General features: G+C 40.5%; 1 protein-coding gene and 3 pseudogenes across 19 annotated transcripts; 2 read left to right on the plus strand and 2 right to left on the minus strand.

Moving 5' to 3' along the window:
- Positions 1-49,029: 49,029 nt before the first annotated feature.
- LOC111748763 (eukaryotic translation initiation factor 4B-like) lies at positions 49,030-50,590 on the plus strand (annotated as a pseudogene).
- A 10,352-nt stretch (positions 50,591-60,942) lies between these two features.
- On the minus strand, positions 60,943-178,575 carry LOC100676467 (zinc finger protein 596-like). 19 transcript variants are annotated; one of them, XM_064272593.1, is made up of 11 exons: positions 178,498-178,574; positions 175,296-175,366; positions 101,608-103,627; positions 87,560-87,646; positions 86,838-87,133; positions 85,414-85,562; positions 83,089-83,172; positions 81,078-81,204; positions 65,930-66,025; positions 65,344-65,426; positions 60,943-64,894 (listed from the first exon to the last, which is right to left on the minus strand). In XM_064272593.1, the coding sequence occupies exons 7-11, from the start codon at positions 83,095-83,097 to the stop codon at positions 63,611-63,613; spliced, it is 1,599 nt and encodes a 532-aa protein (XP_064128663.1). In that variant the 5' UTR covers positions 83,098-83,172; positions 85,414-85,562; positions 86,838-87,133; positions 87,560-87,646; positions 101,608-103,627; positions 175,296-175,366; positions 178,498-178,574; the 3' UTR covers positions 60,943-63,610. The 19 variants fall into 19 exon arrangements, with proteins under 19 accessions (XP_064128663.1, XP_064128669.1, XP_064128662.1 ...); XM_064272599.1 differs by lacking the exon at positions 87,560-87,646 and having other exon boundaries at positions 103,339-103,627; XM_064272592.1 differs by lacking the exon at positions 87,560-87,646.
- On the plus strand, positions 100,648-101,660 carry LOC100676186 (protein FAM114A2-like; annotated as a pseudogene).
- A 98,309-nt stretch (positions 178,576-276,884) lies between the features above and the next one.
- Positions 276,885-288,358, minus strand: part of LOC100675617 (ATP-dependent RNA helicase DHX8-like) — an 18,069-nt pseudogene continuing 6,595 nt past the window's right edge.

Consider the following 288,358-nt stretch of genomic DNA (forward strand, 5'->3'; position numbering starts at 1 on the left):
CACAATTACATTAAAATATATTAAATAGTTCCCTGGGTGGCACAAGAAGTTTGTGATAGGCTGGTAACCTAAAAGATAGTGATTCCACCCACCCAGCAGTGCTGCAGAAGAAAGGTCTGGTGATCTGCTTCTATAAAGATTACAGCCAAGAAAACCACATGGAGCAGTTGTACCCTGTAACACATGGGGCCACCATTATTCGGAGTCTACCTAAAGGCAACAGGTTTGGGTGTTTTTGGGTAACCCAAACAGTTAAGCACTCAACTACTAACTAAAAGGTTGACGATTTGAATCCACCCAGTGGCACTGCAGAAGAAAGGCCTAACAATCTGCTTCCATAAGATTACAGCCAAGAAAACAATACAGAAGGCAGTTCTATTCTGAAGCACATGGGGTTGCTGTGAGTCAGAATCAACTCAATGGCAATGGGTTTTATATGTAAAATATATATTAGATAAATATATGTGTATATATATTAGATAAATACGTGTGTGTGTGTGTGTGTGTATAGGGAAGCCCTGGTGGCGTAGTGGTTGAGAGCTATGGCTGCTAACCAAAAGGTCGGCAGTTCGAATCCATCAGGCACTCCTTGGAAACCCTATGGGGCAATTCTACTCTGTCCTTTAGGGTCGCTATGAGTTGGAATCGACTCAACAGCAGTGGAGCGGGTTATATATATATATATGTTGTTGTTAGTTGCCATTGAATCAATTCTAAATCATGGTGACCATATGTATGCAGAGTAGAACTGCTCCATAGGGTTTTCAAGGCTGTGACCTTTCAGGAATATTGTTGATTTTCCCAGTACAAGCAAATGGATATCTACTTTTGTTATATTTTAGAGATGTCTTGTTCTACTTTTCCAGATGTATTTATCCACAAATACTGAGAGGTGTTGGAGACAACACAAATTCCTCCTTGCTGAGCTAAAATAAAGTCCAATACAATTCAGTTATGCGATGCCAATGTTGCTAAGGACTGTAATGATTCTTGTTGTGCAGTCATTCTATTAGCAACACTATCAGCAATTTGGGCCATTGGTGGCAGACAGATTACAAATGGACATTTTTAATTACACAACTCTACATCACTGTATAGTAGCGTGTAAGAAAGACTGTCCTTATTCTGAGTAAACAGCTATGGGATTGCTTATAAGGACAAGGTCTGTCTTCTGTCTGGATATTAATTCTGAATCACTGTTTCATATTAAGCTGTCACTGTGTGAATGGATATTCATGGGAACTCCTAATATTCCTAAAGTACATTGGCCTGTCATACTTCAGCCATCCAAACGTGGCAAAGCCCAAGTATAAGATGGATTATTGGACATTTTTGCTGCATAAGTTGATCTACATAAAAAGACATATCCAGATGGGGCACATACCATGCCTTTTCTGATTTGGTTATCAGAAAATGGAATGGACTGATTGGCTCCTTAAGCCAGGTTGTAGTTAATGAGTCATCACAGATGGGCAAGTCTCCAAAATTTAGGGGTTTCCAGAGGTGAGCACAAATAGGGAGATTTGGATTAAATTCAATACAGTCATATATTATTAAGGGATAATATCGAGTACTATTAACCAAAACCGTCTTGGGACCAGAGAAGAACATTCTATCCACACATGAGAAAGATTGAAACAGAGAGTTGATGTATAAGTAGGTAATTCTGGGGGTACCATAGTTTGACAAGGTTGGCTCATTTAAATGGTTTCTTATAATCAATAAAAAAAATTAAGTATGAGTTTATAATCTAAAACTGGCATACAGAGAGGATCAGTGTGGTCCTGTGTGGATCGCAGGGCAGAGTAACATACCCAACATTCTGTTAAAGTGCTGCCGCTGTTGACTGACTGAGCTAACCTGATAAAAGCATTTTCTTTCCAAACATCTGTGGTGGTTATAACAAATGAAAAGAGAAGCTTACTATAAACTCCATAATAAAAAAGTTTAATTAAAAAATGTAGTAAACAAGAAGAAACTTAATGAGTATAGAACACTTTTTCTTATCAAATAATTCACTAAGAAATGAATAAAAGTGGGTAAAAAAAACTATTTCAAAAAGGTTATAAGTATTTAACTATTTCAATAACTGGTATAAGAAATAAAAAGGTTAAACATCTAGACTTAAAGATATTCAGTGATTAATAAAGCAAAAAGTAAATAAATTCTACAAGTGAACAAAAATAGTCAAGCCTATTACAATGCCAACAGTTAATGTCATGGACTGAATTATGTCCCCCCAAAAAATGTGTGTATCAATTTGGCTGGGCCATGATTCTCAGTATTGTGTGGTTGTCCTACATTTTGTGATTGTAGTTTATGTTAAAAAGGGTTAGGGTGGGATTGTAACACCCTCACTAAGTTCTCATCCCTGATCCAATGTAAAAGGAGTCTTCCTAGGGTGTGGCCCACACCACCTTTTATCTTAGAAGAGATAAAAGGGAAGGGAAGCAAGCAGAGAGTTGGGGACCTCATATGAGCAAGAAAGCAATGCCAGGAGCAGAGCCCATGCCTTGGACCCGGGAACCCTGTGTGGAGAAGCTCCTAGTCCTGGGGAAGATTGATGAGAAGTCCAACAGAGAAAGAAAGCCTTCACCTGTTGCTAATGCCCTGAATTTGGGCTTCTAGCCTACTAGACTGTGAGAAAATAAATTTCTCTTTGCCAAATTCATCCACTTGTGGTATTTCTGTTATAGCAGCACTAGGTAACTAAGACAGTTAAGAACCAGAGTTCATAGATTTTAAGCAGTTCACATGTGATCTTGTGGATTTGGTGTCAGTGGCTGGCTTTGAAGCAGATTGTTTTGAATCCCTGAAATGCCGTTTCAGTCTAAGTTTCAAAACTCCAGCTGCCTGGCAAGTCCACATGGGTTCTATTTCTTTAACTGTGATAAATAAATCCAAAGGATAATTCCTTCTTGTTTAGCTCCACGAGGATTAGTTAAAAGGACAAGATAGGGTTTCCTCCAACAAAGTTCTAATGAGTCTTTTAGCTGATGTCTTTTCCAATAAACATAATCTCCTGAGTTAATATTAATTAACAGAGAAGGGTCAGATATCTGCCTCTATGCCTCTTTAACCTGTGAGAGATTATTTCTTAGAGTACCACATTAAAGATTGACAATATTTTAATAATACTTGTGGTACTAAGTTAGAATCAGTAGAGGCAATGTGTCTGTCAGTTTGTCATACTGTGGGGGCTTGTGTGTTGCTGTGATGCTGAAAGCTATGCCACCAGTATTCAAATATCAGCAGGGTCACCTAGGTGGACAGATTTCAGCTGAGCTTCCAGACTAAGAAAGCTAGGAAGAAGCACTTGGCAGTCTACTTCTGAAAAGAAGTACCCAGTGACAACCTCATGAATAGCAGAGGAACGTTGTCTGACATAGTGCCAGAAGATGAGCCCTTCAGGTTGGAAGGCATTCAAAATATGACTGGGGAATAGCTGCTTCCTCAAAGTAGAGTTGACCTTAATGACACAGATGGAGTCAAGCTTTCGGGACCTTCATTTACTGATGTGGCATGACTCAAAATGAAAAGAAACAGCTGAAAACATCCATAATTGGAACCTGGAATGTATGATGTATGAATCTAGGAAAATTGGAGATTGTCAAAAATGAAATGGAAAGCATAAAGGTCAATATCCTAAGCATTAGTGGCTAAAATGGACTGGTATTGGTCATTTTGAACCAGACAGTCATATGGTCTACTATGCAGGTAATGACAACTTGAAGAGGAATGGCACTGCATTCATTGTCAAAAAGAACGTTTCAACATCTATTCTGAAGTACAATGCTTTCAGTGATAGGGTAATATGCATACGTCTACAAGGAAGACCAGTTTATACAACTATTACTCAAATTTATACACCAACCACTAATACCAAAGATGAAGAAATTGAATATTTTTACCAACTTCTGCAGTCTGGAATTGATCAAACATGCAATCAGGATGCACTGATAATTACTGGTGATTGGAATGCGAAAGTTGGAAACAAAGAAGGTTAGGTAGTTGGAAAAGATGGCCTTGGTGATAGAAACGATGTCAGAGATTGCATGATAGAATTTTGCAAGACCAATGACTTCTTCATTGCAAATGCATTTTTTCACCAACATAAATGGTGACTATACACGTGGACCTCGCCAGATGGAATACACAGGAATCAAATCGACTACATCTGTGGAAAGAGACAATGGGAAAGCTCAAAATCATCAGTCAGAACAAGGCCAGGGGCTGCCTGTGGATCGAACCATCAATTACTCATATGCCAATTCAACTTGAAACAGGAGAAAATTAGAATAAGTCTGCGAGAGCCAAAGTATGACCTTGAGTATATCCAACCTGAATTTAGAGACCATCTCAAGAGTGGATTTGATGTGTTGAATACTAATGACCAAAGATCAGACAAGTTGTGGAATGACACCAAGGACATCATACATGAAGAAAGCAAGAAGTCATTAAAAAGGCAGGAGAGAAAGAAAAGACCTAAATGGATGTCAGAAGAGACTCTGAAAGTTGCTCTTGAATGTCAAGTAGCTAAAGCAAAAGAAAAAAACGATGAAGTAAAAGAGCTGAACAGAATATTTCAAAGGGCAGCTCAAAAAGACAAAGTAAAGTATTATGATGACATGTGGAGATAGAAAACCAAAAGGGAAGAACACACTAAGCATTTGTCAAGCTGAAAGAACTGAAAAAAAAAAAAAAAATTTAAGCCTCGAGTTGCAATACTGAAGGTTTCTATGGGGAAAATATTAAATGACACGGGAAGCATCAAAAGAAGATGGAAGGAATGCACAGAGTCACTATACCAAAAAGAATTGGTCTAGTTCAATCATTTCAGGAAGTAACATGTGATCAGGAACTTACGGTACTGAAAGAAGAAGTCCAAGCTGCACTGAAGGCATTGGCGTAAAACAAGACTCAGGGAATTGACAGAATACCAATTGAGACGTTTCAACAAATGGATGCAGTGCTGGAAGGGCTTACTAGTCTATGCCAAGAAATCTGGAAGACAGCTATCTGGTCAACCGACTGGAAAAGATCCATATTTATGCCTAGTCCCAGGAAAGGTGACCCGACTGAATGCGGAAATTATCAGTTAATATCATTAAAATCATATGCAGGCAAAATTTTGCAGAAGACCATTCAAAAGAGGTTGCCGCAGTATATTGACAGAACTGACAGAAATTCAAGCCAGATTTAGCAGAGGGCATGGAACCAGGGACATCATTGCTGATGTCAGATGGATCCTGGCTGAAAGCAGAGAACACCAGAAACATATTTACATGAGTTTTATTGACTATGCTAAGGCATTCAACTGTGTAGATCATAACAAATTATGGATAGCATTGCAGAGAATGAGAATTCCAGAACACTTAATTGTGCTCATGAGGAATCTGTACGTGGATCAAGAGACAGTTGTTCAAACAGAATAAGGTAATACTGCATGGTTTAAAGTCAGGAAAGGTGTGCGTCAGGGTTGTATCCTTTCACCATCCTATTCAATCTCTATGCTGAGCAAACGGTCTGAGAAACTGGACTATATGAAGAAGAACAGGGCATCAGAGCTGGAGGAAGACTAATTAACAGCCTGCCTTATGCAGATGGCACAACCTTGCTTGCTGAAAATGAAGAGGATTCGAAGCACTTACTGATGAAGATCTCAGACCACAGCCATCTGTATAGATTACACCTAAACATAAAGAAAACAAAAATCCTCACAACTGGATCAATAAGTAACACCATGATAAATGGAGAAAAGATTGAGGTTGTCAAGTATTTCATTTTACTTGGATCCACAATCAACACCCAAGGAAGCAGCAGTCAAGAAATCAAACGATGCATTGCATTGGGCAAATCAGCTGCAAGAGATCTCTTTAAAGTATTAAAAGGAAAGGATATCACCTTTGAGGACTAATGTGTGCCTGACCCAAGCCACAGTGTTTTCAATTGCTTCCTATGCATGTGAAAACTAGACAATGAATAAGGAAGACCGAAGAAGAATTGACACCTTTGAAGTGTGCCATTGGCAAAGAATACTGAATATACCATGGACTGCTAAAAGAATGAACAAATATGTGTTAGAAGAAGTGCAATCAGAGTGCTCCTTAGGAGTAAGGGTGGCAAGACTACGTCTCACATACTTTGGAAATGTTATAAGGAGGGATCAGTCCCTGGAGAAGGACATCGTGCTTGGTAAAGTACAGGGTCAGCGAGAAAGAGGAAGGCCCTCAATAAGGTGGAATGACACAGTGGCTGCAACAATGGCTTCAAGCATAGAAATAAGAGTGAGGATGGCACAGGACTGGCCAATGTTTTGTTCTGTTGTACAAGGGTCACTATGAGTTGGACACAACTGATGGTACCTAATAGCAACCACACAGAGGCAATGTAGGGAAAGATCATAGGCCTTCTACTAATTATTTTGTAAGGAGTAAGTTTATGAGGGAAAACCTGGTGGCATAGTCGTTAAGACTAGGGCTGCTAACCAAAGGGTCTGCCGTTTGAATCCATCAGGTGCTCCTTGGAAACTCTATGGGGCAGTTCTACTCTGTCCTACAGGGTTGCTATGAGTCAGAATCGACTCAATGGCACTGGGTTTGGTTTTTGGTTTAAGTTTATGAGATTCAAAAGGAATGCTCCTTAAACTTAGAAGGACTAAAGGGAGAATTTTAGTCTAGAGCAAGCCTAAGGATCAGAAAGTTTAGCAGGTTGAGTTTTTATCATATTATTATAAGGATGGTAAAGGCAATGTTATCTCTGATATATGGGGAAAACTTGGCACAATTCTTGAATAATTTTTCCATAAAATGAGTTCACTGTAGGCAGGGCCAAGAAGGTGGAATAGTTGGATGCTTAAGGTGATACCTCTTACAACAAAGACCCCAAAAATCAAGTGAAGCAATTATATTTATGACAAGCTAGGAGCCCTGATCATCAAAGGCAAAGTTAGAAAATGAACTGAGTGGCAGGGGGAGAGAGACTGTTCAGAAGCGGAGGGGAGTTGCCGGACCTGAATCACTGGAATCCCTCAGGCACCATTCCCAGAAGTGGCTGCAGCAGGCTGGTGGTAGAATTTGGCTGAGTTTTCTCAGGGAGAAGGAGCCAGCTGCACAGCCTATTCACAACTCTGGAAGCAGAGAAGAATGGTGCTCTTGGCAAAAGATGAGTACTTGCGTATATTTTACCACACCCCCCACCCTCAAGCTGACTTCAGTGGCTATTGATTTCTCTGGGCCTGAGATAGGCTGGTTTGAGAGCCCTGAGCCATGCTCCAGGACTTGGAGAAGGAATAAATTCACAACAGCAGGAAAAGATAATTTGCCACCTCCAGTAACCTGGGGAGCTCAGGACAGAAGCAGCTCCTGTCCATGCGTAGTCTGTGGACTTTGAAAACCTTTCCCTTCTGCATGGACCTATGCAGGCCTATTCCAGGAGAATAGGCCCTTGCTGCTGACAGACTGAGACTGTTTAAGCTGTGTGGTGGACAGGCGGGTGTTTGATATGTGATATGGCTTTGCCTATTAAACAGGGTCCTCACCTACTCACATCAGGGGCCTAAGGACTGGTGGCTCCTTGCAGGTCACCCAGCCACCTGCGACAGGGGTCCAAGGATAACTGATACCTCCCAGGCCTTACAACCAAAAGCATTGGCTGCCCATGGTCCACCTACAGAACCCACCCACCTATATGCTCAAGGGAACAGGGCTACGCTTTCCTCAGAGACACTCGGGGGATGGTTCTGAGCCCCCTGCTGTGTTCAGAGCGTGACACCCTGCTGCAACCAGATATTGGTACCTATTCCAAACATCCCTGCCACTCAAAGACTGTAGGACAGAGCCCGTAGCACACACTTGATGACTAGCTACCTGGACACCTGAGCTGAATCCACACAAGAAAAGTGAATGGACTTATAAGCTCAAATACCTGATAACAGCTTTAGCCATCTGGTAACAGGACGTCAGAGCTCCAAAGGTGATGATAATCAAACTATCTCACTCAAGCAACCCATGTGGGCATATCAAAACAAAACAAAGCAAGAAACTAGGACACAGTAAGCAAACATAAAATAAACTCATACAATAACTTATAGATGACTCAGAGAAAACAGTCAGTATCAAACCACATAAAGAAATGGGCCATGATCACTTTAAGAAGCTCTCAAAACAAAGAATCAAAGGATCTTCTGGATGAAGGTTCCTTCCTGGAATTACCAGAAGCAGAATTCAAAAGATTAATATATAGAACTCTTCAAGACATAAGGAAGGATGTCAGGTAATACGCAGAACAAGTCAAGGAACACACAGGTAAAACAGTTGAAATTAAAAAGGTTCTTCAAGAACATAATGAAAAATTTGATAAGCTGCAAGAATCAATAGAGAGACAGCAATCAGAAATTCAGAAGATTAACAATAAAATCACAGAATTAGACAACTCAATAGAAAGTCAGAGGAGCAGAAACAAATAATCGGAAGGCAGAATTGGTGACCTTGAAGATAAAGCACTTGGCACCAATATATTTGGAGAAAAATCAGATAAAAGAATTTTTAAAAAATGAAGAAACCTTAAGAATCATGTGGGACTCTATCAAGAGAGATAACCTATGAGTGATTGAAATACCAAAACAGGGAGGGATAACAGGAAATACATAAAGAATTGTTGAAGATTTGTTGGCAGAAAGCTTCCCTGATATCATGAAAGATGAGAATGTATCAATCCAAGATGCTCATCGAATTCCACATAAGGTAGGTTTTAAAAGAAAGTCACCGAAGGCGGAGCCAAGATGGCGGAATAGACAGACGCTTCCGGCAAGCCCTCTTTACAATAAAGACCCGAAAAAACAAGTGAAACGAGTATATTTGTGACAAGCTGGGAGCCCTGAGCATCAAAGGCAAGCTTAGACAACGAACTGAGGTGCAGGGGAAGGAAGAGACTGTTCAAAAGTAGAGAGGAATTACTGGACCTGAATCACTGGGAGCCCTCAGGCACCATCCTGGAGCGGTGGCGTCGGAGGCGGTGGGCTAGTTCTAGCTTTCCGCTGCAGTTTCCTCAGGGAGAAGCAGCCAGCCACACAGCCCAGTCACACCTCCGGAACCTGAGGAGAAGGGTGCTCTCGGCAAAAGCTAAGTACTTGTGTATATTTTAACGCCCACCCCCCCACCCCCAAGCCAGCTTCAGCGGCTGAATCCCTAGGCCTGAGATAGACCCTGGTGAGTACCTGGAGCCTTCCTCCCGGCCTTAGGGAAGGAAAAAATTTGCAACTGGGAGGAAAAGATAATTTGCTAGCTCCATTAACTGGGGGAGCTCAGGACAGAAGCGGCTCCTGTCCAGGCATAAACCATCCATGGACCCTGAGCACCTTTCCCTTCTACATGGACCTGTGTGGGCCTATTTTGGGAGAATAGGACCTTGTTGGCAAACTCCAACCATTTCAGTGGTGCGGCAGAGAGGTGAGTGTTTGACGTTTGACATTGCTTTGCCTATTAAACAAGGTCCTCACCTACCCACAAAAGGGACCTAAGGACTGGTGGCTCCACTTGGGTGACCCAGCCATCTGTGACAGGGGTCCAGGGATAACTGGTACCTCCCAGTCCTTACAACAAAAACTTTGGGTGCCCATGGTCCCTCTCCAGAGCCCACCCACCAGCACACTCTAGGGAAGAGAGACGCATTTTCCTCAGAGACATTTGGGGCCCGGTTCTCAGCCCCCTGCCTTGTTCAGAGCATGACCCCCTGCTGCAATCAGATACTGGTATATACACCAATCACCCCTGCCCCTCTAAGACTGTAGGACAGAGCCTGTACCACACACTTGATATCAGCTACCAGGAGACCAGAACTGAATTCATACAAGAAAACTGAATGGACTCCTAGACAGATATACCTGATAACAGCTCTAGCCAGTTGGGGACAGGACACCAGAGCTCCAAAGGTGAAAATAATCAAGCTAGCTCACTCAAGCAACCCATAGGGGTATAACAAAACAAAACAAAGCAAGCAGCTACGACACAGTAAACAAGCATAAATTAATACAATAACTTATAGATGGCTCGGAGACAACAGTCAATATCAAGTCACATAAAGAAACAGACCATGATCACCTCAACAGGCTCTCAAAACAAAGAATCCAGGGATCTTTTAGATGAAAGTGCATTCCTGGAATTACCAGATGCAGAACACAAAAGTTTAATATACAGAACCCTTCAAGACATCAGGAAGGCAATGAGGCAATACGCAGAACAAGCCAAGGAACACACAGATAAAGCAACTGAAGAAATCAGAAAGATTATTCAGGAACATAATTAAAAGTTTAATAAGCTGAAAAAATCCATAGACAGACAGCAATCAGAAATTCAGAAGATTAACAATAAAATTACAGAATTAGATAACTCAATAGAAAGTCAGAGGAGCAGAATTGAGCAAGTAGAAGCTAGAATTTCTGAACGTGAAGATAAATCGCTTGGCACTAATATATTTGAAGAAAAATCAGATAAAAGACTTTAAAAAAATGAAGAAATATTAAGAATCATGTGGGACTCTATGAAGAGAAATAACCTACGAGTGACTAGAGTACCAGAACAGGGAGGGATAACAGAAAATACAGAGAAAATTGTTGAGGATTTGTTGGCAGAAAACTTCCCTGATATCGTGAAAGATGAGAAGATATCTATCCAAGATGCTCATCGAAATCCATATAAGGTAGATCTTAAAAGAAAGTCACCAAGACATATTATAATCCAGCTTGCCAAAACCAAAAATAAAGAGACAATTATAAGAGCAGTGAGGGATAAAAGAAAAGTCACCTACAAGGGAGAGCCAATAAGAATAAGCTCGGACTACTCAGCAGAAACCATGCGGGCAAGAAGGCAATGGGATGACATATTTAAAAAATTAAAGGAAAAAAATTGCCTGCCAAGAATCATATATCCATCAAAACTGTCTCTTAAATATGAAGGTGAAATTAAGAAATTTCCAGATAAACACAAGTTGAGGGAATTCATAAAAACCAAACCAAAACTATAAGAAATACTAAATGGAATTCTTTGGTTAGAAAATCAATAATATCAGGTATCGATTCAAGACTAGAACACTGGGCAGAGCAACCAGAAGTCAACCCAGACAGGGAAATCCAAAACAAACAAACAAACAAAAAGCAAGATTAAAAAAAAAAAAAGCCCAACAAAGGGTAACAGCGATGTTACTATATAAAAGAAGACAACATTAAAATAATAAAGAGGGACTAAGAAATGTAATCACACACCTTCCATATGGAGAGGAAGATACGGTGATACAAAGAAATAAAAGTTAGTTTTAAATTAAGAAAAATAGGGGTAAATAATAAGGTAACCACAAAGGAGACAAGCTATCCTACTCATCAAAATAAAATACAAGGGAAAAACAGAGACTCAGCAGAAACAAAATCAACAACAACAAATATGAGGAAAGGACGATATATAAAGAAAATCTACTCAGCACATAAAATCAAGTGGGAAAAAGAAGCTGTCAACACACAAAAAAGACATCAAAATGACAGCAGTAAACTCATACCTATCCATAATTACCCTGAATGTAAATGGACTAAATGCACCAATAAAGAGACAGAGAGTGGCAGAATGGATTAAAAAACAAGATCCGTCTATATGCTGCCTTCAAGAGACACACCTTAGACTTAGAGACACAAACAAACTAAAACTCAAAGGATGGGAAAAAATATATCAAGCAAACAACAATCAAAAAAGAACGGGAGTGGCAATATTAATTTCTGACAAAACAGACGTTAAAGATAAATCCATCAGAAAGGATAAGGAAGGACACTATATAATGATTAAAGGGACAATACAGCAAGAAGGTATAACCATATTAAATATTTACGCACCCAATGACAGGGCTGCAAGATACATAAAACAAACTCTACCAGCATTGAAAAGTGAGATAGCTCCACGATAATAGTAGGAGACTTCAACACACCACTTTCGGTGAAGGACAGGACATCCAGAAAGAAGCTCAATAAAGACACGGAAGATCTAAATGCCACGGTCAACCAACGTGACATTGTAGACATATACAGAACACTCCACCCAACAGCAACCAATTACACTTTCTTTTCTGGTGCACATATTGGAACATTCTGTAGAATAGGCTACATATTAGGTCATAAAGCAAGCCTTAGCAGAATCCAAAACATTGAAATATTACAAAGCGTCTTCTCTGACCATAAAGCCATAGAAGTGGAAATCAATAACGGGAAAAGAAATCAAACCCTTGGAAACTGAACAATACCTTGCTCAAAAAAGACTGGATTATAGAAGACATTAAGGATGGAATAAAGAAATTCATAGAATCCAATGTGAATGAAAACACTTCCTATCAGAACCTTTGGGACACAGCAATAGCAGTGCTCAGAGGCCAATTTATATCAATAAATGCACACATCCAAAAAGAAGAAAGGGCCAAAACAAAGAACTTTCCCAACAACTTGAATAGAAAGAGAGCAACAAAAGAAACCCACAGGCACCAGAAGAAAACAAATAATAAAAACTAGAGCTGAACTAAATAAAACAGAAAAACAATTGAAAGAATTAACACAACCAAAGGCAAGTTTTTTGAAAAACTCAACAAACTTGATAAACCATTGGCCAAACCAACAAAAGAAAAACAGGAGAGGAAGCAAATAACCCAAATAAGAAATGAGATGGGTGATATTACAACAGACCCAACTGAAATTAAATGAATCATATCAGATTACTATGAAAAACTATACTCAAACAATTTGAAAACCTAAAAGAAACGGATGAATTCCTAGAAACACACTATCTACCTAAACTAACACAAACAGAGGTACAACAGCTAAATAGACTCATAACAAAAGAAGAGATTGAAAAGGTAATCAAAAAACTCGCAACAAAAAAAAGCCCTGGTCTGGATGGCTACACTGCAGAGTTCTACCAAACTTTCAGAGAAGAGTTAACACCACTACTACTAAAGGTATTTCAAAGCATAGAAAATGACGGAATACTACCAAACTCATTCTATGAAGCCACCATATCCCTGATACCAAAACCAGGTAAAGACACCACAAGAAAAGAAAATTATAGACCTATATCCCTCATGAACGTAGATGCAAAAATCCTCAACAAAATTCTAGCCAATAGAATTCAACAACATATCAAAAAAATAATTCATCATGACCAAGTGGGATTCATACCAGGTATGCAGGGATGGTTCAACATTAGAAAAACCATTAATGTAATCCACCACATAAATAAAACAAAAGACAAGAATTGCTTGATTTTATCAATTGATGCAGAAAAGGCATTTGACAAAGTTCAACACCCATTCATGATAAAAACTCTCAGCAAAATAGGAGTAGAAGGAAAATTTCTCAACATAATAACAGGCATTTATACAAAGCCAACGGCCAACATCACCCTAAGTGGAGAGAGCCTGAAAACATTCCCAATGAGATCAGGAATCAGAGAAAGATGCCCTTTATCACCACTCTTATTCAACATTGTGCTGGAAGCCCTAGCCAGAACAATTAGGCTACATAAAGAAATAAAGGACATCCAGATTGGCAAGGAAGAAGTAAAAGTATCTCTATTTGCAGATGACATGATCTTATACACAGAAAACCCTAAGGAATCCTCAAGAAAACTACTGAAACTAACAGTTCAGCAGAGTATTGGGATACAAGATAAACATACAAAAATCAGTTGGATTCCTCTACACCAACAAAAAGAACATCGAAGAGGAAATCACCAAATCAATGCCATTTACAGTAGCCCCCAAGAAGATAAAATACTTAGGAATAAATCTTACCAGAGACGTAAAAGACTTATACAAAGAAAACTACAGTACACTTCTGCAAGAAAGCAAAAGAGGCTTACATAAGTGGAAGAACATACCTTGCTCATGGATAGGAAGACTTAACATTATAAAAATGTCTATTCTACTAAAAGCGATCTATGCATTTAATGCCAATTCCGATCCAAATCTCAAGGACATTCTTTAATAAGAATTTCATATGGAAGGGAAGGAGGCCCCAGATAAATAAGGCATTACTGAAAAAGAAGAACAAAGTGGGAGGACTTACTTTACCTGATCTTAGAACCTATTATACTGCCACAGTAGTCAAAACAGCCTACTACTGGTACAACAACAGATACATGGACCAATGGAACAGAATTGAGAATCCAGACATAAATCCATCCACATATGAGCAGTTGATATTTGACAAAGGCCCCAAAACAGTTAAATGAGGAAAAGACAGTCTTTTTAACAAATGGTGCTGGCATAACTGGATATCCAGCTGCGAAAAAATGAAACAAGACCCATACTTCAATCCATGCACAAAAATGAACTCAAAATGGATCAAAGACCTAAATATAAAATCTAAAATGATAAAGATCATGGAAGAAAAAATAGGGACAATGTTAGGAGCCCTAATACATGGCATAAAAGGCATAAACAGTATAGAAAACATTATAAAGAACGTAGAAGAAAAACCAGAAAACTGGGAGCTCCTAAAAATCAAACACCTGTGCTCATCCAAAGACTTCACCAAAGGGGTAAAAAGACTACCTACAGACCGGGAAAAAGTTTTTAGCTATGACATTTCTGATCAGCGCCTGATCTCTAAAATCTACATGATACTGCAAAAACTCAACTGCAAAAAGACAAATAACCCAATTAAAAAATGGGCAAAAGATATGACTAGACACTTCACTAAGGAAGACATTCAGGTAGCTAACAGATATATGAGGAAATGTTCACGATCATTAGCCACTAGAGAAATGCAGATCAAAACTACAATGAGATTCCATCTCACTCCAACAAGGCTGGCATTAATCCAAAAAACACAAAATAATAAATGTTGGAGAGATTGGAACACTTCTACACTGCTGGTGGGAATGTCAAATGGTACAACCACTTTAGAAATTGATTTGGCGCTTCCTTAAAAAGTTAGAAATAGAACTACCATACGATCCAGCAACCCCACTCCTTGGAACATATCCTAGAGAAATAAGAGCCTTTACACAAGCAGATATATGCACACTCATGTTTATTGCAGCACTGTTTACAATAGCAAAAACATGGAAGCAACCAAGGTGCCCAACGACGGATGTATGGATAAATAAATTATGGTATATTCACACAATGGAATGCTACGCATCGATAAAGAACAGTGATGAATTGGTGAAACATTTCATAACATGGAGGAACCTGGAAGGCATTATGCTGAGTGAAATTAGTCAGTTGCAAAAGGACAAATATTGTATAAGACCACTATTATAAGAACTTGAGAAATAGTTTAAACTGAGAAGAAAACATTCTTTTGTGGTTACGAGAGGGGGGAGGGAGGGAGGGTGGGAGAGGGGTATTCACTAATTATATAGTAGATAAGAACTACTTTAGGTGAAGGGAAAGACAGCACACAATACAGGGGAGGTCAGCACAATTGGACTAAACTAAAAGCAAAGAAGTTTCGTGAATAAACTGAATGCTTCAAAGGCCAGCGTAGCAGGAGCAGGGGTCTGGGGACCATGGTTTCAGGGGACATCTAAGTCAATTGGCATAATAAAATCTATTAAGAAAACATTCTGCATCCCACTTTGAAGAGTGGTGTCTGGGGTCTTAAACGTCAGCAAGCAGCCATCTAAGATGCATCAATTGGCCTCAACCCACCTGGATCAAAGGAGAATGGACAACACCAAGGACACAAGGTGATTACGAGCCCAAGAGACAGAAAGGGCCGCATGAACCAGCGACTACATCATCCTGAGACCAGAAGAACTAGATGATGCCTAGCTACAACCGATGACTGCCCTGACAGGGAACACAACAGAGAACCCCTGAGGGAGCAGGAGAGCAGTGGGATCCAGATCCCAAATTCTCATAAAAAGACCAGACTTAATGGTCTGACTGAGACTAGAAGGACCCTGGTGGTCATGGTCCCCAGACCTTCTGTTGGCCCAGGACAGGAACCATTCCCAAAGCCACCTCATCAGACGTGGATTGGACTGGACAATGGGTTGGAGAGGGATGCTGGTGAGGAGTGAGCTTCTTGGATCAGGTGGACACTTGAGACTATGTTTTCATCTCCTGTCTGGAGGGGAGATGAGAGGGTGTAGGGGGTTAGAAGCTGGTGAAAAGGACACGAAAAGAGAGAGTGGAGGGAGAGAGCAAGTTGTCTCATTAGGGGGAGAGTAATTGGGAGTGTGTAGCAGTGGTTTTTTGTTGTTGGTGGTGATAGAGCAAGGTATATAAGGGTTTTTGTGTGAGAGACTAACTTGATTTGTAAACTTTCACTTAAAGCAATATAAAAATTATTTAAAAAAAAAAAAGAAAGTGACCAAGACATATTATAATCAAACTTGCCAAAACCAAAGATAAAGAGAAAATTTTAAGAGCAGCTAGGGATAAGCGAAAAGTCACCGACAAAAGAGAGTCAATAAGAATAAGCTTGGACTACTTGGAAGAAACCATGTAGGCAAGAAGGCAATGGGATGACTTATATAAAGCACTGAAGGAAGAAAAAAAATCCCAGCAAAAATCACATATCCAGCAAAACTGTCTCTCAGATATGAAGGTGAAATTAGGACATTTCCAGATAAACAGAAGTTTAGGGATTTTGTAAAAACCAAACCAAAACTATGAAAAATACTAAATGGAGTTCTTTGGATAGAAAATCAATAATATCTGGTATCAACCCAAGACTAGAACACTGGACAAAACAATCAGATGTTAACCCAGACAAGGAAGTCACAAACATAAATCTAGACGAAAAAAAAAAAAAATGCTGAAAACAGGGAAACAGAGATGTCATTTTGTAAAAGAAGACCATGTTAAAATAATAAAGAAGGACTGAGAAATGTAGTCATAGATCTTTCATACGCAGAGGAAGACAAGGTGATATAAAGAAATAAAAGCTAGGTTTAAACTTAAAAAAATAAGGGTAAATATTAAGGTAACCACAAAGGAGACTGACTATCCTACTCTTCAAAATAAAATACCAGAAAAAAAAAAAATAGAGACTCAGCAGAAACAAAATCAACAATAATGAATAAGAAGAAAAGACAATATGTAAAGATAAACTAGTCAGCACAAAAAATTAAGTGGGAAAAAGAAACTGTCAACAACGCACAAAAAAAAGACATCACGATGACAGCACTAAGCTCACACCTATCCATAATTAAGCGGAATGTTAATGGACTAAATGCAAAATAAAGAGACAGAGAGTGGCAGAATGGATAAAAAGACATGATCCGTCTATATGCTGCCTGCAAGAGACACACCTTAGACTCAGAGAAAGAAACGAACTAAAACTCAAAGGATGGAAAAAAATATATCAAGCAAACAACAGTCAAAGAAGAGCAGGAGTGGCCATATTAATTTCTGACAAAATAGACTTCAAAGTTAAATCCACCACAAAGGATAAGGAAAGACACTACATATTGATTAAAGGGACAATATACCAGGAGGATATAACCATATTAAATATTTATGCACCCAATGACAGGGCGACATGTGCAAAGAGCTGGAGATGGTAAACCAAAAGGGAAGAACACACTCGGCGTTTCTCAAGCTGAAAGAACTGAAGAAAAAATTCAAGCCTCGGGTTGCAATAGTGAAGGATTCCATGGGGAAAATATTAACTGATGCAAGAAGCATCAAAAGAAGATAGAAGGAATACACAGAGTCATTATACCAAAAAGAATTAGTCGCTATTCAACCATTTGAAGAGGTGGCGTACGATCAGGAACCAATGGTACTGAAGGAAGAAGTCCAAGCTGCTCTGAAGGCATTGGTGAAAAACAAGGCTCTAGGAATTGATGGAATATCAATTGAGATGTTTCAACAAACAGATGCAGCGCTGGAGGTGCTCACTTGTCTATGCCAAGAAATATGGAAGACAGCTTCCTGGCCAACTGACTGGAAGAGATCCAATAAGCAACATCGTGATAAATGGAGAAAAGATTGAAATTGTCAAGGATTTCATTTTACCTGGATCCACAATCAACAGCCACGGAAGCAGCAGTCAAGAAATCAAAAGACGCATTGCATTGAGCAAATCTGCTCCAAAGGACCTCTTCAAAGTGTTGAAGAGCAAAGATGTCACCCTGAAGACTAAGGTTCACCTGACCCAAGCCATGGTATTTTCAATTGCATCATATGCATGTGAAAGCTGGACAATGAATAAGGAAGACCGAAGAAGAGTTGACGCCTTTGAATTGTGGTGTTGGCGAAGAATATTGAATATTCCATGGACTGCCAAAAGAACGAACAAATCTGTCTTGGAAGAAGTGCAGCCAGAATGCTCCTTAGAAGCAAGGATGGCGAGACAGTGTCTTACATACTTTGGACATGCTGTCAGGAGGGATCAGTTCCTAGAGAAAGACATCATGCTTGGCAGAGTACAGGGCCAGCGGAAAAGAGGAAGACCCTCAACGAGGTGGATTGACACAGTGGCTGCAACAATGAGCTCAAGCATAACAACAATTTAAGGATGGCGCAGGACCGGGCAGTGTTTCTCTCTGTTGTGCATAGGGTCGCTATGAGCTGGAACCAACTCAACGGCACCTAACAACAAGAACAACATGACAGGGCTGCAAGGTAGATGAAAAAAAACTCTAACAGCATTGAAAAGTGAGATAGACAGCTCCACAACCACTTTCTGTGAAGGACAGGACATCCAGAAAGAAGCTCAATAAAGACACAGAAGATCTAAATGCCACAATCAACCAATTCGACATTATAGACAGATACAGAACAGTCCACCCAACAGCAGCCAAGTATACTTTCTTTTCCAGAGCACATGGAACATTCTCTAGAATAGACCACATATTAGGTCATAAAATAATAAATGTTGGAGAGATGGTGGAGAGACTGGAACACTCATACATTGCCAGTGGGAATGTAAAATGGTACAACTGCTTTGGATATTGATATGGCACTTCCTTAAAAAGTTAGAAATAGAAATACCATATGATCCAGCAATCCCACTCCTTGGAATATAACCTAGAGGAATAAGAGCCTTTACAAGAACAGAAATATGCACACCCATGTTCATCGCAGCAGTTTACAATAGCAAAAAGATGGAATCAACCAAGGTGCACATCAAAAGATGTATGGATAAATAAATTGTGGTATATTCACACAATGGAATATTACGCATCGATAAAGAACAATGATGAATCTGTGAAACATTTCATAACATGGGGGAATCTGGAAGTCATTATGCTGAGTGAAATTAGTCAGCTGCAGAAGGACAAATGTTGTATGAGACCACTATTGTAAGAACTGGAGAAATAGTTTAAACTTGGAACAGAGAAGAAAATATTCTTTGATGGTTATGAGAGGGGGGAGGGAGTGAGTATACAAGAACTATTTTAGGTGAAGGAAAAGACAACACACAATACAGGAGAGGTCAGCACAACTGGACTAAACCAAAAGCAGAGAAGTTTCCTGAATAAACCGAACTCTTCAAAGGCTAGCATAAAACGGGTGGGGGTTTGGGAACATAGTTTCAGGGGACGTGTAGGTTAATTGGAATAATAAAATCTATTAAGAAAACATTCTGCATCCCACTTTAGATAGTGGCGTCTGGGGTCTTAAATTCTAGCAAGCAGTCATCTAAGATGCATCAATTGGTCTCAACCCACCTGGACCAAAGGAAAATGAAGAACACCAAGGACACAAGGCAATTATGGGCCCAAGAGACAGAAAGGGCCACGTAAACCAGACTGTACATCAGCCTCAGACCAGAAGAACTAGATGGTGCTCGGCTACAACCAATGACTGCCCTGACAGGGAACACAACAAAGAACCCCTGAGGGAGCAAAAGAGCAGTGGGATAAAAAAAAAAAAATTTTTTTTTTTTAAATGCAGACGCCAAATTCTTGTAAAAAGACCAGACTTACTGGTCTGGCTGAGACTAGAATGACCCAGGTGGTCATGGTCCCCAGGCCTTCTGTTAGTCCAAGACAGGAACCATTCCTAAAACTAACCCCTCAGACAGGGATTGGACTGGTCTATGGGATAGAGAATGATACTGGTGAAGAATGAGCTTCTTGGATCAAGTAGACACATGAGACTATGTTGGTATCTCCTTTATGAAGGGGAGATGAGAGGGTAGACAGGGTCAGAAGATGGACAAATGGACACAAAAAGAGAGTGGAGGGAAGTCGTGTGCTGTCTCATTAGGGGGAGAGCAATTAGGAGTATATAGCTAGGTGTTTCTAAATTTTTATATTAGAGTCTGACTTGATTTGTAAACTTTCATTAAAGCACAATAAAAATTAAAAAAAATGTGTTCGGTGATCACTGCAAAGAATCTTGGGTGCTCCCCAAGTGGGTATTATGTTTTCAAGAAGCTTCTTTGCCACAAAAGAGGCAGCAGCCCGTTGGCAAATAAAAGCTTTTATCCATTGTGAAAATCTACAAATCATAACTAAGACGTATTTGTAACCACTCAAAGGTGTGGACGCTGGATAAGGTTCAACTGCAGTTTGAGGTTTCTAAGGGCTAGTGCAAGGGGACAAATAATCCTTTAGCAAGAAATTCTTGAATAATGGGAGTTATCCCTTCTTTTGTTTTCCATTTAATCGGGTACTGTGGGATCTTAGGCAAAGTCTTGCATGGGTCCACTTGGAATTTAATAGGTTCAGCAGACAAAACTTTAATAACATTTATATGATTTTTTTTTTTTTTTGGTGGCACAGTGGTTAAGAACTTGACTGCTAATTAAAAGGTCTGCAGTTCAAATCCACCAGCCGCTCCTTGGAAACCGTATGGGCAGTTCTACTCTATCCTATGGGTTGCTATGTGTTGGAATCGATTCATCGACAACGGGTGTATGATTTATGGCCCACAAAGTTTCTGGGACTTTAGGGGGAAGAGAATCTATTAAAACAGAATCTTGAAGAGGCATTATAAGGGCTTGCATAGCAAATAACCTCTTCTTTTTGAGTGTTATTAATTCCTGAGTTTTGATTATCAGGCAAGATTAATAATATTTCCCCTTTTTCATTAAATTGTAGATGGCAATTCCATTTAGATAAAATATCTCTTCTTAATAAATTAAGGGGTGTTTGAGGGCTCAGCAGGAAGGGATTGAAATCTTCCATAGAGCCAACGGAGACTGATTACAGGTTGAGAATGAAATAGTGTTTATTCTTTATTTGTAAATTCCACTGTAAGTGAAGTCTTTTTAATCCGGGACAGAGGCTTTTTTAAGCAAGTGGGATTTATCTCAGAGAAGGTAGTCTCTGAATCAATTAAAAATTTACAAAGTTTTCTATTAATATACATAGTTGTTTATGTTTTAGTTCAGAGCTACTCTAGGAAAGTCTGTTTTGTCCCCAGAGCCCCTTCATTCTGAGTCAGGGAAGGATGAGCAACTCAGGTGGAAACCTTCTGTTTTTTCTTTAACTTAAAGCATTTGCTTTTCCAATGGCCAGGGTTTTTACAACAGGTCTATTGGAGTGTTTAAACCCATTTTTCTGAGTAGGCTCATGTTGCTGTTGTAACTAGAGGGCCATTAGCTCATTTGTTAGTATGAGCAGTTAGCTTTGTTTCTAAGTCTACATAAGCTCATGGAATCAGCTTTCCAATCTAAATGATGCTGTCTTAGCTATCTAGTGCTGATACAACAGAAATAGATGGCTTTAACAAACAGAAATTTATTCTCTCACAGTTTAAAAAAAAAAAATTAGAAATCTGAATTTGGGGTGCCAGCTCCAGGGGAAACTTTTCTGTTAACTCTGGGCAGAAAGGTCCTTGTCATCAATCTTCCCCTGGTCTAGGAGATTCTCAATGCAGGGACCCCAGATCCAAAGGACACACTCCCTTCCTGGTTCTTCATTTTTGGTAGTAGAAAGTCCTCCTGTCTCTCCACTTGCTTCTCTCTTTTATATCTTAAAAGAGATTGACTCAAGATACAATCTAATCTTGTAGAATGAGTCCTGCCTCATTAACATAACTGCCTCTAATCCTGCCTCATTAACATCGTAGAGGTAGGATTTACAATACGTAGGAAAATCACATCAGATGACAAAATGGTGGACAATCATGCAATACCGGGAATCATAGCCTAGCCAAGTTGACACACATTTTGGGGGGATACAATTTCAACCCATAACAGATGATTCTTGACTAATGCTGAAATTTCAGGCTTGAGGCCAGAAATAAATACGGCATTAAAAGCACCTTTTATTCCCTCATCTGATGGGTTCAACTCAGAATGTTCTTAGAATTTCTGAAATAATCTGGATTGATAATCACAAAACTCTCATCTCTGAATTGCATACAAGAGTGGACTTTTGTCCAGTCTACTTTTGGAAAGGCCTTAAGGACTGTGGCATGCAGCTTGTTGGCTTTCTCTTTAGCTTCTTTGAGAAGGGCAGTGGCCATTTTGCCAGTATCTAAAGCTAAATGATTTTGGGGATCTTTGCATTCAGCACATTCTAACCACAATTTTGCTTCCTTAGGGCCAACTAGGAAACCCTGGTGGCATAGTGGTTAAGAGCTACATCTGCTAACCGAAAGCTCTGCAGTTTGAATCCACCAGGCACTTCTTAGAAATTCTGTGGGGCAGCTCTACTCTGTCCTATAGGGTTGCTATGAGTTGGAATCAACTTGATGGCAACGGGTTTGGTTTGGTTTCAGGTTTAGGGCCAACTAACATATGGATTAATTGGTGTAAATCAGCCAATCCAGGCAGGTGAGCATTAATAAGGACTCTGAATTCTTTAGTAAATCTATGAGGACCCTCACGTCAAGAATAGGGTCCTCTGTCTTTGAATTCTTAGTAGATCCTCCAGAAAGAAAGGAAGTTCAGGTAGAGAACTTTTAAAAGGACGTGGAGGCAGAGGAGTTTATGGAGAAGAGGTTGATGGCCGGGGGCGGGGGCAGAGAGACCTGCAGCAAGGGGTAGTCTAATTCTTTATTTATTTTTTAGTTAATTCAGAAACTGAATTCTGCAATTCTTTTTTCTGTTCAGTCAATTTAGATATAGAATTCTGCAAAGAAGACACTATGTTGGTGATTTTTCATGGCTTTAGATTGCCAGTTGGAAAAAAATGTCCCATTGCAATTTTTTTTATCCAGGACTTACTCTGTTCTAATTCATTGCACAGATGATTCAATCTAGCAAATTCAAAAGTTCCATAATTTGGCCATTCAACCAAACTGCCTTTAGTAAAACCATGCCAAGTAGACAAAAAATAAGCAAGAGAAAGAACCATGTTTATTCATATAATTAGCAGGAGTTTTCAAAGTAAACTCGGTTTTGCTCTTCAAATTGGCATTCTCCATATTTTCAGAGGCAGTGTAAATTAGCTTCAAAAGTTTTTCAAACTAAATGTAAGAGCTCTCAGCTTCTCAGAACCGGCTAATTTCTTTAATAAAAGAGTGCCACAGGTTTGCAGCTTCTCAGGGTTCTAAGGGCCTTAAGCAATGACCCTGAGGTACCTGAAACAAGACAGAAGAGAAAGACAAACCTTTCAATAAAAGTGGGGAGTCTTTACACAAAGTAAGTGGGGCTCGGACCCAAGAGGTGTTTACCTGCTGCAACTCCCAGGATCCAGTGAAAAGTGGATAGGCCCAAGAGGCCTTGCTGGCACCAGAAGCTCTGATCTTCTCGCTGTCCCGGCTGCCCCAGATGCTGCAGAGCTAAAATCCTTTGTGTCCCTCCATGGCGTCTCTAATAAATATCTAAGTGAAGTCACCGGACCAACACTCCAATCTGATATTAAAAACAAATAAAATGTTTTGGAGGAATGAACCTCGGGACAGCATGTATTCAGATTGGCTCTATCAGGTATGCTCTACCTTTCAGGCAAAACAAAGAGATAATGAACAAGTAGAGTGAGTACGGAAAACCTGGTAGCATAGTGGTTAAGTACCGCGGCTGCTACCCAAAAGGTCAGCAGTTCGAATCCACCAGGCACTCCTTGGAAGCTTTGTGGGGCAGTTCTACTCTGTCCTATAGGGTCACTATGAGTCGGAATCAACTGGACGGCAGTGGGTCAGTGGGTTAGAGTGAGTATAGATAACCGTTTCACATCAAAGCAATGGCAGGAAAAGAGGTGAGATTTGCAAGGATGGTAATTAACTGTGAAACTTTCTTTACATCAGTTTCCAGTCTAACACAAATCTTTCACGCTTGATACAATTTAACTAAGGCAATATTTCTAAAATGAAAAGTATAAACAATTTTGACATGAAAGTTTAGTGACAGAAAAGTTGGTGGCATATTTGTAGCTGGGCCAACTTTTAATCTTTGGATACAGAACTGACCATTAGTTACCCAAAGTTAGGAAAGTGTAAATAAACTGTGCTTATTTAGCTGAGAGAAAAGTAGACAATGCCTAGGAGCTTGCTGAGAAACTTCTTTTAAGGTAGTTAGAACAACACATTTATCTATAGGCTCTAATTTAACAACTCAAAGAAGCTTTTTCTGAGGCAGGAACACTCAACATAACAAAGCACAGCTACGCTTTTTTTTTCAGAGGGCAAACTTCAGCAGAAGCCAAATGGTTATTAGGAGCGTAGAAGTAAAACCCTCTATTTAATTTCAGAATGGAGTGCTTAATTTTAGTTCTGAAATTCCCCCAATAGACCTACCATCCAGCGACCCTATAGGACAGAGTAGAACTGCCCCATAGAGTTTCCAAGGAGCGCCTGGTGGAACCTCAAAATGTAAAAGTTCCTCATACATGGGGGATGTATGGGGAAGGGGATTCACTCTCCAGATAGTAGGCAATTATTGTTTTTGTTGATGGGAAAGGCGACACAGAATGAGAATGACATGTGCACAGCTTCACAAAGGTAAAGGATGTCACTAAAATGTACGCAAGAAAAAAGAATCTGATTGCTATGTTATATATAATTTTGAAACAACAGCAACAACCAAAAAAATAAATGCGTGAGTGTATATGTATGTATGTAGACATGTATGTATATACGTAAGTATATGTGAGTACATAGCGTTATATATACAAGTATGCATATGTATATAAATGTATGTATGTGACTATATACACATATATTCATATATATAATAAAGCATATAGGTGGTACAGTTACAGATACTTCTTAGACATAACCAAACACCTAGTGGGATTGGTTTCCTGGGTTTGAAGAATTAGGACCATAGTCTTATGGGACATTTTGGTCAATTGGCATGACATAGTTCATGAAGTTTATGTTCTACATTCTAGCTTGGTGAGTAGTGTTTGGAGTCTTAAAAGCTTGTGAGTAGCCATCTAAGATACAAGTATTGGTCTCTACTCATCTGTAGCAAAAGAAAAGGAACACCAAAGACTCAAAGAAGAAACTAGTCTACAGGACTAATAGTCTACACAAACCACAGCCTCATCTACCCTGAGACAAGATGGTGACTGGCCACCACTACTGACTGTTCTGACCATGGCCATAATAGATGGACCTTGATAGAATGAGAGAAAAATGTGCGACAGAACCTTAGATTCCTTTAAAAAAAAAAGAAAAGACTTACTGGATCAGTTGAGACTGGAAGACTCCCCAAGACTATTGCTCTGAAATATTCTTTAAAACTTGAACTGAAACTAGTCCCTGAGGTCACCTCTTAGCTAAATAACAGATTGGCTCACAAAATATCACTCATGAGTACTGTGCTCCTTTAAAAAATCCCTCGTATGAGACCAAATGGTCAATAATTACTCTAAAATGAAGATAAGAATGTAAAGGGGCAGAGAAACTAGATTAATGGAAACTGAACAACCAGGACAGAAATATTGAGAATGTTTGTGAATTGTGAAGAACATAACCAATGTCATTGAATGCTTTGTGTAGAAATCATTGAATGGGAGGCGAAACTGTTAGGTAAACCTTCACTGAAAACACAATAAAATGTTACTAAAAAAAGAACAAGAAAAGAAAATAGGAGCACTACCAAGGTTTTCTGGATTGTGTTAACACTTGGAAACAGCAAAATGTTGGGACTCTGTAATCTTAACCTTAACCTGTCTTGACCTGGAATTTCTAAGGCTTAAATTGGTAGATTCTGTCCTAACTGCACTCCTCTTTACTTCTCCTGGTGCCGTTGTAGAATTTTGGTGAGGTCACGAATGTAAAACACACTGAACTGGCATCTATTTAGTGCTCTACAGATATCAGGAAAACACTATTATTATCCTGAGCTATCCAAAACTGTGTTTATCTACCTTGAGGTTCAGCAAGTTCCCCTCACTGGGGTTTTTCATTTGCTAGATGTTCTTTTGATAATGATTTAGGAATTGGTTGGACTCAGGTCTATGGTATGGTATAACAGTTTTCTGTTGCTATGAAACACATTTCCACAAACTTAGTGGCTTAAAATGACATAAACATAAACAGTATACATGGGTAAGGAGTACAGGAATGGAATAACTGATCCTCTCCTCTGGGTATCACCAGGCTGAAATTAATGTCTCAGCCAGGGGTGCAGTCTAATCTGTGACTCCCTCTCCTCTTCGACGGTCAGGAGAACTCAGTTCCTTGAGGTTGTAGGATTAAGGTCTGCAGCTTCTGTAGTTGGCCTGCCACTCCATGCAGGTGGCCCTCTCCAAAACATGGGAATTCCCTTTGTCAAGATCAGCAGAAGACTGTTTCTTCTTAAAAGGATCAGCTTGATTCAGTTAAACCCATTCAAGGAACTGTTCCTTTTGATTTATTTTTTTCTTTTTTTACAGTGAACTGATTAGGGACCTTATTTGCACCTGCAAACTCTATGTTTGCCATATAAAATTACCTAAATACAGAAATAATGAACCAACATGTTTAGAGGTCCAGGCCACACACAAGAGGAGGGGATAATATAGGGCTGTACCCACAGAGTGGAGACCTGGTGGCACAGGGGTTAAACGTTTGGCTGCTAACCAAAAAGGTCAGCAGTTTGGGCCCACTAGCTGCTCAGCAGGAGAAAGATGTGGCAGTCTACTTCTGTAAAGATTACAGCCTTGGAAACCCTATGGAGAAGTACTACTCTGAGTCAGAATGGACTGGCAGCAACCCCAGAGGGCAGAAATCATGGAGGCCATCTTAGATTTTTGCTGCTACAATTAATGTCTTTTCTGTTCTCTTCCAACTCAGGGAGTCTGAATTTCAAATTTACATGAAAGACTTGGTAGGGGGTTAACAGAAAGCATTGGGAGAGATGAGAGTGTAATGAGAGGAACTGAACAACTACTGTCATAAGAGAGGTGCTCTACATGCTTCCATTCATTTGATCCCCACAAGAACCAGCAGTAATCTCATAAGAAACTTGAGCTTCTTAAGCCAAGAAACCTAGAACAACAGACCTAGAACTTCACCTCATTTCGTCTCATTATTTGCTGTGTGATCCTCTAGATATTGAACATCATTTACATTTGATGTAAAATGAGGTTATGGCAGGTTCACCGCCCCACCTTGGTCCCTTGACCCTCTCCAGTCCTCACACATGGTAATTGTTGATTGCCACTCCATTTTATCTTATGTTCTCCTGGGGTTTCACTTTAACTAATTTATTCAGTCCATCTCCCTTTTTCTGCCCCCCATTTCAACTCCCTTCTTCTCCATTTGTCTGTGTGAGGAACTCATATTGAGGTGCTGGTAGGTCTAATTGGGGAGATTTGAGAACTAAAATTAAGTACTCCATTCAGAAATTAAACTGAGGAGTTTACTTCTGGGAAGCGGGAAACTGAGAGAGGGAGTGAGCTGTAACCTTGAAGATGGTAAGAAGCGGTAGCAGGAGAGACCCGACAGCAGAGACCCAGCAGCTAGTCTTCCTGGTCCACGAAGACAGAAAGCTGAGTGTCTTTGGGCAGAGGCATAGGGCCAGAGACAGGCATGCCTGCAAACATGGGTGGGAAGAGGCTGTTCTGATGGAAGAACTGTATCCTTGAGAGTTTCTGAGCCTGAATGTAATCTATTACTTTTCTAATAAATCCCATAATCATTAATGTTCTTCACGAGTTCTGTGTGGCCATTGCAATGAAATATCAAACCCAGCAAAAAAGTAGAGTGCTGTAGGAGGGATGGTTGGTGTCAAAATTGGTAAAGATGGCAGAGAGAAGAGGCAGCCTGACCCCTGCTTCATGGGACTCAGCCTTAGGCCATTAGTCTTGGTTCTCCTTCCCCTTGTGAAGTTACAGGAGGTCAGGCACTGCCACCACACCATTTTTATACCCAGCCTGAGAATAATTTCCACACACAAAACAAGTCTACCAAAAATATGGCTAAGACTGGGCCCAGTAACTTGCCCCTTGTTTGTTACTACATAGGAAACCTAGACATTTTAAAAGCGAAGTGTTCAAAACTAAAAAATAAACTGGGCCACAAATTTTCAAAAGTCTTTGCCCTAAAGTAATAAAAATTAAGAGTCACGGGGGTTACTAATCAAGAACAGATTTTAACCCATTCCCAGCCTGTTTCCATCTCTTTAGGTCCTATAGAGAACATGCACCCATTTTTACTCCACTTAGATGCTCCAATAAGTTTATTAGGAAGAGATCGGTTATCCAAATGGAATAGCCAAGTAAAATTTTCAGAAACAAGACAAATGCTATTAGATTTACCTGAAGCCAATCAACAGATAGACTCTGCAATAGAAAACACTTTAGGTGAAGAAGCCTATTGCTATTTACAAGCACTTAGCTTACCACTAAACATTCTCTTACTGTATCTAATTCTATGGAATTTCTTTCTTCTGTACCTGAAAGTTTATGGGCCCCTACTTCTACCAATGTTGGTTGGGTCCTACCAGCTGAACCAATTAAAATTAAAATAAACCAAAACCAAACCCTTATTTAAAATTTCTCAATTCCCTTTAAAATGAGAAGCTAAGGAAGCATTTGTTTCTATAATTCAAGGCTTTTTGGCTAAAGTCTTAATTATTCCTTACACCAGTCCTTGCAACACTCCAGTTTCCCCTGTTATGAAATCCAACAATCAGGGCTGGAGATTTGTACAAGACTTGTGTGCTATTAATCATATAGTAATTCCAAGATTCTCTTTAGTTCCTAACCCTCACCTGCTCCTCTCTAATGCCCCCCTTGAAAGGACTAACGTTATATTAGTTGATCTTTGCAGCATTTTAGCATTCCAAACCATTTTACCAGGACTGTCATGCCCCAAGGTTTTATTGAGTCCCCCACCTATTTTCCTGATTTTACATGCAGATTTACAGACTTTACAGTTCACTCAGGGGGTCTATATTATTATAATATGTGGATGATTTACTGGTCTTCTCTAACTCTCAAAAGACATGGCTTACTGATAGTATCCTGTTGTTACAAAGCCTCCAGAGAAAAATTAAACTTAGCCCAACACTTTGTTAAGTACTTGGGACATATTATTTCAGGAAAAGGGGTCACTATAGAGCCCAAAGGAAAAGAGACCAACTTAGATGATCCTGTCCCTACTACCAAGAAAGAGATAAGAGGATTCCTGGGACTCTGTGGCTTTTACAGACCTAGGATACATAATTTTTCTTTGCTAGCTCAACCTCTTTACCATTACCTAAAGAGTTCAAAACCTGACTCCTTCTAGGTATCCAAGTGTGGCCAATGGGCCATCACTCAATTAAAAGAATTAATGAACTCTCTTGCTCTAGGGTTTCCTAATTATAATTTAGAATTTTCACTCTGTCCATGAGGTTTCTGGGAATGCTTTAGGAGTACTCACCCCAAAACATGGAGGACAACTGAGATCCATTGGTTACTATAGCATCCAGCTGGACCCTGTCACAAGGGCTTACCCCCCTTGCCTTAGAGCAGTTGCTGCAATTGCTAGACTAGCCAAGACTACAGTAAATATTGTTCTAGGAAATGTTCTTGATGTTTATGTCCCTAATGCAGTGTCAGCCATTTTAAATTAAATAATTAAAACTTGTCGGCCTATAGGCCGACTTCTTATGAGGTTCTCCTTTTGCCAGCTTCTAATATTTGGCTGCATACTATAACTTCTCTGAATCCAGTTACATTGTTACCTTTACCTAATAATGATGACCATCTACCCCATGATTGCTTAAATCTTACTGAACAGCTTTTGTCTCCTGGACCAGATTTGTAAGAAACCCTGTTACCAAATCCTGATTTAGTTCTATTTATTGATGGGTCATATTTAAAGCTTGAACCTAGTAGCTCTCATTACTGGAGAGTATATGCTATGACTACCTAAAATGAGGTCCTCAAAAGTAGCACCCTTCCTGAAGCCACTTCACCTCAGCAAGCTGAACTAATTGCACTCATCAAGGCTTGCAAACTGACTACTGGGTGGCCAGTGAATATATTTACAGAATCTTGGTATGTTTTTGGAGTTATTAATGGTTTTGGCATGTTATGGAAACAAAGGGGGTTCCTAACTTCTTCTAGGACCTAAATTAAAAATGGGTCCTTAGTAACAACCCTCTTAGAAGCCCTTTTGCTCCCCTCTGAGATTGCTGTAATTAAAATCCAGGGCCACCAACCCAAAGGAGCTTCACAAAATAGGAAATTAAAGGAAATGACTTAGTTGACAGAGGAGCTAAATATGCCACTTTCCTATCACCTTTTAAAGACACCACCTTCATCGAGGACCACGATGATTCCACTCATGATCATGATGAAAAGGAGGGGATAATAAAAACAAAAATAATTAGGACTTCTGTAAATATGGCACCTATAAAATGCTGCCCATCAAAATTTGACCTGAGAGAAATTTCAGAATCACTTTTTAAACACTAACAATTAGCCCCCACAGAGGAGATTATAGAATGGGAATAGACTGGCTGTCATCAAGATCCAACCACTGGATAATGGATTGGGCCTAATAAAAAAAAAACTCATCTTGCTAGAATGGTTAGAAATTACTTGCTAAAATGGTTAGAAATTACTGGCATGATAATATAGGAATAATGACAGATGAACTAATCAGGGCTTTAGAATTCCATTGGTAGGGAGATTTTTCTGTCTCTGTAGACTACGTTTTTTTTCATAGTTTTAAAGATCAAACCCACCCTTGTTTCAATCCTGTCAATGCTCCTTACAACCTTTTAACAGTTACATATAGCCCCATACTTTGGGGAACAGTTTTAGATGATGAATAACCTTTTAACATGGTTGTAGAGAATCTTTCCAGGCCCAGAGGAATTGCCTTAAAGGATTTATTTGAATATAAAAAATCAGCTCCACATAATGAGGGTGAAAAATGGAAGAAAAGTGGTGGATCCCAATGTCCCACCTCTGGAATATGGATGGGACCAAACAGGAACTTTGTTCTCCCTAAATCCCTGCAAGCCCCTGTACTGGAGGCTTTGCACATGAATATCCATTTGGGAAGAGACAAGAATGTAGAGCTTTTTTTTTTTTTAGTAATTTTTATTGAGCTTTAAGTGAAGGTTTACAAATCAAGTCAGTCTGTCACATACAAGCTTATATACACCTTACTCCATACTCCCACTTACTCTCCCCCTAATGAGTTAGCCCGCTCCCTCCTTCCAGTCTCTCCTTTCATGACAATTTTGCCAGTTTCTAACCCTCTCTACCGTCCTATCTCCCCTCCAGACAGGAGATGCCAACACAGTCTCAAGTGTCCACCTGATACGAGTAGCTCACTCTTCATCAGCATCTCTCTCCAACCCATTGTCCAGTCCCTTCCATGTCTGATGAGTTGTCTTCGGGAATGGTTCCTGTCCTGGGTCAACAGAAGGTTTGGGGACCACGACTGCCAGGATTCTTCTAGTCTCAGTCAGACCATTAAGTCTGGTCTTTTTATGAGAATTTGGTCTCCTGCTCCCTTAGAGGTTCTCTGTTGTGCTCCCTGTCAGGGCAGTCATCGGTTGTGCCAGGCACCATATAGTTCTTCTGGTCTCAGGATGATGTAAGTCTCTGGTTCATGTGGCCCTTTCTGTCTCTTGGGCTCTTAGTTATTGTGTGACCTTGGTGTTCTTCGTTCTCCTTTGATCCAGGTGGGTTGAGACCAATTGATGCATCTTAGATGGCCGCTCGTTAGCACTTAAGACCCCAGATGCCACATTTCAAAGTGGGATGCAGAATGTTTTCATAATAGAATTATTTTGCCAATTGACTTAGAAGTCCCCTTAAGCCATCGTCCCCAAACCCCCGCCCTTGCTCCGCTGACCTTTGAAGCATTCAGTTTATCCCAGAAACTTCTTTGTTTTTGGTCCAGTCCAGTTGAGATGACCTTCTATGTATTGAGTATTGTCCTTCCCTTCACCTAAAGCAGTTCTTATCTACTGATTAATCAGTAAATAACCCTCTCCCACGCTGCCTCCCTCCCCCCTCTCATAACCACAAAAGTCTGTGTTCTTTGCAGTTTATACTATTTCTCAAGATCTTATAATAGTGGTCTTATACAATATTTGCCCTTTTGCCTCTAACTAATTTCACTCAGCATAATGCCTTCCAGGTTCCTCCATGTTATGAAATGTTTCACAGATTCGTCACTGTTCTTTATCGATGCGTAGTATTCCATTGTGTGAATATACCACAATTTATTTACCCATTCATCCTTTGATGGACACCTTGGTTGCTTCCAGCTTTTTGCTATTGTAAACAGAGCTGCAATAAACATGGGTGTGCATATATCTGTTCGTGTAAAGGCTCTTATTTCTCTAGGGTATATTCCGAGGAGTGGGATTTCTGGGTTGTATGGTAGTTCTATTTCTAACTTTTTAAGAAAACGCCAGATAGATTTCCAAAGTGGTTGTACCATTTTACATTCCCACCAGCAGTGTATGAGTTCCAATCTCTCCGCAGCCTCTCCAACATTTATTATTTTGTGTTTTTTGGATTAATGCCAGCCTTGTTGGAGTGAGATGGAATCTCATTGTAGTTTTTTTTTTTCCCCCTTTTTTCTCTCCCACCCTCCCTCCCTCCCCGCCTCGTAACCACAAAAGTATGTGTTCTTCTCAGGTTTACTATTTCTCAAGATCTTATAATAGTGGTCTTATACAATATTTGTCCTTTTGCCTCTGACTAATTTCGCTCAGCATAATGCCTTCCAGGTTCCTCCATGTTATGAAATGTTTCACAGATTCATCACTGTTCTTTATCGATGCGTAGTATTCCATTGTGTGAATATACCACAATTTATTTACCCATTCTCCGTTGATGGACACCTTGGTTGCTTCCAACTTTTTGCTATTGTAAACAGAGCTGCAATAAACATGGGTGTGCATATATCTGTTTGTATGAAGGCTCTTGTATCTCTAGGGTATATTCCCAGGAGTGGGATTTCTGGGTTGTATGGTAGTTCTATTTCTAACTTTTTAAGATAATGCCAGATAGATTTCCAAAGTGGTTGTACCATTTTACATTCCCACCAGCAGTGTATGAGAGTTCCAATCTCTCCGCAGCCTCTCCAACATTTATTATTTTGTGTTTTTTGGATTAATGCCAGCCTTGCTGGTGTGAGATGGAATCTCATCGTAGTTTTAATTTGCATTTCTCTAATGGCTAATGATCGAGAGCATTTTCTCATGTATCTGTTGGCTGCCTGAATATCTTCTTTAGTGAAATCTATGTTCATATCCTTTGCCCACTTCTTGATTGGGTTGTTTGTCTCTTTGTGGTTGAGTTTTGACAGAATCATGTAGATTTTAGAGATCAGGCGCTGGTCGGAGATGTCATAGCTGAAAATTCTTTCCCAATCTGTAGGTGGTCTTTTTACTCTTTTGGAGAAGTCTTTAGATGAGCATAGGTGTTTGATTTTTAGGAGCTCCCAGTTATCGGGTTTCTCTTCATCATTTTTGGTAATATTTTGTATTCTGTTTATACCTTGTATTAGGGCTCCTAGGGTTGTCCCAATTTTTTCTTCCATGATCTTTATCGTTTTAGTCTTTATGTTTAGGTCTTTGATCCACTTGGAGTTAGTTTTTGTGCATGGTGTGAAGTATGGGTCCTGTTTCATTTTTTTGCAAATGGATATCCAGTTATGCCAGCACCATTTGTTAAAAAGGCTATCTTTTCCCCAATTAATTGACACTGGTCCTTTGTCAAATATCAGCTGCTCATACGTGGATGGATCTATGTCTGGGTTCTCAATTCTGTTCCATTGGTCTACGTGCCTGTTGTTGTACCAGTACCAGGCTGTTTTGACTACTGTGGCTGTGTAATAGGTTCTGAAGTCAGGTAAAGTGAGGCCTCCCACTTTCTTCTTCTTTTTCAGTAGTGCTTTGCTTATCCGGGGCTTCTTTCCCTTCCATATGAAATTGGTGATTTGTTTCTCTATCCCCTTAAAATATGACATTGGAATTTGGATCGGAAGTGCGTTAAATGTATAGATGGCTTTTGGTAGAATAGACATTTTTACTATGTTAAGTCTTCCTATCCATGAGCAAGGTATGTTTTTCCACTTAAGTATGTCCTTTTGAATTTCTTGTAGTAGAGCTTTGTAGTTTTCTTTGTATAGGTCTTTTACATCCTTGGTAAGATTTATTCCTAAGTATCTTATCTTCTTGGCGGCTGCTGTGAATGGTATTGATTTGGTTATTTCCTCTTCGGTGTTCTTTTTGTTGATGTAGAGGAATCCAAGTGATTTTTGTATGTTTATTTTATAACCTGAGACTCTGCCAAACTCTTCTATTAGTTTCAGTAGTTTTCTGGAGGATTCCTTAGGGTTTTCTGTGTATATAATCATGTCATCTGCAAATAGTGATAACTTTACTTCTTCCTTGCCAATCCGGATACCTTTTATTTCTTTGTCTAGCCTAATTGCCCTGGCTAGGACTTCTAGCACAATGTTGAATAAGAGCGGTGATAAAGGGCATCCTTGTCTGGTTCCCGTTCTCAAGGGAAATGCTTTCAGGCTCTCTCCATTTAGAGTGATTTTGGCTGTTGGCTGTTGGCCTTGTATAGATGCCCTTTATTATGTTGAGGAATTTTCCTTCTATTCCTATTTTGCTGAGAGCTTTTATCATGAATGGGTGTTGGACTTTGTCAAATGCCTTTTCTGCACCAATTCATAAGATCATGTGGTTTCTGTCTTTTGTTGTATTTATATGGTGGATTGCATTAATGGTTTTTCTAATATTTAACCAGCGTTGCATACCTGGTATAAATCCCACTTGGTTGTGGTGGATTCTTTTTCTGATATGTTGTTGAATTCTATTGGCTAGAATTTTGTTGAGGATTTTTTTCATCTATGTTCGTGAGGGACATAGGTCTGTAATTTTCTTTTTTTGTGATGTCTTTACCTGGTTTTGGTATCAGGGATATGGTGGCTTCATAGAATGAGTTAGGTAGTATTCCGTCATTTTCTATGCTTTGAAATATGTTCAGTAGTAGTGGTGTTAACTCTTCTCTGAATGTTTGGTAGGACTCTGCAGTAAAGCCGTCCGGGCCAGGGCTTTTTTTTGTTGGGAGTTTTTTGATTACTGTTTCAATCTCTTTTTTTGTTATGGATCTATTTAGTTGTTCTACTTCTGATTGTGTTGGTTTAAGTAGGTAGTGTTTTTCTAGGAATTCATCCATTTCTTCTAGGTTTGCAAATTTGTTAGAGTACAATTTTTCGTAATAATCTGATATGATTCTTTTAATTTCAATTGGGTCTGTTGTGATGTGGCCCATCTCGTTTCTTATTCGGGTTATTTGTTTCCTTTCCTGTATTTCTTTAGTCAGTCTGGCCAATGGTTTATCAATTTGGTTAATTTTTTCAAAGAATCAGCTTTTGGCTTTGTTAATTCTTTCAATTGTTTTTCTGTTCTCTAATTCATTTAGTTCAGCTCTAATTTTAATTATTTGTCTTCTTCTGGTGCCTGATGGATTCTTTTGTTGCTCGCTTTCTATTTGTTCAAGTTGTAGGGACAGTTCTCTGATTTTGGCTCTTTCTTCTTTTTGTATGTGTGCATTTATCAATATAAATTGACCTCTGAGCACTGCTTTTGCTGTGTCCCAGAGGTTTTGATAGGAAGTGTTTTCATTCTCGTTGCGTTCTATGAATTTCTTTATTCCCTCCTTAATGTCTTCTATAACCCAGTCTTTTTTCAGCAGGGTATTGTTCAGTTTCCAAGTATTTGATTTCTTTTTCCTGATGTTTCTGTTATTGATTTCCACTTTTATGGCCTTGTGGTCTGAGAAGATGCTTTGTAATATTTCGATGTTTTGGATTCTGCAAAGGTTTGTTTTATGACCTAATATGTGGTCTATCCAAGAGAATGTTCCATGTGCACTAGAAAAAAAAAGATATACTTTTTTGGGTGGAGTGTTATGTATAAGTCTATGAGGTCAAGTTGGTTGATTGTAGCAATTAGGTCTTCCATGTCTCTATTGAGCTTCTTACTGGAAGTCCTGTCCTTCTCCAAATGTGATGTGTTGAAGTCTCCTACTATAATTGTGGAGGTGTCTATCTCACTTTTCAGATCTGTTAAAGTTTGTTTTATGTATCTTGCAGCCCTGTTATTGGGTGCATAAATATTTAATATGGTTATATCTTTCTGGTCAATTGTCCCTTTAATCATTATGTAGTGTCCTTCTTTATCTTTTGTGATGGATTTAAGTTTAAAGTCTATTTTGTCAGAAATTAATATTGGTACTCCTGCTGTTTTTGATTGTTGTTTGCTTGATATATTCTTTTCCATCCTTTGAGTTTTAGTTTGTTTGTGTCTCTAAGTCTAAGATGTGTCTCTTGTAGGCAGCATATAGACGGATCGTGTTTCTTTATCCAGTCTGAGACTCTCTGTCTCTTTATGGGTGCATTTAGTCCATTTACATTCAGAGTAATTATAGATAAGTATGTGTTTAGTGCTGTCATTTTGATGCCTTTTTGTTTATGTTGTTGACAATTTCATTTTTTCCACTTACTTTTTTGTGCTGAGACTTTTTCTTTGTAAATTGCATGTTTCTCATTTTCATAGTAGTCGAATTTATGTTTGCTGAGTCGTTATGTTTTTCTTGGTTTTTATTTTGAGTTATGGAATTGTTACACCTCTTTGTGGTTACCTTAATATTTACCCCTATTTTTCTAAGTAAAAACCTAACTTGTATCATCCGGTATCAGCTTGTTTTCCTCTCCATATGGCAGTTCTATGCCTCCTGTATTTAGTCCCTCTTTTTGATTATTGTGATCTTTTACATAATGACTTCAATGATTCCCTGTTTTGAGCATTTTTTTTCTTTTTAAAATTAATCTTAATTTGTTTTTGTGATTTCCCTATTTGAGTTGATATCAGGATGTTCTGTTCTGTGACATTGTGTTGTGTTGGTATCTGAAATTATTGATTTTCTGACCAATTTCCTTTAGTATTTCTTGTAGTTTTGGTTTGGTTTTTCCAAATTCTCTAAGCTTGTGTTTATCTGTGAATGTTTTAATTTCGCCTTCATATTTTAGAGAGAGTTTTGCTGGATATATGATCTTTGGCTGGCAGTTTTTCTCCTTCAGTACTCTATATATGTCATCCCATTGCCTTCTTGCCTGCATGATTTCTGCTAAGTAGTCTGAACTTATTCTTATTGATTCTCCTTTGTAGGAGACCTTTCTTTTATCCCTGGCTGCTTTTAAAATTTTCTCTTTATCTTTGGTTTTGGCAAGTTTGATGATAATATGTCTTGGTGATTTTCTTTTTGGCTCAATCTTATATGGGGTTCAATGAGCATCTTGGATAGATATCCTTTCATCTTTCATGATGTCAGGGAAGTTTTCTGCCAACAGATCTTCACCTATTCTCTCTGTATTTTCTGTTACCCCTCCCTGTTCTGGAACTCCAATCACACGCAAGTTATTCTTCTTGATAGAGTCCCACATGATTCTTAGGGTTTCTTCATTTTTTTAATTCTTTTATGTGATTTTTCTTCGACTATATTGGTGTCAATTGCCTTATCCTCCAACTCCCCCACTCTGCATTCCAATTCCTCGATTCCGCTCCTCTGACTTCCTATTGAGTTGTCTAATTCTGTAATTTTACTGTTAATCTTTGGATTTCTGAATGCTGTCTCTCTATGGATTCTTGCAGCTTATTAATTTTTCCACTATGTTCTTGAATAATCTTTTTGATTTCTTCAACTGCTTTATCAGTGAGTTCCTTGGCTTTATGTGTAGATTGCCTTATTTCATTTCTGAGGTCAACCCTAATGTCTTGAAGCATTCCGTAAATTAGTTTTTTATATTCTGCATCTGGCAATTCCAGGATTGTATCTTCATTTGGGCAAGATTTTGATTCTTTAATTTGGGGAGTTTTAGAAGCAATCATGGTCTGCTTCTTTATGTGATTTGATATCGACTGCTGTCTCCAAGCCATCTATAAGATATTGTAATGATTTATATTTGGTCACTGAGTCTTATCTTGTTTTCTTTCAGTATACATAGATGGGCTATTAGGTTGCACTGTCTTGATTATTGTAGCCTTGAATCACTTATGTCCTATTACCAGGTGGTTTGGGCTGTTACCAGATATATAAGCCTAAGAGTCCATTCACTATTCTTGAGTAGAATCTGATTTTGGGTCACCAAGTGTGTGGTGTAGACTGTCACCTATTTACTTACAGGAGTCGTGGTGATAGTTGTGTGCACCAGATTCTAGTAGCAGCAGGGTTTCACACTCCCGGGGGGCAGGATGCTGACAGGCTTCCCTCAAGTTCCAGTGAGGTAGGTGTGTCTCTATTCCTAAAGCACTTGGGTGGATGGGCTCTGCAGCTGTAGCTTAGGCACCCAGTGCATGTACCTCTACAGATTGGTAGGTGTCACTATCCTTAGACCCCTATGGCAGGAGGCTAGGTGGTTTGGGTTGAGCTTCAGCCCTCAGTTCCCCGTTGTAGGTCAGTGAGAACTCTGTTTAATAGGTAGAGATATCAGACCTGGGAAACTTGTCTTTCCAGTAATCCGCTAAAACAATTACAGTCAGATCACTATCAGAAATGCCTTTGCATTATAATAGCCACCTTGTTCCCTGTAAGGATGAAACCTCAAGACTGTGGATCTCATATGCTTGGCTGGAGCTGGTTTTGTATTTTTAGTCCAATTTCGGGAAGTCAGGGAAGGATTTTTGTTCCCTGGGTTTTTTGTAGCTGCTTCTCTCAGGCCAGGAGAATGGGTTAGGAAAAGACAAAAACAAAAAACTGCAGAGCACGTCATTCTCTGGCCCAGGAAATTCCAATGATAATGAAGCCCCCTGGGAATGGGGGGGGGGAGGGATCAGATAGATAGGAAAGAGTAGCACCCAGGAATATAGACAAAGTTACTTATCTTGCTTGGTGATGACTGTTTTATCTGAGATTCCTGAGGGGCGTGTAGCCTGTGTGTGTTGGCTGGGTCGAGATTGCCCCCAAGTTTAAGGCCCGCGTCCTGTGCTTGTGCTGTCTCAGAAGCTGTGGTCCGTTCCTCCGCTCCCAGTCCAAAGCCCAGTGCCAAGGTTCCCCAGCTGGGACGCCACACGCTCCAAAACCAGTCGCTGCCTCCCAGTGACTTCTCCTCCTGTCAGCCATGTTGCTGCGCTGCCTGCGTGCAAGGGCTGGGCTTTCTCTGGGGTCACTTCTGGGGGCTAGGGCTGCGTCCCGTGTTTCGCTGTCTCAGGATGCCGTGCTTAGCTCCCCTGCGCCCAGTCAAAGCCTGGTGCCAAGGTTTTCTGACTGGGTTGCTGGCTCCAGGCTCCGAAAACAGTCGCTGCTTCCCCGTGGTTGTTTGTTCTCTTGTTAGCCACGTCAGTGTGCAGCCTGCTTGCGCTGGCTGAGTCTCTGTCACTGAGGTCAACTCTTTAGATCTGTGTTTGATGGTCAGGGTTCGTAGATTGTCATGTATGTGAGCAATTCACTTGTTTTTCCGAGTCTTTGTTGCAAGAGGGATCTGAGGTAGCTTCTACCTCGTCAGCCATCTTGGCCCCGCCTCGATTTTAGGAACTTTTTGATCCCATCTGTGATTTCTTCTATTACCCAGTGGTTTTTAAGAAGGGTGTTATTCAGTTTCCATGTAATTGATCTTTTTTCCTTACTCTTCCTGTTGTTAATTTCTCCTTTGATGGCACTGTGGTTAGAGAAGGTACTTTGTATTATCTCAGTGTTTGGATTTTGTTGAGGGTTGCTCTGTGGCCTAAGACGAGGTCTACTCTATAGAACGTTCCATGTGCTTTGGAAAAGAATGTGTACTTTGCAGCTGTTGGGTGGAGTGTTCTATACATGTCTGTGAGATTAAGTTGGCTGATCGTGCTCTTTAGCTCTTCTGTATCTTTGTTGAATTTGTTTCTAGATGTTCTGTCCTTTACTGAGAGTGGTGTGTTAAGTCTCCTACTATTATTGTGGAACCGTCAATTTCTGTTTTCAGTGCTGTTAGAATATGTTTAAGTATTTTGGAGCCCTGTCATTGGGTGCATAGATGTTTATTATGGTTAAGTCTTCATGATGGATCATCCCTTTAATCATTATATAGTGCTCTTCTTTGTATTTTATGGTGGATTTTGTTTTAAAGTCTCTTATCTGAGATTAGTATTGTCACTCCTGATCTTTCTTGGTAGTTATTTGCTTGATATATTTTTTCCATGCTTTGATTTTTTAATAGATTTGGATCTTTGTTTCTTGTAGACAGCATATTGATGGATCCTTTTTTTTTAAAATCCATTCTCTCAGTCTGTGTCTCTATGGGTGCATTTAGGCCATTTACATTCATTGTAATTACTGATAGGTGTGAGTTTACTACTTTCATTTTGTACTGTTTTTTTTTTGTGTGTGTGTGGTGCTAACATTTTCTTTGGAAACCCTGGTGGTGCAGTGGTTAAGTGCTATGGCTGCCAACCAAAGGGTTGGCACTTTGAATCCGCCAGGTGTTCCTTGGAAACTCTATGGAGGAGTTCTACTCTGTCCTATAGGGTCGCTATGAGTTGGATTTGACTTGATGGGACTGGTTTTTTTTTTTTTTTTTTAACATTTTCTTTGTTCCTCTTACTCTCTGTGCTGAGTTCCTTTTGTTTGTGGATTTCTTTTTCATTTCTTTTGTTTTGGTAGATTTTGTTTTTATTGAGACTTTATGTTTTTCTTTATTTTTATAAATAGGTTTAACTTTGTGGTTACCTTGAAATCTACCCTTATCTTCATAGGTTTGAACCAGTCTATTATTACTTGGTATCGCCTTGCCTCCTCTCCATTAGAAAGCTCTATACCTATGCCGTTTATTCCCTCTTTTATTGTTCTGATGTTGCCATTTACAGATTAACCTCTCTGGTTCCCTGTTTCAATTATTTTGGTTTTGGATAGTCCTCGAGAGTTCATTTCCTAGGTTGGTATTTGGCTGGTACAATCTTGCATCCTAGATTCACGCTGTGGTCTGATGCTGTTTGTTCTCAGACCAAAGGACTCCCTTTAATAATTCTTCAAAGTTTGGTTTGGTTTTTACATATTTCTTTAATTTCTGTTTATCTGGACATGTCCTAATTTCACCATCATAGTTGAATGAAAGTTTTGCAGGATATATTATTCTTGGTTGGCAATTTTTTTTTCTTTCAAGGTTTTATATATGCTATCCCATTGCCTTCTTGTCTGCATGGTTTCTGCCAAATAATCAGAGCTTAGTCTTGTTTCTCCTCTATATGTGAATTTTTGTTTTTCTCAAGCTGCTTGCAGGATTTTTTCTTCATCTTTGGTTTTAGTGAGGGTGATTGATATGCCTTGGTGTTTTCCTTTTGGGGTCTATCCTGTATGGAGTTCGTTGAGGTTCTTCGATGGTCAGCTTTTCATCATTCATGGTATTAGGGAAGCTTTCTGTCAGCAATTCTTCAATGATCCTCTGTGTTTTCTGTTTTCTCTCCCTGTTCTGGAACTCCGGTCACTTGAAAATTTTTGCTTTTGATTGTATCCCACAAAATTCTCAGGGTTTCTTCATTTTTCTTTGTTCTTTTTTCTGATTTTTCCTCAAAGTTGTATCTAAGCATTTGTCTTCAATTTCACTGATTGTCTTCCATCGTTTCAAACCGTTTCCTCAGCCCTTCTATGACACTGTCCATTTCTGAAATCTTGTTATCTTTTGGATTTCTAACTGTTGTTTTTGTATGATTTCTAGTTGTGAATTTATTTTGGCATTTTTTGCTGTATTATTTTCCTGAATTGTTCCATTTTTTGTCTGTATTTTTCATGAATTAGTCTTCCTTTTCCATAAGTTTGTCTATTGTTTTCCTCATTTTTGTCCACTTTTTTTTTTGCTCTTGGATTGCTCTGAATATTAGTCATTTGAATTCCCTATCAGGTAGTTCTAGTGCCTTTTCTTCTACTGGAAGGTCATCTGGTGTTTTATTTTGGGTGCCTACTGGAACCATCTTGTCCTTTTTTATGTTTGGATATTGTCTGCTGTCTTTGGGACATTCTGTAGTTATTTTCTTTGCTTCTTGATTGTAGATTTTTGTTTTGCCCTGCTTTTTTGTTTTATTTGATTATGTCTGAGCAGGCAGGGTGTGCCTTCTTTGTTGTTTGCTCCCCTGTAGTCACAGTAATTTTCACCTTTTGTCCAATGGGCAGGGCCAGTCATTCATTCATGGTGCAGCAGGGCAGATCCTGCTGAAGGGCAGGGGCTGGGGTGGGTTGTTTGTGACACATACTAGGGCCAACACGGTGGGCCAGGAATAAGTGCTGGGTAGATTCTAGTAGGCCATGCCTGTGCTGCTCGGGGGTGTGATGCTCAGTGCATGGTGCAGGCAGGCAGGAAAGAGGTGGTAGGTTGTGATGTATGGAGCTAATAGGGGTATGGGAGAGAGGAGAGAGAGGAAAGAGAAACAGTAGCCAAAAATAAACAAGCAAAGAAATAAAGAAAAAAAAGAGTGCTAAGGAAGCTTGCATTACAGTGGATAGATGAGAAACCGAGAAATAGAGAAAAGGAAAAAGGGAAAAAAGAAAGAAAAAGGGAAAAAGAAAGAAAAAATAACTAGGTAAAAATTTGGTAAAGAAAGCTCCCAGGAGTCCCAGAGTCCCAATGGTGGGGCGACTAAGACTGGGGAAGTGGCTCCCAGGCTGTGCAGTATAGCCTGGCTAGACGTGGTATAGATGTCACACAGCACCAGGTATTTAGGAGACAGGAAAAGAAGATAAGTGTAGAGAGATGAGAACTGAGAAATGGAGAAAGACAGAAAGGGAAAAAGAGAGAGAAAAGAAAAAAAAAAAGAAATATCCCTAGAGATCCCACCTACATGGCTGTGCAGATTGGGGGAGTGGCTCCTAACCCATGAAGTACACCCTGGCTAGAGGGCCCTCCCAAACTGCGAAAAGAAAAAGAAAACAAACAAACAGAACAAAGCAAAACAAGGGAAAAATCTCCAGGGATTCCACCAGCGGTGATGTTGCAGGTTGGGGGAGTTGTTCCCCAGTTGAACATGGATTCACAGCCTTTCAAGAAGAAGCAAAGATGGTGCATGGAACCAGGTGTTCCAGAGAAAGGAGGAGGAGGTGGTAGGAGGCACAGAAGAAATGAAGAGAGCGGGAAAGAGCCAACACCAGCTGAGGGGCCCAGGCAGTGTGAGCAGGGCAAATTCAAGCAGCCTGAGGCCAAAGCAGTTGCCTCCTGGCCAAGAGACTATGCCTGATGGGAAGCAGAAGATACCGAGGGGCGGGGGAGGGGGGAAGAAGAGGGAGATTAGGAAAGCGTATATCTCTCGTTACCAGGTGCTCTGTCTCCTGCTGGGAACTTCATGAAGCTGCTTTCCCTTACTCCCTGTCAATTGATCTCTGACATGGGTGGGGCAAATCCAAGGGGCATGGACGCTGTACTTCCCGGCCGGCCGAGCCACTGCAGCCAGCCAGGAAGCTCAGAGGTGGAGCAGCGGGGAGAGAATGCGGGTTGGGAAAGTGTGTATCGCTGGTTATCGGGTGCTCCCTCTCCTGCTGGGAGTTCCGAGAAGCTGCTTTCCCATGCTCCCTGTCTGCTGATACTCTATAGGAGTTCAAGATGGCAGATCCGTGCTGCTTTAGCTGATGGGGTCTTCAGCATGTACCTCTCCTCACTGTCTGTCCTCTGTCAGTTTCTTATTCCATTCGGTGCTTGGTTCATTATGTCTTCATTTGACACTTCAGGTTCCAGGAATGACGTTTGTCTCTGTTTTGCTTAGATTTTGGGGTCTTTGCTGTGGAGGGACGGTGTGGTGCTTCTGTCTATGATGCAATGTTGGCCAGAATGTTAGGAGTTTTTTAATTACTTTTTCAAACTCTCCTTTTGTTTATTTAGTTGTTCTAACTCTGTGTTGTTTAGGTAGTGTGTTTCTAGAAATCTGTCCATTTCTTCTAGGTTTTCAAACTTGTTAGAGTACAATTTTTCATAGTATTCTAATATGATTCTTTTAATTTCAGTTGGAGGTGCTGTAATATCACCCATTTCATTTCTTATTTGAACTATTTGCTTCCTCGTCTGTTTTTTCTTTTGTAAGTTTGGCCAATGGTTTATTGATTTTTAAAATATTTTCAAAGACCCAGCTTTTCGTATTATTAACTCTTTCAATTGTTTTTCTATTCTCTATTTTATTTAATTCTGCTCAAAGTTTTATTATTTGCTTTCTTCTGGTGCCCAAGGGCTACTTTTGCTGCTCTCTTTCTATTTGTTCAAGTCGTAGGGTTAATACTTTGATTTTGGCCCTTTCTTCTTTTTGGATGTGTTCATTTATTGCTATATATTGACCTCTGAGCACTGCTTTTGCTGTGTTCCAAAGTTTCTGATAGGATGTGTTTTCATTCTCATTTGATTCTGTGACTTTACTTGTTCCATCTTTAATTTCTTCCATAACGTGGTAGTTTTTGAGCAAGGTGTTCAGTTTCCATGTGTTTGATTTTTATTCCTTGCTTTTTCTGTTATTGATTTCTACTCTATGACTTTATGGTCAGAAAAGATGCTTTGCAATATTTCAATGCTTTGGATTTTGTTAAGGCTTGCTTTATGGCATAACATGTAGTCTGTCCTGGAGAATGCTCCATGTGCGTTGGAAAAGAAAGTATGCTTGGCTGCTTTTGGGTGGAGTGTTTTGTATACGTCTACCAGGTCAAGTTGGTTGTTTGTGTGTGACATTTAGAACTTCTATGTCTTTATTGAGCTTCTTTCTGGACGTTCTGCATTTCACCGAAAGTGTTGTGTTGAAGTCTCCTACTATTATTGTGGAGCTATCTCTCTTTTCAAAGCTGTTAGAGTTTGTTTTATGTATTTTGGAGCCCTGTCACTGGGTTTGTAAATATTTATTATGGTTATGTTCTCCTGGTGTATTGACCCTTCTATCATTAGATAGTGTCCTTCCTTATCCTTCATGGTGGATTTTACTTTAAAGTCTATTTTGTCGGAAATTAACATTGCCACTCCTGCTCTTTTTTGATTGTTGTTTGCTTGACATGTTTTTTTCCATCTTTTGAGTTTTAGTTTGCTTGTGTCTTTAAGTCTAAGGTGTGCCTCATGATATACATGGTTGGTTTTTTTTTTTTTTTTAATCCATTCTGCCACTCTGTCTCTTTATTGGTACATTTAGTCTATTTACATTTAGCATAATTATTGACGAGTTTAGTGCTGTCATTTTGATGTCTTTTTTCATGTTGTTGATAGTTTCTTTGTTCCACTTATTTTCTATGCTGTCGTTTTTATGTATTTTTTTTTTATTGTTGATTTTGTATTTGCTGAGTCCATTTCTTGTTTTTTTTTTTAATTTTGATGTGTAGGATTGTTAGTTTCCTTTGTGGTCACCTTAATATTTACCCCTATTTTTCTATGTTTAAGCCAATCTTTCTTTTCTTTATATCACCTTTTTTCCTCTCCATATGAAAGATCTATTACTACATTTTTTAGTGCCTTTTTTTTTTAATGTTGTCATGTTTTACATAATGACATCTCTTTTTCCCTATTTTGAGTGTTTTAGCTTTGCTTTATTTTTGTGATTTCACTATTCGAGTTGGTATCTGGCTCCTCTGTCATGTGTTCTAGTCTTCGGTTGTTGGCTGATGTTGTCGATTTTCTAACTAGAGGACTCCATTTAGTACTTCTTGTAATTTTCATTTGGTTTTGGCAAATTCCCTAAAGGTCTGCTAGATATATAGTTCTTGGATGGCAATTTTTTCCTTCTGGGCTTTATTTATGTCATCCCATTGCCTTTCTGCCTGCATGGTTTCTGCTGAGTAGTCAGGGTTGAATCTTATTGACTCTGCTTTGTAGGTGACTTTTCATTTATCCCTAGCTGCTCTTAAAATTATCTCTTTATCTTTGGTTTTGGCAAGTTTGATTATGTCTTGGTGACTTTCTTTGGGGATCTACCTTGTGTGGGGTTCATAAGCATATTGGATAGATATCTTCTCATCTTTCACAATATCAGGGAAGTTTCCTCCCGACAGACTTTCAACAGTTCTCTCTGTATTTTCTGTTATACACCACCTCTTCTGGTACTCCAATCACTCATAGGTTATTCCTGTTGATAGAGTCCCACATAATTCTTAGGGTTTCCTCACTTAAAAAAATTCTTTTATCTGATTTTTTTCTCAAATATGTTGGTGTCAACTGCTTCATCTTCAATCTCACTAATTCTGACCTCCACTGCCTAAATTCTGCTCCTATGACTTTCTATTGAGTTGTCTAATTCTGAAATTTTATTGTTAATCTTCTGAATTTCTGATTGCTCTCTATGGATTCTTGCAGCCTATTAAACTTGTCATTATGCTCTTCCCTAATCTTCTTAAGTTCCTCTACTGCTGTGTCTGTGTGTTTCTTGGCTTGTTCTGTGTTTTGCCTGATCTCCTTGCGGATCTCTTGAAGAGTTCTGTATATTAATCTTTTGTATCCTACCTCTGATAATTCTAGGAAGTTCTCTTCATCTAGAAGATTTCTTCATTCTATGTTTTGGGAGCTTGCTGAAGCCATCATGGTCTACCTCTTTATGTGATTTGATATTGACTGTTGTCTCCATGCCATCAATAAGTTATTGTATTTATTTATTATATGTTTGTTTACTATGTTCTAGCTCCTTGTTTTGTTTTGATATGCCCAAAGAGGCTGCTGGAGTGAGCTAGCTTCATTATTGGTGCCTTTGAACCTCTCAGGTCCTGTCCTCAGGTGATTAGAGCTGTTACTAGGTATGTGAGCCCAGGAGTCTGTCTACATGTATGGATTCAGCTCATGTGTCCAGGTAGTCAGTCACCAAGTGTGTGGTGCAAGCTCTTACAGTCCTATACAGGCAGGGGTAATAGTTGTAGGCACAAGTATCTGCCTGCAGTAGGAAGTCACACGTTGAGCAGGGCAGGGGCTGACAGCTGCCCGTGAGTGTCTATGAGGAAAACATGTCCTGTTTCCTAGAATGCATATGGGGGTGGGTTTTGCAGTTGAACTATAGGCACCCAATGCTGTTGGCTGTAAGGACTGGGAGGCACCACTTATTTTTAGACCCCTGTCAAGGGTGGCTAGGTGTCATGGGTGGAGCCACCAGTCCTCAGACTCCTCAAATGGGTAGGTGAGGACCCTGGTTAATAGGCAGAAGGTGCCAAATATCATGAACCTGCCTGTCCATGATATAGCAGAAACAGCTGATGTTAAACTTCAGGTATATACTCTGTTGTACTGTAATAATAAGGACCTGTTTTGTTGAAATGGGCCCACACAGGCCTATGCATGGGTGAAAACATTAGAAGTCCATGGACCCCTTATGCTTGTGCTTAGGCCAAGGAGCTGTTTCTGCCCTGAGTTCCTAGCTTAGAGGAGCTAGCAGATTTTTTCCCTGTTTGTTAATTTGTTCCCTCTCCAAGACTGGGAGAATGGCTCAGGCCGTGTGATGGGTCCTACTTCCAGCCCAGGGGATGCGGCACTCTTTGAACCCGGCTTGGACCCAGTGCAGAGCAAGAAGTAGCCAGGTAAGTAGGGCAGAGGTTTTTCCCAAAGGAGCGTTTTTTGATTTGCGTGATAGATTAGAAGGATATACTTATCTTTTTCCAATTGAATGCCACTTTTCAGTGATTCTGGAGGTGTGAGTCGACTCTCCTCCACTCAGTCTTCTTTCAATGTGGAAAACGCATACTAAAAGCCACTGCCTGCCTCACTGTGCTAGTGCCAGCAGGTCTGACCTGTGGGGTGCAAGTTCCGGTCAGGTCAGGTCTGGCAACTCCTCGCTGCTTCTGAACCATCTCCCTCTCCCCTGCTGTTGAGTCTGATTCCTCAACTTTGCCTTTGATGTTCAGGGCTCCTAGATTGTCATATATAATTGGTTCACTTTTTTTTTTCTTTTTTAATCTTTCTTGTAAGAGGGACCACAGGAAGCATCTGACTACTCTGTCATCTTGACTCTGCCTGAAGGTGCTCTTTTAAATGCTTTTTATATTTCATTTTTTCATCCCTAGTGTATAGAAATACAATTGATTTTTATTTTTACTTTGCATCCTGTGACTTTGTCGGGGTAAAGACAGCATTTTTCTTTGGCTCTGTAGAAATAACCCCTGGAGTAATTGAGTTGCTTGGTCTGGAACTTCCAGGCCACACATGAGGGTTTGTTCTGGCAATGGTGGGTGGGGGGTGGTGTGTAGACCCAAACAGGTGCATCTGTGAGGCTGATAATAACTAGCTTAAGAAGGCATGATTTAGCTCATCATGCAGGACTGTCCAGTAAAAGCCAAGAACACTAAGGCTTAGAGAGGTTCCTGATTGACAAGAATCATCTGCTCACAGAAGCGTTGCACACCCCTTTGCATATGTAAGCTCCATGTTGGGAATCCTCTTATACCTTGCCAAATGCATATTTTTGTGTACTTTTTAAGGCTATAACAAATCTTTCATTGTAAATATGGTATGCTGTTTATGAGGCCTATGAGCCATTCCAGCAAATCATCAACCCAAAGGGGTAGTGGGAGCCGGGAGATCAGAAAGTAAGACTGTTGTATGGATTGCTGATCTTGCAGCTGGCATCCTGAAGGGGAAGTAGGAAAGTAGCTCCAAATTGGTGGCCAGCAGATCAGAAGGCTGGGGTGTCATACAGACTTCCCACACTTGCAGCTGACATCTGCCTATTTGGCATTTTGAAGGATGGTTTCCTTTAAGCTTATGAGCTCTGACATAGCCATGGGTGGCTAGGGTCAGATAGAGCATGTGCCATGGGGCAGCTGATATGGATGCAGAAGTGGGAATTTGAGGAATAGATCAATCTCCATATTTTGAAAATTGGATTCATACTGACCCTTACCACACAATTGGCAATGAGAATGCAATTTGTTGGGGTTACCCTGACTCATGGAAGCAAGGGGTTTTGGAAAAGACAAAATGGCAGGGGATGAGAAATGTCTGATTCATTCATGGCATCTGCAGGTGTCCTACAATTGATTACTAAAGGCCAAAGTTACTGATGGAATTTAGAGAGGGTGGATCTAACTCCTGGGCTCATTTGGATGCATGCATAAGGAAATGCAAAAACAAGACAAAACCAAATTTACAATCCTGGGTTATCATTATTGGTAATAGCTAAAACGAAAGCAAGAGATGAGCTAAGTTTGGATTCTGGCTGGTCTGAGGTACGGCCAACAGCCTTGGAGCCATTTCCAAAGGGAAAAGTTATGAAACAACAGATAATGAAGTTTAGGATAATTTCCAAGACAGTGGTGAGAAAAGACAGAGGAGAGTCAAGGAACTGTTTCCAGTAGGGTGGAAATTCTTAAATGGTTATCAGGAAATGAGGCAAATAGATCAAGCAAAGGATAAAGACAGGGATGATTGTTCTTTTGGTCAAGATAGAAATTGGGATTCTGACAAAACGGATACAGACTGGAGGGCCCAGCCTGCTACAGACAGGTTTGGTGACTACCTGCCTAGAAGAGGTGATAGCTTTGGGGACAAGTATCACGGTCCTTATGATTCAGGCCAGTATTGTGATGGGTATCATGACGGTCCACGCACGGATATGGATCGCTACTGGGGCTAGGATTGCTAAAATGACTGAGGTAGCTAAGATTATGGTAAAGGCTATGATTCTAGCACAGGCAGTGGCAGAAGAGCATTTGGTAGTGGGTACCAAAGGGATGATGACTACAGAGACCACTATGAAGATTGATATGACAGATGGGTCAGTAGGTAATGGTGTTCTAGGGACGATTACTCTTGGGATGATTATAAACATGACAGAGGCCCCCCCCCCGGAAAAAAAAAAGTGAATCTAAAGCCTGAGTACTCTTAACAAAGATGATTCCTCTGCTAGCACCTCCCAGTTCAGTCGAGAAACTTCTATTCTTGGAGGGGCAAAGCCTGATGACACAGCTGCTAGATAATGAGAAATACAAGAGCAGCTATAGAAGGAATGGAAGACTTAACATCAGCTGGATGAGCCAAAACTAAAAAGTAGGCCTCAGGAGAGACACTCAAGCTGGCAAAGTGAAGAAACACAGGTAGAGGAACAGTTGAGGACAGGTGAGTCATCGAAGACCGGGACTTCAGCCACATCTGTAAGAAATGCATGAAGGAGATACAGTGAAAAGTCTCTGGAAAGTGAAACTCAGTAAGGAGGAAGATTGTCACTTCTATCTAAGCCTCCCAAACCTGATCAGCCTCTAAAGGTAATGCCAGCCCCTCCACCAGAGGAGAATGCTTGGGTGAAGTTCTAATCCACGCACTCTATCCTCAGAGCGCCCACACATGGCAAGATCCCCCACAAGTGCTGGGAAAAGTAGCTCCAGCTCAACAATCTGAAGGACCAGCAAGCAAAGCTAATATGGCCTTTGCCCTTGACAATGGAGAAATAACACTTTGAGTAATCGGGGTTCTTTGTCCTGGGACTTCCAGGTCACACATGAGGATTTTTGTGGCAAGTGGAGGCTCTCCAGACCAGAAAAGACTCACCTGAGAGGCTGATATTAACTAGCCTCAGCACACATGATCTAGCCAGTCATGCAGGACTGGCCAATAAAAGCCCAAAACACACAGGCTCAGCGATCTTCCTGGTCAGTGGAGGGAGAGTGATGTGCTGAGACATGGTAGCATTGCATTGGCAACGTTCTCAGACCTTACCCAAGCATCTCTTCCCCATGATAATGCTGATTTACAACCTTTTAATACAACTGGTGGTCATATCTTCTGTGCATTATTCCAACTGATTATCAAACCCGAGGATGGTGTCTTTTTAACTTGAAACTCGGGCTAGAAAGGGAGAAAGAGTACTATGAGGGTAGAAATGATGAAGTTGCGAAGCAGGGATGATTGATTACCACCTTCTGGGAATCAGCTTTATGTTGAAGCCTTCATCATATTGCTAAATGTATTTATTGCTTCTTAATATGTTTTGTTAATTTCATAGAAATTTCTACATACAAAATCACGTCATCTCTAAATGAATGCAGCCTTTTCTTTTCCAAGCTTTGTGTTTATTTTTTTGACTTATTGCACTGTCTAGATCCTCCATTATATTTAAAGTGGTGGGAGAATTTCCTTCCCTTTGTCCCTATTTCGAGTATTCAGTCTTTCAATATTATGCATGACTAAGATGTACTGGCGAGAAAAAAAGACACTTGTGGGACCAATTTTAGTGGAGAAGCAGTCAGCCTTTCAAAATCATGTATGATGTGAGCTGAGAAAAATTTATATACATATTTTCTGAATCACAATTTTCCCAAAATTAATGTCTTCAGTGACTGGATTTCCACACCTGATCCCTCAAGCTGGCAGTGCCTTTGGGTCTTGAACATTGGGAATTTTATTACTTGTTTGATTTTTAACAAGACTTGGTTTTTTTCAGGGAGTACTGACTGATACTCCATAATGTGCCAAACCAAAACCTAAAAAAAGTGAAGGGAAATGGGAACCATATGAGCCTCATCTTCTCTCAGTAAACTAATGAGTGCATGACCCACTCACCCACTGAAGGAGATTTTGGTCACTAAGATGAAGTATTGTCTCCTCTAAGATCATAAACCAGGCAAAGATGTCTGTTTTCACCATCATATTTTTAATCACTGACTCAAAAGGCAATCATCACTACCTTAAAAAGCCCAAAGTGCTGCCTCTCCCTCTCCACAACCACAGTTACTTTAGAAGACTCCATGGGTCCTCAATCCAAAGGCTATATTTCCACTACAGATCTCCCTAACTCAGCCCTCACATCTCCAATCCTTCAACCAAACCCAACCACTTCTCTACACAGCCACAATCACTGATACCCACATGCTTGCCCACTCCCTAACCCTTCTGACCCTGAACTATGGTTCCCCACTGGTCAAGATCCAGTTCCTTCCCACCTATACAGTATAGCAGATCTCACAGGACTGACTCCACCACTTTTTTTCTCACCATTTCCAGGCCTCTCAGAGTCCCCTTTGGGCTTGCAATGGAATCACTGGTGCTCCAAGGTTGTTGAATATTGATCTGATGTCTGGTAGCTTCTCTCCACACCCACACTCTAACCCAATGATCACATAACATTGACTTCCACAAAGACCATGCACTATCTGGAAACATGCAAAGTGTGTCCACACATACAGCCTCCAAATACCTAAACACAAAACATGACTATACAGAAAACCTAACACATACATCCATTTGGACCATCTATACTACCAAAGATTTTTTCTAAAAAATGTATTGTGTTTAAGTCAAAGCTTATAAATCAAGTCAGCCTCTCATACAAAAACTATACACTTTGCTATGTACTCCTAGTTGCTCTCCCCCTAATGAGACACATACTCCTCCTCTCCACCCCGTATTCACTGTGTCCACTCAACCAGCTCCTATCCCCCTCTGCCTTCTCATCTCACCTCCAGGCAGGAGCTGTCCACATAGTCTCATGTGTCTACTTGATCCAAGAAACTCACTCCTCATCAGTGTCATTTTCTATCTTATCATCCAGTCCAATCCCTGTCCGAAGAGTTCGCTTGGGGAATGGTTCCAGTCTTGGGGTAACAAAGGGCCCGGGGACCATGACCTCCTTGGTCCCTATAGTCTTAGTCAGACCATTAAGTCTGGTCTTTTTATGAGAATTTGAGGTCATGCATCCCATTGCTCTCCTGTTCCATCAGAGATTTTCTGTTGTGTTCCCTGTGAGGGCAGTCATTGTTGGTAGCCAGGCACCACCTAGTTCTTCTGGTCTCAGCTGTTGTAGTCTGTTTTATGTGGCCCCTTCTGTTTCTTGGGCTTATCTTTACCTTACATCTTTGGTGTTCTTCATCCTCCTTTGTTCCAGTTGGGTTAAGACCAATTGATGCATCTTAGATTGCTCCTTGCTACCATTTAAGACCCCAGAAGCCACTCACCAAAGCGGGATTATACTTCCGAAGTTTTTATAGTGACCATGACTCAGTAGTTTTATTGGACCAGTCCACCAAAAGCAACAATAAAACCTGAACAAAATCGTCAAAACAACTGTTTTAAGGTATTGGAAGTCAATCAGTATAGGTACACTTGAAGGAATACAAACTCTGGGAAAAAGGACTCACAAGGATGTTTAGTGCCTGTCATAGGCTGAGTTCTCTAGAGAAGCAAAACCAGCAAAGTACATAAAATATAGACAGATTTATATCAAGGAAATGGCTCATGTGGTTGTAGATGCTGGAACCTCCCAAGTCTGTGGGTCAGACCAGAGGCTTCTCCTGATTCACAAAGCCACAGGGGCTGGTGAACCCAAGAGCAGCAGGTCAGGTGGCAGGGCTCTTGCTCGCAGGCTGAAAAAACCAAAGAATTTCAAGACTGGTAGGCAAGATGGCAGGTAAGCTGCTACCTCAAGTTACAAGAACCAAAGGTCTGTCAACAAGAGCCAGCTGCAGGATCCAGAGGGCGAAAAAGCCCACCTATATTGGATGCAGGCCACACCCCCCAAGGAAACTCCCTTTCAACTGATTGGCTACCCACAACAGATCATGGATGTGATCATGTATCAAATCTCATCAGGAAGGTGATCACATTATCACACAACTGCCAAACTACATAACTGCAAAAACCACAGAGTATCATGGCCCAGCTCAGTTGACACACAACTTTAATGATCACGGTGCCATTTTTCGTGATTTTTCTCCTGAGGAATTTGAAAATTTGTAGGTAGTAGTATAAACTCCAAGGACAAATAAGTATCCTTTCTGGGCTGAGAAGAAATAGGATGGCATTTTGTGCAAGCAATATACTGTTATTTTTCATTTCAGGCAGGATGTGGTGAGTAGAGGCAAGACCAGAAAATAAAAATTAATTTTAAAAAAGTGTATGCCTTACAAAGAGGATATTCAAATGGCCAACATGCACATGAAAAGATGCTCACTGTCATTAGCCATTAGGGAGATGCACATCAAAACTAGAATGAGATACTACCTCACCTCCATTAGAATGGCAATGATTCTTTTTAAAAAAGGAAAACAAGGGTTGGTAAGGTTATGGAGAAACTGTAACCCTCATCCACTGTTGGTGGGAATGTAAAATAGTACCAATGCTGTGGAAAAGAGTTTGGTGGTTCCTCAGAAAGCTGAACACAGAGCTACCATATGACCAGCAATCCCAATCCTAGGTATATACCCAGAAGTGAAAGCAGGAACACAAACAGAAACCTGTATACCAATATTCATTGTAGCACTTTTCACAACAGCAAAAAGGTGGTAACAAAATGTTCATCAACAGACAAATGGAAAAACAAAATGTGGTATATGCATACAATATTACTTAAGCCATAAAGAAAAATGAAGTCCTGATGCATGCCACAACATGGATGAACCTTGAAAACATGATGACTGAAATAAGTTGGTCACAAATGGACAGATACTGTATAATCTCACTTACATGAAATAAATGTACAGAGACGGGGGGGGAGTTTTTGCTTAATGGACATTGAACTTCTGTTAAAGGGATGAAATAATTTGGAAAAGGACAGGGAAAATGGTTGCACAGCTTGAAAAATGTAATCAATGTCATTGAATTATACATGTAGAAATTGCTAAATTGGTGTTTTGTTGTGTAGATTTTCACACTAGAAAAGGTATGCTTTAACACTTGTACACCAATGTTCATTGCCGCACTACTCACAATAGCCAAAAGGTGGAAACCCAAATGTCTATGAACAGATGAACAGATAAACAAAACGTGGTACATAAAAACAATGGAGTATTATTCAGCCACAGAGAAATTTTTAATACAGGTAGTCCCCAACTTACGTGTTTGAGTTACGATGATCTGCACTTATGTCTTTTTTTTGTACATCTTACAGTATTATGTACTACAATGTTGCAGTGTGTAATTTACTGATGTTATCTTTCTCAGATGTTCATTTCCAGATGTTTATACGTAATGTTTCCAACTCCCAAAGACAAAGATCAGATTTATAGAGATGCGGATAATGAAAGAAAACAATGAAAACTTAAAAAAAAAAAATAGGTATCCGACTTACATCAGAACTGACTTGCGACAGAGCCCTCAGAATGGAATCCTGTCCTAAGTCAGGGACTACCTATACATGGTATCATATGGGTAAATCTTGAAAACGTTATGCTGATGTCAGACACAAAAGTCACATACTGTATGATCCCACTTATATGAAATAGTTATGCGCTGTATAACATCCGTTTGAGCAACATCGACTGCATATACGTCTGTGCTCCCATAAGATTATAATACAGTTCAGAGTTCCATTCCTAAGTGTGTCAAATTTGTATGTAAGTTGTAACAAGTACGGTTTACTGTTAGTCAAATGTTTGTCTTAGTATACAGCATATAGTGTACCTTTCTATGCATAAAAAACATTAAAGAAACACTTCCAAATACACTAAAGTATCTTTAACATAATACAATAATAACAAAGTTTCAATGCACACTGCAAAGCAGCACTCATTTGTTATTATGAACCATTATGTACACAGGTTTGCTCATAACTACAGGGTTGCATAAGTTGGATGTTAGTAACCCAGGGACTGCTTGTTCATAATATGGTGTTCCCGCAATATCCAAATCACATAATGTCCTATTTCACAGAAAGTACTGTGGACATTAAGTGACACATAACTGTATCTAGAAGAGGAAAATGAATAGAGACAAGTTCATTAGTGCTAACCTGAAGTGGGTAAGGAAACCCTGGTGGTGTAGTGGCTAAGTGCTACGGCTGCTAACCAAAGGCTGACAGTTCAAATCCACCAGGCGCTCCTTGGAACTCTGTGAGGTAGTTCTACTCTGTCCTATAGTGTCGCTATGAGTCAGAATCGACTTGACAGCGATTTTTTTTTTTGCGGTGGGTGGAAGGGGGAAAATGGGAGTTATTGCTTGAGGGGAATTGAGTTTGTTACCAGTTACCATGTAGTCTATTCTGACTCACGGTGATCCCACGGGTGTCAGATTAGAACTGTGCTCCATAGAATTTTCAATAGCTGAAGTAGATGGCCAGGCCTTTCTTTCAAGGAGCCTCTGGGTGGACTCAAACTACCAACCTTTCAGTTAGTAGTTAAGTGTGCTAACCATTTGCACCACCTTAAGTGTGATGAAAAGATTGGAGATGGACAGTGGTGACGGTTACACAACATGGTGAACATAAATAATGTCACTGAATTGTACACGTAATAGTGATTGAAATGGCAAATGTTTTATTGTTCTCCCACAATTTAAAAAATTTTCTTTATCTGAAAGAAAATAACTCAAATATAAATACAAGAAGATTCTTCCCATTAAACTACTCTTAAATTCTCCCTTAGGTCTAAAACAGTTTATTAAAATGGAGAATAGGGGAAAAAAATAAAGAACACGGTTAAAATATTCTTAGTATTTTTTTGTAACACATGCAATCAATTGGAAAATAAATCATTCCATACCAGAAAACAAACAAAAAAACACTATGCTTTAACTAGTTCAGAGTTGCATAAGCAGAGAGAACTAGATGGACTAAGATTTCAAAAAGGGAAGAACCCTTGTTAGCAAAGGTCAGGTCATATTTCCACACCTGGGGTAATTTGCTTAGTCTGGATACTGAAAATCATAGGAAGACACTAGAAGGGGATAAAAGTATATTGACAAGTGCATTGTGTGCATGTGTGTGTGGAGTGGAGGGACCTGAAGTCTAGAGGATACCTTAAACATAAGGCTGCTTTTCCCCTACAGGAATTTAGCTGCAAGCTGGGAAAGAAAAACATTGTAATCTCTCTTGCAATTCCATGATTCTTTGGAGATAGTTTCCAATCAGAAAGATGCCTGAAATAAATTAAGACTGATTTTAAAGGCATGAGGGTTAGATGGACTATAAGCAAATAATCAAAGCTGCAACCCAGAGTGTAGTTCAAATTCTGATTGCAAAGGCATATCTAAGTATGGCTGATATGGCATGTGCCGTGGGCACCATTTGAAAGGGGTGTGTGTCTGTGTGTGCCTCTGTGTATGTGGTGAGCAGTTGCTATCAACTCAGCATGGCCCAACACCAGCTTTAAGAGATCACTCCGCAAGTTAAAACTAATATAGTCATGCATCGCTTAACATCCACAATAAGTTCTGTGATTTAGACATTGTGTGAACACTTGGGTCCATGGGGTATGGGGCTCCTGGGTGCATGGACCCATGGTCTGCTGCGCTGTGAGCAGCCCAGACAGCTTCCGTTGTGGATGCCTCAGATGAATGCTCGAAGGGCCCCATCCAGTGCACGACCCTACGACCCCATAACAGTCATAGCTGAGATGTACTGGGAGTAGGCCAGGGCAGCAGCGGAGCAGTCTTGGCAACCCAGCACCCCCATAATGCCTGTCAGCCTTGGGGGCTCAAGAGCATGATCGGGCATCCAGCTCTCCCAGCAGTAGGGGCACCTTTTCCCATGGGTAGGGAGCGGTGGAGCCGGCTCACTGCTTATTCTGGGTATGGGTATCCCCTGGAGATCATGCGTTAGACCACAGATGTATATGTGGCCGGAAGTTGCCCTAACAGATTTTACGTGGTTCATGACTGTACTTTCAGATTAAAGAGCCTCTGTGGGTCAAGGTCATCATGTGTCTGTGGGCTTGTCATACTGTGGTGGCTTGCGTGTTGCTGTGATACTGGAAGATCTGCCTCTGGTATTTCAAATACTAGCAGGGTCACGCTTGGTGGACAGGTTTCAGCTGAACTTACAGACTAAAACAGACTAAGAAGAAGGATCTGGCACTCTACTTCTGAAAAAAATGGCCAGTGAAAGCCTTATGAATAGTAGTAGAACACTGTCTGATACAGTCCTGGAAGATGGAAGACACTCCAAGTACTGCTGGAGAAGAGCTGCCTCCTCAAAGTAGAGTTGACCTTAACGACATGGATGGACTCAAGCATTCAGGACCTTCATTTGCTGATGTGGCACGACACAACAGCTGCAAACATCCAATAGTAATTGGAACATGGTATGTACTAAAAACGAATCTAGGAAAATTAGAAATCATCAATAATGAAATGGAATGCTTAAAGATCAATATCCTAGGCATTAGTGAGCTAAACTGGACTGGTATTGGTCATTTTGAATTGGACAATCATATGGTCTACTATGCTGGGAATGACAACTTGAACAGGCATGGCATCACATTCATCATCAAAAAGAATATTTCAAGATTGATCCTGAAGTACAATGTTGTCAATGATAATATCCATATGCCTACAAGGAAGACCAGTTAATATGACTATTATTCAAATTTACACACCAACCACTAAGGACAAAGATGAAGAAATTGAAGATTTTTACCAGCTTCTGAAGTTGGAAATCGATCAAACATGCAATCAAGATGCATTGATAATTATTGGTGATTGGAATGTGGAAGTTGGAAACAAAAAGGACTCGTAGTTGGAAAATAGGGCCTTGGTGACAGAAACTATGCCAGAGGTAGCATGATAGAGTTTTGCAAGACCACTGGCTTCTTCATTGTGAACATGTTTTTTCAACAACAAATGGCAACTACACACGTGGACCTCACCAGACTGAATATACAAGAATCAAACTGACTTTTCTGTGCAAAGAAAAAAGCTTAATATCATCAGTCAGAACAAGACCAGGGGCCAACTGCATCAATTGCTCATATGAAAGTTCAAGTTGAAGAAAATTAGAAGTCCACAAGAGCCAAAGTATGACCTTGAGTATAATCCACCTGAATTTAGAGACCATTTCAAGAACAGATTTGACGCATTGAACACTAATGGCCAAAGACCAAATTGTGGGATGACATTAAGTACAAATATATGAAGAAAAGCAAAAAGTCATTAAAAAGATAAGGAAAAAAAAGACCAAAATGGATGTCAGAAGAGACTCTGAACCTTGCTCTTGAACGCGGAATAGTTAAAGTGAAGGGAAGAAATGAAGTAAAAGAGCTGAACAGAAGATTTCAAATGGCAGGTGGAGAAGACAAAGTATTATAATGAAATGTGCAAAACCTGGAGTTAGAAAACCAAAAGGGAAGAACACGCCCTGCATTTCTCAAGCAGAAAGAAATGAAGAAAAAATTCAAGCCTCGAGCTGCAATACTGAAAATTCTGCAGGGAAAATATTAACAACTACACAGAAAAGTATCAAAAGCAAATGGAAGGAATACATAGTTTCTGTAGCAAAAAGAATTGATCAATGTTCAATCATTCTACGAGGTAGCATATGATCAAGAACTGATGGTACTGAAGGAAGAGGTCCAAGCTGCACTGAAAGCACTGGTGAAAAACAAGGCTCCAGGAATTGACGAAATATCAACTGAGATGTTTCAACATATGGATGCAACGCTGAAGGTGCTCACTTGTCCATGCCAAGAAATTTGGAAGACAGCTGCCTGGCCAGCCTACTGGAAGAGATCCATATTTGTACCCATTCCAAAGAAAGCTGATTCATTACAATGTGGAAATTATTGAACATATTAATATCATACACAAGTAAAATCTTGCTGAAGATCACTCAAAAGCTGTTGCAGCAGTACATTGACAGGGAACCACCAGAAATTCAAGCCAGATTCAGAAGACGATGTAGATGCTGATGTCAGATGATTCATGGCTGAAAGCAGAGAATACCAGAAAGATGTTTACCTGTGTTTTATCGACTATCCTAAGGCATTCAGCTATGTAGATCATAACAAATTATGGATAACATTGCAGGGAACGGGAATTTCAGAACACTTAATTTTGCTCATGAGGAATCTGTATGTGGACCAAGAGGCAGTAGCACAAACAAAACAAGGGGATACTACATGGCTTAAAGTCAGGAAAGGTGTATGTCAGGGTTGTATCCTTTCACCATACCTATTCAATCTGTATGCTGAGCAAATAATCAGAGAAGTTGGGCTATATGAAGAACAACAGGGCATCAAGATTGGAGGAAGACTCATTAACAACCTGGGTTATGCAGATGACACAACCTTGCTGAGAGTGAAGAGGGCTTGAAGCACTTACTGATGAAGATCAAAGACCACAGCCTTCAGTATGGATTACACCTCAACATAAAGAAAACAAAAATCCTCACAACTGGACCAATAAGCAACATCCTGATAAATGGAGAAAATATTTAAGTTTTGAAGGATTTCATTTTATTTGGATCCACAATCAACACCCATGGAAGCAGCAGTCAACAAATCAAATGACCTACTGCACTGGGCAAATCTGCTGCAAACGACCTCTTTAAAGTGTTATAAAACAAAGGTGTCACTTTAAGGACTAAGGTGCACCTGACCCATGCCACGGTGTTTTCAACTGCCTCATACGCATGTGAAAGCTGGACAATGAATAAAGAAGATGGAAGAATACTGAATACACCATAGACTACCAGAACAACGAACTAATCTGTCTTGGGAAGTATAGCCAGAATACTCTGTAGAAGTGAGGATGGCAAGACTTCATCTCATGTACTTTGGACATACTGTCAGGAGGAAGCAGTCCCTGGAGACGGACATCACACTTGGTAGAGGGTCAGGGATAAAGAGGAAGACTCTCAATGAGATGGATTTGCACAGTGGCTGCAAAAATGGGCTCAAGCATAACGATTTTGAGGATGGTGCAGAACTGGGCAGTGTTTTGTTTTGCTTTACATAGGGTTGCTGTGAGTACAAACTGACTCAGCAGCACCTAACAACAACAATGGGTCAAGGCAAAGTGTGTGATCTTGCTCTGCTGATTGTAGAAAGGAAGAATCTGCAAAAAAAAAAAAAATGACTTGTAGAACATCATAGACCAATTTTCATCAGTGAAAGCAAGGAAGGTGCAGTTGCAATTTTCATGTACTGTCATATTAAAAGATTAACAAACTTGACTTGTACTTTTGAGTTGATATTATGGTAAAGCTATCTAAAAGATGGGTGTCAGATGGTTCGACAGGGGCACAATTTCAGAGCTTCCAATAAGTGCTATATTCTGTAGATCTGCCTTTGTCTGATTGAAAGGAAGTGATGAGTCCTTCCTCTACCTTCCAACAGATGGGGAGAACATCAACTTCAGTCTCTCCCTGTTTATTAGACAATGTCGATTTATCATACTATGAAAAACAAGATCTATGCAAAACAGCAGGGAATGTGATTAATAATAAAAAGAGAAATACAACAAACAGATCCACATATATCTTGAGATAGGAGTTAGGAAAAAAAGGAATTTGGAATATGTATTTTACATGAAATAGAAAAAATCATAAGGAACATGAATAGATGAAGTGCAACTGCAGAGAGTTTAGCAAACTGTACTTCGTGGGTGAACTTAATGGATATAAGTTCAAAAAACTTCACACATAAAGGCAAGATTAACGAACTTGAAGATACATCAGTGTAACATATTCAAATAAAAGCACAGAAAAAGTTGAGGATACGGGTGGGCATTGCATCATCTCTCAGAAAAATGGCTTAATCATAATCATTTATATTCTGTTTTCCCATGTGTGAAATAAGTAACTAGGAACAGGCCTTCTCTTGTAATTGTGGCAGAGTTGTGAGCACCACCATTCTCTTCTCCCATACTTCTGTATGTGTATAAGAAGGGTTGGAGTCACTCCAGGTTGGTGTTCTAGGGATTCATTACTGAGTTTTCTGGGAAATATGACCAAGGTCAAATTCTCATCAGTTCATTCTGCTGTTCTGACAAGCAGTGTTCTGTATGCTGCTAAGAGTGTTTTGGGGTTACAGAGATTAGTATAAATATGTAAGACATTCGGCAAATGGGACACTGCCCACATCTTCACTGTTCTTCCATGTCTTCATCTAGGGAGTTTTCCAGCCAATGTAACCACAATCATCCAGGGTTAAAAAGAAAAAAATGGTTTTGCTTGTAATTCCTTTTTAAGGTTTGAAGACATTATATGGAATTAAAAAAAAAAAAATTACATACCATCAGAATTTGCTTATAAAGGGTATTTGTACATATTTGCTTTCATCCTTACCATGTAGTTATGTATATAACTCTAATAGTTAAGAAACATAATTTAATGCTCTAAATGTTTCAGTTTATACTCAAAATTATTTTCTGATTAATCCAAATCTATGTGTTTGGTACTATATAAAAAAATAGAATCTGACCAACATTTAGATTTTTCAGCAACATTTACTGCTTACACATATGCAAGTTCTACTCTATTGAGTTTAATATCATTTCTTATAACTTCTTAGAAAATCCTGCATTCAACAGTCCCAGATCACATCACAGTTCCAATTTTTTTCAATAAGAGATCTTTTGTCAAAATTCTGCATCCTTTGCTAAATTTGTTCTCAAGGGTACTTTTAAAGTTGTTTTTGCTTTATTCCAGTCTTAGTTTTCTGATATAAAATACAGGTAAAGTTTTTGTTTTTTATACTTTGACTTTCAGATTTCCTCCTCACTGGAGAGCAGTAATGCTGACTAAGGAATGAGTGATCATTCAAGCCTTTTCTTCAGTCAAGACACTGGGAGTGTTTTATACAGTATGAATGCACACATGTTCTAAAATGTTGCTCTATGAATAAAAGACTTCATAATTTCTCATTAATAACTTATACACATGATTTATCTGGTATTCCTTAAAAAGCTGTGTCCTCCTAGTAAAGACTTTTCTCTCTTACTTCCTATTTTAATGGTGTCTTAGTTTCCTAGTGCTGCTATAACAAAATACCATGAACAGGGTAGTTTTAAAGAACAGAAATTCATTATCTCAAAAGAGATCTAGAAGCCAGAAGTCCAAATTCAGGGCTTCAGCAGGGCATGTTCACACTCTGCTATAAGGGAAGATCTTTCCTTGTCTCCTCCACCTTCTGGTAGCCCCTGGTGTTTCTAGGTGATGTTTCTTGGCTTGTAGTTGTATCACCACATGGCATCTGTCTTCCCCGGGTCTATGTCTGTCCTCTTTTATAAGACACTACTCAGAAGGGATTAGGACCCACCCTACTCTGACATGACATCATTAACTGGTAACAACAGAAAAACCTTATTTCCAAACTAAATCACATTCACAGGTCCAGGGATTAGGGGTTCAACATATCTTCTGGGGGCCACAATTCAATCCATTACAAATGGTTATTCTCACATTGAGTTTTATTGTTTCCACAAAGGCTGGTGCACTGTTGAATGATACTGCACAGTGATTACAGACCTCAGGTTTATCTTCTGTGTTTATTCACTTTGTTTAAACGATCAATATTTAAATGAAGGCATTTTCACATTGATTGCAGACAGATATTTTCTAACTTGTGCATTCCTTGTTTTATTTAATAATTAGAACTGTGATTGAAAACTCTTTCACATTATATTTCTACTGTGAGTTCTCTCATGTCATATATGGTCAGATCATTGACTAATGTGGCTTTGCCACATAGATGACATCCATATGGATTCTCTCTAGCACGAACACTGATTACAGACATAGTGTTCCTTCTATGTGTGATTCTGTTGGGTGCTGAAATGTTAAAGCTAAGGCTGAACTCTCATTCACATTTATTACATATATAGTGTGACTGTTCTCATGATGTCTAAGGTCAGAACAAAAAGTGAAGGCTTCCCCACATACATGGCATTTATATGGTTTCTCATCAGTGTGTGTTTTCTCATGATTTCTAAGGTCAGAATATTGAGTAAAGCCTTTCCCACATAGCTGACAAACATGCGGCTTCTCTCCAATATGAATTCTCTCATGTAGTCTCAGGTTAGAACTTCTACTGAAGGCTTTCCCACATACATGACATTCAAATGGTTTTTCTCCAGTGTGAGTTTTCTCATGATTTCTAAGGTCAGAACACTGACTGAAGGCTTTCCCACAGAGGTGACATCCATAAGGTTTTTCCCCAGTATGAATTCTCTCATGTAGTCTCAGGTTTGAACTTCTACTAAAAGCTTTCCCACATATATGACATTCATATGGTTTTGCTCCAGTGTGACTTCTCTCATGTCGTCTAAAGTGAGAACAATTACTGAAAGCTTTTCCACAGAGATGGCATTCATATGGCTTCTCTCCAGTGTGAGTTCTATTGTGTTGTATAAGGTCAGAAAAATTACTGAAGGCTTTTCCACATATATGGCATTCATATGGTTTCTCTCCGGTGTGAGTTCTATTGTGTTGTTTAAGGCCGGAACTTTGAATAAAGGCTTTCCCACAAAGATGACATACATATGGCTTCTCTCCAGTGTGAATTCTATTGTGTTGTATAAGGTCAGCACAATTCGTGAAGGCTTTCCCACATAGGTGACATACATAAGGTTTCTCTCCAGTGTGAATTCTCCCATGTTGTCTAAGGTTAGAATTTGTACTGAAGGCTTTCCCACATACATGGCATTCATATGGTTTCTCTCCAGTGTGAGTTCTATAGTGTTGAGTGAGGCCAGAAAAATTACTGAAGGCTTTTCCACATATATGACATTCATATGGTTTCTCTCCAGTATGAGTTCTAATGTGTTGTTTAAGGCCAGAGCTTTGAATAAAGGCTTTCCCACATAGATGACACTCATATGATTTACTCCTGGAGTGAATCTGCTTATGTTGGTTAAACGATGATTGGTCAGGAAGGAACTTTCCAAATTCTTTGCTGGTATTGTGTTTCTTTCCCATGTGATTTAACACATCTTGAGTCAATGTAAGGCTGTGAGTGAAATCTCCTCCCAAATCATTGCATTCAAAGGTATTCTCTCCAGAGAGATATCTCTGCTTTGAGAAGGACATGAAAGACTGTTACAGGTTTATCCACATTCATTCATTAATTTGTTTCTCTACATATGAATTCTAGAATAATATCTAGTCATTCAGTGAACTCTAATTAAAATCTCTTCCATGTAAGTTACACATATGTGGTATGTTACTCTTCTGCATGCACAGAGATTTACTCTTTTGCAGCAGCATGCCAACCGCAGGACTATCAGATTAATTCTGAAGAATTCCTTATATTTTAAAAAATATATCTATGAGACATGCTTATGCAATTGTTTTTTTGAGACCTTAGGTAATTTCTTCCCTAAATTCTAATGAACCAAAACTTTGTGCTGAGACAGCACGTAATTACAATCTTAAATACAGTAATGTAATTGTGCTAACCTCCTAACTTAATCCATTCACAAGCATCTATGTGGGTGGCCAAGATTCACACCTGTGAAGCTTACCAGTGCCATGATGGTTGGTGTGTCCTTCCTACAGATATGTTGAAAGGATATCATTTCTTCTTTGTTAAGGCCAATTTCCCTGCCTGAAATAATTGAAAAAAGAATAATTTGCTAGAGTGGCATTAGGGGAATGAAAATGTTGAAAAGCACTGACCCATGTGTGTATATTTCAAATATTGACAGTTACATGTAAAAAGAATGTCAAATTAAGGAATAATCTAGGTGGTAGAAATACATGACAGGATATGGACGTTAAAAAGATTTTCAATACTGCAAAATGGAGAACAATAAAATGAAGGTGGAATGTTGGCACGCTAAAGAGGAAAAATCTTCAAAGATTTTCCAGGACAAGGGTCATTACGATAAAGTTGAATTGCAATAAGTACATGCAGATTCCTTAAGTCAAAGAGAATGACAGGAGGACACAACAGAAATAGGTATATGTAAAGAATAAATGATATAATCTGAAGAATTTTCCCTCAACATGTCATTCACTTCAGAAAATACACAGTCGATATTTCCAAGCACCTGCTCACTCACTGAACAAGCTCCTCCTTGTATTGAAACACAACTGCCTGAAGCTCACCTGGACTCTGGCATTGGAAAAATCCTATTCTTTCTCTCCACAGTTCCTCTCCTCGCTCTAGTTGGGAAATCACATCTGATCTGCAGAGCTGATTCCCTGTTTGTGGGGAAAAGACACATAGATTTTGAGTTGTATCCTCAAAAAAGTGTATAATCATCAAGTCTAAGAAGTACACTAGAAAGACACTGAAGGCCAGCTCAGAAGAGTACTTTGAACATAGTACGTACTTATAATCCTTCACTAGAAAAGTGATAACTCTTGACCATGCACCTGAACACATTAAGAACCTCTGTTTCTATCATTTTGGTGAAAATATACATAACAAAACATATACCCACTAAACATTTTTGACACATACAGTTCAGTGACAATGGTTACATTCTTTGCATTGTGTCACCATTCTTGATATCTCTATCCATATTATTTCACCACCATTAACTTAGATTCTCTGACCCCTAAACAATTACTCTGTTTTAGAGCTACTGTTGTAAATTTGATCTCATATTGATAATTCTTCAGAAGAGTGTACTGCTCGAGGTGATCATTTTTTACTAATCAAGTTAAACTGTATTTAAAGATGATTTCAAAGGATAGTTTTGGATCAAGGCTTAAAGATTATCTCAGGGCAATTGATCTGGGGGTTCCCCCAGTCTCAATGGGTTCAGTTAGTTGGATTTCTATAAAGAACTTGAAATTCTGTTCCACATTTCTCCTCTTTTTGATCAGGATCTATCTATCAGGTCCTTGATCAAAATGTTCAGTAATGGTAGCCAGGCACCATGTTGTTCTGGTCTCATGGCAATGGAGGTAACAGTTCATGGAGGCAGTTAGACTTGCAGTCATTTCTTTCTCTGATTCCTTGGTCTCCTTCCTCTGCTGTTCCAGGAGAAAACTAAACCACCAAACCCACTGCTGTCAATTTCTACCATAGCAACCCTAGAGGACAGAATATAAATGCCCCATAAGGTTTCCAAGGAGCAGCTAGCGTATTTGAACTGCTGACCCTTCAGTTAGCAGCCGAATCACTTAACCACTGTGAAACCAGGGTTCCATTTCAGGACAATAGAGACCAATTTGGTATCTTGGATGGCCACGTGGCATGCTTTAAAACCCCAGGTGCTATCACCACACTAGGAGGTAGAACAGAGTCAAAAAACAGTATAGGCCAATTGACTGGACACACCCACAAAACCATAACCCTAAATGAAGTACATAATGCATGGTGGAGCAGAGTCAGTGAAAAACAGGAAGACTGTTGATGAGATAGAGGCACAAAGTGGCTGCGGCAATGGGCTCGAACATAGCAAAGACTGTGAGGATAGCACAGGACTGGCCAGAGCTTTGTTCTGTTATACACAGGGTTGCTCTGAGCTGGAATTGACTTGACGGCACCTAAAAAACAACAACAACAACAAAAAAGGCCACGAGAGCCAAAATACATACCCCAAAATACAAAATAAATATCCCACTCAAATTTAGAGACCATCTGAGGAACAGATTTGATGCACTGAACACTAACGACCGAAAACCAGACGAGTTGTGGGATGACATCAAGGACCTCATGCATGAAGAATGCAAGAGGTCATTAAAGACAGGAAAGAAAGAAAAGACCAAAGTGGATGTCAGAAGTGACTCTGAGACTTGCTGCTGAATGTAGAGTAGATAAAGTGAACTGAAGAAATGATGAAGTAAAAGAGCTGAACAGAAGATTTCAAAGGGCAGCTGGAGAAGACAAAGTAAAGTATTATAATGAAATGTGCAAAGGACCTGGAATTAGAAAACCAAAAGGGAAGAATAGGCTCGGCATTTCTCAAACTGAAGAACTGAAGAGAAAATTCAAGCCTCGAGTTGCAATACAAAAGGATTCTCTGGGCAAAATGTTGGAATGACGAAGCAACAAAGGAGGATGGAAGGAATACGGAGTCACCGTACCAAAAAGAATTGGTTAACATTCAACTATTTCAGGAAGCAGCACATTCATCAAGAACTCATGAAGGAAGAAGACCAAGCTGCACTGAAGGTATTGATGAAAAACAAGGTTCCAGGAATTGAGAATACCATTTGAGATGTTTCAGCATATGGATGCAGCACTAGAGGTGCTCACTTGTCTATGCCAAGAAATTTGGAAGATGGTAATCTGGCCAACCAACTCAAAGAGCTCCATACTTGTGCCCATTCCAAAGAAAGGTGATCCAACAGAATGCAGAAATTATTGAACAATTTCATTACTATCACATGCAAGTAAAATTTCCCTGCAGATAATTTAAAAGCAGTTGCAGCAGCACATCAACAGGGAACTGCCAGAAATTCAAATTAAGAAGAGGACATGAAACGAGGGATAACACTGCTGATACCAGATCGATCTTGGCTAAATGCAGAGAACACCAGAAGATGTTTACCTGTGTTTTATTGACTATGCAAAGGCATTCGACTGTGTGGATCATAACAAATTATGGATAGCATTGTGAAGAACAGGAATTTCAGAACACTGAATTGTGCTCATGAGAAACCTGTACATACACCAAGAGACAGTCATCTGAACAGAGGAAGGGGATACTGCATGGTTTAAAATCAGGAAGGGTGTGCATCAGGGTTGTATCCTTTCATCATACCTATTCAATCTGTACGCTGGGCAAATAAAGAATTTGTTCCATATCAGGATTGGAGAAAGACTCATTAAGAACCTGCATTATGCAGATGATACAACCTTGCTTGCTGAAACTGAAGAGGACTTGAAGCACTTATTGATGAAGATCAAAGACTAGACTTCAGTATGGATTATACCTCAATAAAAAAGAGACAAAAATCCTCACAACTGGACCAATAAGCAACATCCTGATAAACAAAGAAAATATTGAAGTTGTCAAGGATTTCATTTTACTTTGATCCAAAATCAATGTTCACGGAAGCAGCAGTCAAGAAATCAAATGACCTACTGCATTGGGCAAATCTGACGCAAAAGTCCTCTTTAAAGTATTAAGAAGCAAAGATATCACCTTGAGGAATAATGTGCACCTGACCTAACCCATCATATTTTCAATTGCCTTATATGCATGCCAAAGCTGGACTATGAATAAGCCAGACTGAAGATTAACTAATGCCTCTGAATTATGGTATTGGTGAAGAATACTGAATACACCATGGACTGCCAGAAGAATGAACAAATCTGTCTCATAAGAAGTACAGCCAGAATGCTCTTTAGAAGCGAGGATAGTGAGACTTCATCTCACATACTTTGCACATATTATCAGGAGGTACCAGTCCCTGGAGAAGGACATCATGCTTGGTAAAATGGAGGGTCAATGAACAAGAGTAAGGCCCTCAACAAGATGTACTGACACAGGGGCTACAATGATCTCAAACACAGCACCAATTACGGAGATGGTTGCAGGACCAGGCAGTGTTTTGTTCTGTTGTACCAAACAATGGCACCAAACAACAACAACGATGGGTAGAGGCTTGTAGATTTTTAAGGTGCCTAACAGCCAAAGTCTATACTGCCTTGAAGACAACGTTGGTACAATTATGGACTTGAAAGGCAATTCTGGTGAGGGCTCCGAAGGAAGTGAGAACCACAGAGAAAGTCTCTATTGTCTTAGAGAATACACGTGGCGCCAGCAACAAAATGTTGCTAGAAATGTGAACATTCAACGTGCTTCTGATGAGGATTTAAAAGAAAATGATGAACACATGATTGGAGAGTGGAGGAAGGGCAATGCTCTGTATGCAATGGCAAAGAACTTGTCTAAATTATGTTCAAACGTTTGGTGGTACATAGCACTTGTAAGTGATGAACTCGGAGAGCTAGCTGATGAGATCTCTAAGCAAGATCTTAAAGGGACCGTGCTTGTAATAAAATGCAAGAGAAAAGAGATGGAATTAAAAATCAACTGTACAAAATGAAAACAGAACTTAAAGATTTGGAATATTCTATTGTACAAACTAAGGACACGTGTCCTAGAATGTTCACCAAGGATGTGGCTTCACAATCTTTTGTTAAAGAGATTAAGCCTGTGACTGATGGATCTAACCAAATACCACAGCAGAAAACCCATAGGCTAAGACTGAGGAGGACAAAGAATGAAAGGAAAGAATGCTATCTACCTCTGGAATTACATAGGCAAGAAATAGGTCAAAGGGGCTGTATTTGTTGTCCTCCAAGAAATAACCATCCCTGAAGCAGCTCAGAGATCAGCAGAACTGTTGGAAGGAGCCTAAGAAGGACCTTCTCAAAGGGTGGGATCTTTGCCAACTGGGTTCCAGAGAGTGGGGCTGATGTTCATGAGTGATGGGGGATGGGGCCACTGACAAAAGCTGAGGGGGCAGGGCTGCCATGCCCAAAGGACAGAAGAACAGGACCTGTGGGGCCAAAGGGGTGGGGTTGCCCAAACGACAGAAGAACAGGACCTGTGGGGCCAAAGGGGTGGGGTTGCCACTCAGATGGGGTAGAAGAATGAGGCCACCAAAAGTTGAGAAAGCAGAGTGGCTACTGGGTCCGGAAGGCGGAGCTGAAGCCAAGGCCCTAGGGGGTCTCCATCCAGAATTCAGACAGCATGGCCAATATCCAGAGTCTGCAGGGCAGGATCATGGCCTAGATGGTCTCAGAGAAGAGGGGATTGTTTTCAAGCCTCGAGATCCAATGTAAATTGTTCTGCTGGGTTTTGGACTTGCTTAGTACCTGTCATCCCTTCTTTCCATCCACCTTCTCCCATTTGTAATGGAAATGTCTACCTTGCTCCTGTTCCACCATTGTACTTTGAAAACAGATTAATTTGTAATCTAGATTTCACAGATTCATAGGTGAAGAGGAATTTTGCTCCAGGATAGAATACACCTAAAATCTCACCCATATTTGATTTAGATGATTCAAAAGATGAGATTTTGGACACAGTGTTCATCAGACTTTTGGGATGACATGATTAGATGAATGTGTTTTGTATGTAGGAAGGACATGAATTTTGGGAGATCAAAGGGTGGAACACTATGGGTTGATTTGTTACCACACAAAATGTGTTGTAAATCCTCATCTCTTTGAGATTTATAATCTCAGTTGCGATTGTCTTTGCTACATTAATGAGGCAGGATTAATGTAGGGTGTGTCTTTTGAGATGTAGAAGAGATTGAAACAAGCAAGGGAGAGAAGCAGAGACAGGGGAAGATATATGCCAAGCCACATGAAGATCGCCCAGGAGCAGAATCTCAGAAAAGACAGGAACCTTCCTCCAGAGCTGACAGAGACAGAAGCCCTTTCCCTAGAGCTGGCACCATGAATTTGGAATGCTAGCCTCCTAAAAAAAAACAGTGAGAAAATAAATATCTGTTTGTTAAACCCACCCATTTGCGGTATTTCTGTTATAGCAACACTGGATAACTCTTCCTGTTTATGTCATTTCATAAAAGTGAGAACATACAGTATTTTTTTTTTTTTACTCCAGGTACATCCACATTGTAAGATGTTGTAGGAACTCATTTTCTTTATTGCTGCGTAGTTTTTTTTTTAGTATTTCATTGTATGCATGTACCATATTTTACTTATGCATTCATCCACTGATAAGCACCTGTGTTGTTTCCATCTTTTTGCTATCGTGAATAGTGCTGCAATGAACATAGATACACATACGTCTGTTTGTGTTACTTCTACTAGATCCCTAAGTATATACCTAGGAATGGAATTGGTGGGTCATATGGCAGCTCTGCCTCTAAGAAATCACCAAATTTTTCCACAATAGCAGTACCATTTTGAACTCCCAACAGCAATGGATGAAGACTCCAATTTCTCCAGATTCCTTCTAACACTTGTTATTTTCTGTTTGTTTGTTTTATGAAATCTTAACCATCCTTGTGAGAGTGAAATGGTATCTCATTGTGGTTTTGATTTGCATTTCTCTGATGGCTAATGACATTGAGCATCTTTTCATGTGTCTTTTGGCCATTTGAATACCGTTTTTGGCAAAGCATCTGTTCATGGCCCTTGACCAGTTTCTAATTGGGTTATTTGTCTTTTTGTTTTTAAGTTGTAGAAGTTTTCTATATACTTTAGATATTAGACCCTTATCGGTTATACAGTTTCCAAAGATTTTTCTTCCCCCAGTCTGTTGTCTCTTTCCTTTTTTGATAAAGTCTTTTTTTAATTATGATTTAGGTCAAAGTTTACAGAGTGAATTAGTTTCTCATTTAAAAATTTATACACATCTGTTTCATGGCATTGGCTGCAATCCTGTGTTGTGTCAGCACTCTCCCCCTTTCCTTTTCCACCCCAGGTTCACCTTCTCTATTCATCCAGTTTTCTTGTTCCCTCCTGACTTCTTGTCTTTGTTCCTGCACAGGTGTTGCCCATATCATCTCACATACTTGATTGATCTAAGAAGCACATTCCTCACATGTTACTGTTTGTCTACAGGCCTGCCTAATCTTTGACTGAAAGGTGGACTTTGGGAGTGGTTTTGAGTCTGAGTTAGAAGGGTGTCTGGGGGCCAAAGTCTCGAGGGCTCCTCCAGTCTCTGTCAGACCAGTTAAGTCTGGTTTTTCTTGTGATTTTGATAATTTGTTCTACATTTTTCTCCTGTTTTGTGCAGGACCCTCTATTGTAATCCTGGTCAGAGCAGTCAGTAGTGGTAGCCAGGCACTATCTATTTCTTCTGGTCTCAGGTTGTAGTCATGTGGTCCATTAGTCCTTTGGATTAACTGCTCCCCTGGGTCTTTAGTTTTTTTCCCTTCTCCTTTGGTCCAGACTAGAAGAGACCAATAATTTTACCTTAGATGGCCACTTACAAGCTTTTAAGACCCCAGGTGTTACTCACCAAAGTAGGATGCAGAACACTGTCTTTAAGAACTATGTTGTGCCAATTGATGTAGATGTCCCCAGAGTCTATGGTCCTTTGCCTTAGGGCCTGGGGACTTCATCCCATGAGGTGTTTAGTTATATCTAGGACATTTCCCTGACTGTGCCACTTGTGTGCTCTATTGTCTATATTAATATATAAGGAAAACATACAGTCATGTATTTAGAAATTTCCACCTCTGAATCTCTATTTGCTAGTGGTTGTGTTCCCTTACCCTCCCCATCATCACTTGGCATATCTATCTATCTATGTATCAATTTGTAGACTGCTGTTTGTTTATTCTATTGTTGCAGGATGGTCTATGCTATATTAGTTACCACAGTTGTCCTTTATTCCTGCATTCCTCTCAGTGTCCTCTCTTACCCTGGTCATGTTGTGCTGACTTCTCCTATGTATTGACTTTTCCTTCACCAATATTAACCACTGTCTACTATCTCTTTGGTAAATTTCCTTCCCTCCCCTCCCCCACCCCTGGTAACCATCAGCCTTTTTTTTTCCTGTCTGTAAACCTTTTGTTGTTACTTGATAAAAGTGGTCTCATACAATATTTGTCTTTTTGTAACTGACTTATTTCACTCAGCATAATGCCCTCCAGATTCATCCATGTTGTGAGATGTTTCGCGGATTCCTCATTATTCTTTATATGTATAGTGTAGTATTCCACTGTGTGTATGTTCCAGTTTGTTAATCCATCATCTGTTGATGGGCACTTAGGTTGTTTCCACCTTTTTGCTACCGTGAATAATGCTGCAATGAATATAGGTGTCTACTTGCACCAATGCTCTTATTTCTTTAGGGTATATACCTAGGAGTGGGATTGCTAGCTTATATAGTACTTCTATTTCTAGCTTTTTGAGGAAGCGCCATACCATTTTCCACTGTGGTTCTACCATTTTATATCCCCACCTGCAGTGCGTAAGAGTTCTAATCTCCCCACATCCTCATCAACATGTTATTTTCTGTTTTTTTTTGACTTGTGCCAGTAATGTCAGGGTGAGACAGTATCTCATTATAGTTTTGATTTCCAACTCTCTAATTGGTAATGACCATGAGCACTTCTTCATATGTTAGCAGCCTGGATGTCTTCTTTGAAGAAGTGTCTGTTCATTTCCTTTGCCTGTTTTTAAACTGGATTATTTATCTTTTTTTGTTGAGGTGTGAAAGTTTTCTACATATTTTAGAGATTAGACCATTGTCGGGTATGTTGTAGCCAAAATTTTTTTCCCAATCTGTAGGTTCTTTTTACTCTTTTGGAGAAGTCTTTTGTTGAGCATAAGTGTTTAATTTTTAGGAGGTCCCATTCATCTAGTTCATTTTCTTCTGTGTGTGCATTTTTAGTTATGCTTACTAATCTACTTATCCCATATATCAGGGCCCCTAGCACTGTCCCTGATTTTTCTTACATGATCTTTATAGTTTTAGGTTTTGTATTTCGAGTTAGTTTTTGTGTATGGTGTGAGGTATGGATCCTGTTTCATTTTTCTACAGATAGACATCCAACTGTGCCAGCAGCATTTGTTAAAGAGACTGTCTCTTCCCCATTCAATAATCCTTGGTCCTTTGTCAAAGATCAGCTGCCCACAGGTGGGTGGATTTACATCTGGGTTCTCAATTCTGTTTCATTGGTCTGTGTGTCTGTTGTTGTACCAGTACTAGGCTGTTTTAACTACTGTGGCGGTATCGTAGGTTCCGAGATCAGGTAGCGTGAGGCTTCCTTTTTTTTTTTAATAAGGCTGTCATGGATTGAATTATGTCCCCAAAATATGTGTGTATCAATTTGGCTGGGCCATGATTCCCAGTATTGTGTGATTTTCCTATATATTGTAAATCTTGCCTCTATGATGTTAATGAGGGAGGAAGAGTGGCAGTTGTGTGAGGCAGGACTCAAACCACAAGATTGGATTATATCTTGAGGCAATCTCTTGAGATATAAAAGAAAGGAGGAGGCAGAAAGACAGGGGGAGTTCACACCACCAAGAAAGCAGTACCAGGAGCAGAGCGTGTCTTTTAGACCTGGGGTCCCTGTGCTGAGAAGCTCCTAGTCCGGGGAAGGTTGATGAGAAGGCCGACAGAGAGAGTAAGCCTTCCCCTGGAGCTAACACCCTGAATATGGGCTTTTAGCTTACTTTACTGTGAGAAAATAAACTTCGCTTGTTAAAGCCAGCCACTTGTGGTATTTGTTACAGCAGCACTAGACGACTAAGACAAAGGCTTTATTTATTCGGGGCCTCTTTCCCTTCCATGCCAGGTGCTCCTTGGAAACTCTCTGGGGCAGTTCTACTCTGTCTTATAGGGTCGCTATGCATCGGAATCGACTCAACGGCACTGCATTTGGTTTTTGGTTTTTTTCCCTTCCATGTAAAGGTAGTGATTGTTTTTCCATCTCAGTGAAGAATGTTGTTGGGATTTGGATGGATTGCATTATACCTATATATTGCTTTGGGTAGTATTGACATTTTCATAATATTAAGTCTTCCTATCCAAGAGCATGGTATGTTTTTCCATTTATGTAAGTCTCTTGGTTTTTTGCAGTAGTGTTTTGTAGTTCTCTTTGTATAAGTCTTTTAAGTCCTTGGTAGATTTATTCATAAGTATTTTGTCTTTTTTTTTTTTGGTAAATGGTATTGTTTTCATGATTTCCTTTTCACAGTTCTCTTTGTTGATGTAGAGGAATCCAACTAATTTTTGTATGCTCATCTTGTATCCACAGCACTGGGTGGGTTGGGTAATCTTGTATCTGAACTGAAGAAAAAATTCAAGCCTCGAGTTGCAATAGTGAAGGATTCTACGGGGAAAACATTAAGACAACACAGGAAGCATCAAAGATGGAAGGAATATACAGTCATTATACCAAAAAGAACTAGTCGATGTTCAACCATTTCAAGAGGTGGCATATGATCAGGACCCCGATGGAACTGAAGGAAGAAGTCCAAGCTGCTCTGAAGGCATTGGCGAAGAACAAGTCTTCAGGAATTGATGGAATATCAATTGAGATGTTTCAACAAACAGATGCGGCGCTGGAGGTGCTCACCCGTCTATGCCAAGAAATATGGAAGACACCTTCCTGGCCAACTGACTGAAAGAGATCCATATTTATGCCTATTCCCAAGAAAAGTAATCCAACTGAATGTGGAAATTATAGAACAATATCATTAATATCACATGTAATCAAAATTTTGCTGAAGATCATTCAAAAATGGCTGTAGCAGTATATCGACAAGGAATTGCCAGAAATTCAGGCCGGTTTCGGAAGAGGACGTGGAACCAGGGATATCATTGCTGATGTCAGATGGATCCTGGCTGAAAGCAGAGAATACCAGAAGGATGTGTACCTGTGTTTTATTGACTATGCAAAGGCATTCGACTGTGTGGATCATAACAAATTATGGATAATGTTGCGAAGGCTGGGAATTCCAGAACACTTAATTGTGCTCACGAGGAACCTTTACATAGATCAAGAGGCAGTTGTTCGGTCAGAACAAGGGGATACTGATTGGTTTAAAGTCAGGAAAGGTGTGTGTCATGGTTGCATTCTTTCACCATACCTATTCAATTTGTATGCTGAGCAAATAATATGAGAAGCTGGACTATATGAAGAAGAACGGGGCATCAGGATTGGAGGAAGACTCATTAACAACCTGCGTTATGCAGATGACACAAACTTGCTTGCTGAAAGTGAAGAGGGCTTGAAGCACTTAGCAGTGAAAATCAAAGACCACCGCCTTCAGTATGGTTTGCACCTCAACATAAAGAAAACAAAAATCCTCACAACTGGACCAATGAGCAACATCGTGATAAATGGAGAAAAGACTGAAGCTGTCAAGGATTTCATTTTACTTGGATCCACAATCAAGAGCCATGGGAGCAGCAGTCAAGAAATCAAAAGACGCAGTGCAGTGGGTCAATCTGCTGCAAAGGACATCTTTAATGTGTTGAAGGGAAAAGAAGTCACCTTGAAGGCTAAGGTGCACCTGACCCAAGCCATGGTATTTTCAACCGCATCGTAGGCATGTGAAAGCTGGGCAATGAGTAAGGAAGACGGAAGAAGAATTGATGGCTTTGAATTGTGGTGCTGGCGAAGAATATTGTAATATACCATGGACTGCCAAAGAACGAACAAATCTGTCTTAGAAGAAGTACAGCCAGAATGCTCCTTAGAGGCAAGGATGGCAAGACTGCATCTTACATACTTTGGACATGTTGTCAGGAGGGATCAGTCCCTGGAGAAGGACATAATGCTTGGCAGAGTACAGGGTCAGCTGAAAAGAAGAAGACCCTCAATGAAGGTGATTGACACAGTGGCTGCAACAATGATCTCAGGCATAACGACTGTGAGGATGGCTCAGGACCGGGCAGTGTTTCGTTCTGTTGTGCATAGGGTCACTATGAGTCAGAACTGACTTGACGGCACCTAACAACAATAACAACAATCTTGTATCCTGCAACTTTGCTGAATGCTTCTATTAGTTCCAATAGTTTTCTTGCGGAGTCCTTAGGATTTTCTATGTATAGAATCATATCATCTGCGAATAGGGATAGTTTTACTTCTTCCTTACCAATTTGGATGCTCTTATTTCCTTTTCTTGCTTTATTGCACTTGCTAGGATTTCCAGTACAATGCTGAGTAAGAGTGGTGATAAATGGCATCCCTGTCTGGTCCTCGTTCTCAGGGAGAATGCTGTCAGACTCCCTCTGTTGAGGATAATGTTGGCTGTTGGTTTTGTATAAATTTCCTTTGTGATGTTGAAGAATTTCCTTCCTATTCCTATTTTGCTGAGAGTTTTTCTCTGAAATGGGTGCTGGACACTATCAAATGCCTTGTCTTGTGATTCTTGTTTTATTTATGTGGTGGATTACGTTGATTTTCCAATGTTGAACCAACTTTGCATGCCTGGTAGGAATCCCACTTGGTTGTGATGCATTATTTTTTTGATATGCTGTTGTATTTTATTGGCTAGAATTCTGTTTAGAATTTTTGCATCTATGTTCATGAAGGCTATTGATCTGTAGTTTTCTTTTTTAGTGCAGTCCTTGCCTGGCTTTGGTATTAGGATTATGCTGGCTTCACAGAATGAGTTCGGAAGTATTCCTTCCTTTTCTATGTTCTCGAATAGTCTGAGTCAAATTGGTGTCAACTCTTCTCTGGATGTTTGGTAGAATTCTCCAGTAAAGCTGCCTGGACCAGGGCTTTTTTCCTTGAGCGTTTTTTTTGTTGTTGTTGTTTAAATGACACCTTCAATTTCTTCTTTTGTTATGGGTCTATTCAAAATTTCTACCTCAATTTGTGTTAGTTTAGGTAGGTGGTGTGTTTCTAGATTTTTGTCTATTTTCTCTAGGTTCTCAAATTTGTTGGAGCACAATTCTTCATAGTAGTCTGTTATGACACTTTATTTCAGTTGGTTCTGTTGGACTGTCACCCATCCCATTTCTTACTCGGGTTATTTGCATCTTCTCCTGTTTTTCTTCTGTCAATTTGGCCAGTGGTTTGCCAATTTTATTAATCCTTTAAAAAAACTGGCTTCTAGTCTTGTTGATTCTACTGCTTTTCTGTTATCCATTTATTTCTGCTCTGATTTTCATTATTTTGTTTTTTCTGGAGACTGTGGGCTGACAAAGTCTTTTGATGAACATAAGTATTTAACTTTTATGAGGTCCCAGTTATCTATTTTGTTTTCTGTTGCTGGTGCATTTGTTGTTGTGTTTGACAATCTATCATTGAAGAAAACTAGGTCTCAAGGCTTTGCTCTGTATTTTCTCCCCAAAACTTAACGGTTTTGGATTTAATATTTAGGTACTTGATTAATTTTGAATTAGTTTTTGTGTATGGTATGAAATATGGATCTTGTTTCATTTTTCTGTATGTGGAAATCTAGTTTTGCCCACACCATTTGTTGAAGAGACTGTTTCTTCCTCATTAAATGGATTTGGTTCCCGTGTCAAAAATCAATCAACCATAGATGTTTGGATTTATTTCTGGGTTTTCAAGTCTATTCCATTGGCAAATGTGTCTATCATTAAACAAGTACAGGCAGTTTTAATTACTGTATCTGTATGTTTTTAAAGTCAAGAAGTGTGAGGCCTCCTATTTCATTCTTCCTTAAAATTGCTTTGGCTATTTGGGACCTCTTGTCTTTCCATACAAAGCTGAGGATTAGTTTTCCCGTTTCTGTAAAAAATGCTGTTTGAATTTTGATTGGGATTGTGTTGTATCTGTATCATTTTGGGTAGTATTGACATCTTATCTGAGTCTTCCATTTCATGAACATGGAACATCCCTCCATCTATTTCAGTCTTCTTTAGTCTCTTTTAGCAGTGTTCTATAACTTAGATTGTGTAAGTCTTTCACATCCTTAAAAAATTTATTCCTAGATATTTTATTCTTTCAGATGTTATTGTAAATGGAGTTGTTTTCTTAATCTTCTGTTCAGATTTCACATTGATGATGTATAGAAACCCAAGTGATGTTTGTGTGTTGACCCTGTATCCTGAAAACTTTGGTCAATTCCTCCATAAATTCTAGAATCTTTTTGGTAGATTCTTTGGGACTTTCTATGTATAGGATCATGTCGTCTGTGAATAGAGATAGTTTACCTCTTACTTTCCAATCTGAATACCTTTTATTTCTTTTTCTTGCTGTATTGCCCTGGCTAGGATTTCCAATACAATACTGAATAGGAATGGTAAGAATGGCCATCTTTGGCTTGTTCCTGTTTTCAAGGGGAAAGTTCTGTCTTTCTCCATTGAGTATAATGTTGGTGTTGCTTTTTCATAAATGCCCTTAATCATGTTGAGGAACTGATAAAATCTTTTGATGAACACAAGTATTTAACTTTTGTGAGGTTCTAGTTGTCTACTTTGTCTTCTGCTGCTTGTGATTTGTTGTATTTGATAATTTATCATTAAAAATCATTAGGTCCCCTATTTTCGCCTCTGTGTTTTCTTCCAGGAACTTTACTGTTTTAGACTTAAAATTTAGGTCCTTGATCCAGTTTGAATTTGTTTTTGTGTATGGTGTGAGGTATGCATCTTGCTTTATTTTTCTGCATATGGAAATTCAATCTTGCCAGCACTATTTGTTGACGAGTCTGTTCCTTTCCCATTGAACGGACTTAGCACTCTTGTCAAAAATCAGTTGACCACAGATGTACGGATCAATTTCTGGTTTCTCAATTCTGTTCCACTGGTCAACAGGTCTATGTGTTTGGGTTACTATGGCTGTATAGTATGTTTTGATACTGGCAAGTGTGAGGTCTCCTACTTGTTGTTGTTCTTAAAAACTGTTCTGGTATTTGGGGCCTCTTGTCTTTCTATATAAAGGTGAGACTTAGTTCTTCCATTCCTGTAAAACATGCTGTTGAAATTTTGATTGAGACTGCATTGAACCTTTAAATCACTTTGGGTAGTACTGACATTTTTATGATATTTAAGTCTTCCAATCCAGGAGCATGGAGTATCTTTCCATTTAAACAGGTCTGTTTTAGTCTCCTGCATCTGTGTTTTATAGTTTTCATTATGTAAGTCCTCTACATCCTAGTTAGATTTATTCCTAGGCATTTTATTCTTTTAGATGTTATTGCCAAAGGAATTGTTTTCTTAATTTTTTTTTCATACAATGCCCATGCCCAAGTTCAAAGACAGACTATAGAGTTCTCAGTCTATTCAATCAAGGAGAAACTATGTTTTACAGTGATTAAAACGCTTGGCTGCTAACCAAAAGGTTGGTGGTTCAAACCCACCAGCTGTTCCACAGGAGAAAGATCTACTTCTTTAAAGATTTATAGCCTTAGAAACCCTATAGGGCAGTTCTACTCATAGTGTCACTATGAGTCAAAATTGACTCAGTGGGCTTGGTTTCTGGGTTTACTGTCGTTAATTACAATTTTAAAAATAACCCCAATAAGCATAAACTCCACCAAAACAATCTAAGTTCCACATGGGACATAATATATGTTATTTTTACAACCATGGTCCGAAGCCTGAGCATAATCCTTGGGGTGGAATAATTATACAAAAAACATATAATCAATTTATTTATCCATTCAAAACATAATCATTAAGTTCCCAGCACTGTTCTGAGTTCTGGAATTTGAGTAACAAGAATGACATGAAATTGTTTCAGTAAGATTAAATTTTAGTGGTGTGACAAACCAGATGTATATAAAAAGGAAATAAATATCTTTGAGGGAGTTGTAAGCAATATGAAAGAGTCAGGACAGAGATTGAAGTGAGATATTGGGAAGCTGTTCTAGGTACTTATGGAACACATGGATAGATATAGACAGATAGATAAATGTTTAGACACTCACCCACAAAGACCAAGTGATCAATGCTTTCCATCATCACTTCTCTAAATAGCTTTCTCTGGGATGTGTCCAGCAGGGCCCACTCTTCCTGGGTGAAGTCTACAGCTACATCTTTGAAGGTCACTGATTCCTAAAACATCATGGACATTCTGGGTCAAATAGGTCCATCCCTTTCAATAGCCACAGCAGGGTGTTCGAGATGACAGTACTGAAGAAGTAGGGGCTATGTGTACAGAAAGTTCAAACTGTACTTGAGTTCCAGTCATATCATTCTCAGTGTTTGCCCAGCATCTGCCTTCCAGATGCACTAACAAACACAAAAACACTCTGAATCTGTAAAAATCTTCTTATAAAGTAAATCACATGAGTTGTAGTGGGATATAACCAGGAAATTTTCCAATAAGTTGTAATTATGACATCCAGACTGAAAATTATAAAATCTGTGCCTGAGAATTCACAACTACAACTCTTCTCCACCAATTCCAAGTAAATCTACAGACTTATCACAAGACAAGCAATATCTATGGTCTGACATTTTAACCAAGTTAGTGGTTAGATTATTCCCCTAAAGGACCTCAGTCTCCTCATCTATAAAATGGTTTAACAACCTACTACAAGTTTTTAAAAGATCCTATGTGCTAGTGTATAAAGTGCCTCCTATCTAGCAAACACTTGTTAAATACAAGTCCTAGGCCTCTTACTCGTTAAAATGGCAGGCATCCTTGAAGTAATGTCTAGCATTCTGCAGAACTGCACAAGTTTCATAAAAAACTTGGGATCAGGAGATGTTCCTTCTCTCAACTCTGCACAACTCATGTGTTCATTATAAAGTACAAGGACAGATGGTTCAGAAGACTGTACTGAAGGGCAGTCCTAATCTGACCTTTCCTGTAGAATCAGGCCCCTCATTCTCAATTTTCTCACCAGTTTTTACTGTGTCTCTTGTATCTTCATCTTGTCTCTATGTTCGAGGGTTTGAAAAAAAAAAAAAAAAAGCCCTTGTGATTGGCTCTGATCTCTTTGGTTCCTCAAAATTTCAAAAGGTCTAAAATTAACTGAACTACTATACCCCCTATCCTGAATGCACAGCCAAAATTATGGAAATATAGGGTTGCTATGGGAAACCCTGGTGGCATGTTGGTTAAGTGCTACAGCTGTTAACCAAAAAGTCATCAGTTCGAATCTGCCAGGCGCTCCTTGGAAACTCTGTGGGGCAGTTCTACTCTGTCCTATAGGGTCGCTATGAGACAGAATCGACTCGACGGCACTCGGTTTGGCTTGTTTTGGTTTATAGTGTCACTATGGGTCAGAACTGACTCAACAGCAACCGGTTTTTTATGTTTGTTTTCACTTATCGAATTTGAATAAAAGTTATTTACAAAGAAGGAAAATGGATGACTGGGGACAAGACTGATAATGAAAACTTTTGTTATCTTTTTTTATAAGTTTTAAAAATATTCACATATAGTCCATCAACACATTAATAAGTTTAAAATTGAGGAAATAAATGATTCCTCATTGCATTCTCTGGCCTAACTCTCTCTGGGGCTCCCCTCAACATTGTAGAGCCCACGCTCCAGCACCTGTGACACTGGATTGGTTGACCTCACCTGCTGAAACACCTGGCTCCCTCCAGGAGTATAAAGTTTTGCTCTCACTCATCTCTATCTCTTATATTCACCACAATCCTAAACTTTACAGCCAATAATGTGGCCAACGAGTGAATTATTTCCCCAAAGAGGCCATGGCTGAATGAGAAAAAGAAAACCTCTCTTATCTCTTCTGTGAATATGCAGATTTATTGGAGGTTAGAACAAATTAGTGTAAATGCTGGCAAAAGATTACTTCCGTGAGACCCTGAACCAACATAAACATCCTAGAGTTCTGAGTACACTTATCAGAGCTAAGACACTTGGAACAATTCATGGGTGCATTCAGAAGAGTCAGGCCAAAATGAGAAATCTGTCCATCTGCTGGCAACAGATGTGCAATTTCAGTAGAATTCCCTACTCACCAGTTGCATTGTCAATAGCTCAGCTGCCAGTGGTCTTCCTCTGGGTTTTCACTCACCAAGAGTCCAAGCACTAAGCAGGCAAAGCTGAGGATGGAAAAAGAAGCCATGAGACTCGTCTTGTCCACAATAACCAGACCTATCATCATGAAACCCCAGACCTTCACCTGAGAGTAATCCCCAGTCCAGACAACAGGAACTTGCACTGTGCTTTAAGAGAAAGGGAGAAGACTCTCGTCTCCCTTGGTCAAAACAAAGGAGACTATTGTTACCGTGTCCAATAAAAAAGATGTGAACACAGATTATCTTACACGTAAGAATAGGAAGCTCCCTGAGTTTTATAAGTTAACGTCCCACGGTGTTCAGAGGTTTTCAATTCCCTCCCTAATTCCAAAACATAGGAATTCCTGACTCACAACGCATATAGGTTTTGGTCTCCACACCCAGATAAATACTATGGTATTTCCTAGGTTTCACTATTCTTAGTTTATGCTCCAGCAGTGGTTCTCCAGCATCCAGCCCAGCTCTCAGGAGCCTCACACCATTCCTCCTCTTCCTTGCCCATTCCTCTAGATATACTTGCCCTGAATCATTTTGACTCTCCACATAAGAGTTTCTTCTAGATTACTCCCTCAACCCTAACTTTAAGATCTGGCCCCCATGAATCTGCATATAAACCAAGCAACTTAAGAATTTATTTTATGATGGCACTGATCAACTGTGAAGTGCAGAAAGCAATTTGGCCCTTTGTTCTGGGATCCCAAGAGCCAGACCACCTGGGGGAAGACACTGACTACGCCTCACAAAAGATCATGGCCGACCTGAAGGCGATAAAGGCTTGGGAAGAGAGGGACTCAAGGGAGTTTCTGGGTCAAAGACAGCGGCCATTCTGTTTTTGAGGGTGATGTCCTCTGGAGGCAAGGAAACTCTGTGCAGGGGCCCCTTCCAGACGCCCTAAGCGTCTCATTTATATTCTTTTTCCCTGCTAAAGACAGCCTTTTGCCTCTGCATTTGGTGAGTTGTTACAATGAATTACGGGACCTACGGGGCAGTGAGAGCCAGCAGGGCCTCACATCCGCCTAACTGGCAGTCTGAAGGACTGTGTCCTTTTATTTGCGTACTCTGACCTAGCCCTCCAGTGGCTATGGATGAGAGAGAGAGGGAAGGGACTGACGGGTCTGAAGTGGAAGGAATCATGTAGATTTCCTAGCTTGCAGCTGATCTCCCCTGACCTAATCCCAGGCAACTGGGTATGACAGAAAGGGCTGTGTGGGGCAGCTGGTGTCAGAACTAACCAGGGAAGGGAAAGTTGAGATTTTTGGACCAGCCTCTCTGTACTGGCTTGGCAAAACTTGGTGTCGGCAAGAAGGTGGGATTCGTTAGACAGCGACCTCTGACTATGCATCAGCTCACTGACATTTCATTTGGACAATCAATGGCATTCATCCCGGAAATCTAGCCCTTAAAATCCCCTGCATGACGAAGTATCAGGGGTATATGGGTCACAATAATTACTGTCAGGTCCCACAGCCCCCACTGGGCCATAAGGCACAGAAAGTATAAAAGAGTTTAGGAAGAAGTCAAATTGCTCCATCTGTTATTTTAATAAGTTGTAGGTGATGTCCTCCTGTCCCGTATTAATCATCATTAGCTGCAGCATCCCTACATTTCATTATGTGTGTGTGTATGTGTGTGAAAGCATTTATAAACTGTAAATTCTCCCCTAAAACATAATAATTAAATGTATTACATGGACAAATGATAACAGTGTTTCATAAAAAAGAAATAGGATTAATTCACTGATTTTTACCTTTGGCCCAGAAAATTGGAAAAAAAAAAAGTAAAGTTTTTAATAAATGTGACTCTGGGCCCAGGGAATCAAATAATTTGCTCATTTAAACCCTTACGGTAACCCTTTAGATTATGGTTTATTCAGTAGTAATTTAACAAACTCTTTCAGTTTAACAGAGGTTCAGAAACCTTTGGTAATATGACAAAATTACTTGGCTAGAAAATGACCTGGCTAGAATTTCAATTTGCTCTGCCAAGGTTCAAATTACTTAATAGTTGTACACTACGCCTAGGTTTTACTTGGACGGTCACCACTCACATCAATAATCTGAGGCCCCAGCTTGTTATTACAACCAAGTCTCCTTGCTTTTTCACAAAATTACACCCCGTGGCCAGGTTCTCCTGGCTTATGGGAACTTAATCATTGGCTTAGTTCCCAAAAATCAGTCTCCATTTCTCTTCACTTTTACTTTTCTTATGTCCTTGTCACAATTTATGACATGTGCTAAGAAGCCAATAGAGGATGACACTAAATACCTGACCCTTCCATGACTGCATCTGATGGTCTAAGAAGAGTACCACTCCTAGTGTCTTTCAAATATATCTGACGATTCTACCATGTCTTGCTAATGAAATCATTTTCCATGCCCCATAATTTAAATCTTCTCCACAGATGGGGTTAACTCCTACAAACCACAAGAATGACATAATTTAACAGATTATCACAGTTTATCACCAAAATATCTACAAGTATTTTTGCATCCATCCACGTCCATTGGCTATTCCTTATATTAAATTGAAGAGTCATCTCTATCCCTGGTTAAGTCCAATGTTTCCAGTTGAGCCCGTCTTTCCTGTTTTATAAGTGTGTTGCAATGGGTTTTCTTTTATGTGGCTTTTCTAAACCTGGGTTTGTAATTCCACCAAAATGATTGGTTGGTTTGCTAGCCACATAAGCAGTTTGCAGGGATTGGGGGGTGTACCATCCACATAAGTGGCTTGCAGGGATTGGTTGTTTTACTGTCCCCATAACAGTTTTGCAAATTCACCCAGTACGATTGGTCAATTTACGATCTATCTAAGGGATGGCTGGTTTATGAGAGCCATGCCCTGGAATTAACAAGGAGTGCTCCATTATAACTGGCCAATCATAGAAGTTTTTGGGACCTCCTATCAACAAGAGTCTTGAGAGGAGCGTGTCCTTTGGACCTGGGGCCCCTGTGCTGAGAACCTGCTAGTCTAGTCCCAAATAAAAGAGCTGTAATACTGATCAAGGGCTGTAACACTGAGCTGATAACACTGAACACCAAGAGAAAGTGCAGCAAGCACAGCAAAGCCAAGAGGGCAAAGAAATGGTGGCAGCAGTACAAGTGGCAGGAACAAGGCTGACAGATGGCAGCGATGGGCAGTCAGTCCATGGAGAAGGTGGCAGCACTGGGTGAGTTGGAGTGGAGTGGAGTGGAGATGGGCACTCTGGGCAAGAGGTCTCCAAGGGAGCTGGGCACCGCTGGACAGGTGGTCATCAATGGAGCGCAGGCTTGGGCAGATGTATAGGAGTTGCCTGTAAAAGTTCTGCCTTGAGACCCGTCATAATGCCGGCCTAACCCTGGCACTGGCCCATGGTTGTCCCAAAGCTGCGGGTTGAGAACTATACCAACAAACACAGGGGACAAGACCTGGCCAAGAAAAGCCACAGAAGGAGACAGAGAACAAAACAGCCATGCTGCACAAGACCTGACGTGACACCACATCTGCTGAAATAGGTATCTCCTGAAACTTGGTCCATGGCATGCCCGCCCAGTGGCAAAAAATGGACATGGGTCCTTTTTAGACTTAAGTGGGTTCCTCTTCTGTGATGTTAAATGTGGTACCCGTAGGGATGCAGGGCACTGGTTCACCTCAAATCCGTTCCTGTTGCTTACTATTTGCTTTCTATAAGCAATCTGTTTTTATTGTTTTACCTTCTATATAAATAACAGTAACAGCTTTCAATTGTCAACGCTGTTTAAGTATCATCTGTGTACAACACAATCAGATCAGATCAGAGTCCTCATCCCAGCAGTCTTATCACTGCTTGTAATTTTGAGCCAACTGGTACGTATTTATGCACACAATTCAGTAGGGAACTATATTATTGATGATTAGAAATGCACGTCTTCTATCAGCAACCTCTCCCTCTCTTCACAGTCCTCCTCTTCATCATTGAAACTCATGTCTCTTCCATCTTGAAACATGCACCTCCTGCTCTCGTTTCTTCCTTCAGAATCAAAATGAAAGTGCAGTCACCATCTTGTCACATCCCCCTCACACCCTGACTTACTAAGATCACCAATCCCATGTTCAAAATCACCTAACCTGCCCTCAGATGTCTACAATGAGATTAAACAATTATCTTCCAATTAAAAATTCATTTTCAAAATAAAGGAGATCTGTCCTTCCTGGAGGAGCCCTGGTGATGCAGTGGTTAAAGTGCTCAGCTGCTAACCAAAAGGTCAGTGGTTTAAACCCACCAGCCGCTCCACAGGAGAAAGATGTGGCAGTCTACTTCTGTAAAGATTTACAGCCTTGGAAACCCTATAGGGCAGTTTTACTCTGTTCTACAGGGTCACTATGAGTTGGAATCAACTTGACAGCAGTGCACCCACTTTTGTCTCTCCTGGTGAAAATTTTCTCCAGTACTTACCACAACTCAAATAGATAGAGAGCCAATGAAGCTAGGTCTTTATTGAAGTGGCTGTGCCACACTCTGGAGTTCAGGACATCTTTCTGTCTAGATAAAACAACATTTTGATGGTGGGCTCTTTTTATGCAGTTGAAACACCTGATTAACTTAGATGCCAATCAAGAAACACCTAATTAAAGTATACCCTTTTAACAAAGCCATTTCCTTTTCATGAGGTAAATCACGTAGTTGCAATCACAGAAAAGAGAATATGTCTTTTAATTTTGTCATCCTTCTAAAGGTTTCAAAAGAAACCCTCAAGCCTTTTCCTGGAGATCTCACTGTTTTGTGGATTTTGGTTGTTGTAGACAATACTGTAGAGATCTGTTGGAAGAGGAACCATCTTGATCATTTATTTCTAAGAATGTTGGTTGTATGTATTTATCTTCAAGGAAAAATATTTTCCTGAGTTCTAGAATGTGCATATTTTACCACCAAGGAAAAGAAAGACCAACCCATGTAGGTCTCCTCAAGTCAGATTTAGCTGATATCCTAAGAAATGTAAAACCCTACAAGCTTCAAAATATTAGGCATTCCCAGAGTAAATGATCTAGTTGTATTATTGAATTTAGTATGATTAGGATATATTTTAAATAATTTTCAAAAAAAAAACCTATATATTTAAAAATACTAGTGTAACTCTTTAGATATAGAAAAATATATTATTTCTGAAGAAAAATCATGCTATATATTTTCATTTTAGGTATAGGATTTTAATCTCACATGGAATATTTTTGTCATTTTCTTTTTCTGAATTCACTCTTTTGAGATTAAAAAAAGTGTTATGTATTATTTTAATAGTAAGCATCTAAGGTGATCAATAATTCAATTTCATGTTTTTCTTCTATGTTCTTATATCTTTTAAGCATAGGTACACTGCAATGCTGTTGAGATAAGTGATGATCTCTTTTTGTCATAAATGAATACATGTTTCAGGTCAACTCTGAGCCAGACCTGGCCCAGGGAGTGGAGTCACACTGGCATGATCATTAAGGCTGTGTGTCAAACTTCGCTGGGACATGATTCTCAGTGGTCTGGCAGTTACGATGTAGTTTGGCAGTTGAAAATGATGTAAACACCCCTATGATGAGATCTGATATAATGTGATCACCTCCATGATGGGATATGCTGTGAGGTGCCAATCAGTTGAAAAAGAGCTTCTTCGAGGGTATGGCCTGCATCCAATATAGGTGGAATTTCTGGCAAGGTTGCAGGACTTTTTGCTTTCTCCAGATCCTACAGACACCTCCTGTTCATCTAACCTTCAGTTCTTGGGACTTGAGCTAGCAGCTTTCCCACCACCTTGAAATTCATCAGCCTATGCAGTCTCTGAGCCAATCTTGGGATCTGTCAGCCTCTGTAACCTGTGAGTCAGAGGCCTGTTGTCTGACCTGCCAATCTTGGGTTCGCCGGCCCTGAAGCTACATGAGTCAGGAGAAGTCTCCAGCCTGACCCATGGACTTGGGACTTCGCAGCCTCTACAAGTGCGTGAGCCATTTCCTTGATACAAATCTCTCTCCCTCTCCACACTTCACTGGTTTTGCTTCTCTAGAGAACCCAGCCTGAGACAACTGGCAAATAAAGCAGACACTTAAGGTCCTATAGAGCGGGGCTGGTTAAGAAGAGATTACCTAAAAAAACAGTGACCATGAATCTCTGTGTACATGTATTGAAGAACTTCAGGAAAACTCCCTTGGAAAGTACAGCTATTTTAGCATAGACTTTCCTGAAAAATTTAGCTAGACAAAGTCTTAGAAATGTTTGTGGAGATTCAAACCTGTTTAGAGATTTTTTTTTTCCCCGATGGAGGGAACTAGTAAAACATTGCTGAGACAGCACTGAACTTGCTATGTTCTAGGAAAATCAAGGAATCTTGTAATCTTCCAAAGAAGGCTGGAATGCAGTTGAGAGGGTCCAAGTGGACTGGAGTTTGGCAGGTGGTACACTCCAAGGCCTGAAGGTCATAGAAAACCCAAAAGTGCTTATTGTAAGGCTAGCGGGAGCCTACTGAGAAATTTAAAGCAGGGGAGCGATACGATTATATTTGTGTTTATAAAAGAACCTTCTGCTACATAATAAAGTAATTTAGAAAGGTACACTAGAATTTTAAGAATTAGGTAATGGAATAGTGTGCTGCTGGTGAAACTGGGAGGGGGTGGGACGGAAGACTATAAGAGGTAAAAAGGAAGAAACTTAAATGATTTATTTTCTCATATATTACTGAGATCTGATGATATATTAGTCTTTTTCTAAAAATTGGGCATATAGTTTTGAGGAAAAAAAAAAACCCACATGTCTGTCAGTTTGTGGTACTGTGTGGGCTTGTATGTTGCTGTGGTGCTGGAAGCTATGCCACCAGTATTCAGATACCAGCAGGGTTACCCATGGAGGACAGGTTTCAGCTGAGCTTCCAGGCTAAGAAAGACTAGGAAGAAGGACCCGGCACTCTACTTCTGAAAAGCATTAGCCAGTGAAAACCTCATGAATAGCAGCAGACCATTGTCTGATATACTGCTGGAAGATGAGCCCCCCACGTTGGAAGGTACTCAAAAGATGACTGGGGAAGAGCTGCCTCCTCAAAATAGAGTCGACCTTAATGATGTGGATGCAGTAAAGCTTTCAGGACCTTCATTTGCTGATGTGGCTAGACTTAAAACGAGAAGAAACAGCTGCAAACGTCCATTAATAATTGGAACGTGGAATGTATGAAGTATGAATCTAGGAAAATTGGAAATCGTCAAAAATGAAATGGAATGCATAAGCATCGATATCCTAGGCATTAGTGAGCTGAAATGGACTGGTATTGGCCATTTTGAATCAGACAATTATATAGTCTACTATGCTCGGAATGACAACTCGAAGAGGAATGGTGTTGCATTCATCGTCAAAAAGAACGTTTCAAGATCTATCCTGAAGTACAACGCTGTCAGTGATAAGAAAATATCTATACGCCTACAAGGAAGACCTGTTAATACGACTATTATTCAAATTTACGCGCCAACCACTCGGACCAAAGCTGAAGAAATAGAAGATTTTTATCAGCTGCTACAGTCTGAAATTGATCAAACATGCAATCAAGATGCATTTGATAATTACTGGCGATTGGAACGCGAAAGCTGGAAACAAAGAAGAATGATTAGTAGTTGGAAAATACGGCCTTGGTGATAGAAACAATGCTGGAGATCGAATGATAGAATTTTGCAAGACCAACGACTTCTTCATTGCAAACACCTTCTTTCATCAACAAAGACGGCCACAATACATATGGACCTCGCCAGATGGAACACACAGAAATCAAACTGACTGCAACCGGACCAATGGGCAACATCATGATAAATGGAGAAAAGATTGAAGTTGTCAAGGATTTCGTTTTACTTGGATCCACAATCAACCATGGAGGGAGCAGTCAAGAAATCAAAAGATGCATTGCACTGGGCAAATCTGCTGCAAAGGACCTCTTCGAAGTACTGAAGAGCAGAGATGTCACCCTGAAGACTAAGGCGTGTCTGCCCAAGCCATGGTATTTTCAATCACATCATATGCATGTGAAAGCTGGACAATGAATAAGGAAGACCGAAGAAGAGTTGACGCCTTAGAGTTGTGGTGTTGGCGAAGAATATTGAATAGACCATGGACTGCCAAAAGAACAAACAAATCTGTCTTGGAAGAGGTGCGGCCAGAATGCTCCTTAGAAGCAAGGATGGCAAGACTGCGTCTTACATACTTTGGACACATTGCCAGAAGGGATCAGTCCCCGGAGAAGAACATCATGCTTGGCAGAGTACAGGGTCAGTGGAAAAGAGGAAGACCCTCAACAAGGTGGACTGACACAGTGGCTGCAACAATGAGCTCAAGCATAACAACAACTGTGAGGATGGCGCAGGACCGGGCAGTATTTCGTTCTGTTGTGCACAGGGTTGCTATGAGTCAGAACCGACTCGACGGCACCTAACAACAACAGTTTTCAGAAAATTTATATTTCCTGACCTTAATGCATTTAAAATCTAATAAACAAACAATGATTAAATTATAAATTGTGTCAATATATTGTCAAAATAAACAACTCAGAACACCATTAATAGACTGCTAGGGAAACCCTGGTGGCGTAGTGGTTAAGTGCTGTGGCTGCTAACCAAAGGGGTGGCAGTTCAAATCCACCAGGTGCTCCTTGGAAACTCTATGGGGCAGTTCTCCTCTGTCCTATAGGGTTACTGTGAGTCAGAATCAACTAGATGGCAATGTTTTTTTTTTTTAAAGTAGGTTTAACAGACAACTTTAAAGTTGGGCAGCAGGTCAGTACCAGTAAATTGGTGCTCTGATTAATTAAGATTTCAGGCTACTTACGCATAATTTTATCAGGAACTTTGAACAAAAAATTTTTGATTCGTTGACAATTATGTGAGAATACATATTGAAAAGCTGACACTTTTGAATTAAGGTGTTGGCAAAGAATACTGCATACATCATGGGCTGCCAAAAGAATGAACAAATCTGTCTTGGCAAGGGTACAACCAGAATGCTCCTTAGAAGCAAGGATGGTGAGACTGCATCTCACATACTTTGGACATGTTATCAGGAGGGATCAGTCCCCGGAGAAGGATCATCATTCTTGGTAAAGTAGAGGGTCAGAGAAAAACAGGAAGAACCTCAACGAGATGGACTGACACAGTAGCTGAAACAATGGGCTCAAGCGTAACGATTATGAGGATAGTGAAGGACTGGGCAGTGTTTCATTCTGTTGTACACAGGGTCGCTATGAGTCAGAACCAACTCAACAGCACCTAACAAAAACAACATAAGACAGGAATATGTGCTCAAACATTATCACAGATTAAATAGGAACCTGAGACAATCACAAGATCAATGAGCCATGATTAGACGATCTCTGGAGTCTTAGAAACAGGACATGTTTGTTAATCTTCGATTGTTTTCTGGAAAAAAAAAAGTTCCGAGTGTTCCAGTGAGCCTGATCATCTAAATACAATTATGTGAAACTAGACAAGCTACTTCTAAAAGTTAGTTATAGTTCAAGACATAGCTACAGGCATTAAAAAGTATATACTTATGAATATACAACACATAGGCTTCTAGCATTTAATAAGATGACCTTTACTATTGTGGGTAAGAGAACACTGTTTTTATAAAGCAAAACTTTTTTTATTTCACTATATGAATCTAAAGGACATGAGATTAGCAAAGAATACAAGATGATATATGATTGTGGATAGCACAGAGAAGGCCCATCTGAGGAAACATTATATTGCATATATCAGAGGGATAATAAGTAGGAATTAGCCTAGAAATCAGTGCTAGGTATTAAGAGGTTTACAGGGAGAAGAGGTCAGAATGTTCTATGTACAGGGACTAGCATTCATTGATTAGTCGATTAGACTATTAATTCCAGGCAGTTATCCTGGGGGAGAGGAAGATGTCTATATTAATAACTGCTCCAAGTTTTAAGCTCCTGGGTGATAGTTAAGGCTCCTCTTTAAGATTTGGGTTATTACTGAATGGCAATTTTGGCAAAAGTCCTAAGTAGTGGAGGAACTTCTCAGACATTCCAGTGGAGATGAGATTTTAAGTTCAAGTCTGGGGCTCAGATGTGAGACTTGGACTACAGAGTTGTGTTTTATGAATAGGTGATATATTAGGTCAAAGGAATACAAGAATTTGCCTAGATGGTGAGTATTGACAAACCAATTTAATTTCCCTGAAATCCAATTTCTGGCTTTCACAGAAGTTGGGGTAACCCACCAAGGCCATTGCCCTTAAATGTCCTTTTGAAACTTGAGCCTTGAAAAAACTAGTTCCTAAAAGTTACTTTTGAGTCAAAAAATGGTCTAGATAAACTAGTAAGACCAATTTGCCCTGGGCATTGTGCTCTTTTGAAGGATTTGGTTTTGGAAAACAGACTTCAAAGGTCAGACTGGGAATTATGTTTAGGGTAAATTGGTAATTATTTTAACTGTTCTTCAGGTCAATGCTGTATGAAAATCCTTTCTGACCACAATTTGTTCATCAGTTCTGTTCCAGCCCTTTTTCCATGGCAATATCCATAAGACTTGGTGTAAGAGTGTTCCAAGGTCCTCTCATCTTCAGAACATTTTTGACTCTAGTTGAAATGTTAGCCTAATTTGTAAATAACATATTAAATAAACTTCAATTTCTATTACTGGCTTAATATGATTTTTGTTTTAACAATATTGAGGGAGAAGAAAAGGAGGAGCTGGGACTGAGTAATGAGGATCTCCTACATTTAATATAGAAGAAAGAACTTGAAAATACCAAGAATAAGGGGCCAGAGAAATCAGAAGAAATTCAGGAAAGTGTTGTAACCTAGGAGACCAGGGAGAGACAGCTTCTAGAAAGAAGGAATCAATTAATTTGTTGAGGACTCGTGTATAAAGAAGAAATCCATAGCTTTAGTGACACTGAGACAGACAGGGTTAATTGCTGGTATAGCAGAAGAGCTGTTAAAAAAGATTACCACCTGGAGGTTGAGCAAACAGGAGCCACATCCTGTCAACATGAGATAAGATTAAAACACCCTATGACTTACTTCCCTCTTAGTGTTTTTCTAGTCTCTTCCCCCTTTATAGGCTTGCCTGCACAGGAGAACTGTGACCGCTGTTTGACCTTCTTTGGCCCACCAAAGGGGGCAATATAGTGCAGAAGATCAGTGCGCCTGGCTATATCCCATAATAAGTGATGCCAAGAGCTGCTGAGAAGACTCCATCTTGAATATCAGCAGGTTCCATCTTGGATTCCAGATGCGTGAGCAGGCTAATTAGTATGCACCGCCATTCAGAAAAGAACCTGCCCCTTCAAAGAAACCTGCTGAATATGCATGACCTCCCCTTTAGTTATCTGACTGTAAAAACCCCTAGATAACTCCTCTTAGTGACCCAGTCCTATTGTGAGACTTAGCCCCCACCATCTCCTTTTACTTTCCTAAAGTGAAATAAAATCTGCTTGAGTAAAAACTTTGTGATTGTCTCCTCTCTGCATTCTTGTAAGAGGTGAACAAGGACCCTTTGAGTCTGATGGAGAATTTGGGAGTCCTAACCCCCAATTCCCAGGGCTGGGAATCCTGGCTCCCCAGTAACGGAATATTTAGAAAATTTGCCTATCAATGGTACCGACAACGTTCAGTGTACAAGGTCTAAATCGTATTGGAGGGTGTAGAGGGGTAGCAGGAAAGGAGGACAGTCACACTAAATACTGCTCTTTGAAGGAAGGTGGTGAATACTCCAGCAATGAAGTAAACGGGGAAATAAGAAATGGACACTAGTAAATTTAAAAATTTTAAGTCTAATTACTTTGGTAGAAAAAAATGAAAATGGGCAGGACTTAAAAAAGGGAATGGAGTGAGGCTAGCTCATATCTTATTCTTAGGAGAACTCAGCGAGGCTAACAGATTCTGAAGAAGGTTCCTCAGGAAAGCAGCACTTTGATCTTCTCCCAAAGTCCTGCACTGTCCAGCTGCTTCTTCTCTGGAGAAACGAAATCACTTTTTTTTTTTTTTTTTTTGCCTTTCTAGAGAGAAAAACAATTAATAAACCTAATCAGTACTGCATTCCAGAGAATACACTCTGACTACACAGATATTAAACCTAGTCAGGGCTTCTCATTCTTTGGCACAGACCTTGTTCAACTGGATTGGATTTAAAAGACAATTAAAAAGTTAAATCTTCCAACAATGTTGGAAAACAAAGAGATAAATCAATGTCAAAGGGTCATTTGAAAACAGTTTCATTTCTTTAGTCATTTGATAAATACTTTTGAGTGTATTCTTTGTACCAGGAAATGTTCTAGGTCCTGGAGATACATCAGGGAACCAGACACACTGGGTCTCCATGGACAAAGAAATAGAATTCCCTGGAGGAAATCTGGAATTAAACATAAAAGGGAGATAAACAAATATGGAAAGTTGCCATCAACAAAAATGATTTGACAAAAATAAGACACATTACTGGGATGGAGGAAGAGAGTGGCAGGGCATAGGCCATATGGTATTCTCTTAAAACATGTGAAGGATACTAACTATCCTAAGGAAAATAGGAAGCCGATTTTATACCTTAGTTTTCTTTTCTGCAGGGGGAAATAAACTAAAGTTTAAGTGCTTATCAAAGTGTGCTACATAATTTTATTGCCTTTTTACTCAGAACTAAAGCTTACATCTGAGTGGGATTCAAGGGTTTTCCTTTTCAAATTCCTTATTTTTTTTTTTTCCTGAATATTGTTGGAAATGTGATCCTAATATTTCCCAGCATGTTTTTTCCTTTTTCAAAACGGCGACTGAGAGCTTGACATAACTAATGCCACGATGAACCTATTAAGTTTTTCTCCTTCCTCTGCCTTCCTCCTCCTTCACATACCTGTAAATGACTTTGTTTGGACCTAATGCTAATAACTTTGTTCTTTGTTTTAATCTGATGCAAATAAATTTGTTTTGTTTTGTTCTGTCCGACCACCTACGACTTACAACCCCTCACAGGGAAATCAGAGCCCAGGTGTCTGAGACGTTATGTCTTTAGCCTGATAAAGAGATGTTCTGGCATGTATTTTTTAGTCTGATAGATTCTTCTGTCACTATCTTGTAATAAATAACTCCTCTAGCCAGGCAATCTTCGGACTACAAGGACACTTCTAATCCTTGTAAAATTCTACATAGCTCTAATGTAAAGTTGTTCTTTGGGACTCCATAGACACAGCCAGTGTTGCTGCTGGGTCCCCCAGTGATGTATGCAACTCCTGAATAAACTTTCTCACTCTTTCTGACTTGGAGTATGTTTCCTTGGCTCGACTGTTCCATGGCATGGACCCTAACTGGGTAACGGAAATATTTAGTAGAAAAAACAACTGTGAGAAACATAAGCCTTTATTAAAATTAATATACAAAAGTTTTTAAAATTAAAATGTTAAGAAATGTGCTTGTGATTATCTGCATTTTTTAAAAGAGTGTCTCATAATGCATTACACAGCCTACGGGAGATTTCAAATGCTTTTGTATGCTACTCTGACACTTGGGTCTCATCACCAGAGATTCTGATTTAATTGTTCTTGAGAGTGGCCTAGACATTCAGTGTTTTAAAAGGTCCCCAGGTGATTCCAAGAGGCCTTAACCTTTGACAACCAGTTATCTAAGGAGTTGAGACCCAAACTAAGGTCTTGCTACAAAAGGACATCGTATGTGGTAGAGGGTCAGAGAAAATGAGGGAAATCCTTGATGAGATCTACTGACACAATAGTCACAACAATGGACTCAAACTTATCAACAATCATGAAGGTGGCACAGAACCTAACAATATTTCCTTCTGTTATACATAAGGTTCCCATGAGTTGGCATCAACTCGATGGAACTAACAGTTAACACTGAAATTGTATAGTATACATGGACCAGCAGCATCGGCATTTCCTGGGAGCCTGGTAGAAAATTTGAATCAAAGGCCCCACCCCAACCTACTGATTCTGGATCTGCATTTTAACAAGATCTCAAGGAACTCATAGGATATATGAGAAGCACTGGTTCCGAACAGCTTTTTAAATTCTACACCATGGTGCATAAAAAAAGCCTGCACAGAAAGTGAGGATACTGCCACTGCTTCATTCAGCTCTTAAAAAAGAAAGCACAGGCATTGCCAAGAAAGGTTATCCACAGATTGTAATAACTGAGCTATCCTGACCTTGGTACTAAGTCTCCTGGTTTCCCAAAGTCTTTCCCCTGCCTTGGGTATTGATTCAAAATGTTACCGCTGAGGGCACGGTGACACTCCGGCCTCAGTGGGTCCTTGTCTGTCTCTTCTAAGAATATGCAAAGGAGACAATTTTGGATTTAACTCTGACAGGTTTATTTTACTTGTGACAAGTAAAGGGGTCAGGAAGGGCTCATGGGCTGCTCCAAAAGTCTGACACGGGATAGGGGGGAAAGGTTAGGGTTTATATGGGTTCGGTGGAGACAACAGAGTAATGAATATTTAGTGGGTTTCTTTCAAGGGGCCGAGTACATCTCAGAATGGCGGTGCACACTAATTAGGTTGCCCAGGCATCTGGAACCCTGCTGACATTCAAGTGGGGGTCTTGTTGCACCACTACAACGTCCTCTTCTGCGGGCTAAGGAAGGTCAAAACAGCGGTCACACTTTGTTCCTCTGCGCATGTGGAGCCTGTGAAAAGGGGGAAAGGACTAGAAAAGCACAAAGGAGGGGGTAGTAATTCACTGGTTGTTTTAACCTTGTTTCATGTTGGCCGAGTGTGGCTCTTGTTTATTCAACTTTTGGATGGTAATCTTTTAACAGCTCTTTTGTTCTGCCAGCACAATTAACCCTATCTGTCTCAAAAATACAGGTATGTGTCACTTAATGTCCACGATACGTTCTGTGAAATAGGACATTATGTGATTTGGACAAACACCTTATTATATATAGTACATACGCTTGTACATATTCGATACACATCTATCAATCTAACCCCCACACAAGTTGCTCTAGCTCTCCCGTTAGTGCCTGGAGCCTTGGGGTTTGCACACTTAAACCTGTAACCGGCTGCCTCTGGCAGAGCGGCTATCCGAGGAGCCCCAGGGAACCTGGTCAGAATTGGAAGCCTCAAGGGATGGATCGATGACGCCATAGCCCAGCATCTCTTCACAGGCACTGACCCACAGGGTGGCTGGTCAGGGCACGTGCCAGTGGCAACCTCGTGAGTCTAGCCATGGCAGTCTAGGGAGCAGAGCCACATACTTGATGCCTAACCACCTCCTGGTGTCCTTCCAAGAAAGTCTCTCCTTCATGCCTCACAGACATAAATGCAGTTGGATGTTGCAGAGCATGACTGTAAAATACTCTTAGTTTGAAGTGCTGAATAATACAGCCAGGATTTGAATGGCTAAGAGGAGTGTTATGCCTGTTCCTTTTCTCTACATGTTCAGGCCCACTTCCTAGAGGAACTGTTTGTGCATATAAAAGGACCACACAGTCGTTAAAGCGATGGACTGCTAAACCAAAAGGTCAGCAGTTTGAAACCACTAGCGGCCCTTCGGGAGAAAGATGTGGCAGTCTGGGTCTGTAGAGGTTTACAGCCTCAGAAACCCTATGGAGTTGCTATGAGTTGAAATCGACTCAATGGCAGTGGGTTTGGTTTGGTTTTTCTGCCTATCTCCTAGTTTTGGTTACACATGTTCACTTTTGAATTTTGCCTTTCCTAATTTATACTCAGCATATTGACTTCTTTATGGCATTCGCATAGCACATACCCGCTTCCCAACCCCAATCATTTTAAACTGATCATATAAAAATTTTAGTTAAAATAATGCACCGTTCACATTATGTAAGCACCCAAAATATGTAAGTATTATGCAAATATTAAATATTACTTATTAATAAGTTTGCTTGTAGTTATACAATTATTTTCTGGAATTAATAATTGCATTATTTTGTTATTTGCTTCATTTTTTGAGTCTATTATTTATGATCGCAATTTTCCAAGAGAATCTTAAAACTATTCTCATTATTCTAGCTTACCTAGTCAAACTTATTCCATAATTTATCATGCCCAAATTTTGCTCCACCCTAAATTTGCTATGACTTGAGGCCCACCCATGCCTTGTCCTCCACATGCCCTAAATCAATAAGAACCAGGGGCTTTGATCATCATCTGCTTTTCTCTCTTTACCTTTCTCAGTTTTCACCACACTCCAGCATGGGGCAGAGTCACCTCATTTTCTATTCCCTTCAAATCCTCGCAATAAGCAAAATTTAGCAATGCAGTTCCACAGACTAAGATGAACTAGGAAGAAAAGCCTGGTGATATACTTCCAAAAATCAGCCAATGAAAAACCCTATGTATTACAACCAAAAAAACCGTTACCGTCAAGCTGATTCCAACGCATAGCGATCCTATAGGACACAGTAGAAGTGCCTCATACTGTTTCCAAAGAGCAGCTGATGGATTTGAACTGCCATCCCTTTGGTTAGCAGCCATAGCTCTTAACCACTATACCATGTATCACAACAGTGCAATCTAAAACCAATCATGGAGATGGCACAGGGCTAGACAGCATTTTGTTTCACTGTGCATGGGGTTGCCATGACTTGGGGGCTGACTTGACAGAATTAACAATAAAAACAAGACCTATCTTACAAGAAATATAAAAGAAGTTCTCAAGAGAGAAAGGCAGTGATACAGAACAGAGAACTGGATCTACATGAAGAAAGGAGGAATACTAGAGAAGGAACAAATGAACCTGAAATCTTTTCCTTTTCTGAGTAGGAGTGGTACAGCAGTGGTGGTGAGGGTGAAGGTTGGCTGAGTGCTGGCACTCCTGGGAGGATGCAGGAGGGGCGCAGGGGTCTCAGCCTAGTCAGCCAGCTGAGGACTCCGGGGGTGGGCCACAGGCACCTCACTTCTGGAGGTGGAGGCTATAAAAGTGCTTTGGTTATTGCAGTGCTACATTTATGTGAGGAATTTTCATCATTGTCAGGGTAAGAGAACTTACGTTATGAGCCCATGTTTACATCCGATCTTCCTTTTGAGGCTTATTCTTGCGATGTTCTAATCTTTGTCAGATAAAAATGATATTGAGATTCCAGTGATAACTGAAACAACCCCCATTCTCAATGGGAACTGTGAGTCAGTAAAGAATTCTGAGTCTGTTAACCAAAGCACCAAGCCAGAGAATAAATTAGAATCTGTAGCTTCCACTCGGAAAACACCAAGGTCAAATCTTCCAATGATCCAATGACCCTGAGACTTCAGAATTCCTCCCTTTCAGGCATCACAGACTGCAGGCAGAGAGCCTGTTTCCAAAGATGTACCCCAGAGCAGATGAGGCCTAATGGGCAGCTGGGGCAAGTCATTACTCTCCTCAGCCTCAGCTAAAGTTGCCATAGTAGGACAAGGTATTCCACATGTCACTGAGAAGGCAGAGACTTTTCTTGGAATCCCCAGTCCCAGGGAAATTTTAACTCAAGTCCAATATGTATGAGGAGAGACAAATGCCAAAGAGAATGAAAATGCCTCCCCAATAGCTGGGTTGCTTGGTGTATTCTTGACGTATCTACTGATGTTTAGAACACAGGAAGGAGTGTTATCAGTGGAGGTTTGGATGCCCTAGAATTCACTGGGAAAAAGACAATGGATGTAACAGCTGAAGGTGATCCTGGATTTAAAAAAATCAAGGTTGTGATGAACCAGAATCCTACACTGTCTCAGGTTTTACGAAAGGCAAAGAAGAGAAGAACTATGGACCTCCGATGAAGTTACCATTGAAACTGACAAGAAAACTCATTATGGGCTACTCTCTGATGAATTTCAAGGCCTTTCTCATTTAGAAGCTCTGGCTATGCTTTCCTGAGAAAGTGAAATAAAGGTAAAATCTATCCTTAGTTCCTTGAGTAAAGAATTAGATACTCTAAAACATGAATTAGAGCATATCAAAGAGGCATTTTCCCTAACTGAGTTTTGTGAGGAAGAAAAAGAAAAGAAAAAAGGAGATGAATACTTTACCAAAGAGGTAACAGGTAACAAAACTGTTTTCCTAGCCGCACACCTCCTCCAAACCAGAAACACTGGCCAGAGCAAGAAATACTGCCTCCAAAAGGATCCAGACATCTCTTACCAAGCCTTTAGCACAGAAAGTAGTAGGGGAAAAAAAGTTGGAAGCGGAAAGTACTGAGCAAGTCAATAACAATGCAACAGAGGATATCCATACATTTGCATTCTGGAGCCTAGCAAAACTGACTGCCTGCTCAATTTAACTGTTCCACAAAACAGCAATGCTGGTTCTGCGTGGCCAGAAGCAGGAAGTGACAGCCATAGAATGGAGCAGAAAACCCTTTCCCAGGTGACACTTGTGCTGTGTAAAGAGTTGTCCACTGTCTACACAGTTCACCACCAAACGACTGCTAAGGTGGTGATCAAACAAAAGGCAGATTAGCCCGTTAATCACTGAGGTATTTCTTGAGACATCGGACAGCGCTTAATACATACAGGATGACTTTCAGCTACTCCTACCTGTACTGGAGATCTCTCTCCTTGAGATCAAGACTGAATCACCGAAGGCATGAGTTGCAGGTTCTGTGGTGTTTGTGAGAGTGATGAAGAAGAGATTTGACTTGATGTCACTTTCTTCTGGGTATGCTCCAGAGTTGAGGAAAAAGGGTTATTTTAAAACTGAAAAATCCTGGCAGGAGAGCAAGCTTAAAGAGAAAGTTTGTTGCCTTTACTGCTTGGCTGAAGTAGTCAGGCCCTTACTCTACTATTACTCATTGTTATAATTAAATTTGAAAACACCCTTTTATACAAAGTCTAAGGATAATGGCTCTAGATAAAGGTTAGTGGAGCACGCAGGCAAAAATGCTATTCTTTGACATGATACAAAACACTAACGATTTTGCCATGCATGTAACTAGTCTTTACCCAAGAGAGTAAGAATTTTGTATTCTAGAATTCACATGCTCGGCTTATTAATACCACCTACTTTTTCCTTTCTAGAATAATATCCCACCATTTGTCAGTTTGTTGTACTGTTGTGGCTTGCATGTTGTTGCAATGCTGGAAGCTATGCCATCAGAATTTCAAATACCAGTGGGGTCACTCTTGGTGGACAAGTTTCACCAGAGCTTCCAGACTAAGGCTAGGAAGGAGGACCTAGCAATCTACTTCCAAAAAAAAAAAAAAAAATGTATGTGTGTGTGTGTGTATGTATGTGTGTATGTATGTATATTTTAGCCAGTGGAAACACTGGTGGAACACTGTCTGATACAGTGCTGGAAGATGAGCCCCTCAGGTTGGAAGACAACTCGAAATCAGACCAGGGGAAGATCTGCCTCCTCAAAGTAGAGTTGACCTTAATGACGTGGATTGAGTCAAGCTTTTGGCACCTTCATTTGCTGATGTGGCACAACTCAAAATGAGAGGGGACAGCTGCAAACATAGCAGCAGTCAAGAAATCTGACTTCGAGTAACGATCTGTACTCTGATTAATGTAAAACTGAAAGATTTATTGAAAGAAGAGACAGCTCCAGCTGGGAATAGACTGACCTCCATGTGGTGGAATTTAGTAATTCAAAAACGGCAGAGGGGGAAACAATTTTATAGGAGGCAAAAAAATGAATATGAAACACGTTACTTGACTGGTATTTACAAGCTTAGATCACCAAAATATATTACTCGATTGGTAGTTCCTTTTAAGGCAGGGCTTCCAGTGGCAGGATTTGTAAAGGATGGATTCCTGTAGCAGAACTTGTTAGGACTTCCTGCGCCAAACCCTGTAAGGTGACTGGCTTAAAGAGATATACACCTATTTCTTTGGTTACAGTGTGGCATTTACACGGGTACGTGACAGGGAGGGGTCGCAGTGTAGTTACTTCACCATTTCCGGACATTCCTCTCTTAGAAACAGTACGGAAAGATGGCTGCCACTAGGGTGAAAACAGAACCAGCAAACAAGGAATCATACCCTATCCTCAAACTGGCCATTTTGGATCTCATTAGTCACCTCAATTTTTTTTTTAATTCCCTTACACAAATCACATGACATATTGTATTGGGCAGCTCTGCTGCAAAAGACCTCTTTAAAGTGTTAAATAGCGAAGATTTCACTTTGAAAACTAAGGTGCACCTAACTCAAGCCCTGATATTTTCAATTGCCTTAGGCATGCAAAAGCTGGACAGTGAATAAGGAATACCACAGAAGAATTGACGCATTTGAATTACGGTGTTGCCAAAGAATATTTAGTATACCCTGTACTGCCAGAAGAATGAACTCTGTCTTGGAAGACAGCCAAAATGCTCCTTGGAAGCGAGGATAGCGAGACTTCATCTCGCATACTTTGGACACATTATCAGGAAGGACATCATGCTTAGCAAAACAGAGGTTCAGTGAAAAAAGACGACCTTCAACAAGATGGACTGACACAGTGGCTGCAACAATGAACTGAAACAGTGACAATTATGAAGATGGCGCAGAATCGAGCGGTGTTTGTTCTGTTGTACACTGGGTCACTATGAGTCAGAACTGATTCGGCAGCACCTGAAAACAACAACAAAGAATAAGAAAACTGAGTATGTATAAACTCTGTAATGATTACCCTTTATCACATGAATTTTTGGAAATGATTAGGAAGTTGCATCTGCTCCTTTGTTCTTAGCAGATAATTGGCATTAAGGAGAAAGTTGTAGAATATTGTATTTGTAGACACATAAAATTAACTATTACAAAGTGTCCCTGGCTTCAAATAGCTTCCCGGCCCTCACCCTAGTAAGCTTCAAGTTATAGCTAAACCCACTTAACTGGATTCAAGACCAGTAAGTGCAACTTTAAGAAATGGTTTCGTGTTTGCAGATATTCTGTCTCTCCAGGATATTTTTCATGTATACCCTACACGCAGGACACGCAGGATAAATATTATAACAGCCAACTCCAAAGGAACTGAAGTTCTTTTAGTAATGGGTTTGTTATTGTCTGAATGTTTTTGAAGCTGACTTTATAGTCCCATAGAAATGATGTTCATTTATAAGAGGATTTAACCTATAAGACCCAATTTTTTTTCCTCATTCTTTAATGTATTCTTTAGCATGTTTTTAGATGTAACTTTTATCCTGAAGGTCTTAAGCTTCTTTTGCTCCATTCAACAACTTTAACTTAAGAGACTATTAAGGTGCCATCTTCCTAAAGGCTATTTTGGTACCCAATCTTTGTAAAAAGTTCTCCAACATTTTGTTTTTAATGACTCATTAACTTTGGAAAGCTCTTCAACTCATTTTCCAAAACCTTTGAAATTAAACTCAATAATTGTATCAAAAGTTTTTCTTATTCTTGAAATGATATTAAAAATAATTGCATGTTCAAAATAAGAGCAACAAACTACTCAGTGATTATAGCTTATGGATAAATAAAATGAATGACAAATATAGGATATATAAGGGGTGGCATAGAGGAATTGAGAGTACAATGTTATAAGCTAACTACACTACCTGTGAAGTGGTATAGTATTAAATGAAAATGGATTTAGATTAGCTGTAGATGTATACTGTAAGCCCCAGGGGAGCCGCTACAAAATAAGATAAAAAGACCAAAAACCAAACCAAACCCAGTGCCATGGAGTCAATTCCGACTCATAGCGACCCTATAGGACAGAGTAGAACTGCCCCATAGAGTTTCCAAGGAACGCCTGGCGGATTCAAACTGCCAACCCTTTGGTTAGCAGCCATAGCACTTAACCACTATGCCACCAGGGTTTCCAAAATAAAAAGAATTATGATTAATAGGCTAAAAGAGGAAAGAAAATGGAATCATATAAAATGCTCGATTAAAATCAGAGAAGGCAGATGAGGAGGGTGTCATGGATTGAATTGTGTCCCCCCAAAATATCTGTCAAATTGGCTAGGTCATGATGCCCTTGTATGATGGTATGATTGTCTACCATTTTATCATCTAATGTGATTTTCCTATGTACTGTAAATCTTACCACTATGATGTAATAAGATGGATTAGCAGCAGTTATACTGATGAGGCCTGCAAGACTGGATAGTGTCTTAAGCCAATCTCTTTTGAGATATAAATGAAAGCAGTGAGCAGAGAGATATGGGAACCTCATACCACCAAGAAAGCAGCACTAGGAGCAGAGTGTGTTCCTTTGGACCTGAGGTTCCTGCATTGAGATGCTCCCAGACCAAGGGAAGACTGATGACAAGGATCTTCCTCCAAAGCCGATGGAGAGAAAAAGCCTTCCCCTGGAGCTGGTGCCCTGAATTTGGACTTCTAAGCCTACTAAACTGTGAGAGAATGAACTTCTCTTTGTTAAAGCCGTCTACTTGCGGTATTTCTGTTATAGCAGCACTAGACGACTAAGACAGAGGGGAAAACAAGAAAACAAACACAGAACAAGGGCAAAGAATACAAAACAGTTACAAATATGGTAGATACTCATCCAGCTACATCAAAGATCAATTTAAATATGAATGATCTAAATGCACCAATTAAAGCACAATGACAGTGGATCAAAAAAGAAACACAAAACAGAAAATCACGTTCTACAAGAAATTTACTTTAAATGTAAAGACACAGATTAAAACAACGGAGAAAGATATACCATGCTAACACAGATGTTTTCTCCAGAAAAGATGAAGAACTTACATTAATTTCAGATAAAATCAACTTCAGAACAAGGGAACTGATCAGAAAGGCATTACATAACAATAAGGGGGTCAGTTCTCCAAGAAGCCATTACAATCTTTAATGTGTATGCAGCTAACAACAGACCATCAAAACAAGGAAAGCAAAAACAAAAGGAAAGAAAAACAGACAAATCTACTATTACACATGGAAACTTCAACATCCCTTTTATCAAAAATTAACAAATCAATCAGGCAGAAATTCAGTATACAGTTGAAATGAATAGCACTATCAGTCAACTAGAGCTAATCAACATTTATAGACTACTTCACCCAACAACACAGAATACATATTCTGCTCAAGTGCACATGGAAACATTCACCAAGGCAGACCATAATCTGGGCCACAAAATATACCTCAACAGATTTTTTAAGAACAGAAATCATACAAAGTCTGCTCTGAAACCACAATGGAATTAAACTAGAAATCAGTAACAGAAAGATGGAAAAATCCCCAAATATCTGTAGATTAAACAACACATTACTAAATAAAACATGGGTCAAATAAGAAGTCTAAAAAAAAAAACCTGAATGAGAATGAAAATACTTAGATTTGTGGAATTCATGAAAGCCGTGCTTAAAGCAAAATTTATAGCACTTAATGCATTATTAGAAAAAAGGGAGATCTAGGAGGCGGGGCCAAGATGGTGGAGTAGTTAGACACTTCCTGTGTTCCCTCTTACAGAAAAGACCCCAAAAAGCAAGTGAACCGATTATATGTGACAATCTAGGAGGCCTGAACATCAAAGGCAAAGTTGAGGAATCAGACTGAGGGGCAAGAGGAGGGACAGACGGTTCAGAGGCAGCATCGAGTTGCCACACCTGGCCCAGCAGGAACCCTGAAGGCTCGATCGACTGACCTGTGTAGTGAGGCAAGCAGTGGCTCTCAGAACGCGTATCCCATATCAGGAGAGGCCAAGTGGTGGAGTCTGCTCAACCCTCCAGAACCAGCGAGAAGAGGTAATCGGTAAAAGATAAGTACATGCGTCTAACCTTCCACAAGGAGCAAAAAATATCCCCTTTGGGAAGAACCTCTCTCCTATTTACCTGCACCTTCCCTGCTCTACACTGGGTCTGAGGCAGCTTCAGAGGCTGCCTCATCCCCTGGGCTGGAAGTAGGACCTATGACACACCCTTAGAAATTTTTCCAGCTTTGGACAGGGAACAAATTAACAGGAAAAAATAATCTGCTCGCTCTCCTAAGCCGGGAACACACGGAAGGCAAAGCCCCTTTGCCTAGGCACAAGCATAAGTGCTCCATGGACTCTAAATACCTTTCACCCCTGCACAGACCTGGGTGAGCCCATTTCGACAGCATAGGCCCTTATTGGCACAGTACCACAGGGAATGCACCTGAAGCCTACTTTCAACTGTATCAACAAGAAGGAGGAGTGGCAGATTTGTGGCATCTGACAGCGCCCTGCCTATTAAGCAGGGTCCTCACCTACCCACATCAGGGACCGGAGGACTGGTGGCTCCACCAAGACCACCTAGCCACCCATGACAGTGGTCAAGAATAAGTGATGCTACCCAAACCTTACAGTAACAAAATTAGTTGCCCACAGTCCAGATGCAAAACCCACCTACTTACGCGCTCTACGGAACAAGAACACGCTTCCCTCCCACTCAGGGGCAGCTGTCAGCCCCCTAAATTGTGCAGCACATGGCCCCCTACAGCAGCCACATGCCTGTGTCTACAACAATCACCCTAGCGCATCTAGGATTGTAGCTGAAAGCCTGTACCACACACTTGGTTACTTAACATCTGGACACTTGAACTGAATCCACACAAGAAAAGTAAAAGGACTTGTGGGCTCACATACCTAGTAACAGCTCTAACCACCTGATGACAGGATGTGAGAGATTCAAAGACACGAATAATCAAACTAGCTCACACAACCAGGCTATTAGTGCATATCAAAACAAAACAAAAAGCTAGGACACAGTAAGCAAACACAAAATAAATAACTTATTGATGGCTTGGAAACAACAGTCAATACCAAATCACAAAGAAGAGGGAGACCATGATGGCTTCGGCAAGTCACCAAAACAAAGAAACAAAAACCTTCCAGAGGAAGATAACTTTTTAGAAATACTGGAGGTAGAATTCAAAAGATCAATATACAGAGATCTTCAGATCAGGCGAAACGCAGAACAAGCCAAGGAATATACAGATAAAGCAACAGGGAAGCAAGAATCCAGAGGGACAGCAAGCAGAAATCCAAAAGATCAACAATAAAATTTCAGAGTCAGACAACTCAATAGAAAGTCGTAGGAGCAGAACTGAGGCAATGGAAGTCAGAATAAGTGAGAATGAAGATAAAGCAAGTGACACCAACTTATTTGAGGAAAAATCAGATAAAGGAATTAAAAAAAAAAAAAACGAAAAAGTCCTAAGAATTATGTGGGACTCTGTCAAGAGGAATAATCTATGAGTGACTGGAGTACCACGACAGGGTGTGTGTGTGTGGGGGGGGTTGTGACAGAAAATACAGAGAGAATTGTTGGCAGAAAACTTCCCTGATATTGTGCAACATGAGAAGATATCTATCCAAGAAGCTCACTGAATCCCACACAGGGTAGATTCCAAAAGAAAGTCACCAACATATATCACAAGCAAACTTGCCAAAACCGAAGATAAAAGAATTTTAAGAGCAGATAGGGATAAACAAAAAATCATCTACAAAGCAGTCAATAAGACTAAGTACTGACTACTCAGCAGAAACCATGCAGGCAAGAAGGCACTAGGATGACATATATAAAGTCTTGAAGAAAAAAAATGCCAGCCAAGAATTACATACCCAGCAAAACTGTCTTTCATATATGATGGTGAAACAAGGGCATTTCCAGATAAACAGAAGTTAAGGGAATTTGTAAAAACCAAACCAAAATTAAAATAAATACTAAAGGGAGTCCTCAAGTTAAAGTATCAATAACATCAGGTAACAATCCAAGACTAGAACACAGGACTGAACAACCAGACATCAACCAAGATGAGGAAGCCACAAAAATAAAGCTAAACACTGGAAGTACGGCAACAGAGATCAATATGTAAAAACTGACGCACTAAAAAAGAGGGACTAAATAATGTAGTCACAGGTCTTTCACATGGAGAGGAAGTCAATGCATTATAGGAAATAAAACATCGGTTTAAACTTAGAAAAATAAGGGGAATTATTAAGGTAATCACAAAGGAAACTAACAATCCTACACATCAAAATAAAAATCAAGAAAAACAAAGATTCAGCAAATACGAAATCAAAAACAATGAAAAGAAAATACAAAAAGAAAATCAACTCAGCACAAAAAATTAAGTGGAATAAAGAAACTGTCAACAATACACACACACACACACAAATACATCAAAATGACAGCACTAAATTCATACCTATAATAATTATGCTGAATGTACACAGACTAAATGCACCAATAAAGAAACAGAGAGCAGCAGAACAGATTAAAAAACACAATTCGTCTACACGGTGCCTACAAGAGACACACCTTAGACTCAAAGACACAAACACTAAAACTCAAAGAATAAATATATATGTGAAGCAAACAACAATCAAAGAACAAAAGGAGTAGTAATATTAATCTCTGACAAAATAGACTTCAAAGGAAAATCCATCAAAAAGGATAAGAAAGGATACTATGTAATCATTAAAGGAACAATAGAAAAGGAGGGCATAACCGTAATAAACAGTTACACACCCAAAAACAGGACTGCAAAATACATAAAACAAACATTGAAAACAGAAACGGACAGCTCCACAATAACAGTACAAGAATTCATACCACTTTCAGTGAAGGACAGAACATCCAGAAAGAAGCTCAATAAACACACGGAAGAGCTAAACACCATGACCAATCAACTTGATCTCATAGACATATACAGAACACTCCACCCAAGACAGCCAAATATACTTTCTTCTCCAATGCACATGGACCATTTTCCAGAACAGACCATATATTAGGCCACGAAGTAAGCCTTGACAGAATCCAAAGCATCTTTTCTGATCATAAAGTCATAAAAGTAGAAATCAGTAACAGAAAAAGCAAAAAAAAAAAAAAAAAAAAATCAAATACTTGGAAAATGAATAACTCCTCCCTCAAAAACTACTGGGTTATAGAAGAAATTAAGGACAGAACAAAGAAATTCATAGAATCAAAAGAGAATGAAAACACACCCTACCAGAACTTTTGGGACACAGCAAAAGCAGTGCTCAGACGTTAATTTATAGCAATAAATGCACACATACAACAAACAGAAAGGGCCAGAATCAAAACATTAACCCAACAATTCAAAAAAAACAGAAAGAGAGCAGCAAAAGAAGCCCTCAGGTACCAGAAGAAAGGAAATAATTAAAATTAGAGCAAAATTAAGTGAAACAGAAAAACAATTCTAAGTGTTAACAAGACCAAAAGTTGGCTCTTGGAAAAGACCAACAAAATTGATAAACCATTGGCCAAACTAACAAAAGAAAAACAGGAGAGGAAGCAAATAACCCAAATAAGAAATGAGATGAGCGACATCACAACAGACAGAACTGAAATTAAAAGAATCATGAAACAATACTATGAAAATTTGTACTCCAAAAAACTTCAAAACCTAGACGAAATGGACAAATTTCTAAAAACACAGTACCCACATAAATTAACACAAATAGAGGTAGAATAACTAAATAAACCTATAACACAAGAAGAGACTGAAACAGTAATTTTAAAACTTGTAAAAACAACAACAACAAAAGCCCTGACCCAGATGGCTTCACTGGAGAATTCTACCAAGCTTTCAGAGAAGAGTTAACACCACTACTACTAAAGGTATTTCAGAGCATAGAAAAGGATGGAATACTCCCAAACTCATTCTATGAAGCCAGCATAACCCTGATACCAAAATCAGGTAAAGACTCCACAAAAAAAGAAAACTACAGACCGACATTCCTCATGAATACAGATGGAAAAATCCACAAGAAAATTCTAGCCAACAGAATTCAACAACATATCAAAAAAATAATTCACCATGTCCAAGACGGATTCATACCAGGTATGCAGGGATGGTTCAACATTAGAAAAACAATCAAGGTAATCCCTCATATAAATAAATCAAAAGACAAGAACCACATGATCTTATCAATTCACGCAGAAAAGACATTTGACAAAGTCCAACACCCATTCATGATAAAAACTCTCAGCAAAATAGGAACAGAAGGGAAAGTCCTCAGCATAATAAACAGCATTTATACAAAGCCACAGCCAACATCATCCTAAATAGAGAGAGTCTGAAAGCATTCCCCTTGAGAACCCGAACCAGAAAAGGATGCCCCTTTATCACCACTGTTATTCAACATTGTGCTGGAGGTCCTAGCCAGAGCAATGAGGCAAGAAAATGAAATAAGGGACATTGAAACTGGTAAGGAAGAAGTAAAAGTACCCCTGTTGGCAGATGATATGATCTTACACATAGAAAACCCCAACGAATCAACAAGAAAACTATTAGGATGAATATAAGATTTTGGCAAAGTATCAGGATACAAGATGAACATAAAAAAATCAGCTGGATTCCTCTACACCAACAAAAACAACTTCAAAGATAAAATCGCCAACCAGTATCATTTACAATAGCGCCCAAGAAAAGAAAATACTTAGGAATAAATCTAACCAGAGACATAAAAGACCTATACAAAGAAAACTATAACACACTACTGCAAGAAACCAAAAAAGACCTACATAAGTGGAAAAACGTACCTTGCCCATGGATCAGAAGACTCAACATTGTAAAGTCTATTCTACCCAAAGCGATCTACAGATACAATGCAATCCCAATCCAAATTCCAGTGGCATTGGAATTCAACTTCCAACGGAAAGGGAAGAGGCCCTGGATAAGTAAAGCACTACTGAAGAATAAAAACAAAGTGGGAGGCCTCACACTACCTGATTTCAGAAACTATTATATGCCACAGAAGTCAAAACAGCCCGGTATTGGTACAACAACAGATACATAGACAAATGGAACAGAATTGAGAATCCAGACATAAATTCATCCACCTATGAGCAGCTGATATTTAACAAAGACCCAAAGTCTATTAAATGAAAAGACAGGCTCTTTAACAAATGGTGCTGGCATAACTGGATATTGATCTGCAAAAAAACAAAGCTAGACCCAAACCTCACACCATGCACAAAAACTAAGTCAAAATGGACCAAAGACCTAAATATAAAATCCAAAACGACAAAGATCATGGAAGAAAAAACAGAGACAACTCTAGGAGCCCTAATACATGGTATAAACAGAATACAAAACATTACTAACAATGCATAAACACCAGAAGAGAAACTGGGAACTCCTAAAAATCAAACACTTATGCTCATCGAAAGGCTTCACCAAAAGAATAAAAAGACAACCTACAGGCTGGGAAAAACTTTTTGGCTATGACAAATCTGATCAACGTCTAATCTCTAAAATCTACAAGATACTGCAAAACCTCAACAACAAAAAGAAAAATAACCCAATTAAAAAATGGACAAAGGATAGGAACAGGCACTTCACCAAAGAAGACATTCAGACAGCTAAGAGATACATGAGGAAATGCTCACGACCATTAGCCATTAGAGAAATGCAAATCAAAGCTATGATGAGATACCATCTCACCCCAACAAAAAAAGGCTAGCATTAATCCAAAAAACACAAAATAACTGTCGGAGAGGTTGTGGAGAGACTGGAACACTTATACACTGCTGGTGGAAAGGTAAAATGGTACAACCACTTTGGAAATCGATTCAGCACTTCCTTAAAAAGCTAGAAATAGAAATACAATACGGTCCAGCAGTCCCACCCCAAAGAATGTATCCTAGAGAAATAAGGGCTGTCACACAAATAGATATATGCACACCAATGTTCACTGCAGCACTGTTCACAACAGCAAAAAGACGGAAACAACCTAGGTGCCCATCAATGAACGAATGGATAAATTATGGCATATTCACACGACGGAATACTATGCAATGACAAAGAACGATGAATCCGTGAAACATCTCATAGCATGGATGAACTTGGAAGGCATTATGCTGAGTGAAATCAGTCAGTCGCAAAAGGATAAACATTTTATCAGACCACTAATATAAGAACTTCAGAAAAGAAGAAAACATTCTTTGATGGTTGTAAGGGTGGGGAGGGATTATCTTAGGTGACAGAAAAGATAACACACACACAGTACAGGGAAAGTCAGCACAGCTGGACTAAACAAAAAGCTAGGAAATTTCCTGAATAAAACCAAACACTTAAGAGGGACAGAGTACCATGGGCAAGGGTCTGGGGACCATGGTTTTAGAGGGCATCTAGGTCAATTGGCATAACAAAGTTTATTAAGAAAATGTTCTGTATCCCACTTTGGTCAGTGGCATTTGGGGTCTTAAAAGCTAGCGAGCAGCCATCTAAGATGTATCAACTGATCTGAACCCAACCAGAGCAAAGGAGAATGAAGAACACCAAAGATACAAGGAAAATATTAGCCCAAGAAACAAAAAGGGCCACATAAGCCAGAGACTCCATTAGCCTGAGACCAGTAGAAGTTTGTGGTGCCTTGTTACACCAATGACTGCCCTGACAGGGAACATAACAGAGTCCCTGATGGAGCAGGAAAAAAGTGGGATGCAGAACTCAAATTCTAGTAAAAAGATGAGACTTAATGGCCTGAGACTGGAGGAACCCCAGAAGACATGGACCCCAGACTCTCTGTTAACCCAGAACTAAAACTATTCCAGAAGCCATCTCTTCAAAGATTAGACTGGAGCATAAGACATAAAATGATAACGCACGAAGAGTGCGATTCTTAGTTCAAGTAGATACATGTGACTAAATGGGTAGCTCCTTCCCTGAGGCAAGATGAAAGGCTGAAAAAGGCAGGAGCTGGTTGAATGGATGTGGGAAATTAGAGGTGGAAAGGAGCAGCATCATGATAAATTATAGGGATAGCAACTAGGGCTACATAATAACGTGTGTATAAACTTCTGCAAGAGAAACTAACTTGAGCTGTAAATTTTCACTTCAAACACAATAAAAAAAAGGGAGACCTAAAGTCTCACTATAATGTCAGTTTGTCATACTGCAGTGGCTTGCATGTTGCTGTGATACTGGAAGCTCTGCCAGTGGTATTTCAATTACCAGCAGGTTCATCCATGGTAGACATACTTTAGCAGAGCTTTCAGATTAAGACAACTAGGAAGAAGGGCCAGACAGTCTACTTCTGAAAAAATTTGACAGTTAAAGCCTTATGAATAAAAGCAGGACACTGTGTGATAAAGGGCTGGAAGATGAGCCTCTTGGGTTGGAAGGCACTCCAACTACAACTGGGGAAGAGCTGCCCCCTCAAATTAGTCGACCTTAATGATGTGGAAGGAGTCAAGCTTTTGGGGCCTTCATTTGCTGATGTGGCATGACACAAAATAAGAACGTTGCTGCTGTTTTTCTTAGGTCCCGTCAAGTCGGTTCTGACTCATAGAGACCCTATGCACAACAGAACGAAACACTGCCCGGTCCTGTGCCATCCTCACAATCATTATTATGCTTAAGCTCACTGTTGCAGCCACCATGTCAATCCACCTCGTTGAAGGTCTTCCTCTTTTCTGCCGACCCTGTACTCTGCCAAGCATAATGTCCTTCTCCAGGGACTCATCCCTCCTGACAACATGTCCAAAGTATGTAAGACGCAGTCTTGCCATCCTTGCCTCTAAGGAGCATTCTGGTCGCACTTCTTCTAAGACAGATTTGTTCATTCTTTTGGCAGTCCATGGTATATTCAATATTCTTTGCCAACACCACAATTCAAAGGCGTCAACTCTTCTTCAGTCTTCCAGCTTTCACGTGCATATGATGCGATTGAAAATACAATGGCTTGGGTCAGACGCACCCTAGTCTTCAGGTGACATCTCTGCTCTTCAACACTTTGAAGAGGTCCTTGTAGCAGATTTGCCCAATGCAAATGCATCTTCTGATTTCTTGACTGCTACTTCCATGGCTGTTGATTGTGGACCCAGGTAAAATGAAATCCTTGACAACTTCAATTTTTTCTCCATTTATCATGATGTTGCTCATTGGTCCAGTTATGAGAATAAGCAGCGGTAAACATGCATTAATAATCAGAACATGGAATGTACGAAGAATGCATCTAGGAAAATTGGAAGTTGTCAAAAATTTAATGGAATGTATAAAGATCAATATCCTAGGCATTAGTGAGCTGAAGTGGACTGGTATTGGCCATTCTGAATCAGACAATCATATGGTCTACTATGCTGGGAACAACAATTGAACAGGAATGGTGTTGCATTCGATAACAAAAAGAACTTTTCAAGATCTATCCTGAAGTACAATGCCACTAACCATTTGGCTACAAGGGAATCAAATTTACGCACCAACCACTAATGCCAAAGATGAGGAAATTGAAGATTTTTACCAACTTCTGCAGTCCGAAATTGATCCAACATGCAATCTACATGCACTGATAATTACTGGTGATTGTAATGCAAGGTTGGAAACGAAGGAAGAGGATTGGTAGTTGAAAGACATGGCCCTGGTGATAGAAACGATGCCGGAGATTACATGATAGAATTTCATCATTGCAAATTCCTTTTTTCAACATAAATGCTGACTACGCACGTAGACCTCACCTGATAGAAAACACACAAACAGATCGACTGCATTTGCAGAAAGAGATGATGGAAAAGCTTAATATCATCAGTCAGAACAAGGCCAGGGACTAACTGTGGAACAAACCATCAACTGCTTATATGCAAGTTCAAGTTGAAGTTGAAGAAAATTAGAATAAGTCCACGAGAGCCAAAGTAAAACCTTGATTATATTCCACCTGAATTTAGAGCCTATCTCAAGAACAGATTTGACGCACTGAACACTAACAACGGAAGACCAGTCAAATTGTAGAATGATATCAAGTATACCGTATGTAAAGAAAGAAAAACATTATTAAAAACACAAGAAAAAAAAAAAAAGACCAAAACAGATGTCAGAAGAGACTCTGAAACATGCTCTTTAATGTAGGGTAGCTAAAGTGAATGAGAGAAATGATGAGATAAAGGACCTGAAATAACAAAGCAAAATTATGAAAAGTGTAAGACCTGGAGTTAGAAAACCAAAAGGGGGCCTTTGGCCAACATCGCGCCATAGACAGAAGCACCATGCTGTCCCTCCACAGCAAAGACCCGAAAAACTAAGTAAAACAGAGATAAAAGCCAATCCTGGAACTCGAAGTGTCAAATGAAGAGATAAAGAACCCAGCCAAGCACCAAATGGAGTAAGAAACTGACACAGAACAGAGAGCAAGGAGAGATACATGCGGAGGTCCCCTATCAGCAAATGCAGCACAGATGTGACATCTTGGACTCCTGTTGGGAGATCAGCGGACAGAGAGCACGGGAAAGCAGCTTCACAGAGCTCCCAGCAGGAGACAAAGCACTCGGGAACCGGCGATACACGCCTTCCACCTCCCATCCCCTCCCTGTTGCTCTACCTCCACACTTCATGCCTGGCAGTGGTGGCTCTGCTGGCCCGGAAGAGCAGCGACCTTGCTGCTTGGATTAGCTCCACTCACATTGGAGATCAGTGGACAGGGATTACAGGATAGCAGCTTCACGAAGTTTGCAGCAGGAGACAGAGCACCCAGTAACCAGCAATATATGCTTTCCTAACCCCCACACTTCTTCCCCAAGCCCCCTCGCCCCCTCTGCTTCCCGCTGGCCACAATCTCTTGGCTGGGAGGCAACTGCTTTGGCCCCAGGCTGCTTGGATTCACTTCACCCACAATGGCTGGCTCCTTGAGTGCCATTTGTTGCTGATGTTGCTTTTTTCTGTTTCTTTTGGTTTCTTCCAAGACTCCCACCACCTCCCCATCCTTTCCCTTGAACACCTGGCTCCATGTGCCATTCTTGCTCCTTTCTTGAAAGCCTGTGATGCACCACTCGACTGGGGAACCACACCCGAGGCCTGTGACACCACACTGGTGGGATCCCTGGGTTTTTTTTTTTTTGCTTGGTTTGTTTTCTTTTTCTTTTCGCAGCTTGGGAGCCCCTTCTAGCCAGGCTGCACCGCATGGCTTACGAGCCACTTTCCCAGTCTGTGCAGCCACACAGGTAGGATCCCTGGGGCCTTTCCTTTCCTTTTCCTTTATTTCTCAGTTCTCATCTCTCTGTACTTATCTTCTTTTCCTGTCTCCTGAATACCTGGCACTCTGTGACATCTATACCCCCTCTACACAGGCTATGCTGCGCAACCTGGGAGCCATATTCCCGATCTTTGTAGCCACACCAGTGGGACTCCTAGGGGCTTTTTTTTTTTTCAAAATTTTTCTAGTAATTTTTTTTTTATTTTTTGTTCCTCTCCATTTCTCAATTTCTCAACTCTCCACTCCAACAGCAAGTTCCTTTACCACTCTTTTTGTTTGTTTTTAGCTCCTGCTTCTCTCTCTCCTCTTTCTCATACGCGTATTAGCTCAACACATCACAACCTCCCCCTCTCCTTCCTGCCTACCTGAACAGTGCGCTGAACATCATACCTCCAAGCAGCACCAGCATGGCCTACCAGAACCTACCCAGCACTGATTCCCGGCCCTCCCCGTTGGCCCTAGTATGTGCCACAAACAATCCATCCCAGCCTCTCCCCTTCAGATGGACCTACCCTGCTGCACCATAGCTGAGCAACTGACCTGCCCATTAGACAAGGGGGTAAAAAAATATCACGACCACAGATGAGTAAACATCTAAGAACACACAGCCCGCCTGCTCAGACATAACCAAATAAAACAAAAAATCAGGACGAAACAAACAGATCTACAATCAATAAATGAAAATAAGTAAAATGCTCTGAAGACAGCAGACAATATGAAAAAAAAAAAAAAAAGCACAGGACAGTTCTAGTAGATATCCAAAATAAAATACCAGATGAATTCCAGTAGAAGAAAAAGCACTAGAACTCCCAGACAGGAAACGCAAATCTCCAATATTCAGAGGTATCCAACAGTTGAAGCAAAAAGCATTAAAAAGAAAAAATAGACAAATTCACAGAAAAGGCAGGAAAATTCATGGAATATGCAGACAAAACAATGGAAGAATTCAGGAAAATAATACAGGAACAAAATGCCAAAATAAATTTACAACTAGAAATAATACAAAAACAACAATTAGAAATCTAAAACATAAACAAGACTTCAGAAATGGACAGTGTCACAGGAGGACTGAAAAGCAGGTTTGAAACGATGGAAGACGGGCAGTGAAATTGAAGACAAACACATGGATAAAACTCTGAGGAAAAATCGAAAACAACGTAGAAAAATGAAGAAACCCTGAGAATTATGTGGGATGCAATCAAAAGCAAAAATGTGCTAGTGAGTGGAGTTTGAGAACAGGGGGAGAAAACAGAAAACACAGAAAGGATCGCTGAAGAAATGTTGACAGAAAACTTCCTGAATATCATGAAAGATGAACAGATGACCATACAAGAACCTCAAACAACCCTATATAGGTTAGACCCCAAAGGAAAATCACCAAGGCGTATTATAATCACACTTGCTAAAATCAAAGAAAAAGGAGAAATCCAGAGAGCAGCTCGAGAAAAACAAAAAGTCACATAAACAGGAGAAACAACATGACTAAGCTTTGACTATTCAGCAGAAACCATGCAGACAAGAAGGGATGACACATATAAAACCTTGAAAGAAAAAAACTGCCAACCAAGAATAATACATACTGCAAAACTTTCATTCAAATATGATGGTGAAATTAGGACATTTCCAGATAAACAGAAATTAAGGGGATACGTAAAAACCAAACCAAACCTACAAGAATTACTAAAGGGAGTCCTTTGGTCTGGGAACAAACAACGCAGACCACAGCCTGAATCTAGGACACAAGATTGTACCAGCCATATACGAACCTAAGAAATGAACAGTTAAAGACTATTCAAAACCAAAAGAATTACAACAGGGAACCAGAGAGGTTAATCTGTAAACGACAACAATGTCAGAACAATAAAAGATGGAATAAACAGTGTAGGTATAAAACTTTCTAATAAAAAGGATGATAAGGCAATACCAAGTAACAGACCGGTTCAAACTTATGAAGATAATGGTAAATTTCAAGATAACCACAGAGAAAGTTAAAAAAAACTACTCATCAAAATAAAGAAGAAAAACGTAGTCTCAATAAAAACAAAAGTAATGATGAAAAAGAAATACCCAAACAAAAGTAATTCAGCACAGGAGATTAAGAGGAACAAAGAAAATGTCAGTACCACAAAAAAAAAAAAAAAAAAAAAGAGAGGAAACTACAAAATGAAAGCAACAAACTCACACCTATCAATAATTACAAATGAATGTAAATGGCCTAAAAGCACTCATATAGAGACAAAGAGTGACAGAATGGATAATAAAACAGGATCCATCAAAATGCTGTCTACGAGAGACACACCTTAGGAACAAAGAAGTAAATTTATTAAAAATCAAAGAATGGAAAAAAAAATCAAGCAAATAACTACCAAAAAAGAGTAGAAGTGGCAACACTAATCTCACATAAAATAGACTTTAAAGCAAAATGCACCAGAAAAGACAAAGAAGGGCACTATATAAGGATAAAAGGGACGATCAATCATGAAAACTTAACCATAATAAACATCTACACACTGAATCACAGGGTTCCAAAACACATAAAACAAACTCTAACGGCACTGAAAAGAGAAACTGACAATTCCACAATAATAGCAGGAGACTTCAACACACTACTCTCAGTAAAGGACAGAACATCAGGAAAGAAACTCAACTAACATACAGGACAGCAAAAGGGCACATCAGCTAGCTTGACCTCATAGACATATACAGAACATCCAAAAGCTGCAAAGCACACATTCTTTTCCGACGCACATGGAACGTTCTCCAAAATAAACCACATCTTAAGTCACAAAGCAACCCTCAACAAAATCCAAAACACTGAGATAACACAAAGTTATATTCTCTGACCACAATGCCATCAAAGTAGAAATGAACAACAGGAAGAGCAAGGGGAAAAAAAAATAAGTTACATGGAAACTGAATAACTCTGCTTAAAAACCACTAGGTAACAGAAGAAATCAGAGATGGAACGCAAAAATTCCTAGAATCAAATAAAAATGAAAACAAATCATACCAAAACCTTTGGGACAGACCAAAGGCACTCCTCAGAGGCCAATTTATAGGTACACATGCACACATTAAAAAAAAGGGGAGGCAGGGCGGACAAAAGCAAAACATTGCTACACAAGTTAAACAAATAGAAAGAGAACAGCAAAGGAAGCCCACAACCACCAGAAGAAAGAAAATAAAGACCAGAGCAGAAGTAAATGAAATACACAATAGAAAACCAATAGAAGGAATCAACAAAACGAAGAGTTGGCTCTTTGAAAGGATCAACAAAATTGACAAACCCCACTGGCCAGATTAACAAAAGAAGAACAGGAGAGGATGCAAATAAGCCAAATAAGAAACAAAATGGGGGACATTACAACAGACTCAACTGAAATGAAAAGGATAACAGAGTATTATGAAAATTGTTGTTGTTCTTATTAGGTGCCATCGAGTCGGTTCCAACTCATAGCGACCCTATGTACAACAGAATGCAACACTGCCCGGTCCTGTGCCATCCTTACAACTGTTGTTATGCTTGAGCTCACTGCTGCAGCCACTGTGTCAATCCACCTCGTTGAGGGTCTTCCTCTTTTCCGCTGACCCTGTACTCTGCCAAGCATGATGTCCCTCTCCATGGAATCATCCCTCCTGACAACATGTCCAAAGTATGTAAGACACAGTCTCGCCATCCTTGCCTCTAAGGAGCATTCTGGCCACACTTCTTCCAAGACAGATTTGTTCGTTCTTTTGGCAGTCCATGGTATATTCAATATTCTTCACTAACACCACAATTCAAAGGTGTCAACTCTTCTTCGGTCTTCCTTATTCATTGTCCAGCTTTCAAATGTATATGATGTGATTGAAAACACCATGGCTTGGGCAAACACACTTTAGTCTTCAGGGTGACATTTTTGCTCTTCAACACTTTGAAGAGGTCCTTTGCAGCAGATTTGCCCAATGCGATGAGTCTTTTGATTTCTTGACTGCTGCTTCCATGGCTGTTGATTTTGGATCCAAGTAAAATGAAATCCATGACAACTTCAATCTTTTCTCCGTTTATCATGATGTTGCTCATTGGTCCAGTTGTGAGGATTTTTGTTTTCTTTATGTTGAGGTGTAGTCCATACTGAAGGCTGTGGTCTTTCATCTTCATTAGTAAGTGCTTCAAGTCCTCTATTTTCAGCAAGCAAGGTCGTGTCATCTGCATAACGCAGGTTGTTAATGAGTCTTCCTCCAATCCTGATGCCCTGTTCTTCTTCATATAGTCCAGCTTCTCGTATTATTTGTTCAGCATACAGATTAAATAGGTATGGTGAAAGAATACAACCCTGACGCACACCTTTCCTGACTTTAAGCCAATCAGTATCCCCCTGTTCTGTCCAAACAACTGCCTCTTGATCTATGTAAAGGTTCCTCACGAGCACAATTAAGTGTTCTAGAACTCCCATTCTTTGCAGTGTTATCCATAGTTTGTTATGATCCACACAGTCAAATGCTTTTGCATAGTAAATAAAACACAGGTAAGCATCCTTCTGGTATTCTCTGCTTTCAGCCAGGATCCATCTGACATTAGCAATAATATCCCTGGTTCCACGTCCTCTTCTGAAACCAGCCTGAATTTCTGGCAGTTCCCTGTTGATTGATATACTGCTGCAGCCATTTTTGAATGATCTTCAGTAAAATTTTGCTTGTGTGTGATATTAATGATATTGTTCTATAATTTCCACATTCGGCTGGATCACCTTTCTTGGGAATAGGCATAAATATGGATCTCTTCCACTCAGTTGGCCAGGAAGCTGTCTTCCATATTTCTTGGCATAGACGATTGAGCACCTCCAGTGTTCCATCTATTTGTTGAAACATCTCAAATGATATTCCATCAATTCCTGGAGCCTTGTTTTTTGCCAATGCTTCCAGAGCAGCTTGGACTTCTTCCTTCAGTACCATTGGTTCCTGATCATATGCCACCTCTTGAAATGGTTGAATATTGACTAATTCTTTTTGTTATAATGACTCTCTGTATTCCTTCCACCTTCTTTTGATGCTTCCTGTGTTGTTTAAGATTTCCCCATGGAATCCTTTACTATTGCAACTCGAGGCTTGAATTTTTTCTTCAGTTCTTCCAGCTTGAGAAACACTGAGTGTGTTCTTCCCTTTTGGTTTTCCATCTCCAGCTCTTTGCACATGTCATTATAAAACTTTACTTTGTCTTCTCGACTCCAACAAATTTGAAAACCTAGAGGAAATGGGAAAAATTCCCAGAAACACACTACCTACCCAAACTAACATGAAATGATTTTGAAAATCTGAACAGACCCAGAACAAGGGAAGAGACTGAAAAGGTAATTAAAAAAAAAACAAAAAACAAAAAAACCCAAAACCTCCCAACAGAAAAAAGCCATGGCCCAGATGGCTTCACTGGAGAATTCTACCAAACATTCAGAGAAGACCTTATGCCAGTACTACTCAAACTATTTCAGAACATAGAAAAGGAAGTGATACTTCCAAATTCATTCTAAGGAGTCAGCATAACCCTGATACCAAAACCAGGCAAACACACCACAAAAAAAAAAAAATTACATATCAACATCTCTCATGTATACAGAAGCAAAAATTCTAGCCAATAGAATTCAGCATCATATCAAAAAAATAATACACCATGACCAAGCAGCATTTATACCAGGTACACAAGGATGGTTCAACATTAGAAATTATACCAACATAATCCACCACATAAATAAAAGAATCACATGATCACCTTAATCGACACAGAAAAGCCATTGGACAAACTCCAACACCCATTCCTGATAAAAACTCAGTATTAATATAGGTATAGAAGGGAAATTTTCTCAACACAATAAACGGCATCTATGCAGAACCGACAGTCAACACGATCCTTAATGGTGAAAGGCTAAAACATTCCTCTTTATAACAGGAATAAGATAAGGTTGCCCTTTATCACCATTCCTATTTAACATTGTCCTAGCTAGAGCAGTAAAGCAAGAAACAGAAATAAACGGCATCCAAATTGGTAATGAAGAAGTTAAACTACCCCTATTTGCAGAAGATATGATACTATATATAGAAAACTCAAAAGACTCCATGAGAAAACCACTGGAGCTAATAGAAAGATTCAGCAGAGTCGCATAATACAAGATAAACATACAAAAATCAGTTGGATTCCTACACAATGATGAAAAGGAAATGACAAACACAATACCATTTATAATAGCCCCTACCAAAAAAAAAATACTTGGGAATAAATCTAAACAGGGATGTAAAGGACCTATACAAAGAAAACACTACTGCAAGAAATCAAAAGAGATCTACATAAATGGAAAAACATACCATGCTCATGGATAGGTACTCTACACATTGTGAAAATGACAATTCTACCCAGGGCAATTTACAAATACAATGCAATCCCTATCCAAATACCAACATTTTTTAAAGAAATAGAAAAACTAATCGTTAACTTTATATGGAAAGGGAACAAGCCCTAGATAAGAAAATACTATTAAAGAAGAAGAACAAAGAAGGATTTGCACTTCCCAGCCTCAGAACCGACTATACAGCTACAGTAGTCAAAACAGCCTGGCACTGGTACCACAACAGATACATTGACCAATGGAACAGAACTGAGAACCCAAACGTAATTCCATCCACCTATGGTCACCTATGTATACGACAGTGTGAAGTACGGGTTCTCTTTCATTTTTCGACAGATGGACATCGAGTTTTGCCAGCACCATTTGTTAAAAACACTCTTTTCCCCATTTGACTGGCTTGGGGCTCTTGTCGAAGATTAGGTGACCACGTTGTTGTTGTTGTTAGGTGCCGTCGAGTCAATTCCGACTCATAGCAACACTATGCACAACAGAACGAAACACTGCCCAGTCCTTAGCCATCCTCACAATCCTTGTTATGCTTGAGCTCATTGCTGCACCCACTGTGTCAATCCACCTCATCATTCTAGAAGTACAACAAAAAGCAAGGATGGCGAGGCTGCGTCTTACATACTTTGGACATGTTGTCAGGAGGGATCAGTCCCTGGAGAAGGACATCATGCTTGGCAGAGTACAGGGTCAGCGGAAAAAAGGAAGACCCTCAACAAGGTGAACTGACACAGTGGATTCAACAATGACCTCAGGCATAATGATTGTGAGGATGGCTCAGGACTGGGCAAACACGTGTTTCGTTCTGTTGTGCATAGCGTCGCTATGAGTTGGAACTGACTCGACGGCACCTAACAACAACAACAACACGGTCACCTAAACTTTGACAAGAACCCCAAGCCCATCAAATGGGGAAAAAAGTCTTTTTAACAAATGTTGCTGACAAAACTGGACGTCCATCTGTCAAAACATGAAAGAGAACCCGTACTTCACACCATATACAGAAACTAATTCAAAATAGATCAAACACCTAAATATAAAGCCAAAAACCATGAAATTCACAGAAGAAAAAATAGGGTCAAAACTACAGTGCCTAATACATGCAACTAACAGGATAGAAACCACAACAAACAACACACAAGCTCCAAAGGACAAGCTAGATAACTGGTTTCTTCTAAAAATTAAACATTTATGCTTACCAAAAGAGTAAAAAGAGAACCTACAGACTGGGAAAAAGATTTTGGTTATTACAAATCGGACAAAGGTCTAATCCCTAAAATCTACAGGAAAATCCAACACCTCTACAACAAAAAAGACAATCTAATTTAAAAATGGGCAAAGGAAATGAACAGATGCTTCGCCAGAGAAGACATTCAAGTGGCCAACGGACACACAAGAAATGCTCACGATCACTAGACACTAGAGAAATACAAATCAAAACCACAATGAGATACCGTGGCACCCCAGCATTCCTGGCACAAATTAAAAAAACAGGAAACAACAAATGTTGGAGAGGCTGCTGGGAGACTGAAACTCTTATGTACTGCTGGTGGGAATGCAAAGTGATACAATCATTTTGGAAAAAGATATGGCACTTTCTTAGGAAGCTAGAAATAGAAATACCATAAGATCCAGCAATCCCACTCCTAGGAACATATCCTAAAGAAATGAATCATCACAGAAATAGACATATGCACACCCATATTCACCGTATCATTGTTCACAATAGCAAAAAGATGGAAACAAACTAGATGCCCATCAACAGATGAATGGATAAACAAATTGTGGTACGTGTACACAATGGAGTATTATGCAACGAAAAAGAGTAATAATGAATCTGTGAAGCATCTCATAACATGGAGGAATCTGGAGGGCATTATGCTGAGTGAAATAAGTCAATCACAAAAGGACAAATATTGTAGAGACCACTAATGTAAAAGCTCATGAAAAGGTTTACACAAAAAGAAACAATCTATGATGGTTACAAGAGAGGGGATGGAAAAAAAAAAGAAAACCAAAAAGGAAGAACAGGCTCAGTACTTCTCAAGCTGAAAGAACTGAAGAAAAAACTCAAGCCTCGAGTTCTAATTCTGAAGGATTCTATGGACAAAATATTGAACGACACAGGAACCATCAAAAGCACATGGAGGGAACACACAGAGTCACTGTTCCAAAAAGACCTTATCGATGTTTAACCATTTCAGGAGGTAGCATATGATCAACAACTGATGGGACTGAAGGAAGAAGTCCAAGCTACGCCAAAAGGCAGTGGCGAAAAACAAGGCTCCAAGAATTGAGGAAACACAAACTGAGATAATTTCAACAAATGGATGCAATGCTGGAGGAGCCCACTCATTTATGTCAAGAAACTTGGAAGACATCTTGCTGGCAAACTGACTGGAAGAGATCCACATCTGTGCCCATTCCAAAAAAAGGTGATCCAAAAGAATGAGGAACTTATCAAACAATATCACACAAGGGGATACTGATTGGCTTAAAGTCAGGAACGGTGTGCGTCAGGGTTGTACTCTTTCACCATACCTATTTAATCTGTATGCTGAACAAATAATACGAGAAGCTGGACTCTATGAAGAACGGGGCATCAAGATTGGAGGAAGACTCTTTAACAACCTGTGTTATGCAGATGACACAACCTTGCTTGCTGAAAGTAAAGAGGACTTGAAACACTTACTAATGAAGATCAAAGACCACAGCCTTCAGTATGGACTACACCTCAACATAAAGAAAGCAAAAATCCTCACAACTGGACCAATGCGCAACATTATGATAAATGGAGAAAAGACTGAAGTTGTCAAGGATTTCATTTTACTTGGATCCACAATCAACAGCCATGGAAGCAGCAGTCAAGAAATCAAAAGACGCATTGCACTGGGCAAATCTGCTGCAAAGGACCTCTTCCAGGTGTTGAAGAGCAAAGATGCCACCCTGAAGACTAAGGTGCGCCTGACCCAAGCCATGGTATTTTCAATCGCATCATATGCATGTGAAAGCTAGACAATGAATAAGGAAGACCGAAGAAGAGTTGACACCTTTGAATTGCGGTGTTGGCAAAGAATATTGAATATATCATGGACTGCCAAAAGAACGAACAAATCTGTCTTCGAAGTGCGGCCAGAATGCTCCTTAGAGGCAAGGATGGCGAGACTGCGTCTTACATACTTTGGACATGTTGCCAGGAGGGATCAGTCCCTGGAGAAGAACATCATGCTTGGCAGAGTACAGGGTCGGCAGAAAAGAGGAAGACTCTCAACGAGGTAGACTGACACAGTGGCTGCAACAATGAGCTCAAGCATAACAACAATTTTAAGGGTGGCGCAGGACAGGGCAGTGTTTCGTTCTGTTGTGCATAGGGCCGCTATGAGTCAGAACCGGCTCGACGGCACCTAACAACAACAACAGCACACAAAAATAAAATTTTGCTGAAGATCATTCAAAACCAGTTTCAGGGAAAGACAGTAATTCAAGCTGGACAGAGAAGAGAACACGGATTGAGGGATACCATTGCTGATGTCAGATGGATCTTGACTGAAAGCAGACAATACCAGACTGCTGTTTACTTGTGTTTTATTGACTATGCAAAGGCATTTGACTGTGTGGATCATAACAAATTACGGATAACACTGTGAAGAATGGGAATTCCCGAATGTTTAATTGTGGTTATATAGAACCTGTACATAGACCAAGTGGCAGTCATTGAACAGAGTAAGGGGATGCTGCATGGTTTAAAATCAAGAGAAGTGTGCGTCAGGGTTGCATTCTTTTGTCATACTTATTCAATCTGTATGATGAACAAATCATCTAAGAAGCTGGACCATATAAAGAAGAATGTGGTATCAGGATTGGAGAAAGACTCATTAACCACCTGCGATATGCAGATGACACAATCTTGCTTGCTGAAAGCCAAAAGAAGTTGAAGCACTTACTGACCCTTCTGTGTGGATTACACCTCATTATACAGAAAACGAAAGTCCTCACAACAAGCAGCGGGGCCAAGATGGTGGAATAGTCAGAAGCTTCCTATGTTCGCTCTTACATCAAACACGTGAAAAAAAAAAAAAAGTGAATCGATTATATATGACAGTCTATGAGCCCTGAATATCAAAGACAAAGTTGAGGCGTCTGAGCGACAGGGAGGAAGAGACAGTTCAAAAGCAGTGAAAAAGAGCCAGACCTAACCTAGCCAGCACCCTGCAGGCTGGATCACTTGACACACGAGGGTTTGAGGCAAGTAGTAGTGCTCAGGAAGCATTTTACCAGGTAGACAGAAACTGAACATCAGAAAGCACAAGCCTCAGTAGCCGGGAGGGAAGCATTGCTAGATTCGCAAAAATTAAGTGAAAGTGTCTAACCTACCACATGGGATAAAAAAAACCCTTCCTGTCTGGGACTTCCGTAAAGGAAAAGTGCCTCTCTTCTCCTCACCTGCCCCCTCCCAGCTCTGCTGGCAAACAGCAGTGTTAATCAGTTGCAGTGCCCCTAGGCTTGAAGTGGGACCTGTCCAGCCCAAGCCACTTTGGGGAGGGAACAAATACACAAAGGAAAAAAGGAAGGAAATCATCAGCTTCCCAAAGATGGGAGCTCAGGCCTAACCATGCCCAAACCAGTGTTGCACCTTTAAAAAAACTGCCACAGAGACCTATATCCCTCATGAACACAGACGCAAAAATCTACAAAAAAACTCTAGCCAATAGAATTCAACAACATATAAAAAAAAAACAATCCACCACGACCAAGCGGGATTTATACCAGGTATGCAAGTTTTTTTTTTTTTTTATGCAAGGTTGGTTCAATATAAAAAAAAAAAAAAACGATTAATGTAATCTACTATATAAATAAAACAAAAGACAAAAAACCACAAGATCTTATCAATTAATGCAGAAAAGGCATTTGACAAAGTCCAACACCCATTCATGATAAAAACTCTCAGCAAAATAGGAACAGAAGGAAAATTCCTCAACATAATAAAGGGCATCTATACAAAGTCAACAGCCAACATCACTCTAAATGAAGAGAGCCTGAAAGCATTTCCCTTGAGAACGGGAACCAGACAAGGATGCTCTTTATCACCGCTCTTATTCAACATTGTGCTAGACGTCCTGGCCAGAGAAATTAGGCTAGACAAAGAAATAAAGGGCATCCGGATTGACAAGGAAGAAGTAAAATGATCTCTATTTGCAGATGACATGATCTTATACACAGAAAACCCTAAGGAATCCTCCAGAAAACTATTGAAACTAATAAAAGAGTTCAGCAGAGTTTCCGGTTACAAGATAAACATACAAAAATCAGTTGGATTCCTCTACATCAACAAAAAGAACATTGAAGAGGAAATTTCACCAAATCAAACCATTCACAGTAGCCCCCAAGAAGATAAAATACTTAGGAATAAATCTTACCAAAGATGTAAAAGACCTATACAAAAAAAACTACCAAGTACTAGTGCAAGAAACTAAAAGGGACCTACATAAGTGGAAAGACATACCTTGCTCATGGATAGGAAGACTTAATATAGTAAAAATGTCTAGTCTACCAAAAGCCATCTATACATACAATGCACTTCCGATCCAAATTCCAACGACATTTTTCAATCTGATGGAAAGACAAATCATCAACTTTATACGGAAGGGAAAGAAGCCCCGGATAAGTAAAGCATTACTGAAAAAGAAGAAGAAAGTGGGAGGCCTCACTCTACCTGATTTCAGAACCTATTATACAGCCACAGTAGTCAAAACACCCTGGTACTGGTACGACAACAGGCACATAGACCAATGGAACAGAATTGAGAACCCAAAAATAAATCCATCCACATACGAGCAGCTGTTATATTACAAAGGCTCAGTGTCAGTTAAATGGGGAAAAGATAGTCTTTTTAACAAATGGTGCTGGCATAACTGGATACCCATTTGCAAAAAAATGAAACAGGACCTATACCTCACGCCATGCACAAAAACTAACTCCAAATGGATCAAAGACCTAAATATAAAGACTACAATGATAAAGATCATGGAAAAAAAAATAGGGACAACGTTAGAGCCCTAATACAAGGCATAAACAGAATACAAACATTACCAAAAATGACGAAGGGAAACCAGATAACTGGGAGCTCCTAAAAATCAAACACCTATGCTCAACCAAAGACTTCACCAAAAGAGTAAGAAGACCACCTATAGATTGGGAAAAAATTTTCAGCTATGACATCTCCGACCAGCACCTGATCTCTAAAATTTATGTGATTCTGTTAAAACTCAACCACAAAAAAACAAACAACCCAATTAAAAATTGGGCAAAGGATATGAACACGCACTTCACTAAAGAAGATATTCAGGCAGCTAACAGATACATGAGAAAATGCTCTCGATCATTAGCCATTAGAGAAATGCAAATTAAAACTACGATGAGATTCCATCTCACTCCAACAAGGCTGGAATTAACCCAAAAAACACAAAATAGTAAATGTTGGAGAGGCTGCGGAGAGATTGGAACTCTTATACACTGCTGGTGGGAATGTAAAATGGTACAACCACTTTGGAAATCTATCTGGCGTTATCTTAAACACTTAGAAATAGAACTACCATGCAACCCAGAAATCCCACTCCTCGGAATACATCCTAGAGAAATAAGAGCCTTTACACGAACAGATACATGCACACCCATGTTTACTGCAGCACTGTTTACAATAGCAAAAAGTTGGAAGCAACCAAGGTGTCCGTCAACGGATGAATAGATAAATAAATTATGGTATATTCACACAATGGAATACTATGGATCAATACAGAACAGTGATGGATCTGTGAAACATTTCGTAACATGTAGGAACCTGGAAGGCATTATGCTAAGTGAAATTAAGCAGATGCAAAAGGACATATATTGTGTAAGACCACTATTATAAGATCTTGAGAAATAGTTTAAACTGAGAAGAACACATTCTTTTGTGGTTATGAGAGGGGGGAGGGTCGGAGGGTGGGAGAGGATTATTTACTGATTAGATAGTAGATAAGAACTACTTTAGGTGAAGGGAAGGACAACACTCAATACAGGGAAGGTCAGCTCAACTGGACTGGACCAAAAGCAAAGAAGTTTCCGAAATAAACTGCTTCGAGGGTCAGCGGAGCAAGGGCGGTGGTTTGGGGGCTATGGCTTCAGGGGACATCTAAGTCAACTGGCAGAATAAATTCTATTAAGAAAACATTCTGCAACCCACTTTGAAGTGTGGCGTCTGAGGTCTTAAATGCCAGCAAGCGGCCATCTAAGATGAATCAAGTGGTCTCAACCCACCTGGATCAAAGGAGAATGAAGAACACCAAGGTCACAAGGTAATTATAAGCCCAAGAGACAGAAAGGGCCATATGAAGTACAGCCTTGCATCATCCTGAGATCACAAGAACTAGATGGTGCCTGGCCACAACCGATGACTGTCCTGACGGAGCACAACAGAGAACCCCTGAGGGAGCAGGAGAACAGTGGGATGCAGACCCCAAATTCTCATAAAAAGACCAGACCTGGTGGTCTGACTGAGATTAGAAGAATCCCAGCAGTCATGGTCCCCAAACCTTCTGTTAGCCCAGGACTGGAACCATTTCAGAAGACAACTCATAAGACATGGATTGGACTGGACAATGGGTTGGAGAGAAATGCTGATGAGGAGTGAGCTACTTGTATCAGGTGGACACTTGAGACTATGTTGACATCTCCTGCCTGGAGGGGAGATGGGAGGGTTGAGGGGGTTAGAAACTGGCAAAACGGTCACGAAAGGAGTCACTGGAATGAGGGAGCAGGCTGACTCTTTGGGGGAGAGTAAGTGGCAGTATGCAGTAAGGTGTATATGAATTTATATGTAAGAGACTGACTTGATGTGTAAACTTTCACTTAAAGCACAATAAAAATTATTTAAAAAAAAAATTGCCACACCTCTTAAGCTGAACGCAGGGCAGGCACTCCCCCTTTGCCTAGGGACAGGCATAAGCGGTCCACACACCTGCCTAAACCTGTGTGTGCCCATTCAACAGCATAGGCCCTCATTAGCATAGTACAACACAGTATACACCTCAAGAAACAATAGCTAAGGAGGAGTAACATTTGACATTTCCCTGCCCATTAAGCAGGGTCCTCACCCACCCACATCTGGCAGCTTCACCTAGCCACTCATGACATGGTTCTGAGAATAACTGGTTCCTCCCAGTCCTTATAGCCAATAGCATTGGATGCCCAAACTCTGGCTGCAAAACCCACTGACCTATGCCCTCTAGGGGGCAGGGACATGCCTTCTACCTAGGCACAAAAGAGCAGCCCCCTACCTTGCTCAGTACATAGCCCACTACTGTACGCAGATACCTGTGCTCACTCCAATAACCCCTACATAGTACTGCTCTTTAGGCCTGTAGGTGAGAGCCTGCACCACACACTCAGTGGCTGGCGATTTGGATACCTGAGCTGAATCCACACAAGAAAAGTAAATAGACTCCTGGGATCACCCACCTAGTAGCAGCTCTAACCACCTGATGACAGGACGTGAGAGCTTCAAAATGCCAATAATCAAAGTAGTTCACACCCTGCCTATTTGGGCATATTAAAAAAAAAAAAAAAACAAGAAGGTAGGACACTGTAAGCAAACTTACAAGAAATATAGTAACTTACTGATGGCTCAAAGCCAAAAGTCAGTATCAAATCACATAAACTGGAAGACCATGAGGGCTCTAGCAGGTGACCAAAACAAAGAACTGGAAAACGTCCCAGCGGAAGACAAGCTCTTAGAATTGCCAGGCACAGGCCTCAACAGATTAATATACAGAGCTTTTCAAGAGATCAGGCAGGCAAAACTCAGACCAAGTCAAGGACGACACATATAAAGCAAAAGAGGAATTTACGAAAGCTACAAAAGAGCAGAATGACAAATTTGACAGGCTGCAAGAATCCACAGACAGACAGCAAATAAATATTCAAAAGATTAACAATAAGCTTTCAGAATTAGGAAACTCAATAGAAAGTCACAGGAGTAACTGAGGTAATGGAAGTCAGAATTAATGAGACTGAAAATAAAGCACATGACACCAGCTTATTTTGGGAAAAAACAGATAAAAGAATTTTTAAAAAATGAAGAAACCCTAATATGGGACTCTAGCAAGACGAATAACCTACGAGTGACTGGAGTGCCAGAACAGGGGTGAACAACAGAAAATACAGAGAGAATTCTTGAAGATCTGGTGGCAGACAATTTCCCTGCTATTGTGAAAGGTGAGAAGATATCTATCCAAGAAGCTCACTGAACCGCACACAGCGTAGATTCCAAAAGACAGTCACCAACATAACTGGATATCCAACTGCAAAAAAATGAAACAACACCCATACCTCACACTGTGCACAAAAACGAACTCAAAATGGATCAAAGACCTAAATATAAAATCTAAAATGATAAGGATCATGGAAGAAAAAATAAGGACAATGTTAGGAGCCCTAATACATGGCATAACAGTATACAAAACATTACTAACAATGCAGAAGAAAAACCAGATAACTGGGAGCTCCCAAAAATCAAACACCTGTGCTCATCCAAAGACTTCACCAAAAGAGTAAAAGATTACCCACAGGCTGGGAAAAAGTTTTTAGCTATGACATTTCTGATCAGTGCATGGTCTCTAAAATCTACATGATACTGTAAAAACTCAACTACAAAAAGACAAATAACCCATTTAAAAAAATGGGTAAAAGACATAAACAGCCACCACTAAAGACATTCAGAAAGCTAACAGATAAATTAGGAAATGCTCACCATCATTAGCCATCAGACAAATGCAAATCAAAACTACAATGAGATTCCATCTCACTCCAACAAGGCTGGCATTAATCCAAAAAACACAAAATAATAAATGTTGGAGAGGTTGTAGAGAGACTGGAACACTTATGCACTGCTAGTAGGAATGTAAAAATGGTACAACCACTTTGGAAGTCGATTTGGCACTTCCTTAAAAAGCTAGAAATAGAACTACCACATGATCCAGCAATCCCACTCCTTGGAATATATCCTAGAGAAATAAGAGCCTTTACATGAACACCCATGTTCATTACAGCACTGTTTACAACAGCAAAAAGATGGAAGTAACCCAGGTGCCCATCAACAGATGAATGGGTAAATTATGATATATTCACACAATGGAATACTACACATCGATAAAGAACAGTGACGAATCTGTGAAACATTTCATAACATGGAGGAATCTGGAGGGCATTATGCTGAGTAAAATTAGTCAGGTGCAATAAGACAAATATTGTATAAGACCACTATTATAAGAACTTGAAAAATAAACAGAGAAGAAAATATTCTTTGATAGTTGTGGGGTGCGGAGGGAGGGAGGGAGAGTGGTATTCACTAATTAGATAGTAGATAAGAACTACTTTAGGTGATGAGAAAGACACCACGCTACACAGGAGAGGTCAGCACAACTGGACTAAACCAAAAGTAAAGAAGTTTCCTAAATAAACTGAACACTTTGAAGGCAGTGTAGCAGGGGTGGGGGTTTCGGGACCATGGTTTCAGGGAACATCTAAGTTAATTGGCATAATAAAATCTATTAAGAAAACATTCCACATCCCACTTTGGAGAGTGGTGTCTGGGGTCTTAAACACCAGCAAGCGGCCATCTAAGATGCATCAACTGGTCTCAACCCACCTGGAGCAAAGGAGAATGAAGAACACCAAGGACACAAGGTAATTACAAGCCAAAGAGACAGAAAGGGTCACATGAACCAGAGACTACATCAGTCTGAGGCCAGAATTAGATGGTGCCCGGCTACAACCGTTGACTGCCCTGACAGGGAACACAACAGAGAACCCCTGAGGGAGCAGGAGAGCAGTGGGATACAGACCCCAAATTCTCATAAAAAGACCAGACTTAATGGTCTGACTGAGACTAGAAGGTGGTCACAGGCCCCAGACCTTGTTAGCCCAGGACAAGAACCCTTCCCAAAGCCAACTCTTCAGACAGGGATTGGACTGGACAATGGGACAGAAAAACATGCTGATGAAGAATGAGTTTCCTGGATCAAGTAAACACTTGAGACTATGTTGGCATCTCCTATCTGGAGGGGAGATGAGAGGGCAGAGAGGACTAGAAGCCGGTGGAATGGACATGAAAGAAAGAGTGGAGGGAAGGCACAGGCTGTCTCATTACGGGGAGAGCAATTAGGGGTATATAGCAAGGTGTATATAAATTTTTACATGAGAGACTGACTTGATTTGTAAACTTTCACTTAAAGCACACACACAAAAAAAAAAGTCCAGACTTGCTGGCCTGACAGAGAATGGAGAAACCCTGAAAGTATAGCCCCCAGACACACTTTCAGGTGAGTAATGAAGTCACTCTTGAGGTTCACCCATCAGCCAAAGATTGGACAGGCCCATAAAACGAGACTAATGGGGGCACATCAGTTCGAGGGCAGGGACTAGAAGGCACAAGGGAATAGGAAAGCTGGTAATAGAGAACCCAATGTTGAGAAGGTAAGAGTGTTGACATGTTGTTGGGTTGTTAACCAATGTCATAAAACAATATGTGTACTAACTCTTTAGTGAGAAACTAGTTTGTTCTGTAAATCTTCATCTAAATTGCAATTAAAAAAAAAGGCCAAAAAAAAAAAAAAGTCACCAAGACATGTAAGCTAACTTGCCAAAACCAAATCTAAAGACAGAATTTTGAGAGCAGCAAGGGATAAACAAAAAGTCACCTACAAAGGCGAGTCAGTAAGACTACGCTCTGACTACTCAGCAGAAACCATGCAGGCAAGAAGGTAATGCAATGCGATGACATATGTAAAGCCTTGAAGGAAAAAAACTGCCTGCTAGGAATTATGTGTCCAGTAAAAACCAAACAAAAACTACAAGAAATGCTAAAGGGAGTCCTCTGGCTACAGAATCAATAATACCAGATAACAACCCAAGACTAGAACATAGGACAGAATAACCAGGTATCAACCTAGAGAGTCACGAAAATAACACAAAGCTCAAACACTAAAAATAGGGAAACATGTTAACATGCAAAATACAACAACATTAAAACAAAAAAGAGGGACTAAATAGTATAGCCATAGAACTTTCATATGGAGAAGTCAAGGCCATATCAAGAAATAAAAAACAGGTTTACACTTAGAAAAATAGATGGAAATTTTAAGGTAACCACAAAGGACGCTAACAAATCAACACATCAAAATAAAAAAGAGAAACAAACACTCAGCAAATACAAAATCAACAACAGTGTGTAAGATAAAAAGAAAATACAAAAATAAAAGTGACTCAGAAAAGAAAATTAACTGGAATGAAGAAACTGCCACCAGACACACACACACACAAAATCAAAATGACAGCAGTAAACTCATACCTATCAATAACTACACTGAATGAAAAGGACTAAATGAACCAATAAAGAGACAAAGAATGGCAGAATGGATTAAAAAAAAAACACGAACCATCTTTATGCTGCCTACAAGAGACATACCTTAGACTCAAAGACACAAACTGAAACGAAAAGGATGGAAAAAATATATAAAGCAGGAGGCGAGGCCAATACGGTGGATTAGTCAGATGGTTTCAGTGATTCTTCTCACAACAAAAGCCTGAAAAACCCAAGTGAAACGTTTATATTCATGACAAGCTAGGACCCCTAAACACCAAAGGCAAAGTCATAAAATGGATTGAGCCGCACCCTCTCACAACAAAAACCTGAAAAAACAAGTGAAACTTTTTATTTTATGACAAGGTAGGAGCCCTGAACACCAAAGGCAAAGGCATAAAATGGACTGAGCGATTGAGTGGCACAAGGAGGGTGAGACAGTTCAGAAGTCAAGTTGCTGGACCTGATTTGCTGGGAACCCTCAAGGACTACTCCTTGGAGCATCCGGGGCAGGGCTGGCAGTAGCATTCCAGATAGGGTTTCTTCAGGGAGAGGCAGCGAGCTGCACAGCCTGCTCATACCTCAAACAGGAGAAGAACAGCGCTCTTGGCAAAAGCTAAGAACCTGCGTTTATTTTACCACAGCCCCAGCCCCCAACCCAGCTTCACTGGAAGTTGATTTCCATGGGCCTATGACAGGCCTTGCTGCGTGCCCTGAACCATTCTCCCGGCCTTGGAGAAGGAATAAATTCACAATTGGGGGAAAAGATAATCTTTCAGCTCCACTAAACTGGGGAGCTCAGGACAGAAGGGGCTCCTGTCCAGGCACAAACGTTCCGTGGACTTTAAATACCTTTCCCCCATGCACGGACCTGTGTGGGCCCATTTCAGAATAGGCACTTGTTGGCAGACTGCAACTGTTTCAGCTGTGTGGTGGAGAGGTGGGTGTTTGATGTTTGACACCACTTAGCCTAGTAAACAGAGTCCTGACCTACACATAAGGGGCCTAAGGACTGGTGGATCCACTCATGTCACCCAGCCAACTGTGACAGGAGTAGAAGGATAAGTGGTACCTTCCAGTCCTTACAACCAAAAGCATTGGGAGCCCATTGTCTGGCTGTAGAACGCAACCGACTGTGCGCTCTAGGGAACAGGGAAGCACTTTCCTCATAGACACATACAGGACGGTTGTCAGCTCCTTGCCTTGTTCACAGCGTGACCTACTGCTACAACTAGATACCTATACCCACACCAATCACCCTTGCCCTTCTAAGACTGCAGGACAGAGCCTGTACCATACACTTGATGACCAACTACCTGGACACCTGGGCTGAATCCATACAAGAGAAGTGAATGGACTCCTAGGCTCATGTAAATGGTAACGGATCTAGCCATCTGGTGACAGGATGTTAGAGCTTCAAAGGCGAAAATAACCAAGCTAACTCACTCAAGCAGCCTATTTGGGCATATCGAAACAAAACAAAGCAAGAAGCTAGGTTACAGTAAGCAAACATAAAATAAACTAAAAAAATAACTTATAGACAGCTCAGAAAAAACAGTCAATATCAAATCACATTAAGAAGCACACCATGATCACCTCAGCAAGCTCTCAAAACAAATAATCAAGGAATCTTCCGGTTGAAGGTGTATTCCTGGAATTACCAGATGCAGAATACAAAAGATTAATATACAGAACTCTTGAAGACATCAGAAATGAAATCAGGAAGAACGCCAGGCAAAATGCAGAACAAGACAAGAAACACACAGATAACGGTGTTGAAGAAATTAAAAAGGTTATTGAAAAACATGATGAATAACTTAACAGCCTGGAAGAATCCATAGACAGACAGAACTCAGAAATTCAAAAGATTAACAATAAAATTAGAAAATTAAACAAAAGAAAGTCAGAGGAGCAGAATCGTGGAACTGGAAGCCAGAATTCGTGAGACTGAAGATAAAACACTTGTCACCAATATATTTGAAGAAAAATCAGAGAAAAGAGTTTTAAAAAAAAATATGAAGAAACACTAAGAATGACGTGGGACTTTATCAAGAGAAATAACCTATGAGTGATTGGAGCACCAGAACAGGTAGGGATAACAGAAAATACAGAGAGAATCGTCGAAAATTTGTTGGTAAAAAACTTCCTTGATATCAGGAAAGATGTATCAATCCAAGATGCTCATTGTACTGCACATAAGGTAGATCTTAAAAGAAACTCACCAAGACATATTATGATCAAACTTGCCAAAATCAAAGACAAAGAGAGAATTTTAAGAGTGGCTAGGGATTAATGGAAAGTCTCCTACAAAGGAGAATCAATAAGAATAAGCTTAAACTACTCGGCAGAAACCATGCAGGCAAGAAGGCAATGGGATGACTTATATAAAGCACTGAAGGAAAAAAAACTGCCAGCCAAAGATCATTTATCCAGCAAAACTGTCACTCAGATATGATAAATGGAAAGTCTCCTACAAAGGAGAATCAATAAGAATAAGCTGAACTACTCAGCAGAAACCATGCAGGCAAGAACGCAATGGGATGACTTATATAAAGCACTGAAAGAAAAAAATTGCCAGCCAAGAATCATTTATCCAGCAAAACTGTCACTCAAATATGAAAGTGAAATTAGGACATTTCCAGATAAACAGAAGTTTATGCAATTTGTAAAAACCAAACCAAAACTACAAGAAATCCTAAAGGAAGTTCTCTGGCTAGAAAATCAATAACATCAGAAATCAACCCAAGACTAGAACACAGACAGAGCAACTAGATGTCAAACCAGACAGGGAAATCACAAAAATAAATCAAGACGAAAAAATTCTCAAAATAGGGAAACAGTGATATTATTACTTAAAAGAAGACAACATTAAAACAATTAAGAGGAGCTAAAGAAACAGACCTTTCATATGGAGAGGAAGTCAAGGAGATATAAAGAAATAAAAGTTAGGTTTAAACTTAGAAAAATAGGGGTAAATATCAAGGTAACCACAATGGAGACTAACAATACTATCCATTAAAAAAATACAAGAAAAAAAAAAAAAAAAGACTCAGCAGAAACAAAATCAACAACAAAGAATAAGAGGAAAAGACAATCTGTAAACTACTCAGCACAAAACAAGTGGGAAAAAGAAAATGTCAACACCACACAAAAAAAGACATCAAAATGACAGCATTAAACTCACACCTATCCATAATTATGCTCAATGAAAATGGACTAAATGCACCAATAAAGAGACAGAGAGTGGCTGAATAGATAAAAAAAAGATCCGTTTTTACGCTACCTACATGAGACACACCTTAGACTTAGAGAGACAAACAAAAACTCATAGGACAGAAAATATATATATAAGCAAACAACAATCAAAAAGGAGCAGGATGGGCAGGGCCAAGATGCCGGAGCAGTCAGACGCTTCCAGTGATTGCTCTTACAATAAAGAGCTGAAAAAACAAGTGAAACAACTGTATTTATGATGAGCTTGGAGCCCTGAACATGAAAGGCAAAGTTAGAATATGGACTGAGTGGCAGGGGAACGAAAAGACAGTACAGAACTGGAAAGGAGTTGCCAGACCTGAATCACCGGGAACCCGCAGGCACCATTCCCAGGAGTGACTGCTGGGGGATGATGGCAGCGTTCGGCCGCAGTTTCCTCTGGGAGAAACAGCCAGCTGCACAGTCTGTTCATACCTGCAGAACCAGAGAAATGACGCTCTTGGCAGAAGCTAAGTACTTGCGCATAATTTACTGTGTCCCCAGCCCCTAGGACGGCTTCAGTACCTATCGATTTCCCTGGGCCTCGGATAGGCCCTGCTGAGCACCCTGAGCCATGAGAAGGAATAAATTCACAACTGGCAGAAAAGATAATCTGCCAGCTCCACTAACCAGGGGAGCTTTGGACTGAAGCGGCTTCAGTCCAGGCATAAACAGTCTGTGGACTTTGAATACATTTCCCCGTGCATGGCCCTGTGTGGGCCTATATCAGGAGAACAGGCCCTTGTTGGCAGGCTGCAACTGTTGCAGCTATGCGGTGGAGAGGTGGGTGTCTGATGTTCAACACCACTTTGCCTATTAAACAGGGCCCTCACCTACCCAAATCAGGGGCCTAAGGACTGGTGGCCCCACTCGTGTCACCCACCCACCCAGGACAGGGATCTGAGAATAACGGTACCTCCCAGTCATTACAACCAAAAGCACTGGGTGCCCATGGTCTGTCTGCAGAATCCATTCGCCTGTGCGCTCTAGGGAACAGGGACATGCTTTCCTCACAGACATTTGGGGGAAGGTTGTCAGCCCCCTGCCTTGACCAGAGCGTGATCCCCTGCTGCAACCACATACCTGTACCTACACCAATCACCCCTGCCCTTCTAAGACTGCAGGACAGAGTCTGTACCATACACTTTATGACCAACTACCTGGACACCTGAGCTGAATCCATTCAAGAAAAGTGAATGGACTCCTAGGCTCATATACCTGATAACACCTCTAGACATCTGATAACAGGACATTAGAGCTTCAAAGGTGAAAATAATCAAGCTAGCTCACTCAAGCGGCCTATTTGGGCATATCAACACAAAACAAAGAAAGAAGCTAGGATACAGTAAGCAAACATAAACTAATACAGTAACTTATAGATGGCTTGGAGACAAAAGTCAATATCAAATCACATAAAGAAACATACCATGATTGCTTCAACAAACTCTCAAAACAGAAAATCAAGGGATCTTCTGGATGAAGGTGCCTCCCTGGACTTGCCAGATACAGAATACAAAAGATTAATATACAGAACTCTTCAGGACATCAGGAAGGAGAAGAGGCAATATGCAGAACAAGCCAAGGAACACACAGATAAAGCAGCTGAAGAAATTAAAAAAGCTTATTCAAAAACATGTTAAATTTAATATGCTGCAACAATCCATAAAGAGACATGCATCAGAAATTTAAAAGATTAACAATAAAATTACAGAATTAGACAGCTCGAAAGAAAGTCAGAGGAAAAGAACTGTGGAAGTGTAAGCCAGAATTAGTGAGACTGAAGATAAAACACTTGGCACCAATGTATCAGCAGAAAAATCAGAGAAAAGAATTTAAAAAAAAATTTGAAGAAACCCTAAGAATCATGTGGGGCTCTATCAAGAGAAATAACCTATGAGTGAATGCAGTACCAGAACGAGAAGGGTAACAGAAAATACAGAGAGAATTGTTAAAGGTTTGCTGGCAGAAAACTTCCCTGAGATCACGAAAGATGATAAGGTATCAATCCAAGATGCTCATCGAACGCCACATAAGGTAGATCTTAAAAGAAACTCACCGAGACATATTACAATCAAACTTGCCAAAACCAGAGATAAAAGAGAATTTTAAGAGCGGCTAGGTATAAATGGGAAGTCTCCCACAAAGGAGAATCAATAAGAATAAGCTTGAACTACTCGGCAGAAACCACGCAGACAAGAAGGCAATGGGATGACTTACATAAAGCACTGAAGGAAAAAAACTGCCAGCCAAGAATCAGATATCCAGAAAAACTGTCTCGCAAATATGAAGGTGAAATGAGGACATTTCCAGATAAACAGAAGTTCAGGCAATCCATAAAAACCAAACCAAAACTACAAGAAATACTAAAAGGAGTTCTCTGATAATAAAATCAATAATATATCAACCCAAAACTAGAACACAGGACAGAGTAACCAGATGTCAACCCAGACAGGAAAATCACAAAAGTAAACCAAGATGGAAAAAACGCTCAAAACGAGGAAACAGCGATGTCATTATGTAAAAGAAAACATTGAAATAATAAAAACAGACTAAGAAATGTAGTCATAGATCTTTTATATGGAGAGGAAGACAAGGTGATATAAAGAAATAAAATTTAGCTTTAAACTTAGAAAAACAGGGGTAAATGTTAAGGTAACCACAAAGGGCACTAACAATCCTACTCATCAGAATAAAATACAAGAGAAAAATAGAGATTCAGTACAAACAATATCAACAGTGAATAAGAGGAAAAGGCAATATATAAAGAGAAACTACTCAACACAAAAAATTAAGGAAGAAAAAGAAACTGTCAACAACACACAAATAAAGACATCAAAATAAAATCACTAAACTCACGCCTATCCATAATTACACTGAATGTAAGCGGACTAAATGCACCAATAAAGAGAGAGAGAGAGTAGCAGAATGGATTAAAAAACATGATCTGTTTTTATGCTGCCCACAAAAGACACACCATGAGACACAAACTAAAACTCAAAGGATGGAAAAAAATATATATCAAGCAAACAACAATAAAAAAAAGCCGGAGTAGCAATATTAATTTCTGACAAAATAGACTTTAAAGTTAAATCCACAACAAAGGATAAGGAAGGACACTATATAATGATAAAAGGGACGATATACCAGGAGAATACAACCATATTAAACATTTACACACCCAACGACGGGTCTGCAAGATACATAAACAAACTCTAACAGCATTGAATAGACAGCTCCACAATTACAGCAGAAGACTTCAACACACCACTTTCAATGAAGTACAGAACATCCAGAAAGAAGCTCAATGAAGACACCCAAACCCAGTGCTGTCGAGTCGATTCCGACTCATAGCGACCCTATAGGACAGAGCAGAACTGCCCCACAGGGTTTCCAGGGAGCGCCTGGCAGATTCGAACTGCTGAGTCTTTGCAGCCATAGCACTTAACCATTATGCTACCAGGGTTTCCAATAAAGACACGGAAGATCTAAATGCCACAATCAACCAACTTGAAGTCACAGACATATACAAAACATTCCACCCAACAGCAGCCAAGTATGCTTTCATTTCCAGCGCACATGGTACATTCTCTAGAATACACCACATATTAAGTCATAGAGCAAGCCGTAGCAGAATCCAAGACACCACAATATTACAAAGCATCTTCTCTGACCATAAGGCCATAAAAGTAGAAAGCAATAACAGAAAAAGCAGGGAAAAGAAATCAAACACTTGCAAATTGAATAATATGTTGCTGAAAAACGACTGGGTTACAGAAGGCATTAAGGATGGAATAAAGAAATTCACAGGCTCCAATGAGAATGAAAACACTTCCTATCATAACCTTTGGGACACAGCAAAAGCAATGGTCAGAGGTCAATTTATATCAATAAATGCACACATCCAAAAAGAAGGGCCAAAATCAAAGAATTATCCCCACAACTTGAACAAACAGAAAGACAGCAACAAAAGAAACACCCAGGCACCAGGAGAAAGCAAATAATAAAAATTAGAGCAGAATTAAATGAAATAGAGAACAGAAAAATCAACTGAAAGAGTTAATAAGATCAAAAGCTGGTTCTTTGAAAAAAATCAACAAAACTGATAAACCATTGGCCAAACTGAAAAAGAAAAACAGGAAAGGAAGCAAATCACCCAAATAAGATATGAGATGGGCAATACCACAACAGACCCAACTGAAATCAAAAGAATTTTATGAGATTACTACGAAAAACTGTCCTCTTAACAAATTTGAAAACACAGAAGAAATAGATGAGTTTCTAGAAACACACTACCTACTTAAACTAACACAAACAAAGGTAGAACAACTAAATAAATCAATAACAAAAGAATAGATTGAAAAGGTAATGAAAAAACTCCCCCCCCAAAAAACCCTGGCCAGGACGGCTTCACTGCAGAGTTCTACCAAACTTTCAGAGCACAGAAAAGGATGGAATACTCCCAAACTCATTCTATGAGGCCTGCATATCCCTGATGCCAAAACCAGGTAAAGACACCACAGAAAAAGAAAATTACAGACCTACATCCCTCATGAACTTAAATGCAAAAATTCTCAACAAAATTCTAGCCAACAGAATTCAACAACATATCAAAAAAATAATTCACCATGACCAAGTGGGATTCATACCAGGTATGCAGGGATGGTTCAACATTAGAAAAATAATTAATGTAACCCATCATATAAATAAAAGACAAGAACCACGTATCACTTGATGTAGAAAAAGCATTTGACAATGTTTGACACCCATTCATGATAAACACTCTCTGCAAAATAGGAATAGAAGGAAAATTCCTCAGCGTAAACCTATTCCCATCGAGTCAATTCCGATTCACAGCGACTCGAAAGGACAGAGTAGAACTGCCCCCACAGGGTTTCCAAGGAGCGCCTAGCGGATTCAAAGTGCCAACCTTTTGGTTAGAAACCATAGCTGTTAACCACCACACCACCAGGGTTTCCTCATCAGCATAATAAAGGGCATTTATACAAGGCCAATAGCCAACATTATCCTAAATGGAGAGAGTCTGAAAGCATTCCCCCTTCAGACCCAGGAACCAGACAAAGATGCCCTTTATCACCACTCTTATTCAACTTGTGCTCGAGATCCTAGCCAGAGCAATTAGGCTAGATAAAGAAATAAAGGGCATCCGGATTGGTAAAGAAGTAAAATTACCTCTATTTGCATATAACGTGATCTAATACACAGAAAACCCTAAAGAATCCTCAAAAAAACGAAGAGTTCAGCAGGGTATCAGGATACAAGATAAACATACAAAAGCAGTTGGATGCCTCTACACCAACAAGAGGAAATCACCAAGTCAACACCATTTACAGTAGCTCTGCGAAGATAAAATACTTAGGAATTAATTTTACCAGATACATAAAAGACCTATATAAAGAAAACTACAAGACACTACTGCAAGAAACCAAAACAGACCTACTAAGTGGAAAAACAGACTTTGCTCATGGGTGGGAAGATTTAACATTGTAAAAATATCTATTCTACCAAGAGGGATCTATAAATAGAATGCAATACTGATCCAAATACTAGTGACATTTTTTAAGGAGATGGAGAAACAAATCACCAACTTCATATGGAAAGGACAGAGGCTCCAGATAAGTAAAGCATTCCTGAAGAAGGAAGTTGGAGGCCTTGACTTTCTTCTGATTTTAGAACCTATTATACTGCCATCATAGTCAATACTGCCTGGTATTGGTACAACAAGAGATACACGGATCATTGGAACAGAATTCAGAACCCAGATGAAATCCATCCACCTTTGAGGCAGCTGGTATTTGACAAAGCCCCAAAGTCCATTCAATGGGGAAAAGACAGTCTCTTTAACAAATGTTGTTGCCATAACTGGACATCCATCTGCAAAAAAATGAAACAAGACCCATACCACACACCATACTAGAAAACTAACTCAAAATGGATCTTCCAGTCCCAGCGCCATAGAGTCAATATCAAAGACCTAAATATAAAACCTAAAACAATAAAGATCATGGAAGAAAAAATAGGGACAACACAAAGAGCCCTAATAAATGGCATAAACAGTATACAAAACATTACTAACAAAACACAAACACCAGAAGACAAACTAGATAGCTGGGAGCTCCTAAAACTCAAACACCTATGCTCATCTAAAGAGTTCACCAAAGGAGAAAAAAGATCACCTACAGACTGGGAAAAAGTTTTTAGCTATAACATTTCCGATCAGCCTCTGATCTCTAAAATTTACATGATGCTGCAAAAACTCAACAACAAAAAGACAAATAACCCAGTTAAAAAATGGGCAAAGGATATAGACACTTCACTAAAGAAGACATTCTGGGAGCTAAAAGATACATGAGGAAACGTTCACAATCATTAGCTGTTAGAGAAATGCAAATCCATACTACAATGAGATTCCATCTCACGCCAACAAGGCTGGCATTAATCCAAAATACGCAAAATAATAAATGTTGGAGAGGTTGTGGAAAGACTGGAACACTCATACACTGCTGGTGGGAATGTAAAATGGTACAACCAGTTTGGAAATCGATTTGGTGCTTCATTAAAAAGCTAGAAATAGAACTACCATACAATCCAGCAATCCAACTCCTTGGAATCTATCCTAGAGAAATAAGAGCCTTTATACGAACAGATACATGCACACCCAGATATATGCTCACTGCAGCACTGTTTACAACAGCAAAAAGATGGAAGCAACCAAGGTGCCCATCAATGGATGGATGGATAAATTATGTGATATTCACACAATGGAATACTACGCATTGATAAAGAACAATGGTGAATCTGTGAGACATAACATGGAGGAATCTAGAAGGCATTATGCTGAGTGAAATTAGTTACAAAAGGAAAAATATTGTATGAGGCCACTATTACAAGAACTCAAGAAATAGTTTAAACAGAGAAGAAAGTACTCTTAGATGGTTATGAGAGTGGGGAGAGAGGGAGGAAGAGGGGTATTCATGATTAGATAGTAGAAAAGAGCTATTTTAGGTGAAGGGAAAGACAGCACACAATACAGGAGAGGTCAGCACAACTGGACTAAACAAAAAGCAAAGAAGTTTTCTGAATAAACTGAACGCTTCAAAGGTCAGCATTGCAGGGGCAGGGGTTTGTGGACCATGGTTTCAGGGGACATCAAGGTCACTTGGCATAACAAAATCTACTAAGAAAACATTCTATATCCCGCTTTGGAGAGTGGCTTCTGGGGTCTTAAATGCTAGCAAGTATCTAAGATGCATCAATTGGTCTTAACTCACCTGGAGCAAAGAAGAATGAAGAACAGCAAAGACACAAAGTAATTATGAGTCCAAGAGACAGAAAGGGCCACATAAGCCAGAGACCAGAAGAACTGGATGGTGCCCCTACAATCGATGACTGCCCTGACAGGGAACACAACAGAGAACCCCTGAGGGAGCATGAGAGCAGTGGGACGCAGTCCTCAAATTCTCATAAAAAGACCAGACTTAATGGTCTGACTGAGACTAGAAGGACCCCAGAGGTCATGGTCCCCAGGCCTTCTGTGAGTCCAAGACTGGAACCATTCCCAAAGTCTTCAGACAGGGACTGGACTGGACTATAGGGTAGGAAATGATACTGATGAGGAGTGAGCTTCTTGGCTCAAATGGAGACATGAGACTATATGAGCAGCTCCTGTCTGGAGGGGAGATGAGAAGGCAAGAGGGGGTTAGAAGCTGGCTGAATGAATATGGAAATAGAGGGTAGAAAGGAGGAGTGTGCTGGGTCATTAGGGGGAAAACACCTACGAATATATAGCAAGGTGTATATAAATTTTTCCATGAGAGACTGACTTGATTTGTAAACTTTCACTTAAAGCACAAGAAAAATTAAAAAGAAGAAAAAATATATATCACACAAACAACAACCAAAAAAAGAGCAGGAGTGGCAATATTAATCTCTCACAAAATAGACTTAAGCAAAATCCACAACAAAGGATAAAGACAGATACTATATAATTACTAAAGCGTCAATACACCAGGAGGACGGGGCTCCAAAATACATAAAACAAACTCTAACAGCACTGAAAAGAGAAACAGTTCCACAACAGTAGTATGAGACTTCAACACAGCAGTTTTGGTGAAGGACAGAACATCTAGAAAGAAGCTCAATAAAGACACAGAAAAGCTAAGTGTGTCAATCAGCCAACCTGATCTCACAGACATATACAAGAGAACACTCCACCCAACAATAGCGAAGTATGTTTTCTTTTCCAATGCACAAGGAAAAGTCTCCAGAATAGACCACATGTTAGGTCACAAAGCAAGCCTTAACAGAATCCAAAACACCGAAATATTACAAAGCATCTTTTCTGACCATAAAACCATAAATGTAGAAATGAATAACAGAAAAAGCAAGGGAAAAAAATCAAATACATGGAAACTGAACAATACTTTGTTCAAAAACTACTGGATTACAGAAGAAATCAAGGACAGAATAAAGAAATTCATAGAATAAAATGAAAATGAAAACACATCTTACCAAAACCTTTCGGACACAGCAAAAGTAGTGCTCAGAGGTCAATTTATACCAATAAATGTGCACATCCAAAAAGAAGAAAGGCCCAAAATCAAAGCATTAACCCTACAACTCGAACAAATAGAGAGCAGCAAAAGAAGCTCTCATGCATCAGAAGAAAGGAAATAATAAAATTCGGAGCAGAAATCAATGAAATAGAGAATAGAAAAACAACTGAAAGAGTCAACAAGACCAAAAGCCAGTTCTTTCAAAAGATTAACAAAATCGATAAACCACTGGCCAAACTGACAAAAGAACTGAAGAGGAAGCAAATAACCTGAATAAGAAATGAGATGAGCGATATCACAACAGACCCAACTGAAATTAAAAGAATCATAACACAGTACTATGAAAAACTGTACTTCAACAAATTTCAAAACCTAAAGAAAATGGACAAACTTATGGAAACATACTATCTAACTAAACTAACACAAACCGAAGTAGAAAAACTAAATAAACCTATAACAAAAGAGATTGATTAGGTTAAAAAAAAAAAAAAACTCCCAACAAAAAAACCTGTGGACCTGATGGCTTCACTGGGGAATTCTACCAAACTCTGAGAGAAGAGTTAACACCAGTACTACTAGAGGTATTTCAGAGCATAGAAAAGGATGGAATACTCTTGAATTCACTCTACGAAGCCAGCATAACCCTGATACCAAAACCAGGTAAAGACACCACACGTACACATAAAAATTACAGACCAATATCCCTCATAAACATAGATGCAAAAATCCTCAACAAAATTCTAGCCAATAGAATTCAACAACATATCAAAAAAATAATTCATCATGACCAAGTGGAAGTCATAGCAGGTATGTCTTCTCTCATCACTTGTATTCAACACCATATTGGAAGACAAGGAAAGAAAATGAAAGGTGTAACAACTGAAAAGGATGAAATGAAACTGTCTTTGTTCACAGATAACATGACTGCCTATGTAGATAATACCAAAGAATGACCCTCCCCCACAGCCCCCCCCCCAAAAAAAAACTGACTCCTGGAACTGATAAGCAATTATAGTAAGGCTGCAGGATACAAAGTTAATATATGAAAGTTATTTACTTTCTATTTATCAAATCAAACCCAAACATGCTGCTGTCGAGTTGATTCTGACTCACAGTGACCTTACAGGACACAGTTAGAGCTTCCCAATAGGATTTCCAAGGAGCAGGTGGTGGATTTGAATTGCTCATCTTTTGGTTAGCAGCTGAGCTCTTAACCATTGCGCCACTAGGGCTCTTCTACGTGCCAGCAGTGATGAATAATTAGAATTGGAAATTAAAAACACTACTCCATTTACATTAGTATCAAAAAAAGAAGTAGTCAGAAGTAAATCTAAAGAAATATGTACAAGACATATACGTAGAAAATTACAAAACTCTGATGAAGAAAATCAAAGAATATCTAAATAAATGCAGAGATATTACAAGTTCATGGGTAGGAACATTAATTATTGTTAAGACGTCATTTCTTCCCCACTTGATCTATAGATTCAAGGCAATCTGAATCAAACAACCAGCAAGGTATTTTGCAGACAGGAACAAACTAATTTTAAAGTTTATGTGAAAAGGCAAAACACCCAGAATAGCCAACACAATACTAAAGGAAAACACAGCTGGAAGGCTGATACCACCTGACTTCGAGACTTACTATAAAGCTACTATAATTAAGACAATATTGGTGGGGTGGGGGGAGGTGGGGAAAGACAAACAGATCATGGAACAGAATAGAGAGTGGTCAAGCATTACGATTTACTTGTCCATAGCAAATCCTTTCTGAATGACAACACTGAGTTGAGTAATGATGTTCAGTAAATCCGTATTTAAATGTTTCTGTTCCTAAAACCAAGGAGTCCTGGTGACACAGTGGTTAAGCACTTGGCTGTTAACCAAAAGGCCTGCAGTTCGAATCTACCAGCAGCTCCTCGGAAACCCTATGAGATAATTCTACCCTGTTCAATAGGGTCGCTATGAGTCAGAGTAGACTTGACGGCAAAGGGTTTTGTTTTGTTGAGCCCAATCAATCCCAGAGCTAAACAAGCAGTCAGGAAGAAAAATTCCTCCCTTTTCCCCAGCATTTCCTCTTCAGCTGCTCCAGGTAGGAGCAGTGAGACATGTCCACACATTGGCAAGATGGGAATATACATCCAGACAAGGAGGAAGAACAGAGAGCATGAAAGACAGTTCACTGCCCGGTGCCTGAGTGAGACATCCCCACTCATCTTCCGATCACTTTCTCAGTATCAATTGACTAGACACTCGCCCTGTGATTGTTCTGTGGATCCCTGGTAGCATCTGGCCAAAAGTCTCAAGTATTCTCTGTAGAGATTGGTACTTAAATCAATTTGAAACTCATAACTGAATTGAGAAAAATTCCCAAAAGAAGACTGGCCCTCAGCTCAGAGACAGGCTATCAACTACGATGCAGGGTCCTCAGGTCCTGACTGTACTTTGTTAAAAGTGTTAGGGCTCATTCCAGGAAAACAGTCCCTCAAATGCTTTCTCTGCACTTTAAGTAGAAAGGTTGAGTATTTCCCTTCCCCTTTGGGTACTACGTAGAAAGGTAGAAAGGAAGAGTGGCCTCAAAGGGCCAAGGTGTGGCCTAAGCCGATATACCTAAGTCAGGGAACTTTGTTTCTAAATCTTCAAGTGTTTTTTCATTCATACATTAAACACATTTTTTGAGACCTATACGCCACGAAGAAACCCTAGTGGCACAGTGGCTAAGAGCTGTGGCTTCTAACCAAAAGGTCAGCAGTTCGAATCCACAAGGTGCTCCTTGGAAACTCTGTGGGGCAGTTCTACTCCGTCCTATAGGGTCGCTATGAGTCGTAATCAACTCGATGGCAACGGTATATGCCATACACTCTGTCAAGTCTTGGTTCCAAGGGTGTGCCAGGCAGATGCCATCCCTGCTCTCCTCAGTTCACACAGGCCAGGGGAGGAGACAGTCAAGCTAGGGGTTTCAGTTAAGTGTCCCGCATGCTCTACTGGGAGACGTGGAGTTTTGAGTGAACACAGGACAGGCAACAATGTTAGGCTCAATTTTCAGGGAAAGTTCCCAAGGTGAAACCATATGTAAGCAGATCTCTGAAGGATGAGAAGTCCCAGATGGCAAAAATGAAAATGTGAGAGAAATTCCAAACAAAGGGGCAAATCAGTAAAGCACAATCAAAGGGACAAACAGTAAAGCACAGTAACACATGGCCCGTAAAGGTGTGCCGGTATGGCTGGTGCTTTTCAATATAAGGGAGGAATGAATAACACTGTAGTGACTACTCTGGCCATGTCTGATGGAGACCTGAACCCATATTAAGGTCTAATGCTGTGGTTAGGCTATTGTCAGCCTCGCTGTTATGTTGTGGCTACTTTTTTAATTGTGGCAAGAGACAGTATCATGGAATTCCCAGTACGTTTTATGTACAACATAAACCAACTTTTGTTGTTTACTGTTTCCTGCACCTTAACACTTCATTGTTTACTGGGCTAAACCTTCTATAGACAGTCCATCTACCCAAGAGATTAAGACAGACTCAAAGAGAGACTCGCATGAAAGATAAGAGGTATAAAGAGGAAGCTATGGGTAGTAGTTCACTGACATATCCAAAACACCCTGAACTCTTGCACTTCTGAACGCAAGTTGCAATCTGCCTTTATTGTCCCAGATGTAAATAGCTCATAGTGTTTCAAGTGTGAACACTTTACATTCACTATTTCTCTCAACAATCCTGTGAATGAGAGTCATCTCTTCATTTTTACCTCACCCAGTATCTGGAGGAAACTGGCTGGGGCCTGGGCAGCCTGAGTTCACAGTCTGGACCCTTAAACCCTGAACCATCTGGCCACTGGATGAGCCAGTTCAATATTCACTAGCATTCCATGATGACAATGACAACAATGATGATGATGACAATGAAGAAGGGTGGACACAGGATAATAGTATAATTTACAAACTCAGCAAAGTAACATGATTACAATTGAATTTAGGGAATAAATTAGCTTGAGCTTAAGCCATAAACTGAGTTCTTCAGCAAGACAAATAAATAAACTTGGCTCATAATGTATGAAATATGCCTTCAAAATTAATCAGTAAGCTCTCCAGTGGAGGTGCTAGAAAGAACAGCTGTATGCATGCAGACCAGTAGCACTACAGGTGTACGCAACTTACCTGAGAAAGATTTTAACTGGAAGTGATCATTGAATGAACAGCCAAAAATTCACAGGTAGAGAAACTGAATGAATGCATGCTGAAAACCTTTAGCACCCTCTCATCTTCTCCCAAGCAGGAGAGACCTCACACTGGAAAGATCACTCTGTATATGAGTACGGGGAAGTTTTCACTCAGAGCTCTCATTGATTTGATATGTGTTAACTCACACAGGAAAGAAATCCTATGTCTGTAACCAATGGGGAAAAGCTCTCAGTTTAACAAGAAAGAATACACACTGAACGGAAGCCCTGTGAATATAATGAATATGGCCAAGATTTCAGCCAGAGCTCTCACTTTTATTTATATAAAAGAACTCCCATAGGAAAGAAGCCATATTATCTGTAATCAACGTGGAAAGAACATTCAGTCAACTTTCATCTTTCAGTCAACATAAAGAAATTAATCCTGGAGAGAAATCATATGAATGCTATCTACGTGGGAAAGCCTTTCCTGACGTTAGATGACATGACAGAACTCTCACTATAAATATTAATAGAAACAGGCTTCAGCCACAGCTTTAACCTTCAAACACATAAAGAAATTCATCAGAGAACAAGCTCTATACCTATAATCAATGTGGAAATGCCTTTGTTTATAATTTTTATTCAAATATAAGTAAATGCCAGTGCGCAGGCATGACACCCTAGGTCTTTAATCGTTGTGAAGGCAATTTTAGCTAAGCCCCAACTTTGTTTTGCCCAAGAAAATTCAGAGCAGCATAAATCTGTAAAAAAGCCCAAACCCGCTGCCATCTAGTCAATTCCAACTCAGAGCAACCCTACAGGACAGAGTAGAACTACCCCATGTGGTTTCCAAGGAGCAGCTGGTACATTTCAACTGCCAACCTTTTGGTTAGCAGCTGAGCTCTTAACCACTGCACCACCAGGGCTCCAACAACCCCTAAGACAGGAAATTCTTTACCAAGAAGGGGAGGCCTCTTGGAGGATACTAGATAGTTCATGCTGGAGAAGTTATTCAGTGAATTAACATAAAAAAAAATTCTTTACTGATAGAGCAACCCTTGCAAAAAACCAGTTGCCGTCAAGTCAATTCCAACACATGAAGACCCCATGTTTCAAAGAACTGTGCTCCAGAGTTTTCAATGGCTGATTTTTTTTTAGACGTAGATCATCAGGCCTTTCTTCCAAGTCACCCTGAGTGGACTCACTCCTCTAACCTTTTGATTGACAGTCAAGGGTGTTAACTGTTTGCCTCACGGAGGAACTCTAAACACTTGTGGAACATTTGAGATTTGACACTTAATATAACACTCAGTGTATGAGTGAAGTCTTTAGTGACTTCTCATCCTTTAGTCAACCAATATTAAAGTTCTCACACTGTGGAAATACCTATCATAAAATAAAAGTAAAAACCTGGAGTTCACATCACAAATCTTGGAAACTCAAATTCCAAATACATTTTACCATCAACATCAGTATTCAATAGAGCCAATGTTATATCATAACCTGAATAATGAGGGTCAAAAGATACTGGCATATTACTAGAGTTCCAATCAGTCAATAGCAATTAGTATCAGTCCATCATCATATAATATGGCAAAAACTACTCCTCCTAGTAAGACAGAGAACAGAGGAGTCCCAAATCTGCAATTCACATAAACAAACTAAATTAACTATGTAACAGGAAATGGGCCAGGGCACAGAAACAAAGCCATTCCCCAGACAATGGGGAGGGGTATCAGCAAACAGCCAGGAAACTTCCTCAAAGTTGTCCTTCAGAAGCAGCCAGCTGAAACCAGCCCCAGGGACATGCACAGAACCTCCACCTGTGTCCGGTGTGCGACCTTCTACTAGGGGCAGTGAGGAGCTGGGGAATTGAACTCGGGAAGCAAGAGACTGTGCAGGCATGACATCCCATAGTAAGTCCTGCTACAAATCCCAGAGGCCTCTGGGACAGGAGCCATCTTAGAAAGCTGCTGCAGGTGCACTGTAGTTAACATATCTCCGCCTAGACGGGCCACCTCCTGGAAAGCCCTGCCTACACCTATGAATAAACATAACTCTTTTCCCCGCCCAAAACACGTTTAAGAACCTATGCAACTCCTTTGTTCTGTGAGATGGGGGTAAGCGTTGCCTAGGCCCTTCTAGTCTCCGCTTGCAAGCCTCTTTAACAAAGCTTTGCTCATGTAGAAAATTTTCCGTCCCTTACCTGTTCATTCTTGACCAGTGAAAGGCAAGAACCTTACTCAATAAAAGGCGTAGAGGCGCCAGCAACACTAGGGCAAGGCCAGTCAGGTTTGCTGCATGCTTCCATCAGACCTTGTCAGGTTCCAAAAGCAGTTGTCTTGACTTCACCCTTTCAGGCATTTGGTATAATTGAGCTATCACACAATATTATCCTCTTGCTCTGAGCCTCTTTCTAGGTACTAAATAATCCTGGATTTCTCCCACTGCATAATCCACTTACTCATTCCAGCATTATTTCTCCTTCCCTCCTTCATGTTAAGGATTAGCATGAATCCAATCCCTGAAATGTGGCACACTTCCTCTGATGTTAGCCACCCAGAACTAGGTCAGCACTAACAGTCAAAAGGATATCATCACTCAGACTGCCAAATAGGCAGATGCCAGTCACACATTTGGGGAATCAACATTACACTTCAATCTTCTGAACTGCTGGCCACCAAATTCAGGGCTGGCCTCCCATGATCCCTTCAGAATTCCAGCTGCAAGCTTGGCAGTCCACACCCTTACTTTCTGACCTGCCGCCTCCCACTAGAACAGCTCACAGAACTCATGGAGAGTATACCTACTTACAACTACAAATGACAGCCAAAAAGGATACATAGGGCAAGGTCTGGAAGGGTTGCCAACTTGGAGCTTCCATGTCCCAAGGGGAGTGCTACTAAAATAGCAACAATGCATTTTCTTTAGTGTTTTAATATTAGAGAGAGAACGTATTTTCTCATTTGTTTTAGTATAGCTGTATAAGCTTTGACTAATCTCTAGTCCTTAAAAAATGGTACAGGCTCTGTTCAAAATATAGCTGAACAGTCTGTTCCACTCTTAAACGTAACACCCTAATACCTTACAACATGTTTTCCCCTCTTCAAAATAAGTAATTGAGAACTTGACATGACTAACGCCATAATGATACTCTAAGTAATCTCTAAATATTTTTTAATTACACCAGCTACACCTGTCTCTTCCAAACGGGTGCGGAGCTATCTCAGCTCCCGGGGCCTTGGTCTCTTTCTTTGTTCTCTTGAAAAATGGCCTTAGCCTATAAACAGACAAGAAGGCTTTCTTTCTTGCTCCCTATCTCAGCCACAGCAGACTTGACAAAACAACTCCACGAGCCGAGAGGTTCTTATGAGAGTTTTTCAGCCTGTTACAAATATATTAGAGTCTAGATGCCTGACGTGTTTATCCTTAGTTTAATAAAAAGTTTTTGTAGTTGTTTTGTGACGTATAAGACCATCTGTAGACTACGTGCTCAAAACATTAACAAACCCTGATCTTTTCCATATAAAACCCTCCCATCAACCCTTTAAGACAGAATTTGAAAAAAATTTAACCCCGTCTCTTAAATACCGGTATTCAATAAAGCCTTCTTACTGCTTACCTCCTCCTCTCTCAGTATTGGCTTTGCGACAGGTGGCTCAAACCCGCAATTTATGGTAACACTACCCTCCGGAAATCACACGTTCTTGTCAACCAGGAAGTTCATTGAGCCTTCCTTTTCAAGGTGTATAATGGCAAATCCTGCTTGATAGGCTAAATAGTATCTCCTGAGGCTAGATGATATCGGTGTCCTGAGTGAGTCTTTTCTGGTCTGGCCAGTCCCCACTCGCCAGCATGAATCCCCAGGTGCGGCCTAGAAGTCCCAGACAGAGGCACCTGCGCTGTCAGATTCTTCTAGCTACTTCTGCTCACAGTGTCGATTGAGCAAACCAGTCCAGGGAGGCTGAGATCATCCCCCTTTGATGCCAAATGTATGGTGGATAATATCTCACTACTCGTGCCAACTGCGTCCTGTAGAAACCTCAGTTTCTCTTCCTTGGTCAGTCCAGGCCCCAGCTGCTTTACCCAGCATTCTCATTCATCACCATTAACCTGGGACTAGGTCAGTGAGTACTGGCTTCTTCTCTATTTCTTAGGTACGATAATCCATTGAAACGACTCAGAAACTCCCGGAAAAGGGCTATCTAATCTAGCAGAAAAAAGGATGCAAACACGTAGGATGAGGTCTGGGAGGGATCTCAGCACAGGGTTTCCATGTTCCCAGGGGATATGCTTATCCGGGGATGGAGTTCCCAATAAGCAAGTTATGCACGTGCTTACCAGTGCTTATCTAATCTCAGAAATGTTTCGAATGGGAAAATGAATCAGTCCCTGTCAGTGTCAATACTGGGAGTGTCAGTGCTGGGTGACTGGGTCATTCCCTGCTACAGAAAGTTTGTCACTGCAGGGGCAGATTACCCAAGGAGCAAGGTCAGCACAGGCTTACTTGCGCTGACTTATTAATCTACAGCGACCAATTTCAAACTCACGTGAAGGGGGCTCCACACTTTGCAAAGTTTCCAAGGGTGTGGAAAAACTAAAACCCTCATTCATTGCTGACACAGACTCAGTGGAAAACAGTTTCCAGGTTCCTCAAAAAGTTAAAAGGTGGTTCAGTGGTAGAATTCTAACTTTCCATGTAGGAGACCCAGATTTGATTCTGAGTCAATGCACCTCATGCACAACCACCACCCATCTGTCAGGGGAGGCAGGTGTGTTGTCAATGATGTTGAACAGATTTCAGCGGCGCTTCCAGGCTAAGAAAGGCTAGGAAGAAACGCTTGGCAATCTGCTTCCAAAAACCAGTGAGAACGCTACAGATCACAACAGTTCATTTTGTTCCATTGTACATGGGGTCACCGTGAGTCAGGTCAATTCAAAGGCACCTATCAACAACAACATAACATACAAAGGGAAGCACATTATTTTGTTTGGGCATTAAGTTACACTAAAGAACATTAATTATGTTAAGCTTGATAACTGCACATATTTACATGATGTATTCTTAAACCATAGGAGTCAACAGGGTCACAAACTGTTGAGAATAACAGTAATACAGGGCTTCAGTGTGATTATTGAGTTTAATCACCAGGGTATTGTCGTTTCAAATATTGAAAGTAAAAGCCACAGGGGTTGAGAAAATAAAGAGATGAAGAACAGACATCTGATTCAAAATTTAGTTATAAAAGGACACATGCAGTTGTGATGTTTCAGCAACTCCCACACCTGAAAGCTATGAGGACAATAACCAAACAGGAAATATCCCCACTTTTTAACTTCTCTGATGCCAGATGCAACATGTAGCATTTCTTTCTCCCATTCTAGCCACTCAGAGCTAGGTCAGATCTCACAAGTTATAAGGACACCATCCTCAGCACAAGACCTCAGATGCCAGCTGCCTGTTACGGTGAAATGAGTTCCTTCATATGGTCTTTTGCTTTGGTTCTTTGGAAAAACAGCTTGGAGCATTTTTTCCCCCTAGAGTTACCTTTGCCCTAGTTCTCTGAAGAAACAACTTCGGTGTGTCTGTGTTGGGGGGCAGGTGTTGCTCCTAGCTTATTTTCTACCAGAGACTGTTACAGGGACTTCCCAGGGTAGGCTGGCATTTCCTAGGTTAAGCTGTAAACAACTTGACGATTTCATCCTTTTGTCTGGTCCCAGGCTGCAGTCTATTCTGTGATTGGTCTGTTTTATGTACCTTGCAGAGACTGGTCAATTTACTAGGCAAATAGTGACCTGAAAATCCAACCAACAGGGCCAAATGACCTGTGATCCACTGGGACTGGTCAGTTCCTAGTCTTGGTTGGAGGGCCATGCCCTGAAATTGACAAGAAATTTGCTTATATAAGCCGCCAATCCCACAGAGGTTTTCCAGAGAAGACAGAAGTAGCAGTGAGACAGGAGGTGAACCTCCTAAAAGAGCTGTAATACAAGTCAAGGGCTGTAACACTGAAGACGGTGAGAGGCCTGGAAGGAACCCTGCACCAAAGCCAGGGGTGAGAGACCCAGAAGGGGCCCTATAGCAGCCCGCAGTGACAGAAGGAACCTGCTGCTAGGAGAGCAGCAGCTGAACAAGCTGCAACACTGGCTATGAGCTGGGCCAGTTAACAGCAGAAAGGCCAACAGCAAGAAGGCTGAAGGCAGAGGGGCCTGCTTGCTTGCACAGCTAAGAAGGGCTGAGATGTCTTGCACTGAAGAAGGGAGGGATGTGCTTTCCAACTTCAGGGAGCCTTACAGACCTTACCTACATGCTTCCTGATCCTGAGTTATAGCCTGTTACTTCCTTAATAAACCATTTAACTGTAAGCAAAGTTCATGAATTCTAGGTGGCCAGTGCAACGAATTATCAAACCCAGCAAAGACGTACAGCGTCATGGGAGGAACTGCTGCTATCAGGAATGGTGAAGCTGGAGATCCTGAAGAGTATGTCTGACCTCTACCTCATAGAAACCAGCTTTGTGCTGACCTTGATTCTTATCACTCGTGAATTCAGACAATTCATTGTGCTAGATTACACATGCGCAGCACTTCTTTCTCCATCTGGAGTTAGGTCAGGTCTCACAAGTTAAAAGGACACCATCGTTCAGTATCTTAGCTAGTGCTGTTGTAAAAGAAATACCACAAGCGGTGGCTTTAAAGAACTGAAATTTATTTTCTCACAGTTTAGGAGGCTCGAAGTCCCAATTCAGGACAACAGCTAAAGGGAAAGGCTCGCTCTCTGTTGGCTCTGGGGGAATGTTCTTGTCTCTTCCAGCATTCCTCAGTTGCCTGGCAATCTTCGCACGGTGCCACATCTATTTTCCCCCATTTGTGCTTGCCTGCTTCTGTGCCTGTTCTCCTGTTATATCTCAAAACTAGTTAGGTTTAAGACACAACCTATACTAATATGGCCTCATTAACATAACAAAGAAAACCCTATTCCTAAATGGGATTATACCCACATGTATATAAGTTAGGGTTTATAATACATATTTTGTGGGGACACAATTCAACCCATAACATTCAGACTGCCAAACAGGCAGAAATCAGCCATATGATTGGGAGTCACCCATGGACTACCTAACTTCTGACCGCTGGCACCAGATTCAGGAGTTTGTCTCTACCTCTTCAGGATGCCAGCCGCAAGCTCAGGAGTCCTCCCTGGACTCCCTAACTTTTGACTACACCTTTTGGGTTTGACAATTCACTGGAACAACTCACAGAAAGTGCTATACTTAAAACAATCACAGTTTTACTATACTAAAATGAATACAAATGAAGAAACACATAGAACAAGGTCTAGAAGGGTTCCCAACATGATGCTTCCATGCCAAAAAGGGACATGCTACCTTCTCATGTGCACAGATGTCTTTCATCAAGCAGGAAGTCCACAGAGCTTCCACATGCAGATTCTTCACTGGAGCTGCAATGCATAGTCATAACTGAAGTCTTATTGCATAGGCAAGATTGATTGAATCATGTCCCCTTCCTTCCTGGAGGTAAGCTAATATCAGGCTACCTGTTGGTCTTTCTAGTCAGGCTAGCCTCCACCTCCTTGGCACAAATCCTAATATAGTCTTTAGGCCTAGATGACAAAAGGTACCTCAATGACTCAAAATTTCAAAGGCTGTCTCTCAGGAAGCAAGGACAAAGGTCACATTACTTTATGCATATCTCACAATAGTACACCCCTCTCTCTACCTCTCCCCTTTCTCTCTCTCTCACATCAGCAGAAGAGAAAGTTTTTCACGACTTTTTCTAAGGCAAAGAATTAAAATCAACAATCTCTTTCAACACAAAATAAGTCTCATAGATCAGGTATGAATGTTTGTGTTTCTGAATGATAGGACACCTGGAGAACTGAAATAAAATTTTACCTTATCACATAAGAAGTCCAGAGGTTGCAGTTCAGGATGTGACAGGTGCTCTGGGAAGTAATCAGTGGCCTAGGCTCCCTCTTTCTTTCTATTCTACCTCCATTACCACACAACCCACATTCTCACTGTGGCAAGTTGGCCGCTGTATTACTGCAGTGGATTAATTACTTTTGTGTGTGGCCTTTTTAGCCATGGTCTTGTAACTCCCACCCAGGTGACTGTGTGATAGGGTAACTGTGGCCTACTACAGATATTCGTCAGTTTTGCCTTAAAAGAGAGCGAATTCCAGAGCAAAGAGAAGAGCCCATCACCACCAAAGGAGGAGATACCTGCAATGAGATGGTACAGTGGGCTTCCTGGCTCACAGAGCAAGAAAGCTGAGCACCTTTGGGCAGAGACTGAGGGCCAGGGAGAAGTCTATGCCTGACTCAAGAATATGGGACTTGCCAGACCCCACAACCATGTGACCCACTTCCTTTATATGGTTCCTGAGTTCTGGAAGACGTTTCTGGGAATTAGGGAACCCAAAGACAGGAGGGAAAGTACTGAGGAGGGAGTAGTTTATGTCAAAGATGATGGAGTGGTACATTTGAGACATCTTTAACCTGAGCCTCATAAGAACCAGCTTTGCGCTGATCCTTACGAAAAAAGTTATTCATTTAATGACGAAGAACAAGGCTGAAGGGTGAGGGACAGAGCCTTCTTCCTTCTTTGACTTTGTGTTGGAAAGGATAAGAGCCAGTGGCTTTGTCTATTATTGATAAACCAAAACCAAACCAAACCTATTGCTGTCGAGTCAATTCCGACTCATAGTGACCCTATAGGACAGAGCAGAGCTGTCCCATAGGGTTTCCAAGGAGTGCTTGGTGGATCTGAACTGCCTTTTGGTTAGCAGCTGTAGCTCTTGACCACTACGCCACCAGGATTTCTATGCTATTGATAAGTCTGGGACAAATGGCCATCCCTATTATTACGGCCCCCACGTGTCTGTTAGTTTGTCATACTGTGGGGGCTGTGTGTTGCTGTGATGCTGGAAGCTATGCCACTGGTATTCCAATACCAGCAGGGTCGCCCATGGCAAAAAGGTTTCAGCTGGGCTTCCAGACTACGGCAGACTAGAAAGAAGGAACTAGAGATCTACTTCTGAAAATGAGTCAGTGAAAACCTTATGAATAGGAGCAGAACACTGTCTGATATAGTGTTAGAAGATGATACCTTCAGGTTGGAAAGCACTCAAAATACAACTGGGGAAGAGCTGCCTCCTCAGAGCAGAGGCAACCTTAATGATATGAATGGAGTCAAGCCTTCAGGACCTTTATTTGCTGATGTGGTATGATTCAAAATGAGAAGAAACAGCTGTAAACATCCATTAATAACTGGATGTGAAATATATGAAGTAGAGGGTTAGCGAAAAAGAGGAAGGCCCTCAGTGAGATGGTGGACACACTGGCTGCACCAACGGACTCAGCCATAACAATGGTTGTGAGGATGGCGCGTGACCAGGCAGTGTTTCATTCAGTTGCGCATGGGGTCTTCATGAGTCAGGAACTGACTCCGCGGCAGCTGAAAACAACATTATTATTACGGAGAATGGCAATTTTGGAATTACACAGTCGAACCTTTAAAACAAGGTTTATCTGCCTAATGCTGTTAACATTTGGGCTGAATAATTTTTCCACTCCCACAAATCAATGACAAAAAAACCACCAATTTTTTAAAATGAGCAAGGGACTTAAACATATTTCTCCAAAGATGTCCAAATAGCCAATCAAAAAAAAAAAAAAAAAAAAAAAAAACCTAACCCATTGCCAGTGCGTCAATTCTCACTCATAGTGACCCTATAGAGCTGCCCCCCGATAGGGTTTCCAAAAAGCGGCTGGTAAGTTCGAACTGCTGACCTTTTGGTTAACAGCCTAGGCTCTTAACCACTGTGCCACCAGGGCCCATGAGCACATGAAAATATGCTCAATGTCATTAGTCATGAGGGAAAAGCAAATCAATTCCACATGAGATACCACTTCTCACCCACTGGGATGGCTATTACCAGAAAAATGGAAAATAACATGTTTGTGAGGATGTGGAGAAATTGTGGATAAATGAAATGTAGTATATATATACAATAGAATATTATTCATTCACATAGTCTATCCATGCTATGACATAAATTCTGTTCATGCTATGATATAGACGAATCTTGAAAACATACTAAATGAAATCAGTTAGACACAAAAGGGCAAATGATCTTACATGAACTATGTAGAATAGGCAAAACAGAATAAAGTTCATTACTGGTTACCAGGTGTTCAGGGGAAGAAGGAATGAGCAGCAAGTGCTTAAGGTGTACTAATTTTCTGTATTGGGTAAAAAAAATGGGAATTAGACACTGGTGATAGTTGCACATCATTGTTAACATAATTAATGTCACTTAACCATACACTTAAAAAAACAATTAAAATGGCAATTTTTTTGTTATATACCTTTTACTGCAATAATTTTTCTTTTTTTAAATGAGTCACCGCCCTCATCTTTATAAACGCTTAGGGATCATTTCAACAGTGCAGACATCTAAGCACTCTTGTATGAAATACTGAACCAAAATCACAGGACAGTAAAAAAGACAACAGATGTTTGAAATGGTGATCATAGGCTTTATGCACATTCACGTTCTGGAATCAACATCAATTCTGGGCAGATCATCTGAAGACGCAGAAAAGTAAAAGTCCCAATGCCACTTAAGAGCTCATCAGTTCCGAAACAACAAAGCCTCACTCATTCCCTTAAAGGGAACTGAAACTCAGTCAAGAAAGGCAGGGGCTCTCAAAAGACTCACAATGGCAAATGGAAACACATCCAAGAGCACACCCTGACTTCTCCTACGTCACCCAGCTAGACCAGTTTCCTGTAGTTCTCCAACATTATGCCCCTCTACAAAGCCAACTGAGCAAAATCCCAGCATTCCCAAACCTGGGAGAATTCCATGGACAAATCCCTGTATACCAATGGTAACTGATGTGAAAAACATTTCACCAATGGCCCAGGATGTGGTAGGGGGAGAATTTCTTATTTTCATATAATGTGAGAGGACACAAGAAGGGTAAAAGTTGGTTTTGGCTGAGGTGAGTGTTTAGACAAATCTACATAAAATAATTTTGATCAAGTCATATATCCCTAATTTTTATCTATAATACTTTTCCATCACAGAGTATGAGATCCACTGCAGATTTTATGTTTTGTGGATGATAGAAGAAATATACAAATAAAAAATCAATTCAACAAAAAGCTGTCTTTAGTCAACTGCTAAATATTATGTTCTATCCACCAAACCAAACCAAAAACCAAACCCAGTGCCATCGAAGTGACGGATAATTTCTCAGATGAACTAGACCAATAATTCATCCTGTTAGGGATAGGAGTCAATAAGAGGCTTTAAAGAAAGGTTAGGCTCTAACCTTGGGATCATAACAGAAAGAACTAGGATTTTTAAGCATTTCTCAAAATGCTAAGCATTACTCTTCTATTATGTACTAATTTGTATAGTTACATAATAGCCAATTAGATGACTACCTGTTCTCACTTTAAACCAAAAAACCAAACCTGCTGCCCTTGAGTCAATTTCACCTCATAGCGACCCTATAGGACAGAGTAGAACTGCCCCTAGGGTTTCCAAGGCTGTAATCTTTATGAAAGCTGACCGGCACATCTTTTTCCTGTGCAGCAGCTGGTGGGCTTAAACGGCCAATCTTTCAGTTAGCTGCCAAGCACTTGACCACTGTGCCATATATTTTACTTTTCTTTATCTTTCCCTTTCTCCTCTTCCTTCTCCCTCATACCTAGGCCCTATACTGCCTCCATCCCTTCCTGACAGGCTGTGCTGTGCCACCTGGCGAGAGAGATATCAGCTTGATGCCACCTCAATTTCATCTCACCCCCAGTAGCCAGACCCCCCGCCACATTTTGTGTTTTTATTTTTTACTTGTTTGTTGTTTTTTCCTCTCTCTTCCCTTTTTCCCACCCACCTAGCCCGTGCACCACTCACACCCCTTCTTGACAGGCCGAGCCACACCCCTTGGACAGAGAGCCACCAGCACACGGCCTCACCAAGTCTGCCCCATGCCACCAGCCGTATCCTACTACACTGCCATTTTATTTTTATTTTTTAACTTCATTTTTTGCTTTTTTCTCTCTTTTTTCACCCACCCACTCAGCTCTGCATGCCACATCATCTGTCTTTCCCTCCTGCCTATCTGCACCATGCACTGAGTGCCATGCCCTGAGCAGTATCAACACGGTCCCCCAAACCATGCCCTACGCTGCCCCCAGCCTTACCTCATTGCCACAAATTACCCATCCCCACTCCTACACCCCCACTGGACCTACTCTGCTGCACCATAGCTGAGTGACTAGCCCTGCCCAACTAGACAACATGGTGAGAAATATTGTGTCCACAGGCAAGCAAGCAACAAAACACACCAAGCCCGATAGCCCAGAAATAACCTAATAAAACAAAAAAGCAGGACAAGACAATCAATAAGCAAAAAAAAAAAAAAAAAAAATTCCTGAACATCCCAGAGACAGAAAACAATATCGAAACATATTTAAAAGAAAAAAAAAGGAGAGGACAGCTCCAGAAACTGACCAGGATAAAACACCAGATGACCTTCTGCTACAAGAAACGGAAGGGAATTCAAAACTTTAATATTCAGCATTCTCTAGCAGATGAAGGAAAACGCATATAAAAATAAGGAAAAAACTAGATGAAATCATTGAACAAATAAAATAATGGAAGAATTCAGGAAAATAATACAGGAACAAGATGCCAAAATAAATAGCTAGGAATCATATAAAAATAGCAATTAGAAACCCAAAAGATAAAAGATTTCAGAAATGCACAGAGCAATAAAAGGTTTTAGGAGCAAATGGAGAACAAGATCAGCAAGACTGAAGACAAATCCTTGAATACCACTTTGAGGAAAAATCAGAGAAAAGAACAAAGAAAAATGAATTTCTGAGAATGAAGTGGGATACAACCAAAAGCAAAAATTTGTGTGTGATCGAAGTGCCAGAACAGGAAGAGAAATCAGCGGGTCATTAAAGATTTGCTGACAAAGCTTCCCACCAGCTACAGTCTCTTGGACAGGACGCAACTACTTCCACCCCAGGTCGCTTGGATTTGCCCTGTCCACATGGGCCAGGTCGCTGAGCTGGTGTAGCTTCTGCCTCTTTTGGTTTCTCCCATGCCTCCCACTACCTCCCCCTCTTTTCTCTAGAACACTTGGATCCATGTGCCATCTCTGCTTCTACCTGAAAGGCTGTAAACCACAGCTCAACTGGGGATCCACTCCCCAGGCCCGGACACCACGCTGGTGGGGTCCCTGGAGCTTTTTTTTTTTTTTTTTGCTTGTTTTGTTTTGCTTTGTTCTGTTTGTTTTCTTTCCCTTTTCACAAATGGGAGCCCCTTCTAGCCAGGCTGCACTGCACAGCCTAGGAGCCACTCCCCTAATCTGCACAGCTGTGTAGGCAGGATCCCTGGGGGAATTTCTTTTTCTTTCCTTCTTTTTGCCTTCTCTCCTTTTACCCTCCTGTCTTTCTTCAGTTTTCAGTTCTTGTCTATCTATACTTACCTTCTTTCCCAGCATCCTAAATACCTGGCACTATGTGACATCTGTACACCCCTACCCAGGCTATACTGTGCAGCCTGGGAGGCTTCCTCAGTCTTCACAGCTGCACTGGTGGGACCCGTAGGGGCTTTCTTTTCTTTTCCAAATTTTTATCTAGTTGTCTTTTTCTTTTTCCTTCCGTTTTGCTTCTCAGCATTTCTTGGGTTCTCATCTCGCCACTCCAACGGCAAGCTCCCTTTGCACTGTTTTTGTGTTTGTGTGTGTGTTTTTGGCTCCTGTTTCTCCTCTTTCCCATACCCATATGAACTCCATACATCACAACTTACCCTCTCTTTATTGCCTACCTGCTCTGTGTGCTGAACATCACACCTCCGAGCAGCACAGGCACGGCCTACTGGAACCTGCCCAGCATTGATTCCTGGCCCACCCTGTCGGCCCTAATACATGCCACAAACAACCCTCCCCAGCCCCTCCCCTTAAGCTGGACCTGCCCTGCTGCACTAGAGCTCAGTGACTGGGCCGACCCACTGAACAAAAAAAAGTATCGCGGCTACAGATGAGCAAAGAATGCACAGCCCACCTGCTCATACATAACTAGGTAAAACAAAAAACCAGGATGAAACAAGTTACAATCAAGAAATGAAGAAAATAACTACTGAATGTTCTGAAAACAACAAACAATACAAAAAAAAAAAAAAAACAGGAGAGGATGGTTCCAGTAGGCATCCAAAATAAAATACCAGATGACTTTCCAGCAGAAACAGTGTTAGAACTACCTCACAGGGAATTCAAAACTAATATTCAGAGCTCTCCAAGAGCTGAAGCAAAAAAAAGCAGACAGAAATGAGAAAAAAATAGACAAATTTATGAAAAAAGACAAACAAATTCATGGAAAATACAAAAACAATGGAAGAATTCAGGAAAATAATACAGGAACAAAATGCCAAAATAAATTCACAACTAGAAACCATACAAAAACAACAGTTAGAAATCTAAAAGACAAACAAGATTTCAGAAATGGACAGTGTCATAGAAGGGCTGAGAAGCAGGTATGAAATGATGGAAGACGGAATTGGCAAAATTGAAAACAAACGCTTAGATACGACTCTTAGGAAAAATCAGAAAAATAAAGAAACCCTGAGAATTATGCGGGATACAATCCAAAGCAAAAATTTTTGAGTGATTGGAGTTCCAGAACAGGTAGAGAAAATAGAAAACTCAGAATCATTGAAGAATTGCTGACAAAAAGCTTTCCTAATATCATGAATGATGAAAAGCTGACCATCCAAGAAGCTCAACGAACTCCATATAGGATAGACCCCAAAAGAAAAGCAGCAAGGTATATCATAATCACACTCGATAAAACCAAAGACAAAAAATCCTGCGACCAGCTCGAGAAAAACAAAAAGTTACATACAGAGCAGAAATAGTAAGACTAAGCTCTGATTATTCGACAGAAACCAGGCAGGAAATAAGGCAATGGGAAGATACATATAAAATCTTAAACATTTCCAAACACGAATAATATATCCTGCAACTTTCATTCAAATATGATGGTCAAATTAGTACATTTCCAGATAAATAGAAATTCAGGGAATATGTAAAAACCAAACCAAACCTACAAGAATTATTAAAAGGAGTCCTTCAGTCTGAGAACAAACATCAGACCACAGCCTGAATCTAGGATGCAAGATGGTACCAGCCAGATACAAACCTAGGAATTGAACTCTCAAGGGCTATTCAAAACGAAAAAAATTGCAACAGGGAACCAGAGAGGTTAATCTGTAAATGACAAAACGTCAGACAATAAAAGGGAATAAACAGTGTGGATACAGAACTTTCTAATCGAGAGGAAGGCAAGGCGATACCAAGTACTAAAACTGGTGCAAACCTATGAAGATAAAGGTAAATTTCAAGGTAACCACAAAGAAAGTTAACGAACCTACACATCAAAATAAAGAAGAAAAACAGAAAGTCTCGATAATAACAATACCTAGAAAAACAAAAGAAATGGAAAAAAAAAAAACCACACACAAACGGAACTCAGCACAGGAGAGTAAAAGGAACAAAGAAAACGTTAGTACCACAAAAAAAAGCACTACAAAATGACAGCAATAAACTCATACCTATCGATAATTACACTAAATGTAAATGACCTAAATGCACCCATTAAGAGACACACAATGACAGAATGCTGCCTACAAGAGACATACCTTAGAAACAGACACAAATTTATTAAAAACAAAGAATGGAAAAATATATCAAGCAAATAACTACCAAAAAAGGGCAGGAGTGGCGATACTAATCTCAGAAAAAACAGACTTTACAACAAAACCCACCATAAAATACAAAGAAGGGTACTACTGATTAAATGGTTAAAGCAGGATCCATCATGAGGACTTAACCATAATAAACACCTACATAACCAATGACAGGGCTCCAAAATACATAAAACAAACCCTAACAGCATTGAAAAGAGAAACGGACAATTCCACAATAATAGTAGGAGACTTCAACACACCACTCCTGGTAAAGGACAGAGCATCTAGAAAGAAACTCAACAAAGATACAGAAGAGCTAAAGAACACAATCAGCCAACTTGGCCTCATAGACATATATGGAACATTCCTCCCAACAGCTGCAAAGTACACATTCTTTTCCAAAGCACATGGACCATTCTCCAGAATAGACCCCATCTTAGGCCAAAGAGCAACTCTCAACAAAATCCAAAACACTGAGATAATACAAAGTATCTTCTCTGACCACAATGCCATCAAAGCAGAAATTAACAACAGGAAGAGTAAGAAAAATAATTACGTGGAAACTGAATAACACCCTGCTTCACAACCACTGGGTAACAGAATATATCACAGATGCAGTAAAAATATTCTTAGAATCAAATGAGAGTGAAAACATTATCATATGAAAACCTTTGGGACACAGCAAAGGCAGTCCTCAGAGGTCAATTTATAGCACTAAAAGCACACATCAAAAAAGGGACAAAATCAAAACATTAGCTACACAACTTGAACAAATAGAAAGAGAACAGCAAAAGAAGCCACAGCCACCAGGAAAGGGAAATAAATGAGAGAATAGAAAAACATAGAAAGAATCAACAAAACCAAAAGGTGGTTCTTTGAAAGGATCAACAAAACCGACAAACCACTAGCCAAACTGACAAAAGAAAAGCAGGAGAGGACACAAAGAACCCAAATAAGAAATGAAATAGGGGATATTACAACAGCCCCAACTGAAATAAAATGGATCATAATACAGAGTATTATGAAAAACGATACTCAAATTTGAAAACCTAGGGGAAATGGGACACATTTCTAGAAACACACTATCTACCCAACTAACATGAAATGATGTTGAAAATCTGAACAGACCCATAACAAAAGAGATTAAAAAAAAAAAAATCTCCCAACAAAAAAAAAAAGCCCTGGCCCAGATGGTTTTACTGGAGAATTCTACCAAACATTCAGAGATGAGCTTGAACTAGTACTACTCAAACTATTTCAGAACATAGAAAAGGAAGTGATACTTCCAAATTCATTCTATGAAGCCAACATAACCCTGATACCAAAACCAGGCAGAGACAACAGAGGAAAAGAAAATTACAGACCAGTACCTCTGATGAATACAGATGCAAAAATTCTCAACAAAATCCTAGCCAATAGAATTCAGCAGCATATCAAAAAACCAAGTAGGATTCATACCATGTATGCAAAGATGATTTAACATTAGAAAATCAATGTAATCCACCACATAAATAAAAATAAAGAATTACATGATCATCTCAATTGACTCGGAAAAGGCATTTAACAAAGTCCAATACCCATTCCTGATAAAAGCTCTTAATAAAATATAAAAGGAAAATTTTTTAACGTAATAAAGGGCACATATGCAAAACCAACAGCCAACATCATTCTTAATGGAGAGAGGCTGAAAACATTCCTCTTGAGAACAGGAACAAGACAAGGATGTCCTTTATCACCACTCCTATTTAACACTGTGTTGGAAGTCCTAACTAGAGCAGTAAGGCAAGAAACAGAAATAAAGGGCATCCAAATTGGTAATGAAGACATTAAACTGTCCCTTATCTGCGGATGATATGATACTACACATAGAAAACCCAAATGACTCCACAAGAAAACTACTGGAACTAATAGAAAGGCTCCGCAGAGTAGTAGGATACAAGATAAACATACAAAAATCAGCTGGATTCCTATACAACAATAAAGAAAACGATGAAAAGGAAATCACAAAAACAATCCCATTTATAATAGTCCCTAAAAAAGCAAAATGCTTGGGAATAAATCTAACCATGGATGTGAGGGACCTATAGAAAGAAAACTACAAAATACTACTGCAAGAAACCAAAAGCTGTTGTTGTTAAGTGTCGTCGAGTTGGTTCCGACTCATAGTGACCCTATGCACAACAGAACGAAACACTGCCTGGTCCTGAACCATCCTCACAATCGTTATGCTTGAGCTCATTGTTTCAGCCACTATGTCAATCCACCTCGTTGAGGGTCTTCCTCTTTTCCGCTGACCCTGTACTCTGCCAAGCATGATGTCCTTCTCCAGGGACTCATCCCTCCTGACAACATGTCCAAAGTACGTTAAGACGCAGTCTCGCCATCCTTGCTTCTAAGGAGCATCCTGGTCGTGCTTGTTCTAAGACAAATTTGTTCATTCTTTTGGCAGTCCATGGTATATTCAATATTCTTCGCCAACGCCACAATTCAAAGGCGTCAATTCTTCTTCAGTCTTCCTTATTCATTGTCCAGCTTTCTTTCACATGCATATGATGCAATTGAAAATACCGAAAGAGATCTACGTAAATGGAAAAACATACCATGCTCATGGATAGGCAGACTCAACATTGTGAAAATAACAATTCTACTCCAAACGATTTACAAATGCACTGCTGATCCAAATTCTAACAAGATTCTTTAAAGGCATGGAAAAACTTACCACTAACTTTATATAGAAAGGGAAGAAGCCCCAGATAAGTAAAGCACTATTGAAGAAGGAGATTAAAGTAGGAAGACTTGCACCACCTGGCCTGAGAACCTACTACACAGCTACGGTAGTCAAAACAGCCTGGTACTGGTACAACGACAGATACACTGATCAATGGAACAGTGCTGAAAACCCAGATATAAATCCATCCACCTATGGCTACCTGAACTTCAACAAGGGCCCAAAGTCCAACAAATGGGAAAAAGACAGACTTTTTAACAAATGGTCCTGGCAATACTGGATGTCCATCTGCAAAAAAAAAAAAAAAATCAAACAGGACCCACACCTCACCACCATATACAAAAACTAACTCAAAATGGATCAAAGACCTAAATATAAAGCCAAAAACTATGAAGTTCATAGAAAAAACAGGATCGATGCTAGAGGCCTCAATAATGGCATGAACAGGATATAAACCACAACCAACAACACACAAGCTCCAGAGGATAAGCTAGATAACTGGGATCTTCTAAAAATTAAATGCTTCTGCTCATCAAAGGACCTCACCAAAAGAGTAAAAAGAGAACCTACAGACTGGGAAAAAAATTTTGGCTATTACAGATCAGACAAAGGTCTAATCTCTAAAACCTACAAGAAAATCCAACACCTATACAGCAAAAAGACAAATAATCCAATTAAAAAATGGGCAAAGGATATGAACAGGCAGTTCACCAAAGAAGACATTCAAGAGGCCAACAGACATATAAAGAAATGCTCATGATCTCCAGCCATTAGAGAAATGCAAATCAAAACCACAATGAGATAACACCTCACCCAGCATTACTGGCACGAATCATTAAAACAGGAAATAAATATCTGAGAGGCTTCAGGGAGATGAGAACGCTTATGCACTGCTGGTGGGAATGCAAAATGATACAACCATTTTGGAAAATAATATGGTGCTTCCTTAGAAAGCTAGAAATAAAAATACCAAATGATCCATCAGTTCCACTCCTAGGAACATATCCTAGAGAAAGGAGTCATCACACAGTTAGACGTAGGCACACCCATGTTCACTGCAGCACTGTTCACAATAGCAAAAAGATGGAAACGACCTAGATGCCCAGGAACAGATGAATGGATAAACTGTGGTACATACACACAAGGAAGTATTACACAACGATAAAGAACAATGGTGAATCTGTGAAGCATCTCATAACATGGATGAATCTGGAGGGCATTACACTAAGTGAAATACGTGAATCACAAAAGGACAAATACTGTACGAGACCACTACTATAAATGCTCATGAAAAGGTTAACATACAAAAAAAACAATTTTTGATGGTTTGAGGGAAGGGAGAGATGGGGATGGAAAAACACTTAGTAGACAATAGGTAAGGGGAAACTTTGGTGAAGGGTAAGACAGTACACAATACTGGAGAAGCCAGCACAACCTGTACAAGGCAAGGTCATAGTAGCTCCACAGACACATCCAAACTCCCTGAGGGACCGAATCGCTGGGCTGAGGGTTGTGGGGACTATGATCTCGGGGAGTATCTAGCTCAACTGGCATAACACAGTTTATAAAGAATATTTTCTACATTCTACTTCTGTAAGTAGCGTCTGGGGTCTTAAAAGCCTATGAGCAGCCATCTAGGATACTCCACTGGTCTCACCCCTACAGGAGCAAGGAAGAACGAGGAAAGCTAAAGATACAAGGGAAAGATTAGTCCAAAGGACTAATGGACCACATCTACCATGGCCTCCACAGACTGAGTCCAGTACAGCTAGATGGTGCCCAGCTACCACCGCTGACTGGATCACAATAGAGGGTCCCAGACAGAGCTGGAGAAAAACGTAGAACAAAATTCCAACTCTAAAAGGAAGACCAGACTTGCTGGCCTGACAGAGACTGGAGAAACCCTGAGTGTACAGTCCCTGGACACCCTTTCAGTTCAGTAATGTCACTCTTGAGGTTTACCCTTCAGCCAAAGACTGAACAGGCCCATGGAACAAAACAACACTAAAGGGGTGCACCAGTCCTGACGCAGGGACTGGAAGCCAGGTGGGAACAGGAAAGCTTGTAAAAGAGTGCCCAGGTTGTGAAGGCAGAGTGTTGACATGTCGTGGGGTTGTTAACCAACATCATAGAACAATGTGTGCACTACCTTTTTGATGAGAAACTAGTTTGTTCTGTAAACCTTCATCTGAAGTAGAATAAAAAAAAAAAAAAGACTTTGTGACAAAAAGCTTCCCTAATATCATGAAAGACAAAAAGCCAACCATCCAAGAAGCTCAACGAACCCCATATAGAATAGACCCCAAAAGAAAACACCAGGACATATTATAATCACACTTGCTAACACCAAAGACAAAGAATCCTGAGAGCAGCTTGAGAAAAACGAAAAGTCACATACAAAAGGGAAACAATAACTCTAAGCTCTGATTACTCAGTAGAAATCATGCAGACAAGAAGGCAATGGGATGACACATATAAAATATTTAAAGAAAAAAACTGCCAGCCAAGAAAAATATATCCTGCAAAACTCTCTCAAATATGATGATAAAATTAGGACATTTCCAGATAAACAAATTAAGGGGAATGTGTAAAAACCAAACCAAACTTATAAGAACTATTAAAAGGAGTCCTTCAGTTAGAGAACCAACATCAGACAACAACCTGAATCTAGGACAAAAGACACCATTATTCAGATACCAACCTAGGTACTGAACTCTCGAGGATAAAACAAAACTAAAAAATTTACAACAGGGAACCAGAGAGGTCAATCTGTAAACTACAACATGAGAAGAATAAAAGAAGGACTAAAGAGTGTAAGTATAGAACTTCCAAGTGGAGAGGAAGTCAAGGAGTTATCAAGTAATAAAAGACTAGTTTAAACTTAGGAGGATGGGGTAAATTCCAAAGGTAACCACAAAGAAAGTTAACAAACCAACTCACCAAAATAAAAAAGAAAAACAATCTCAGTAAACACAAAATCTATGAAAATGAAAGAAATGAGAAAAAAAAATCCAGAAACAAAAGGAATTCAGCACAGAAGAGTTAAGAGGGACAAAGAAAACGTCAGCACCGCAAAAAAAAAGCACGACAAAATGACAGCAATAAACTCACATCTCTCAATAATCACAGTGAATGTAAATGGCTTAAATGCAACCATAGAGACAGACAGTGACAGAACGGATGAAAAAACCAAACCCATCAATACGCTGTCTACAAGAGACGCACCTTAGAAACAAAGACAAAAATATATTAAAAATCAAAGGATGGAAGAAACCATATCAAGCAAACAGCAACCAAAAAAGAGCTAGAGTGGCAATACTAATCTCGGATAAAAAATACTTTAAAACAAAATCCACCATAAAAGACAATGGTCACTGGATACCCTTTTAACTCGGTACTGATGTCATTCCTGACGTCCACCTTTCAGCCAAATATTAGACAGGCCCATAAAGCAAAACGAGCCTAAATGGACACACCACCTCAAGGGTAGAAGACAGGAAAGCTGGTAAGAAAGAACCCAAGTTTGAGAGGAAGAGAGTGTTGACATGTCATGAGGTTGGCAACCAATGTCACAGAACAATGTGTATTAACTGTTTAATGAGAAACTAACTTGCTCTGTAAACCTTTATCTAAAGTACAATGGAAAAAAAAACTAAAGTTCTGATTCCTATACTAAAAAAAGCTAACAACAAAGAATTGGTTAACAAGTCATTATACATGCACACACATACGCATACACGCAATTACTATCATTACTACTACTAACATGATGTGGTAAAAAAAAATAAGTTAAGGCCATGGGAAATCTTTTAGACGTATTTATGAAATTATAAAATGTATTTTATAGAAACTCATGGTGCATGCGTACCCACAATAAAATTGGCCAAAATAAGAGCAGTTGTCTCTGAACGATGGGTTTTCTGGCTGGATTTCCACTATCATATTGTGCTCATGTTTTTCAGTATTTTGATACAATAAAACGGAAAAAGAGAAACCCGTTGCCCTCAAGTCAATTCCAACTCATAGCGACCCTACAGGACAGAGCAGAACTGCCCCATTGAGTTTCCAAGGAGCACCTGCTGGATTTGAACTGAACTTTTGGTTAGCAGGCACAGACAACCACTACACCATCAGTGTTTCGTTTTCATACAATGGGCATATTTAAATGCGACTTCTGTAGTAAGAAATTTGATCTCATCTATAGAGAAGTCTATCCTTTGTCCTGGCTCCTAGGAGGTAACCTCTAAACCTTGGAATTTCCACACTGATCTGAGTGCCTTTGTTACTTATGGTGGGCCCCTTGGGACACATCTGATAGTTTACAGGAAAGAAATGACTCAAGAGTAGAAGCCGGTCTAAGACCAACCATGTGATTAGAGAGCTGGGACTTTGGGCCTCACGATGCCAGCCTGATTTGAAGGGGGAGAGGCAGGAAAAGAGCTGGAGATTGAGTTCAAGGACATGGGCAATAATCAATCATGCTATTGTAATGACGCCTCAATAAAAACTATGGATATGAAGATCATGTGAATATTTAGAATTAGCAGTACACTCATTGTAATTGTCTTACATCAATGCCATTAATCACGTCCTAAGGATGTGGAAGCTTTGCATGTGGAATCCTCGCAGACTCTTCCCTATGTGTCTCTTCTCTGGCTGGTTCTAGTTTGTATGCTTTCACTGTAATAAATGTGGTCACTAGCATAATAGCGTTCAGTGTGTTCTGTGAGTCTTCCTACCATACAGAGCCTGAGGGTGGTTTTCATAAACCCCTAACTTGCAGTTGGTACCAGAAGTTTTGGACAAATTTGGCAGTCTGGAGGACAAGGCCCTTAACCTTGTAAAAAAAATATACATTATTTTTTTATTTATTTGAGTATGGCTAATTTCAGTAGTACTTTATATAATTTTCTTAAAAGAAAGAACAATAATGAAGACTGCTTCTGTGACAGGAGTGTGGATTACAAAGGAAATCAATGTTTACCCATTAGAACATCCCTTCTGCAACAAGTAAAACCTACAGTAAACAAATACTGTTCATTTTCCAAACCATACCTCAAATAAAGAAATTCCAAGGAAGAAGAGTCGTCTTCATTAAACCTGACAGTTTCCACACATTGGGCAGCCTGTGTGACAGAAACAAGGGGCTCGTTGAAAGCGAATTTCTCATGCCCTAAATGCATCTGTTTCTAATTTATGCTGCTAAGGAAGATATTAGTTTTAATAAATTTTCAACAACTCATTAAACACCACGAATTTTAAAATCTATTTGGAATGGCTGTTGATCTTTCATATATCTCAGAAAAAATATCAAGCATTTCATATACAGCACCCCTCTTGAACAAAATTCTTAGTAATACGTTGGTATTATTATTTTCATTATTTAGATATTATAACAGAGCCCTGGCGGCACTGTGGTTAAGAGCTCAGCTGCGAACGAAAAGGTCAGCAGTTTGACTCCACCAGCCACTCCTTGGAATCCCTATGCGGGCAGTTCTTCTCTGTCCTATGGCATGCTATGAGTCAGAATCGACTTGATGGCAACAGGTTAGATATTGTAACAAGCCCAGTGAGGTTAAAATATGTGCCATATGACCCAAAAGGATAATATTTTGGATATAAAATATATTAACATAGAATATCCTTTTTCGGTCTTTAATGTTTTGGGTTTTTTTTGGGGGGGGGGTCTATAACTGAGTCCCTTGGTGGCATAGTTAACATGTTCAACTGCTAATCAAAAGGTTGGAAGTTTGAGCCTGAGGACCTATTTCCAAAAAAATCATTCACTGAATACCGACTGAAATGGGGGTCACCATGAGTCAGAGTCAACTCAATGGCAACTGGTTTTTTCTTTATATTCCTAGGGAAAATTAAACTTGAAAATGGGATACTCATGAATATGTATGAACCTAAAATACATGTTGGAAACATGAATAAGTAGAAACATAAAAATTCAAAGAGAAACTGATAATTAAACTTAAACAGAAAATTCAAAAACAATTTCCTTTGAAATCATCATGTCTATAATGCAATAAAATGTGAGTATATTGAGGATTCAGTCTCTCTAAATTAGTAAACAGAAACTGAACTTTTATCCAAGACGCTTGGATACACCAATCAAAAATGTGCTTGTAGTAAGTCATAAAGTAAATGTCAGCTAATTTCAAATGAGGAAATATCTTACCATATTTAACAACTCTATTACCGGATATCGTGTTGTCGTCAATTAAAAATCAAGCTATGATCTACCTTTGAACATGAACGAACTTGGAGGACATCGTGAAATAAGTCAGTAAGTCAATCACAAAAAAACAAATATCGGATGTTCTCACTTTTATGATATGACATGAACAAGTAAATACACAGAAACTAATGTTCATTAAAGGTTACCAGGTATGAGCGGAGAAGAGGTGAATTCACTTTCTAGATAGTACACACTTATTTTTGGTGATAAGAAAGGTACACATTTGGGGTAAAGTGTACATAGCTTGACAAAGGTAAAGACTGTCACTAAAAAGTACACAAGAAAAAAGCTTGCTGGTAATGGCTACGGCATACATAATTTTGAAACAACGGCAAAAACAAAAAGTATAAGTGTGGATTTATATGTATATATGTATGTAGGCATATATATAATTATATGTGTGTGTGTTTGTAGGTATATACATATGACTGCTTGTACATGTTTCTGTATATAATGAAGCACAAAAGGAGCACAGTTACGTATACACCTTAGAGATAACCAAACACCTCGTGAGATTGGATTTCTGGGTTTGAGGGATTAGGACCATAGTTTTGTGGAACATCTCAATCAACTGGCATAATATGGTCATAAAGTTATGTTCTACACTGTAGTTTGGTGACTAGTTCTGTGGTCTTAAAAGCTTGTGAGTAGCCGTCTAAGAATCAGCTATTGGTTTGTATTCATGCAGAGCAAAAGGGAAAGAAGGAAACCAAAGAGTCAAAGAAGAAACCAGTCTATAAGACAAATAATCTACATGAACCCCAGATACCCTGAGACCATAAGAACTAGACAGTGCCCGGCTCAGTTCTAATCAGGGCCACAAGAGAGGAACCTTTATAAGATGAGAGAAAAAAGTGGAACAGAACCTCAAATTTCTAAAAACAAACAAAAGAACAGACCTACTGGACTGGTTAAGATTGGAGAACTCCAGGAGACAAAGCTTGACATGAAACTAACCCCAGAGGTCACTTTGTGCATAACTAACAAATTGGCTCAAAAAACAATGAATATCACCACAACTACTGTGCTCATTTTAAGAAAATCACCTACATGAGGCCAAACCGTCAACAATTACTTTCTAACAAAGATGAGAATCTAAGAGGGCAGGGAAACTAGATTAATGGGACCTAACAACCAAGATGAATATAATGAGAATGTTCACGCATTGTGAAAAATGTAACCAATGTCACTGAACAACTAATGTAGAAACTGAGTGGGAACCTAAACTGCTGTGTAAACCTTCACCGAAAACACGATAAAATATTTAAAAATAGTAATAAAGCTGTAACATAATCTAAATAAAAAAATACACAGATATTAAATAGGCCAAAGGTTTTTTCACAGTGAAACTAAAATCAGATATTAAAAATGAAACCAAACAAATCAAAAAGCAAAAGAGAGTTTACATACTTTGAATCTAATTAAAGGAAAAGCTTTCTATAATCTATGTCACAATTTTTTAACGACCAGTTTAGAGTCTTTGTCACCATGAAGAATAAAAGGAAGGGAATACGGCCAAAGCAGTGATCTCTCTAAAAATGTATTAAAAATGAAAGGGTTTGAAAATAAACTGGCTGTTCAAACTTGTAAATCAAGTGAGGAAAAAAGGAAACCCAAATCTCGGATTGAAAATTAAGGAGACACCAATAAAATTTTAAAGAAATCAAAAGCTTCAAGAATGACTGAAAATTACAAAATTAAACTTTCTGACTCTGTCCTGGGCCGTGGAGCGCCGCCGGCATCGCCCTGAGGGCCGAGGCGACGCAGGCAAGGTCCCCCGCGAGGCCTTTCCGGGAGCGAGGTGGGGAGGGGTCGGTGAAGGGCTCCGACAGAAAACCGGGTCAGGAAGGCCGCGCGGACCGGTCTCGGCGCGGTTTTAACTGGATACGAGACGATGGCAGGGCAGCTGCTGGGACTGGAACGTCAGCAGGGACCCCCGGACCCCAGGCAGGGGGAACGCGGGGCTGGAGCGGGACGCGAAGCACTGGTTAGAACTAGAAACAAGGTACTCACCCACCCTCCCTCGTGGGACCGTCGCTCCAAGCGAACCTCTTCAGAGTCGGAAGGAAATGGCGCTCGGAGCTGGGCGGGGCTGTGCGGGGCGGGGCTTGAACAGAGGCAGGGCGGGGCTGGAGAGAAGTGGGGCAAAGCTTCCCTCCGCCTCGACTTTGGCTTTCCGCGTATCTGTTCTTCGTCTAACAGAATTTGATTTTCCTCCTTTTGATTCATTTTTATATGTTTGGGGTCCTAAAGACCAGAACTGCTTCCTGCCTAGTTTGGGTTCACTTTTCAAATAATTTAAATAAAAGAGGAGTGTAGGTGTCATATGCTAAATGCTGAGTTGTTTTCCTCCTACCAGTTGGAAAACAGGTTAATTCAAAAGGTGGGTGGAGACTGGAGCCTGTGAGTGAGTGCTAAGTCAACCCTCAGGTGCTGGGACTTCAGTGGGGGTCGATGGGGGCCGTGGCTGGATTGGGAACGTCTGAGGCTCCCATAATTACATGGATATTTTATTGAGCAAGGATTGGAGTTGTCTATATTGGCGGAAGCTAGATTGCAAAATGCAAAACTGCCTCTGCGGATCATGCAATTTCATGCTGACTTCTAGAGAGCTTAATTTCCATTTTTATTCCCCTGATACCCAGAGGCATATACCCAAAGCTCAGCTCAGTTCTGGAACTTCCTTCATTCTAGGACCTGGCTTCTTGGGTGGAGGGCCAAGGCATCTTATAGTTTTGGTTATCAAAGTAAAGAAATAAAGATTTCTATTTGTATAGATATAAATTCCATTCTCCTTTACATTTAATTTGTCATTGTGTTCAACATTGTTGAAGATAAATTGTACATTCAAATATCTTTCAGATAAACTTATATGGCATCTTGTAATTTGCTTAAGTCATTAGTTTGTAAATATTTGTGATTTCAAAATACTCTACCTTTATTTCTGGAGTCATTTTGAAGAGTATTTTCAATTTGAAAATTGAGATATTTTACTCTATGTTTTGTCTTCCTGAAAGTTTTATGTAAAAGATGTACTCTGTAGAAGATATACACAGTGTTGTAGAGAAAAACTTGAACGCTGTTTCAAATTAAAACAGGAATTTATTAAGGGTTTAAAACAATTGCAACTGGGGAACTCTGTAGTTCATTGAAAATGGAACCAGGTAGTCCCAGGGCAGGTTCATTACCCAAGTATTCTTGGGGTACAAAGAGGAACCAAACCGTAGGGAGGGCAATTACAGGAAAATCAATGAATATTGTAATAATCACACTTTGATTGGTATAGTTAGTGATTACAGATAGTTTCACAGGATGCTTGCATCATGGCCGCAATATGTTTTTTTATATATATATTTTGCCTATCTTGCAAAAATATCTTGCAGGCAACAGCACCCACACAGCACTGTTCCTGAGTATGTGTATTTAGAAGGGTGCAGATGGTCACTTGTTTGAGACCCCTCGGGGCATATGGTTTCACATACTGCTTTTGACCACCAAGGAAAAACATGTTTTTCCCAAAAAACATAGCTGTTAGTCTAGAAATTCAGATTAAAGTTAGATAGTATGGTCAGCATATTATTATGCCTCTGCCTCGCTGACTGCACTGAAAGTTGTATTTTCCTGAGACAATAGTAAAATACATATATTAATTATATAGTAAGTTAATATATGTTAATATACTAGGTAAATATACAAAAATGTATGTGTGTGTATATTTATAAGTATTTGGACTCACATGGATTTAAACTTTGGAAGATAAGTTTCCCTTGGGGAAGAACAGAAACAGTCCAACCCAGCTCTCCCAGTTTCCCAGGGCTAAGTGCACTTCCCCTGAGCTCCGCTCACTCCACTCCGATCTATTGGAAAATAGACATAGGAGCCAGGACCATACACCCTTTGGGTCCAAGAGGTCTTGGTATCTGACTTCCCCATGTGGTTTTTCTTCAGCCCCCTCTTTCCTTACATGGGTGTCCAGTAATATAGCTCTGCCTGTGTAAACCATCCAGCCTTCAACCCACCTTCTCTATCAAAGCTCCTGTATTCAAGTTTATTTATGCGTATTCCCCAAAAAGGTGATCCAACGGTATGCAGAAATTATCAAACATCGTTAATATCACATGCAAGCAAAATTTTGCTGAAGATCACTCGAAAGCGGCTGCAGCAGTGTATCAACAGAGAACTGTCAGAAATTCAAACCAGATTTAGAAGAGGATGTAGAACCAGGGTTATCAATGCTGATGTCAGATGGATCCTGGCTGAAAGCAGAGAATACCAGAAACATGTTTACATATGTATTATTGATGGTGCTGAGGCATTCAACTATGTGAATCATACCAAATTATGGATAACGTTGCAGAGAATGGGAATTCCAGAACACTTAATTATGGTCATGAGGAATCTGTACATGGATCAAGGAAGTCATCGAAGCAGAACAAGGGGATATTGTGTGGTTCAAATTCAGGATAGTTGTGCATCAGGGTTGTATCTTTCCACCATACCTGTTCAATCTGTATGTTAAGCAAATAATCCGAGAAGCTGGACTATATGAAGAAGAACAGGGCATCAGGATTGGAGGAAGACTCGTTAACAACCTGTGTTCTGTGGATGACACAACCTTGCTTGCTGAAAGTGAAGAGGACTTGAAGCACTTACTAAAGAAGATCAAAGAGCACAGCCTTCAGCATGGATTACACCTCAACATTAACAAAAATCCTCACAACTGAACCAATAAGCAGCATCATGATAAATGGAGAGGAGACTGAAGTTGTCAAGGATTTTATTTTACTTAGATCCACAATCAACACCCATGGAAGCAGCAGTCAAGAAATCAAAAGATGCATTGCATTGGGCAAGTCTGCTGCAAAAGACCTCTTTAAAGTGTTGAAAAGCAAGGATTTCACCTTGAGGACTATCGTGCGACTGATCCAAGCCATGGGGTTTTCAATCATCTCATATGCATGTGAAAGCTGGGCAATGATGCATGATATGTTTTCCTCCATTTTTAACACTCGTCGGCCCACCCAGGCAGACTGTCAGGCCCTACTGGAGGTTCTCCTCACTGCCAAGGAGAAGAGGATAGTATTAGAAAAGGCTAGACAGCAGGCAGAGTGAGAACATACTGAAAATCTGCAGGACTCTGTTAAACAAGAGGCCTTTTTAGCTGTACCAGGGTAAGACCCCAACTGGGACCCCAACCAGGAATTAGGATTGAGCAGGCTAAGACATTACTGACACCATCTGCTAACAGGTCTAAAAGAGGGGGCTCTGAAGCAGAAAAATCTTTCCAAAATACATTAAATGGTGCAAAAACCAAAGGAAAATCCTTCTGAGTTTCTTGAAAGAATTTTTCAGACTTTCTGGCAGCACACGGATATGAACCCAGAAGCACAAGAGAACCAGCGAATGATTAATGTGATTTTTATTAAGCACGGTGCTCCAGGAAGAAGCTTCAAAACGTGGAGAGGGGCCGGGCACACCAATATCCCAATTGGTAGAAATTGCATTTGGGGTTTTTAATAACAGGGGTCAGGACCAAGACCAGAAAATGAGACAGCAGGTCACATTCCTGGCAGAAGCTGTCACCCAGCCTACACCTGCAGGCCAGACACAAGCCTTCCGATGCTGGGAAACAGAAACAAGAACTCAGCAAGGGAGGCCCAGGGGCCAGGAAGGCCATCCCCCTTTGGGCCCAAATCAGTGTGCGTATTGTCAGTAGGAGGGCCACTGGAGATGGGCATGTCCTAAACGAAACAGATATAGGGAGAAGGGAAAAGGGGAGCATCACATGGTGAGCCAAGACCCAAGCCATCAGTGACAGGGCCCAGGGCTTTTAACTGACTCCTTCCAGGAGGTCAGTAAAAATCTCCCCCAAAGTACCCCAGATATCCCTACAAGTGGGGAGAGAAAAAGTTGAGTTCTTATTGGACACTGGCAGCACCCACTCCATCCTGAACTAAGCTCCTGCTCCTTTATCTAAAAAAAACAACTCAGGTTGTAGGGGGCACAGGGCGACCAGAAAAAAGGAATTTTCTGAAACCCCTCACCTGTAAAGCAGTGCACAGCTTCTATATCCCAGAATGCCCTGACCCCTTGCTTTGGTGAGATATCCTAAGTTACTGACTCAGGTGACGTTTGCGTACCATCGGTGGAGGTGAGCATATCTCCAGAACAAGCATGGGCCTTATAGGCAGTTCTTGCTAATGCCCTAGAGTCCCAAGATGGGAAACCCCCTTCCAGAGGAGACTGGGAAAACTTAGTAGATTCCTGAGTATGGGCAGAAGGACTACCAGAACGAGCAATCTCGGCCCAGCTAGTTAGGATTCTGCTAAAGGAGGGAGCCGCCACCCCGTCTGCGTCAGTATTCTATTAGCCAGGAAACTAAGGACAGGCTCCAAAAGATGGTAAACAAGTTCCTACAGCACGTATTGATCCGACCATGCCAATCTCCTACAGCACTCCCATCCTCCTGGTGAAGAAACCAACTGGAGAATACTGGTTCGTACAGGATCTGAGAGCTATCAACCATATCATAAGTGACATCCATCCAGTGGTCCCCAACCCATACACCTTGCATCTGTCCTTCCTGTGAACAGTAAATGGTTCACTGTTTTGAACTTAAAGGATGCGTTTTAATGTATTCCCCTCGAAACAGACTCACAAGAGATATTTGCATTTGAATAGGAGGATAAAATGGGGCAAAAATCCCAATATTGCTGGACTGTGCTACCCCAAGGGCTCAAGGATAGCCCCATCACTTGGGGGAAAATCCTGGGGAGAGATCTCCAACGATTACAGTTAGAGAAGAGGTCCTGCTCCAATATGTTGATGACCTACTATTAATTAATAATTTTTTTTATTGTGCATTAAGTGAAAGTTTACAAATCAAGTCAGTCTCTCATACAAAAATTTATATACACCTTGCTATGTATTCCTAGTTGCTCTCCCCCAAAGGAGACAGCACACTCCTCTCCACCCTGTATTCCCCATGTCCACTCAGCCAGCTTCAGTCCCCTTCTGCCTTCTCATCTCCCCTCCAGACAGGAGCTGCCCACATAGTCTCATGTGTCTGCTTGAGCCAAGAAGCTCACCAGTATCATTTTCTGTCTTATAGTCCAGTCCAATTCCTGTCTGAAAAGTTGGCTTTGGGAATGGGTCTAGTCTTGGGCTAGTAGAAGGTCTGGGGACCATGACCTCCGGAGTCTTTCTAGCCTCAGTCAGACCATTAAGTTTGTGTTGACGGTCTACTGATTGCCAGCACCAGTAAAGAGGCCTCAGACAAAAACACGATTGAGACCTTGAATCACCTAGGCACCTCAGGATATAAGGTCTCAAGAGAAAAGGCCCAAATTTCATGCCGAGAGGTCCAGTACCTAGGTTTCTCCCTTGAGGAGGGATGGAGAACTCTATTCCTGGCTCGTAAGGAGGCTATCTGCCAGACCCAGTCCCCCTCAACCAAGAGGCAACTCCATGGATTTTTAGGAATGGCAGGCTTCCACCAGATTTGGATCCCTAACTTTGGGCTAATTGCGAAGCCCCATATGAGGCCACAAAGGGAGCAGACAGCAATCCCTTTGTATGGATGCCTCAGTGCCAACAGGCTTTCCAAGAACTAAAAGCCCATCCTATGAGAGCCCCCGCCCTTGGCCTTCCAGACTTAACTAAATCTTTTGAGCTTTCTGTACATGAAAGGCAAGGAGTTGCTCTTGGGTCCTCACAAAAATGTTAGGACCTCTGATGAGACCTGTAGGGTATTTCTCAAGGCAATTAGACACATTAGCCCAAGACTAGCCCACCTGCCTTAGGGCAGTTGAAGCCACTTTTGACCTAATTTTAGAAGCAGAAAAGCTGACCATGCAGCAGCCACTGGTGCTGTGTACATTCTTCATGTAGTCTTGGCCTTGCTAGAGCAAAAGGAAGACTGGTCGACTACTGGTTGGATGGGCAGATAGCAGGCAGTCTTGTTAGACAACTCCTTGATCATCTTGAAGATAAGTACCACCATAAACCCAGCCATCCTCCCCACACCATCACCAGAAGGGGACATACAACATAACTACATCAAAACCATCGAAGAAGTTTTCTCAAGTCATCCTGAATTACAGGACCAACCTTTAGAGGCTCCAGACCTAGAATTGTTTACTGACGGGAGCAGCTTCATAGAGGGGAGTGTGCAGCATGCAGGATATGCAGTTGTCACCACCAAACCCACTCTGGGAGTAATCAAGCCTGAGCCCCTGCCCATTGGGACGTCTGCGCAAAAGGCAGAAATAACAGCGTTAACTAAAGCCCTCCAAATTGCCACAGGTAAGAAGGTCACGATTTGGGCTGATTTGTGTCATGCCTTTTCTGTAGTGCATGCACACGGTGCCATTTGGCGAGAGAGAGGACTGTTAACAGCTAACAACAAAGAAATCAAATACTGGGACCAAATAAAAGAATTCTTAGAGGCAGTACTTCTGCATGCGGATGTAGCAGTCATGCACTGTCCTGGACATCAAAAAGGGACCTATCCAGAGGCCCGAGGTAACAACTTTGCTGACCAGACCGCTAATCAGGCAGCAAAACAAATGAGCCCGTCTTTAAACAGACTGACCCAGATGTGTCCCCTTATTCCCACGGGCCCCCTAAAAGACCTCCAGCCTGTTTACACTCTGGAGGATGAGAAGAGGAGAAAAGAATGGGGGTTCACTTGGGAAGAAGGACAATAGTACAAAAACCCTGAGGGCAAGGTATATGTACCCGAGGGTCAACTATGGGTAATCTTTAAAACCCTCCATGAGGGCACACACTGGGGAGTGGAAGCCACTTGCGACTGGGCAGGACCCCGAATGACCCACATGTCATCTGGGAAATAGCCCATCGGTGTAAGATTTGTGTGCAGAATAATCCACAACATGCACAGCTGCCCTCCTTACAGGGGACACAATATAGACGGCAATATCCAGGAGAAGATTGGCAAGTGGACTTTACAGTCATGTCCCCTGCCCCTGGGGGTTTAAGGTATTTACTGGTCTTAAGGGACACTTTCACTAATTGGACTGAGGCGTTCCCCTGCAAGAAAGAGAAAGATGGCAAGGTGGCAAAAGCCTTGCTGGAACAGATCAGTCCACAGATTGGGGATTCCCACCTCCATCCAATCAGATAATAGGCCATCTTTTGTGGCAGAAATAACTCAGTCCATCTCCTCGTCACTGGAAATCAAGTGGAAGTTACATGCAGCTTGGAGGCCTCAACCTTCAGGAAAGGTAGAAAAGATGAACCATACCTTAAAGAAGGTCATTGCTAAATTGTGCCAAGAAACCCACCTGCCCTGGGTCAAGGCTTTGCCACTAGCTCTCTTAAGGATAACAATTGCCCCTCAAAGGAGGCTTAAATTAAGCCCTTTTGAAATGTTGTATGGGAGACCTTCCTTAGGCATGCAGGTTGGGATTCCCATTTAGAGCGAACGGTCTCAATTTTTGGCTATCTACGGGCCCTGCAGGCAGTCCAGTCATCCATAGCTTAACATACTGAGGAAGCCCTGACCTTCCCTTCTGACACTCCCCTCCATTCTTTCCAGCCAGGTGATCAAGTCTTCCTGAAACACTGAAAGGCTAACCTCGGCCTGCAAAAGACCTGGGTTGGCCCTCATGAAATTCTTCTAACGACTCACTCCCCTGTTAAACTAGAAGGTGTTAAATCTTGGATCCAATACTCCAGGGTTAAAGCAGCCCCACCTCCAGAATCTGAAGAAAAAGAGCCTCAAGCACCAGAGAATGATCAGTGGGAATGTTCTCCAACGGACAGCTTGCTGTACCTGCTTAAGAAAACCTAGCTGCCATTGATCAGGACCTGACCAAAAGCTAAGCGAAAGCAACAACAGTACCTGGTTCCCACCTTTCTGTGATCTCTGTCTTTCCCTCTCAATATCTCACTCCACCGGTGTCATGGATTGAATTATGTCCCCCCAAAAATGTGTGTATGAATTTGACTGGGCCATTTTTTATGATTCTCAGCATTGTGTGACTGTTCTCCATTTTGTGATTGTAATTTTATGTTGAGAGGATTAGGGTGGGATTGTAATGCCACCCTTACTCAGGTCACCTCCTTGATCGAATGTAAAGGGAGTTTCCCTGGGTTGTGGTCAGCACTACCTTTCATCTGTCAAGAGATAAAAGGAAAGGGAAGCAAGCAGAGAGTCAGGGACCTCATAACACCAAGAAAGCATTGTTGGGAGTGGAGCGTGTCCTTTGGACCTGAGGTTCCTGCGCCGAGATGCTCCCAGACCAAGGGAAGACTCATGCTTCACAAGGACCTTCCTCCAGAGCTGACAGAGTGAGAAGCCTTTCCCCTGGTGCTGACACCCTGAATTTGGACTTGTAGCCTACTGGACTGTGAGAGAATATACTTCTCTTTGTTAAAGCCATCCACTTGTGGTATTTCTGTTATAGCAGCACTAGGTGACTAAGACATCCGGTGACTGGAGAAACTCAAGAGAGGAAAAGCTCCTTCTCCCTTCCTAGACATCTTTTTGGAAGAGAGGAAAGGGGGAGGGGTAGGACAAGTTGTCAAAAGTAACAGTCTTTGAGTTAATAATGTCCCTCGTGGCAGTTCTCTCTGGCTCTTTGTTGGCCCTTGTTTGTTTAACCTTTTAGTAAAGTTTGTGTCTTCCAGGCTTCAAAAGTTCCACCTGCAGATGATGATGTGAAGGGGATATCACCCCGTCTCCCCCAAGCAGGTTCCAGCTAGAGTCCAGTTCTGTGCCAGTGCCCCTAGCCAGCAGAAAGAAGCTACAGAAAATGAGACCTTTGGCTCTAACCCCTTTTAAGATTAAAAGGGACCTGTTGGGGAGGGTGTTGAAGCCACTACTGAGGCTTCCACCACTCCACTGCAGCTCCCGCCCCCTGCATCCCACCAAGCCTTGGTCTAACTGTGGCTAGGCCCTGCCGCACTTCGTGGACCCTAACCATGGTTTGAATTTGGCACCAAAATCCCATGCATGTGCAAACCAAGATCATGGCGCATGCGCAGGATCTGAAGAGCTGTGGCCCTGAACTCTGCAGGAGAGGAAGATACTCTCTGGCACACAGCTACACCCAGGTCAGTTTGCAAAGTGAAAGCTCCCTTCCTTTGCAAATGACTCAGCACCTGGATCTCCAAACATGGATATGGGAGGGATCGGGGTGTTGGATTTGGGGGCACCAATCCCGCCCCCTGGGCACTGGAGGGCATAAAAACTCCAAGCTCCTCTGGGGCTGGGAGCTCATGATCTTTCGGCTGCTAGGCCCCATGTTGCTCCTTGTTTGCACAAACAATAAATTTCCACTTTCTGTTTCCCTTGCAACTGGTAGTGTGGCATCTGTCTCATTTCAATCAGCTAATGGGACAGGACAAGAACCCTCGTTCAGTTACATTAACACAAAACAGCGCTAGTGATGCAGTGGTTAAGTGCTCAGTTACTAATCCAAATGTCAGTGGTTCAAATCTACCACCCCCCTCCAATAGGAAATATGTGACTGCTTCTGTAAAGATTACAGCCTTAGAAACCCTATGGGGTAGTTCTACTCTGTTCTATAGGGTTGCTATGAGTCAGAATCAACTGGAAAACTATGGATTATACAGATTATTAACACATTAAATAACAAGATCTAGTAGTGGGCTTAATAATTACCATAACCACAAACTATCAAAAAGTATAAATGATATTTTGAGAAACCTGCAACAACTGTGGTATAATTTCAATGTATCTACATTATCTTTATCTATAGGGATATCTGGGTGGAGGAAACAGTTAAGTGGTCAGCTACTAACCTAAAGGTATGCAATTTGAATCTATCCATAGATGGTGATCTACTTCTGAAAGATCATAGCCATTGAAAACCCTAAGGAGCACAGGCCTATGCTGAAACAGTGAAGTTGCAGTGAGACACAATCGACTCGATGGCAACTGGTATTGGTACTACACTATGATACATATTGGTGACAAAGTCACAGGTTCTGCTCATACTGCTGGGTTTCATTACTACTTAAATAACTGAAGGAAATATTAGAATTCAATCACAGGCTAATACAAATAAGGATGTAATTTCCTTTCTCATCCTGGTTCACAGACCTCCTAAATTTTCTCCACAGATCTCCTGTCAATGGCCTTCCTGATCTAGATAAACACTGAGCCAAGCTTTTCCTTTAGTCTTAGATGATGCTTTAAAAAATTTTTTTATTGTGTTTTAGGTGAAAGTTCACTGCATGAATTAGTTTTGGTCAAAAATTTATACGCAAATTGTTTTGTGATGTTGGCTGCAATCTTCTCAATGTATCAGCACTCTCCCCCTTTCCTCCCCACATTTCCTGTGTCCATTCATTTGTCCTATTTTCTTAACCCTTCCTGTCTTCTCGCCTTTATTTTTGGGCAGGTGTTGCCCATTGAGCCTCACATACTTGATTGAACTAGGAAACACATGCCTCACGTGTTATTTTTTGTTTTATATGCCTGTCTAATCTTTGGCTGAAAGGTGGTCTTTGGGAGTGGCTTCAGTTCAGAACCCATAGTCTCAGGGCTTCCTCCAATCTCTATAGGACCAGTAAGTCTGGTGGTTTTTTGTGAATTTGAATTTTGTTCTACATTTTTCTCCCACTCTATCTGGAATCCTGTACTGTGATCCCTGTCAGAGTCTTCAGTGGTGGTAGCTGGGCACCATCTAGTTCTTCTAGGCTCAGTCTGGTGGAGGCTGTGGTTCACGTGATCCATTAGTTCTTTGGACTAACATTTCCCTTGTGTCTTTGGTTTTCATTATTCTTCTTTGCCCGGACAGGATAGGGCCGATACATGTATCTTAGATGGCAGCTCACCAGCTTTTAAGATCCCAGATGCTACTCACAAAAGTAGGATATAGAACATTTTCTTTATGAACTATGTTATGCCAATTGACCTAGAAGTCCCTCAAAACCATGGTCCCCAGCCCTCAGCCCCAGTAACTGGATTCCTCAAGGTGTTTGGTTATGTCTAGGAAGCTTCTATGACTTTGCCTTGGTCAAATTGTGCTGACTTCTCCCACATTGTGTGTTGTCTTTCTTTTACCAAAGTTAACACCTGTCTACTATCTAGTTAGCAATTTCCCAATTTCCCCTCCAAAAAAAAAAAAAAAATTTTTTTTTTTTTACCTTTTACTCCTCTGGTCCCTAAAAAATAAAAAACAAACTCATTGCCATCGAGTTGATTCCGACTCATAGCAACCATATAGGACAGAATAGAACTTCCCCATCAGGTTTTTAAGGAACAGCTGTTGGATTCGAACTGCTGACCTTTTGGTCAGCCAAGCTCTCAACCACTGCGCCACCAGAGCTCCAAGTAACTATTACAGATTTTTTTTTTCTGTGTGTAAACCTTTTCTCGAGTTCGTATAATAGTGGTCTCATACAATATTTGTCCTTTTGTGATTGACTTATTTCATTCAGCATAATGCCTTCCAGATTCACCCACGTTGTCAGCTGCTTTGCAGATTCATCATTGTTCTCTGTTGTTGCATAGTATTCCATTGTGTGCATGTACCATAATTGGTTTACCCATTCATCTCTTAATGGACACTTAAGTAGTTTCCATCTTTTTCTATTGTGAATAATGCTGCAATGAACATGGGTGTGGATATGTCTATTTGTGTGATGGCTCATATGATATATTCCTAGAAGTTGAATTGTTGGATCATATGATATTCCCATTTCTAGCTTTTTTAAGGAGGCCACATATCATTTTCCATAGTGGTTGTACGGTTTTACATTCCCACCAGCAATGCATAAGAGTTCCAATCTCCCTGCAACCTCTCCAGCATTTGTTATCTTCTGCTTTTTTGATTCGTGCCAGTAATGTCGGGGTGAGATGGTATCTCACTGTAGCTTTGATTTGCATTTCTCTAATGGTTAATGAGTTGAAATCTGCTCTATGGCAACGGATAATGGCTAATGGTCGAGAGCATTTCTTCATGTGTCTGTTAGCTGCCTGGATGTCTTCTTAGGTGAAGACAGATATGTTCGTATCCTTTGCCCATTTTTTAATTGGATTATTTGTCTTCTTGCTGTTGAGGTGTTGAGGTATTGTCAGATATATTGTAGCCAAAATTTTTTTCCCATTCTATAGGTTCTTTTTTTACTGTATTGGTGAAGTCTTTTGATGAGCGTAAGAGCTTAATTTTTAGGAGCTCCCAGTTACCTAGTTCGTCTTCTGGTGTTTGTGCATTGTTGATTATGGTTTTTATTCTGTTTATGCCATTTTTTTTTTTTGCCATGTATTAGGGCACCTAGCATTGTCCCTATTTTTTCTTCCATGATCTTTATTGGTTTAGGTTTCATATTTAGGTCTTTGACCCATTTTGAGTTAGTTTTTATGTATGGTATGAGGTATTTTTATGGGTCCTATTTCATTTTTTTACAAATGGACATCCAGTTTTGCTAGCATCATTTGTTAAAAAGGCTGTCTTTTCCCACTTAATAGATTTTAGTCCTTTGCCAAAGATTCCCTGACCATAGGTGGATGAATTTACACCTAGGTTCTCTATTCTGTTCCTATGGTCTATGTTTCTGTCATTGACTACCATGGCTGTACAGTAGGTTCTGAGATCAAGCAGTGTAAGGTCTACTACTTTGTTCTTTTTCTTCAATGATGCTTTACTTTTCTGCGGCTTGTTTTCTTTCCATATAAAGATGGTGATTAGTTTCTGCATCTTATTAAAAAATACTGTTGGAATTTGGGTCAGGATTGTGATATATCTGTAGATTGCTTTGAATAGAATTGACATTTTCACAATGCAGTGTCTTCATATCTAAAAGCATGGTATGGTTTTCCATTTATGTAGGTCTCTTTTGGTTTCTTACTGTAGTGTATTGTAGTTTTCTTTGTAGAGCTATTTTACATCCCTGGTTAGATTTATTCCTAAGGATTTTATTTTTTTAGGGGCTGTTATAAATCATATTGTTTTCCTGATTTCCTTTTTGAAGTTCTCTTTGTTGGTTTATAGGAAGCCAACTGATTTTTGTATGTTTATCTTGTATCCTGCCACTCTGCTGAATCTTTCTATTAGTGCCAGTAGTTTTCTTGTGGAATCTTTGGGGTTGTCTATGTATAGTATCATATCATCCACAAATCGGAATATTTTTACTTCTTCCTTACCAATTTGGATGCCCTTTATTTATTTATTTTCCTTGTCTAATTACTCTAGCTAGGGCTTCCAGGACAATGTTAAATAGGAGTGATGATAAAGGTCATTCTTGTCTGTTTTTCTTCTCAGGAGGAATACTTTCAGCCTCTCTCCCATGAGAATGATGTTGGCTGTTTGTTTTTTATAGATGCCCTTTTCTATGTTGAGGAATTTCCCTTCTATTTCTATTTTACCGAGAGTTTTTTTTAATATCAGGAATAGGCATTGAACTTATCAAATGCCTTTTATGTGATGATTGAGATGATCATGTGATTCTTTTCTTTTGTTCTATTTATATGGTGGATTATGTTGCTTGATTTTCTAATGTTGAGCCATCCTTGCATACCTGATATAAATCCCACTTGGTCATGGTGTATTTTTTTCTTAATATGGTGCTGAATTCTACTGGCTAGAATTTTGTTGAGAATTTTTGCATCTATACTCACAAGAGATATTGGTCTGTAATTTTCTTTCTTTTTTTTTGTGGTGTCTTTGCCTAGCTTTGGTGTCAAGGTTATGCTGGCTTCACAGAATGAATTTGGGAGTGTTCCTTCCTTTTCTATGCTCTGAAATAGTTTCAATAGTATTGGTGTGAGCTTTTCTCTGAATGTTTTGTAGAATTCTCCAGGGCTTTTTTTTGTTGGAGTTTTTTTTTTTTTTTTAACCTCTTCAACTTCTTCTTTTGTCATGGGACTGTCCAGATGTACAATCTCAGTTTATATTAGTTTAGGTAGGTAGCATGTTTCTAGAAATTTGTCCACTTCCTCAGGCTCTCAAGTTTGTTGGGGTACAATTTTTCGTAGTATTCTGTTATGATCCTTTTTGTTTCGGTTGGGTCTGTTGTAATGTCCCCCATCTCATTTTTTTATTTGGGTTGTTTTCTTCCTCTCCTGTTTTTCTTCTGCGCATTTGACCACTGGCTTTTCAATTTTGTTGATCGCTTCATAGAACCAATTTTTGGTCTTATTCTTTCTATTGTTTTTCTTTTCTCTATTTTATTTATTTCTGCCCTCATCTTTATAATTTGCTTTCTTCTGGTCCTGTGAACTTCTTTGGCTGTTCTTTATATGTTCAAACTGTAGGGCTAAGGTTTTAATTTTGACCCATTCTTCTTCTTTGATGTGTGCGTTTATTGCTACAAATCGACCTCTGAACACTGCCTTTGCTATGTCCAAAAGGGAAGGAATACACAGTGTCACTATACCAAAAAGATTTAGTTGAAGGTCAACCATTTCAGGAGGTAGCATATGATCAGGAACCAATGGTACCGAAGAAAGAAGCCCAAGCTGCACTGAAGGCATTGGTGAAAAACAAGACACCAGGAATTGATGGAATACCAATTGAGGTATTTCAACAAATGGGGGTAGTGCTGGAAGTGCTCACTTGTCTCTGTCAAGAAATTTGGAAGAGAACTACCTGGCCAACCGACTAGAAGAGGTCCATATTTATGCCTATTCCCCACCCCAAAAAATGATCCAACCAAATGTGGAAATTATTAAACAATATCATTAATATCACATGCAAATAAAATTTTGCTGAAGATCATTCAAAAGCGGCTGCAGCGGTATGCTGACAGGGAACTGCCAGAAACTCAAGCTGGATTCAGAAGAAGATGTGGAATGAGGGATATCATTGCTAACATCAGATGGATCCTGGCTGAAAGCAGAGAATACCAGAAAGATGTTCACCTGTGTTTTATTGCAAAGGCATTTAATTGTGTGGACCATGACAAATTATGAATAACATTGTGAAGAATCAGAATTCCAGAAGAGTTAATTGTGCTCATGAGGAACCAGTACATAGATGAAAAGGCAGTTGTTCGAGCAGAACAAGGGGTTACTGCATGGTTTAAAGTGAGGAAAGGTGTGCTTCAGTGTTGTATCCTTTCACCATATCTATACCTGTATGCTAGTGAGTTGGAATCGACTCGACGGCACTGGGACTGGGTTATATCTGTATGCTAAGTAAATAATATGAGAAGCTGGACTCTTCGAAGAAGAATGGGGCATCAGGATTGAAGGAAGACTCATTAACAACCTGCACTATGCAGACGAAACAACCTTGCTTGCTGAAAGTGAAGAGAACTTGAAGCACTTACTGAGGAAGATCAAAGACTACACCCTTCGGTATGGATTACACCTCAATGAAAAGAAAACAAAAATCCTTACAACTGGACCAATAAGCAAGACCATGATAAATGGAGAAGAGATTGACGTTTCAAGGATTTTATTTTATTTGGACCCACAATCAACACCAAATCATGGAAGCAGCAGTCAAGAAATCAAAAGACACATTGCATTGGGCAAATCTGCTGCAAAAGGCTTCTTTAAAGCATTGAAAAGCAAAGACTTCACCTTGAAGACTAAGGTGAGCCTGACTCAAGCCACGGTGTTTTCAATCGCCTCATCTACATGTAGAAGCTGGACAATGAATAAGGAAGACAGAAGAAGAATTGGCACCTTTGAATTGGGGTGTTGGCAAAGAATGTTGAATATATTACCCCCAAAACTACTGACTGCCAAAAGAATGAACAAATCTGTGTTGGAAGAAGTGCAACCAGAATGCCGCTTAAAGCGTGAATGGCAAGACTACATCTCACATGCTTTGGAGGGATCAGTCCCTGGCAAAGGACATCGTGCTTGATGAAGCAGAGGGTCCGCGAAAAAGAGGAAGACCCTCAACAAGGTGGATTGACACAGCACTGCAACGATGGGCTCAATCATAACAATTGTGAGGATGCCGTAGGACTGGGCAGTGTTTCGTTCTGTTGTACATAGGGTCACTATGAGTCGGAATGGACTTAACGGCATCTAACAACAAATGTTTTGGTATGATGTGTTTTCATTTTCATTTGATTCTAGGAATTTTTTTAGTCCTTCATCGATTTCTCCTACTATCCAGTTGTTTCTAAGCAAGGTGTTTTTCAGTTTCTGTGTATTCAATTTTTTTTCCTTTGCTTTTCCTGTTATTGATTTCTATTTTTATGGCATTGTGATCAGAAAGAATGCTTTGTATTACTTCAGTGTTTTGGATTTTATTGAGGGTTTCTTCGTGCCCTAAAATGTGGTCTATTCCGGAGAATGTTCCACGTGCGTTGAAAAAGAATGTATACTTTGCTGCTGCTTAGTTGAGTGTTCTGTGTATGTCTATGAGGTTAAGTTGGTTGATTGTGGACTTTAGATTTTGTCTATCTTTGTTGAATTTCTTTCTAGATGTTCTGTCCTCTACTGAGAGCGGTGTGTTGAAGTCTTCTGCTACTATTGTGGAACTATTTCTCTTTACAGTGCTGTTAGTTTTTTTTTTTTTAATGTATTTTTGAGCCCTGTTGTTGGGTGCATAGATATTTATTAAGGTTATATCTTTTTGGTGGATTTTCCTTTAATCACTATATCCTGTCCTTTCTTGTCCTTTATGATGGATTTTGCCTTAAACTCTATTTTATCTGAGATTAGTATTGCCACTCCTTTTTTTTTGGTTACTGTTTGCTTGATACATTTTTTTCCATCCTTTGATTTTTAATGTATTTATGTCTTTGTGTCTAAGATGTATCTCTTGTAGACAGCATATTGATTGTTTGTGTATTTTTATCCATTCTGCCACTCTCTGTCTCTTTACAGGTGCATATAAGCCATTTACATTCAGTGTGATTATTGATAGGTATGAGTATATTGCCGTCATGTTCTCGTGCTTTTGTGTGTGCATGTGTGGTGCTGATGTTTTCTTTGTTCCTCTTCCTTTCCTGTGCTGAGTTCCCTTTGTTTGTGGATCTTCTTTTCGGTTTTACAGATTTTGTGTTTACTGAGTCTTTATGTTTTTCTTTTTTTTTTTTTTTAATTTCGATGAGTAGGTTTGTTAACTTTCTTTGTGGTTACCTTGAAATTTATCTTTATTTTCCTAAGTTTGAACCAGTCTTTTATTACTTGATATCACCTTAACTTCCTCTCCACTTGAAAATTCTATACCTACACCTTTTATTTCCCAGTTTATTGTTTTTATGTTTTGTATTTACAGATTCATGTGTTTCTTTCCCTGTTTGAAGTGTTTTAGTTTTGTTCTGTTATTGAGAGCTCTTTTCCTAAGTTGGTTTCTGGCTGATGTTGTCCTGTGTCCTAGACTCAGGTTGTTGTCTGACGTTTTTGGTTCTCCAACTGATTTCTTCTAAGTTTGGTTTTGTTTTTACAAATTCTCTTAATTTCTGTTTATCTGGAAATATGCTAATTTCACCATTGTATCTGAGAGAGAATGTTGCAGGATATATTATTCTTGATTGGCATTTTTTTTCTTTCAAGATTTTATGTATGTTATCCCATTGCCTTCTTACCTACATAATTTCTGCTGTGTAATTTTTTTTTTAATTAGAGTTTAGTCTTATTCTTTCCCCTTTATATATGAATTTTTGTTTTTCTCGAGCTGCTGTCAGAATTCTTTCTTTGTCTTTGGTTTTGTAAAGTGTGATTGTATGTCTTGATGACTTTCTTTTGGGTATGTGAGATTCATTGAGTTCCTCGGATGGTCAGCTTTTCGTCTTTTGTGATATTTGGGAAGTTCTGCAAGCAAATCTTCAGCAATCTTCTGTTTTTTTCCCGTTTTCTTCACCTGTTCTGGAATTCTGATCACATGCAAGTTTTTGCCTCTCATTGTGTCCCACATAATTCTTTGGTTTTCATTTTTCCTCATTCTTTTCTCTGATTTTTCCTCTAGTGGTGTCCATGGATTTGTTTCAATCTTGCTGATTCCATCTTCCATTTTTTCAAATTAGCTTGAAAAACCTTCTATTGCATTGGCCTTTTCTGGAATTTTTTTTTTTTTTTTTTTAATTTTGTTGTTTATGTTTTGGAGTTCTAGTTACTGTTTTTGTATGTTTTCTAATAGTTTATTTATCTTGAAGTTTTGTTCTTGGGTTATTTTCATGAATTCTTCTATTGCTTTATCTGTCTTTTCCTTGATTTTGGCCGTTTTCATTGGTTTTGCTGTGTTTCCCATGGTTTTTGCCTATTTTTCCTTGGTTTTGCCTGTTTTCCTTCATCTCTTTCCTAATCTCTTGGGCAGCCATAAATATTAGCATTTCGAATTTCATATTAGGTAGTTCCAATGCCTTTTCTCCTACCAGAATGTTATCTACTTTTTATTTTGTTTACCTGCTGGGGCCTTCTTATCTTGCTTTTTTATATGTTTTGATAGTGCCTGCTGTCTCTGAGACATTAAGATATTATTTTCTTTGTTTATTGATTGTAGCTTCATTTGTTTTGTCCTGCTTTTTTGTTTTGTTTTGATATGTCAGGGTGCACAGGCCAAGTGTGATTTGCTGCTTGCTTATCTGTGGGCACGATAGCTCTGACCACCTGGTCTGTGCAGGCAGGGCAACAGCAGGGAGGGTGAGCCCACTTCACTGTGCACTTGTTTGGTGAGATGGCTGAGGGCAGACTGGGCAGGCACTGTCTGTCTCCTGATGTTGGTGTGGTGGTGTGGGAGCATTAACAGCCCCTCACCAGATGGGTGGGGGTGTCAGATAGCAAGTGGTCCGGGCTTGCTTCCCACCATTCAGCAACTGTTTGAATTGCTGGAGGGGCAGTGTGGTGCAGGCCCCATGTGGTGGCTGGGCTGAGAGCCGTGGGCAATCTATCTAGCCACAGTGGTGTGGCTGGGGCCAGTGGGAAGTGGGGGAGGTGGTGTATGGGACTAGGTGGGAAGGAGAAAGAAAAGAAAAGAGACAGAAAGAGAAAAAAGGGTAAAAGAGGTGGCACGGGGGAACTGGTGAGAAGGGGTAGGAGTGGACCTGGAGGCTGGTGGGAAGAGGGAGGAGGCAATGTATGCAGCTAGGTGGGAGGGAAAAAGAAAAATTACGGTAGTGCATTGGGGGGCTGCAGGTGGGTGCAGGGTAGATCTGGGGCAGTGATGGGCTAGTGCACCGGTGGCATTCTAGCTGCGATGATGCAGTTGAAGCTGTCAGGAAGGAGGGAATGTGGTATTTGGGCCTAGGTGGGAGGGAGAAAGAAAAGTAAGAAAAAAGGAAAAAAAAAAAAAAACAGTGCACAGTGGGGGCTGTCAGGAGGTGGAATGGACCCAGGGCAGTGATGGGCCAGTGCGTTGGTCTCACTGTACCCACAGCAGCATGTTGAGGGCTGGAGGGAGGTGGCATGTGGGCCTAGGTGGGAGGGAGAAAGAAAAGAAAGAACAAAAAAAAAAAAAAGGAGGCTGACAGGTGGGGCGGGACACACCCAGGGCAGAGATGGCCAGTGTGCCAGTGACACTGTATCTATGGCAGCATGCTGGGTGCCAGCAGAAAGGGGAAGGTGGCTTACAGGGCTAGGGGGGAGAGAGAAAGAAAAGAAAGAAAAAAATGATGACAGTGGGAGGCAGCAGGAGTGGGGGAGGAGGTGTATGAGACTAGGTGGGAGAGAGAAAGAAAAGAAAAAAAACTGCATGGTGGGAGGGTGGAGAGGGCTGGGGGGGGAGTGGGCTCATACTATGGACCCTGGCAGTGGGGGCTGCTTGGATGGGGGCATTCTTGCTTCTACTCACCAGAAGGGTGAGGGATGGGAAAGTGTGTTTCTCTGGTTACCAGGTGCTCTGTCTCCTGTTGGGAGCTCTGTGAAGTTGCCTTCTTGTACTTCCTGTCTGGGATAATTGCTGGCTGTGTTTCAGTATGGCCGTGCTGTGCCATGTTAGTTAGCAGGGAACCTCCATTTCCTATCTCTCCTCATTCTCTGTTTTCCATCACTTTCTTCATCCATTCAGTGTTTGATCTTGTTCTTTATCCCGTCATTTGATGCTCAAGTTTCTAGGATTGCCGTTTGTATCTCTTTTACTTTAGTTTTTTGGGTCTTTGCCACAGAGGGATGGCATGGTGCATCTGTCTAGGGCACCATGTTGGTGCCACCTACATCAAAATTTTAAACTTCTGCTCTTCAAAATACATGGCAGTAGTGCCTGTCCTTGAGAAATGAACAAACGGCCTGAGACAACTATGGTGAGAACAAGATACTCATATTCTTCATTGGAATCAAAAACCTTCCATGTCAGAGAAGAGTCTGTCCCAGCTTCCAAGCCAGGCACAGGAGGCTCTGCTGTGCCCAAATGCATGCAGCAGCCTTACTGCTGCAAAGGCCACTGTGCTGCCCCTAATCTGGGAAGCCTGAGGCCGGCCTACACTTTTCCAGCTTCCGTCATGAGATGATGCCTTTTTTGAATACTAAAAGCCAGCCTAAGTGTTAGAGGAGGTTCATAACACAAAACCAACATGCAAAGACTGGAAGAGGTGTTTTTGTTGTTTTGTGTTCCCCTGGAGTGCAAAGAAATATCTTTCAACAAACTAGCTGGGAGTGGTCTGGGGAACAGAGACTTTAGTGTGCACACATGTCAAGTGGGCAATCATTGCAAAAATAGCTAGAGAAGTTCACTAACAAAACAGACAATTACGGCTTTCTATAATTTTTTTTTTTTTTAATTCCACACCCTGGGGAAGGGAAAGAATCTGAGTTCCTCAGGATTATTATATTATTAAAACATCTTGGTTTCAACAAAAACAAAAACACAAAACAGGAAAGAATGGCCCATTAAAAAGAACAAAATGAAGAGACAGAAAGAAACTGTCTCTGTGAAACCTCAGATATCAAAAAGACTGTTGTTAGGTACCTTTCTGTCAGCTTTGACTCATAATGGATCCATGTACAACAGAACGAGATTTTGCCTACTCCTGTGCCATCCTCACAATTGGTGCTATATTTGAGCCCATTGTTGCAGCCACAGTATCAACCTGTCTCATTGAGGGTCTTCCTTTTTCACCGACCCTCTACTTTACCAAGCATAATGTCCTTCTCCAGGAATTGGTTCCTCCTGATAACATGTCCAAAGTAAATGAGTTGAAGTTCCACCAACCTTAATTCAAAGAGCATTCTGGCTGTATTTATTCCAAGACAGATTGGTTCATTCTTCTGGCAGTCCATGATATATTCAACATTCTTCACCAAAACCACAATTCAAATGCATCAGTTCTTCTGTGGTAGTCTTTATCCATTGTCCTGCTCTTGCATGCATGTGAGGTGATAGAAAAATACCTTAGTGAGTTAGACTGGGTTCTCTAGAGAAGCAAAACTAGAGAAGTGCGTGTGTGTATACACATACACTCATACACATGCATGCATGCATGAACACACACATCACACATAGGTCAGTCATCAGGTTGAAGGCCTCCTGACTCATGTAGTCGCGGGGGCTCATGAACTCAAGATTGGCAGGTCAGATGGCAGGTCACTGGATACAGGCTGCAGAGGCTGACGAATCCCAAGATCAGCAGGTAAGCTGCTAGCTCAAGTCACAAGAACCAGAGGTCAGATGATGATAAGCCAGATGCAGGATCCAGAGTCAGCAGAAGTTTTGCCAGAATGTCTATATATTGGATGCAGGCCACATTCCAGAGGAAATTCCTCTTACAACTGATTGGATGCCCATAGCAGATCTCATCATGGAGGTGATTACATTATGGAAGAACAATCAGTCCAATATCTGCCAAATTATGTCATTACATAACTGCCAAAACACTGAGAACCAGCCAAGTTGATACATAACCTTAACCATCATACATGGCTTGGGTAAGGTGCACCTTAGTCCTCAAAGTGACATCTTTGCTTTTGAACACTTTAAAGAAGACTTTTGCAGCAGATTTGCCCAATGCAGTGCATCATTTTATATGTACACTGCTGCTTCCGTGGTCATTGATTGTGGATCCAAGTAAAATGAGATCCTTTACAACTTCAATATTCTCTCTGTTTATCGTAATGTTGCTTATTGGTCCAGTTGTGAAGATTTTTGTTTTTTTTATGTTGAAGACTGAAGTCCTTGATTTTCGTCAGCAGGTGCTTCAACTCCTCTTCACTTTCAGCAAGCAAGATTGTGTCATCTGCATATCACAAGTTATTAGTTAGTGCCTTAGGCTGGGCTCCCTAGAGGGGCAAAACCAGGGAAGTGCTTACATAGAGATTTATCTCAAGAAAATGGCTCACACAGTTGTGAAGGCTAGCAAGTCCTGAATCCATGGGTCAGGCATTAGGCTGGAGACTTCTTCTGACTCATGCAGTTGCAGAGGCTGACGAACCCCAAATTGGCAGATTGGGCAGCAGGCTGCTGGCTCATGGGGTTATGGGAGCTGGCAAATTTCAAAATCTGTAGGCGGCAGGCTGCTGGCTCACATCTCAAGAACCGGAGGTCACAGATGATGAATCAGGTGCAGGATCAAGAGAGAGTGAGCTGTGCCAGAACATCCATATGTATTGGATGCAGGCACACCCCCAAGGAAACTCCACTTTCAACTGATTGGCTGCTCACATCAGTTCACAAAATGGAGAATGATTACATAATACCTGCCAAATACTGAGAATCATGGCCCAGTAAATTGACACATAACCTTAACCAGTCCAAGTCCACCCCTTGTCAATGTGGCACCTGTATACTTCTCCTTAAACCATACATAGTCTCTAAATAAAGATAATTATAAAGTCATGCTTGTGCTTAACATGCACACAACCAAAAATGCACTCGCCCCACTTACATCTTACATTTTATAATAAGTAGTGGAATAATAGAAGGAAGAAAATGAAGATATTTTACATGTATATCTATACCTGTATACACACACACACACACACATTAGCAAAACAAGGGAGAAATACTCAAAACAATTACAGTGTTCATTTCTGCAACTGGTCCCATGATCATAGCTGGTTTTTAAAACTACCTTCTTCCACCACTCATTCCGTATTCCCTGGCCTCAGCAAGCACCTCGACTGGTCGTGGTTCTTTGCCTGGTAGGGTGATCCAAACATTTGTTCCTGAAGGGTCTCAGCCGTAAGTAGTCATGTCATAATTGGATTGTTGTAGTTCTCCATTGACTTTAACCACAGAGCATGGTAGTATTAACAGAGGTCCTAAAGGGTCTCCTGTACTCTAGAATTACTCTTCTTTACTTCCACTGTGTACTGCCAATCTGATTTCCCCTTGGTAGTCAGGATCAATCACACCAGCCAATATGGTAACTCCCTTCTTTGTCTGTTAATCCAAGGCATGAGAAACCCAAATTGGCAGGGTGGTATTCTTAATTTTCTCAGTTCAATGGAATCATCGTTGTGTCTCCTGGTGGGAGTATCCTTCCCTTTGAAATTAAGACATCTAGACACACAGAGCATAAGGTCATGGGGACAGAAAGCAAATATTTTGAGAGAGGTCACTAAGGGTAATAGTGAGTGGTACCACTCCCACTTCCACCCCTTGATTCCTGGATCCATGAATCCAGGCTATGGGAGAAACAGCACCATATATTGGACATTGGTTTAGAGCATATGCAGCCTCCTGGAGAACATTTTCCCAATCCTGCAAGATATTGCAACCTAGCTGGTGCCATAATTGTGTTTTTAGAGGGCCATTCCACCATTCTGTCAAACCAGCTGCTTCTGGATGATGGGGAACATGGTAAGACAAGCGAATTCCGTGAGCATGAACCCATTGATACACATCATTTGTGTGAAGTGAGTTCCTTGATCAAAGGCAATGCTGTGTGTGATACCAGGATGGTAGATAAAGCATTCTGTAAGTCCTTGGATGGTAGTTTTGACAGAAGCATTGCATGAAGGGAAGGCAAATCTGTATCCAGAGTGTCTATTCCAGTAAGAACAAAATGTTGCCCTTTCCATTGTAGAAGTGGTCCAATGTAATTAACCTGCCACCTACTCGTTGGCTGATCTCTCCTAGAAATAGTGCCATACTGGGGACTCAGTGTTGGTCTCTGCTGCTGGCATATTAGGCACTCAGTGGTGGCTGTAGACAAGTCAGGCTTGGTGAGTGGAAGTCTGCATTGCTGAGCCCATGCATAACCTCCATCCCTTCCATGAAGACCATTTTATTCATGAATTCATTGGGCGATGACAGGAGTGGCTGGGGAAAGAGTGACTGGTACCCACAGAACGTATCATCCTATCCACCTGGTTGTTAAAATCCTCCTCTGCCAATGTCACCCTTTGGTGAGCATCCACATGAGACACCAATATCTTATTATTTAGTATTATCTTATTATATCTTATTTGGGCCGTCCAGAGAGGTCTGTCCACATGCCTCTTACCCGTAATACCTCCTTGTCTCCAATTTTTCAACCATGTTTCTCCCAAGTTCCTGATCATGCAGCCAAACCATTGGCCATGTCCCCACAATTGCACCTCTGTGGGGACCACGAGACACTTCCTCATGTAACTTTCTTGTGCCTTCAGGTCCTGCTTGAGCCCAATCTCACATGTACCACTGGTATTTAATAATGGGAATGCTGCTGTGCACATCCAACTTTAAGGCTCTGTGAGTCAGACAACACCCAGTTCATGATGGCCATCTCTCCTTCCAAGCAAAATGAACAACCCGGCTCATTGCTCAAAGTTCTGCCTGTTGGGAGGATTTCTCCTCACCATTTTCCTTCACAGAGGTTCAAGAAAGAGGCTTGAGTGCTGTTGCTGTCCACTTTTGAGTGGTGCCTGCATATTGAGCAGAACCATCTGCAAACCATTTGGAGCCCTTTTGGCACAGTGATTAAGAGCTATGGTTGCTAACCAAAAGGTCAGCAGTTCGAATCCACCAGCCACTCCTTGGAACCCTGTGGGGGCAGTTCTGCTCTGTCCTATAGTGTCGCTATAAGTCAGAACCCACTCAACTGTACCTAACAGCAACAACATCTGTAAACCGGGCATGAGTTTTCCCTTCCTCAATCATCTGATCATAAGGAACTCCCATGAGGCCATAGGTACAGACTGGAGATGGAAGGTAATGTGGCAGGAGTGGAGACCATGCACATTTGGGCCACTTCCTTGTGCAATTTACTTGTGTCTTCAGGTCTTGCTCAGGCCTGAGCTCTTATATACCACTTCTGTTTAATTATGGTGTGCTGCTGTGCATGTCCAACTTTATGGCTATGTGGGTCAGACAACATTCAATTCATGAGGGGCAGCTCAGGTCACGTGGTGACTTGGTGACTCATTGTTAAGTGTTCACTCTCTACTAAGGCCCAGTGATAACCCAAAAGCTGTTTCTCAAAAGAAGAGTAGTTATTTGCAGAGGATGGCAGGGCTTGGCTCCGAAATCCTAAGGGTCTGCACTGTGATTCACCAATACGGACCTGCTAAAGACTCCAAACAACATTTCTATATGCCACTGACACTTCGAGAACCACTGGATCAGGTGGATCATATTGCCCAAGTAACAGAGCAGCTTACACAGTGGCCTGAACAATTGCATAGCCTTCTCCTGGGCCCCACTCAAAGTTAGCACCTTTTTGAGTCACTTCATAAATAGGCTGGAATAGCACAACCAAAAGAGGGATATGTTGTCTCCAAAATCCAGACAGCCACCAGGTATTGTGCCTTTTTTTTTTTTTTTTGGTGGAGGAGGGGCCAGATGAAACAACTTATTCACGTCAGAAGAAATATCTCAACTTGCTCCACACAACAGGACTCCCAGGAATTTCAGTGAACTGGAAGACGCCTGAATTTCATTGGGTTAGTTTCCCACCCTCTAGTACAGAAATTCTTATCACTAAGTCTAGAGTCATTGATACTTCTTCCTTCTAGGTCCAATCAGCATAACGTCATCAATGAAATGAATCAGTGTGATGTCTTTTGGACTAAATAAGACATAGGGCTGGAAAGTTGATATACCCTTCAGGTGGGACAGCAAAGGTGTATTGACAGCCTTGTTAGCTGAAGGCAAACTTCTGGTGATCTTTCGAAACCAGAATCGAGGGAATGCATTGATAAGACCAATAGCTGCATACCAAGTACTAAGAGATGTACTAATTTGTTCAAGCAATGAAACCACTTCTGGAACAGCAGCTGCAATTGGAGTCACCACCTAGTTAACTTTTGATAATCCACTGTCATTATCCAAGATTCATCTGTTTTTGCACAGGGCAAATAGGCAAGTTGAATGAGGACATGATGGGAATCACCACCCCTGCATCCTTTAAGTCCTTGATGGTGGCAGTAATCTCTGCAATCCCTCCAGGAAGGTGGTATTGCTTTCGGTTTACTATTTTTCTAGGTAGGGGCAGTTCTAACAGCGTCTCCTACTATAATAGCCCTTATTCCTCTTTTTAAGGCTCCAATGTGGGGGTTCTGCCCATTGCTAAATATATCTATTCCAATTATACATTCTGGAAATGAGGACATCAGTATAGGATGGGTTTGGGGACCCACCGGACCTACTTTGAGATAAACCTGAGCTAAGACTTCATTAATGACCTGGCCTCTATATGCTCCTACTCTGACTGGTGGGCCACAGTGATGTTTTAGGTTTCCTGGAATCAGTGTCAATTCAGAGCCAATATCCAGTAATCCCCAGTAAGTCTGATTATTTCCTTTCCCCAATGAACAGTCACTCTAGTAAAAGGCCATAGGTCTCTATGGGAAAGGCTCAGAGAAAGATTGAGTATAAACTTTTGGCAGTGTAGCGGGGTCCTTCCTCAAGGGGATCTGGCCTCCCCTTCATTCAAGGGGTTGTGGGTCTGTAAATTGACTCAAGTTTGGGAATTGAACTAGGGTCCATGACTTTCTATTCTGGTGATTTTAGTTAGACTGCCATTCACTTGACCTAGAATTCTTCCTCTTGTACAGGTCAAATGAATATTTAGTAGATTTTCTATCTATTTTACTCGTACAGACACCATGACGAAGTAGCCAACGCCATTTAAGTCCATACAAGTCAAGCTATTCTGATTACTACTTTAACTCTGCTGTCCATTATGGTAACCACACCAACCTTGTCTTTGGTGATTTAGTGCCACCACTTGGCGCCTACCACTTAGGTCCTATCACTTGGTCCCTACCAAGTGGGTCCTATCAGTCCCATTGGAGTTAGGTGTCTTAATTCAGTTAGAGGAGCTCTCACTGTCAAATCTCACTTACATAAAACTGCAATCACAGCAGTCTTCAAGGTTGCTGGGGCTCCCTTCACAAATTTGTTCCTCACGGTTGTGGTGAAAGGTGTGTCTTGTAAACACTTCATGGTGGGTCTGTGGGTCAGAGTTGTTAAATCCACTCTAACATGCTAATTTCCCTAAGCCTTTGGATACCTTCTTCTACAGTATACCAAGACAGGTCTGGAATTTCAATTTGATTTAGTGTAGGCCACCACTTAGTCTATGCTTCAATGGGCCAGCCAAATAAACTATTAGATCCTTTTCTAACCTCTCAAGCTGAAACATTGAATGAAGAATCTGGGCTTAGTGGGCCCATATCAATAAACTCAGGCTGATCCAACTTTATGTTTCTTGTACCATTAACCCACCTTCTTAATAGCCATTCCCACACATTTTCCTCATATCTCTCTTTGTACATCTTAGAAAAGTCAAGCAGTTCTTTTGGAGTGTAGCATACATCCTCCTGGGTCACACTTTGTACTTCACCTTTTGGAGGTTGCTGGGACTTAAGTTTATTTATAGATCTAGAAGCAAAAATAGGTGGTGGGGGTGGGTCCTGAGGACATTCAGCAGTGTCTTCTAAGGATTATGACTCAGGCTATGCCCCAGGCAAAGCTCCAGATGCTGGGTTAATCTTATCAGATGGGGGTGGAAGGCATAATGGTTTTACTGGGGAGGGTATCTTAGCAGACAGAGATGGAGTAACCTCTTCAGATGGGAATGAGAAAGCTGGTTCTGTTTCCAGGTGTGATCAATTGCATTTAGGGACTCATTGTCTGCAGCTTCCTGATTATCTGCCTTTATGTCCCCATAGTAAGTTTTGGGATCCCATTTATTCCCAATCAATGCTCTCACTTTAAGTTCAGACATCATTTGAGGTTGGGAACTCGATAGGCGTTCTACTCCAGCCACCCTTATGATAAGGTTCTGGGATTGGTTTTTGGCAGTATATGCTTTGTAACTACAAGAAATAAGGCTTTCTTTCAGGACACAAGTGGCAAATTTCAGGTCTTGTATGCAGTGCTTGAGCTGTGACTCTGAAACTCTGAGCTCATCTCTTTCTTTCACCACTTTTTGTGGCAAAAGTAGGATCAATCATCAAGCTTCCTTATACTTCTCCTTATGATGAAATTGTAGAAAAGTATCAAATATGCAATCACTCAGAGCCGTATTTCTCGTAAATACTTTATCCATTGATGGTGATATTTTGTGTATTTCTATTGCCATCTCATGCCATGTATTAGCAGTGCCCTTTTACTACTGGAGGAAGAGTCATCAGTGCCTTTAAGACTAGCCAGACTTGAGAACCAATTCAGAAACCTCATCCTTACGATTTTATTCTTCTACAACCACTCTCAATACCAAATGTCTTACATTGGGTTCTCTAGAGCAGCAAAACCAGTGAAGCATATATATAAGTAGAGAGAGAGAGAGAAAGAGAGAGGGGGGATTTCAAGGAAATGGCTCCCGCAGGTGAGGAGGCTGACAAATCCCAAATTTGTGGGTTAGGCACAGGCTGGAGGGTTCTCCTGACTCATATGGTTGCAGAAGCTGATGAACCCAAGATCTGCAGGTTAGGTGGCAGGCTACTGGCTCATGTCCCAAGAACCACAGATCAGAATATGACAAATTGATGCAGGATCAAGAGCAAGGGAGCTATGCAGGAACACCCCCAAGAAAACTCCACCTTCAGCAGATTGGCTGCTCACATCAGTTCACAAAATGAAGGATGATTACATAATATCAGCCAAACCACTGAGAATCATGGCCTAGCCAAGTTGACACTTAACCTTAACCATCACAGCTGGTCTCTTCCTCCAATCCTGATGCCATGTTCTTCTTCATATAGTCCAGCTTCTGTTATTATTTGCTGACATACTGAGTAAGTGCGGTGAAATAATACAACCATGGTGCACACCTTTTCTGATCTTAAATCATACACTATCCTCTTGTTCTGTTCGAATGACTGCCTTTTGGTCTATGTACAGCTTGCACACAAGCACAATGAAGTGTTCTGGAATTCCCATTCTTGGAAATATTACCCATTATTTGTTATGATCCACACAGCCAAGTGCCTTTGCATAGTCAGTAAAACACAGGTAACCATCCTTCTGGTATCTTCTGCTTTCAGCCAAGATTCATCTGACATCAGCAATGATATCTCTCATTCCATGTCCTCTTCTGAGTCCAGCTTGAATTTCTGGCAGTTCCCTGTCCATGTATTGCTGCTTACATGGGATATTAATAATATTGTTCAATAATTTTCACACTTCATTGGATCACCTGTCTTTGGAATGGGCACAAATATGGATCTTTTCCAGTTTGTTGGCCAGGCAGCTGTCTTTCAAATTTCCTGGCATAGACAAATGAGTGCTTCTACCATTGCTTTCATTTGTTGAAGCTTCTCAGTTGGTATACTGTCAATTCCTGGTGCCTTGTTTTTCACCAATGCCTTTAGTGCACCTTGGACTTCTTCTTTCTGTAATATTGGTTCCTGAGATGGTTGAACGTCAACCAATTCTTTTTGTTAGACTGGCTGTGCATTTCTTCCATCTCTTTTGATGCTTCCCGTGTTGTTCATTCTTTTCCCACAGAATCCTTCAGTACTGCAACTCAAGGCTTGAATTTTTTCTTCAATTCTTTCAGCTTCAGAAATGTTGAGTGTGTTCTTCCATTTTGGCTTTCTAACTCCAGGTCTTTGGACATTTTAATAGTTTATTTTGTCTTCTTGAGCTGCCCTTTGAAATCTTCTGTTCAACTCTTTTACTTCATCATTTCTTCCATTTGCTTTAGCTACTCTATGTTCAAGAGCATGTTTCAGAAAAGACTAGAAGACTTCAGTAAAACAGTATTAATTATGTTCAAAAATTAAAGGAAAACATGGACAAAGAACTAAAGGCACCAAGGAAAACAATACATAAACAAAATGAGACTATTGAAAAGGAGATAGAAACTATAAAAAGGAGCCAAACAGAATTGCTGGATTGGAAAATACCATAACTGACATGAAAAAAAAAATCACTGACATGGTTCAACAGCAAACAGATTTGAGTGGGAGGAGGAATAACCAGAGGACAAAAGGTGGAGTAATTACAATTACTGAGTCTGTCTGGCAAAAAGAGAATTTAAAAAATGAGGAAAAGTAAATAGAGCCTTAAAAACTTATGGGACACCATTAAGCAAACCAACCTATACATTATGGGAATTCCAGAGTGAGAAGAGAGACAGTAAGGGGCAGAAAAAATATTTGAAGAAGTAACAGCTTAAAACTTCTCAAATTTGACAAAGCAGGTGAATCTAAACCCCCAATATGTTCAGTGAATCCTAGCTGGATAAATCCAAAGAGACCCACACGGAGCCATATTATAATTAAACCCTTGAAAACCAAAGACAAAGAGACAATGTTAAAAGCAGCAAAAGTGAAGCAAATTGTCACATTGATGGGATCCTCAATCAGATTAAGTACCAATTGCTCCTCGGAAACACTAGTGGCCAGAAGGCAATGGAATGACATATTTAAAGTGCTGAAAGAAAGTAAACTGTCAACCACAAATTGCATACCAAACGCAGATAGGACACCACAAAAAAAGGAAAACTACAGACAACCATCTCTCATAAAGCAGATGCAAAAGTCTCAACAAAATACTAGCAAAAGGAATCGAAAACGTTAGAAGAATTGTACACTTTGACAAAGTAGGATTTATCTTAGAAATTTTCTTGTATGTTTCAATATAAGAAAATCAATGTAACATACCATATTAAGAGAATGAAGTAAAAGAATAGCATGATCAACTCAATTGATGCAAAAAAGGATTTGAGAAAGTCCAACACCATTTCATGATAAAAACTCAACAAATTAGGAGTAGATGGAAAATTTCTCAGTATCATAAAGTGATATTGTTAAAAAATAACAGGTGACGTCATAGTCAATGGAGAAAGACTGAAAGCTTTCCCCCTAAGATCAAGAACAAGACAAGAATGCCTCCTTTCACCATGGCTGTTAAACATTGTACGGGAAGTTCTATCCAAAACAACTAGGCAAGAAAAATAAATAAAAGGTATTCATGTTGGAAAGGAAGAAGTAAAACTATATCTATTCATAGATGACATAATCCTATATATAGAAAATCCAAAAAACTCCACAAAAAAAGCTACTAGAGGGAATAAGTGAATTCATCAAAGTTGCAGGTAGGTACAAATTCAACACACAAAAATCAGATGTGGTTCTTTGCACCTGCAATGAACAATATGAAAAGGAAATTAAGAAATCCATGATATTTATAGTAGCAACTAAGACAGCAAAATACCTAGGAATAAATCCAGGAATTTATCCAGGGAGGTGCAAGACTTGTCCACTGAAAATAGTGCTGAAAGAAATTAAAGAAGACCTAACTAAATGGAAAGACACGCCCGTGTCCATGGATTGGAAGATAATAGGGTTTAGATGTCAATAATACCCAAAGTGATGTATAGATTCAACACAATCATTATCAAAATTCCAACAGCCTTTTTTGAAGAAATGGAAGAGCCAATCCTCAGATTCATATGGATTTTCAAGGGGTCCCAAATAGAAAAAACAATCTTGACAAAAGGAAAAACAAAACAAACAGAATAAAAACCCAAACAAAGAAGGACGGCTCATAGCACACAGTTTCAAAACACACTATAAAGGTACAGTAATCAAAATTGTGTTGTACTGGTATGAAAATAGACATATAGATTAATGGAACAGAATTGAGAGTTCAGAAGTAAACCCATACATCTGTAATCACCCAATAAACCTGTTGCCATTGAGTCGATTCCAACTCACAGCGACCCTATAGGACAGGGTAGAACTGCCCCATAAGATTTTCAAGAAGCAGCTGGTGGATTCAAACTGCTGATCTTTTGGTTAGCAGCCTGACGCTTAACCACTATGCCACCTGGGCTCCAATACATCTACGGTCAATTGATTTTTCAAAAAGGGTTACACGTCCATTCAATGGAGAGAGAACATTCTTCAATAAGTGGTGCTGGGACAACAGGATCTTCTCATGCAAAAAAATAAAGTTGGAGCCATACTTCATACCATATACAAAAATTATCTCATGATGGGTCAAAAATCTAAATATAATAACTGACATGATAAAATTATTAGAAGAAAATACAGGAATAAAGCTTGGGGACCTACTTTTTACAGTGGCGTCTTAGATATGACACCAAAATCACAAGCAACAAAAGAGAGATAAATTGTAACCACCAAAATTAAAAACTTTTGTGCATCAAAAGACTTTATCAAGAAAGCAAAGTGACAGCCTACAGAATGGGAGGAAATATTTAGAAACCATCTGTCTGACAAGGATTCAATATCCAGAATACATGAATAACTTCTACAAGTCAACAACTAAATGACAAACAACCCAATGAAAAATGGTCAAAGGTCTTGAATGGACATTTTCCCAAAGAAGACATGTTGTTGTTTTTAGGTGCTGTAGAGTCGATTGTTGACTCATAGTGACCCTGTGTGACAGAGTAAAACAGCTCTCTCATAGGGTTTTCTAGGCTGTAATCTTTATGGGAACAGATTGCCAGATCTTTCTCCTATGAACCTGGTGGGTGGGTTCCACCTTTTGGTAAGCCTAACACTTGTACCACCAGGGCTCCTTAAGGTACGCAAATGGACAATTGTTGTTAGTTGTGGAGTCAGCTCCAACTTATGGCTACCTTATACCTTATAGAAGAATGAAACATTGCCAGATCCTGTGCCATCCTCATGATCATCGGTATGTTTGAGTCCATTGTTGTGGTTATTGCGTTAATACATCTCTATGGGTATTTCCCTCATTTTTGCTGACCCTCTACTTTAAAGAACATGATGTCCTTTTTTAACAATTGGTCTTTTCTGATGATGTGTCCGAAGTAAGTGAATTGAAATATCGCTATGGGAGCTTCCTAAGAGAGATGAGACTATAAAAGTGATGAGTCTGCCTGACTGGATGCCCCCTAAAGACTGAAGAGGAGAGGGCTGGGACAGAGGAGAGGGCTGGGGGAAGGCTATGAGACCTGGGGCCAAATTGGCAGAGGAGAAACAGGCAGCAGGAGCCATGAACTTGAGCAGAGATGGGGGAATCTCAGCTTTGTTAGAACTAGGGAGGGAGGTGGGTGGCCTATGGAGGTGCCAGGGGAAGTCAGGAGCTGAAGAGGGCTGGGAGACAAGCTGAGGAGGCAGCAGGAGTAGAATGATGAGAGAGGACAAGACAATTAACAGGAAAAGAGAGGCTTGGGGATGTGTGTCTCTGACTGAGGGAAAGTGCATGGGGGACTCTAGAGGTGAGCTCAAGGCAATGGAGGGGCCAAGCCTAGGAGGTAAACTAAGGTAGGGGAACAGCAGGGCCTGAGGTAGACCCAGGACAGATGGTCAGGTGAGGGAGGGAAAATGCTGGCTAAAGGGTAGGCTCTAGGTGATACAGGATGTGCTTAGGGGACTGTGTGTGCTAGGCAGGGGTGGTGGGGAGGGTAATTGGGAAGTGCAGAGTGTCTGCGGTATATCTGAATGGGGAGAGGGAGAAAATGAGGGAAACTGGTGGGGGAGTGTAGGGGGTATGAATAGCACAGGTGACGCTGTCAGAGCGGGTGACACCAAAATCACTGTCTATAAATTTTTTTGTTGTTATCTTGTTTATTTTTTATTGTGCTTCAAGTGAAAGTTTACAAATCACCTTTCATACAAAAATTTATATACACCTTGCTATACACTTCTAGTTATTCTCCCCCTAATGAGACAGCGCACTCCTCTCCACCCTGTATTCCCGTGTCCACTCACCCAGCTTCTGTTCCCCTCTGCCTCCTCATCTCCCCTCGAGAGACAGGAGCTGCCCACATAGTCTCATGTGTCTACTTGAGCCAAGAAGCCCACTCCTCACCAGTATCATTTTCTATCTTATAGTTTAGTCCAATGCCTGTCTGAAGAGTTGGCTTTGGGAATGGTTCCAGTCTTGGGTTAGCAGATCTCAGGCTGATGACCTCCAGGATCCTTCCAGTCTGAGTCAGACCATTAAATCTGGACAGTTTACAAGAATTTGAGGTCTGCATCCCATTGCCCTCCTGCTCCATCAGGGATTCTCTGTTTTGTTCCCTCTCAGGTCAGTCATTGGTTGTAGCTGCGCACCATCTAGTTCTTCTGATCTCAGGCTGATGTAGCCTCTGATTCATGTGGCCCTTTCTGTCTCTCGGGCTCATATTACCTCATGCCTTTGGTGTTCCTCATTCTCCTTTGCTCCAGGTGGGTTGAGACAAATTGACGCATCTTAAAGATGGCTGCTTGCTACCATTTAAGACCCCAGATGCTACTCTCCGAAGTGGGATGCAGAGTGTATTCTTAATAGATTTTATTATGCCAATTGACTTTGATATCCCCTGAAAACATGGTCCCCAACCCCCCGCCCTTGCTACGCTGACCTTCAAAGCATTCGGTTTACTCAGGAAAATTCTTTGCTTTTGATTTAGTCCAGTTGTGCAGACCTCTCAGGTATTGCGTGTTGTCTTTCCCTTCAACTAAAATAGTTCTTGTCTACTCTCTAATTAGCGAATACCCCTTTTCCTCCCTCCTTCCCTCCCCTTTCTCGTAACCATCAAAGAATATTTTCTTCTTTGTTTAAACTATTTCTCGAGTTATTATAATAGTGGTCTCACACAATATTTTTCCTTTTGCAACTGACTAATTTCATGCAGCATAATTCCTTCCAGATTCCTTCATGTTATGAAATGTTTCCTGGATTCATCATTGTTTTTTATGATGTGTAGTATTCCATTGTGTGAATATACCATAATTTATTTATTCATTCATCAGTGGATGGGCACCTTGGTTGCTTCTGCCTTTTTGTCATTGTAAACAGTGCTGCAATGAACCTGGGTGTGCATATATCTGTCTGTGTGACAGCTCTTATTTCTCTAGAATATATTCCAAGGAGTGGGATTGCTGGATCATGTGATATTTCTATTTCTAACTTTTTAAGAAATCACAAAATCATTTTCCAGAGTGGTTGTACATTGCCACCAGCAGTGTATAAGTGTTCCAGTCTCTCCACAACCTCTCCAACATTTCTTATTCTGTGTTTTTTGGATTAACGCCAGCCTTGTAGGAGTGAGATGGAACCTCAATGTAGTTTGATTTGCATTTCTCTTATAGCTAATGATCATGAGCAATTCCTCATCTCTTAGCTGTTTGAATGTCTTCTTTAGTGAAGTGCCTGTTCATATCCTTTGCCCATTTTTTAATTTGGTTGTCTTTTTGTTGTTGAGTTTTTGCGGTATCATGTAGATTTTAGAGATCAGATGCTGAATGGAAATGTTATAGCTAAAAATTTTCCCAGCCTGTGGGTAATCTTTTTACTCTTTTGGTGAAGTCCTTGGATGAACATAGGTGTTTGATTTTTAGGAGCTCCCAGTTATCTAGTTTCTCTTCTGGTGTTTGTGCATTGTTAGTAATATTTTGTATACTGTTTATGTATTAGGGCTCCTTGTGGTGTCCCTATTTTTTCTTTCATGATCTTTATCATTTTAGTTTTTATATTTAGGTCTTTGATCCATTTTGAGTTAGTTTTTGTGCACGGTGTGAAGTATGGGTCTTGTTTCATTTTTTTTGCAGATGGATATCCAGTTATGCCTGCACCATTTGTTAAAGAGACTGTCTTTTCTCCATTTAACTGGCTTTGGGCCTTTGTCAAATATCAGCTGCTCATATGTGGGTGGATTTATGTCTGGATTCTCAATTCTGTTCCAGCGGTCTATGTATCTATTGTTGTTACAGCACCAGGCTGTTTTGACTACTGTGGTGGTATCCACCAAAAACCAAACCCATTAGGTAGCATGAGGCCTCCCTCTTTGTTCTTCTTTTTCAGCAATGCTTTACTTATCCTGGGCCTCTTTCCCTTCCATATGAAGTTGGTGATTTGTTTCTCCATCTCATTAAAAAATGTCACTAGTATTTGGATCAGAATTGCATTGTATTTATAGTTTGCTTTTGGTAGAATAGACATTTTTACAATGTTAAGTCTTCCTATCTATGAGCAAGCTATGTTTTTCCACTTATGTAGGACTCTTGGTTTCTTGCAGTAGGGTCTTGTAGTTTTCTTTGTATAGGTCTTTTATGTCTCTGGTAAGATTTATTCCCAAGAATTTTATCTTCTTGGGGGCTACTGTAAACAGTACTGATTTGGTGATTTCCTCTTCGATATTCTTTTTGTTGGTGTAGAGGAATCCAGCTGATTTTTGTACGTTTATCTTGTATCCTGATACTCTGCTGAACTCTTCTATTAGTTCCAGTAGTTTTCTGGTACATTCTTTAGGGCTTTTGTGTGTATAAGATCATGTCATCTGCAAATAGAGATACTTTTACTTCTTCCTTACCAATCTGGATGCCCTTCGTTTCTTTATCTAGCCTAATTGCTCTGGCTAGGACCTCCAGCACAATGTTGAACAAGAGTGGTGATAAAGGGCATCCTTGTTTGGTTCCCATTCTCAAGGGGAATGCTTTCAGTCTCTCCCCATTTAGGATGATGTTGGCTGTTGGCTTTGTTTAAATGCCCTTTATTATGTTGAGGAATTTCCCTTCTATTCCTGATTTGTTGAGAGTTTTTGTCATGAATGGGTGTTGAACTTTGTCAAACACCTTTCTATATCAATTAATAAGATCCTGTGGTTCTTGTCTTTTGTTTTATTTATATGATGGGTTACGTCGTTTTTCTAATGTTGAACCATTCCTGCATACCTTGTATGAATCCCACTTGGTCATGGTGAATTCTTTTTTTAATATGTTGTTGAATTCTATTGGCTAGAATTTTGTTGAGGGTTTTTGCATCTAAGTTCATAAGGGCTATTGGTCTGTAATTTTCTTCTTTTCATGGACTCTTTATGTGGTTTTGGTATCAGGGTTATGCTGACTTCTTAGAATGAGTTTGTGAGTATTCCATCTTTTTCTATGCTCTGAAATACCTTCAGTAGCTTTCTTTGTGGTTATCTTAAAATTTACCCCACCTTCCTATTTTTTTTTCAATTTTTTTTATTGTGCTTTAGGTGAAAGTTTACAAATCAAATCAGTCTGTCACACAAAAAGCCATACACACCCTGCCGTGCACTCCCAGGTGCTCTCCCCTTAATGAGACAGCATATTCCTCCTCTCCAACTTGTATTCCCTGTGTCCATCCAACCAGCTTCTGTACCCCCCTTCTCCTCACGCCACCAGACAGGCGTCGCCCACATAGTCTCATGTGTCTACTTGAGCCATGAAGTTCACTCCTCACCAGCATCATTGTCTATTTTATAATCCAGGCCAATCCCTGTCTGTACAGTTGATTTCGAGAATGGTTCCGATCTTGGGCTTTAAAAAGGGTCTGGGGACCATGACCATCAGGGTCCCTCCAGTCTCAGTCAAACCACTAAGCCCGGTATTTTTATAAGAATTTAAAATCTGCATCCCACTGTTCTCCTGCTCCATCAGGGATTCACTGTTGTGTTCCCTATCAGGGAAGTCATCTGTTGTAGCCGGGCACCATCTAGTTCTTCGGGTCTCAAGCTGATGTAGCCTCTGGTTTATGTGGCCCTTTCTGTCTCTTGGGCTCATATTTACCTTGTGTCTTTGGTGTTCTTCATTCTCCTTCGCTCCAGATGGGTTGAGACTAATTGATGGAACTTAGATGGCCACTCTTTAGCTTTGAATACCCCAGGCACCTCTCACCAAAGTGAAATGCAGACCATTTTCTTAATACATTTTGTTACACCAATTGACCTAGATGTCCCCTGAAACCATGGTCCCCAGACCCCTCGTCCCTGCTACTCTGGCCTTCGGAGCTTTTGGCTGTATTCAGGAAACTTCTTTGCTTTTGTTCTAGTCCAGTTGTACCGACTATCCCTGTGTTATGTGTTGTGCTTCTCTTCACCTAAAAAAATTTTTGTCTACTATCTAGTTAGTGAATATCCCTCTCTCTCCCTCCCAACTCTTGTAAGCATCAAAGAATATTTCCTTCTGTGTTTAAACTTTATCTGGATTTCTTATAATAGTGGTCTCATACAATATTTGTCCTTTTGCAATTGAGTAATTTCAGTCAGCATAATGCCTTCCAGGTTCCTCCATGTTATGAAATGTTTGTTCTTAATCATCGTGTAGTATTCCATTGTGTGAACATACCATAATTTATTTATCCCTTCATCCGTTTATGGGCACCTTGGTTGCTTCCAACTTTTGCTATTTTGAACAGTGCTGTAGTGAACATAGGTGTGCATATATCTGTTCGTGTGAAGTCTCTCATTTCTTTAGGGTATATTCCAAGGAGTGGAATTGTTGGTTCGTATGCTAGTTCTATTTCTACCTTTTGAAGGAAGTGCCAAATTGATTTCCAAAGTGGCTGTACCATTTTACATTCCCACCAGCAGTATATAAGTGTTCCAATCTCTCCACAACCTCTCCAACATTTATTATTTTGTGTTTTTTGGATTAATGCCATCGTAGTTTTGATTTGCATTTCTCTAACAGCTAATGATTGTGAGCATTTCCTTACGCACCTGTTAGCAGCCTGGATGTCTTTTTTGGTAAAGTACCTGTTCATATCCTTTGTCCATTTTTTAATTGGGTTATTGGTCTTTTTGTTGTTGAGTTTTTGCAGTATCATGTAGATTTTAGAGACGAGACCCTGATTGGAAATCTCATAGCTAAAAACTTTTTCCCAGTCTGAAGGTAATCTTTTTACTCTTTTGGTGAAGCCTTTGGATGAAGTCTTTGACTTTTAGGAGCTCCCAGTTATCTAATTTCTCTTCTGGTGTTAGTACAGTTCCAGCAATGTCCTGTATACTGTTTATGCCATGTATTAGGGCTCCTTGTGTTGCCTCTATTTTTCCTTCCATGATCTTTATCATTTTAGATTTTGTAATTAGGTCTTTGATCCATTTTAAGTTAGTTTTTGTGCATGGTGTAAGGTATGGGTCTTGTTTCACTTTTTTGCAGATGGATATCCAGTTGCGCCAGCACGTTTGTTAAAGAGACCGTTTTTTCCCCATTTAACTGACTTTGGCCCTTTGTCAAATATCAGCTGCTCGTATGTGGATGAATTTATGTCTGGATTCTCAATTCTGTTCCATTGGTCTAGGTACCTATTGTTGTACCAGTACCAGGCTGTTTTGACTACTGTGGCATTATAATAGCTTTAAAATCAAGTAGAGTGAGGCCTCCCACTTTGTTCTTCTTTTTCAGCAATGCTTTACTTATCCTGGGCCTCCTTCCCTTCCTATGAAGTTGGTGATTTGTTTCTCCATCTCATTAAAAAATGTCACTGGTATTTGGATCCAGATTGCATTGTATCTGTAGATCGCTTCTGGTAGAATAGACATTTTTACAATGTTGCGTCGCCCTATCCATGAGCAAGGTATGTTTTCCCACTTCTGTAGGTCTCTATTGGTTTCTTGCAGTAGTGTCCTGTAGTTTTCTTTGTATAGGTCTTTTACTTCTGTGGTTAGGTTTATTCCTAAGTCTTCTTAGGGGCTATTGTAAAAGGTATTGATTAGGTGATTTCCTCTTCAAAGTTCTCTTTGTTGGTGTAGAGGGATCCAACTGATTTATGTATGTTTATGTTGTATCCTGATGCACTGCTAAACTCTTCTATTAGTTTTAGTAGTTTTCTTGAGAATTCTTTATGGTTTTCTGTGTATAAGATCATGTCATATACAAACAGAGATACTTTTAATTCTTTGCCAATTTGGATGCCCTTTATTTCGTTATTTAGCCTAATAGCTCTGGCTAGGACCTCCAGCACAATGTTGGATAAGAGTGGTGATAAGGGGCATCCTTGTCTGGTTCTCATTCTCAAGGAGAATGCTTTCAGGCTCTCTCTGAGGATGATGTTGGCTGCTGGCTTTGTATAAATGCCCTTCATTATACTGAGGAATTTCCCTTCTATTCCTATTTTGCTGAGAGTTTTTATCATGGTGGACATGGTGGTGGACTTAGTCAAATGTCTTTTCTGCATCAGTTGATAAGGTCATGTGGTTCTTGTCTTTTGTTTTATTTATATGATGGATTACATTAATTGTTTTTCTAATGTTGAACCATACCAGCATACCTGGCATGAATCCCACTTGGTCGTGGTCAATTATTTTTTTGATATATTGTTGAATTCTATTGGCTAGAATTCTGTTGAGGATTTTTATGTCAGAGTTCTTGAGGGATATAGGTCTGTAATTTTCTTTTTTTGTGGTGTCTTTAACTGGTTTTGGTATCAGGGTTATGCTGGCTTCATAGAATGAGATTGGGAGTATTCCTTCCTTCCTTTAGTTGTAGTGGTGTTAAGTCTTCTCTGAAAGTTTGGTAGAATTCTCCAGTGAAGCCGTCAGGGCCAGAGCTTTTCTTTGTTGCGGGTTTTTAAATTACTCTTTCAATCTCTTATTATAGGTTTATTTAGCTGTTCTGTCTCTGTGTTAGTTCAGGTAGGTAATGTGTTTCTAGAAATTTGTCCATTTCCTCTAGGTTTTTCATATTTGTTAGAATACAATTTTTCTTAGTATTCTGCTATGATTCTTTTATTTCCAGTTGATTCTGTTGTGATATTGCCCATCTAATTTATTATTTATGTTATTTGCTTCCTTTCCTGTTTTTCTTTTGTAAGTCTAGCCAAAGGCTTATCGATTTTGTTAATCTTTTCAAAGAACCAGCTTTTGATCTTGTTAACTCTTTCAATTGTTTTTCTGTTCTCTGTTTCACTTTATTCTGCTCTAATATTTATTATATATTTGCTTTCTTCTGGTGCCTGAAGGTTTATTTTGTTGCTTTCTTTCTATTTGTTCAAGTTGTAGGCATAATTCTTTGATTTTGGCCCTTTTTTCTTTCTGTATATGTGCATTTATTGATATAAATTGACCTCTGAGCACTGCTTTCGGTGTGTCCCAAAGGTTCTGATAGGAAGTGTTTTCATTCTCATTGGAGTCAATGAATTTCTTCATTCCATCATTAATTTGTTGTATAATCCAACCATTTTTGAGCAAAGTGTTGTTCAGTTTCCATGTGTTGGATTTCTTTTCCCTGATTTTTCTGTTACTGACTTCTAGTTTTATGGCTTTATGGTCAGAGAAGACGTTTTGTAATATTTCAATGTTTCGGATTCTGTTAAAGCTTGCTTTATGGCCTAATATGTGGTCTATTGTAGAGAATATTCCATGTGCACTAGAAAAGAAAGTATGCTTGGATGCTTTTGGGTGGAGTGATCTGTATATGTCTATGAGGTCAAGTTGGTTGATTGGTGGCATTTAGCTCTTCCGTGTCTTTATTGAACTTCTTTCTGTATGTTCAGTCCTTCACTGAAAGTGGTGTGTTGATGTTTCCTACTATTATTGTGGAGCTGTCTATCTCACTTTTCAATGCTGTTAGAGTTTGTTTTATGTGTCTTGAAGCCTTGTCATTGGGTGAATAAATATTTAGTATGGTAGTATCCTGGTATGTTGTCCCTTTATAGTGTCCTTCCTTATCCTTTGTGGTAGATTTAAGTTTGGAGTCTGTTTTGGCAGAAATCAGTATAACCACTCCTGCTCTTTTTTGATTGCTGTTTCCTTGATATATTTTTTTCCATCCTCTGAGTTTTGGTTTGTTTGTGTCTTTAAGTCCAAGTGTGTCTCTGGTAGGCAAGATATAGATGGGTTGTGTTTTTTTTTTTAATCCATTCTGCAACTCTGTCTCTTTATTGGTGCATTTAGTCCATTTACTTTCAGCGTGATTATAGATAGGCATGAGTTTTGTGCTGTCATTTTGATTCTTTTTTTGTGTTTTGTTGACAGTTTCATTTTTCCAATTATTTTTGTGTGCTGAGTAGTTTTTCTTTGTAAATCGTGTATTCCTCTTTTCATTGTTGATTTTGTTTTTGCTGAGTCTTTATGTTTTTCTTGTATTTTTTTTGATGTGTAGAACTGTTAGTCTCCTTTGTGTTTACCTTAATTTTTACCCATATATTTCTAAGTTTAAACCTAACATGTGTCTGCCTATATTGCCTTGATTTCCTCTCCAAATAGAAGATCTATGACTACTGTATTTAAAAACCTTCTTTATTGATTTAATGTTGTCATCTTTTACATAATGACATCACTGATTCCCTGTTTTGAGTGTCTTTCTATCTTGATTTATATTTGTGATTTCCCTATCTGGGTTGATATCTGGTTGCTCTGTCCTGAGTTCAAGTTTGGGTTGAAACCTCATATTATTGATTTTCTAAGCAGAAAATTCCTTTTGGTATTTCTTATAGTTTTGGTTTGGTTTTTGCAAATTCCCTGAGCTTCTGTTTATCTGGAAATGTCCTAATTTCACCTTTATATTTGAGGGACAGTTTTGCTTGATATATGATTCCTGGCTGGCAATCTTTCCCTTCAATGCTTTATTTATGTCATCCCATTGCTTTCTCGCCTGCATGGTTTCTGCTAAGTAGTCTGAGCTTATTCTTATTGATTCTCCTTTGTAGGTAACTTTTCTCTTATCATTGGCCACTCTTAAAATTTTCTCTTTGTCTTTGGTTTTGGCAAGTTTGATTATAATATGTCTTGGTGACTTTCTTTTGGGATCTATTTTGTATGGGGTTTGATGAACATCTGGGATAGATGTCCTTTCATCTTTCATGACGTCAGGGAAGTTTTCTGCCAACAAATCTTCAACAATTTTCTCTGTATTTTCTGTTATCCCTCCCTGTTCTGGTACTCCAATCACTCGTAGGTTATTCTTCTTGATAGAGTCCCATATGATTCTTAGAGTCTCTTCATTTTTTTAAAAATTCTTTTATCTGATTTTTTCTGGAATATATTGTTGCCAAGTGTTTTATCTTCAGTCTCACTAATTCTGACTTCCAGCTCTTCAATTCTGTTACACTGACTTTCTACTGAGTTTTCTAATTCTGAAATTTTATTGTTAATCTTCTGAATTTCTGATTGCTGTCTCTCTATGGATTCTTGCAACCTATTAAATTTTTCATCATGTTCTTAAATAATCTTGATTTCCTCAACTGCTTTATTTGTGTGCTCCTTGGCTTGTTCTGCATTTTGCCAGATCTCCTTCCTGCTGTCTTGAAGAGTTCTGTATATTAATCTTTCATGTTCTATATCTAGTAATTCGAGGAATACCTCTTCACCCGGAAGAGTCCTTGATCCTTTGTTTTGGGAGTTTGTTGAAGCAATCATGGTCAGCTTCTTTATGTGATTTGATATTGACTGTTGTCTCTGAGCCATCTATAAGTTATTGTATTAATTTATTTTGTGTTTGCTGACTATGTCTTTGCTTCTTGCTTTGTTTTGTTTTGATATACCCAAATAGGCTACTAGAGTGAGCTGACTTGATTTTTGGAGCCTTTGAAGCACTATTGTCCTGTTACCAGATGGCTGGAGCTGTTACCACATATATGAGCATAGGAGTCCATTCACTTTTCTTGTGTAGATTCAGCTCAGGTACCCTGGTAGTTGGTCACCTAGTGCGTGGTGCAGCCTGTCACCTATGATGCCAGAGGAGCAGTGGTAATTGGTGTAAGCACAGGTTTCTGGTAGCAGGGGGTCACACTTGGAGGAAGGCAGGGAGCTGACAACCATCTCCCAAATGTCCGTAAGGAAGGCATGTCCCTCTTCTCTAGAGAGCTCTGGTGGCTGGGCTCTGCAGCTGTACCATATGCATCCAATGCTTTTAACTATAAGGGCTGGCAGGCACCACTTATCCTTACAGCCCTGTCGCATGTGGCTAGGTGGCATGGGTGGAGCCTCCAGTCCTCAGGCCCCTGCTGTGGGTAGATGAGGGTCCTGTTTAATAGGCAGAATGGTATCAAACATCAAAAACCTGTCTCTCCACCGCACAGCTGAAACAGTTACAGTCAGACCTCAAACAGATTCTCCCTTGTGCTATAACAGCCAGATCTTATCTGTTGTAAAAGGGCCACCCGGATCTATGCAGGGATGAAGACAAAGTCTGTGGACTGCTTGTTCTTGGACTGGAGCTGCTTCTGCTCTGAGTTTCCAGATTAGGGGAGTCAGCAGAGTATTTTTCCCTGCTTGTTAATTTGTCCCTCTCCAAGGCCAGGGGAATGGCTCAGGGAGCACAGCAGGACCTATCTCAGGCCCAGGGAAATCCACAATTAATAAGGCAGTTACAGCAGAGGAATAAAGGATCAGACAGATAGAAGAGAGTTCTTTCAAAAGGAGGGGCTATTAGATCCGCACAGTAAATTAGACAAAATTACTTATCTTGTGCTGAGAGCGCTGTTTTGTCTTGGATCCCAAAGGATCATGTGCCCCGGCTCCCAGTTGCCAGGGGGTGGGGCTGTGGCACCTTGCTTGCGTTCTTTTGCTGAAGCAGCCACATCCTAAGCACCACCACCAGCCATGCCACTATCACACCAGGGGGCCAGTTGTTGCACCACTTTGCTTGCCTTCTTTTGCTGAAGCAACTGTGTCTTAAACGCCACCACCATCTGTGCCACAGTCACATGAGCAAGTCAGGGGTGTGCCACTTCACTTGCCTTCTTTTGCTGAAGCAGCCACATCCCAGAACACTACTGCCAGCCTCGCCGCAGGGGAATAGTTACTGAGGAACTGCCACTGACTCGGCAACTCCTCACTGCTTCTGCACCATCTCTCCCTCCCGCTTTCGCTCAGTCTGATTTCTTAACTTTGCCTTTGATGCTCAGGGTTTGTAACTTGTCATATATATAACTGATTCACTTGTTTTTTCAGGTCTTTGTTGTAAGAGGGACCACCAGAAGTGTCTGACTACTCCACCATCTTGGCCTTGCCCTATCTTCCTAATTTCGAACTCGTCTTTTATTACTTGACATTGCCTTGGCTTCCTCTCTATTTAAAAGTTCTATATGTACTCCATATATTTCCTTTTTTATTGTTCTGACATTATTGTTATTTACAGATTGATGTCTCTAGTTGTTTGTTTTGAATCTTTTAGTTTTGTTTTATCCTTGAGAGCTCATTACCTAGATTGGTATTTAGTTGATACTGACCTGTGTCCTAGATTCAGGTTGTTGTCTGATGTTGGTTCTCTAAGCGAAGGACTCCCTTTAGCCATTCTTGTAAGTTTGGTTTGGTTTTTGAAGATTCCCTTAATATCTCTTTATATGGAAATGTCCTAATTTCACCATCATATTCGAGAGAGTTTTCAGGATATATCATTCTTCTTTGGCAGTTTTTTTCTTTCAAGGTTTTCTATATATCCTCCCATTGCCTTCTTGCCTGCTTGGCTTCTGCCAAGTTATCAGAGCTCAGCTTTATAGTTCCTCTTTGTATATGAGTTTTCATTTTTCTCAAGCTGCTTTCAGGATCTTTTGTGTTTGGTTTTGATGAGTGTGATTATGATATGTCTTGGTGACTTTCTTCTGGGGTCTATCCTATACAGGGTTTGTTGAGCTTCTTGGATGGTCAGCTTTTCGTCTTTCATGATATTAGGGAAGTGTTTTATCAGTGAACCTTCAATGAGCCTCCCCCCTTTCCACTTTCTCCCCCTTTTCTGGAACTTCGATCGCACACAAATTTTTGCTTTTGATTGTATCCCAGATAGTTCTTAGGTATTCTCCATTCTTTTCTCTGATTTGCCTTCAAACAAAGTGGCACCCACGGATTTGTCTTCAGTTTCACTGATTCTGTCTTCCTTTATTTCAGATTTGCTCCTAAAACCTTCTATCGCCTTGTCCATTTCTGAAATTTTACTGTTTATGTTTTGAATTTCTAATTGCAAAGTTTGTATGATTTCTAATTGCCCATTTATTTTGACATTTTGGTCTTGTATTATTTTCCTGAATTCTTCTATTGTCTTGTCTGTGTTTTCCTTGATTTTGGTTAAGTCTTGGTTGTTTTTTTCTGTGTTTTCCATGATTTTGTCCGTGTTTTCCTTGCTCTCTTTCCTAATCTCTTGGAAAGCTGTAAATATTAGGCTGTTGAATTCCTTATCAGGTAGTTCCAGTGCCTTTTTTTCTGGAAGATCAACTGGTGCTTTATTCTGGTCACTTACTGGAGCCATCTTGTCACTTTTTAAAAAAAAAAAAAATATGTTTTGATATTGTCTGCTGTCTCTGAGACATTCAGGTATTATTTTCCTTATTTATTGATTGCAGGTTTGTTTGTTTCAACCTTTTTTTTTCCCTTTGGTCATGCCTGGGTGAACGGGCCAGGTGTGTTTTGTTGTTTGCTTGTCTGCGTGCACGATAATTCTCACCACACTGTTCTGGTGTGCAGGGCCAGTCTCTCAGCTATGGTGCAATGGGGCAGGTCCAGCAAGGGAAGAAGGTGTGGAGATGGGTCATTTGTCTGCTGCATGAACCAGGCTGGGGGCTGGAGAAGGCCTCCTGCATTCAGTGGGGGGCAGGTCTTGAGCCTGCAGGGAAGGGCCTAGAATCTGGGCCAGGCCCCCTCAAGGCCATGGCAGGTGGTGGGAGGGGTCTGGAGCCAGCAGGAAGGGGCCTGGGGTCCTGGCTGTGTCTCCTGGTTGCCATGGCATGTGGCAGGAGAGGTCCAGAACCAGTGGGAAGGGGCATGAGGTCCAGACTGGGTCCCCTAGTTGCTGCAGTGGGTGGCAGGAGGGGTCCAGAGCTGGTGGGAAGGGGCCTGGGTTCCTGGTCAAGTTCCCTGGGTGACATGGGGGGCAGTGGGAGGGGCCTGGAGCTGGCAGGAAGGGGCCTGGGGTCTAGACTGGGTCCTCCAGGTGCCATGGCAGATAGCAGAAGGGGGTTGGAGCCAGCAAAAGGTGTCTGGGGCCTGGTCTGGGTCCCCCTGGGGTGACAGGTGGAGGGGCAGAGGGACAGAGGAGAGAGATAGGAGGGGGAACGATGGCAGGGGCAGAGGGGGCCAGATGAAGGGGGGCATTAGGGTGGGTTGGTACTTTGGTTCTTAGCAGTCAGGGTTGCCTTAGCGGAGTGGTTATAGCCAATGTTCACCAGATGGGTGGGGGTTGTAGGATCATGCTCTGGTGGTTTCCGGGTGAGAGAATCTGGGCTTTTTCTTGAGTTGCAGCCAGCAAACGTGATCTGACTTAGTCCTGGGTGTGTTCTTGCTGTACCTCTATCTCCTATCAGGAATTCCATGGAGGTATCTTTCTTTCTGTGGGGTTGTCGGCTTTATTCCAAGATGGCAATGCCGAGTCATGCCATTTGGTTAGGAACCTCTATTACTTCCCCATTTTCTCTCAGTTTCTTCTCAGTGACTTCCAGTCTAATATTTCATCCCTTTGTTTAAGGTTCATGGTTCTAGGATTGGTGTATGTGTCTGTTTTACTTGTTTTGGGGGGAGTCTTTTTTTGCAGTCAGACGGCTTAGTGCATCTGACTAGTCATCTTGGCTCTGCCTCCTCCAAACAAATTTTTTAAATTAAAATATTTTATTGTGTTTTTGATGAACATTTACACAGCTCAAAAATGAATATTTTGTAAGACTATTAGACTAAATTTTAGAAAATAGAGATAAATGGTTATAACATAGTGATAACTATCCATAACCTAAACTCCTTTTGAGGTATAAAGTTTATCTTTCTTTTTAAATGATTCAAATTAATGAATCTAAATAATTTTACTTAAATATGCCTGAGTTTCAGTAGTATTCAATCCTAAAAATAACTAATTGTATCTACACACTAACCTTTTGGTTCAGTTGCAATCTGAATTTTCTCATTAAGGTAAACTATGCTTTATTTGAAGTCCCTGGGTAGTGCAAAAGGTTAAGAGGTTGACTACTAGCTGAAAGGTTGGCAGTTCAAGCACACCTCAGAAGACAGGCTTGGTGATCTGCTTCTGAAAGGTGAAAGCCTTGAAAATTCTATACAACAGTTCTACTCTGCACGTATGTGGTTGCCCTGAGCTGGAATCAACTCAAAAGCAACCATCAGCACCACCAACAACGTGCTTTATTTATGCAATTCTCTGCTAGTCATTTAACATCAAGTTAGAAAGACACGATCTTGTATTTCTAGTAAACTTCTTACAGGGATCAAGTAAAATTTCCTCTAAACTTCAGTTGAAAGCAATTATAGGGAAAAATATCAGGCGACATAATCATTACTTTGTTAAAATGTACATGTTTTTGAAAGAACATGCTTCAAAAATTCTCGTTATCTAAATTGAACTCAAACAGTACTAATCAACAGAGTTTAAATGAACTAATTACAGAAAAGTAAACATATGTTTGCTTTAATTTGCTAATTGTAAAAATTTTTCTTTCAGTTTTAATTACCTCTACTCTAAGAAATTCATGGGATGGTAAGTCAAAGTAGGCCACGAAAACTAATGAGGTTTATTATACTCAGTGTTCCCAGAAACAGGTAGGCATGGCATGTCATGATGCAGGGTCACACAAGGGGTTGCACCTGGGGACAGGTGTAACAAGCTGAAATTGTGAGAAAGGGCTTATGTAGGGCAACAGAGTAGGGTTAGCTAGCTTTCAGGGGCTTTCTGGAGATAGGGCATTTTAAGAATTCTGCAGGCTCAGGGGGCATAGTGGCAATCTCTGGCCCCCAAAGTGGCTGGGGTGGGTACGTAGTGGCCCAGGAGTGTGAGAACCTGATAAGAGAGTGGAAGGAGAGTGAACTTAATCAGTTTCTGAAGAAGGGAACAGATGGGCCACCAACCAGGGACTGAAAAATGTTTCAGGACATAATTTTAAAGAGACAGCATTGCAACCTCAAACAGGGTATTCATTTTGTAAGCCCCAGCAACCTTCTGGGCAACATAGAATGACACTCTATTTGAGTCCTATATTTCCTGTTTTAAAGATTTATTTAAAATAAAAATGCATAAAATATCAGTGATAAAATGAGGAAATAAATCATGTAATGCTTGAAACACCTCTAGATTATTTAGCACTTGTGAAAATTTTATCTATATATCTTTATTAGATTCATTACAACTTCTATTTATCACACAGTTCAGTTGATTTGTTCCAATGAAGTAAACAAACAGAATTTTGGGATTAACACTAGTTTGAGTTTCTTTCCTTGGAGAGGAAAGAGATGTATCTTTGCTACTATCAGCATTAAAAGCAACCGAACAGACATCCAAGATGGAGAAGGCAATTGCTGATACTCTAATTGCTGGTGTGTGTAACCTCATTTCTTAATTTGGGTTCTCTAGAGAAGCAAAACCAGTAAAGCATATATATACATATACAGAGAGAGAGAGTTTTATATCACAGAAATGGCTCATGCAGTTGTAGAGACTGGAAAGTCTCAAGCCCGTGGGTCAGGATAGAGGCTTCTCCTGATTCACATAACCACAGGGGCTGGTGAACCCAAGATCTGCAGGTCAGACAGCGGGGGTCTTGCTCACAGGCTGTGAAGGTCAATGAACCCCAAGATCGGCAGCAGGACTGCAGGTAAACTACTAGTTCAAGTCCCAAGAAACAGAGGTCAGAAGAACTGGAGCCAGCTGCAGGATCCAGCATGCACAAAAAGCCTCCAAGCCTTGCCAGACTATCCACTTATATTCAACTCAGGCCACATGCCCAAGGGAACTCCCATTCAACTGACTGGCTACTCACAACAGATCCCATCATGAAGGTGATCACATAATATCAAATCTTATGGTGGAAGTGATTATGACATCATTCGACTGCCAAACCACTGACAATCATGGCCCAGCCAAGCTGACACACAACCTTAACCATCACACTTCATCTGGTAAAGGATTCATGTCTTCAGTATCAGTTAAAACAAACAAAAATGATCACTACACTAGTCATCAAGTATTTGTGAGGGGTGCTTTACAGCTATGACATTTATGTTGTCCTGAGAAGTCATTAAAATTTTTTACCTAAAGGTAATAATTTTAAGAGCAAAGAGATGAGAAGTACTTAAAAATCAGTTCTACTAGGTGCAACAATTAGAAAATTTAAGAAATAATCATAAAATTATTTTAAAGAAATTTGGCCTAACAATTTTGGGATTAATTGGAATTTAACTGGGATTTTAACTAATGACAAGGTCTTGTAATGTGATCTTTTCTAAGGTCTATGAATTATTTGTGTTAAATGTGTTTTTACCCTTATTCACAATAAAAACAATTTCATATTATGTCACAGCATCTGTTAACATATCTGGGGAAACATTTCATATATGTGTAGATTTTTTAATTGTTTATAATAATAAATATTTCACTTAATCAAAAATTAATTAAAACGGATGCCCAAATATAACAAGAGATTTCCTAAATGCCTTCTTGCCCCTTTCTTTGAATTTCTAAAGAATTTTATAAAATTGTTTATAGATTGTGAGCTCAGTATAAGAGATGTTTGTGTAAGTGTTTAAATCATGTATAGCCAGAAATAGGTAATACTCTAAACTATATTATAGACTGGCAGTGTGGAAAACATAATGTTAGTAATGATACAACTCACAAGGTTGTTTCTGACTGACTGAATTTTAGCCATATTACACTAGTGGGGTATGCAGGCACAGCCTTAGGAGGTTATGTTAATGAAGGATAGTATTGTTGTGTCCGTAGTGTCAAACTGTTTTATTGTTGACCCTGCTCACTGTACCAACTCGTAGTGTCAAACTGTCAAGCTAAGACAACAGGTCCAGGATTGGCAAAACGGTTTGAGTTACATACAAGTAGTGGATGGAAAACACTTTATTCACATAGAGAAGAAATAGAGCAAGGTTAGCTTCAATAGTGGTGTTGATCCCCAATAACCAGCAGGTCACTTCCTGCAGCCACACACACCCATCTGTGCCTGGAACAGATATAGGAATGTTCTTGGCTAAGTGCCATATGGTGCATGTGCTCAGAGCAGAGAGGAAGTTTACTGTGCATCCAGAGCAGAGAGAAATTTTCCCTGATAAGGAGAATAAACTGGGAGAAATAGAGAAGTTCCATTCCAGGTACCAGGTACCATTATCAGAGATAATCAGGGTCCAAGGCTTCTGATTAGGCAGCCCAGGTGGCGGTCAGAAGGGATAGACTGCTATCTCATTTTCTTAGCAGTCCACCCCTTAACCTTCATTGGGATGACACAAAAAAGAAGCAAAGTAGCCACAAGTCCTGATATGTTCATTGTCTATTTAGGATGCTTAGATGCATGGTATGGCCAGTTGCATGACTCTGATGTCACTTCCATACATCATTTGGGACACTGAGTTCTTGGATGACTTCCTTCAGAGACTATATGCATCGGCTGTGCACTATGTCTGCCTAGAGAGGGTGGCACACACTTGAGGCAAATGGTGGTAGAGCCTTTTAATTGCTTATGGTCAGGTTGGAAAAATCACTCCCAGGTTTTTAGTTAGGAGACAGACTCCTCAACACCATCTCTTGATTTTTCAGGACCTGAGCGAGAAACATAAGCTACCTCATCTTTGACCTGAATGGGTCTGAAGTACAGAACCAGGAGACTTTTTCCTTGAGTTTCTGTATGAATCTCTTTTTTTTATCTGGTTCGAGGCATCGATTCAGGCACAGCATAACTTTCACCAGTAAGCTGAAGCTGGACTGAATGGCTTTCGGGGCTGAGACAATGTCATGATGGGGTACACACACAAGAAGTAAAATCCCCAAGGGCACATATGGACCCCTAGAAACAAAGAATTTACAATGTTAGGGCACTCCAAGCTGGGTACACGTTAATTAAACAGTCAGGTTAACAGGAATCTCAATGTGGCCTCCAATCATGGGGCCTACTGCCCTGGAGGTCCCAGTCCAGTCCAAATAATTCAGTTTAGTCCTTGCTTTCAGTGGAAGTCAGCTTCAAGCAATTTTATTTGTCCATGACATCAGCTTATCAGTCTCATGAGTGTGGATGATGTCTGAAGGTGCTCTGCATAGAAAGTGCAGGAGCTGAGGCCATTCTGTGGTCCATGGCCAGCACTGTCAGATGCTATGGCAGGCTCAGCAGTCAGTCAGAGTCCAAGCACTCACAACAGCTTACAAAGGCAACATGGGGAGTTTTTCTTTAGGAGGAGGAGAAAGTTCTGAAAAACAAAGATCTTTAGTGTTCTCCTCCTCCCCCATGCCTCCCCAAGTGCTAGGGTTTTGGTTTAGTTTTTCTCTCGTTAGTAGTATGTCCTAGTCAACAATAAAAAACTTTACATCATTTTCAATTTTCTCTTATTCAATATTCTCTCATCCAGATCTTTTGTCTGGAATGGTTATATACAAAAGGAAAAACAGAAAAAGAGTTTTATGGAATAGTCTGATCAAACATACAGTGCAAATGAGAAATGCCCTTTCAGGGAACTGCTGCATTGACTGCTCCCCTGAAATGCATAGTTCAGTCTGGGGTTTTCTTGTTTCCTACCAACAGTCATGTAAGCCTATCCGCCTATCCTTTATGACTTGGGGGTGATAATGGAGCATGAAGAGTTCATGATATATCCCAAGACTGGGCACACAGATATGTAGCTTGGGCCACAACTCTGGGGAGATTGTTAGATGCAAAAAGAAATATACCAAGAATGCCCTGGCTCACTGACTCGGAAATCTGTCCTTCCTTGGACAGTGCTTTTAGCCTTGGTCATGGTCTGGCCAGCAGAACAGTCTGTCCATGCTGTTCAGTATCTTCCAGTGACAGTGGCAGTCCATGCATGTAGGCCCAGTCTAGGATGGTGTCTGAATTCCCATGGATCATCTTGTAGATTCAGGAGGTGATCAGATGCATATCTGCTTGCTCTGGAGCTGAGGACATTTCAGTCCCTGTATTTGGTTGACAAGCATGGTCTGCTTGCTGGTTATGTTTTCCCTGTCAGCATAAGGGCCTTTCTGGTGAGCATTCACCCTGGAAGCAAAAGCTTATCAGAAGAAGAAGTGATTTTCATATAAATGTCTCATTCCCACAGGAGGCCTGTATTATATACCAGTCCAAGCCTTTCCAGTGGCTAGATCAAATGGCTAGGCTATTAACTATAGCCCATGAGTCAGGTAGATTCAGAGTCTTCCATGCCCCATTAAGATGGCCCTAACTGAAGGTAGCACAACTTGATAAAAGGAAGGTCATGGAAGCTTCACAGACACATTCAAACTCCCGATGGGACCGAATTGCTGGGCTGAGGGCTCTGGGGGCCATGGTCTCAAGGAACAGCTAGCTCAACTGGCATAACAGAGTTTATAAAGAAAATGTTTTACATTCTATTTGGTGAACAGCATCTGGGGTCGTAAAAGTTTGTAAATGGTCATCTGAGATATTCCACTAGTGTCACCCTGTCTAGAGCAAGGGAGAGTGAAGAAAACCAAAGACACAAGGGAAAGATTAGTCCAAAGGACAAATGGACCACAACTACCACAGTCTCCACCAGACTGAGTCCAGCACACCTAGATGGTGCCTGGCTACCACCACCGTCTGCTCTGACTGGGATCACAATAGAGGGTACTGGACAGAGTTGGAGAAAAATATACAAAATTCTAACTAGAAAACAAAAACAGATTTTCTGATCTGACAGAGACTGGAGAAACCCTGAGTGTATTGCCCCCAGACACCCTTTTAACTCCGTACTGAAGTCTCTTTGGAGGTTCACCCTTCAGCCACAAAATAGACAGGCCCATGAAACAAAATGAGTCAAAATGGGCACACCAGCCCAGAGCAAGGACAAGAAGGCAGGAGGGCACAGGAAAGCTGGTAATGGGGAAACTAAGGTTGAGAAGGAGAGAGAGTTGACATGTTGTGGGGTTGGCAACCAATGTCACAAAACAGTATGTGTATTAATTGTTTAATGAGAAGCTTGGTTTGCTCTGTAAACCTTCATTTAAAGTACAAAAAAAAAAAAAAAAAAGGGGCCCTAACTAAGGGAATAAACGACACAATTAAAGAGAACATTCACACACTGTGATAAATGTAACTAATATCACTCAACAATTTGTGTGGAAATTGTCAAATGAAAACCTAACTTGCTGTGTAAACTTTCACCAAAAAAATAATAAAATATTTTTTAAAAAAGGCCCTAACTACAGCACTTCCCATCAAGGCTTGAGGGCAAAAGCTAGCAGAGGTGTACATCAATTCTATTAATACTTTTAGTAGTGGGGCACAAAACAGAGGCTTTTAGAGGCACCAAAGGGACTCACAATAAGTTGGCAAGGGTCCCAGTGGTGGTGGCCTTAGATCCAAAAGCCAGAATGTATTATCTGTTTTTTCCCCCCTCATCTTGGTGTCAGGCATTACAGAGATCGCAGCCACCTGTGCACAATACAGGTAGTCCCCAACTTGTGCTGAGGTTTGGTTTTGATGACTCCATTGTAAGTTGGTTCTGATGTAAGTCAAATACCTCATTTTTTTTTTTTTTGGTTGTCATTATTATAGAATTTTATTTTCAGTATCTTTACGAATCATAACATTGAACATCTTTGAGTGAACATCTGAAAATGATACCATCAGCAAAGTATGCATTTTATCTTAATAATGATAAGCTGTACAAAATAAAAAGCAGTCATAATTCAAATATATGGTAAATTGAGGACTACCTGTATCTAAAAAACCCAAGAAAAGCAATTTTCTTTCATCTCTCCATTCAGTTCCCCTTGGTCACAGAGCAACATCTGTTTAATTCCTGTTGTTGTTGTTAGGTGCCATCGAGTCGGTTCTGACTCATAGCAATCCTATGCACAACAGAACGAAACACTGCCCGGTCCTGAGCCATCCTTACAATCGTTGTCATGCTTGAGCTCATTGTTGAAGCCACTGTGTCAATCCACCTCTTTGAGGATCTTCCTCTTTTCCACTGACCCTGTACTCTGCCAAGCATGATGTCCTTCTCCAGGGACTGATCCCTCCTGACAACATGTCTAAAGTATGTAAGATGCAGTCTCGCCATCCTTGCTTCTAAGGAGCATTCTGTTTGTACTTCTTCTAAGACAGATTTGTTCGTTCTTTTGGCAGTCCGTGGTATATGCAATATTCTTTGCCAACACCACAATTCAAAGGCATCAACTCTTCTTCGGTATTCCTTATTCATTGTCCAGCTTTCACATGCATATGATGCAATTGAAAATACCATGGCTTGGGTCAGGCGCACCTTAGTCTTCAAGGTGACATCTTTGCTCTTCAACACTTTAAAGAGGTCCTTTGCAGCAGATATTAATTCAGCAGAAGGTTTAATTCCTAGGCTTGTTTATTTTTGAAAATCAAGAAGTCTGCTCTGGGTACAGAACCCATGTCAGTCTCAGGGGCTGGCACTGTGCAGAAGTCACCATAAGCTGTCTGCCAGAATTTGGTGACAAGCTTTCTGGGTAGGTGGTGACAACCAGGTGGAATGACAGGCCAGCCTGGGACTCCAGGGCAGCTCAGGCAAGGTAAGTTAGAATAGTACCCAGGTTTCTGCATGGAGGAGGCTGCACTGGGAAAGGCTGTGACTGTTTGGCAGACACCCCTCCCACTGAATGTTGGGCCTGGTGGCAGCAAAGCTACAAGTAAAGCAACCTGGTTGCCACCCTCACGTCATTCCTCCTCTATTGGTCAATCTTTAAGGCTGGAGGCATCCCCACCCATGCATGTACTCTCAGCTGTTTGTGGAACCATGCTGCCACTGCATCAAGTGTGCTCAGTGCAGGTCCCATCAGATGAGGAACAAGAAGGTGGGCCCATTTCCACCCTTTCTACCCCACTTACTGCTGCAGAGAGAACTGCTATCAGAGCACCCTGGAGAGAATTTAATAAACTCTCTAAGGTCTCTTCAGGAGCCCTGATGGCACAGTGGTTAAGAGCTCAGCTGCTAACCAAAGGTTGGCAGTTTGAATCCACCAGCCGCTCCTTGGAAACCCTATAGGGCAGTTCTACTTCGTCATATAGGGTCACTATGAGTCAGAATTGACTCGACAGCAATGGGCTTGTTTTTTTTGGTTTTTGAAGGTCTCTTCAAAGCTGTTGGGTGGAACAATCTTAAAGGGCTTTATGTATTAGACACACATACATGTATATGTATATATATTTGTGTATATATATATATTTGTTGTTGTTATTGTTAGGTGCCATTGAGCTGTTTCCAGCTCATAACAACCCTATGTAAAACAGAACAAAATGCTGCCCGGTCCTGTGCCATTCTCACAACACATGCTTTGTTCAAGCCTATTGTTGCAGCCACGATGTCAATCCATCTCATCGAGGGTCTTCTTCTTTTTTGATGACCTCTATTTTACCAAAAATGCCGTCCTTCTCCAGGGACTGGTCCCTCCTCAAAACATGTCCAAAGTACATGAGGCAACGTCTTGCCAGCCTCGATTCTGGTTATATTTTTTGCAAGACAGACTTGTTTATTCTTCTGGCAGTTTGTCAACACCATAAGTCAAAGGCATCAATTCTTCTTCTGTCTTTTTTATTCATTGTCCAGCTTTTGCATGCACATGGGACTGTTGAAAATATCATGGCTTGGGTCTGGCACACTTCAGTCCTCAAAGTGACATCTTTGCTTTTTAACACTTTAAAGAAGTCTTTTGCAGCAGATTTGTACAAGGCAATTCATTGTTTGATTTCTTGACTGCTGCTTCCATGGGCGTTGATTGTGGATCCAAGTAAAATGAAATCCTTGACAGTGTCAGTATTTTCTCCATTTATCATGATGTTGCTTATTGGTCCAGTCGTGAGGATTTTTGTTTTCTTTGCATTGAGGTGTAATCCATACTGAAGGGTGTAGTCTTTGATCTTCCTCAGTAAGTGCTTCAAGTCCTCTTCCATTTCAGCAAGCAAGATTGTGTCATCTGCATATCGCAGGTTGTTTATGAGTCTTCCACCAATCCTGAAGCCATATCCTTCTTTATGTAGTTCAGTTTCTGAGATTATTTGCTCGGCATACAGATTGAATAAATATAGTGAAAGGGTACAACACTGACACACACCTTTCCTGATTTTAAACCACACAGTATTCCCTTGTTCTGTTCAAATGACTGCATCTTTGTCTATTACAGGTTCTGCAAGAGCACAATTAAATGTTCTGGAATTCCCTTTCTTCACAATATCATCCATAAGTGGTTATTACCTACACAATCAAATGCCTTTGCATAGTCAATAAAACACAGGTAAACATCTTTCTGGTATTCTCTGCTTTCAGCCAAGATCCATCTGACATCAGCAACGATAACCCTTGTTCCATGTACTCTTCTGAATCTGGCTTGAATTTTTGGAAGTTCCCTGTTGATATACTGCTGCAACCACTTTTGAATGATCTTCAGCAAAATTTTACTTGGGTGTGATATCAATGATATTGTTTGATAATTTCGCATTTGGTTGGATCACCTTTCTTTGGAATAGGCAGAAATATGGATCTCTTCCAGCTGGTTGGCCAGGTAGGTGGCTTTAGAATTTCTTGGCATAGATGAATGAGCACCTCCAGTACTGCGTCCATTTGTTGAAACATCTCAATTGGTATTCCATCAATTTCTGGAGCCTTGTTTTTTGCCAATGTCTTCAGTGCAGCTTGGACTTCTTCCTTCAGTCCCACTGGTTCTTGATCATGTGCTACCTCCTGAAATGTTTGAATGACTATGAATTCTTTTTGGTATAGTGACTCTGTGTATTCCATCCATCTTCTTTTGATGCTTCCTGTATCATTCAATATTTTGGCCATAGATCCTTCGAAATTGCAACTCGAAGCTTGATTTTTTTCTTCAGTTCTTTCAGCTTGAGAAAAGCTGAGCCTGTTCTTTCCTTTTGGTTTACTAACTCCAGGTCTTTGCACATTTCCTTTTAATATTTTAAAATATTAAAATTGATCTGCTCTTTGAAATCTTCTGTTCAGCTCTTATATACCATCATTTCTTCATTCACTTTAGCTACTCTATGTTCAAGAGCAAGTTTCAGAGTCTCTTCTGACATCCATTTTGGTCTTTTCTTTCTTTCCTGTCTTTTTAACAACCTTTTGCTTTCTTCATGTATGATGTACTTGATATCATCCCACAACTTATTTGGTCTTTGGTAATAGCATTCAATGGGTCAAGTTTATTCTTGAGACGGTTTCCAAATCCAGATGGGATATACTCAATAAGGTCATATTTTGGCACTTGTGGGCTGGTTTTAATTTTCTTCAGCTTCATCCTAGCTTGCATATGAGCAGTTGATGGTCTGTTCTGTAGTTGGCCCCGACCTTGTTCTGACCAATGATATTGAGCTTTTCCATCATCTCTTTTTCTGCCAAAACCATAAACCAAACCCGTTGCCATTGAGTTGACTTCAACTAATAGCGACCTTATAGGACAGAGTAGAACTGCCCCCTAGAGTTTCCATGGAGCATGTGGTAGATTCAAACTGCCGGCCTTTTGGTTAGCAGATTATTGTGTTTTTCCTCCAATGAGGTCCTCGTGTACATTCACTGTTAACGATGTTGAAAAAGGTATTTGCAATGAATGTTGTTGGTCTTGCAAAATTCTGTCATGTGATTTTTGGTGCCGCTTCTATCACCAAGGCCATATTTTAAAACTTGTGGTCCTTCTTTGTTTCCAACTCTTTCATTCCAATCTCTAGTAATTACCAATGCATCTTGATCACATGTTTGAGCAACTTCAGTCTGTAGAAGTTGGTAAAAGTCTTCAATTTCCTCATCTTTGGCATTAGTGGTTCGTGCGTAAATTTGAATAACAGGTATATGGATATTACCCTATCTTTGACAGCGTTGTACTTCAGGGTAGATCTTGAAATGTTCTTTTTGGCAATAAACTCTATGCCATTCCTCTTCAACCTGTCATTCCCAGCACAGTAGACTATATGATTGTCTAATTTAAAATGTCCAATACCAGTCCACCAGCTCACTGACGCCTAGGATATTAATCTTTATGTGTTCCATTTCATTACAGATGATTTTCAATTTCCTAGATTCATACTTTATAAATTCCACATTCTGATTATTAATGGACATTTGCAACTCTTTCTTCTCGTTTTGAGTTGTGCCATATCAGCAAATGAAGTTCACAAAAGCTTTACTCCATCCATGTCATTAAAATCAACTCTACTTTGAGGAGGCAGCTCTTCTCCAGTCATATTTTGAATGTATTCCAACCTGAGGGGCTCATCTGCTGGCACAATATCAGACAGTGTTCCCCTGCTATTCATAAGGTTTTCACTAGCCAATTTTTTTAGAGGTAGACCACCAGGTCCTTCTTCCTAGTATGTCTTAGTCTGGAAACTCCACTGAATCCTGTCCACCAAGGTTGACTCTACTGGTATTTGAAATACTGGTGACAAAGGTCCTAGAATCACAGCAACAGGCAAGCCACCATAGTATGACAGTATGATAAACTGACAGATGGGTGGTGAATTATATGTATGTATTTTTACTTTTTTTAACTTTTTTCCAGAAACCCTGTTGGTATAGTGCTTAAGTGCTACAGCTGCTAACCAAGAGGTTGGCAGTTCAAATCTGCCAGGTACTCCTTGGAAACTCTATGGAACAGTTCTACTCTGTCCTATAGAGTCACTATGAGTCGGAATCGACTTGACTGCAATGGGTGAGTATGTATTTTCCTTCCTGTAGTGTTTTGGCACAGAGTGTTGCAGGGTGCCAAGGACTTGCTTACAGTTACTCAGCTCATTGGAGCCCTCCTATCATCTTAGGTCTCATTGTTGGAGGGCTCTGAGCAGTGGCTAAGGAATTGTGCCCCTAGCCATTGCATCCTGTCTGTTGGATTCCTAATTTGATCCACCTGGTGAGTTTAGCCAGGGAGTCAGGGGCTAGAGACAAGAACCAAAGGTCCCCTTCAGAACCAGATAACTTAAACAATCCATTAGCACTCTGTATGAATGCCCCTCAGCTTCTGTCAGCACTTTGCATGAATGCCTTATGGTTTGAGGCTTGCAAGTGACCTTGACCAAATGGGCTTTCCTGCACAGGGCCCCAAACCCTCTCAGGCATTTTCTGTGACCCCTAGGATTTCATGGGGGCCTTACATTCTGCTTTTGCCTATCTAGCCAGAGGTAAGTCAACATTTTCTATCAGTTCCTTCATGTGCCGGGGTGCCAGCACCACCAGAGATCTAAGGACTGTGTCTCCACTAGGCCATGGGGTACTTTGTTGATGATTCTGTTGACTATGCCAAACTTTCAAACAGGAGACCTGTCAATGTTGCTTACTGTACCAACTCACAGCAACAGTCAAACCAAGGTCCAAGGTCCAGGGTCACCAACCAAAGCACAACTTGCATACAGTCAGTAAGTGGAAAATGCTTTACTCACTCAGAGAAGAGGAAGAGCTTCTAATAGTGGCATTGGTCCCCCATGACCAGTAGGTCATTTCCTTCAGCCAACACAGGGCTTGTGGGGTGTGCACATCCCTCTGTGCTGCAGCTGAGAGAGCTGTTCCCTCCCCACCAGGAACAGATATAGGAATAGGGTTGGTCAGGTGCGATATGGTGCACACATGTGCAGAGCAGAGAGAAAGTTTATTGTGTATCTAAAACAGGGCAGTATTTTCCCCGATTAGGAGAAAAAACCTAGTAGAGAGAGAGGCTCCATTTCTAGACATTATCAGGGACTAAGGCCTCTGATTAGGCAGTCCACATGGGAGTCAGGAGGGTGTGCAATAGACCGCTACCCCATTTTCCCAACACATAGAAGATAGGAGCACCGCCAAGGTGTTTTGGATTGTGTTAACAGCTGAAAACAGCAACATATTGAGACTCTTAAGCTTAACCTCCCTTGGTTTGGGATTCCTAACATTTAAATAAGGTTGCACTAGGTGACTTGTAGATTCTCTCCTAACTTCATTCCTCTTTTCCTTCCTCCTCGTGGGACTATTGTGAAAATTTGGTGGTGTCATGAACGTAATATACATTGAGCTGGCATCTGGTTAGTGTTCCACAGGTATCAGAAATTACTATTATCATTACTAACCTGAGTTATCCAAACCAATATTCAGCAACCTGGAGGGTTAGTAAGGTCCCTGTGGTGGGGTTTTTCATTTCCTAGATTTTTTTTGATAATGATTCAGGAGTCAGGTGGACCCAGGACTATGTTAGGGAAAGGGAGGGTGAATGGGGCTACATATCTGTTTTTGTTTTCTATTGCTGTGTAAAAAATTTCCACAAACTTAGTGGCTTAAAATAACATAAACAGCACATGGGTCAGGAGTACAGGTATGGATTAACTGGTCCTCTGCTCGGGGTATCACCAGGCTGAAATTAATATGTTAGCTGGGCCCACGGTCCCATCTGAGGTTCTGTCAGTGGAATTCAAAGGTCAGTGGAACTAAATTCCTTGAAGTTGTAGGATTAAGGTTTTCAGCTCCTAGAATTTGCCTGCCATTCCCTGCCAGGTGGCTCTCTCCAGAACATGGGAGTTTGTTTTGTCAAGATCAGCAAAAGATTGTGTCTGGCTTCATACCTCTCCGAATCACTCCATCTCTGACCGCAGACTCTCTTTAAAAGGGACCTACCTGATTAGGTTAGACCTACTCAGGAAAATTTTCCTTTTGATTATGTTATAGTCGACTGATTAGGGATCTTAGTTATATCTGCAAACCCTTTCACATTTTCATTATAAAACTACCTAATTAGGAAAATAACACACAAACATATTTAGAGGTCTAGGCATACACAAAGATTATACAGGGCTGTCCCTCAGAGAGCAGGAATCTTGAAGAGCATCTTAGAATTCTGCCTACCATAATATCTTTTCAGTCCTCTTCCAACTCATGGTGTCTGAGTTTAAAATTTCTATGTGTTAAATCTTTTCTTCCTTTTCCAGATTCACTGGAACTTGGGCTTGGACAAATTCACTCTAGGGGCTTCATGCACAAAAACTCCTGCCTCCTTTGACCTTCTTGCTATACACAAAACATTTCTACTGACATGCAGCTTTAATCTACGTATGTACTCAAATATATCCATTCAGATTAATCAAACTAATTGCTGGATTTGTGCCAAGACCTCATGTAGCACCCAATACTGGCATCCCTCTGTTAGCAATTTCACAGCATTAGGAAAAATGGCTCTAATTATACAATACATTCACTCAACTGGATCAAATCTCTCTCCTTTCTGGAATGATGTGTCAATTAAACTTAAAGGTCTTAATGACTGGAGTTATGACACAACAAAGCCCACTCAGGGTCACTGATATTTTGCCTATAATGAAACTAATGTATAAGTAGGGACATTCAATGAACAATATGAATCTTCTGGTAAAAGCTTAAGTTTTAATTGCTTTGTATACCTTGCCTAGTCCATGATTTGATAAAATGATAAAATTAATGACCAGCTGCAAGTTCAAAGTAAAGGAAAAAAAAAAAAGCTTTTTGCTCTTCTGTTTTTCTTCCCCTATTTCATCAATATAAACCCCTAGCCTGTCTTTATGAGAACACTTTTCCTAGTTACAGGGAAGCTGCTGCCCGTCCATGAATCTATAAGCCAAATAAAACTTTAAATTATAATATTGCTTAGATTTCTTTCTTTCTTTTAACTCATGAAAGAACTGCAAGAGGTTTAACAGAAAGCATTGGGAGAGAAGAGAGATGAACAACTACTGTTCCTCAGCATCGAGGTGCTCTACATGTTTCAATTCATTTGACCCTCACAAGAACCTGCAGTAGCCTCATTAGGAAGTCTGGGCCTCTTAGGCCAACAAATCTAGGTCATCATCAAATTCTCTCCCTTTAATTGGCTGTGTGATCCTCTAGATACTGAACTTTATCAATTTGACATAAAATGAGGCTATTATAGCTTTACCTCCCACCTTTTCCAGACCTCACTCCTTTTTTTCCAATGCCCCCCCCCCATTTGTTACCTCATGGGATCTGACGTTATCTCAGTTGTTCAGTCTTTATCTCTTTTTATGGCCCCTGTCTCAACTCTTATTACTTGGTCTTGTCACCTTCATGTCTCTAGCCTTAGTTCCTCTGTGCTGGGTTTGCCAGTACAAACAGTGGCCTCCTGTGCCCCTCTCCCCTGCCTTTACATTGGTTATCTTACCCCTCCACTTTACCAATACCCCCAACATTAGACCTAGTTTTTCCCTGGGAGGGTAGATCACCTCCCCCACCAGCTTCTCTGTGTCCTGCACCTTCATCATACTCATCCTGGACCCTTTGCCCTTCCCTGTTACCCTCTTCTCAACCCTTCACTTTTGATCTGGCATCCAAGGTCCTCTCAAGTCACTTGCATTTCTGGATCCTACCCCTTACCTTTCATTAATTCTCTCAAACCAGTCTGTGTTCATCATGTCTGTGTGCATCCTGGATCACAAGTTCCTTCCCTAGAGCTCTGGTCCTCCCCTGCTCAGGTCATCTCCAGTGCCTTGGCCTCATCTCCAGACACCCCACCCCTACACAACCTCATTTGACCTCCTTCATTGCCTTTTCCTCCCAGCCTTCTCCCTCCCTTCTGCCTCTGTTGCCCCTTCAGATCACATCCTCCTCCTCCTTTGTCCATTCCTGCTCTGGTGCTGCCCTGGGCTTCTGATATTACCTGCCCAACTAAGTCCACTCATTCCCACCCCATTTGTACTCATGTCTCTCTCTGCCTATTTCTTGTCCCCAGTCTCTTGGCCTCCCCTCTCCTATTCTTCTCCTTTTCCAGCCTGGTCATAATGAAGAATCATTGTGGCAGGACAAGTGGAAAAATTAGACAGGTTTGAGATGTTTTGGAACTTGAACTGTGAAGAATTGCTGGCGAATGGGAATATGGGGTGAGGGGAAGAAAGAAATATCTGTAGGCATTTGTCTAGATAATCACTCTGATGCAAATGGATAATAAAACTGAGTAGGCCTCTGGGTTAAACCCACAAAGTATCAGGAAGACAGGAATGCTATCTCCCTAGATAATTACGTTTCAAAAGGGATGAAGCTCAGATCATAGACACATCTCTAGGTTATAAAACTTACAGACACTGAGGCTCATCACTTGAAGAGTTGGATTTACATTCCCAAAGGTTAGGTTAGAAACTTGGATTTTTTCCATTCTGTCTCCAAGATACAAAAAATTTTAACCCTACTTTTGGGTATGGGGAGGGGAACAGCTTCCTTTCCCCTGTTTATAAATATAGGCAATCTATTGTTCTCTGTCTCTTGTCTATGGAATAAAACCTGCCACTCACCTAAAGAATTTTTCCAACTGTTCTCATGGTGTGACCTGCAGGAGGCTGATGCTGAAATGTTATTCTGGCTCCTAATCTGGCTGCAAGTATCACTAAAAAACTCTTTTCTCTCACTGGGTCTCTTGTATTTCTTCATTATCTATCATCTATATTTATTTAGTTCAAACTGTGCAAGTGGGATAATATCTCAGAAACTGCACAGTTCTTGACAAAAAAAAGATGTAGGTAAGAATTGCACTGAATTTATAAATTGTGGTAGAACTGACACCTCAACAATGTTGAGTCTTTGAAACCATGAGTGTGGCATATCTCCGCATTTGTTTAGATCTTTAATTTCTTTACTATTTTGTAATTCTTGGTATAAAGATTTATGCGTCTTCCATTAAAATCGCTCCCTATATTTTAGGTACTAAATGATTCTTATATTTCTTATTTTCATTGCTAGTACCTAGAAATAAAATTGATTTTTATTTTTACTTTGTAACTGTGACCTTGCTCAATTTACTAATAAGCTCTAAATATGTTCTGTAAATTTCATAGGAATTTCTACATACAAAATCATGTCATCTGCAAATAAATGCAGATTTTTCTTTTCTAAGCTTTATATCTTTTTTTTTCCAAAACAAGCATTCCTTATTAATTGGGCTAAACTGTTGTTTAGTTTAAAGATGGCTTCACCGGATACTTTCAGTTCAAGGTTTAAAGATTATTTCCGGGCATTAGACTCGGGGGTTACCTGTCAAGGCAATTAAAAAAAAATTTATTTATTGTGTTTTAGGTGAAAGTTTACATATCAAACCAGTCTCTCATATATAAAGCCATACACACCCAGCTGTGCACTCCCAGCTGCTCTCCATTAATGAGACAGCACATTCTCCTCTCCACCCTGTATTCCCTGTGTCCATTCAACCAGCTCCTTTCCCCGTCTTCCTTCTCATCTCACTGCCAGGGAGGAGTCACCCACATAGTCTCATGTGTCTACTTGAACCACGAAGTTCACTCCTCACAAGCATCATTGTCTGTCTTATAGTCCAGGCCAATCCCTGTGTGTAGAGTTGGTTTTGGGAATGGTTCCAATCTTGGGCTATCAAAGGGTCTGGGGACCATGAACATCAGGGTCTCTCCAGTTTCAGTCAGACCATTAACCCGGGTCTTTTTACGAGAATTTAAGATTTGCATCGCACTGTTCTGCTTCATCAGGGATTCTCTGTTGTGTTCCCTGTCAGGGCAGTTGTAGCCAGGCACCATCTAGTTCTTCGGGTCTCAGGCTAATGTAGTCTCTGGTTTATGTGGCCCTTTTTGTCTCTTGGGCTCATATTTACCTTGTGTCTTTGGTGTTCTTCATTCTCCTTTGCTCCAGGTAGGTTGAGATCAATTGCATCTTAGATGGCCGCTTGCTAGCGTTTAAGACCCCAGACACCTCTCACCAAAGTGGAATGCAGGACATTTTCTTGATACATTTTGTTACGCCAATTGACCCAGATGTTTCCTGAAACCATGGTCCCCAAAACCCCGTCCCTGTTTTCATGAAACTTCTTTGCTTTTGGTTTAGTCTAGTCGTACTGACCATCCCTGTGTTGTGTCTTGCCCTTCCCCTCACCTAAGAAAATTTTTGTCTACTATCCAGTTAGTGAATATCCCTCTCCCTCCCTCCCCACACTCATAACCATCAAAGAATATTTTCTTCTGTGTTTAAACTTTATCTAGATTTCTTATAATAGTGGTCTCAGACAATATTTGTCCCTTTGCAATTGACTGATTTTGCTCAGCATGATGCCTTCCAGGTCCTCCAAGTTTCACAGATTCATCATTGTTCTTAATCATTGCGCAGTATTCCATTGTATGAATATACCATAATTTATTTATCCATTCATCCGTTGATGGGCACCTTGGTTGCTTCCATCTTTTTGCTATTGTAAACAGTGCTGCAATGAACATGGGTGTGCATATATCTGTTTGTGTGAAGGCTCTTATTTCTTTAGGGTATATTCCAAGGAGTGGAATTGCTGGGTAGTATGGTAGTTCTATTTCTAGTTTTTTAAGGAAGTGCAAAATTGATTTCCAAAGTGGCTGTACCATTTTACATTCCCATCAGCAGCTTTATGTCTTTTATTTCATCTCTTTTGTTGCACCATCTAGAGTCTCCATTATATATTAAATACAAATTTTGACAAAACACTTCATTCCCTTTGTCCCTATTTAGAGTATTCAGTTTTTCACATTATGTATGACTGAACACAGTGGAGAGAACAGACATACTTGTTTTGGGACCAATTTTAGTAGTAAAACATTTAGCCTTTCAAAATTATGTATGATGTGAGATTAGATAGATAGATAGGTAGATAGATAGATAGATAGATAGATAGATAGATAGATAGATAGGTGTTGTTGTTGTTAGGTCCTGTCAAGTTGGTTCTGACCCATAGTGACCCCATATATAAGAGAACGAAATGTTGTCCGGTCCTGTGCCATCCTCACAATAGTAAGTATGATTGAGCCCATCGTTGTATCCACTGTGTCATCCATCTCCTTGATGGTCTTCCTCTTTTTCGCGGACCCTCTACTTCGCCAAGCGTGATGTCCTTATCCAGGGATTGATCCTTCCTGATAACATGTCAAAAGAAGTGAGACAAAGTCTCCCCATCCTTACTTCTGAGGGGCATTCCAGCTGTAATTCCTCCAAGACAGATTTGTTCATTCTTCCAGCAGACCACAGTATATTCAATATTCTTTACCAACACCACAATGCAAATGTGTCAACTTTTCTGTGGTATTCATTTTTCATTGTCTATTTTTCACAGGCATATGAGGTGGTTGAAAATACCATGGCTTGAGTCAGGCACACCTTAGTTCTCAAGTGACATTTTTGCTTTTGAACACTTGAAAGAAGTCTTTTGTAACAGATTTGCTATACTTTGTTTGGTTTCTTGTCTGTTGCTTCCATGGGCATTGATTTTGGATTGAAGTAAAATGAAATTCTTGACCACTTCAATATTTTCTCTGTTTATCATGTTGTTGCTTATTGGTCCACTTGTGAGAATTTTCTTTTTCTTTTTGTTCAAGTGTTCATTAAATTTTAGACCATGTAGTATCCTCTATTCATTCTGTTCAAATGACTGCCTCTTGATCTATATACAGGCTCTGCAAGAGCACAATTAAGTGTACCGGAATTTCTGTTCTTTTAAACGTTATTCATAATTTGTTAGGGAGCCCTGGTGGCACAGTCGCAGTTTGAATCCACTAGCTGCTCCTCAGAAATCTTATGGAGCAGTTCTACTCTTCTATGGAGTCGCTATGAGTCAGAACTGATTTGATGGCACCTAACAACAACATAATTTGTTATGATCACTGTAGTGATAAGCTAAGGTAATTTGTCAAATTACGTCATTCATCTGCTTAGTAAAAGGTGATCCCATTTATTGAAAGCAAAGGAAAAAGTGAGACTGTGTTAGATTCAAGAGACATGGAGAAGATTTGAGATATTTATGGACCATTGAAAATGAATTATTAGCAGGACTTATCAGGGTTATCAGATACATTTAAAAGACACTAAGAATAGTGGCGGAAACCCTGGTCGTGTAGTGGTTAAGTGCTACGGCTGCTAACCAAAAGGTCGGCAGCTCAAATCCACCAGGCATTCCTTGGAAACTCTATGGGGCGGTTCTACTCTGTCCTTTAGGGTTGCTATGAGTCAGAACCGACTCGACGGCAATGGGTACAGGTAAGAATAGTGACAATGTGCTTAGGCCAGGAACAATATCTTAGTCTTGGTCTGTGTCAGAAGCAGTCATGGAAAAGGCAGGTATTTAGTGTCAACTGCTGGTGTCTTGATCAGTAGATGTCATGTTCTATGTCACAGGGACATAAGAAATGTTGGTTTTGGTAAGCATATGTTGACATGAGTAACTGGAGTAAATCAGGCAGTAAAAATGAAGAGGGATAGAGGCTGATGTTTGGGAAGTAGAATCAGTGCACTAGAAGTTCTTGTGGAGCAGGAGAAGGGTTGTAATTTTGTGAAGAAGCAAGAAGTGGTGGTTGTAATAACAGAATGAGTGCTCTGATTATTATTATTATTTTAAATTTTGTTGTGCTTTAGGTGAAGGTTTACAGTACAAATTAGTTTTTCATTCAAAAATTTATACACAAATTGTTTTTGTGACATTGGTTGCAATCCCCACATTGTGTCAACACTCTCCCCCTTTCCCTTTCCACCCCAGGTTCTCCACGTTCGTTGGTCCAGTTTTCCTGTCCCACCCTGTCTTCTTGTCTTTGCTTTTGGAAAGGTGTTGCCCATTTGGTCTCGTATACTTGACTGAATTAAGAAGTATATTCCTCATGAATTATTGTTTGTTTTATCAGCCTGTCTAATCTTTGACCAAAGGTGGACTTCAGGAGTGGCTTCAGTTCTGAGTTAGCAAGGTGTCTGAAAGGGCTCCGATTATTGACATGAGAGGTGATATTCCAGGTAAAACCTAAGTATGATGTGTAACTGTTGAGGAATTTGAGCTTGGGAAGCAGGCAGAGCAAATTCAAACTCTAGCCATGTCATTTTCTAGCCATGTCATTTTGTTATATTACTAAAACTTTCTGAACCTCTATTAAATTGAAATAATTTGTTAAAAAAAACATAATCAACAGGGTCATCGTGAAGATTAAATAAGTAAATGGATGTAAATCTCCAGGTAGGGACACATTTAACGAAAATGTCTTTTTTTTTTCATGAGCCTAAGGTAAAAGGAGGGCCTGGTGGGTTCCAACTGCTGACCGTTTGGTTAGTAGCTGTAGCTCTTAACCACTATGCCACCAGGGTTTCCAAGGTAAAATTGAGCAAGTTAATCCTGTTTCTATTTATGATACACTTTCATCATTTATCCGTGAAATACACTTTATTATTATTGATGTTTTAGGGAAGAATTTACAGTTTTTAAATGCTTTCACACACATATGTACATGTATGTGTGAGCGCAAGCACATGCATTTATAATGAAATGCAGTAATGTTGCAGCAAAGGATAATTAATATAGGACAGAACTTTAGCTACAACTTGTTAAAATATGAGATGGAACAACTGGATTTCTTCCTAAACATCTTTCTTTCAAATTTTCTGAGTCTTATTGCCCTGTGGGGATTGTGTGATGTGACAGTAATGTTTTGACCCACATCCTCCTGATACATTGTGATGCAGAGAATTTTAAGGCCTAGATTTCCAGGATGAATGTCATTGCTGCCTCCAAATGGAATAAGTCATTTAATTGATCAACCCTATCATAAAATAGATTCTTAGGTTGCTTGGCTTCTACCCAAATCCATGAGTGAAAGATCTAAACGTCAGGGTTGAGGGAGCAATATTACTAGATACCGCATGTGAAGAAGCGGAAATAATTCAGGGAAAGGGTATCCAGAGGAGCAGGAGCAGAGAAGAGAGGGGATGGTGTGAGCCTTCAGAGGGCTGGGCTGGATGATGGAGTGCCACTACTAGTGTAAAAATCAAGAATTATTATATCTGAGAAATTCCAGTGTTTATGTTGAGGTGGAGACCAAAATCCACATGTGGCATAGGTTGGGGATTTCTGGACTCCGTGGGGAAATTAACTTATAAATCTCCATGAGTTTCATGTTCTTATCTGTAAAATATCTGTATTCATATCTGCTTTATTAGCTATGATAACCATGGTCTTCTTTCTTTTGAGACTATGAGAGCACACTGTATGTTCCTTTTGTTTAGGATGGTATTACTTACAGGTGTAGGTCTGGGGTTTCATGACAGGTGGGTCTGGGTATTGTGGACAAGACAGTCTAAAGTCTTTTTTTTTTTTTTTTTTTGCCATCCTCAGCTTTGCTTAGACTATGAATGGAAACTCAAAGGAAGACAGGCAACAGCTGAACTATTGCCAGTACAACAACTGTTGAGTAAAGAATTCTTCTTTCAACTGAAATTACACCTCTGTTGCCAGGAGATGGACATATTTCTCCTCTTGGATTGACTTTTATAAATGCACTCATGAACTATTCAAGGACCTGTTAAGTTTCCCTGGGACCCTGGGATATTTATTTTGGGTCAGGGACTTGTAGAAGTTATTTCCTTCTCAAACTTGCACTAATTTGTTCTAACCTCCAATAAGTCTGTGTATTCACAGAAAGGATGAGAGAAGTTTTCTTTTCCCATCCAGCCCATGTCCTTGTTGGGGAAATAATTCACTTATTGGCCATGTTATTGGCTGTAATGGGCTTAGGCTTGTGGTGAATATAGGTGATAGAGATGAGTGAGAGCAGAGCTTTATAGTTCAGTGGGGAGGCAGATGTTTCAGTTGGTGAGTTCAGTCAATACAGTGTCACAGGTCCTGGGGTGAGGGCTGTGCAATGTTGAGGGGAGCACAAGAGACTTACGCCAGAGAAGGCAATGAAGAATCATTTATTTATTTATTTTGTCAAATGTGTAAAGTACAATAAGAATTCACCCTTGTGACATCAAATGGGTGGTGGATAACAAATCCTACTCCACACACCAAAGGCATTGCATGGGATTCTCTGCTTCCCTTTCTTGTTCAGTTCTGGTATTTTCTCTCTCAACCTAGACAATTTGAGCCAGATCAACCTTCAGATTGCCAAATAGGTAGATGCCAGCTGTAAGTTAGTGGGCTCAAAGGAAATTCCCTCACTTCTAACCTGCTAGCTACAATTTTGAGGATTACTTCTAACCCCCTCAGGATACCACCCACAAGCTCAGGGGTCCCTAGCTGCCTTACTTCTGACCTGCTGGCTCTTACTCCTCCTTGGGTTTGATAATTTGCTAGAATAACTCCCAGAATTTATGGAAAGGACACCGAGGTTAGGCGTTTGGCTGCTAACCGAAGGTCGGCAGTTCGAACTCACCAGCCATGCTGTGGAAACCCTCTGGGCAGTTCTACTCTGTCTTATAGAGTTGCTATGAGTCAAAATTGACTCAATGGCAACAGGTTTGGTTTTCCTGTATATATATATGTACAATAATAGCTTTAATATAGCAAAAAAAAGGATGTAAACCAAGAGACACACATGATGTGTATAACAAACCTGTTGCCGTTGAGTCGATTTCAACTCATAGCAACCCTATAGGACAGAGTAGAACTTCCCCATAGGATTTCCAAGGCTGTAATCTTTTTTTTTTTTTAACTTTTATTGAGCTTCAAGTGAACGTTTACAAATCAAGTCAGTCTGTCACATATAAGTTTATATACACCTTACTCCATACTCCCACTTGCTCTCCCCCTAATGAGTCAGCCCTTCCAGTCTCTTCTTTCGTGACAGTTTTGCCAGCTTCCAACTCTCTCTATCCTCCCATCCCCCCTCCAGACAGGAGATCCCAACACAGTCCAAGTGTCCACCTGATACAAATAGCTCATTCTTCATCAGCATCTCTCTCCTACCTACTGTCCAGTCCCTTCCATGTCTGATGAGTTGTCTTCGGGAATGGTTCCTGTCCTGTGCCAAAAGAAGGTTTGGGAACCATAACCGCCAGGATTCCTCCAGTCTCAGTCAGACCATTAAGTTTGGTCTTTTTATGAGAATTTGGGATCTGCATCCCACTGATCTCCTGCTCCCTCATGGGTTCTCTGTTGTGCTCCCTGTCAGGGCAGTCATCGATTGTGGCCGGGCACCAACTAGTTCTTCTGGTCTCAGGATGAAGTAAGTCACTGGTTCATGTGGCCCTTTCTGTCTCTTGGGCTCATAGTTTTCGTGTGACCTTGGTGTTCTTCTTTCTCCTCTGATCCAGGTGGGTTGAGACCAATTGATGCATCTTAGATGGCCGCTTGTTAGCATTTAAGACCCCAGACGCCACATTTCAAAGTGGGATGCAGAATGTTTTCAAAACAGAATAATTTTGCCAATTGACTCAGAAGTCCCCTTAAACCATGGTCCCCAAACCCCCGCCCTTGCTCTGCTGACCTTTGAAGCATTCTGTTTATCCCAGAAACTTCTTTGCTTTTGGTCCAGTCCAGTTGAGCTGACCTTCCATGTATTGAGTGTTGTCCTTCCCTTCACCTAAAGCAGTTCTTATCTACTAACTAATCAGCAAAAAACCCTCTCCCTCCCTCCCTCCCCCCTCATAACCATAAAAGTATGTGTTCTTCTCAGTTTATACTATTTCTCAAGATCTTATAATAGTGGTCTTATACAATATTTGTCCTTTTGCCTCTGACTAATTTCGCTCAGCATAATGCCTTCCAGGTTCCTCCATGTTATGAAATGTTTCACAGATTCGTCACTGTTCTTTATCGATGCGTAGTATTCCATTGTGTGAATATACCACAATTTATTTATCCATTCATCCGTTGATGGACATCTTGGTTGCTTCCAGCTTTTTGCTATTGTAAACAGAGCTGCAATAAACATGGGTGTGCATATATCTGTTTGTGTAAAGGCTCTTATTTCTCTAGGGTATATTCCGAGAAGTGGGATTTCTGGGTTGTATGGTAGTTCTAGTTCTAACTTTTTAAGATAACACCAGATAGATTTCCAAAGTGGTTGTACCATTTTACATTCCCACCAGCAGTGTATAAGAGTTCCAATCTCTCCACAGCCTCTCCAACATTAATTATTTTGTGTTTTTTGGATTAATGCCAGCCTTGTTGGTCTGAGATGGAATCTCATCGTAGTTTTAATTTGCATTTCTCTAATGGCTAATGATCAAGAGCATTTTCTCATGTATCTGTTAGCTGCCTAAATATCTTCTTTCGTGAAGAAGGCTGTAATGTTTACAGAAGCAAACTACCAAATCCTTCTCCAGTGGAGCGGCTTGTGGGTTCAAACAACTGACCTTTCAGTTAGTAGCCAAGTACTTAGCCACTGTGCCACAAGGGCTCCTTAGGGCATGTATAAACCAAAGCCCATTGCCATCAAGTTGATTCCAACTCATAGCGACCCTATAGGACAGAGTAGAACTGCTTCATAGGGTTTCCAAGGAGCACCTGGTGGATTTGAACTGCTGACCTTTTGGTTACAGCCATAGCTCTTAACCACTAAGCCACCAGGGTTTCCAGGGAATGTATAGGGAATATTATATTCACAATTCTGTCTGTGCATTCAGGAAATGGAATATAGTAAATACAGTAAAATTTTGGCCCTGTGGAAATTTGTGAAGAACTGGAGCAATCAGAACCAACCTAGAGACAATGAAAACTGATGTTTGGAGGTCCCAGAGAGTATTGAGAATTAGAGACCTCATATCATAGGAACCTTCAGGTTAGAACTGTCCTCCAGTACACCAATCTCAGCAGCCCTTGGCTTGTGCTTGTGAACCATTTGTCTTTATTCATTATAATGAACTCCTGAGTTGTTTTGAGTTGAGAGGAGTACTTATCCTAAGTTCTGTGTGAAATCTATTCAGTCCTACAGAACGCTGGCCATTGTCTCAAAGTTGTCATTTTAATGAATTATAGACCTATGAATTGTATTTAATATATGTTTGCTAAGGAGGAAGGACTTTACACATTAGCGTATTGAATCTTTAAAAAAATTTTTACAGTAATGTTAAACAATTTCATAAACGAGGAAACTGAGGTCCTCTAGGGAAAAAATCTAGCATTGTTATTCTTTGCTGTCATTTAGTGGGCCCTGACTCATGGTGACCCCATGTACAACAGAATGAAATGCTGCCTGGTCCTTTGCCATTCCCATGATCGATTGCAGAATAGACAATTGTGATCCATAGGGTTTCCATTGACTGATTTTCTAAAGTAGATTGCTAGGTCCTTCATTCTGTCTTAGTTTGGAAGCTCCACTGAAAGCTGTTCACCATCATAGCAAAATGCAGACTTCTGCTGATGGGTGGGTGGTGGATGTTCACTAGGTACATTGACTGGGAATCGATTCAGATTTGCATGGAAGGTTAGAATTCTATTACTGAACCACCAGTGCCTCAAAATCTAACCAAAGATATGGCTGAAAAGTGGCAGAGCATGGATATTGCTTGTTTATGATAAATTTGCAGATTTATTTGAAATTAGTGGAGAACAGATTTAGTTATGCATTATCAGGTACAAGTTTTAAAATCTCCAGTCTCAATGCCACAATTACTAATTTATCGGAAAATCTTCAGGTTATATTCCACCACACTTCATGATATTTTTTGTAATGAGGTTTTACGAATTCAGAGTGTGAATGTCTTTATGAGTGTATTTGAAAGGCAGATGCCAGGCCAGCATTGAGAATGATTTGACTGGAACTCCACATACAGTTTGAACTTTCTATACACATATCATATTTTCCCCAAATAACATGCCCACATAATACACCCACACATATAATGTCGTGACATAGTGCACTTACAGAAATAGCGCCAGAGGATTGCATGATTGGCAAAAAAGTATAGTGTACACCTTATTTGTGTAAAAATATGGTAGTCCCTGGTTCTTTGGTGCTATCATCTCAATCATCCTACTTTAGATATTGGTAGGGATGGTCTTGTTTGAATCATGATATCCATGATGTTTTAGGAGTCAGTGACCTTTTGATTTGTCACTCCACTAGAATGCAATTTTACTGATCACAATTTTATGTCTTTCTTTCTACTCAAACTCCCACACTCAGAACAGTGCTAGGAACTCAATGATTATGTTTTGAATAAATAAATAGATTAAATATTTTTGAAATAATTACTCTGCCCCAGGGACTATGTTTAGTCTTCAGACTACTGCAGTAAAAATAGTAGGCATATTATTTTCCACATAGAATTCAGATTGTTGTGATGGAGTTTATGTTTATTGGATTAAAAAAAATTAACCATTGTGGAATCATGGTTTCTCCTTGTTTGAAAAGAGTGAGAATTCTGCAGTCTGTCTTTGAACTTGGCATGGGCTTAAAAAACCAGAGGTCCTTAATGTCGCAAGGTCAATAGTTATCCCTTTGCTGGCGAAGGATTATCAATGTTCTGTGTTCAAGGTATACTCTTCTCTGAGCTGACTTTCAATGGTTACCTCATTCTTCTTAGGTATACTTCCTGAACTTGATGATCATACACTTTTACCAGCACAGGACTTAAAATTCATGTATCTTCTCCTCATAAACAGGAAATCAGCTCTGCATTTTCCCAACTGGAGCAAGGAGAGGGACTGTGGAGAGAAGGAATAGGATTTCTCCAAGATCAGAGTTCAGGCGAGCTCCAGGCACTCATGTTTCAATATGTGGAGGGGTCTGTTCAATGAGTGAGTAGGTGCTTGGAAATATCAACTGCAGATTTCTTTAAGTGAGTGGTATCTTATGAGGACATTAAGGCAAAATTCCTCAGATGGCGTCATTATTCCTTGCATATATCAATCTCTTTTCAAGAGTTTTTTTTTTTTTTGCAATTGTCTTTGGCAGGGATATTCATGAATTTATTGAAGGTAAACTTTCACATAATGGCCCTTGTCCTGGTCCTTTTCTTTGAAGATTTTCCTCCTTTTCACCTTCCAACCATCTCATCTTCATTTTTTTTCATATTTCATTCCTGAAAATATTTTCTGTCAATTTCCTGTAATGTATTTCTACTGCCTAGAGTATTCCCTGACTTGACATTATCTCCCTCTCTAAGTGTCAATATCTGAAACATATGCATATGGCCCTTGGTGCATTTCAACATTAGTTAAAGTGATATACTGTTAACCTAAATGTCGGTGGTTAGAAACCACCAGCCACTCCATGGGAAAAAGATATGGCAGTCTGCTTCCTAGAGATTTACAGCCTTGGAAACCCTATGGGGTTGCTATGAGTCAGAATCGACTTGATGGCAGTGGGTTTTTGGGTTTGGTTAACACTATTGGGGTCCTTGGATGGTTAATACGCTCAGCTGCTAACTGAAAATCTGGTGGTTCCAGTCCACACAAAAGCCCATTCATTAGAAGAAAAACCTAAGGATCTACTTTCCAAAAAATCAGTCATGGGGCACTCTTCTACTGTGTCACAACTCAGGGGTCATCCTGAGTTGGAATTGAATTGATGGTAACTAGTAACTGACAAAGGAGCCCTGGTGGCACAGTGGTTAAGTGCTTGCTCGGCTGCTAACTGAAAGGTCATGTGGCCGTCTGCTTCTGTAAAGATTAACTTGGAAACCCTATGGGGATGTTTTGCTTTTTCCTATAGGGTCACTATGAGTTGGAATCCACTTGACAACAATGGGTTTTTGGGTTCAGCAGCTGGCAATGCAACTCCAATAGCTTTTTTTAAATATATCAAACTGGGAAAACCCATTGCTGTTGAGTTGATTCTGACACATAGTGACCCTATAGGACAGAATAGAACTGCCCCATAGGGTTTCCAAAGAATATCTGGTGGATTTGACCTGCTAACCTTTTGGTTAGCAGCCATAGCTGTTAACCACGACGCCACCAGGGTTTCCTCATGTAGGGAAAGTGACCTTAAAAAGCAATAAATGATATCCTTGCAACATACCTGCAGGAAGGACATCTGTCGTCATGGCAATGGTAAGCTTTACAGTTCTGAATCATGGTCATTCAAATAGAGACCTGGGAATGAAATAAGTTAGGAATTTAGCACAATCACCTAACTGTAGTTTAACTTGGGATTAAGTGCAGTCCCAGCAGAAGGTTTTGGACCGTTTTAATTTAGGGAGGAAATTAAATTATCCTGTACTCAAAACTATAGAAGGACAATTGCATATGTATATCATTTACATTCAGTCTTTGAAGCATAATGAATTATTCGGAATTAATCAGATAGCCCTGCAGTTGAGATGATGAAAAAGAGTAAATCTCTGTGTACAAAGAAGAGTAACACACTACGCATATATAACTAACATTAGAAATATTTTAACTGGAGTCCTCCACTGAATGATTATTCTAGAATTCCTATGTAGAGGAATGAATCAATGAATGTATGTGGGCATACACTTAACGGCCTCTTATTTCCCTCCCAAAGCAGAGATTTCTCACCGGAGTGGATCCCTTTGAATGTAATGACTTAGGAGAAGATGCCACTCATAGGTTCACATTGACTCAACATCTGTTAACTCATATAGGAAAGAAAGAAATGTTATATCAGCAAAGAATTTGGAAAATCCCTTAGTAACTACTTATATTTTAACCAAAATAAGGTAATTCACTCTAGAAGTAAATCATATGAATGCCATCTATGTAGGAAAGTATTTCTTCAAAGCTCTGCCCTTAAACAATACAATAGAAATGCTGGAGAGAAGCCATAGGAATGTCGTTTATGTGGAAAAGCCTTTAATAATTATTTGAACTTTAGAAGACATATGAAGACTCACACTGGAGAGAAGTAATATGAATATCATCTATGTGGGAAAGTCTTTAATATAAGTTCTGACCTTCAAGAGCATGAGAGGACCCACACTTGAGAAAAACCATATGATTGTCAACTCTGTAAGAAGGCCTTCACTTGCTGTTCTCATCTTAGACAACACAATAGAATTCACACTGATGAGAAATCATATGAATGTCATCTCTGTGGGAAAGTCTTCAGTCGACCTTTTGTCCTTAGATGACATGAAAGAACTCACACTGGAGAGAAATCATATGAATGCCATCTATGTGGAAAAGCCTTCAGTTAGTCCTCACCTTAGAAGACATGAAGGAATTCACACTGGGAAGAACCCATATTAATGCCATATATGTAAGAAAGGCTTAACTTGTGATTCTGACTGTAGAACACACAGTAGAACACACACTGGAGAGAAATCATATGTATGTCATCCTGTAGGAAAGCCTTCACTTACTGTTCTCATCTTAGACAAAGCAATAGAACTCACACTAGAGAGAAACCACAAGAACGTCATCTATGTGGGAAAGGCTTCATTTGTGGTTCTGACCTTAAAGCACACAGTAGAACTCATACTGGGGAGAAACTATATGTTTGCCATATATGTGGAAAAATCTTTAGTACCAATTCTGACCTTAGAAAATACAATAGAACTCACACTGGAGAGAAACCAAATGAATGTCATCTATGTGGGAAAGCTTTCAGCCAGCTCTCACCTTAGATGACATGAGACAGCTCACACTGGAAAGAAACCATATGAACGCTGTGTATGTGGGAAAGACTAGTACAAGTTCTAACCTGAGACTGCATGAGAGAATTCACACTGCAGAGAAACCATATGAATGTCAACTATGTGGGAAAACCTTTAGTCAATGTTCTAACCTTTAAAATCATGAGAAAGCACACACTGGAGAGAAACCATATGGATGTCATCTAAGTGGGGAAGCCTTTACTTATTGTTCTGACCTTAGACAACATGAGCTAACTCATACTATGAATGTAATAAATGTAGAAGAGACTTCAGCCTTAGCTTTAACATTTAAACACTCCAGAAGACTCACACATTGAGAAACACTATTTCTGTAATAAATATGAAAGATGCTTTAATTGTCTTTACTAGTTCAGTTAGTATAAGCAAATTCATACTGAACATTAACATATGCATGTCATCTATGTGACAAAGACTTCAGTCAATGTTTGGACCAGATATGAGATGAGAAAACTCACAGCATGCATATAATAAGTGTGAAAGAATCTTCAGTCACGGCTCTGTTAAGCCAGAAAATTCAAGATTGAGAAGAATTCTATCAGCAATCAATGTGGAAATGCCTTCATTTACATATTGATACTTTAAACGAAGTTACTAAACTCCACAGGAGGTAAGTCTGAGGTCTGTAATCACTGTGCAGTATCATTTAGCCATGCAGCAGCCTTGGTGTGCACAAGAAACTCAGTGTGGGGATAACTGCTTGTTATGGATTATATTGTGTTTCCTCAAAAGCGTGTGAAAGTCCTAATCCCTTATCTGTGAATGTAACTTTGGAAATTAAATTTTTCTTTTGTTATCAGTTAACCAGGTCATACCAGAGTAGGGTGGCTCCTAATTCCTTCTAAGTGGTGTCATATAAAAGGGAAAACAGACATGGAGAGACAGCCTCACAGGAGGATGACAGACACCATGTGAAGATACATCTTCAAGGTAAAAAAAACACCACTAGGAAACAACTACCAGGAAGAAGTGCCTTCCCTTATAGCAGACAAAAAAAGAGAGCAGGTCTGGCTGATATCCTGCCTATGGTCACTCTAACCCTCATGCCTCATGATCAGTCTTCTTCTAAAATTATTTCAAGGATATTTTTGCTGTTGGATGTTGTCTTAGTTATCTAGTGTGGTATAACAGAAATACCACAAGTGGATGATTTTGCAGGGGCCGTGCAGGGGCGGGGCCTAGAGCAGGGTGGTGAGGGGGTAGGCCTGAGCTTCCCTCCACCCCTAACTGGGTTTTTACTGGTTTTTATTACTGCCACCACAACTTATACTAGAACCACCACCTATACTGCCACCCCCACCTATAATGACACCACTACCTACACTGCCACCATCACCTATTCTGTCTTAGTTATCTAGTCCTGCCGTAATAGAAATACCACGAGTGAATGCCTTTAACAAACACAAGTTTTTTCTTTCACAGTTTAGGAGAGTGGAAGTCCGAATTCAAGATGCCAGCTCCAGGGGAAGGCTCTATCTCTCTCAGTTCTGGGGGAAGGTCCTTGTCATCAATCTTCCCCTGGTATAAGAGCTTCTTAGCACAGGGACCTCAAGTTCAAAGGACATGCTCCAATTTTGGTGCCTCTTTCTTGGTAGTATGAGGTCCCTCTCCTCTCTGCTGGATTCTCACTTTTATATCGCAAAAGAGATTAGCTCAAGATATAATCTAATCCTGTAGATTGAATTCTACCTCAGTAACATAACTGCCTGTAACCCTGTCTCATTAACATCATAGAGGTTAGGATTTACAGCACATAGGATAATCACATCAGATCACAAAATGGTGGACAATCACACAATACTGGGAATCATTGCCTAGCAAAGTTGATGCACATTTTTGGCTCCAATAAATCATGTTCTTGGATGGCCTTAACAAACAGAAATTTATTCTTTCACAGTTTAGGAGGCTATAAGTCTGAATTCTCCAAGAAGGCATAAAAATTCTTAATGTATGTACAACTACCAAGTTTTTGTTAGTACGAGTCGGAATCGACTCGACGGCACTGGGTTATACAACTATCAAGAGGGCAAAATAAGCAAGAAAAAAAAAAAGCAGAGAAAAATAGACAAATCCACTACTACACATGGAGACTTGAACACCCCCTCATTAGTAATTGACAGATAAAGCAGGAAGAAGATCAGGAAAGGTACAGTTGAACTGAACAACACCATCAATCACTTATAGGCTACTCCATTCAACAATGGAAGAATATTCTCCTCAAGTTCACATGCTACATTTGTTACTGGAGAGAATGGCCTCAGTTCTTGTCTTCGGTGTAGGAAAGAATTTAAACACTGAGACAAGTAGTGCCAATCAAGCAGAGGTTTAGTAGCTAGCAGGGTGTTACTAGCGAAAGTACACTTGACCAGGGAGAGTCAAGTTGGCTACTCAGATACAGAGAGAGTTTGAGTGCCTTGATACTGTCATTTTTTTAGATATTTATACCCTTTTCTCTTACCTCCCCCTTACATCTTTCTCGTGGTGCTGCCTTCCGTTTTGTTGACTTTCTATGGGCTAAAATGCTCTGATGACTTAATGTTTAGCTGTCAAGTTAGGGACCCCTGTAGAGACCATTTCCTCTCTCTCTTTCCCAAGTGCAAACTCTCCTCCTTACACATTCACCAAGATAGGCCACATTCTGGGCCACAAAATACAACTCAACAGATTTTATAAACATAAAAATCATACAAATTATGCTCAGATCCCAGTGGAATTAAAGTAGAAACCAACAACAGAAAGAGAGTTGGAAAAAGCCAAAGAACTAATGAAGATTAAATAACACACTTAAAATATGTACGTTATGATCCCCACCCCCCAAATTAAAGAGTAAAAAAATGGATATTTTATATTCCTATGGAAAATTAAACATGGAAATAGAATATTTATGGATATGTATGCACCTAAAAATATATGATGGGACTATAACTAAGCAGAAACATAGATTCAAAGAGAAATTGATAAATCATTAAACTTCAATAGAAAAATTAAAAACAATTCTCTATGAAATCATCATGTCTATAGCACAATAAAATGTAAGCATGCTGAGTATTTAGATATCTAAATTAGTAAATACAATCTAAACCTTTATTCAAGAGGCTTGGATATACTGATGGAATATTCATTAAATACGACCATGTAGTGAGTCATAAAAGAAAAGCTCAGCTAATTGCAAGTAAGACAGGTCCTTCCCACAGTGAAATAAAAATAAACAAAAATCAGATAGTGAAAACAAAACTAAGCAAATCAAAAAGTGAAAGACAGCTTAGAAGATGATTAAATGAATAGAGTCATTATCACCATGAAGAACAAAAGGGTACATGGTGAAAGCAGTGAACTTAAAGGAATATATCTTTAATATAATACTTAAAAAAAACAAATGGATTTGAATATGAGTAAATCGGTTGTTCAATTTTGTAAACTGATAGAGGAATAAAAGAAACCAGAATTTCATATTAAAAATTATGCAGATATTAATAAAAGTGGAAAGAAATGATAAACTTGAAGAATGAAAAGAAGAAACAGAATATTTGCCTGAAAGCAACAAAATAAAGTTTTCTGACTTGCGTTCTATGTCACAGCTTGCAGCCTGCACCACCCTAAGGGCTGAGGGGTTGTGGCTGGTGGTATAAGCAAGGTTCCCCCAGTGGGGCCTTTCCAGGCACAAAATGGGGAGGGGTTGGTGAAGGGTCAGGCAGTAAAAGAAGGAGAGGAGGGATCCACAGTTAGGAAGGCAGGAAGGCCAGGGGACTGGCCTCAGCATGGTTTTACCTGGAAATGGTTGTGGATCCAGGATGACAACAGGGCAGATGCAGGGACCCCTGGACTTGGGCAAGGAGGACGCAGGACTTGGGGGGAGGCCTAGTGAGTCTACACTGGAAACATGACCCTTACCCACTGTCCCTAATGGGACCATTGCTGGGAGTAAGTGTCTCCCAGGTATGCAGGAAATTGTGCCAAGGGTGGGGCTGTGCAACTGTGGGGCCTGGAGCAGGGCAGTGAGGGGGTGGGGCCTGAACTTCCCTCTGTCCCTAACTGGGTTTTTGCTGGTCTGTCTTTCCTTTCCACAGAACTTGATTATCATTTCAACGTCTTGGAAGTCCTGAGGACCAAGAGCTCCTTCCTGAGTAATTTAGGTTGTCCTAGTAGTGGTTAAGTTAAGTGCTACAGCTGCTAACCAAAAGCTCAGCAGTTCAAATCCACCAGGCACATCTTGGAAACTCTATGGGGCAGTTCTATTCTGTTCTATAGGGTCGCTATGAGTTGGGATCGACTCGACGGCAGTGGGTTTTTATTAGGGTTAATACGGAACCCTGGTGGCGTAGTGGTTAAGTGCTACAGCTGCTAACCAAGAGGTCAACAGTTTGAATCCACCAGGTGCTCCTTGGAAACTCTATGGGGCAGTTCTACTCTGTCCTATAGGGTCTCTATGAGTCGGAATCGACTCGAGGGCACTGGGTTTATGGGTAGGGTTAATACAGAGGTCCCCAGGCTAAAGAAAATTCCACTGCAGCTTGTTTGGCCAGTCTTGCAATTTTGCATTAAAATTGTAGTTCCTTTGCTTGGCCTGCCTGGCGAGAATTCTGGCATCTGCCTGGTTTGATAAAGAATGTTGCTGATGTAACTTGTAAGAACTCCCTACTTTCAAACCTCTTAAAAATAACTTTTCCCTTCACCCTCTCCTAGCATTCTTGGTGGCAACAGCTCTGATTGCTCTCTTTCCTTGTGCAAGGAAAGAAAGGCACCTTCTACTCTCCCCCACAGTCTCTTGTTTATTGGCCAATACAAGTCACACAAGTAAAACCTGGGGTTTCCACCAGGGTAAAATCAAAATTGAAGTTGTCAAGGATTTCATTTTACTTGGATCCACAATCAACGCCCATGGAAGCAGCAGTCAAGAAATCAAACGACGCATTGCATTAGGCAAATCCACTGCAAAAGACCTCTTTAAAGTGATCAGAGGCAAAGATGTCTCTTTGAAGACTAAGGTATGCCTGACCCAAGCCTTGGTGTTTTCAATCGCCTCATATGCATTCAAAATCTGGACAATGAATAAGGAAGACAGAAGAAAAACTGACACCTTTGAACTGTGATGTTTGCAAAGAATACTGAATGTACCATAGACTGTCAAAAGAATGAACAAATCTGTCTTGGAAGAAGTACAGCCAGAATACTCTTTGGAAGCAAGGATGGTGAGACTCCGCCTCACATACTTTGGACATGTTATCAAGAAGGATCAATCGCTAGAGAAGGATATCATGCTTGGTAAAGTAGAGGGTCGGAAAAAAGAGGAAGACCCTCAGCAAGATGGATTAACACAGTGGTTGCAACAATGAGCTCAATCATAATGACTGTGAGGATAGCACAGGTCCAGGCAGTGTTTCATTCTGTTGTATATAGGGTCGCTATGGGTTGGAAGCTACTCAACAGCACCTAAAAACAACAGGGTAAAATCACCATGAAGTTACAGGAAAGCAAAAAGAAACATTTTATCTGGCATATGTTCCAAGAGACTAAAGTGGAAAATGGACAAGCATGCTGCCAGAGCTGTGTCTGCCCAAGTCCAAGGAATGTTACAGCATAATTAGTATATATTGACATTACAAATAGGTAAAATCATTAAAAGCTTCACCTTTTCACAGATTGGCTAAAAACTACTGAACCATCGTGATTCTACATTTTGAATTGCTTTTCTTAATAATCATTGACACAAATTTCAGTGATGATAGGAGAGTCTTCATTTGTCCAACAAATCTTACTACTTATTAAATGCTAATAGAAAAAGATAAGAGTGGAAAATACGTGGGTGTTTTGTAGAGCCCCGATGGCACAGTTGTTAAGAGCTAGGCTGCTAACCAGAAGTTTGGCAGTTCAGATCCACCAGCCACTCCTTGGAAACTGTATGTCCTATAGGGTCGCTATGAGTTGGGACTAACTCAACTACAATGGGTTAGGTCTGGATTTTTTTATTTTTTATTTTTGTGCTATGAGTGTTTGTTTATGTGAAAGCGTTCCTAAAAGATGTTTTCCAAGATTGTCCTAGCTATTATTTTTATACCCCCAGGCTCAGCTGATGTATCCTTGTTAGTCCAGCTTCAGCTGGGTCACATTCTTTATTTTCAAGGACAGGGAACAATGGCCCCAATTTTAACTCCTAAGTCAAGGTTCATGTTTCAAACAATTTAAGTAATAGAGTAGAGTTGTGCAGGTCACATATATCGGAAATTGAAATATTTCCCTCCTACCATGTGGAAAATTAATCATGCGCCTAAAATATATGATGGAACTACAACAAAATAGAAACATTCAAATTCAAAGAGAAATTGACAAATCATTAACCTCGCCGGAACATGGATCCTCTACCCAGCACTGGTGCCTGTGAGTGAGGGGTTTGTGAGTCAGCCATCCAGGGCTAGAAATTCAGTGAGGGTGGATGTGGGTCAGTGGCTGGAATGGGAACTTATGAGGCTCCAGTAATTATACGGGTATTTCTAGAGATGGATTTCCCAATAAACAAGGTAAACATGTGCTTAGGACCTCAACAAAACAGACAGGAGAAGAGACGTGGGCCAACTGGGAACCTTGCTCTCAGGGGGCTTCATGTCTAATTTGTTAATTGTTTAAGATTTTTGGTAAAGCAAAAAAAAAAAAATCTGGTTGGGGGGAAGGACTGCTTTGGGGAGGGGGCCCTTTCTGCCTCCCCAGTCCCTCCAGAGTTTTGGAAGAGCAGCAGACAAAGCCTCACAAGGAGGAGGCCTGACATGTGGGGCACAGAGCCCGAGGAGTGGGGCAAGCTCAAGTATGTCAGAGCTTCCTGGGTGTCTTCTGCAGGGAGGGTGCTGGGTAAAGGATTCATGCCACCTCTGCCCCGCTGCTCTTGGACCCTGGAATCCAGAGCAGGCACCTAGGTCAGACACCTAGATGCAAGACAGCCAGTACACAAGCCCCCAGGCAGGTGGCTCAGAGGAAGCAGAGCAGCAGTGGGCCCCCGGTGGCCCATAGGCCCGGACGCATCCAGGGTTCAGGCCATTCAGGGCTTCCAGTCAGATGCTGACAATTCTCCCCACTCCTACGTACGATCCAATCCAGAAAAGACCTGGAACACCCACACGATCATCTCCATAGATGCAAAAAAGGCATTTAGCAAAATTCAACACCCTTTCATGATTTAATTAACAAAACAAAACAAAAAACACTGAACATGATAGGAGTGGGAGGGAGATAGGAAAACTTTTAAAGAGGATTAAGGACATTTTATGAAACGCGCACAGCTAGCATCAAACTCAGAGCAGAAAGACTGAGAGTTTTTTCATGAAGTTCAAGAACAAGGCAGAGATGCTGCTCACTCTCATCACTGCTAGTTAACATCCTTCTGCAAGTCCTAGTCAGAGCTATTAGGCTAGCTAGGGGTAAATCAAGTAAATAGATAGATAATAAATAAATAGAAAGATGATAGATAGATAGATAGATAGGTAGGTAGGTAGGTAGATAGATAGTAGGTAGGATAAGAAGAGATAAAATACAACTTTAAAAAAGAAGGTATGGAATCTCCATCAGAAGGGGGAAGTACAATGATCCTTTTTCGCAGACATGTTCCTATATGTAGAATGAGCAAGGGGAAAGGGAATGAAGGAAACATGTCCAGTGACAATAGAATCTAAAAGAAGAAAGTACCTAGGAAGAAATGTCACTGGGAAGGTGAAAGCCTTGTACACAGAAAACTCTAGAGCACGACAAAAAGAAATGAATAAGGAAGACCGAAGAAGAATTGATGTCTTTGAATCCTGGAGTTGGCAAAGAATATTGAATATACCATGAACTGCCAGAAGAATGACCAAATCTGTCTTGGAAGATGTACAGCCAGAATGCTTCTTAGCAGCAAGGATGGTGAGATTTCGTCTCAGGTAGTTTGGACAGGTTATCAGGAAGGACCAGTCCCAGGAGAAGGACGTCATGCTTGGTAAAGTAGTGGGTCAGTGAAAAAGAAGAAGATCCCTGTTTAGGCTGGGTTCTCTAGAGAAGGAAAACCAGTGAAGCATAAAAATATATACATAGAGAGATTTATATGAAGGAAATGGCTTACATGGTTGTACAGGCTGGAAAGTCCTAAGTCCGTGGGTCAGACTGGAGACTTCTCCTGACTCAGGTAGATATAGGGCTTGCAAACCCAAGATTGGCAGGTCAGACAGCAGGCCACTGGCTCACAGGCTGTGGAGACAGATGAACTGCAAGATCAGCAGGTAAGCTCCTAGCTCAAGTCCCAAGAACTGTAGGTCAGATGAACAGGAGGCAGCTGCAGGATCCAGAGTGAGCAAAAGCCAATGAACTTTGCCAGAAAATCCACCTATATTAGATGCAGGCTACTTCCCTAAGGAAAATCCCTTTCAACTGATTGGCTGCTCAGAACAGATCTCATCATGGAGTTGATTACACCATTACATAGATACCAAACTACATTATAACTGCCAAACCACTGGGAATCATGGCCCAGCCAAGTTGACACACAACCTTAACCATCACAATTAACTTGTCAACTTGGCACCTGTACATATCTCCAAATAAAGGCAACAATAAAGTCATACTTGTGCCTAACATGATACAACTAACGTGTGTAGAACCAAAAATGCATTAGCCCTGTTTACATCTTATATTTTTAAGTGGAGAAAACAAAAATATTTGATGCACACATACAGGGAAGAAATACTCATAACAATTATGGTCAGGTGGTTGTAGCTAGTATTTAGAACTACCTTTTTCTATCACCCATTCTGTATTCCCCTTACCCTCAAAAACCACCTCAGCTGGCTCTTTCCCTCTTGAGGTGACCCCAACCTTCGCTGCTGAAGGGTCTGTGCCATTAGTAGTCATGTTGGAATTGGATTGCTGTAGTTTTCCATTGACTTTAATGACAGAACATGGTAGTACTAAAAGACATCTTGTATTAAAGACGTACTCCATTCTGTAATATAAATATGATTTCCTCTTGGTAGTCAGGATGAATCACATCAGCCTATACAGTAACTCCGTCCTTTGCCTGCTGATCTAGAGGCATAAGAAGCCCAAAGCGTCTGTCATGGATTGAATTGTCTTCCCCCAAAATAGGTGTTAACTTGGTTAGGCCATGATTCCCAGTATTGTGTGGTTGTCCTCCATCTTGTGATTGTAATTTTATGTTAAAGACCATTAGGGTGGGATTGTAACACCCTTACTAAGGTCACATCCCTGATGTGATGTAATGGGAATTTCTCTGGGGTGTGTCCTGTACTACCTTTTATCTTACAAGAGATAAAATAAAAGGGACGTAAGCATGTTCTTCGGACCCGGGCTTCTTGCACTGAGAAGCTCCTTGACCAGGGGAAGACTGATGACAAGGACGTTCCTCCAGAGCCAACAGAGAGAGAAAGCCTTCCCCTGGAGCCGATGCCCTGAATTTGGACTTCTACTCTACTAGACTATGTTAAAGCCATCCATTTGTGGTATTTCTGTTATAGCAGTACTAGATAGCCAAGACAGTGGCCATGTTCAGTTTGTGTCTCATGGTGGGAGCATTCCTCCCATTTAGGCTAAGACCTCTAGACTTTCAGAGTATAGGGTTGAGAGGACAGGAAGCAAAAATTTTATAAGTGGGTGACTAGAGGTAATAGTGAGTGGTGCTGTTCCATTTTCCACCCCTTGATTCCTGGACCTATGAATCCTGGCTATGGGAGAAACAGCAGTATATATTGGATGCTGATTTAAAGCATAGACAGCCTCCTGGAGAATGTTGCCCCAACTAAGCAAGGTATTACCACCTAGCTGGTTTTGCGTCTTTAGAACTGTGTCTTTATGAGGCCAATCCACTGTTCTGTCAAGCCAGCTGCTTCAGGATGATGGGGAACAGGGTAAAGCCAGTGAATTCCATAAGCATGGGCCCACTGCCACACTTCATTTTCTGTGAAGTGAGTTCCTTGACCCAAGGTGATGCTGTGTGGGATACCGTAATGGTGGATAAGACATTCTTTAAGTCCATAGATGGTAGTTCTGGCAGAAGCGATCTGTATCCAGAGTAAGTGTCTTTTCCAGTAAGAACAAAATACTACCGTTTTCATGATGGAAGCAGACCAGTGTAATCAAACTGCCACTAGGTTGCTGGCTGATCACCTCAAGGAATCGTCCCATATCATGGATTCAGCGTTTGTCTCTGCTGCTGGAAGTTTGGGCACTCAGCAGTGGCAATAGCAAAGTTGGCCTTGGTGAGTGAAAGTCCTTCTTGCTGAGTCCATGTGTAACCTTCATCCCTGCCACCATGGCCACTTTGTTCATGAGCCCATTGAGCAATGACAGGAGTGGCTTGGAAAAGAGGATGGCTGATTTCCACAGAACGTGTCATGCTATCTACTTGATTGTTAAAATCCTCCCCTGCTGAGGTCACACTTTGGTGAGCATTCACATGGGACACAAGTATCTTTACTTCTTTGGCCCATTCAGAGAGGTCTATCCACATCTCTTCCCCACCCCTCCATTTTACCAGTTTTCCAATCATGTTCCTTCCAAGTCCCTGACCATCCAGCCAAATCATCGGCCACAGCCCACGAATCAGTATACAATTGCGCATCTGGCCATTTCTCCTTCCAATCGAAGTGAACAACCAGGTGCACTGCTCGTAGTTCTGCCCATTGTGAAGATTTCCCTTCACTACTGTCCTTCAGGGAGATTCTAGAAAGGGGCTGTAGTGCTGCTGCTGTCCACTCTTGAGTGGTGCCTACATATCTCACAGAACTATCTGTCATCCAGGCACGAGTTTTCTCTTCCTCAGTCAACTACTAATCACAAGAAATTCCCCATGAAGCCATAGATGCAGACTAGGAGAGAGCAGATAATGTGACAGAAGTGGAGACCATGAGTGTTTGGGTCACTTCCTCATGCAACTTGTGCCTTCAGGCTCTGCTTGGGCCCAATCTCCTATATACCACTTCCATTTAAAGGAGAAGTGCTGCTGTGCAAGTCCAACTTTATGACTCTGTGGATCAGACAACACCCAGTTCATGACGAGTGTCTCAGACCACACGGAGACTGGCGTCCCATGGTTAAGTGTTCAGTCTCCACCCAGTAACAAGCCAAAAGCTTTTTCTCAAAAGGAGAGTTGTTACCTGCAGAGGATGGCAGGGCTTTGCTCCAAAATCCTAAGGGTCTGTGCTGTGACTCATTGATAGGGGCCTGCCCAAAACTCCAAATGGCGTCTCTACCTGCCACTTACACTTCAAGCACTACTGGATCAGCCACATGATATGGCCCAATGGGCAGAGGTGCTTGCATGGCAGCCCGAACCTGTTGCAGAGCCTTCTTTTTCTGGGCCCCACTCAAAACCAGCAGCTTTTTGAGTCACTTGATAAATAGGCTGGAGTAGCACATTCAAATGAGGAATATGTTGCCTCCAAAATTCAGAGGCTTACTAGGCATTGTGCCTCTGTTTTAGTTGTAGGAGGAGCCAGATGAAATAGCTTATCTTTTACTTTAGAAGAAATATCTCGACATGCCCCACACCACTGGACCCTTAGAAATTTCACTGAGATGGAAGGTGCCTGAATTTTTGTGTCAGTGACACTCCTTCCTTACTAGATCCAAGCAGTGTAATAACCTCAGTGTGGTGTCTTTTGGAAGAGAAAGGCAATCAAGATCCCTGCCTACTAAATTATGTCATAGGGCTGGAGAGTTGATGTAGCCTTGAGGTAGGACACTGAAGATGTATTGCTGGCCTTTCCAGCTGATGGAAAACTGCTTCTGGTGTCCTTCAAAATAAGTATGAGGAAGAAGACATTAGCCAGATCAATAGCTGCATACCAGGAACCAGAGATGAATCAATTTGCTCAAGAAATGAAACTACATCTGGAACAGCAGCTGAAATTGGGTCACCACCTGGTTAAGTTTTCAATATCCACTGTCATCCTCCAATATCCATCTGTTTTTTTCCACAGGCCAAATAGGCAAGGTGAATGGGGATGTGGTGGAAATCACCCCCCTCATATTCTTCAAGTGATGGTGGCAGTGACCTCTACAATCCCTCCAGGAATGCAGTATTGCTTTTGGCTTACTATTTTCCTAGGTAAGGCAGTGCTAATGGCTTCCACTTGTCTTTTCCTACCATAATAACCCTTATCCCACTTGTCGAGGATCAAATGTGGGGGTTCTGCCAGTGCTGAGTATCTGTACTCCAATTATGCATCCTGGAACTGAGGAAATCACTACGAGATGCGTTTGAGGACCCACTGGACCTACTGTGAGACAGACATGAGCTAACTCCATTAATAACTTGACCTTCATTTGCCCCTACTCTGGTGGCAGGCCACAGTGATGTTTTGGGTCTCCTGGAATTAGTGTCATTTCAGAGCCGGTATCCAGCAATACCCCAAAAGTCTCTTTCCCCAACGAACAGTCAGGCTCATAAAAGACCTTAGATCCCTTTGGGGGAATGCTGGGAGAAAGATTAACAGTATAAGTTTTTGGTAGTGTATTGGAATTCTTCCTCAAGAGAACCTAGCCTCCCGTTAATTCAAGGGGTTGTGAGTCTGTAAACTCAGCCAAGCCTGGGAATTGATTGAGAGGCTGTGACTCTAATCTGGTGATTTGAGTTAGACTGCTGTTCACATGACCCAGAAATGATCCTCTTGTATAGATCAAGTAAATATTTAGTAGATTTCATGTTTCACTCCTAGGGACACCATGAGTAAGTAGCAATGCCATAAGTCCATATAAGTCAGATTCTTCTGATTACTGCTTTGACTCTGCTGTTCATTACCATAACCATGCTTACCTTGTCTTTGTTGATTGAGTGCCCCCACTTTGCCCCTACTACCATGGGGTCCAATCAGCCACATTATAATTAGGTGTCTTAATTCAGTTAGGGCAGTTCCGGTTGTCAAACCTGACATAAAATAGCAATTACAGCTGTCTTCAAGGATGTTGGGGATCCCTTCACAAATTTTCTCCTTACTGTTGTGGGTTAAAGGTGTGTCATCTGGACACTCCATGTGAGGGTCTGTGTGTCTAACCTGATAAATCCACTCTAGCAAGCCAATTTTCTTAATCCTTTGGACACCTTCTTCTACAATACACCAAGGCAGGTCTGGTACTTCAACTTGATTTACTGTAGATCACTCTGTAATCCATGCTTCAGTGACCCAGCCAAATAAACTATTAGATCCTTTTCTAACCCTTTGTCATGGATTGAATTATGTCCCCCCAAAATGTATCAACTTGGTTAGACCTTGATTCCCTGTATTCTGTGGTTGCCCTCCATTTTGTAATTGTAATTTTATGCTGAGAGGATTAGGGTGGAATTGTAACACCACCCTTATTCAGGTCACTTCCCTGATCTAATGTAAAGGGAGTTTCCCTGGGGTGTGGCCTGCAAGCAGAGAGTTGGGGACCTCATACTACCAAGAAAGAAGCACCAGGAGCAGAATGCACCTTTTACACCCAGGGTTCCTATGCAGAGAAGCTCCTAGTCCGGGGGAAATTTGATGAGGAAGGCCTTCCTCCAGAGCCAACAGAGAGAGAAAGCCTTCCCCTAGAGCTGACACCCTGAATTTGGACTTTTACCCTACTTTACTGTGGGTCACCACCTGGTTAAGTTTTCATTAATCCACTGTCATTCTCCTTGTTAAAATCATCCACTAGTGGTATTTCTGTTATAGTAGCACAAGATGACTAGGACACCTCTTGAGGTGAAACACTGAATGAAGAACCTGTGCTTAGTGCACCCTTATCAATAAACTTAGACTGATCCATCTTTATGTTTCTTTCACCATTATCCCACACCCTTAATAGACATTCCTACACATATTCCACATGTTTCTGCTTGTACATATTAGAAAAGTCAATCAGTTCTTTTGGAATGTAGTGTTTGTCCTCCTGGGTCACAGTTTGTAACTTCACCTTTTGTGGCTTTATAGGTCTAGAAGCCAAAACGGGTGGTGAGGATGTTCTGAGAACATTCAGCATTGTCTTGTACGGCATCTGTCTTAGGCGGTGCCCCAGGCAATGACTCTGACAGATGCTCTTTAGACACAGCTGGGTTAATCTCAACAGTTGGGGTGGAAGGGATAATTGTTTTGCCGGAAGGGTGGTTTAGCAGACAAAGATGGAATAATCTCTTCAGATGGGAGTTAGATTCAACAGAAATTAGGAGCTCAGTTTTCCCAGTTTCCTGATTATCTGCCCATATGTCCCTAAACCAAGATTCAGGGTCCATTTCTTCCCAATCAATGCCCTCACTTTAACTTTAGACACCACTTGAGTTTGGGAATTGAGTTGGCATTGTGATTCAGCCAGGCTTAGAATAAGGTTATAGGTTTGGTTTTCAGCAATATCAGCTCTTACTACAAGAAATAAGGCTTTCTTTCAAGGCGGAAGTGAAAATTTTGAGGTCATTTATGTTGTGCTTGAGTTTTGACTCTGAAGCCCTGAGCTCATCTCTTCCTTTCACCACTTTGTCTAGTAAAAGTAGGACCAACTAATCAGCTTCCTTATACTTCTCATCAGGACAAAATTGTAGAAAGGTATCAAACATGCAATCACACAGAGTCTTGCCTTCAACAATACCTGATCTATTGGTGGTGATATTTTGCGTATTTGAATTGCCACCTCATGCCATGGATTAGCAGTGCTCTCTTTACTACTAGAAGACTAAACAGACCTGAGAATCAATTTAGAAAACTCATCCTTACACAATTTCGTTTTTCTAGAACTACTCTTGGTACCAAATATCTTAGGCTGGGTTCTCTAGAGAAACAGAAACCAGTAAAGCATATAAATATATATAGAGAGAGGGAGAGATTTGTATCAAGGAAATAACTCACATGGTTGTAAAGGCTGGAACATCCCAAGTCTGTAGGTTAGGCTGGAGGCTTCTCCTGATTCATATAGCCACAGGGGCTGGTAAACTCAAGATTGGCAGGCCAGGCAGCAGGGCTCTTGTTCACAGGCTGCAAAGACAGATGAATACCAAGACCGGGCAAGACAGCAGGTAAGCTGCTAGCTCAAGTCCCCAAAACTAGAGGTCAACTAACAGGAGCCAGCTTCAGGATCCAGAGCAAGCAAAAACCCAAGAGACTTGCCAGAAAGTCCACTTATATTTGATGCAGGCTACACTCCTAAGGAAACTCCCTTTCAACAGATTGGTTATCCACAGCAGATCCCATCATGGAACTGATCACATTATCTGAAATCTCATCATGGAAATGATCACATCATCATACAACTTCTAAACTACATCATAACTGCCAAACCACTGAGAATCATGGCCCAGCCAAATTGACACACAATCTTAGCCATCACCAACATCAAAGGACATTTTCAATAAATTGAAGAGAGAACCTATAGAATGGTAGAAATGTTTGGAAATCCTATATCTAGTGATGGATTTACATCCACAATATATAAAGAACTCTTACAAGGTAAGAAGAAAAGAAACAAACAAACAAAAAACAAAACAGCAATTAAAAAATGGGTGAAGGACTTGAATAGAGAGTTCCCCAAAGTGATTGAGACTGTGGTGAAGACAGACCCATGCCCTGTAGAATGCCATCCTCTGTAGTGAAAAAGTCTATGTTCAATCAAAGGGCATGAGAAACTTGAAAAACTAAAACAAGAACACACATACACACGCACACAAAAAAACTTCTGACCCCCTGTACCTGGAAAGTACACTTGCCAATAATATTTTGGAAAATTCTGTTGAAGAAAGTTTGCAAGAAGCACTTGGATCATTTAGTTGGGGAAACTGTTGAGAACATTTCTGTCTCTCTGAAGAACATTGTGTTGAAAAATAAAGTGTTTTACAAAAGGACAATATTGTATGATCTCACTTATATGAAATATTTTTGATAGGCAAACACATAGAGACAAAAGTGATTACCAGAGGCTGGGGATGAAGGGAATGGGAGTTATTGTTACAGGAATACTGAGTTTCTGTTTGGTGCGATATAAACCTTTTGGAAATAGATAGTGGTGATTGTAGCATCAGCAATGATGTTGATCATGACAAGGTTGCCCAGGTTGCTTACCTACCCTACCTGGGTGAAGAGCTGATTAGGTCTGACTCAAAGGAGAACCTACTCCTGTAATGCAGTGGAAGTAGAGAAAATGTTTCCCTTGGTGTTTTAGTATTGGAATAGAGAAAATATATTTCTCTAGTGTTTTATAGCTGTATAAACTGTGACTAATTTCTAGTTTTTGAAACATAATTACTTGCTCTGAAATCTGTGTCATGATTGTTCCTATTAAGAAAAATAAGGTAATCAATTTTTAGTTGTTGATTAAACTATGTTCCTCTCCCAAGTAAAAAAATACACAAAACCGAGGTAGCTGAACAAAGCTTAGACCCATCTTGTGACAGAAACCAGGACCGTATGAAGAGACTTGCAGGACTCCAGGACGGCATGAAGAGACTTGCAGGACTTCAATAATAGGTCACTGTATCATCGTGTCTACCTCAAAGAAAAGCCAACATTCCTGAAAACCTCTAAACCCTGACCCTCCCTCTATAAAAATCCTCCAGTTAGTCTTCTAGGTTTAGACAGAATTTGAGAGAAATTTAACCCTCTCTTTCTTTTGTACACTGGTGTTCAATAAAGCCCTCTTGCTGCTTACCTCCTCCTGTCTCAGTACTGGCTTTGCGGCAGGTGGCTCGAATCTGTGATTTGCGGTAACACAGCCTCACCCCTTGGTTTTTCTTTCTTTTTTTTTCTTTACAATAGCATCATTTTAATAAAGATAAAAAATCATCAAAAATATTACAAAAGAAACAAAAATAACAAGGCCAAACTACACAGTTTTGATACTTCATAAGACATATTTAGATTTTTATGTAAGTTTAGTTAAACAACTATACCCAAACCAAACCCAGTGCCTTCGAGTCGATTCCGACTCATAGCAACCCTATAGGACAGAGTAGAACCGCCCCACAGAGTTTCCAAGGAGCACCTGGTGGATTTGAACTGCCGACCCTTTGGTTAGCAGCCATAGCACTTAACCACTATGCCACCAGGGTTTCCAAACAACTATACAGTAATATTCAAATAAATTTATTTGTTTCATACAAAAAAAAAAAAAAAAAAAACTCTGATACAGTAGAGTCTCACAGTGCCTATGGTAATACCAAGTTGATGCTTTGGGATTTTTTTTTTTTCCAACTGTAAAAATGGTGTGGTGACAATGGAGAAAGGCAATCATTATCAGCATCAACAGCCCAAGGCTGATTCCTCTAGGCAGAGGTCAAACATGCTTTCTCCCTCTCTCCTTTTTACCAATTCTGACACCTACCATCCCTCCCACCTCACTCTACTTCTTTGCTGGGTTCAATAATTCATTGCAATGGCCACACAGAACTCACAGACAATATTCATGATTATGAGGGTTATTAGGGAAGTGAAAGATTACAATTTAGGTTCGGGAATGCTCAGGATACAGTTCTTTGATCAGGACATCCTCTTCTCAGTCATGCACATAGGCACATCTCTCTCTGGCCCCTCCAGTTCTTGGCCCAACAGACTGGCCTCTGTCCTGCTCGGGAAAGTGTTGCAAAGCTCTTTTAGTTCTGCCAGTAAGTGCCCAGAGGCACCCCCCTCAGCCAGTAAGCCTCGTGCTCAAAGTGTTCAGCTTTCTAGCTCCGTGGGCAGGGAAGCTAGAACAGTCATCTCATGCTGCTCTCCTGATTCTTGCCGTCACTTGTTGCCATCTTGTGCTGTTTTCCATATTATAGCTCCTCTGTCTCCTGGGTCTAGGAGGTTATGAGCACAGGGATTCTGGGTCCAAAGGACACGAACTGATTCCATCTCTTCTTGGTGGTAGTCTGGTTCCCTCTTTGCTCTGGAATTGACTCTCTTTTAAACCTAGTGAGATGGCAAAACTGAACAATCCCTTTGTTAGGGTTCCATACACCGTATTTTCCATGTACCTTGTTGTTAGCAAGCTATCCAATCCTCTTGGTGAGCCACAAGCACCTCATTTGTGTAATTCCACCCAGTCTTTTGCTGGGAGTTACAAGACCATGGTGAGAAAGCCCATATGTCTTAGGCTGGGTTCTCTAGAGAAGTGAAAGTAGTGAAGTGTATATATACGCACATATATATAAACTATATATGTGTGTATATATACAGACAGAGAGACAGAAAGAGAGATTTCTCAAGGAAATGGCTCACACAGTTGTAAAGGCTGGTAAGTCCCAAGTCTGTGCTTCAGTTATCAGCCTGGAGGCTTCTCCAGACTCACGTAGCTGCAGGGCCTGACGAAGCCAAGATTGGCAGGCCAGGTAGCAGACTGCTGGCTCACAGGCTGCAGAGGCTGAAGACTCTCAAGACTGGCAGGGAATACAACAGGCAGCTGGCTCAAGTCCGAAGAACTGGAGATCAGATGATGATGAGCTGGATGCATGATTCTAAGTGAGCAAATTATAGTTTGGAACCTCAGTATGAATGTACTGTTTTGTAATTAAGAAAAGATAGAAGAGAGGGGACGGGCAGGATCAAGTAAGGGGAGGTAGACATGTAATGAGTCAATGCAATGACAGTCCCAGGTATGGAAGTCAAAGAGATCTTAGGATCTCTTGGGGGCACACAGTAGGCAGTGTCCTACTTCCAGAGAAATGCAGGGAAGGCTTCATGGAGGTGGTCCCCAGGTTGAGACTTAATAGATGGACAGTGTAGTCAAGTGAGGACTCAGAACTCCAGAAAAGAGACCAGAGCGAGCAGAGGCACTGATGTGTGGCCCAGCTGGGCACTCTTGGGGGCTTGCTAGGGGCAAGGCTGGTAAAGGCATAGAGGTGGTGGTGAGGGCAGGGCAAGATGACTATGATGAGGTTCCACAGAGGCCCCTTTAGGAAGGCCTCATCTTCCCTCCCAAAGGGCATGGCCTTTTTGCAGGTGATAGGGAGTCCCAGAGGGTTTAAGCTGGGTAAAGACAGGCTCAATTCCTTGTGGATGAACACTCACTTCCACACAGAGGATGGAGCAGAGAGGCAGAGGTGGAGGTAGCTGGGGAACCAATAAGGGGGCTACTGCACTTCTCAGGCAAGGGTTTGAACTATGCCAGGGCTTTGGGCCTGGGAGATGTTAGATAAGGTAAGTGGTTGGGAGGTAAAATTTGCAGGACTTGGTTCCCAATGGCTCTGTGGGATGCAAGGGAGGAAGTAGTCTGGTTGAGTGAAGCTGGGTGGATGGCAGTGCTACTCACAAAGATAGGAAATACAAGGTGAGGCATGTGAGGAGTTGAGTTCGAGACATGCCCAGTTTGGGCTCTAAAAACAACTTCAGAAGGTGTTTGGCTTGTAGGAAGAAGCTAGGAGAGAGAGAGAGAGACTGGAAATCAAAAGAGAGTAGAAAGTGGATGGAGCCAGGCCCTGATCTTGGGGAAGTGGAGGTTGAGTTATAGGTACAGAGATTACTATTAACCTGAATGAGCATCTCTAGGTTGAGCCTGGAGGAGAGGAAACGGGTGTGGGGGGGGGGGTGTGATATAGACACATTTGTTGGTCTGGAAGCAGGAGTCTGAGGGAGTCCACACCTGACAGACTGAAGGTTCTCAGAGGAGGCAAGCTGAGCCTAGGTCTGAGAATGGCCAAAGGGTACAAGGCCATTGTGGGGACTGGGAGAGGGAAGTGACCAAAGTCACAGAGTGAAAGACTTGCTGAGATTGAAGCAATTGCTTTTCACTCCCTGAAGGTCTTTGATAATTTTCAGCCTGGGGCATGAGGTAGGTGGGGTGGAATGGGAAAGTGAGGTGTAGGCATGTTAAAAGCCAGACTCAAGAAAGGAATGAGACTCCACTTTATTAGGCAATGTTGAGCATCAGAGCCACAGATACTAAATCTCCATTACCCTGCATCCAGGCCAATAACCTAATCTTTCATCTCAAAGAAACAGCCACAGAAAACCATTTTTGTTTCCTTAAGAGAACAAATAAGTATTTCCAGAAGGTTAAGCCAAAGTACAAGGGCTGACAAGTTGATGGGAAGAGGGGGTGGACACTTTTGATTGGTTTTGTGTCTCCCTCCTCCAGAAAGCAGCAGCTGGAGCATCAAGGCCCTCACTGAGTCATCAGTGTTTTAGGTGCTTGCTGACTCACCTTTCCCACCCCAGGGCTTCAGAAGTTGCCCTTTTGATGAAGATGATGCAGTGATGCTGACTGTGAACTCTCAACTGACTCCAGTGACTTGGTGTGGTCAGGGGTGGGGGGTGTTGGAGGCTCTGGCCAAGGCCAGCCTTATACTTCTGTTTCTACTTTGCCAACAGGGAAGAAATGAGAGTCAAATTTATGTCCAGTTATGATATTCAGTCACAGGACAACTGTATTCTCAAGGCCAGTTGTTTATCATTACGAGTAAGTGCAAGCCTGGGCCATTGCTGCAGAGAGGCAGTCAAGTCTTGCATTTTAACACCACCAGAAGCCTGAGATATTCTCCAGGCATTGGTCTCCTCATAGCGCTTGCACAAGGGCTGGAGATGCTGCCGCTGCTTCTGCTTGCTTAGCTCGGTCAGGTCAGAGACCTTGAAGAAGGCCTGGGGAAACTCCACAAGACTCCGGGGATTGATGGTGGTGACCTCACACATGTACTCCTTTGTGGTCAGTACCAGCTTGTGGTACACTACCCATTCTGGCTTTCTGTCGAAGAATGCACTGGAAGGATGGATGTAGACCACCTGCTGGTCAATCAGTGTCTGGTAACCCTCCTGTGGGTCTTTCTTGGCAGCATCCCAGAAGAATACACTGCAGACGGCCTTCTCCCCTCAGACTGTGGACTTGTCACAGGAGACCACATCCAGGGTGTGTCTGTCCTTTATGCCTAACATCTGTTTGCAGATGTCCTGGACCTGGCACAGGGAACGAACCTTCTTGTGATCCACAAGGGCTTGTTTACCCTTCGGCCCGTAGAACACGTTCTGCACAGACAGCTTGGACATGATGGTCAGCATTTCCTCACCTCATCCCAGGTGTACAGACATGATCAGCACTTTGCACAGTATTGACTGCAGAGGGAACTCTGCCATCCTGCTGCCCAGGTGAGTGAGCAGGCCCTTATTTGGAACCCCCAACATGTACAACTGCTCCATGGCTGTGATCAAAGTTTTCACTGGTGTGGCATCCGTGAAGTCAAAGGACAGCTGGTCATTGATGCCCATGGCATTGAGACAGAGCACCGTGTTTGCTAAGTTGGTTCTCTGGATCTCCGGCAGTTGGTGACCAGCATTTTGTTTGGGTAGGCATGTTCCGTGTACAGCCTGTAGCACTTCTCTGGGCCCGTTTTCCAAGCTCTGCCAGGGTGTTGCTTTGCCTGAGCCTGAGAAACAGGCATTACCATGAGCTAGTCGGCCTGTCTAGGAATTGTACATTTTCTGCTTCATGAATCCAGGGTCCACCATGTAGTAGGGTCCACATCAAAAGCGATGTCTCCACTATGTTGCTGGCAATCACAACTTTCTGCTGCCAGATGGAGCAGGTCTTCTTCTCACTGGGAAGGTTAGATTACACTGTGAGGATAATTAACTCTGGAGCATCAGGTCCTAGGGATTTCATTCATTCATATAGGATCTCACAAGCAGTGACCTGATATGAGGAAGACCAGGATATCACCTGGTGAGCCTGTTAGGTGGATCTGCATGGCAGTGATCTACCTGGGGCCCAGAAAATTTGTCTCAGGTTCCTTTGTGTACAGTATTTCAGTTTTTCCACTGGACAGGTTTAACCTGGGTTGGGGAACATGGGAGTTTCAAAAAACTACTGAAAAAAACTTCACTGCATCCAAGGTGGCTGAGGTGACAATCAGCTTCATGTCCAGCCATTTCTTTTTTTTTTAATTGTGCTTTAAGTAAAAATTTACAAATCAAGTCAATCTCTTACACAAAAATTTATATACACCTTGCTATATACTCCTCGTTCACTCATAGCAACCCTATAGGACAGAGTAAAACTGCCCCATATGGTTTCCAAGGAGCGCCTGGTGGATTCAAACTGCCGACCTTTTGGTTAGCAGCCTTAGCTCTTAGCCACTATGCTACACAGGGTCGCTAGGAGTCTGAATGGACTTGACGGCAAGGGGCTGGTTGTTCGGTTTTATGTATTCCTAGCTGTTCTCCCCCTAATAAGACAGCACACTCCTTCTCTCCACTATCTATTTTTGTGTCCATTCGGCCACCTTCTGACACCCTCTGCCCTCTCATCTCCCCTCCAGAAAGGAGCTGCCCACATAGTCTCATTGATCCAAGAAGCTTACTCTTCACCAATATCATTTCCTATCCCATAGTCCAGTCTAATCCCTGTCTGAAGAGTTGGCTTCGGGAACAGTTCCTGTCTTGGGCTAACAGAAGGTCTGGGGACCATGACGTCCGGAGTCCTTCTAGTCTCAGTCCCACCATTAAGTCTGGTCTTTTTATGAGAATTTGAGGTCTGCATCCCACTGGTCTCCTGCTCCCTCAGGGGTTCTTTGTTGTGTTCCCTGTCAGGGCAGTCATCAGTTGTAGCCAGGCACCATCTAGTTCTTCTGGTCTCAGGCTGATGTAGTCTCTGGTTTATGTGGACCTTTCGGTCTTTTAGGCTCATAATTACATTGTGTCTTCGGTGTTCTTCATTCTCCTTTGCTCCAGGTGGATTGAGACCAATTGATGCATCTTGGATGGCTGCTTGCTACCATTTAAGACCCCAGATGCTACTCTCCGAAGTGGGATGCAGAGTGTATTCTTAATAGATTTTATTGTGCCAATTGACTTTGATATCCCCTGAAACCATGGTCCCCAAACCCCCGCCCATGCTAAGCTGGCCTTCGAAGCATTCAGTTTATTCAGGCAACTTCTTTGTTTTTCATTTAGTCCAGTTGTGCTGACCTATTCCGTATTGTGTGTTGTCTTTCCCTTCACCTAAAATAGTTCTTGTCTACTATCTAATTGGTGAATACCCCCTCTCTCCCTCTCCCTCGCCTCGTAACCATCAAAGAATATTTTCTCCTCTGTTTAAACTATTTCTCAAGTTCTTATAATAGTGGTCTTATACAATATTTGTACTTTTGCAACTAATTTCACTCAGCATAATGCCTTCCAGATTCCTCCATGTTATGAAAATTTTCACAGATGCATCATTGTTCTTTATTGATGCATAGTATTCCATTGTATGAATATACCATAATTTATGTACCCATTCATCTGTTGATGGGCACCTTGGTTGCTTCCATCTTTTTGCTATTGTAAACAGTGCTGCAATGAAGATGGGTGTGCATATATCTGTTCATGTAAAGGTTCTTATTTCTCTAGGATATATTCCAAAGAGTGGGATTGCTGGGTGGTATGGTAGTTCTGTTTCCAGCTTTTTAAGAAAGCGCCAAATCGATTTTCAAAGTGGTTGTACCATTTTACATTCCCACCAGCAGTGTGTAAGTGTTCCAGTCTCTCCATAATCTCTCCAACATTATTTTGTGTTTTTTGGATTAATGCCAGCCTTGTTGGAGAGAGATGGAATCTCATTGTAGTTTTGGTTTGCGTTTTTCTAATGGCTAATGATCGTGAGCATTTCCTCATGTATCTGTTAGCTGTCTGAATATCTTTATTGAAGTACCTGTTCATATCCTTTGCCCATTTTTAAATTAGGTTGTCTTTTTGTAGTTGAGTTTTTGCAGTATCATGTAGATTTTAGAGATCTGGCCCTGATCGGAAATGTCATAGCTAAAAACTTTTTCCCAGTCTGTAGGTAATCTTTTTACTCTTTTGGTGAAGTCTTTGGATGAGCATAGGTGTTTGAGTTTTAGGAGCTCCCAGTTATCTAGTTTCTCTTCTGGAGTTTGTGCATTGTGAGTAATGTTTTGTATACTGTTTACGCCATGTATTAGGGCTCCTAACGTTGTCCCTAATTTTTTTTCCCATAATCTTTATTGTTTTAGAATTTATATTTAGGTCTTTGATCCATTTTGAGCTAGTTTTTGTGCATGGTGTGAGGTGTGGGTCTTGTTTCATTTTTTTTTTTTTTTTGCAGATAGATATCCAGCTATGCAGCACTATTTGTTAAAGAGTCTGTCTTTTTCCCAATTCATGGACTTTGGGTCTTTGTCAGATACCAATTGCTCATATGTGGATGGATTTATGTCTGGATTCTCAATTCTGTTCCATTGGTCTATGTATCTCTTGCTGTGCTACTTCCAGGCTGTTTTGACTACTTTGGAGATAAAAAAAAAAAATTTTTTTTTTTTTTTAAATCAGGTAGAGTCAGGCCTCCCACTTTGTTCTTCTTCTTCAGCAATGCTTTACTTATCCTGGGCCTCTTCCCTTCCACATGAAGTTGGTGATTTGTTTCTACATTTCACTAAAAAATGTCATTGAAATTTGGATCAGAATTACATTGTGTCTATAGATTGCTTTGGGTAGAATAATCATTTTTACAATATTAAGTCTTCCTATCCATGAGCAAGGTATGTTTTTCCATTTTTGGTTTCTCACAGGAGTGTTTTGTAGTTTTTTTGTATAGGTCTTTTACATCTCTGGTAAGATTTATTCGTAAGTATCTCATCTTCTGGGGGCTACTGTAAATGGTATTGATTTGGTGATTTCCTCTTCGATGTCCCTTTTGTTGGTGTAGAGGAATCCAACTGCTTTTGGTATCTTTGTCTTGTATCCTGATATTCTGCTGAACTCTTCTATTAGTTTCAGCATTTTTCTTGAGGATTCTTTGGGGTTTTCTGTGTATAAGATCGTGTCATCATGTCATCTGGAAATAGAGATAATTTTACTCTTCCTTACCAATCTGGATGCCCTTTATTTCTTTATCTAGCCTAATTGCTCTGGCTAGGACCTCCAGCACTATGCTGAATAAGAGTTGTGATAAAGTGCATCCCTGTCTGGCTCCCAATCTCAATGGGAATAGGTTCAGACTCTCTCCATTTAGGATGATGTTGGCTGTTGGCTTTGTATAAATGTCCTTTATTATGCTGAGGAACCTTCCTTCTATTCCTACTTTGCTGAGAGTTTTTATCATGAATAGGTGTTGAACTTTGTCAAATGCCTTTTCTGCATCAATTGATAAGATTATGTGGTTCTTGTCTTTTGTTTTATTTATATGATATTTATACAATTGTTCTAATATTGAAGCATCCCTGCATACCTGATATGAATCCCACTTGGTCATGGCGAATTATTTTGTTTAATATGTTGTTGAACTCTCTTGGCTAGGATTTTGTTGAGGATTTTTGCATCTAAGTTCATTAGGGGTATAACCAACAACAGTGTAGCTCTGTAATTTTCTTTTTTTGTGGAGTCTTTACCTGGTTTTGGTATCAGGGATATGATGGCTTCATAGAATGTGTTTGGGAGTATCCCATCTGTATCTATGCTCTGAAATACCTTTAGGAGTAGTGGTGTTACCTCTTCTCTGAGAGTTTGGTAGAACTCTGCAGTGAAACCATCAGGACCAGGGCTTTTTTTTTTTTTTTTTGCTGTTGTTCGGAGTTTTTTAATTACCTTGCAATCGCTTCTTTAGTTATGGGTTTATTTAGTTGTTCTACCTTTGTTTGTGTTAGTTTAGGTAGGTAGTGTGTTTCTAGAAATTCATCCATTTCTTCTAGGTTTTCAAATTTGTTAGAGTACAATTTTTCATAGTAATCTGATATGATTCATTTAATTTCAGTTGGGTCTATCATCCACCTCATTTCTTATTTGGGTTATTTGCTTCCTCTCCTGTATTTCTTTTGTCAGTTTGGCCAATGGTTTATCAATTTTGTTGATTTTTTCAAAGAACCAGCTTTGGATCTTAACTCTTTCAGTTGTTTTTCTGTTCTCTATTTCATTTAATTCTGCTCTCATTTTTATTACTTGCTTTCTCCTGGTGCCTGAGGGTTTCTTTTGTTGCGCACTAATTGTTCAAGTTGTAGGGATAATTCTTTGATTTGGCCTTTTCTTCTTTTTGTATGTGTGCATTTGTTGATATAAATTGACTTCTGAGGCCTGTGTTACTGTGTCCCAGAGGTTCTGATACAAAGTGTTGTCATTCTTGTTGGATTCTCTGAATTTCTTTATTCCATCGCTAGTGTCTTCTATAACCCAGTCTTTTTTGAGCAGGGTATTGTTCAGTTTCCAAGTGTTTGATTTCTTTTCCCTGCTTTTTCTGTAATCGATTTCTACCTTTATGGCCTTATGTTCAGAGAAGATGCTTTGTAATATTTCAATGTTTTGGATTCTACTAAGGCTTTCTTATGACCTAATATGTGGTCTATTCTAGAGAATGTTCCATGTGCACTAGAAAAGAAAGTATACTTGGTTGCTGTGGGGTGGAGCGTTCTGCATATGTGTACAAGGTCAAGTTGGTTGATTTTGGCATTTAGAACTTGCGTGTCTTTATTGAGCTTCTTTCTGGATGGCCTGTGCTTCACTGTAAGTGGTGTGTTGATGTCTCCTACTATAAATGTGAAGCTATCTATCTCAGTTTTCAATGCTGTTAGAGTTCTTTTTATGTATCTTGCAGCCCTGTCATTGGGTGCATAAATATTTAATATGGTTATATCCTCCTGGTATATTGTCCCTTTAATCATTATATAATGTCCTTCCTTATCTTTCGCTGTGGATTTTACTCTAATGTCTATTTTGTCAGAAATTAATATTGCCACTCCTGCTCTTTTTTGATTGTTGTTTGCTTGATATTTTTTTTTTCCTTCTTGGAGTTTTAGTTTGTGTCTCTAAGCCTATGGTGTGTCTCTTGTAGGGAGCATATAGCGGATCATGTTTTTTTAATCCATTCTGCCACTCTCTGTCTCTTTACTGGTGCATTTAGTCCATTTTCATTCTGTTTAATTACGGATAGGTATGAGTTTAGTGCCGTCATTTCGATGTGTTTTTTTTGTGTGTGTGTTGTTGAGAGTTTCTTTTTCCCACTTAATTTTTTTGTGCTATTTTATCTTTATATATTGTCTTTTCCTCTTGTTTGTTGTCATTGATTATGTTTCTGCTGAGTCTCTATTTTTTTCTTGTATTTTATTTTGATGAGCAGGATTGTTAGTCTCCTTTGTGGTTACCTTAATTCTTACCTCCTATCTTTCTAAGTTTAAAGCTAACTTTTATTTCTTTATTTCACCTTGTCTTCCTCTCCATATGAAAGATCTATGACTACACTTCTTAGGTCCCTCTTTATTGCTTTAATGTTGTCTTCTTTTACATAATGACATCGCTGTTTCCCTGTTTTGAGCATTTTTTTATCTTGATTTATTTTTGTGATTTCCCTATCCTGGTTGACATCTGGTTGCCCTGTCCTGTGCCCTAGTCTTGGGTTGCTTATCTGATATTATTGATTTTCTTACCAGAGAACTCCCTTTAGTATTTCTTGTAGTTTTGTTTTGGTTTTTACAAATTGCCTAAACTTCCATTTATCTGGAAATGTCCTAATTTTGCCTTCATATTTGAGAGACAGTTTTGCTGGATATGTGATTCTTGGCTGGGGATTTTTTTCCTTCAATGCTTTATATATGTCATCCCATTGCCTTCTTGTCTGCATGGTTTCCGCCGAGTAGTACCAGCTTATTCTGATAGACTCTCCTTTGTAGGTTACTTTTCATTTATCCATAGCCACTCTTAAAATCCTCTCTTTATATTTGGTTTTGGCAAGTTTGATTATAATATGTCTTGGTGACTTTCTTTTAAGATCTACCTCATGTGGAGTTTGATGAGCATCTTGGATACATATCTTCTCTTCTTTCATGATATCAGGGAAGCTTTCTGCCAACAAATCTTCAACAATTCTCTCTGTATTTTCTGTTATCCCTTCCTGTTCTGGTACTCCAATCAGTAATAGGTTATTTCTCTCTCTCTTTTTTTAAATACTTTTTATTGTGCTTTAAGTGAAAGTTTACAAATCAAGTCAGTCTCTCACAAGCAAACCCATATACACCTTGCTACACACTCCCAATTACTCTCCCCCTAATGAGACAGCCCACTGCCTCCCTCCACTCTCTCTGTTCGTGTCCATTTTGCAAACTTCTAACCCCCTCCATCCTTTCATCTCTCCTCCAGGCAGGAGGTGCCAACATAGTCTCAAGCGTCCACCTGATCCAAGAAGCTCACTCCTTACCAGCATCCCTCTCCAACCATTGTCCAGTGTGAAGAGTTGCTGTGGGAAAGGATCCTGTCCTGGGACAACAGAAACTCTGGGGGCCATGACCACTGGGGTCCTTCTAGTCTCAGTTAGACCATTAAGTCTGGCCTTATGAGAATTTGGGGTCTGTATCTCACTGCTCTCCTGCTCCCTTAGGGGTTCTCTATTGTGTTCCCTGTCAGGGCAGTCATCAGTTATAGCCGGGCACCATCTAGTTCTTCTAGTCTCAGGATGATGTAGTCTCTGGTTCATGTGGCCCTTGCTGTCTCTTGGGCTCATAATCACCTTGTGTCCTTGGTGTTTTTCATTCTTCTTTGATCCAGGAGGGTTGAGATCATTTGATGCATCTTAGATGGCTGCTTGCTAGTGTTGAAGACCCCAGATGCTCCTCTTCAAAGTGGGATGCAGAATGTTTTCTTAATAGATTTTATTACACCAATTGATGTAGATGTCACCTGAAACTATAGCCCCCAGATCCCTGCCCCGGCTACACTGGCCTTTGAAGCATTCAGTTTATTCACGAAACTTCTTTGCTTTTGGTTTGGTCCAGTTGTACTGACCTCCTCTGTATTGTGTGCTGGCTTTCCCTTCACCTAAAGTAGTTCTTATCTACTATCTAATTAGTGAATGCCCCTCTCCCACCCTCCCTCCTTCCCCCCTCTCGTAACCACAAAAGAATGTTTTCCTCTCAGTTTAAACTATTTCTCAAGTTCTTATAATAGTGGTCTTATACAATGTTTGTCCTTTTGCAACTGACTAATTTCACTCAGCGTAATGCCTTCCAGGTTCCTCCATGTTATGAAATGTTTCACAGATTCCTCACTGTTCTTTATCAATGCGTAGTATTCCATTGTGTGAATATATCATCATTTATTTATCCATTCATCCACTGAGGGGCACCTTGGTTGCTTCCATCTTTTTGTTATTGTAAACAGTGCTGCAGTAAACATGGTTGTGCATATATCTGTTTGTGTAAAGGCTCTTATTTCTCTAGGATATATTCCAAGGACTGGGATTGCTGGATCATATGGTAGTTCTATTTCTAGCTTTTTAAGGAAGTGCCAAATCAGTTTCCAAAGTGGTTATACCATTTGACATTCCCACCAGCAGTATATAAGTGTTCCAATCTCTCCACAGCTGCTCCAACATTTATTATTTTTTTGGATTAATGCCAGCCTTGTTGGAGTGAGATGGAATCTCATTGTAGTTTTGATCTGCATTTCTCTAATAGCTAATGATTGTGAACATTTCCTCATGTATCTGTCAAATACCAGAATGTCTTCTTTAGTGAAGTGTCTATTCATATCTTTTGCCCATTAGGTTCTAAAATCAGGTAAAGTAAGGCCTCCCACTTTGTTTTTCCTTTCCAGTAATGCCTTATTTATCTGGGCCTCTTTCCCTTCCATATGAAGTTGGTGATTTGTTTCTCCATCTCATTAAAGAATGTCGTTGGGATTTGGATCGGAATTGCATTAAATGTATAAATCGCTTTTGGTAGAATAGACTTTTTTTTTATTAACTTTTATTGAGCTTCAAGTGAACGTTTACAAATCAAGTCAGTCTGTCACACATAAGTTTATATACATCTTACTCCTTACTCCCACTTGCTCTCCCCCTAATGAGTGAGCTCTTCCAGTCTCTCCTTTCGTGACAATTTTGCCAGCTTCCATCTCTTTCTATCCTCCCATCCCCCCTCCAGACAGGAGATGCCAACACAGTCTCAAGTGTCCACCTGATATAATTAGATCACTCTTCATCAGCATCTCTCTCCTACCCTCTGTCCAGTCCCTTTCATGTCTGATGAAGATGGTTCCTGACCTGTGCCAACAGAAGGTTTGGGGACCCTGATCACCAGGGTTCCTCTAGTCAAAGTCAGACCATTAAGTCTGGTCTTTTTATAAGAATTTGGGGTCTGCATCCCACTGATCTCCTGCTCCCTCAGGGGTTCTCTATTGTGCTCCCTGTCAGGGTAGTCATCAATTGTGGCCGGGCACCAACTAGTTCTTCTGATCTCAGGATGATGTAGGTCTCTGGTTCATGTGGCCCTTTCTGTCTCTTGGGCTCTTAGTTATTGTGTGACCTTGGTGTTCTTCATTCTCCTTTGATCCAGGTGGGTTGAGACCAATTGATGCATCTTAGTCGGCCGCTTGTTAGCATTTAAGACCCCAGACGCCACATTTCAAAGTGGGATGCAGAATGTTTTCATAATAGAATTATTTTGCCAATTGACTTAGAAGTCCCCTTAAGCCATGGTTCCCAAACCCCCGCCCTTGCTCCGCTGACCTTTCAAGCATTCATTTTATCCCGGAAACTTCTTTGCTTTTGGTCCAGTCCAGTTGAGCTGACCTTCCATGTATTGAGTGTTGTCCTTCCCTTCACCTAAAGCAGTTCTTATCTACTAATTAATCAGTAAAAAACCCTCTCCCTCCCTCCCCCCCTTGTAACCACAAAAGTATGTGTTCTTCTCAGTTTATACTATTTCTCAAGATCTTATAATAGTGGTCTTATACAACATTTGACCTTTTGCCTCTGACTGATTTCGCTCAGCATAATGCCTTCCAGGTTCCTCCATGTTATGAAATGTTTCACAGATTCGTCACTGTTCTTTATCGATGTGTAGTATTCCATTGTGTGAATATACCACAATTTATTTACCCATTCATCCGTTGGTGGACACCTTGGTTGCTTCCAACTTTTTGCTATTGTGAACAGAGTTGCAATAAACATGGGTGTGCATTAGAATAGACATTTTTATAATGTTAGGTCCTCCTATCCCCGAGCAAGGTATGTTCTTTCACTTATGTCTCTTTTGATTTCTTGCAGAAGTGTACTGTAGTTTTCTTTGTATAAGTCTTTTACATCTCTGGTAAGATTTATTCCTAAGTATTTTATCTTCTTGGGGGCTACTGTAAATGGCATTGATTTGGTGATTTCCTCTTCGATGTTCTTTTTGTTGGTGTAGAGGAATCCAACTGATTTTTGTATGTTTATCTTGTATCCCGATACTCTGCTGAATTATTAGTTTCTGTAGTTTTCTTGAGGATTCCTTAGGATTTTCAGTGTATAAGATCATGTCATCTGCAAATAGAGATACTTTTACTTCTTCCTTGCTAGTCTGTATGCCCTTGATTTCTTTAACTAGCCTAATTGCTCTGGCTAGGACCTCCAAGACAATGTTGAATAAGAGCAGGGATGAAGGGCATCCTTGTCTGATTTCCGATCTCAGTGGGAATGCTTTCAAGTTCTCTCCATTTAGGGTGACGTTGGCTGTTGGCTTTGTATAAAAGCCCTTTATTATGTTAAGGAATTTTTCTTCTATTCCTATTTTGCTGAGAGTTTTTTTTCATCATGAATTGGTGTTGAACTTTGTCAAATGCCTTTTCTGCATCAGTTGATAAAATCATGTGATTCTTGTCTTCTGTTTTATTTATGTGGTGGATTACATGAATTGTTTTTCTAATATTGAACCATCCCTGCATACCTGGTATGAATCCCACTTGGTCATGTTGAATTATTTTTTTGATATGTTGTTGAATTCTATTGGCTAGAATTTTGTTGACGATTTTTGCTTCTATGTTCATGAGGGATATAAAATATATTCAATAATTATTTCGTGGTGTCTCTACCTGGTTTTGGTATCAGGGATATGGTGGCTTCATAGAATGAGTTTGGTAGTATTCCATCCTTTTCT

Source organism: Loxodonta africana, chromosome 19 (genome assembly GCF_030014295.1).
Source record: "Loxodonta africana isolate mLoxAfr1 chromosome 19, mLoxAfr1.hap2, whole genome shotgun sequence".
NCBI classification, from domain to species: domain Eukaryota; kingdom Metazoa; phylum Chordata; class Mammalia; order Proboscidea; family Elephantidae; genus Loxodonta; species Loxodonta africana.

Excerpts from the sequence above, each read along its gene's own strand:
- LOC100676467 (XM_010601566.3), bottom strand. Across the intron at positions 65,427-65,929 it reads TTTCCAATGCCAGAGTCCAG|GCAGGGAAATTGGCCTTAAC; the intron begins GTGAGCTTCAGG and ends CAATTATTTCAG. Across the intron at positions 64,895-65,343 it reads CACCAACCATCATGGCACTG|CAGAGATATCTCTCTGGAGA; the intron begins GTAAGCTTCACA and ends TCCTTCTCAAAG.